At 36.2% G+C, this 288,358-nt stretch overlaps 1 protein-coding gene across 1 annotated transcript; it reads right to left on the reverse strand.

The window, feature by feature from the left end:
* Positions 1-118,103: 118,103 nt before the first annotated feature.
* On the reverse strand, positions 118,104-236,887 carry LOC120634866. The gene is made up of 21 exons (XM_039905708.1): positions 236,707-236,887; positions 177,651-177,783; positions 173,087-173,200; positions 165,524-165,609; positions 162,892-163,005; positions 155,587-155,708; positions 154,711-154,768; positions 144,883-145,034; positions 140,255-140,399; positions 137,482-137,612; positions 133,582-133,735; positions 131,971-132,065; positions 131,799-131,889; positions 130,901-131,014; positions 129,445-129,557; positions 128,526-128,709; positions 126,216-126,344; positions 125,526-125,621; positions 124,707-125,086; positions 123,133-123,376; positions 118,104-118,609 (listed from the first exon to the last, which is right to left on the reverse strand). Exons 1-21 carry the CDS (start codon positions 236,795-236,797, stop codon positions 118,521-118,523), a joined length of 2,835 nt encoding a protein of 944 aa, XP_039761642.1. The 5' UTR covers positions 236,798-236,887; the 3' UTR covers positions 118,104-118,520.
* Between the last annotated feature and the right edge of the window lie 51,471 nt (positions 236,888-288,358).

Genomic DNA, 288,358 nt, shown 5'->3' on the forward strand with positions numbered 1-288,358 from the left:
GATCAACAGGGTTAAAACCGGAAGTGATCACCGTATGGTAAGAGGCACATTGAGTATAAACGTTCAACTTGAAAGAGTCAGACTGGTGAAGTCTACACTCCGGCCTACTCGTGCCCATATTCAAAACCCCGAGAGCTTTCAACTAGAACTACAGAACCGGTTCGGTTGCCTAGCAGATTGCGACACTGTGGACGATTTGAACAACAGGCTGGTGGAAACTGTCCAAACAGTCGGGTCCAAATTCTACAAGGCCCACCGTAGAAACAAGGCCAATAGGTTCTCAACCAATACACTCAAGCTTATGACGGAGAGGCAAGAGATGAGACTACAGTCTATAGCAGACGCGTCCGCTTACCGGCGGATTAATAGGCAGATCTCTAAATCACAGACTCGTGATATGCGGCACTTCAATACAGAGCGTATTAAAAATGCCATCGAGCAAAACAGAGGCTCTAAAGTGTTCGCTAGAGATCTGTCTATCGGTCAGAGCCAGTTGATGCGACTGAAGACCAATAATGGTAGTCTTGTCTCTTCCAAACCTGAGATCTTGGGTGAGGTTGAGAACTTTTATGGACAGTTGTACACCACAGTACAGACGCCTGTTGAAGATTTGGCTAAGGATCCTAGAGCCAAATTAACTCGACACTATACCGAAGATATCCCAGACGTCAGCCTATACGAGATTAGTGTGGCTCTCAAGCAGCTTAAAAATGGCAAGGCGCCGGGTGATGACGGAATAACGGCAGAACTCCTGAAGGCAGGTGGAAAACCGATACTGAAAGTCCTTCAGCGATTGTTTGATTCCGTTATTCACCAAGGCGTTATTAAATACGAAAACGAAAATGTAATCGTATACGTAAAATAAAAACGAAATCGTCATTGTTTACGTAAACGAAAACGAATACGTCATCGTAAACGTAAAATAAAAACGAAAACGTCATCGTATACGTAAACGAAAACGAATACGTCATCGAATACAAAAACGAAAACGTCATTGAATACGTAAAATAAAAACGAAATCGTCATTGTTTACGTAAACGAAAACGAATACGTCATCGTAAACGTAAAATAAAAACGAAAACGTCATCGTATACGTAAACGAAAACGAATACGTCATCGTATACGAAAACGAAAACGTCATTGAATACGTAAAATAAAAACGAAATCGTCATCGTTTACGTAAACGAAACAAAAACGTCATTGAATACGAAAACATCATCGAATACAAAAACGAAAACGTCATCTTATACGTAAACGAAAACGAAAACGTCATCGTATACGAAAACGAAAACGTCATCGTATACGTAAAAGAAAACGAAAACGTCATCGAATACGTAAACGAAAACGAATACGTCATCTTATACGTAAAAGAAAACAAAATCGTCTTCGTTTACGTAAACGAAAACGAATACGTCATCGGATACGAAAACAAAAACGTCATCGTATACGTAAACGAAACAAAAACGTCATTGAATACGAAAACATAATCGAATACGAAAACGAAAACGTAAAATAAAAACGAAAACGTCATCGTTTACGTAAACAAAAACGTCATCGTATACGAAAACGAAAACGTTATCGTTTACGTAAACGAAAACGAAAACGTCTTCGTATACGTAAAAGAAAACGAAAACGGCATCGAATACGAAAACAAAAACGTCATCGTAAACGTAAACGAAAACAAAAACGTCATCGAATACGTAAAATAAAAGCGAAATCGTCATCGTTTACGTAAACGAAAACGAATACGTCATCGTAAACGTAAAAAAAAAACGAAATCGTCATCGTTTACGTAAACGAAAATGAATACGTCATCAGATACGTAAACGAAAACGAATACGACATCGTATACGTAAACGAAAACGAATACGTCATCGTATACGTAAACGAAAACGAATACGTCATCGGATACGAAAACAAAAACGAATACGACATCGTATACGTAAACGAAAACGAATACGTCATCGTATACGTAAAAGAAAACGAAATCGTCTTCGTTTACGTAAACGAAAACGAATACGTCATCGGATACGAAATTAAAAACGTCATCGTATACGTAAACGAATACGAAAACGGCATCGAATACGAAAACAAAAACATCATCGTATACGTAAACGAAAACCAAAACGTCATCTTATACGAAAACGAAAACGAATACGTCATCGTATACGTAAAAGAAAACTAAATCGTCTTCGTTTACGTAAATGAAAACGAATACGTCATCGGATACCCAAACAAAAACGTCATCGTATACGTAAATGAAACAAAAACGTCATTGAATACGAAAACATCATCGAATACGAAAACGAAAACGTAAAATAAAAACGAAAACGTCATCGTTTACGTAAACAAAAACGAATACGTCATCGTAAACGAATACGAAAATGGCATCAAAAATGGAAACGAAAACGTCATCGTATACGAAAACGAAAACGAAAACGTCATCGTATACGTAAAATAAAAACGAAAACGTCATCTTTTACGTAAACGAAAACGAATACGTCATCGAATACAAAAACGAAAACGTCATTGAATACGTAAAATAAAAACGTAATCGTCATTGTTTACGTAAACGAAAACGAATACGTCATCGTAAACGTAAAATAAAAACGAAAACGTCATCGTATACGTAAACGAAAACGAATACGTCATCGTATACGAAAACGAAAACGTCATTGAATACGTAAAATAAAAACGAAATCGTCATCGTTTACGTAAACGAAACAAAAACGTCATTGAATACGAAAACATCATCGAATACAAAAACGAAAACGTCATCTTATACGTAAACGAAAACGAAAACGTCATAGTATACGAAAACGAATACGTCATCGTATACGTAAAAGAAAACGAAAACGTCATCGAATACGTAAAATAAAAACGAAATCGTCATCGTTTACGTAAACGAAAACGAATACGTCATCGGATACGTAAACGAAAACGAATACGTCATCGTATACGTAAAAGAAAACGAAAACGTCATCGTATACGAAAACAAAAACGTCATCGTATGCGTAAACGAAAACGAAAACGTCATCGAATACGAAATCATCATCGTATACGTAAACGAAAACGAAAACGTCATCGTATACGTAAACGAAAACGAATACGTCATCGAATGCGAAAATTAAAACGTCATCGTATACGTAAAATAAAAACGTCATCGTTTACGTAAACGAATACAAAAACAACATCTTATACGTAAACGAAAACGAATACGACATCGTATACGTAAACGAAAACGAATACGTCATCGTATACGTAAACGAAAACGAATACGTCATCGGATACGAAAACAAAAACGAATACGACATCGTATACGTAAACGAAAACGAATACGTCATCGTATACGTAAAAGAAAACGAAATCGTCTTCGTTTACGTAAACGAAAACGAATACGTCATCGGATACGAAATTAAAAACGTCATCGTATACGTAAACGAATACGAAAACGGCATCGAATACGAAAACAAAAACGTCATCGTATACGTAAACGAAAACCAAAACGTCATCTTATACGAAAACGAAAACGAATACGTCATCGTATACGTAAAAGAAAACTAAATCGTCTTCGTTTACGTAAATGAAAACGAATACGTCATCGGATACCCAAACAAAAACGTCATCGTATACGTAAATGAAACAAAAACGTCATTGAATACGAAAACATCATCGAATACGAAAACGAAAACGTAAAATAAAAACGAAAACGTCATCGTTTACGTAAACAAAAACGAATACGTCATCGTAAACGAATACGAAAATGGCATCAAAAATGGAAACGAAAACGTCATCGTATACGAAAACGAAAACGAAAACGTCATCGTATACGTAAAATAAAAACGAAAACGTCATCTTTTACGTAAACGAAAACGAATACGTCATCGAATACAAAAACGAAAACGTCATTGAATACGTAAAATAAAAACGTAATCGTCATTGTTTACGTAAACGAAAACGAATACGTCATCGTAAACGTAAAATAAAAACGAAAACGTCATCGTATACGTAAACGAAAACGAATACGTCATCGTATACGAAAACGAAAACGTCATTGAATACGTAAAATAAAAACGAAATCGTCATCGTTTACGTAAACGAAACAAAAACGTCATTGAATACGAAAACATCATCGAATACAAAAACGAAAACGTCATCTTATACGTAAACGAAAACGAAAACGTCATAGTATACGAAAACGAATACGTCATCGTATACGTAAAAGAAAACGAAAATGTCATCGAATACGTAAAATAAAAACGAAATCGTCATCGTTTACGTAAACGAAAACGAATACGTCATCGGATACGTAAACGAAAACGAATACGTCATCGTATACGTAAAAGAAAACGAAAACGTCATCGTATACGAAAACAAAAACGTCATCGTATGCGTAAACGAAAACGAAAACGTCATCGAATACGAAATCATCATCGTATACGTAAACGAAAACGAAAACGTCATCGTATACGTAAACGAAAACGAATACGTCATCGAATGCGAAAATTAAAACGTCATCGTATACGTAAAATAAAAACGTCATCGTTTACGTAAACGAATACAAAAACAACATCTTATACGTAAACGAAAACGAATACGACATCGTATACGTAAACGAAAACGAATACGTCATCGTATACGTAAACGAAAACGAATACGTCATCGGATACGAAAACAAAAACGAATACGACATCGTATACGTAAACGAAAACGAATACGTCATCGTATACGTAAAAGAAAACGAAATCGTCTTCGTTTACGTAAACGAAAACGAATACGTCATCGGATACGAAATTAAAAACGTCATCGTATACGTAAACGAATACGAAAACGGCATCGAATACGAAAACGAAATCGTCTTCGTTTACGTAAACGAAAACAAAAACGTCACCGTATACGTTAATGAAACAAAAACGTCATTGAATACGAAAACATCATCGAATACGAAAACGAAAACGTAAAATAAAAACGAAAACGTCATCGTTTACGTAAACAAAAACGAATACGTCATCGTAAACGAATACGAAAACGGCATCAAAAATGAAAACGAAAACGGCATCGTATACGAAAACGAAAACGAAAACGTCATCGTATACGTAAAATAAAAACGAAAACGTCATCTTTTACGTAAACGAAAACGAATACGTCATCGAATACAAAAACGAAAACGTCATTGAATACGTAAAATAAAAACGAAATCGTCATTGTTTACGTAAACGAAAACGAATACGTCATCGTAAACGTAAAATAAAAACGAAAACGTCATCGAATACGTAAACGAAAACGAATACGTCATCGTATACGAAAACGAAAACGTCATTGAATACGTAAAATAAAAACGAAATCGTCATCGATTACGTAAACGAAACAAAAACGTCATTGAATACGAAAACATCATCGAATACAAAAACGAAAACGTCATCTTATACGTAAACGAAAACGAAAACGTCATAGTATACGAAAACGAAAACGTCATCGTATACGTAAAAGAAAACGAAAACGTCATCGAATACGTAAACGAAAACGAAAACGGCATCGAATACGAAAACAAAAACGTCATCGTATACGTAAACGAAAACAAAAACGTCATCGAATACGTAAAATAAAAACGAAATCGTCATCGTTTACGTAAACGAAAACGAATACGTCATCGGATACGTAAACGAAAACGAATACGTCATCGTATACGTAAAAGAAAACGAAAACGTCATCGTATACGAAAACAAAAACGTCATCGTATACGTAAACGAAAACGAAAACGTCATCGAATACGAAATCATCATCGTATACGTAAACGAAAACGAAAACGTCATCGTATACGTAAACGAAAACGAATACGTCATCGAATGCGAAAATTAAAACGTCATCGTATACGTAAAATAAAAACGTCATCGTTTAAGTAAACGAAAACAAAAACAACATCGTTTACGTAAACAAAAACGAAAACGTCATCGTATACGTAAACGAAAACGAATACGAAAACGAAAACGTCATCGTATACGTAAACGAAAACAAAAACGTCATCGTTTACATAAATGAAAACGAATACGTCATCGTAAACGTAAAATAAAAACGAAATCGTCATCGTATACGTAAACGAAAACTAATACGTCATCTTATACGTAAAAGAAAACGAAATCGTCTTCGTTTACGTAAACGAAAACGAATACGTCATCGGATACGAAAACAAAAACGTCATCGTATACGTAAACGAAACAAAAACGTCATTGAATACGAAAACATCATCGAATACGAAAACGAAAACGTAAAATAAAAACGAAAACGTCATCGTTTACGTAAACAAAAACGTCATCGTATACGAAAACGAAAACATTATCGTTTACGTAAACGAAAACGAAAACGTCTTCGTATACGTAAAAGAAAACGAATACGTCATCGAATACGTAAACGAATACGAAAACATCATTGAATACGAAAACATCATCGAATACGAAAACGTAAACGTAAAATATAAACGAAAACGTCATCGTTTACGTAAACAAAAACGTCATCGTATACGTAAACGAAAACGAAAACGTCTTCGAATACGTAAACGAATACGAAAACGGCATCGAATACGAAAACAAAAACGTCATCGTAAACGTAAACGAAAACAAAAACGTCATCAAATACGTAAAATAAAAACGAAAACGTCATCGTTTACGAAAACGAAAACGAATACGTCATCGAATCCGTAAACGAATACGAAATCGTCTTCATTTACGTAAACGAAAACGAATACGTCATCGAATACGAAAACGTTAAGGTTTACGTAAACGAAAACGAAAACGTCTTCGTTTACGTAAACGAAAACGAATACGTCATCGGATACGAAAACAAAAACGTCATCGTATACGTAAACGAAACAAAAACGTCATTAAATACGAAAACATCATCGAATACGAAAACGTTAACTTCATTGAATACGTAAAATAAAAACGAAATCGTCATCGTTTACGTAAACGAAAACGAATACGTCATCGTAAACGTAAAAAAAAAACGAAATCGTCATCGTTTACGTAAACGAAAATGAATACGTCATCGGATACGTAAACGAAAACGAATACGTCATCGTAAACGTAAAATAAAAACGAAATCGTCATCGTATACGTAAACGAAAACGAATACGTCATCTTATACGTAAAAGAAAATGAAATCGTCTTCGTTTACGTAAACGAAAACGAATACGTCATCGGATACGAAAACAAAAACGTCATCGTATACGTAAACGAAACAAAAACGTCATTGAATACGAAAACATCATCGAATACGAAAACGAAAACGTAAAATAAAAACGAAAACGTCATCGTTTACGTAAACAAAAACGTCATCGTATACGAAAACGAAAACAGTATCGTTTACGTAAACGAAAACGAAAACGTCTTCGTATACGTAAAAGAAAACGAATACGTCATCGAATACGAAAACAAAAACGTCATCGTAAACGTAAACGAAAACAAAAACGTCATCGAATACGTAAAATAAAAACGAAAACGTCATCGTTTACGTAAACGAAAACGAATACGTCATCGAATACGAAAACGAAAACGTAAAATAAAAACGAAAACGTCATCGTTTACGTAAACAAAAACGTCATCGTATACGAAAACGAAAACAGTATCGTTTACGTAAACGAAAACGAAAACGTCTTCGTATACGTAAAAGAAAACGAATACGTCATCGAATACGAAAACAAAAACGTCATCGTAAACGTAAACGAAAACAAAAACGTCATTGAATACGTAAAATAAAAACGAAATCGTCATCGTTTACGTAAACGAAAACGAATACGTCATCGTAAACGTAAAAAAAAAACGAAATCGTCATCGTTTACGTAAACGAAAATGAATACGTCATCGGATACGTAAACGAAAACAAATACGACATCGTATACGTAAACGAAAACGAAATCGTCTTCGTTTACGTAAACGAAAACGAATACGTCATCGAATACGAAAACGTTATCGTTTACGTAAACGAAAACGAAAACGTCTTCGTATACGTAAAAGAAAACGAATACGTCATCGAATCCGTAAACGAATACGAAAACGGCATCGAATACGAAAACAAAAACGTCATCGTATACGTAAACGAAAACAAAAACGTCATCGAATACGTAAAATAAAATCGAAAACGTCATCGTTTACGTAAACGAAAACGAATACGTCATCGTAAACGTAAAATAAAAACGAAATCGTCATCGTATACGTAAACGAAAACGAATACGTCATCTTATACGTAAAAGAAAACGAAATCGTCTTCGTTTACGTAAACGAAAACGATTACGTCATCGGATACGAAAACAAAAACGTTATCGTATACGTAAACGAAACAAAAACGTCATTGAATACGAAAACATCATCGAATACGAAAACGAAAACGTAAAATAAAAACGAAAACGTCATCGTTTACGTAAACAAAAACGTCATCGTATACGAAAACGAAAACGTTATCGTTTACGTAAACGAAAACGAAAACGTCTTCGTATACGTAAAAGAAAACGAATACGTCATCGAATACGTAAACGAATACGAAAACGTCATTGAATACGAAAACATCATCGAATACGAAAACGTAAACGTAAAATAAAAACAAAAACGTCATCGTTTACGTAAACAAAAACGTTATTGTATACGAAAACGAAAACGTTTTCGTTTACGTTAACGAAAACGAAAACGTCTTCGAATACGTAAACGAATACGAAAACGGCATCGAATACGAAAACAAAAACGTCATCGTAAACGTAAACGAAAACAAAAACGTCATCGAATACGTAAAATAAAAACGAAAACGTCATCGTTTACGTAAACGAAAACGAATACGTCATCGTAAACGTAAAAAAAAAACGAAATCGTCATCGTTTACGTAAACGAAAACGAATACGTCATCGAATACGAAAACGACTACGAAAACTGCATCGAATACGAAAACAAAAACGTCATCGTATATGTAAACGAAAATAAAAACGTCATCGAATACGTAAAATAAAAACGAAAACGTCATCGTTTACGTAAACGAAAACGAATACGTCATCGGATACGTAAACGAAAACGTTATCGTTTACGTAAACGAAAACGAAAACGTCTTCGTATACGTAAAAGAAAACGAATACGTCATCGAATACGTAAACGAATACGAAAACGGCATCGAATACGAAAACAAAAACGTCATCGTATACGTAAACGAATACGAAAACGGCATCGAATACGAAAACAAAAACGTCATCGTATACGTAAACGAAAACAAAAACGTCTTCGTATACGTTAAAGAAAACGAATACGTCATCGAATACGTAAACGAAAACGTCATCGAATACGTAAACGAATACGAAAACTGCATCGAATACGAAAACAAAAACGTCATCGTATATGTAAACGAAAATAAAAACGTCATCGAATACGTAAAATAAAAACGAAATCGTCTTCGTTTACGTAAACGAGAACGAATACGTCATCGGATACGTAAAAGAAAACGAAAACGTCATCGTATACGTAAAATAAAAACGAATACGTCATCGTATACGTAAAAGAAAACGAATAAGTCATTGTTTACGTAAAAAAAAACGAAAACGTCATCGTATACGTAAAATAAAAACGAATACGTCATCGTATACGTAAACGAAAACGAATACGTCATCGTATACGTGAAATAATAACGAAAACGTCATCGTATATGTAAACGAAAACGTCATCGTATATGTAAACGAAAACGAATTCGAAATGGAATACGAAAACGAAAACGTCATCGTATACGTAACACGAAATATTTATTTCACGTAAACTAAAACGAAAACGAAAACGTTATCGTGTATGAAAACGAAAATGTCATCGTATATGTAAACGAAAACGTCATAGTATCCGAAAACGTCATCGAATACGAAAACATCATCGAATACAAAAACGAAAACATCATCATATACGTAAACGAAAACGAAAACGTCAATCTATATGTGAAATAAAAACGAAAACGTCATCGTATATGTTAACGAAAACGTCATCGTATACGTAAACGAATACGAAAACGAAAACGTCATCGTATACGTAAACGAAAACGATAACGAAAACGTCATCGTATACGTGATGACGAGGCTTAAGTAGGTAATAAATATTTGTAATTTTTAAAAAAATGTAAAATATCTTACTTTCTACTTAGGTGGTTACATAACAAACTGAAGACCGACCAGGGAATAGAACCCACGACTTCATTTTTCTGCGTGTAGTTGAATTTGCCAACTTCTCACTCACTAAAACCAATTAGGCAGGCAGTGTAATTAAAAAATAATTAATTAAGCTTAGTGAAACATTTCGTTTAACCGAAAAGAATTAAATTGTTAGAAAACTCGTGGATTATTTTCTTGAGAGTTTTGTTCTCCGTTTTGTTTGAGTGAGGTAGGCTTTTGTTGAGATTTATATAGCACAGTATAACCTAGATTTACCTCGTTAATCTAGTGGTTGGCATGTTTAACTTTGGATCACGAATATCTGGGTTCGAGTCCCGGTCAGACCAATTTGTTAGTTATTGAGATTTTCTGTTAGAGAATTCTCAATCTCTAACAGAAATCCGGGCAGGCCCGGAGTTGAGAAATTGGCAACATTATACCCCGTACCTCGGAGAGCACTTTTAGCCATCGGCCCATCGGCCCATTGGCGATATCTCTAACTTGTGATAATAATAGTTTAAGCCCACCAACACGGATTATAGCAGCGTGGTGGATCTATGCTCTTAGAACTTCTCACCTAAGAGAGAGGAGGTTTGGCCCAGCTACGGAGCGGAATATCATCAGGAAACCTGAATATCTGAGAGTTTACGTTCTCAAAGGCGTGTGAAGTCAGCCATCGATCCGCCATCGTACCGAAAAGCTAAATCCCTTGCATTACATCTTTGTTAGAGGAATGGTAATGAGCCTCGGCTAAAGACTACCCGACCAGATCAGAGATAATTCAAATATACATTCCGAATTTACCCCTATCATGACTCAAACCCAGGCACTTCAACTCATAAGACCACACTTACAACTGTACTTGAGAGGTCGCCAAATAATTATTATCAATCACATGTGAAAATAGTCGTTGGACAGTAGCCCATAACTCAAATCACAGAAGAGTGTTAGAGGGAGATATGGCCATGCCCAGCAGGGTCACAAATGGTCTAAGCATAGCCCAGTAGCTAAACCTATCTTGGAGAAACTTCACATAGAAAACTTGCTCTCTACAGACAGACTAGTATTATGATGTTTTTAGATATGGTTAGCAAACGGAATAAAAAAAGCATCAAAAGCAAACTTAAGCAACGATAAGATTTATGGAACGTGTAAATAATCTTCACAGGCTTTTGAGGTGCATTATGTACTGTCTCTGAGACTTATCTGTGAAACCGAAACCCCAATACTTTTTGTGGAAGCCACTGCCCAAAATTAAGATTGTGACTCCTGTCTCTTTATTTGGTACGCACAGAGTAGCGTAGGTACTATGCACGTGTCGGTCTTTTATGTTTAATAGGGTTGTATAACACTTAAGAATGTTTCGAGTTTGTTTGTATGGAAGCATAAATATACTTCTTTTGATTTAATACTTTTACATAAAGAAGCACTTATATACTTATACAACCTTCGTATTTCCTGTCTCGGTTACACGTTGTATACTAACTTGTCATCGTATCAAATTTTCAGACGTAATAATTAAATATTAATGAATTTAAATAAATATAGTACGACAATACACACATCGCCATCTAGTCCCAAAGTAAGCGTAGCTTGTGTTGTGGGTACTTATCTTAGTACCCATAACACAATGATGAATATTTTTTATGAATAATATACATAAATACTTAATATATATAGATAAACATCCAGACACTGAAAAACATTCATGTTCATCACAAAAATATTGTCCAGTTGTGGGAATCTATCCCACGGCCTAGGATTCAGAAAGCAGGGTCGCTGCCCACTGCGCCAATCGGCCGTCAATGAATGAATGCATAAAACAAAATTAATGAATGCCGAAACGAAATTACGTTTGGTTGATAAATAAAATAATAATTAAGTAAATAATTCTGTTATACTGTTTCGACTGTACAATGTATTGAACTCAATAATTATAAATTGATAATAGTAAATAATTTATATACTTAATTGATTGCTTAATTGGAAACTCGAGTCACTTAAACAATAACACGATTGTTGCTTTGGTCGAATTGAGTGAAATTGGACAATGAACAATTTATTCTTCATAAATTGTTGTTCATTCGATTAGGTTTACCTTGATGTTGATAGAATGATATTGTTGAATGGATTTCAATGAGGCGTTTGAGTAAATGAAGCGAATCTAAGATCTACAATGTTCTCATCTAGCTGTAGCCCGCGAATTCGTTGGTGTTTTGAAGAAGAGAAAGAAGAAAAAAATACAGAATACACAAAATAACAAGAAATAAATTTAATAATTGGCAGAGATCACTTCTAAGCGATAAGACCGCCTTTTGTATTCCAGTCTTTGTGTTTCTCTCTATTCGAATGACAATTCTGAGATTTTTCAGTGATGATCATTGAAAAATATCAGACTTGTCATTCTAAAAGTACCTTTATATAATATTAAGCATATGTTATATATCGATATATAGATTAATTAAAGATGGAGCATTATTAATAGAAATTGAGACAACAAATTGGAAAAAACCTACTTTTCCTAAAAAATAACACTTTTCTCGTCACGTCCCATCTGTTAGTAAAATATCGTTTAGATGCTATGCTCGTTATACAAAATCGCCTTAACATTCTTATAACATATATAATATTATAGAAGCAATAAACATAATAAAAAGGAATAAATGTATGCAAATTTGTCGTGAATTCAATTTAAAATTCTTTGTATCGCAGCATCTTTTGAGTATGACCCTTTTATATGGCCATCAAATAAAAAGGAATAAATACGCAGAGCCTACGCAAAATACGAAATATTAAATAGTTCTTGGTATAAGCAGCAAGTTTTTATTGTTTCGTGCAATGGTCGAAGCCTATTGGATTTAGAATAAGAACACCTGATCTTTTTAGTTCAAGGTTCCAGAACACATCTCCAATCGCACGTTAATCGTAGCCCAGAATGCTGGCCGAGGTCACTCCTACTTCTCACGCCATCAAACTGGGCTGGCTGGCAGAAAACCAGTGCTGCGATATTTTAGTATGCAGCTATCTGAGCCAGCTCCTTTGTCACACATTTTTATTTTATTTCAAACAAATTTATGATCTTCATCGTCATGATAATATCAACCCATTACCGGCTCACTACAGGCCCCACCCTACCCCCCTTACCCGTTCTCATTTTCGAGTCTCTTCCCAAGATCCCCCACGAGCTGAACCCACGCTGGCCCTGTGCGGATTGGTGGACTCCACAGACATTTGAGATCATTATGTAGAACTTTCAGGCATGCAGGTTTTACAAGCTACTAAGCACTGTCAAAGCTAGTGAATTGTGGAATGCACTCGCAATGAAAAATAACGACAGGTCTTGTCGAAGACGCTGGGTATAAAAAAAAAAAATTGAAAATTGAAAATTCATTTATTTGAAGTAGGCCTAATTAATAAGCACTTATGAAACGTCAAGTCTGTTTGTAGGGACTCTACCACCGGTTCAGAAGGCAGAATTCCACTGAGAAGAGCCGGCAAGAAACTCAGCAGATTGCTCTTTTCCAACATCATTTTAAAGTGTAACAATCTTGAGAATTTTTCTGTTTTGTGAGAGATGAGAGCGGAGTGGCCTGCTTCCAAGCAGCCTTGTCTTTTAGGAATTCATTAATCGTGTAGTAACCACGATTTATTAAATGTGTTTTAATATATTGTTTAAACTTAGGTAAAGGTAGATCTAATATTACCTTAGGTATCATGTTATAAAAGCATAGACCCATCCCCACAAAGGATTTCTGTACTTTTCTCAGACGATATGCAGATATCACTATTTTATGTCCGTTTCTAGTTAGTCGACTGTTTATATCGACTTTTTGTATATAATTACTTATGTTTTGTTTAATAAAGATAATATTATTATAAATATATTGCGAGGCTACTGTAAGTATACCTATTTCTTTAAATTTGGTACGAAGGGATTTGCGTGATCTAAGTTTATATATCGATCGCACAGCTCTTTTCTGAAAATGCTGTTAAAGCTGAAATATAAATATATGAAAATACAGGTTTCCTCAACATCTTTTCCTTTCACCATTGAAGCAAGTGATATTTTAATTACTTCTAAAGCACATAACTTAGAAAAGTTCGAGGTGTGTGATTCGAACTCGGTACTCCGAAAGTGAAGCTGAAGTCCATTGGGCTATCAACGCTTCCATTTATTGTTTATAAATTTCTTTAATGTAAATACATAAGAGATTACACACGCCCTGCCGGGGCATTGCAATAAAGCTATCGAAATTATTTTAATTTGGTTACTGAATCTAGATTAAAATAGATACAAAATATTAAAAAATGTCATGTCAATGTAAATTTTGATTAACAATTAGATTAATTCGGAATTAAGATTGGATGTCACTTACAAAGTTATTCATAACAACTAAGATGTTATATCATGAAATTGACTTCTTAGCATTCTATTAAAATACTAGTGGTCCCTCGCGACGTCGTCCGCGTAAAAGTCAACCTTAAAAGACAGACATGCTGTCGCCTGTACCAGGCTTTTTTAGAACTTATAAAGGGAGAAACTTTTTTATGCGTGATTTTATCGAAACTTTAACCGTTTACGCAGCGCACGTGGCGTAAGCTAAGTGGCCGATTTTGAAACATACTTCATTGGTCCTATGCTCCTTTTAGTCTTAGCGTGATGGTATATACTCTATAGCCTTCCTCGATAGATCAGCTATCCAACACTGAAAGAGTTTATCAAATCAGACTCGTACCTGAATAAATCAGCCGTTTAGTTGCAGTATAGGTAAATAACCTAGATACCGACTGCAGCGCCATCTTTCGGGCTGATTTGTGAATCTAAACCATCCAGGATGCCACCCAAACGCATACAAAAAAATTCATTCAAATCGGTCCAGCCGTTTAGGAGGAGTTCAGTGACATACACACGCACAGAAGAATTATATATATAAAGATGTCGTCTACGTCATAAAAACAATTTTGAAGGCCAATGTTTCAGTCTTTGCTTAAATACAGTTTCCTTCCTTTCTTGATGTGATGTAATTTGGGATTTTGTTAGAAATCACGATTTACCGTTATTACTATAGAAAAAATGTGTAAAACCGTTGAAAATCCTCAGAAATTCATACATGAGATGGTTAATAAAGTGATTATCATTCCAGCGTAAAGATTCTCATTATATACGCTCGAGGACCCCGCCAGATAATGAGATGTCGTCGTATTATGTGATCTTTATATTCCAGTACGCTGGATGAATATCAGATAGAAATTTTGACTGTGTATAATATGCTTATAGTAAGATCCTATGACCCTATGAGAGCCTAGTGGCTGGAGCATCGGTCTCGATTTCGTTGAAATCGGGTTCGATTCTCAGCACGCACTTTTTTTTGTTTCTTCCTTTTTTCCTTCGACATTGGGATCGAAGACAGTTCTAGGTCGGTACTCAGATTTGCTACATGGATTGTTTGTGTGAAAGCTTTATTGCACACACACATTTTTCTGAGACCAAGACCGTGGGAACCACGGGAGGGCCACTACTGGAAGATGTTTGTGTGATGAACACGAATGTTTTTCAGTGTCTGGGTGTTCATCTGTATATTATAATAAAATTTTTGTTAAGTATTTTTACTAGTATTAAGCAGCATAATTATTTTTTTAATTGGGCAATTTGACTTTAAATTGATTTAACATATATTACTTTATATCTATACTTGATTTATATATATATATATTGTATGAACTGTCTTTTTAGTAGCTTATTTTGGAAGGAAACCGACATATAATGAGATGTCGTCATAATATGTGATCTTTATATTGGAGTAAGAACGCTGGCTGAATACCAAATGGAAATTTAGGGTATACTTATTTTTTTACGATATATATATGTTTTAAAGCCTCTCTTTTATTTATTTAGCTCATATACAGTGTTTCAACGCTAAGTGACTGCCCGGCGTTTATTGAATATTTGGACAAAATTACTAACAAATAACCTTAATTAAGAGGTTTAATTCATAAAGGTTTTTTTAACTGAGTTTAAGATTTTTTTTGTAGAGATTCCTGACTTGCTAAGCTATTTTTTTTGTTTCTTACTGTTTTTTTTCATTCTGTCCTTTTTCTTTACTAGCTGTTATCAAAATTTATCCATCGAAAATAAAATGAAACAATTCAAAAATAAATAAATTTAAAGAAAACTGTTTTTTTATTTAAAGAAAACACGACTGTTTTTTTTTATTCGTCTCATAATACCGAAAATGTCCAATGCATATTATTGTTTTTTCAACTATTATTAAACATTATAATGTAACCTATATTTACTTAGAACAATGTTTATAGCTATCTTAACAATGTTTAAATAACTGACTATGCATGGAACGAGACGTTTTCTCTTACGTTACAGAAGCAGAAAACATTGTACATATAGTCTAGTTTTTCTTTGCAAGAATAAACAATGAGACTATCTCGTTAAAGCGCTAAAATAATAAAATGATTTGCACGCATAAGTTACTGGAAGGATGCTACGAATGGTAACCGACGCTCCATGGTACGTGACAAACGAACAGCTGCATCACGACCTTCAATTATATACTGTCAAACAAGAAATTCTGCGTCATACGAAAACCTACAAAGAAAGGATCATAAACCACCCAAATCGCTTAGCGAAGGTCTTGATAGATGAAACTCGCGCTTCTCGTCGACTTAAACGGAAAATGCCCCAAGACATACTTAAACAATAAAGTAAAGTAGGATGTGACCCTAGTCGCATTCCGAGCATGTCATGACAAGTCCTGACCTACCAACTACTTAATGTCCCCCAGTATGTGACAGATCGTAGTGAATAAAAAGAAAAAAATAAAATAAAAAATAATACGAGTAAAAAAGAACTAGAATATAAAAATGGCACCGATGTAGGATGGTACGCGGATAAACGAACGAGGGTTATTGCCTTGAATGAATGAATGAATGAATGCGATACACTTTATTGTACTTACACCAAATTAAAAACAAGCATTAAAAAAAAATACACAATTAAAATAAAGGAGAAAAGGTACAATAGGCGGCCTTATCGCTTAAAAGCGATCTCTACCAGTAAGTAGTAGTGACATAAAAGTGAGCGTAAGCAACGCGTCTACTCTTATCAAATACGTCTTTGTCTGTATCTCAATTTCGATAGAAACTTCCATTGATAGACTAAATAAACCTTAAGTCTTGATCGCAATAGTTAAACTTAGGAACTTTATAAAGTTCACAAAAAGCCAGCTCTCAGACGAAGATACTTGAGAAGTTAGCCATCTGTTATTAATAAAATTGTCATTTGAAGCAGGTGTTTCCAATTTTATGTCTTGAATAAAACTTTTTGTTTACTCCAATATTTATGCAAGCATTTGGCGCATTCGGTTTTTGAAGTGAAAACTTTTTGACGCGTTGGGCAACTCTTGGTTAGTAGAATAACTTATGGGTTCGCGTCACCGATGACCTCGACATGCTCTTACGTATCACGACTTGTTTATCGACCTGTGTATGTGTAAACGCAAAAAAGGCTTTGGTGTGAATTATTGCTCTAACCAGGTTGCTGTTTTAATAGTTTTTAATGCCATTGTGAGATGGTGATAACATAAAAAAACACCCGGCCAAGTTTGTTGTGGGCTTCTTCTTAGACCAGGGCGCGTTTGGAACCCTCGTAGCTTTAGTTTTAAGTTTACGAATGTGGTTTTCGCCATCATCTCACTACCGTGTAATTCTTATGTACGCATCAAAAGTGCCACCTATGGGCCGGGCCTACTTGAATAAAGATATTTTTGATTTTGACTTTGACTTTGACGTTGACTTACTCGACTGTATCATATGCGTGTTTGACTTTATGAATGGGTAAAATCTTGTGATTTCGCTTCACATGTCGGTGAATATGTTGTGATAGCAGTAAAGTAATGTTGACCACTGATAATTTTTATTTATTCACTTAATAGCTTTTCTAAGGAAACACTTTTCTACTCTTTAGCAATGCGGTCTGAGTGCTTTGACCACTTTGACACTTCGCAGAGTCGCAGGTTCAAATCCTGTCGGCTCCGAAATTTGTTATATGCATTTTAAATCGGATATTTCCTCCAAGTGTAGGTGAAAACACTATAAAAATTATTTGGAAAATAGTCATTGTATTAAATAAAGTAGATACCATTTATTGTACCTCTGATAATGTTAGACCGCGCACCCGCTGTTGTAACTCCTTGGTGGTAAATGGCCACGACCGTAAGAAACTATAAGTTCCCAAATTTGCCTCGCCGGGCTTCGAACCCGGGAGCTGAAACTTCAACCACAACGCTCACCGCTACGCCAAAAAATCTTATCGCTACCGCCGCTTTTTATTATACAATCATAACTATTCTATACTGTTCTACAATAATAATAGTCGAATAATTAATTATATCTCGCAAATTTTGAACTTAAACTTAAAAGTTTCAGACGTCTTACAAAGTTACCTTATTAAGTTTGTTTATACAATTACTTCTCTCAGACCTCAAATTAATTGGTAACTGTAGGCTGATAATGGAGGGACAAAGTTTTTTCTTAATTTATTTGCCCCTTTAAATACTTTTGCTCTTGAACGAGGGATGAATTGAAATGCCTTCGAATTGAATGAAAGGTTATTTAGTGATATACTTAACCTTCGATTGATCGCAGCGTTCTTAAGTTAAGCTGCCTCGTTTTTTCTCACTTGTTTTGTAATCTTAACGATCTTTTCATTACTTGTTAGTGTAAAATACATTTAAAAAAATGTAAAAAAACAACTGGGATGAATTATTAGAAACCAACAAATTAAAAAGATACTTTTTTTATGTAGGTATGTGTTTTTAAAACAATTTCAAATAGAATTTATGCTATGTTTACATTATAAGTTATAAAACAGGTATGAAAACAGGACAGTTGGGAATTTTAAGTTATAAGACAGGATCGGATCAGAGTTCCCGGTGTCTGGACTCAAAACATAAGGACTAAAATTGTAAGGGGTTTTTGGCAAAGAATTTCTGAGTACCAACCAAAAGATTTTTTTTTTGTTCTGGCTGCTACTTAAGTTAGCACTGGAATGCAATCTCACCTGATGGTAAGATGATGCGGTAATTTTAAGTGTTTCACTACGATAAATTTCTAATCCAAGATGGCCGCCATCTCAAATTTTTTTTACAACTCCCTCATTCTTTCGAATGATATGGCTTTCCTGGTAGAATAATGTACATTATGAGGATTTAAAAAAATTCAAATTTCTATATTATGTATATAATAAATAGAACCAACCACTTGTTATTTCAAACTGACTCATCTTAGACTGCATCAGCTTGCCATCAGTATTCTACAAGTCAAGCCCTTTCATTTGATACCCATATTGAGGGAGTTGTGAAAATTTTTGTAATCCGCCATTTTGTAGCGGTGGCCATATTGGACTGATTTTTATCGAACTTAGAAAAGAACACTCCCGACTAATTCACCTTTGAAACAAAAAAAACCCAAAATCAAAATCGGTGAGTCCGTTAATGAAATACGATGCCACAGACAAACACGTTTGGGGTTAAAACGAAATGTTTAATTATATTTGTAGATAGCTTAATTATTCACCTTGAAAGCAAAGCAAGCTTGTATCTTGCGCTTTTGTTATCTAATTCAGATCAAACGGAACAAAGTAACGGCATATTGATTTATTTTAAACAACAAGCAGCAAATTAGAGAGGGAAGAATCCGATAAAAACTTTACTCTTAATATAACTGTACGTTTACTGCGTAAGTTATCTTTAGTGTACCTATTAAAGCGCTATTGGTATACGATGAAAATTAAGATCCTGATGATCTGAGAGATGAAAAATCCTTATACTCCACACCAAACAGATTTTCGACAATGTACTTCTGGAGATTTTTACTTTACAATACTTTTACAATACCTCAACAATTACAGACTAGACTAGAATTTACAGAATCATTATTCACTGTAAAGTCAAGATATTAACAATTATTATTATTCCACAAAGAAACGCCTGCTTTTATCCTATAAGGCGATTGGTGTACAAAAGTCTAAGTGAATAATGAGTTAATGAGTCTAGAAATATATTCTAAACATGTCAGAGAGTTCTCAATTATAATCTCAAAGGCGAAAGCCCATCAACTTGCACTGCATTGGGACACCATGGTGGTCCTATGCTCTAGAATTTCTCATACATTAATTAGAGGACGCCTGTTTCGAATTACGCGAAAAAATAACTTTTATATGTGTATATAAAAGATATTTTTTCTGATAACAATCATATTCTGATAACAAAATAATCCGTCATTTCAATTGTTATAACGGATAAAAGGGAAGCTCGATTTACCTCTTCTGTAATATAAAGAAAATAAAACAATACACCACAATGTATCCACACATCAATGCAAATTCCTGACATTATACATATTGGCCCAATTGGTCGGGTACTTTGGTGGGGGAGGATGTAGCCTATAGCAGCTCTCGCTAAAGGGGATAGTTGATTTTTTAAATTTAAACAACGAAGCCAGGTGCTATACTATCGAGTCTAGTTAAAGGATATTGGAGTCGAAATTAATCGTTAACATCAATTTTAAGAAGTTTCCTTGTTTTTCCTTATCCGGTTTTTCCTTTGGATGTTTGGATGCACGTTTCTAACTTTTATAAACTAGCTGATGCCCGCGTTCTTTGACCGCTTTTATTACGGTTTTTTACAAATCCCGTGGGTACCGTTTTGATTCCTGGTATAAAAAGTAGTGCTTTCTGAGTCCAAAAACAGGTTTATATATCGACCTATTACTGACCCACTAGAGGGCACGGACTCCTCCCACAGTGAGAAGGGGTTAAGGCTGTAGTCCACCACGCTGGCCCAGTGCGGATTGGTGGACTCCAAATAACTTTGAGAACATTATGTAGAACTCTCGGGCATGCAGGTTACCTCATGATGTTTTCCTTCACCGTCGAAACAAGTGATTTTTTTAATTACTTCAAATGCACATAACTTAGAAAAGTCAGAGGTGCGTGCTGGGATTCGAACTCGGCCCCGACCTAAGCCATTCTTATTGTTGGAGGAGATCCGTGCCTTTTAGTGGGTCAGTAATAGGTTAGTGAGCCGGTAGTGGGTCTACCCATGATGAAAAATAACAAATCTGCCTCCACCGGAATCTAACACGTGCCCTCCCAATTATATAACCACAACTCTCGCCATTGTACCAGAGAGGTCGTCGTCAATTCTGTATCCTTATCCTCACCCTATTAATGACCCATTACTGGGTACAAGCTTCCTCACCCATAGGAGTATTATGGAGCTCAGCCCCACCACGCTGCTCCAATGCGGGTTGGCGGGCTGTAATGAGCATGAAAAACACATAAATTACTTTTTTTTTTTTTTTGCTTGAACATGGTTCAAAAACATAGATTTTAAGCAGATTTTAAGACAGCCAATATTGGCGTGCATAAATCATTAACATTATTTTAAACTTATAATAATTATAATATTACGATGTCATTATCATACAATGCAATCATTTTCAATTACAATTTGGTTCCAAAATATAACTAAACATAATATTAAAGCATGTCCTCAAATGTCGGCCAATACCAAAATGTTAAGTCAAGTTGATGTTCTTAACGTTATATAATTTTTAAAATTAACCTAAATATTCATTTATATCATAACTAGCTGATATCCGCGACCTCGTTCGCGCGGATTACGGTTTTTTTATTACCGCACGAAGTTTCTTATTTCCCGGGATAAAAGGTAGCCTATGTTCTTTTCCATGTCAAAGACTACATGCATGCCAGATTTCATCCAAATCCGTTCAGCCCTTTTTGCGTGATTGAATAACAATAGATATAGTAGGATATAGTAGGATATAGTAGGATTAATACCGATCTCACTTCAAATATAAATAAAAAAGCGTATTTTATAATACACTAGATGCCCTGCGGCTTCGCTCGCATGAACAGATACCTTAATAAAACATACGCATTAATAAATCAGATACCAAACGTAAAGTTTTTTTCAATCGTACCGAAAATGCTAATTATGATTTTAAGTATTACTATGATAGTAGTATTTTATTTCGACATTTTCCAAAAAATTAATCGTAGCTAGATCGATTTATCGGCCCCGAAACCCCTTCTATACTAAATTTCATGAAAATCGTTGGAGCCGATTCCGAGATTCCAATTATATATATATACAAGAATTGCTCTTGTAAAGATATAAGATAATATTGATTAGAAGATTATTGAAATATTATTTTTTTTTAAATATGTCGCAGCCGGAAATGAGTACGGACACTAAATGAAACGCAAACGCGCCAGCTAGCGGCTAGCGTGCATCAACAGTTTTGGCGCGCTTCGACAGAGTCGCCAAAGTCGTGACGGGGTCTACTGACTCGATTGGGAATTATTAATTAGTTGGGACGCAAAGCAGAAAGACGTCGTCACGGAACTGTCCTACGTTTCTTTTAGTGGTTATTATTTCAAAAGTTTGCTATTATATAGAAGTACTATTAGTAAGAAGTTAAATTCAGTGTTTCGAATAAAGCCAGTCAAATCTAAAGGTGTTCTTATTGCACGATACCTGAATATTGCCCACACGATGTCGGACGGATCAAGTCAAAATTCGCCAGATCCTACAAAAATATTATATATTAGTAGCTTCGCAATACATTTATAGTAATATAGTCTTTGTGAGGCAAAATATTACTCTTTATAAATCAAAAGCTGAAATTAACAATAGACTTACCAGAAACGGTCATAAATTGGTGATATCTGCATATCGTCTGCGAAAGGTGCAGAACTCCTTTCTTGGGTTGAGTATACGCTTTTACAACATGATTCCTAAGGAAATTCTTGACCTACCAATGCATACATTTAAAAAATGTGTAAAAACGCATCTAGTACAGCGAGGTTACCATACATTTGATGAATTCCTCAATGACAAGGTAGAATGGAAGCAGCCAGCCTCGCTCTCATCTCCCGCAAGATAGCAAAATGATTGTAAATGTTGATGTTGGAAAAGAGCAACTACTGAGTTTCTTGCCGGCTCTTCTCGGTAGAATCTGCTTTCCGAACCGGTGGTAGAGTCACACAAACATGCATACTTGACGTTTCAAAAGTGCTTATAAAGTAGGCCTACTTGAAATAAATGAATTTGAATTTGAATTTGAATTTATTAAAACTAGCTGACCCGCGCAAATTCGTCTGCATCAAATCGATTATTATCTGTTAATATCTTAAAAAAACTAAGAACCTTATTGCAGCGCCACCTACTGGTTCCAGTTTTATTTCCAAACTATATAATACGCGGCCGGGCGTCCCTCAGCATTTTTCTTGCTTTTAGCATTTTTATACTTGTCGTTACTTCTAAACATAGGTCTAATTTAAATAATTTAATATCCCATATGCTTTGCGACTTGCTGTTATCAGTGAAGAGTTATGCCCTTTATCTCCGAGATTAATTATCAGATCTTTCTTAAAATACATGTTTGATAGTAGATACATTCAAATACAAAAAGAATTATTAAAATCCGGTTCAAATTTAACGGAGCCGTGAAGTAAAATTGGTAAAAACTTTTATCCCATTTCCCGGAGGAAGCTTTTTGTTTATCGGGATAAAAAGTAGCAAATAGTTGACCCGGAATATTAGCTACCACTATACCAAATTGCATATAAATCCGTTCAGTAGTTTTCACGTGATGCCTGGACAGACAGACAGACAGACAGACAAAAATTAAATAAAAATCTGTTTTGGACTCAGTATCGATTACAAAGCATCCCCCGATCAAAATTTTCAAAATATATTAAATGTACAGAAATCTTCCAGTTACAGTTTTATTATAAGTATAGATTATTTGTCTTAATGACATCCAACGGTGGTTTATTGTATAGCTTAAGACTTATCTTATCTCTGCAGTACTCAAGAATTAAAGAAGTTTAACAAACTTTATTGAAACTTCACTGTCTCGCATTAACAGCATGCCGGAAGATTGGATCCGATTACAGAGAAGCTAAGCTATAAGAGACGATTTATGTTACCTATAACGTCACTAGGACAACTAAAACTTGGTAACGATGTATATCCGATACCATATTTCCCCCTTATGGCTATCCTAGTTTATACCAAACGGCCAATTGGCGCAGTGGGCAGCGACCCTGCTTTCTGAGTCCAAGGTCGTGGGTTCGATTCCCGCAACTGGAAAAATTTGTGTGATGAGCATTAATGTTTCTCAGTGTCTGGGTATTTATATGTATTTTATAAGTATTTATGTATTATATTAATAAAAATATTCATCAGTCATCTTAGTACCCATAACACAAGCTACGCTTACTTTGGGGCTAGATGGAGATGTTTGTATTGCCGTAGTATATTTATTATTAATGTTTTTATTATTTTGAAGACCTGGTGCAAAGGTGAGCACTGTGAATTTAATTAGGAGGTCCCGGGTCCGATTCTCGGCAGAGTCAATTTGGGTATTTATTATTTCTGAATTATCTGGGTCTGGGAGGCTTTGGCTGGTTTTCTACAGACAAAGATGTGCCACAGTTCCGTTGCGATGTCGCGTAGAAACCGAATAGAGGTATGGCTACTATACTACCCTAACAGCTTAGCCCACTACCATCTTAGACCGCATCATCGCTTACCATCAGGTGAGATTGCAGTCAAGGGCTAAAAGTAGCATTGTTTATTTCACTACATGAAATAAAAAATGCTACTTTTTATCTTAGGGAAGCAAACGGTTTCGACGAGATTGGTAGAAAAACTAAATAAACGCGTACGAATATCTATAATATTTATATTATTATAATAATTTGTATAGATATATAATTAGATAAATCTTTAAATTATTCAAAATGGGCCTTTCATTCAGAAGTAAGTACGTGTATAAAAATGCTAAAAGAAATAATTTGTAACTACTATAGTAATGTAGTACTAACAAGTAAACCTCAAGCTCTTCGATTCGATTTATTATTAAAGCAGCAGTGGAAAAAATGTGTCCGCCATTTTGTGGTAGCGGCCATCTTAGATATATTTATATCACACATGAAAGAACACTCTCGACTAATTTACCTTTCAAACTAAAAAATACAAAATAATTTTCCACAATATAAGGCAATAATATCGAGTAATAGCGGCCCAGTACAGCTAGTGCGATTATACAAAGAAGGTATAATTTAGTTTGTACGCAATTAGTTTTAAAGTGGGATGATGTGTAGGAGTTGAATGAAATATGAAATAATTATTACATTATTATAATTCTGAGTAAGGAATACGAAAAGTTGAAATACGAGGATCACAGTAACCTAACCTTTCTGTGAAAAAGTATAAATTAATTCTACTTTTACAGTGCCAAAATTTCATACAAAAATTAATTTCGCTCGTTCGGGGGTACTATTTAAAAAAAAGTAGGACGTTTTCCTAATTTTTAACTGAACGACCGTATACCAAGTTTTAATTTTATAAATATAAAAGTAACATGCTTCCAAACAAAACTTCTTCTGCTTAACCCTCTAAAGAAAAATAAAAACTTTTATGATACGTCTCTATGGTGTTCTAAGAATATTCTTTCAAAATTTCAAATCTCTACGTAGGTAATAATGTGCACACAGAATTAGGAACATACAGAAGCATCATTGAGACAGCTGACTAGCGCAGTGGGCAGCGCCCATTCTATCCAAGTCAAAGTCCGTGGGCTCGATTCCCACAACTGAAAAATATTGGTGTGATATACATGAATGATTTTCAGAATCTAGCTGTTTATCCGTATATTATAATAGGTATTTATGTACATTATTTATAAAAATATTCATTAGTCATCTTAGTACCCATAACACAAGCTTCTATCCACTTAATTTGCGCTTTTGACCACGTTCCGTCTCCCACGGACTAAAGACAAAGTCAAAAATATCTTTATTCAAGATGGGCCGCCCATAGGTGGCACTTTTGTTGCGTACATTACATGATAATTACACGGTAGTGAGATGATGGCGTAACCATATTCGGAAACTTATAACTAAAGCTACGAGGGTTCCAAACGCGTCCTGGTCTAAGAAGAAGCACACAACAAATTTAGCTGGGTTTTATTTTAAATTAGATATTTTCATCCAGTTGAACCTGGCAAATTATAGGAGCTCACTCCATAACCTACTGAGTGACACTGATATTTTAACCAATTTGGCAAAGTACCAAAACTTTGACAACTAAGTTTACAGTTTGCACTTACGAGTAGCTATATTAAAAGCACACTATTCCTCGAATCCCACTATAGTCACTGAACGTAAGATATTTAGTACTATAATAAATGTAAGATTATGAGCTGAAAATTGGTGTTTTCATACCACAGAATTAAGAACACACAGAAGCCCAAAAACACTATTTTTGTACACACATGGCTGAATGTGTGCCCAAAAATAGTAAATGTTAAAATATGTCGCGCTTACTGTCTGACTGATTGCCAAATTTTCTCTATTTTTTTTACGCTTTGCACATCTTGTTTACTGTTTCTTCGGTTTGTTAATTATATCACGTAATTCCTCGATACTCACTCAGTTACATAATACAAGATATTTGAATAGTATTGTAAATTTTTGCTTACATTAACGTAACATTATTAGCATATATTTTGTTTTTCCATAAAATTAACTACAAAGCAGTTATCAAGCACACTCAAAGATGCTTTTTACGTAGGCATACCCACGGCATAGCCATGGTATGCCTGCTAACCAAGAAGCGGCCGTATCGCATCATGTTCGTCGGCGCAGCGAATTTTGGAGGCTAGCTTTGAATCGTGATGCGTTACCTTTTTTACCACGCTTCCTATAGGAATTAATTGTAAGACCTAGGCTATGGAGCTAGTGCCACAAATCCGAGCATAGTTAAGAAGTTTAGTTTTAATATTATAATTATTAATAATGTAATTCTTACACTAATAAAGTAATAAACAACTTTTTAATCTGCACCCTTCTGCGACTCTAAATATAAGTTCTCTTGTTATTTTATTGACATCGTGTCCCAAAAATTGGTCGTGAGGTCTGGTGACCCAAGAACTGGCGCTTATTTAAATTCAAATTCAAAAATTCAAAATTCAAAATTCATTTATTTCAAGTAGGCCTAATACAAGCACTTTTGAAACGTCAAGTCTGTCCGTGTGTAGTGACTCTACCACCGGTTCGGAAGGCAGATTCTACGCTAAAAAGTTCAAAGTTTGTATTAAACGTAAGCTTATAGAGAAGTCATATTATAGTATTGAATAGTGTTGGATAGAAGCAGGCGTTACTTTGCGGAAATCCATGATATATTATCGAAATTAAGCTTAATGTGCTATACTCCGCGAAATGCAGGAGAATCTGTGTGGTGTAATTTAAAATTTCAAAGATGTTGACTTAACAATGAATAATTGTAACAATTATTCATTGTAAAGTCAACATCTCCTGAGGATGCTCCGGTTTCGAAGCGAAACGTGCGTAGAGGGTATATTGCCGAAGATCTGTTTGGTGTGGAGTATAAGGATTGAAGAAATTATAAATTACACCACACAGATTCTCCTGCTTTTCGCGGAGTATAGCAAATTAAGCTTAATTTTGATATCATATTATAGTATAAAGGACTACGTAATCGATAAAAAAGCTTGGCTGTAAATTATTGCCCCAAAGTAAGCGTAGCTTGTGTTATGGGTACTGAGATGACTGATGAATATTTTTATGAATAATATACATAAATACTTATAATATACATATAAACACGTTTGTGTTTCCTCAAAAATACAATCTTGGGTTATTCAAGGGGCAGATAAACGAATTCCTTAAAAGACGGCAACATATCGGTGGCTCCTCTGGCAGATGTTTATGGGCGCCAGTGATCACTTATCATCAGGTGCCCGCTTGCTCTTGCTTGTTTGCCCGCTATAAATATAAAAAAAAAAACACCCAGATACTGAAAAACATTCATGCTCATCACACAAACATTTTGCAGTAGTAAGAATCGAACCCACGGCCTTGGACTCAGAAAGCAGCACTTCTAACTTAAAGTCTGATCTGTGACTTTATTTTGACTATTCCAATAAAAATTTCGAATCCCTTCTTTCAGTTGCTCGTTAATAAAGCATTAGGTACTACAGAATAGTCTTTCGCTAATTTGTTTACGCTATACACAGTTTGATTACAGTTTGTTTAGTTTGTTATTGATATTATGGAATACCTCGATTCCCGTTAATATAGTTACAGAGTGCAAGATATTTAGTTCGATCGTAAATTCTCGCTTTTAATCAACGAAACATTCGTAGTTGCTTAAATTGGGTATTTCCATACTATTAATTACAAACAAGTTTGACATCAGCTGTATTGTTTGCATGAAGCTGTATTACGTTGTAAAAATAATTCCGCAATTCTAACTTGTGGTTAAAGACGTTTATTTTCTCAAAATAAATTACAATTTCACTCAATGAGAATATATAAAACTTATGTTATGTAGGTAATATTAAAACTACAAACAACGGCACGTAGAAAACAAACAGAAATTATTTAAAAACTTGAAGGTAAATTTATAAATACTTCATACTGTCATACATAGCCAGGACCGCACTCAGATTTTGTCTGTCTTACAAAGGTTATAAGTTTATTTTTTAAATATTGAAATTTAGTTCCATTACTTATTGTTGGAAACCGCAAGATGAAGCCAAGCGTTCTGATACGATGTCACGTAAAGAGCAGTCAAGGCCTAACATGTAGTAAAATAAAAATAAAATAGAGATCATAGTAGATTATGTAAATAGTACGCTTAATTGTACTTTACTGCAATAATCAATGCATGCAATGTTTTTAGTCACGTAAAAACTCTTTGTTGGTAAGCTGAAAAGAGGTAGCCGTGGGCCGGTAATGGGTTGGTTACGATGAGGATGATGAGGAAAAATAAGAAAATGATGAAGATGATGATGATGAACATGATGATGATGATGATGATGATATTAATAAATAGTTATATAATATATAATTTAATATTAAACAATATAGTATTCGCAAAAGCAAAGCTTTATCCATCGCTCTCGGTCTCTGAGCTTTCCAGCACGATAGTAAATTCAAATTAACCTATACTAATAAAGTATATATGGCTGCGTATTTCCATATTACACGTAATCCATGGACCGAACATCACTCTTGACTCTTTCTTCGTTGTTTCCCTGAGAGGTAAATATAACTAATTGTCATGATAAAGAGTTTTTTTTATCCGTATATTTGACGACCTCCCTGGCGATCCCTCAAATTTAGGAATCCATAATATCACAAAATTCCTATGGTCTGGTATGGTGGAAGGCTTTGGTCGCAGAAAGTTACCAATCTGTCTACAAAGACGTTCCGCTAAGCAATTTTGTGTTCCGGTGCGATGTCGCGTAGAAAAGGGGTATGACTACCATACTCCCTAACTACTTATCCAACTACCATCCTAGGCTGCATCATCACTCACCACCAGGGTAAGTGATGATGATGATGATGATGATGCTGAGATTGCAGTCAGTCAACTCGCAGTGGAATATAAAAAACCAAGCAGATGTTGATAGGTGAAAAACCATCGACAATATGCAGGGTAACGCTAAACAGGGAATGTGAGGAACACGACCTGCAACGTGCCGCTCAATTACTACGTTTAGTGTAGGCGATAACAACTTTTAGATATTTTTATTCTTGAGGATTTCTTGTTCTACTTATTTGTGTTTAGATAAAAATAATACTGGCCAAAATTTCAGTTTGATGCTACACCCTATTCGAAGGTTAGAGAATATTGTCAATTTCTTCTTATTGTAACAGGTTTTTAATCGTCACAATTTCGCTTATTAGTTCTTTGATAAGTCATATTCGATGTTTACGATACCTTTAAATATGACAACGTTGCTTGGAAGCATCCGGCTCCGCTTTCATCTCTCACAAGATAGAAAAATGTATATTAAAATGTAAAATGTAAATTGTTGATGTTGGAAAAGAGCAACTGCTGAGTTTCTTGCCGGCTACTTCTCGGTAGAATCTGCCTTCCGAACCGGTGGTAGAGTCACTACAAACAGACAGACTTGACGTTTCAAAAGTGCTTATGTTAGGCCTACTTGAAATAAATGAATTTTGAATTTTTACTGTCCACCTCTTTTCAAAAGAATACATAAACAAGTCTTTTTTATTAAAAAAGTTGAACGTTGACTTTTATACTTCGGAAATACGCCAAGTCTTTTGGCTGTATACCAAACTGTTCATTATATTTTACGTGCTATACGTTTATTACATGAGACTTTATTCGGGGCGGTTTTAATAACGTGCATTAGAGTATAAGGTTCGAACTATACAATCATAATTAAAGTTAATAAGGGAATTTATAATAAGAATTTATTGAGAACATTATAGAGAATTCCTAGGCATGATGTTATCCTTCTCAATTGAAGCAAGTAAATAAATAAATATAATAATAATAAATAAATATAAATATATATCAATAAATATGTAATTGAGTATTATGTAAGTTTATAATAGCATAAATATATATCATAATTAACTATTATAGTATATATTAATTTATATCGGTATTTTTGTAGTTAATATGTAAATGTAGTATGTAATTTTATTTTATTTTTTTGTAACATTCTTTTCACTTTTATGCACCATCCACTTTTCACTTTTAGTGATAAGGCCGCCTTTGCACCTTAGTAAGTACTATTACTGTTTTCCTTGTATTTTTCTATTGTGTTGTGTTGCAATAAAGTTTTTCTATCGTCTTTTCTATTCTATAACTATAGTTAAAGGTGCGCTGGCATTCAAACTCAGCCCCTCGAATGTGAAGCCTATTTCCTTACCACTGGGCTATGACCGCTTAATCTAGTATTAGACACGTAAAATAAAACTGTTAAATATCTTTGTTATGAAATAAGCGTTTTAAATTTTTTTAATCGACTTTCTCCAAAATGCATGAGGTTATCGATTCGGTTGTTAATATTTATAATGTTTGTTCAGACATTGTTGTATTTTATTGTCGGATTAAAAAAAAAAATATTTTCGTTTCGGACTATTTTTAAATGGTACCATATAAATTTTATGAAGATGATGACAGAAATCTTCATAAAAATACGTAAAACAACCGCGATTGCCGCAAATATGCATTGTGTACGCAATCACACAATAAAAAATCGTATCGCAGACGTATTCAGTTTAACGAGGTATAATGCAAATGTTTTCGTGATTGAAAGCTAGCTTTAGCACTAAGTATTATCGTTCGATTTTATATAAAAATGTAGGTATTTAGTTGGCATACAATTTAATATCGAAGTCGGTTTATTTTTTTGTTAAAAAATGTGTTCTGTTAAATACCTATTTGTTTTCAGCGTTTATGCAGCACAGTTTTTGATTTCCATAAAAATTTAATTCCTTTTGAATTGGATACGTTTTTTTATTTCATTCATAAATCAACTCATTTTAAAATGGTTTATGTTAACTTCTTTTATGGCAAAATGCCTGCCGATCGATCGATTCCTGCTGATGTACTTTCGGACTTCAGTGCAGTCCTCTCTTTTATATGCCAGAGCTTGTCACGGCAGTGGCGTGCAATTCATATATACACAAATTCACTGCCTACCTTTAACATTTCATACAACTTGTATAAATAAATAATAATAAATAAATATCCTACAACAATACACACATCGCCATCTGGCCCAAAAGTAAGCGTAACTTGTGTTTTCGGGTACTCAGGTTACTATATACATATAAACGCCCAGACACTGAAAAACAGTCATGTTCATCGCACAAACATTGTGTTGTGGGAATCGAATCCACGGCTGGGACTCAGAAAAAAGGTTAAGGGGCCCACTGCTCCAATCGGCCGTATAGAAGTAGGAATTTTAATTTTATGCGATCTTCCTGCTTTACGCCTACCCTGTTTAAAACCGTTATGCACGAAACTACACTCGAGGAAGTTCTGCCGCAATGCTTATTTCTGCCGCAACGCAGCACTGTTGCAATGCTGTATCCAGTCTGCATTAAAGGCACATGAGGCCTCAGATTCATGGACACAGATCGGCACTTTGCATGTCCTTGCATGCCCTGCTTAGTGTTGCCCTGTTCATAGGCGATGAGTTTCCACTTACCATCAGGTGGAACATCTGCTTAATCGGTCAACTATTACTATAAAAATAAAAATAAGTACTAGGGTACCAGCACTGGCTGGAGCAATAAGTACAAACCTTCCCGATAGAAACGATGAAGGCGTTCGTGATTCTAAAAAATGTACTAGGGCAAGAGCACTGGTAAAGAGTATACAACAATATCCTAAGCTTACCCAGGCCCGAATTCAGGAACACTTTCGGAAACAAACTTTTTAAATACGTCATAAGTTTTCACAAAGGTAACAAGGCGCTTCATGTCCACCTCAACTTAACAAAGACAAATAATCATTTTCAACTCGGTTAAAGCTGTACTCACATTTAACAGGGTTAGGGATTTCCGGGATCTGGGCTACCGGAACTAAAAAACTTATACATAATTGGAAATGAAATGAAATCATAAATTATCTATTTAAATAGGGGAGAGGCGATTGATGTTGTCTGATAAAAATATCCATAAATCCATAATTTTTTTATTTCACTACAAGTCAGCCCTTAACTGCAATCTTACCTGTTGCAGTCTTAGATGCAAACGGGCTATCGTGATAGGACTATAGCAGTTATAGTAAACCCATACCTCTCGCAGGTTTCTACGCGGCATCGTATCAGAACGCTAAAACGCTTAGCGGCACGTCTTTGTCGGGAGGGTGGTAACTAGCCACGGCCAAAGCCTAGAACCAGAAAAGAGACAAAAAATTATGAATACGAAAGTGTCTTTCTTTGCTTGTTTGTTTGTTCTTATTTTACGCCCTTACTAAGGAAATAATTATTTTTTTGCGTTAAGTTAACTGAAAGGACACAGATTAACATAGGCTTTCCAGAAAAATAAACGGTTCCAACCAGATTTGTAATAAACGTGGAAAAAAAACGTGAGCGCCAGCTTGTAAGAGAATTTTTGGATACTAACATGTAATTTATTTAGGTACTAATTTAATTTACGTGTTATTTTTAATTAACTTTCTATGATTTTAAATTTATTATTCCATACAGTAAAATCAATTACATTTTTATTATAAGTCGTCATATTTTGATGATTTTTTATTTATTAAATAGTGTAAATTAAGATTTGCAAAGCATTAATAAGTAGATACGACTCTCCGATTTACAAGCTCTATATTAAACTCCGCGTAGGGCTGCCTGGACGCAGAAATTCTAATTTGTAACTTTTTGTATATTGTGCAATATTAATATTTCATGTAAGTTTTTTTTTTATTTAGTTAAGTTTTTAATTATTCTGTTATGTAGATGGGTCATAGTTACCAAATAAAAATTCAAAATTATTATTATTACATTCCGCGTAGACAGATCCCTCTGGAGAGTGGCCACTATAGCCGAAATCTGTCAGGGAATTATAGACTTTTATAGTGTTGTCTGCTAAATAAATAAACACAAAATATAATTACGTGCCCTGACCCTGATATGTCTCGATATACCATAAAACGTGGGTGCGAAACTTTAACCCATCTATATAATCACAGTTGAGCAACTGGGAGATTTATAGAGAAGTTTATCGCAGTTGTTGGGGGGTTTTGATAACGTTTTTGAGGTCAAGCGAAGTTTGAAGTCCGAAATTCCTAGTTGGGTTAAATAAACTAAATTATCTTTCTAGGTTTCTTGAAGTAGGGAAAGTTTGGGTAGCACTTTGACAACTTCTGTACTGCAGTAATAGTCTTGAAAATGGGGGAGTTTATTTTAAGTGGGGTCACATATGTTTCCCCCGTAGTGCAGTGGTGAGCGCTGTGGACAAGTTTCAGTTCCCGGCAGGAACAAATTTGGGAATCCTAAATAGATAATAAATAAACATACTACGACAATACACACATTTTCATTCAGCCCAAAGTAAGCGTAGCTTGTGTTATGGGTACTAAGATGGCTGATGAATATTATATACATAATTTAAATTTAAATCATAACTTACTTTTATATACATAAATTAGTTTTTTCCTTTTTTACTTTTAAAGTGAGTCACACTTTAAAAATTATTGGTTCATAAGCGAAATTAGCATGTAGTGTTTACCTTTAAATGGTTTCGCATACTCTGTGTAATGTATGTGTCGGCAGGGTCAGACATAATAAATAAAAGAAGCGGATAAGTCAGGAGAATAGTCTTTGTAACTCTATGAAATGAAGTGAAGTTATAATCACTTAGTTAATAATAATAACTAACCACTACTTCAATCAAGATAGTAATTATACGAGATGGTTATCAACTATAAATTGTGGCTACTAAATCTAATTTTAAGCTACTAGCAGGGTACATCATGTGCACCGTGCTGCATGCATGTGGCGAGAGCGGTGCACGTGTTGTTTACAGATTTCTTGCCGGCGCCGTCATATGTATGATAAGGAATATTATTTTATTACGTAAATGTGCTTTTTAAACAATAAAATATCACTTACATGTGAAGAACTACAGTGAAGGAAAACGATGAGGGAACCAGTGTTATTTATTGGAAAGTCGACATCTCCTGAGGATGCTCTGGTTTCGGAGCAAACGTGCGCAGATGGTACATTGTCGAAGATATGCTTGGTGTAGAGTATAAAGATTGAAGAAATTATAAATAACACCATACAGATTCTCCTACTTTTCGCGGAGTATAGCAAACTAAGCTTAATTTTCATAATATATATTTACGCAAAGTAACGATTCTATTCAAAATTTAGTAGATTACAGTACAACAGAGCGAAGCCGCGGGCGGGCATAGTTTGTTTATAAACGAAACCAGCCGAACTGACGTCATAACACGGCCCTATTGAAAGTTCCAGGGGAAAACATTAGTTATCCTAATGTCAGTTTGGGGAAACAAAGTTCTTTGGCAAATGGAGAATCAATAGTAGGGATGTATCCAAACCCGCCATGTTGAGGGCATTGATGCTATAAAACTTGTTACAAGAAACACGTCTTTTAGTATCGTTTTTCATATTATTTTATTAAATTCAAACTTTTATTACATCGTCTCAGACTTTTTCGACTGTGTTGCATGTCGCGTGACGGTCGGCCGCGGAGTAGGGATAATGTGACAGGCGCTCGTCAGAGCAGCCGAGGCGGCGGCTGTAGTTCGCAACAGCTGACCGTGTAGTGTATAGATTATCACTCATTTGTGCCAGTGCTCCATGAAATACTTGTTACATTTTTAAACTGTGAAACTCATGATGAAAATGGAATTGATAATAGAATGATTGAAAATAATTGAAAAACGGATCAAAATGACTTAACGATTATAAAATATTGTTTTCAGTTTTTTAATATGTGTAGATATACACATATTAAAAAACTGAAAACAATCTGAACAAAGATGATAATCTAAATAATTGTAATTATATATGTCGTACTCTGAAATATTAGTTGGAGAACTATTCTCCTTGATGATACTTGATTGATGAAGCGATTTTTATACCCCTTAATGTAATATTATTCCGGAAATTTTTAGTTAAATGTCTATAATGTGAAAAAAGATTCACTGGTTTCATAAAACCACACAATCCTTTTTTCTTTTTTTTTATATTCATTACCTTAGGTATCGAACAAGAGATCATGTGTGTACTGCAAAGTCTTGATGCGTATACAAATGGTTTGCACTGTCCTAGTTCATAATTTATCTTAGTACTTATTTTTAACCTACCCACATTTAGCTGTATATCTTTGTTAAGTACTTATTATTTATCGCCACTTGTGAGTAGTTAATGATCATTTAGTTTAGTTTAGCATAAATAAAACTTCAGAATATAGCGTGTAGTTATACACGACCAATGAATGTCGACGGCGCAGGGTGAAACGGTAAAGTTTGTGTTGTACCTTTTAAAATGAACAAATTAAGCTTTTTTTGTATGTTTCGATTAAGTAAATAAAAAAATAACATTAACTTTATTGCAAATAAAGTGAATGTTATTTTTTTACAGCGGGCTGGACTTAATGCCAAACCATTTCTGCCAGGCAACCTTTTTAAAAGTAATAAATCGAAAGAAGCATATTTATTTTTCCATATGAACGAATTAAAAGCATTCTAAGGGTTTACTTATGACAACCCTATTGAAGGGGCACCACCACCACCAAGTTTTTGAGTAAACCACTATGGCGGTGGTTTTCTCAAAAACTTTTCGGTTTCACTGATAAGTCTCAGAGACGGTAAATAATGTACCTCTAAAGCCTATGAAGTATTTTTTCGGTTTATATTTACACGTTGTATATATATGTATATATATATATACTATACTACATATATATATATATATATATATATATGAATACATATATATATATGAATTTTGAAATAGAAGAAGAAGAAGAAGAAGAAAAAGTCTTTATTGCACATACAAATATAAAACCAGGTCAACAAAAAATAAAATAAAAACGATAATATACATATGCACAAAGGCGGTCTTATCGCTTGAAGCGATCTCCTCCAAAAAACCTTAGGTTGAAGAAACATGTTAGAGAAAACGGGATAGTGTAATACTTAAATTGTGATAATTATAAATATTACATACTATATACAATTATTTATTTAATCTTTCCTCCCCAAAGAAATAGTCATCATTTCAGATGAAATATATAATTATATAAATAAATATATTTATTTTACCACTACAAGTTAGCCCTTGACTGCAATCTCACCTGGTGGTAAGCGATGATGCAGCCCAAGATGGTAACCTGCTAGGGAGTATGATAGTCACACCCCACATCGGTTTCCACGCGACATCGCACCGGAACACTAAATTGCTCGCACACCGTAGCGCCAGGAAGGTCGTCGAATGTATGTTCTAAAACCCTCTCTCGTATAATAGATATGACTTGTGCCCAGCAGTCGGATTCATAGGATAAAGATAACTCACTGACACAAAACCAATTTAAATGGGCATAAACTTAATCTAATGGAGACGTAAAACCACACTTTAAACAGATTAAAATAAGTATGTAACTATTCCGCCATCTTGCAATCAAAACGTCAGCCTTCCCGCCACGTCGTTAATTTCTTTTAATGGCCGCCGAGCAAAGAGCCACTCCGGAAAGTGAAATTCAAATTATATTGCCGTTCTTTATGGTGATTATTTCCCGGTTATGATTTATGGATCTATTAAATTTCATATTTCAGCTCTTTAAATTAGAGCGTGTCGTAAAATAGTTTGGTTTAATATTAAATTGAAGCTGAATAAAATGTATTTCACCAAACTTGATTTATAAATCGACGTGGAAAGGCATTTTGCGTCTGATTTGAAGGGTTCAGTTTGTTTGGAACGCTAGTTGTCAACATCATCAATTGCCTATAACAGTCCACTGCTGCCAATAATCACTACGCTGTGTCATACGGGTTGGTGATCGCAGTAGACCATCTAGTAGGTAGTAGTAGTACAGAGGACTCCCGCGAGAAGAGGTGGTGGCGACAACCTAGTGACTTAGACGGCCTATTGACGCAGTGAACAGCGACCCTGCTCTGAGTCAAAGGCTGTGGTCAAATCGAACCCACAGCCTTGGCCTCAGAAAGCAGGGTCGCTGCCCACAGCGCCAATCGGCGCCTCACTGATATGGTGGCCGAGAACACTCCTTGCGACAACCCAGCTAGAACTACAAAAATTCCAACGTCAAGCGTGCCTAGCTATCACAGGCTGCATGAGCACAACACCAACAACTGCGCTGGAAGCTATATTATGCATACCACCACTACACCTACACATTAAAGAGGAAGCCACACTTGCAGCCCTTAGACTGAGGGCTTACGGGCTGTGGAAGGATACAAACATAGGACATACAAGGATACTATCAAAAGAAATTAATAAATGCCCACAACTAGACTGTATATGTGACAAGACGCGGAAACACTATGTGCTAGACAGGCACTATAAAGTAGCCGCTGAAGGAGGAAAAACAGACAAAGCTGACACCGTCGTAATAGAGGTCTACACCGACGGATCAAAGACAAACTCAGGCACTGGAGCAGGGATATACTGCCCGGAGCTTAACATAAACATTGCCCAGCCGCTTGGTAAGAACAACTCCGTCTTCCAAGCGGAGTGCGTGGGCATAACAACAGCAGTCATAGCCATGCTACACAGAAAAGTAAAAGGCTTCAGCATCAACATAAACAGTGACAGTCAAGCTGTACTAAAAGCCTTAACCAAACACACAACAACATCAAAACTCATACTCGACTGTCACAAGGCCCTACAAGCCCTATCAAAATCCAACAGAGTAACCCTGAAATGGATACGAGGTCACAACGGAAACAGAGGAAACGACGCAGCCGACGAATTAGCGCGTCAGGCAGCATCACTAAGGGTAGCTGGACCGGAACCCATCATACCCATACTGAATACAAAACATGGCTCCACAACCAGACGCAAACATCACACTCGGTACTATGGTCTAAAACAAAAGAGTGCAAACACACGAAGGAGGCCGTACCAGTTCTCAACCCACGACTAACAACAAAATTACTGCAACTGAATCGACCTAAACTAAGGACAGTTGTAGGTATGATAACAGGGCACTGCCCACTAAACAAACACCTTTCCATTTTAGGTATAACTGACAGCCCTCTCTGCAGAGCATGCATGGAGACGGAGGAAACACCGATACACGTAATGCTCCAATGCAACGGATTAGCAAAACAACGCGCAGCACACCTTGGCTCCTCAGCAACACTCCATGAGGCGACCTGGGCGGCCTGCTAAGCTTTTGGAGCGAGCTCGGCTGGCTGGAGTGATCCAGCGGGGAGCCGCATCAGTGGCCATACGTACAACGGACGGTCCCAGACCAACCAAGTGCGGAAAAGGCCCAGGAACAGAAGAAGAAGAAGAAGCGCCAATCGGCCGTTGCCATTTACGATTAGGTTGGTCATATGCTGTGTACATCAATTTTAACTATAAAAAAATAGCAGTAAGTTTATGGACTGGAGAGTGACATTGTGCAGAAATATCCAATACGTAATTCTGTTATTGTCATACTAATAATCCGCTTCATGATAAAAATGGTAGAATTTTGTAGAAATTTGATATTGATATATTTATAAACCAACGAGAAATATATTTTTCTGGGGAAATAATAATTACAAACTAAAACTAATATTTACAATAAATATAAGCCACTTATAAAAGCCACTTATTATTATAAATATAAGCCTACTGTTCACTTATGGGCATGGTACCCAAAATGCTGGCGCTATTGCCCCTTTGAATTGCTAGACTTAGGCGTTGGGCTAAATGAGCGCCAGCTCTAGGGCCACCACCAGTAAGGACCAATCTTTGGGACACGATGGTAATAACATTTTTCGTGTCCGAAGACCATGGGCCCAGAGTCTCAAAGTTGTCATTACATATAACGGAGTATTTACGGCGCTTAAGCATTTGAGATATTTATTATTTAGTTTAACTTTTATGAGACAACAATGTAGACACTATTTGAGATGATATTTTTAGCAGGTGTGGAGCTTTTGTGACATCCTGCCTTGCTTATTCTGCGATCATCAGTAATATATCAGCAGAAAAAGTGTCTTTGTTTGTTTATTATGTAATTATTATTTATGTAATTTGACACAGCTCGCGTCCTGGTAATGGACATAGGATACTTCTTTTGCCGGGAAACACGTAGGAAACGTTCTCAGGAGATTAAAACAATATAGCCTTTATTTACTCACGGCTTCACAGCTTTTTATGGCAAAATTCGCATTGCGCTTGAATCCTGAAAACGAAAATAGGATACAAAAGTATAAATAAAAAAGGAATAAAAAACGAAAAAGTATAAATAATAAATAAAATACGTATAGACTACGTATAGTACATTATAGCGTGGCGATGCTTCGCCACGCCTAAAATCTGGTTTACCCTCGCCTATAGATGTTGCACATCAAAAAACCAATAAAAGCCGACGAAATCACGGGCAGCAGAGATGTATTGTAGAAAGAGTATTTAAACGTTTAATAGACGTAAAAACATCTGATCTCCTTTGACCTTGAAAGCTAAAGGGTCTTTTACCTCAGAAGCCACTATTTATTTTCCCACTAATATATCTCCTAAATGGTTAGAATTTTCATCGTAGTTGGCCGACCGCCAGCGCCTCAACAGTTTCCGTTTCTAAAAGGAATCTCAGTTGAGATTTTTACCAACTACTTTACGATAACTTTCTCGACAGCCCGACTGAAAGGCCGTGAATCAGCTTATGAAACTTTATGTGACTCTATCTTGTAGACTCATTCCGTGAAACGAGTTTTCTTTTTTCATACTATTAGTAAAGAGTAGTAGTAGAACTCTTTCTCACTTACCGAGAAAGAGTAGTAGTAGAATTTTTTCTCACTTACCGAGTACGTCCCTAAAAAGCGGACACAGGTGCATGATGGCTAATTAAGTTTTAGATAGCGGGTAGCCTGTTAGAGGTGAGGCAGATTTATTAAAGCCACAGAATAAAGAACATACCGTGTACACGATTAATATTAAAGCCTACCTAAACCACTCCACTTTAGTAGTGTTTCTCGAACGGGTGGTAAGTCGATTTATTCCATTAAGCAGACTATATCAGCGACTTAAACTGTTGTACAAAACATTTATTAAAGATTTTAAACTAAGATTGTCGTGGTTAATCAATATTTCTTCAATATAGTTCAACGGGTACATACCACGATAATATTTTTGGATATTATCGTGATAATATTTTGTCGATATTTCCACCCAGTTGCATGGATCGTGTTCACGACGGGACTGCGTAGGTACGGAATGTCAAGTTGGGTACAAGGGCAGAATCTGACTACCCACTTTCGTATTCTTTTTGTCGGTATTTCACGAACTGCACGAGACACTACACTGACAACGTAACTTTTAAATTGAGAAGCTGTACGAAGCTGAAATATTTATTTCTTGCTTTTTAGTTGAACAACAAAGTCTGTTTTTTTTTGCTAGATTTCGAATTCATCATCATCAGCATCACATCAACCGATAGACGTCCACTGCTGGACATAGGTCTTTTGTAGGGAGTTCCAAGTTCCACGGTTCTGATTCGCTTGGATCCAGCGGCTACCTGCGACGCGCTTAATGTCGTCTGTCCACCTCGTTGGGGGCCGACCAACGCTGCGCTTACCAGTTCGGGGCTAGAAGATGCACATTCACTCTTGATTTGAAGGTACTCATATTGTAGGCACTGGGGAAAATGGAAGCTGGAAGGGCATTCCAGAGCCTACCGGTTCGGATCAGAAACGAAGATGCGAAGCGCTTCGTACGCGTCAGCGGTATATCGACCACCTAGGGATGCAGATCTTTACGGAGCACACTCTCCGATATATATCCTATAGAATACCGAAAGGCGAGCAACCTTGCGACGATGTTCCAAACTCTGAAGTTTTTTATTGGCTAAGTCACCGATGAGTCTTCCTCGGCGATCCACCGTATCCAGGGCATCCTGTGATATTTTTATTGTATATTATTGTAATATTGTGTATATTAAATTATTGTGTATTACTATTGTAATAGCTGAGGAGTTCTCCCGGTAATTCACCATCAGCAGCTTTATCGTGACACGCATAATCCGTGCACAACTTTTTATTGTGTAGCTCCGGTGGCAAACCCTTGTCTTCATCATCACTTTCTCCTGACCAAATGGTGCATTTCGATAGCAAATGCTCAAGTTACTTTAAATAGGTGCCCCTATAATATTGAAAGAGTTCCTTCGATTTCTCCAGTATTCCTTCAACAGATCTTGACCAAATGGGACAACAAGGAAAGTACAAAGATTACACATTACAAACGACAATTTTTTTTTTTCAAAAAAAAACACCTGGCTAAATTTGTTGTGGGCTTAGGACGCTCTTGGAACCTTCATAGCTTTAGTTTTAAGTTTGCGAATATGGTTATCGCTATCATCTCACTACCACGTAATTCTCATGTGATTTACGCATCAAAATTGCCTACTTGAATTAAGATATTTTATACTTTGACTTTGACTTAAAAAAATACAAGCGAACCTCCATCTTTTTTGTACGTCGCGTCGGTTGATAAAAACATATTCCGTCTTTGAATTCCATTAATGTTGGGTAAGAATCATCCACTGTGTTTTCAAACACACAAAAGAAATATTGACTCTATTCTTTGCCTTTGCATTTAAATTTCACCCCCTTTGAGCCGCGCGAATTAAAATAAAGCAAAATATCGGTCGGACGGAGTGGAGTGGAGCGGCGCGGAAACTTGTAATCAACTTTCTTTAAGACTCCAAGACTTTGTTAGAATCACATTCAGAGAAGAACAAATTGCATTCTTTAAAATGTATCAATGCTAACAAGATACTGTTCCCCAACTAGCATCAAGAGTTCTTTTGTAAGTTATAATAGGTACTAATTTTATATTAAACGTAAGCTTATAAAAAAAGTCTAAAAGAATAAAGGACAAAGTAATCGTTAAAAAAGCTTGGGTGTGAATTATTGCTCTAACCAGGTTGCTCTTCTACAATGTGAGATGGTGATAACAAAAAAAAACACCCGGCTTCTTCTTAGTCCAGGACGTGTTTGGAACCCTCGTAGCTTTAGTTCAAATGCTAGTAGCAAATGCTCAAGTTACTTTTAATAGGTGTTCCTATAATATTAAAAGAGTTCCCTCGATTTCTCCAGAATCCTTTCAATATGGAAAGTACAATGACTAAAAGCAGCAAGTTGTGGGCTTAGAGCAGGACGCGTTTGGAACCCTCGTAACTTTAGTTTTAAGTTTCCGAATGTGGTTATCGCCATCATATCACTACCGTGTTATCCCCATGTAATGTACGCATCAAAAGTGCTACTACCTACATGAATAAAGATATTTTTTGTCTTTGACTTTTGACTTTATAAATTTAAAATGCATGTAATAAAAAATCTGTCAACAAACCTGTTCTACAGTTTGGCGGAATGTTTGGAAAATATCTTACTGTAGTAATTGTAACTGAAAAAAAAAACAAAAATATAATAAAAAAAGACTGTCGCTACTGTCGCTAGCGCTTGCGACTTTGTGCGTGTTTTCTTGTGTTTTTTTTATGTTATAATTGACGGACCAAACTGAGCGAGATGGCTTGCCTGGTAAGTGAAACACTTTCGCTTATAAACAGGTCCTACAAAACGACTCTCTGTTCCCGTTAACCTCATTCTCTGGCAATCGCGGCCTGAGCGCTTTAATCAATCAATCAATCAAAAATACTTTATTGCACACAAGAAAAAAATAAATAAAAGAGTCAACTAAATTTGTGTAACAAAGGCGGCCTTATCACTTATAGTGATTTCTTCCAGGTAACCGAAATTACGAGAAATTGGCTCACATATGAATCCTTATAGCGGTTCACAAAACTCTAAGAGTATACATACACATTAATAATTACAAAAACAGTACATATATAAAATAAAATAAAATACTATATGGTAAAATAAATAATACTAAAACTATTTATAATAATTTTAACGGTACAGAAAGTAAATGTGGAATAACCAATTAAGCTACGGCTCTCCTACCGTCGATGCAAGCATTGTGCCATCTCATGTTTCAAACGTGTCTCATTGTAATATGGACCTTTTAAAGATTAGATTGAAACTGCAATGTTTCTTACTAGATGGCGCTACAGTCGTTATAGAACTGATATAAAAGGTATATACTAATTTCGACGTCGGCGTGAAGAAAGCCGTAGCTTACTTGGTTAAAGTGCATAGCTAAAGGGTAATTTTAAATTTATAAAATGATAATTCCCCAAATTGTAGGTAAACCACTAATAAAAAATTATAAAAGACTTTGCGGATTTAGCACTTAAGCTATTTCAAGGAAATGATAACAAAAAACCCCCGGCTATATTTGTTGTGAGCTCTTCTTAGACCAGGGCGCGTTTGGAACCCTCCTAGCTTTAGTTGCAAGTTAACGAATGTAGTTATCACTATAACCTAACATTAATGGTAACAGATTATATCTATGAATGTTTTCAAAATTGAATGTTGCACTATCCCGTTTTCCGTACTATGCTTCATCAACCAAAGGTTGTCTGGAAGAGATCGCTTCAAGCGATAAGGCCGCCTTCGCGCAAATATATTTATTTACCTTTTGTTTTGTTTAATTTGTTTTTTTTTGTGTGAAGTGCCTGTAATAGGTCGACATAAATAAAACATATGAAAGAACACGCTAAAACGCTTAGCTAGTTTCACTAATAAAATACACCACAGTAATTTATTTCATTATTGTTTTTATAGTTTCATTTTTATTTATTGATTTATACACTTTATTTGTACACCACAAATAGAAAAAAAAAACGATGGAATCGACATAAAGAAACTTAAAAAGTAGGATACAAATGGCGGCCTTATCGCTTAGTAGCGATAAGGCCGCCCTTCGAGGCAACCTTAGGATTCGGAAAACGGGTGGTGTATTATTATAAACATACTTACGAACAATTACACGCTAATACTTATCCAGATTACACCCATAAAATACAAATAATAATAAATATAAAAAAAAACTAATATATACTATAACATACAATACATAATTAAATATGAGTAAGAGTTAATCACTGTCGTCTTTATTGCTCAAGATAATGGGCTTTAACAGCATATTACTTGTGTTTTTTTTTGCTGGCGGTTTTATAAAGTCTTATAGCAGACTCATTTTCTGCCATCATAAACATCTTTACGCTTTAAAATATCACCGCTTGCCTTCCCATTTCAGACACGCTTTGTGTCTTTTTACCTTAACAGCAAAGTGGCTTTTCAAGAGTGCACAGATGAGAAACGCTAAGGCTTTGGACGAAGTATTTTATTCAGAATATTGAAAATGAGAAAGCTACTGTTTAGTACGTGCAATTTTATTCACAACATTACTTGTTAAGCTTAGGTTCTTTGTATCCCGGGTTGAATCTTCATATTAGATAGAAGCAGGCTTTACAGGAGTCATCTTTTCTCTAGAGACAGTCTGTATACTTTACTATACTTTACTTTACCACTTAATAATTTTATCACTATTATATTACACTGTGTATCTTAATAAGTTTATGATATATGTACGTTTTTATTTTCAAGTTTATATAAATATATGTTAGTTTAGTTTATTATTATTATTGTTGTGGATTTATTTAGTTAGTTTTTCTTTTTTTTTAAACTAAGCTTAAAATGTGGTCAGTAGATGGCTACGTATTTCCGTGGTGTTACCTGGTACAAGGTGCCAACTGAAAATCAGCGCTGTATGCTCCCACTGGCGCATGCAGCACAATGCTGAGCTGGCACCTTTTTTCTAGGTTGTGCCACACATAACATATGTGGTGTTGTGAATATTCTAATGTGTGGCGCAATGTAAAAAATATATGTTTCTTTCTTTCTTTCTTTACTTTGCGGAAATCCATAATATATTATGAAAATCAAGCTTAATTTGCTATACATATAATCTAGAATCTGTATGGTGTAATTTATAATTTCTTCAATCCGTACACTCCACACCAAGCAAATCCTCGAGAGTGAATCCTCCGAAACTAGAGCATCCTCAGGAGATTGTAAAGTCAACATCTGAGGATGCTCCGGTTTTGGAGCAAACCGTGCGTAGACGGTACATTGTCGAGGATCTGCTTGATGGTCGGGCTATGCTTCTGTGTCCAGTGCGCGGTTGCCAATCCAGAATCATTCAGCTCCACCGCCCATCCGACATATGTGGCTCGCATATGTCGAAGGGGGATGGGCAATAGAGACAATCATAACATTGTTCATACTGTCCTTTCTGCAGCAAAAGCTGGTTGGAGAATAAATTTAAAGAGGTTAAAATGTGAGGGCATAGCCAGTTGGTATAGGTTCCAATTTAGGTATAACCGACAGTCCTCTGTGCAGAGCATGCATGGAGACGGAAGAAACACCGATACACGTAATGCTCCAATGCAATGTGTAGCAGAACAACGCGCAGCACACCTTGGCTCCTCAGCAACACTCCATGAAGTACTCGGTGACCTGGGCGGCCTTCTAAGCTTCTGGAGTGAGCTCGGCTGGCTGGAGTGATCCAGCGGGGAGCCGCATCAGCCATACGTACAACGGACGGTTCCAGACTAACCAAGTACGGAAAAGGCCCAGTAACAGAAGAAGAAGAACATCGCTCTTTCCATTGCACGCTGAGCAACTTTGAGCCATTACACCGCCTTCTTTGTGAGGGTCCACGTCTCTGCTCCATATGTCATAATGGGTATGACAAACTGGTCTGGTTTATACATATAATAATAGAAAATAGATAGATAGACATTATAAATTACACCATACAGATTCTCCTGCTTTTCGCGGAGGATAGGAAATTAAGCTTAATTTTCATATTTTGTTTTGTTGTTGTTGCGGTATCATTTATAATATTAGCGTTAATATGGATTTGTAATTTAAACTCATTGCACAAACTTAAAAAAAAAATAAGTAAAATTTAAAAAAAATAATACTTAATAAAAATTTAAATACAGTTGTGTACAAAGGCGGCCTTATTGCAAAAGCAATCTCTTAGAGACAACCCTTGGTGAAAGTAATAATAGAAAAAAAGAGGGACAGTGCAAACAATGAAACATACACAGGCCAGAAAAAAAATAAAAAAATAATAGAAACTAAAGATATTTGATATATATTAAGAGGCACTATAAGGACAGTTGACTTCCTTTGTTTAACGGGTGGAGGTGCAAATACAGTTGCAAAGGCAAACGGGATCCCCTCCACAAACAGTCACTACCATGTTTCAGGATGTTTGCCGTGCATAATGCTGCTTTGTAGCTTTGTGGTTCGAAATCTATCAAACGGAATCCTGGTTTCTTAGTTTAACGACTGGTGCAGTTGTAGGTATGTTTTCACAAGCAATGAAATAAAAAAAACCTAGGTATACTGTAAGAAATGTAAAAAAAATGTAATTCGCAATTTAGTGGTGGCGGCCATCTTGGATTTGAAATGTGTCATATTGTATAGTTATCAAAATTAAGTAATTCGTATTATTATGGTGGCGGCCATCTTCGATTTAAAATTTATCACAGTGATACTCTTGTACATAGTATTCTAATAGTCAAGCCCGTTAATTTGTTATCATATAGAGGGAGTTGTGAAAAAAATATGTAATCCGCTATCCATCTTAGACCATATTTCATGAAACGTAGCTACCCACTCCCGACTGATATATCTTTCAAACTCAGAATCAATTTATGTTTGGGAGATCAATCACTGAAAAACACACACACACAGACACACAACACAACACACACATAGACGTTAAACTTATAGCAACCCGTCGTTTTTGCGTCGGGGTTGAAAGTAGAGAAACCCTTATAAGAGAATAGCCTTCAGAAACTCCACAAAAGATTAAGCTTGAATAAAGGATTGAAATATACAAAATATTTTGGCATCATTATTCCCTTTATCACAAGCGAATGACAATTAAAACGCTAAGAAAGAGTTAACGAGCGCATCACGTTGTATTCACTGACATCACACAGTTGCCATCTGGCGAGCGGCCAACAAAACACACTTTCATCAGACGCACAAAATGTGTATCATATTTAACTATTACATTTTCGATGCTAAAAAATTAAAAGCTTTAGAGTAAATCCTCTCTAATTACATTTTATTTACAACACCCTCGATATGGGTATTAAATGAAAGGTCTTGACTAGTATTATAATGAACAATATATTGAAAGTCGGGTTTTATTAAATTATTAATTTATATCCCAAAAATGGAAACGGTTCCACGGTATTTGCAAAAACCGTAATAGCCTAAAATAAATAAATAAATAAATAAATATATCTTATAGTAAGTATAAATGTAGTTTTGATATCTATGACTGTTTCGGTCGTTCAATTTAGCGAACAAAAATTCAAATTAGATTAGATTTAGATGTTTACTAGTGAGGATCACATTAAAAACACGTAGGAGCAGTTAACAAGGCGTTACAATGTATTTTGCCAAGCAGTTGCAATCTGGCAACTTGCCAGCTTAAACATAAGCACCACAAGCAAAAATTTAACAATTTAAAATAAAGTTAGCGTAATTATAAGTTTTATGTTTTAATCTACTCATTAATAACACAATCAACTTTAAATTAACGTACATTAAATAACACATAATGTTGTGTTTTTTATATTATACAGTTTTCCCGTGGCACCGAGACATTCTCTAAAAAATTACCTCCGACTTTCTTCAGAATTCTCGAATATGTGTTACAAAATTCATGGAATTTAGAATTCCTCTAGCTGAGAAATATAGAAAACATTATTCATTATTATAAGTAAATAATTTTATTAAACCATTTTAGTCATATCTCGCTTTTTCTAATACACAACTGTTTTGTTGCATTAAATTAAGATTAACAAAATTGAGAAACTCGTAGCTATTAACTATGGCCTACGAGAATCTTATTACGTGTAAATCAGTTCAATAAATGCCATTAAATTTGTAGAAAAAATCTGGCGGTTCGGTGTTTTGTGCCGAGGAGAGAACGTAAAGTCATCAGTGCGTTATAATGATTTTGAAAGAAAGAAAGAAAAATCGTCTTTATTGCCACACATTTTTGTAAAATTGGTGTCATAAATTTGTTAAAGTAAAAAAAAATGTGTGACCAAGAAGCTGGCTCAGTATAGCTGCATACTAAAAAGCACTAGTTTTCAGCGACTTAACAATAACAGAATAATCATAAAAGAGGACAATAACATGGAATATAATATATAAACAAACGAAAGATATTTTTTACATAAACACAAGCTTATTAACCCCTGAAGGACATCATGAAATACGAAATCATCAAAATCTAAGTAAGAGATAAATAATTAACAAAATCAATAATTATAAAACTAATTTTAATGCCTAGACTATTTGACGTTGTAATTCCCTTTGTTAGAAACAAGTAAGAAACACAATTAAACACGTAGAAGCTGTTAACGAGCGCATCACAATGCATTTCACCGAGCAGTTGCCATCTGGCGACCGGCCAACTTACACTCACACGTACAAATTTAACTTATCGACCATTGCTAAGTGATAAACTTTATGATTTTATCGACACTCTAATCAAAGAAGAAGAAATTTTAAATAAATAAATAAAAATTAATTTTCTAATTTTTTTTTATACTTTAACAAATTTATGACACAAATTTTACACAAATGTGTGGCAATAAAGACGATTTTTCTTTCTTTCTTTCAAAATGATTATAACGCACTGATGACTTTACGTTCTCTCCTCGGCACAAAACACCGAATCTTCAGCTTTTTTCTACAAATTTAATTCGTCATTTAAGAAGAAGTTAACTGCATAGCTTGTTCGGTGGATTAGGGCGTACAGGAGTCAGCGTACAGGGCGTACAGTCAGCTACCCATCACAACTCAAGCTTCTCTACGGTCTGAGGGGGGTATCAAGCTGACCTGATCCCCAACTCGTTAGCCCGGGAGCCCCAGCAATCGTTTTGGTTGGTTGGTAGACGTCCGGGAGGTAAACAACGGGTATCCGGGCGCACCAAAGCCAACAAGAGGGGCATGCCGAGGTGGTTTTTAGGCTGGTTATATACCCCCTTTAATAAATAAATAAATATACTACGACAATACACACATCGCCATCTAGCCCCCAAGTAAGCGTAGCTTGTGTTATGGGTACTGAGATAGCTGATGAATATTTTTTTATGAATAAAATACACACACCCAGACGCTGAAAAACATTCATGTTCATCACACAAACGTTTTCCAGTTGTGGGAATCGAACCCACAACCTTGGGCTCAGAAAGCAGGGTAAAATTTAGAGAGGGAGGCCTTTAGAGGGGGAGTCCCACATAACCTCCGTCCTGCCCAAGGGTCGGAGGTAGTAATAAAGCTTTTCTACAACTCCAAAAAAAAAGGGCGTAAAGTAAAAACGAGCAAACTGAAAAACATAATTTCACATTTCTGTGTGTTACACAACACACAGAAATCCCAAAAAAATATGCCCACCAGTGGATTTCCATCAAAGACGACTTCAATCAACAATAAGTAGTGGGATAGTTATATCGGCCATATAAATTGACTTTAGATAGTAGATAACAATTTAATCAAATTGTCTACTCTACATTTGCTACCAGAAACTTCGAGGTAACTTATTTAGTCCGCACGAGTACGACTGGATAACTTCTACAGACGCGATTAAGATAAATTACAGCAGTTCAAATTTAACTTTAAGTTATCTATTTGAATATGTTAAGACCTTAAACGGCGATTCGGGGAAATTGCATTGCGACCTTTTTAATCGACCTACCTGTCAGTGGTGTGTCGTTTTAAAGAAGGTCCCATGTTCGATCCCCGAAGGAAGCAATTTGAGTGTCTTCGGGGGAATTGCACTGCGAAATAAAAAGGTTTTTTTTTGTTAATCTACCACATTTGAATAGTGGTGGGTATTGTTGTCTTATTAGGAGGTTCCGGGTTCGATCCCTCGGGCGGGTGTTTGGGAGTCCTCGGGGAAAATTGCGGTGCGACATAAAAGGGTTGAAGGGATGTCTCTCAATAATATCAAAGTATATAAACCGTAAGCTTATAAAAAGATCCTATTATAATATTAAGGATTACATGATAAAAAAGCTTGGGTATGAATTGCTCTAACTTCATAGCTCAGAATTAACTAGACCGTGAGATGGTGATAACAAAAAAAAACCTGGCTAAATTTGTTGTGGGCTCTTCTTAGACCAGGGCGCGTTTGGAACCCTCCTAGCTTTAGTTTTAAGATAACGAATGCATTTATCACGATCACTAACATTAGTGTAACATGTTAAATATATGAACGCTTCATAAGTGCCTGTGATAAGGTCTACATAAATAAAACATTTTTGAATTAGAATTTGAGTTTGATTTGCTATACACGGCATAATACCTTAACAATTTGGTCACGTCGTAGGAATAGAATCCAAGTCCTCATGCTCCGTAGTAATCATTAGACCTGCGACACAGCTATCTCTTAATTATTCACCGACAAACTCCCAACTTTCTTAAGGAAAAAAGGTGTAAGTAAAAAAATGTAAAACAATTTTTTTGTCATCCCACGATAAAAATATTTAAAAGAAACTTATTAAAAAGTTAGCGTCGACGCTTTTAACTGGATTATTAAAGTTATAAAACCTGATAATTCCGCTCCGGTGCGTCCGAAATGGTATTTACGCTCTAACTCCCGAAAGTTTGACCAAAGTAAATTTTTGGGGGTGCTAAGTTTTATATCGGCGAAAAATATTTATAACGAGGGTAAATTAAAAAGGTAAAGTATAAGAAAGCTGGATAAAAGCAGCGACTTCTTTACTGAATTTGCTATTACTGGCATTTATTACAGTAAATTTATACAGTGGGTAAATAATTAAACTTTTGATAACTATAATTTCATATTTGCCAGATATTTATGTTCATGACATCGAGTTGGTGGGTATTTAGATATAAATACGACTGCATTATCGATGCACCGCAGTCCTACATGGACTCGAACGATGCAAAGATACCTCCCAGTGTACTCGTTTACCACATTATTATTATTTACTAATATATGTTGTCTGTGTGTTTGTGTGTATGCGTCTGTTTGTGACATCGTATTTCCCAAACAGATGAACAGATTTCGATTTTTTTTTTGTTTCAAATGTGAATTATTAAGTACTGTCCTTTATATTTGAAGATAATCTGTCCAAGATGGCCGCGGCCACAAAATGACGTATTACATATTTATTGACAACTTTTTTTGACGTGACAACGTCTTATAATTCAATGGAGCCGGCTGCACGCACGAAAAAACATGACGTATGCGGCGTTACCTCGCTCTGAGGCGTTCCATTCAAGGCTTGAAGTGCAAGCGAGAGCGCGGATCGAGCGACAAAGAGGCACAGTCGGCCTCCGCGTTCGACATCTGTCTCTCTCCTACTTGAGTGAGCGATGCGTCCGCGTGGACAGCTTCTATACAATAATACATTTACATGTTTTCGGCAAGGATGAAGTGCAGTGAAATTCAAAATTCATTTATTTCAAGTAGGTAGTACGTACGTAGTCAGATTCCGACTCGCGCATCCGTCCCGTACGGATGTCTGTCTCGCAACCGATTGCTCGAGGTGAAAGTGTCAGTGGAAATCAGTGTCCGTTTCTGCGTTGTGGTAGTGCAGTGTAGTTCTAGGGTCTAGGATTCCTGTAAGTACACGTGTTATTATTAGCGTAGTTTAACACCCTCGTCACCTAAAGGCGAGGCCCCATAGGGCCACACCCTTTTTTAGGCACACACCTCCCTGCATGGCAGGGAGGTCAACCGCTACCCCGGGGGCCGCCATGGCCCTCGCCGACTCCGACCTTAATCTGGAGGCCCTCTTAAAGGACCTCCAGGAGAATAACGCGGGTTACCTAAACCGCTTTAGGACTGTTAGGCCTAGAGTGTTCACGGACAGCCCGCAATCCCCGGCTCCCGCAGAGCCGATTACCGACGACCCGGTCGCTATCCCTGCGATAGCGATCGAAGAATCTACCTCCCCGGCATCATCCGAGACCGACGACGGCTTCACCGTCGTCGGTGCTAAAAAGCGGAAGCTTAAGGCTTCCAAATCCAAGGCGAACCCGCCAAAGAAAGTGGTAACGGACCGCCCAACTAAGACCCAGTCCCAAGCGCCCCGCGCAGCGCCTCGCGCAGCGTCCCAGGCTTCCCCTGCGGACGAAGACGAGCCCGAAGACTCCCCTATGGAGGAGCAACCCCAACCCAGGGATAGAATCCCACCTCTCTTCATCCGCGACAAGCTCGCATGGATGAAAATCATCCCGCTTCTTGAAGCGAACGGCATCGGCTTCACCGGTGCCCGATCCACCGCTATAGGCATTAGAGTACAGTGCCTATCCTCCGACGACCACCGTCGGCTAACTTCAATGCTCAGAGAGCATAATATAGGTTTTCATACCTACGCCCTAAGAGACGAACGCATTCTCCGCGTCGTCATTAAAGGATTACCGAAGGAGATTAGCTCCGAGGTAATAAAAGCCGACCTTTTGTCGCAAAATCTACCTGTCCTGGAGGTACATAGGATGTACAATACCAGGACGAAATATGTCTACGAGATGGTTCTCGTTTTATTAGAACTTTCCCCCGAAGGTAAAGAGATTTACAATCTCGAAAAAGTGTGCCACCTTTCAGGACTCACTATCGAGAAGCCCCATAACAGAGGCAAGGTCGGCCAGTGCCACCGATGCCAACTGTACGGCCATTCCGCAAGGAATTGTTTCGCCCGCCCTAGGTGCGTCAAGTGCCTGGGCGACCACGGCACCGCCGATTGCTCCCGACGGGACCCGACCGTCGACGAACCACCGAGCTGTGTACTCTGCTACACCCAAGGGCACCCCGCGAATTATCGCGGATGCCCAAAGGCGCCGCAGTTTACACGGCGCAGGGGTCCGCCGCCGGCTCGGAGACCCGCAGCACAGCCCGCCCAACGCTTCGTCCCAGCGCCGGTACCCGCTACCAGCGCATGGGCCAAGCCCCTTAACGGAGCGCCTAGCGCCTCCGCCCCCGCCCCCGCACCGGTGCCGGTAGCCCCTCAGGCCACCGCACCGGCAGCGGCCCACCCGGCCTCAGCGCCCTCGCCCATGCACCTATCTCCGGATATGGACCCCCTGGACTTCATCCAGTACCTCGTGTCTGCGGTTGACATGAACGAGGTAAAAGTATTCTTTGCAAAGGCAAAGGTCTCCCTCAACCAGGCTATGCGTGAGCACTCTAGCCTCCTAACAACCATCGGGACTATCCAAAAAGCAATCCGTTAATGGGTAGTACATATAAAGGTAGGGTAAAACCACACTCCCTGGCAGTCAGCTTCTTTAATGCAAACGGCATTATCGATCAAATGCATCAAATCCGTGAATTTATATGTGCACAACAAATCGATATCTTCCTAGTGCAAGAGACCTTCTTAAAACCTAGTAGAAGCGATCCCAAAGTTGGAAATTATAACTTAATTAGAAATGATCGGACCACCAACCGGTTGGGTGGTACCGCGATCTATTACAGAAGGGCTCTTCACTGCACTCCTCTCGATCCTCCACAGCTTACCAACATGGAAGCCTCCGTATGTCAGGTGGGTATGACCGGCCATCCGTCGATCATACTAGCATCCGTTTATCTCTCACCGAACAAAACCTTTTTAGAGAGTGACTTACTCGCTCTCCTCTCCTTAGGTGACTCTGTCATTTTGGCTGGCGACTTCAACGCTAAGCACACCGACTGGTCCCGCTCCACTAACGCGCACGGACGACAACTTAACATACTTGTCAGACGACCCGACCTCAACTTTATCGTAGTTGCCCCAGACTCGCCGACTCGCTTCCCGATGTCGGATAGTTCGATCGACCGACCGGACATACTCGACATAGCGCTCCTCAAGAATATCACCCTTCAGGTGAACTCTGTGGAAGTGCTATCCGAGCTATATTCGGATCACAGACCTGTCAAACTACAGCTAGGCCCCGTAGGCCCCGCGATCCTCCCGACCCGTAAAGTCATCGACTTCAAGAAGCTCTCCGGGCTACTCGAAGCGAAGGACTCTGTGCACCTCTCTAAAATTCCTGACGTCGTAGAGACATTAGAGCAAGCCCAGGCAGCCTCACTGCACCTGACCAACCACGTTTGTGACGCTACGAGCGAATGCTCCCGCGAGATGCCGTGCGGATTTTACCGCATGGTACTCACGGAGGACGCGCGAGAGCTAATCACAAACAAGAATAGGGCCCATAGGGAGCATGACAAATATCCGACACGACAGAATCGGTTAGAACTCTGGAGAGCCCAGAGGAAGGTAGTGTCTATCATTACCGCACTCCGACACGGACAATGGGACAGGTTCTTGGGGGAGCTCTCGCCATCGCGTAGTGCGTTCTACAAACTGGCGAAGGCTCTCAAAATGACCCGCGCTCCCGCCCTCCCCCCGTTAGCACGGCCCGACCTTCCGCCCGCCTTTGAAGATATCGATAAGGCTGAATGCATGGCTGACTGCCTCGAATCCCAATGCTCTCCGAGCACCGTATCCATTGATAGGCCCCACGTCTTGCGAGTCGAAAGCGAACTCGCAACAATCCTCTCGACCCCTCCCGATGGTGAACCTCTCGCCCCGACGACCTGCGATGAAGTTCATACTATTATCAAGGGTTTCCACTCTAAGAAAGCCCCAGGCCCCGACGGCATTACCAATAAAACCCTAAAGTTACTCCCAGGACAAATTATCAACCTACTAGTGGTAATTTTTAATGTATTCTTGGCAAACTGCTACTTCCCCAACCAGTGGAAGGAAGCAACAGTCATAGGTATCCACAAGTCGGGCAAACCCCGCGACCTTCCCTCCAGTTATCGCCCTATAAGCCTCCTCAACACCTTAGCAAAGGTGTATGAGAGGGTAATATTACACAGACTGAAGGCAGTCGTAGAGGAGAAAAACCTCCTTAACGACGAGCAATTCGGCTTTCGAGCCAAGCACTCTTGCGTCCACCAAGCGCACCGCCTCACGGAGCACATACTGGCAGGATTCAATCGATACAGACACATGAGCCCCACTGGGGCCGTGTTCTTAGACATTGCCAAGGCCTTCGACAGGGTCTGGCACGCCGGCTTGTTGTACAAGCTGCACCATCTGGGCGTGCCAGCTAGTCTCGTTCGTTTGCTGCGAGCGTATCTCACCGATCGCACATTTCGCTATCGTCTAGACGGTACGCTCTCTTCCCCTAGACCCATACGAGCGGGAGTCCCTCAGGACTCCGCGCTCTCCCCACTTCTATACGCGCTCTTCACGAGCGACATTCCCCGCGACCTACCGGCGACGGTCAAACTGGCCCAATTCGCCGACGATACCGCTCTCTTTGCGACCGATCCCAAAAAGAGCAACATTGCAAGTCGACTCCAAAAGGCGCTCCACCTGCTGGGCAAGTGGTTCCGCCTCTGGAGGATCGAGGTTAACCCCGAGAAGAGCGCAGCGGTGCTCTTCACGGGCAAACCGAGAGGCCGCTTCACGGTAAACCCCGCAGAGGTCACCCTCTACGGGCGTCCCATACCCTGGCAAGACAAGGCCAAATACCTGGGAGTAACGTTCGATCATAGAATGAGCTTCACCGCACACATTCGCAAGGCCCGCAACAAGGCTGCGTATGTGATGGGTCGTCTCTATCCGATGATTTGCCGCAAAAGCAAATTATCCCTCCGTCACAAGGTAACCTTGTATAAAACGTGCATACGTCCCATTATGACATACGCCAGCGTCGTATTCGCCCATCGCCCTCACAGCTCTTACAGGAGCTTTCAAGTCCTGCAGAACAAATTTATGCGTATGACCACGGACAGTCCGTGGTACATGCGCAACGTAGATCTCCACCGAGACCTCGATCTTCCCACCATAGCCCAGTACATGAAAACATTATCAAAGACCTACTTTGAAAATGCAGTCCGACACCCCAACCCCCTAGTGGTCGAGGCGTCCACTTATACCCCCGTCCCCGACGTCGAACCAAAGCGGCGACGTCCGAAGCATGTCCTTGACGACCCTGACGACAAAATAACTACCGACAACGTGTCCCAACAACACACACACACGCAACATTCACAGCGTCTTCGCCGGCGAAGACGAGGGCCCCGATTTCTGACGTCATCCGGACGTGGATCCTTACCACGGTCACGGGGGCGTTCGGACTAAACAATGATTAGTCCAAAAGTCCACCAACAGTCAGATTAACGTCGAACCGAGCCGAGGTCCGAGTCCTCGCAGGAGGCACCCTCGGGTCGACGTCTCCCATACTCCCCCCGATGTCGTCGAGCCCTGGGGCTCTTCTCATGGCGAGCTTTCGCGCTCGCCCCACTCCCCCGGTGACGCCGTAGCAACCCCTTAGGAGGTTATCGGCAAGTGTCCTTCCGAAAAAGCAAAAACGTACGTAGTAGTAGGTAGTTTAGTAGTATATAAACACTTTGGAAACGTCAAGTCTGTCTGTGTGTAGTGACTCTACCACCGGTTTGGAAGGCAGATTCTACCGAGAAGAAGCCGGCAAGAAACTCAGCAGTTGCTCTTTTCCAACATTAACAATTTTTCCAACATTAACAATTCAAAAGTGAATGTGGTGTTAATTGTTTATAGCAACGATAATATCTATCAAACAAATAAAATTAAAATTTTCTTTTCAAAAATGCAACCATTCCATCAGTATATTCTTACGACGTTGTCACGTTCAACTATCGTCAGTAAGCCGACTTTACAGACAACCAATTTTTTTTTAGTACAAGTCAGCCCATGTCAGCAATCGCACCTGGTGGTAAGTGATGATGCAGTCTAAGATATTAGCGGACTAACCTCAAACAACTACTCTAACTAAAACTTCCTCAATTTTGGAATCAAATGTGAGGACTTGACACTTATAAAAAGTATATATCCAAGATGGCCGCCGCCACAAAATGGCGAATTATACTTCTTTTCACAACTCCCTCAATAAGGGTATCAACATTTATTGACCACTTTTTTTTTATCCACTACAAGTTAGCCCTTCTCACCTGTTGGTAAGTGATGATACAGTCTAAGATAGCAGACTAACCTTCAAATACTAAACTAAAAGTATCTCGATATTGATATCAAATGAAAAGCCTTGAGTCTTAGAGTAATAAACGTTGTAAAAGAATATACATCCAAGATGGCCGACGCAACAAAATGGCGGATTATACTTTTTTTTACAAGTCAATCAAATAAAGTGAAAGTCGTGGTTATTTGTAAGCATCTCAAGCGCTTTTAAGCGTTTTGTAGTGTCCACTGCTGAATATAGGCCTTTCCAAGAGCGCGCCACCACACACGGTCCTCCGCCTCATCCAGCCGCTTCCAGCCACCTTTTTAAGGTCATCTGTCCAGTGGGCTGGAGGTCGTCCCACACTGCGCTTACCGATTCGCGGTCTCCACTCTAGAACACGTCTGCCCCAACGGCCATCGGTCCTACGACAGACATGACCCGCCCAATGCCACTTCAACTTGCTTATCCTTTGAGCTATATCGGTGACCTTGGTTCTTCTACGGATTTCGTCGTTGCGAATTCTATCCCGAAGAGAGACACCCAACATAGCTCGCTCCGTAGCGTGTTGCGCGACTTTAAATTTGTGGATCAGGTCGACTGTCAGTGTCCACGTCTCCGCTCCATATGTCATTACAGGCAGGACACACTCGTTAAAGACTTTCGTCTTGAGGCATTGGGGTATCAGCGAATCGAAGACTTGACGTAGTTTACCAAAAGTTTTATTTTTATACTTACGTGATATAAAAGTAATTTTCCCGCGGTAATTATACCCGCCTTAAGAAAACAAACTGCATGAAAAGTTATCCAAATAGGAGTCAAAATGAATGGAAATGAAAATTTTGACGGCCGATTAGCGCAGTTTGCAGCGAGCCTGCTTTCTTAGTCCACGGCCGTGGGTGCGATTCCTACTACTGGAAAATGTTTGTGTGATGAGCATGAATGTTTTTCAGAGTCTGTGTGTTTATATGTATATTATAAGTGTTAATGTATATTATTTATAAAAATATTCATCAGTCATCTTAGTACACATAACACAAGCTAAACTTACTTGGGGGCTAGATGGCGATGTGTGTATTGTCGTAGTATATTCATTTATTATTTTTTATTAATGACATTAAAAATGAAGTTCTTTCATTCCAACTCCCCTTTCTTAGGTACTCCACTCCTTGAGGGTAGTAGTCTAGAAAACTGTGAAAGGCTTAGGGGAGGACTTTAATCCAGCAGTGGACTGTTATAGGCTATTGATGGTATAACTATCGATATGATTTATTGGCAATAAGGAAAAATAATTCTTTCTTCGTATAACAAACGCTCGATGATGAAATATATCGTTCATACGTTATGAAAGGCTTAAGCATATTTATTTAGGCTCGGAGGTCATTTAGAGGTTACCCCACAGTTACCCCCACAATACCGCAAATTAGACACGTTTTACGGCCAATATTCCACACATATTAGTCGAAGAGCCAGTGGAAAGTTATGATGAAGTCTTAATGCTAACGCGTTTTATGTCAATAACAGTATTTTACTGGGATAATAATAATTTATAATACTACTATTATGCTTAATTGTCTTTATGAGCAACAAAAGATTATATTTGTGTAATTGCAGGTGTGGCTTAACCTAATGAAATATTAAATAGCAAGCAATGAGACCTGTGGTTCATGTAGAGTTCGGATTACTCTCAATATAATTTAGAAGACGACTAAAACTTTATTCTTTCGTGTATCAATAAATTTATAAGAATTTCGAACTTTTTTATTATTTATTCTACTACAAGTTAACCCTTGATAGCAATCTCACGTGGTGGTAAGTGATGATGCAGTCTAAGATGATACCGGACTAACCCGTTAGGGGCAGTTATATTAAACTCATATACCTAATTGGTTTCAACGCTACATCTTAATCGCTTAGAGGGGCGTCTTTGGCGGTAGGGTGGTAACTAGGGTAGTGGTAAAACAGAACAGAGAAAATAAAAAAAATATAAATTTCAAAATATAAATTTCAAGATTTCCCTGCCGGGAATCTAACCCGACACCAGCTCACGCAGCACATACACAGCGGCCACCTCTGCACACGCCAAGGAGATCGGCAGCGTTAAGTTACAAAGTAGTTCATCTCTATAACCCATGAGCTCTTGGACTATACACGGCAGGGCTGTGCCAAACAAAGCCGCCGATAATAACACAGTTATAAATTACATCAATAATTTCAACCTGTACAATTAGCACCTGGACAATAATTCATATGAGATTGCGGTTATCGGCTTAACATATTACCTGCTATGAATTAGACATTAAATCTAATGTCAAACGCATTAACGGCCATCTAGATACGTCATTGACAATTGATCCAAGGTTTGCATCAGGAGACCTTAGTTCATATGATCTTGATGGGGTAAAGATGAACGCCGATATGATCCAACGTTTGAACCAATACGGTCCAATACTTTTTGCTCGTATGTTTCTTAAATCAGCTGCGAATGCAAAAATGATATAATGATAAATATAATAAAGACCTATCTCCCACAGTATATAATTTTTGTAACTGAGCTCGTCAGAGGAAATACTACCGTTTATTTCTGCCACCAATCTGCCTGTCTTAAGGTCATGGTTGCTGGTGTGATTAAAGACTACTTCAAAGACTGCACAGGTACAACCGCAGTGTACATTGGTCTGTCACAATTGGAAGATAGCTTATTAATATTATTTAGATTTTTCATTGTTTTATTATTAAATTTATTCATTTTATTGCACAGCCATTAAAAAAGGTGTACAGAAGGCGGACCTACTGCTTAAGCATTTTCTACCTAGATATTTATGGAAGTGAAGAAAATAATACTTACTAAAATAAAATACATAAATAAATAAATATACTACGACAATACACACATCGCCATCTAGCCCCAAAGTAAACGTAGCTTGTGTTATAGGTACTAAGATAACTGAATAATATATTTTTTAAGAATAACATACATAAATACTTGTAATATACAAATAAACACCCAGACACTGAAAAACATTCATGTTCATCACACAAAGTGTACTTTGTAAAATATTTGAACTGTACGTAGTGACGTCGTCATATTATAGACTGAGATGGAACGATCCGCCGCGCAAACTCATGTTGCCAGACACTTCAGGACGATGTGATAGATACTTCCACATCAATACCTGGCTAGCACTTTGTTTTCACAGCATAGTGTTCAAACAGTTTCCCTGACCAATTTCGGCCACGGTCATTAATCTCCACGGAGAATATCCAATTTCGCGGGAGATGTATGACACAAGTGCTTGCACAAACGCAGGTGCACTTTCTATTCCTTCACTGTCACAGTCTGGCGGGATGGCAGCTCCAACATCTCGGTAAAGAGGCCAGGTGCATGACCGACTGTCTTAACGTGCTCTCCATGGTAAGGGGGTCCTCATCTCTGCCAAAAAAAAAAATTTTTTTTTATTGAAAAACCCAATACTTATTTACTAGCCCGACCCGGGGCATCGAACCCGTGACATCGTGATCTGCAGTTAAACAATCCCACTAGTATAGTGTTCAACGTTGATGCAACGACGATATAGACCTTCATTACATAGTCAAAGTAATCTATATAAATAAAAATGAATTGCTGTTCATTACTCTCACATTTTTTTTCTAACTCTCGAGAACAAACTAGGTCTTGAAATTTTCGTAGAAGTCATAGGAAGCCTTGAACGGTGAGGAAAGTACTGAAAATTACGGGTAACTACAACTCTCAATAATAAGCTGGCCCGATTTTGATGAAATTTTCTGTGTGTGAGCGTTTCTGTATGTACTTTAACGGGCAGGACGTTGACTACTCGGTCCGCTAGTAAGACAAAAAATAAGGAAAGTTGGAAGTACACCTACAACTGGTCATAAATTTAGAATAAGGATTGCCACAGTCTTCTGAAATAATACTATTATTATAACGTGACAGATATATCCGTATCAATGCAATGTCAAGCATTACAACGCTCCTGATAAAACAAAATCGCTATCAACGCTGACGAAACGATGAAATTGAACTTTATTATGATATTAAAGCTATAAGAATACTTACATATATCGGAACAGAGCGGCCATATTATAATCATAACCCCGGAAGGTCGTCCACAACTAGACATAGACACCCCGCCAATCGGTTTCCCTTGGTTTTCCTAATCCTAAGGTTGCCTGGAAGAGATCGCTACTAAGCGATAAGGCCGCCCTTTGTATCCTACTTTTTAGTTTATTTTTGTTGTGTCCATTGTTTTTTTTTACTATTTGTGGTGTACAAATAAAGGGTATAAATAAAAAAATAAATAAAATAGATTTTTGTAGCGATTGCTAGTCTTTCTTAATAACTATCACACGAAGTAAGTAATTAAACTAACACGACTAAAATACACTATTCTAAATGCTACAATGTCCACGTATTTGCGTCGTTATATAAACAGAGACGGGACGGTCATTTGATTCGTGTTGCCAGGACACTTTGTAACGATCTGACTGATATATCCATTGTCCACAACAGTACCTGGTAAACTGCTTCTAAGAGTACAAAAACTCTGAGGCAACGATGAAATAGTAATTAAACACGACGAAAAATTTAGGAAAACAAAAAGATGGTATCACAGGATGTGAATGTTTTTCATAGTTACTAGATAGATAATTTAAAAGGAAGTTTTTCTGTAAAACTTTCCACACTTGGTAATTAATGTAACTAACACTGCTAAAAAAAACCATTCTATATACCGTTAATACTGCTACAATGTCCTCGTATTCTCGTCATTATATATACAGGTACGGGACGGCTCACTGAACAGGTCCATGTCGCCAGGACACTGTGTAACGATGCGACAGATATGTCCACTCCAATACCTGCAAAGCATTGATATGTTCTGAGAGTACACCATCGTTTTCAACGCTGATGCACAAACGAAATAGACCTTTATTAGCGTGTAAAAGAACTTATTACTTTATAAATAATAAAGCGAGCACGATAAACCGAGACCACCCTAATTTTAGACAGTAAAGCTGCTGTATTTTTTTGTATGTTTTAATGCTCTAACCTCAGGAACTACAAGACTGATTTAATAAATTAATTTTGTATTGCTATGGTCTGAGAGTACACCATCGTTTTCAACGCTAATGCACAAGCAAAATAGACCTTTATTAGCGTGTAAAAGAACTTATTACTTTAAAAATAATAAAGCGAGTACGATAAACCGAGACCACCCTAATTTTAGACAGTCAATATTTTTTTGTATGTTTTAATGCTCTAACCTCAGGAACTACAAGACTGATTTAATAAATTAATTTTGTACGTACTCAAGAGGTTACTTACCATAATGAGGAGATGTGTTTGGCCAATTTAATTTATAAAATAGTTAATAAGATATTTTTTACAAACTATGGAATTCTATCTGAAATAAACTTTATTATTGTTATGAATTAAACACTTATAATATAAAGATAAACACTCGGACACTGAAAAATATTCTAGTTCATCGCACAAATATTTTTCGGTTGTGAGAATCGAAAAAAATCGAGAATAATTCAGACTGCATTATTATCTTAGCAAACTTTAAATATTGATGGACGGCCGATTGGCGCAGTAGGCAGCGACGTTGCTTTCTGAGTCAAGGCTGTGGGTTCGAATCCCACAACTGGTAAATGTTTGGTTGATTAACATGAATGTTTTCAGTGTCTGGGTGTTTATTTGTATATTATAAGTATTTCTGTATGTTCCGGCCGGCAATTCTTGTATATATATATATATATATATATATATATATATATATAGCTAGCGGACCCGAATGAGTACGCGTACGCGAATGAGTCAACTTCAAAAAGTAGTCGTATGTTCACACACTCTCAAAAAAGATATTTATTGCAGTTTTTGCAACATTTCTCATTAAAAATTATTATTTATTCATTAGGAAGCCAACGTGTATACAACCTATCTTAATATATGGACACATTTAACAATTGTTTTTGTAAAAAGAAACTCTTTGTTCACCACCAAATTTTGTGATATTTAGCCGCTAAACAAAAGAAATTTAAAATGAAAAAGAGAAAAAAAAAATAAACCCGTAACCTATTTAGGGGTTTATTTAATTACAAAACCAAGAAAAAAAAAACTTAAAAAAAAAAAAATGACTAACAATCTTGCCGTACTTTTAAAAGGTTTTTGACTTAATTTTTGAAACACGGGGCCGAGTGTCGAAAAATATCCAAGCCAGCATGGCTTGGATGGATTGGATTCCAACCAATTTGTTGTAGGTAACAACTATTCAATGGAACGGATCTGCCCAGATTTGATGTAGCGATTCTAGGTCTGAACGTTAGCTTATTCATAATATGCGACTTTGCATTATGCTTTGGTACCGCCAATCGCACCCTGCTCATCAGATTTGGGCAATCGATTCCTCCGTCTATTTTTCTATTTACTTTTCAGGAAAGAGATATCAATAAAGTCCCTGCGATCATACAGTGACAACGCTTTTTACACATTCAGTAGATCAGTGTAGGTACTGACCTTTTTAAAATGTTGTCCTTGTATGCAAGGTGCCGTAAAAACTTCTTCTAGACTCTCTCTATCCTATTCATGTGTATTTGATAAAATTGGCTCCATGCTATAGAACAGTATTGAAGTTTGCTTCGTACAATCGAATTAAATAGTGCTAGCTTGGTAGAAGACTTTTTAAAGTCCTTTGTATTTCTAATGATGAATCCCAAGAATTTCAGAGATCTTTTAATCATTTTATCCATATGTGGTATTAAACTTAATTTACTATCCATAATAACGCCAATATCTTTTATTTGGTTTACTTTTTAATAATGGTAGCCATTGGTCGTAGCGTGATGTTATATAGCCTTAATTGATACTACCAATACAAAAAAAAATCGAAATCGTTACAGCATTTCTGAGATTAGCGCGGTCAACCAAACAAACTCAAAAGCTTGAAAATATTTCAACTATGCCTATTCTAAAAAAAACACGTCAATCTAAAACTCCGATGAGTGGAGTTTGAAAGACAACTGTGGAAAAAATAGCGATGTTATCCTGTAGGAGCTGTTGGCTTTTCCGGGATAAAAATAAGCCTATGAGCTATTCCAGGATACGCATGCATTCGATCGTTTTCCCATATGCCTAGCGACGTGCTGTTATCTGTGAAGAGTTTGTCCTTTATCTCCGACAATATTCATCAGATCCTTATTAAAATTAGACAATACATGCTTAATTTAATAGTACACACTTTCACATAAAAAAAGAATTCAAATTTCATCGTATTTCCCGGAGGAAACTTACTGTTTATCGGGATAAAAAGTATCCTATACCCGGATTCCGGTTGACCCGGAATATCAGGTACTGAACGGATTTAAATAAAATACAAAATTTTATTTAAGTCCGTTCGTGTAGTTTTCACGTGATGCCAGAAAAGACAGATAGGCAGACAGACAGACGGACAAAAATTCAATAAAAATCTGTTTTGGACTCAGTATCGATTAACCTCTGAACCCATTTTCAAAAATCTCAATGTCAGTTTCAAACAGTCCAAATTTGGAACGCGTTCTTTTTTTAAATATTTTACATTTACGACACTATTTGGGGAAATAAGTATATAATGTATTTTAGTTTATAATGTACTTAAGTATATAATATCTTTTAGTATATAATGTACTTAAGTAAATAATGTACATAAGTATTTAATGTATTTAAGTATATAATGTATTTAAGTATATAATGTATTTAAGTACATAATGTACTTAAGTAAATAATGCACTTAAGTATATAATGTATTTTAGTTTATAATGTACTTAAATATATTTTATACTTAAGTATATAATGCACATAAGTATATAATGTATTTAAGTTTATAATGTACTTAAGTATATAATATATTTTAGTTTATAATGTATTTTAGTTTATAATGTACTTAAGTATATAATATATTTTAGTATATTATGTATTTAAGTAAATAATGTATTTAAGTATATAATGTATTTAAGTACATAATGTACTTAAGTATATAATGCACATAAGTATATAATGTATTTAAGTATATAATGTACTTTAGTATATAATGTATTTTTGTATATAATGTATTTAAGTATATAATGTATTTAAGAACATAATGTATTTAAGTAAATAATGCACTTAAGTATATCATGTATTTAAGAACATAATGTACTTAAGTAAATAATGCACTTAAGTATATAATGTATTTAAGTATATAATGCACTCAAGTATATAATGTATTTAAGTATATAAAATATTTAAGTACAGAATGTACTATATATTAAATAAATAATGCACTTAAATATATAATGTATTAAAGTATATAATGAACTTAAGTATATAATGTAATTAAGTACATAATGTACTTAAGTAAATAATGCACTTTAGTTTATAATGTATTTTAGTATATAATGTACTTAAGTTTATAATATACTTAGGTATATAATGCACATAAGTGTATAATGCATTTAAGTATATAATGTACTTAAGTAAATAATGTACATAAGTATTAAATGTATTTAAGTATTTAAGTATTTTAATATATAACGATCTAAAGTATATATTATAATTAAGTAAATAATGTTATTAAGTATATAATGTATTTTAGTATATAATGTACTTAAGTTTATAATATACTTAGGTATATAATGCACATAAGTGTATAATGCATTTAAGTACAATAATGTACTTAAGTAAATAATGTAAATAAGTGTATAATGTATTTAAGTATATAATGTATTTAAGTATATAATATATTTTATTATATAATGTACTTAAGTATATAATGCACATAAGTGTATAATGTATTTAATTATATAATGTAGTTTAGTATATAATGTATTTTAGTTTATAATGTACTTAAGTATATAATATATTTTAGTATATTATGTACTTAAGTATATAATATATTTTAGTATATTATGTATTTATGTAAATAATGTACTTAAGTAAATAATGTATTTAAGTATATAATGTATTTTAGTATATAATGTACTTAAGTTTATAATATACTTAGGTATATAATGCACATAAGTGTATAATGTATTTAAGTATATAATGTACTTTAGTATATAATGTACTTAAATACATTATATACTTAATTACATTATGTACTTAAGTAAATAATGCACTTAAGTATATAATGTACTGAAGTATATAATATATTTAAGTATATAATGTACTTAAGTATATTTTAATTATTTAATGTACTTAAGTATATAATGTACTTAAGTTAATAATGTACATAAGTATTTAATGTATTCAAGTATATAATGTATTTTAGTATATAATGTATTTAAGTATTTTATGTATTTAAGTACATAATGTACTTAAGTAAATAATGCACTTAAGTATATAATTTATTTTAGTATATAATGTACTTAAGTATATAATATACTTAAGTATATAATGCACATAAGTATATTATGTATTTAAGTTTATTATGTACTTTAGTAAGTATATAATGTAGCTAAGTATATAAAGTATGTTATGTACTTAAGTAAACTACGAACATTAGTATATAATGTATCTAAGTATATAATGTACATAATTAAAAAATGTACTTAAATATATATTGTAAGTAAGTATATAATGTATTTAAGTATATAATGTAAATAAGTTAATAATGTACATTAGTATATTATGTAAGTAAGTATTTAATGTATTTAGGTATATAATTTAAATAAGTAAATAATGTACTTAAGTATATAATGCATTTAAGTATATTATGTATTTAGGTATATTATGTATTTAAGTAAATAATGTACTTAAGTATATAATGCACATAAGTAATGTACATTAGATAATAATGAGTAATACTTAAATGCATAATGTATAAATAAATAATGTTCTTAAGTATATAATGTACTTAAGTATATAATGTATATAAGTATATAATGTACATAAGTTAATAATGTTCTTAAGTATATTATGTATTTTGGTATATACTTAAGTAAATAAGTAAATAATGTACTTTAAGTAAATGATGTACTTTAGTTTATTAATGTACTTAAGTAAATAATGTATTCAATTAAAAAATGAAATTAATTAAATAAGTATATAATGTAAGTAAGTTATATAAGTAAATAATGTTAAAAGAATATAATGTATTTAAGTAAACAATATATTAAGGTATACATAAGTAAATAAATAACTATATTACATTATTTACCTTAATACATCATTGAATTAAATAACAAAATAACTTATTTAAGTATATAATGTACGTTAGTAAATAATTAAATAATGGATTTAAGTAAATGTACGTAAAGCTTGAAAATATATCAACTATGCCTATCTAAAAATAACACGTCAATCTAAAACACCGTTGCGCGGATTTTGAAAAACAAATGCGGAAAAATAGCGATGTTATCCTGTAGGAGCTTTTGGCTTTTCCGGGATAAAAATAAGCCTATGAGCTATTCCAGGATACGCATGCATTCGATCGTTGTCCCATATGCCTAGCGACGTGCTGTTATCTGTGAAGAGTTTTGTTCTTTATCTCCGACAATATTAATAAGACAATACATGCTTAATAGTACACACTTTCACATAAAAAAATAATTATTATAATCGATTCAAATTTAAAGGAGCTACGAAGTAAATTTGATAAAAAATGTCATCGTATTTCCCGGAGGAAACTTACTGTTTATCGGGATAAAAATTCATTTACTTATGTACATTATATACCTAAATATAATTATTTTAATTGATTATAATATTAAAAATTCTTTATCAGCAGCATTTACTGATAAGATTTTTTTTTTTATTGTATAACAAGTAAGCCCTGTACTGTAAACACACCTTGTGGCCATAGATGGCGGTTTAAGATGGTGGCGAGCCAACCTGTTAGGGAGTATGGCAGTCAAACTCCTAATAGGTTTTACGCACCGTCGCACCAGAGCACTAAATCGCTTAGCAGCACGTCTTTGTCGGTAGGTAACTAGCCACGGCCAAAGCCAGCCGGACAAAATCTAACTGACATATCTAGTCTTTACCATCTTAGACTGCTTCATTGCTAACCACCAGCTACACGGCTAGAATGGGCAGAAGACAATTATCTCCCCGGGGAAAGGATAAAAGTTTATCTTCTCCCACAGCTTTAGCAACTCTCAGAGCATTGGTGTCCAAGTGGAAATAATATTCAATATGTGTAATAATAGATGGGGGTAAACTTCTCCTGTTCCATGTTCTAGTACCTTAGCAGGTGGACACGTTTATTATATCCCCTGTCACGGGGATGAAATCGGGGGATATAATTTTTGTCCCCAGCCTGTGCAAGGTAAATTACATACCAGTAGTTTGTAATAAAGGGTTAACTCGTAGTGAAAAAATAACTTGATATTATTATTAGCAAAGCAAAGCTGCGCTAAAAAGCAGGTTTTACGTGTTAACATAACAAGCCCTTTGTGTCCACATGCATACAAGAAAAATGAATAAATTTTTTATATTATTTCTCGACACAAAAATATAATATTCAACGAGTTCAAATGTGTGCATGCAACGTTTCGAAAATATAAAAGAGTCGAGTTTCTTTTATGTGTTTTATGAAATTTGCGTAAATGCAGGCACTATTATAGTGTAAGAGTAGGAGAACGATTGCCATCTGTTTTACAACGGTTGAATTTTTTTTACAAATGCTGCACGCTAATGGACTCCTCCTAACGGACACTAGTATTTGTTTTAAAGATATTTTTTTATTATTGTAAAAGTTAATAAAATTTTAATACATATAGATTACCAACCAACCAACCATGACATTAACAGTCACTTATTATGTATGAATATATCTATGTTATTTAAATACTAAAGAGATACAAAATAGAAGAGCCCATAAAAACCAAGTCATCGATTCCTTAATACTATATCTGAATTAAATATAAAAAAGATTAAGTTTTTAGAAAATATAAAAATAATAATTCAATCACACTCCTCTTTGTGTATGGCTTTCCAACTTAGCCCCGCATCCTGTAGACGGTATTTAAATCCAGGAAAAACCAAACAATTATTAAAGTAGTTTTAAATACTAAAATAAACGTTAACCAAGTAAATAGCACGATTGCTAATTAAATTGTCGCAGTAAATCTCAAAGTTACCTAACATAGTAAAACAAGACTTTTAATATGGTATTAGCGTTTACTAATGCCCGCGTTCTTCAATGTTTTTTTTTGCAAAAACCGTTTGTTTTCTACTCTCCGCCCTTTCAACTAACTCTATCCAAAAATTAAAACGATTGGTTGCTAAGATAACTAAAGTAAGGACAAAAAAACAAAAACAATTTCTCATTTATATATAATAATGTTTAATTCCAAAACATCTTAAGTCTAAACAATATAGTAAAGTTTTAGGATGGGGCATCCATGAAATCTTAAATAATTATTTTACTAAAAGCTTCTGAAGCTAAACTAAGAAACTTCAGCTTCAGCTTAATATAAATAAGTGTGGATGCATTGTTTGGCGAATTCGCACGCGCGCTCTTAGCCTATTAAGTTTCTTTTATCTGTTTTATAAAAGTTGCGATGTGTACTCCTTTGGAACCTACTACCACTGTTCACAAAATTTACATTTCATGTGTCATTGACAGTAACAGCAATGGTGGAATGAGGGAGGGGAAAGTCAGGGAGTTGACACCGTCAATTTCCTAACTACGGAGTGGTCATTAAAGCCTGTAACAGTCCACTGCTGGATTAAAGACCTTTGCCAACGGAAGGGTTTGCCAACGCTGGGCTGGGTTGGTAATCGCAGTATATGGCAGTAGATGCACAGAAGACGGCTAAGTTTGTTGTGGGCTCTTCTTAGACCTGCACGGCTAGCATGTGCAGGAGACAATTATATCGCCGGGAGAAGGATAAAAATGTATCTTCTCCCACAGCTTTATCAACTCTCAGAGCACTGGCGCACAAGTCGAAATAATATCCAAATAATATAATTAATAATACCGAATGTATTACATTACATATGCATTTTATATGATTTTGTTGAATTTTTATTAATTAATTTATTTAATAATGAATTCGTTATCGTATGAAAATCTGTCATATTTTGCTACAGTTTATAAATAAAATAAACTAAGCTAATTAAACTAAAACATAACAAATTAATTATTAATTGTATTTATATAGCTTTAATGAAATGAATTGTAATGATTAAGTTAAGATTTGCATGCCTTTAAATTTGTTAAACATTGTTCTGTATAACTTTTAAAACATGTACAATTTGACATGTTTTTTTTGCAAATAAATAAATATGTGTAATAATAGACAGGGTAAACTTCTCCTATTCCATATTCCCTTGCTTTAGCAGGTGAACACGTTAATTATGTACCTTTTCAGGGGATATAATCAGGGGCAGTGGCGTGCACTGGGTTCCTTACCAGGGTATGCATACACCAGGAAAATTGCATAAAAGGGCAAAAATCCTCCTCCTATACGAGTAATATATATAATTTAGGGTAGGCAGTGCTTTTGTGTATGTATGAAGTGCACGCCACTGATCAGGGGATATATTTTTTATCTCTTGCACTGCAGGGCGCGTTTTGAACCCGCCACGCTTCAGTTTTAAGTTAACGAATGCAGTTATCACCATCTGTATCTGTGTCTTTGTAAAAGGATCATAGGATGCTCTTTTATTACACACAACGACTCCCCTTCCCCTTTACAGTATTGCCAATCTTACTAATTACGTGTTACTAATTACCAATTTTTTTTGTTTTAACATTATATTATTATATACTATCTGTTGCCCGCGACTTCGTCTGCGTTTGATTTTGTTTTTTGATGTGGCATTCAATTTAGTTGTAGTTCTAAAAAAAATTAAAGTATTCAGTATCGGTAAGCCTCAAATAAGCCTCTATCTCCAACCACAGTTTTGGCAAAATTAAACACATATTATAACCTCTATAGTACAAAAATAATTATTTTAAATCGGTTATAATTTGTCGGAGTTATGGTGTAAAATAGTGAAACAATTTCATTCCTTCTCCCAAAGGAACCGAGCTTAATGTCGGGATAAAAGTATCCTATATTACTTCTAACACTTCCAAGAATATGTGTACAAAGTTTCATGAGGATCGGTTAAGTAGTTTTTGCGTGAAAGCGTAACAAACAAACTTACATTGACATTTATAATATTAGTAGGGTTGTGTCGGCAACAACCATCACTGACATTACGATTAACGATAAGGTCTAAATCAATAAAACAGTTTTGAATTTGAATTAAAAACAGAAAATACACATTATCTTATCATTTGTAGCACGACCCGGGATTCGAACCTAGGATCGTGATCATTAGTTGAACTGGTCAACCAATAGACATAACCAGCAATTACTAAACATTAGTTTTAACAAATATTTTAAATTAAAAAACCCCCGATTTTATATATCGTGTACATTATTCTACAAGCCCTTATACCCATGACCAGGGTATGCATAAAGCTGGAAAATGGTATAAAATGGAAATATCCTCTTCCTATTCGAGTTATCTGAAATTTTAAGGGTAAGCAGTGCATTTGTGCACATATGAAATGCACGCCACTGTATTCATTAATACGCCATTTTGTAGTGGCAGCCATTTTGAATTTCCAAAGTGTATAGTTTTCTACTAGTCAAGCCCAACTTATATTGAGATGGTAGTGAAATAATATGTCACCCGCCATATTGTGGCCGCGGCCATCTAAGACCGATTTCTAGACGGCATTCCGAATCGAATGTGCCACGCTAATATTATTACATGTTTTATCAAGAATTAACAAGTTTTTTAATTAACAACTTATAGACTAGCTTATATATATCTATGCATAATTTATTATATACATCAACTGAATACAAGATAAGCTAAATAACTCCAAATAACCATTGGGCGCCCTTTATACCTTCAAGCACGAAGATGACGAACAAAATACCCGAAGTCCTTCACTCTTTGAGACATGTCCTAAGTCCTTAAGAACGTAGAACGGTGGACGATACTTGAGGGATAACTGAGAAATAACCGCTACTATGAGATCTCGCATGTCGAGTTTATGACCAGCTCGTTACTGTTTGTAAGATTCTTACTGGGAGGATAGACTGTCCAGAGCGTCATAGCAAGTTGTGCCGCTTTTCTGCTCCTAGTAATTACTGTCAATTACGTCTGTGTCGCCAACGCAAATGTATCGCCGTCCCGTCTTGCTGGACAGTGTCCCGCGTTAGACCTCCCATGTCTCGCACTCTTTCGGCGCTAAATGCACTGCTGACGGAATGCTATTTGCGGATCCTTGGAACAACAAATTCAAATTCAAAAGTTCTTTATTCATGTAGGCCTATCACAGGCACTTATGAAGCGTTCATACTTACATGTTTACATAATTGTAAGGGGATGGTGATAACTTCGTTCGCCAACTTAAACCTAAAGCTACGAGCGTTCCAAACGCGCCCTTGTCTAAGAAGAGCCCACGACAAACTTAGCCGGGTAAAACGTTGTTAACCATCGCCTACAGTACTGTGAGTAATGTAATAGCACCATGTTTTTGGCTTAACATTATTGCGTAAGAAGATAGCATAATTATTTGTACGCAAAACTATGATATAATTACGTTTTTTGTTTTTGTTTTTGTTTTTGTTATTATTTTTCTTTTTTCTTTTTTTGTTCTTGTTTTAATCTGCTATGTATTTCATTAGTGCAATTGGTGCTAACCGTACTAACTGAATTATTTATTTATGATAATGAAGAACTACTTACTAATTTTGTTGAATAATTTTCCCTTTGTACTTAATCTCTAAACAATTGTGGTTAATGTTATCGTATATGTATAACTAAGTTGTGGAAACTTCATTGGTTTATGTGATATTAAAATACGGCATTACTTGTATATGTATAATAATAAATAATAATAATAAATAAATATACTACGACAATTCACACATCGCCATCTAGCCCCAAAGTAAGTAAGCATAGCTTGTGTTATGGGTACTAAGATGACTGATGAATAATTATATGAATAATATACATAAATACTTATAATATATAGATAAACACCCAGACACTGAAAAACATTCATGTTCATCACACAAACATTGTCCAGTTGTGGGAATCGAACCCACAGCCTTGGCTCAGAAAGCAGGGTCGCTGCCCACTGCGCCAATCGGCCGTCGTTAGTAGTAGTACTGTTTGTTTCCCTTGAAAAGCTAATAAATATTGTCAATACATAGGAAAAAAAAATAAAAATGCGCAAAGGCGGTCTTACCGCTGTAAGCGATCTCTTCGCGACATAAATAAAAAATCTGTAGCGGTCTCCACACTACACAACTAGATGGCGCCACAAAAATCCTGTATCGCGCTAGCGAAGTGTTTACAAAGAATGTTTTTATATACAACTTCCAAAAATGAAGGTTCGGACCTCGGTCCCCGAGCACGATCACCCGCTCGGAGGAAGATCTTCCTATTGTTACGGTCGAGCGTATCACCATAGGTCCCGCACAAATCAAATTAAGTCAATTAAAAATAAGATTTCTACGCTACAAAACCCGTAGTAGAGGATCCGAAGACTCCCAAAGTATTTGTTAGGTCCCTAAACTTACATCAAGGGCCTCTCGGACCCTCCCGAGTGTAATACACGAGTTGAGGAGTGACCGCTGGGTCCAGAGGTCTGTATGTAGAAATATTACGCGTATATAAAATGTTGTGTTTACACGCACCCCACTATTGACCCTTCTTACGTTACTGTAGTAGAATAGGGGTGATATTTTCAGGTGTACGTATCCATATCTATTTCAAATTCAAATTCAAAATTTCTTTATTCATGTAGGCCTATCACAGGCACTTATGAAGCGTTCATACATATTTGTTTACATAATTGTAACGGGATGGTGATAACTTCGTTTGCCAACTTAAATGTAAACTTTACTAGCGGACCCGCGCGACTTCGTCCGCAAATGAGTCCACTTAAAAAAATTGTCGTATGTCCCAAACAAATGCCTTAACTAAATGTCATGAAAATCGTTGGAGCCCATTCCGAGATTCCAATTATATATATATATATATATATAAACATATATATTTATGTTTATGTAAATAAACATAAATATATATATAAACATATATATTTATGTTTATTTTCTAATACATATGTATATATAATTGCACTATCCCGCTCTCTTGCAGCTTTTCTGCCAGAGGTTGCCTGTAAGAGATTGCTTACAGCAAAAAGGCCGCCTTTGCACGCCTACAATTATAGATATATATATATATTATTATATAATGAAAGAATTTGAATTTGAATCACCATACACCTAAAACGAACAGTTCTACATACGAAATAACAGCGGTATATTTGACAACCGAATCGGTAACAAGCAGTTTTCATCGAGTAAACTTAACTAACATGGATCGGATCGGCCGAACGGATTGTTTGGAATTCCGACCCAGTGCTGACACGTTGCGAAAATATACTCTCGCTCCGTTTTTAGGGTTCCGTACCCTAAAAACGGCCCCAAAGTAAACGTAGCCTTGTGTTATGTATTAACATGGCTGCTGAATATTTTTATGAATAATATACAGGTAAACATATGTACAATTGATGAATTTCTTAATGACAAGGTTGCTTTAAGCATCCAGCTCCGCATTCCTCTCCCACAAGATAGAAAAATGAATGTTAAAATGTAAAATGTAAATTGTTGATTTTGGAAAAGAGCAACTGCTGAGTTTCTTGCCGGCTTCTTCTCGGTAGAATCTGCCTTCCGAACCGGTGATAGAGTCACTACACACAGTCAGACATGACGTTTCAAAAGTGCGTATATTAGGCCTGAAACTGACACCGAAAAACCTTCACGTTCATCACACAAACTTTTCTCCAGTGGGAATCAAAGCAAATCGACTGTAACTATAGAATGGCAACCCCGCGCCGGCGTGCCTCCAACGAGGTGTACAGACAGCATCAAACTAGTAACTAGAAGCGGCTGGAAACAAGCGGCCCGGGATCGTGGATTTTAGAATTCCGTACCGAGTTTGAATCCCAGCACGCACTAACTTTTCGGAGTTATGTGCGTTTTAAATAAATCAAATATCACTTGCTTCAACGGCGTCTGAAGTCTACCAATCCGCACTTGGCCAGCGTGGTAGACTACACCCTTCGCATTCCGAGAGACGACCCGTGTCCTGTAGGAGGCCGGTAATAGGTTGACGTAATTATGATGCTGATAAATAATGGTACGGAACTATTCGTGCGCGAGTCCGACTCGCACTTGGCTGGTTTTTTACGGTTTCCGATCTCCAGATGCGTCGGTTGGCTTATCGGCCATTTTGCGGTTTTCACAACGGATGCCAAAGTCCTAGTTTCGACTGAGGTTTTAATAACGTTTCCGGGAATTTCTGTTTTCGACTCACTTCTAAAAACAAGGGGCAGGAAAAATTGAACTTTCCGTAGTTACCACAAGTCAAAACACGTTTCCGCTTGGATTTCTATTTGGATTCTTGTGATAAACGACTGAGACATCGGGAGGTATTTTTGCATCGTACGAGTCCATGTTTGACTGACGTGTATCTATAATGCAGTCGTATTTATATCAAAATACCCACCAACTCAATGTCATGAACATTGGTTATTAATCAAATATAATTTTAATTGTTTTTTGAAAACCATCTATTAACTAATTAATAATTATTAGGGTATTTGTAAAATCCTAATCAATTCAATAAAATCGTAAACTAAACTAGTTTTTTGCCGCCTTTTTTCCATAAAAAATACACATGCAACTGTTACGTTTCTCTAGCTGTAAGACGAATGTGATGAATTTTTGACGTGGATCTGTTTTCTAGCTCCTTAAAGAAAATTAAAAATGCATCTTTTAAAAAATACTTTTGATGTACCTTTCTTTATACTTTGTCTTTATATTCCACTATATCATTTTTTTTCTTGCTGTTTATAATTAATTATGTATCTATTCTTTTCTTTCCCACCACTTATTGCGTTGCTCTGCTCAATGCTTTTGAAATTTTCTAATATTGTAAATTAACTGTGCGTTTTCGATATTGTATTTAAGAATAAGAAAGCAAAGCTATCTACACGAGTCTTCATTTCAATAATATTACAGTGGAATATTTCACGGGTGGCCTAGATTTAATAAAGTCGGCAAAGCGCCATCTATTTAAGTCAGATGTTCATTCCATAATTTATCACAAATTAATATTGTATTTTACCATTTCCCCCATTATGATAATAACGGAGAAAACTCGGCGGTGATTTACATAATATTTTGAATGCCGCTATCGAATTGTTGTTTTTCACTGTTTCGACTGATACTGAACTCCTGTTATGAACTCCTGTTTATGGAGTCCTAAAGGTGTTGACCTTGGTATAGGAAGTATTCCAACAATTCTTAATTATAGTTCAACGGGTACATACCACGATAATATTTTTGGATTTGTCGATATTTGGACCCAGATCGTGGTCACGACGGGACTCAATTGATTTCCGATATTTTTTTATTAATATTTAATATTATTTATTCAATAATATTTCCGATGATTTTGTATTATTTTAGCTGATTATTTAATTGATTAGATATTTGTTATTTTGTATCAATATCAGTCTTAAATTTTGTTCTTATTTTAAAAATGTGGATTGACTTGGGATAGTATTATACTAGTAAGTAGGAATTAGTGTACGAACATATATATTTTTGCATGCCATCTAAGCCGGATTGTTTGTCCCTAAATTTTGTGTACCTACCTACAATGTAAAACCAATCTGCAAATAAACGATTTGAATTTGAATTTTAATTTGAATCAAAATCCACTCCACTTTGTATTGGTTTTACGAACAAACGGTTAGTACCAGGTGTCATACCAGTTGACAGTAATTATTTTACCAACCGACAAAGACGTTCCGCTAAGCGATTTACTGTTCCGGTGCGGTATCGCGTGGAAACCGATTAGGGGTGTGACTACCATAACAGGTTAGCCCGCTGCCATCTTAGACTGCATTATTACCACTAGGTGAGATTGCAGTCAAGGTCTTACTTGTAGTGGAATAAAAAAAAAATAACTCCCCGTACCGACAAGCATTTATGTCTAAATAGAATTTAGAATTAAACTTTTGTTCGCAACAGTCTCAAAGGAAACATAAAGCTTTGATAACTAAAACTGAACTCATATTTAAAATGCCAGAATAAAAACCTGAACAATGTATTTATTTTTATCTTCACGGACACTTATTAGAAAGAAAAGGTGGACTATTTGAAATGATGAAATGATTACGATAAAAAACGTGCTCTCTTTTAAGCCAAACGTTTATTTAAACAACTTTATTGCATATAAAGGAAATACACACTGGAACACTTACATTAACATAAATTATATGCAAAAGGCGGCCTTATCACTAACAGTGATCTCTTCCACATATAATATTAACATGTTTATAGTGACAAATAGTGCCTCCGTACACGAATTTTAAAAATCCCAAGGGACTTAGAGCGCCGAATGTCATCAGGGATTCATTCATTCCACAGCATTGCCGCTAATATTGTAAAAGACTCTGAATAACTGCGAGAGTTACACTTCACCATTCTAAGCACATTTTCTCGGGTGAATCGAACGTTGTCGTTTAAACCGCATTGTCTCGCAGCGCACTAAATAACACCCTGAAATGTTTTACATACCACGTCATGACTTTGAGTTTCGACAAGATAGACGATAGGGGTCTGCAGCCATAACAGTGAAATTGTTTTATCATTTTGACTTGCCCTGCCAGCATTAAACTTTTATTCCTGAAGGAATATTTCATCGGTGACCTGAATAAAATAAATGTTCCGAGAGGGCGAACGCAGTTTTGCGGTGGTGCTTGATAAAAGTTGAACGTTTGGAAAGTTAATCTTGTTGCTCGGAATTTCGGCTGGTGCTTGGTAGATTTTGATTTGTGGGCAACTGCCATGTAGGGCACAGAATTCTCATTCATTGTATGCAGTGCATTGTGTCCAAAAACAGTGAAAACGCCCCGCGCTCACGCGTGTGTCTCACTATACACCCGCAGAATATTACTAGCTCACACAACTTTTCTCATTTTCCTATTTTATGATAACGTTTAGAACATTAGAGGTAATTACTTCAATTTGCTATGGTATGAAGTGACTAACCGTTTGTTTGAGAAACGACTCTAAAGTGGAGTGATTTTTGATGCTTCAATATTAATCGTGTACACGGTTTCTGTATGTTCTTAATTCTGTGGCGTAAGGTAGCTTTGTTCAACTGCTGTTGGTGGAATACATTAAGTGTATTATATGCATCATCATAATATCAACCCATTAACGGCACGGGTCTCCTCCCTCAATGAAAAGGGGTTAAGGCCGTAGATCCAGTGCGGATTGGTGGACTTTGAATTATCACCAAAGGTGTCTGGTCGATGTTAACTATACACTGCCAAAAGCCCGTGGACTACCGACAAAGACGTGCTGTCAAGCGATTGAGCGTTCGGTACGATGTAGTAAAAAAAAAACATTGAAATCCGAACGGTAGTTCGGGATACATTTAAACGAAAAAGAATACGTAGAAATAAATAAATTCCACTCTCATCATCTGGATGCCTGGTATTCTTCTACTGTTCGAAATACCAGATCATTTCAATTATCAATTATGAAACAATCTCCCATCTGATGTGTTTCCAAAATACAATCTAGGGTTATTCAAGGGCGGATAAACAAACTCCTTAAAAGCCAGCAACGCATCGGTGGCTCCTCTGGTGCTGCAGATGTTTATCGGCGGCGGTGATCACTTAACATCAAGTGCTCGTTTGCCCGCTATTGAAAAAAAAAAACAATCTCTCCGGCTTAGCATTGTACTCAAACTCGTTGGTTAATAATTGTACTTTACAATATCCCGGTCCGGTTGTGCTTCTGTTAATTGTGTAGTAAATCCCAAGTGAGCAATTTTACGTTACTGTAAAAAATTGTTGATGCCACGTTATATAATCTCTGTGTATTAATGCCCATGAAGGACCTTTTGCCCTCAAATCCCTAATGTATAATATTGTTTTTATGCTTATGTATGTTCTTATACGATAATATAGTACCTTCGTAGCATTAAAATGTCAACCAACTGTTAAAATAACTAATACCATTCGGCAAAGAGCCAGCTCAATTTCAATGGAAATGCAAAATCATATTAGAAAAAATGCTCGTATAAAATAAACCATCACTAAGCTTTTAAAGCACAAAAAAGAAAAATTCTAAAGATTGTTAAACTTTAAAATGATGTTGGAAAAGAGCAATCTGCTGAGTTTCTTGTCGGCTCTTGTCAGTGGAATCTGCCTTACGAACCGGTGGTAGAGTCACTACAAACAGACTGACTTGACGTTTCAAAAGTGCTTATTAATTACGCCTACTTGAAATAAATGAATTTTAATTTTTTTTTTATAAAACAATGGAGTGACGATATAATAAGGACAGCAGGAAAGGAGTGGATCGAAAGAGCCAAGGATAGGGAAATCTGGACCAAACTGGAGGAGGCAGAAGATGAGGTATAATATGATTAGTTTTAGAAGTGAGTCAATTGCGATTTTCATTTTTAATTCTTAACAATGGCTAATGATTACACTATTAAAAATTTGTAAAAAAAAATAACGTCCACCCTCCGCTTGCGGGGCTTTTGAATGCCCAAGCAACCGGCGGTCAGGGCTTCAGAGTGAGGAACGTCCTCACAATACGCGCGGTTTATAGTACTACTGCCTTCTGAATCCGACCCGTGATCCAACAACCAAGCGGAAGCTTCTTAAGATGTTGGTCGAAGCTTTCCGCGAGAAGACCATTGACTGAAACGACGATCGGAACAATAACGGTCAACTCGACACTCCACGCGGCAGTAATCTCGTGAGCAAGGTCCAAGTATTGATATTATAATATACATATTATTTAGCTTTTAAAAAGCACCCTAATTAAACTGTCCACTACCTCCTTGCCAAAATCACGGACAAAGTACCTATCTATTTAAGTCAGCGGTCCATTGCAGAATTTATCACAAATTATTATATTTTACCATTTCCCGGTTTCGGTTATGATAATTGCGTAGTAAATCCCAGAGCAGCCATTTACGTTATTCCGAAAGCCAATGCAAATTGTTGATGGCACGTAATGCTGTGGACATTATAAATAATTATTATCGGTTTCATGAATACCTTGTAGCCGGAATGTTCCAGAAAACAGGGTAATGTTTTTGTGTACATGTATTTAGAGGCGTAGATAATCGTAAGAACAGTTTAGATATTGTGAAGGCTTTAAAGAGGAAAAATATGTACCTAATATACCTACTACGACAATACACTCATCGCCAGCGAGCCCCAAAGTAAGCGTAGCTTGTGTTATGGGTACTAAGATGACTGATGAGTATTTTTATGAATAATATACATAAATATTTATAATATACAAATTAATACATTAATTACTATTACATTAATTATGGGTAATTTCATCTATTTTTATATCTTATTTGTATTTATATGTAATATATTTATATATATATATTATATTTATATATTTGTATAATTTTTAAATCTTATTGATTGCACCACCTACGTCTTTTCTATGTTTTTTCCTTTTACGCTTTCAGTTGCCTTGAAGAAATCGCTATGTAGCGATAAGGTCACCAACACTTTTTCTTCTTTGGTGTACAATAAAAGTGTATTCAGTCATTCATTAATACACAAGCACTGAAAAACATTCATGTTTATCACAAAAATATTTTCCAGGTGTAGGAACAACGGCTTCGGACTCAAAAAGCAGAGTGAAAAACGCGTGAAAGTTTCCCGCGTGGTTTTCCGGGAAAAAAGTATCCCAGATTATTTCTAGGATCCAGGCGTTACTTGACATATGTGTCAAATAACATTAAGGTTAGTGTACTGGATAGCTATAGATGGGCATAGGATCTATTATCCCGGGATAACTTATAATATATATCTTTATATATATATTTGTTGTGTGCGTGTGTATGTCACTGAACTCCTCCTAGACGGCTGAACCGATTTGAATGAATTTTTCGGTATGCGTTTGGGTGGCACCCTGGATGGTTTAGATACACAAAACAGCTCGACTGATGGCGCTGGGGTCAGCTAGTATAATATAAAAATGATTCTTAAAGTTATAATATCTTTATAAAATAATTCTTTGTTTTTACTAATAAGAAGCCAAAGTATACAATGGACATACGTTTAAAAACAAATAGAAAACTAAACTAAGGAATAACAATATACACACTTAAAAGTTAACTTAACAATTAATTGATATCTATTAATGGATATAGGATACTTTATATCCCGGGAAAACTTATAATACTTTTTTTTTTTAATAAAACGAAGCCAACGGTATACAATGAACATACGTTTATAAACAAATAGGAAACTAAACTAAGGACTAACATTGTACACACTTAGAAGTTAACTAAACATGCGTTATCAATGTTTTCAATAAAACTAAAAACTACATCATTCTCTGCTGATACTTTCATATAAAACAGAAATACAAGAGCATAAATATAAAAAAAAAATAGACCAACAATAAAAAAAGGATCGAAAATGCTAGTTATTTATGAACTAACACCCTACTAATTTAAATACCCAGGTATTTATTTACTACAAATTATATAACTTTAGTTACTGGTTTTGCGAAAATCGTCGTGAAATTTTTGCATGCTCAATACATGCAAAAATTTCACGAAGATTTTCACAGAGAGATTCCGGTAGTGTCAGTAAAATACATTAAAATATCAATCTTCACACCGCGGCCCCCATATTTGTCACGTACAGGGTACACGTCACGAGCTGTATGCATAAATTGACCCGATCCGTATAAATTTAGCACATGCGCCGTCATCCGATCACTTAGATATCTTGCGGGATTTGGGAACGTATTCTTGACGTTTTCATCCCCAAGAAATATGATGGATTATTATTTTACCTGCCTCGTTGGTTCAGTGGTTAGCATGTTAAACGAATCACGAGGTTCGGCTTTCGATTCCCGGGCTGTGTCAATATTTGTTAGGTTAGGTTAGTTAAGATCTTAAAACTTTTTTTAACACGTTAAGTATGCTAAGTACTAGTAAGTACCAGCCCGAAGTTAAGGAATTATATTCGTGATAGCCAAATGGTAAAAACTTCGCCTTTTTTTAAGACTTAATGAAATTATACTATATCTACACTTCTATATTTTAATATTATAAAGGTGTAAGGTTTGTGAGGTTGCAGGGATCTTTGGATCTGCTGAACAGATTTTAAAACTTATTTTTGTGTTGGATTGTTCATACTATCAAAACTACTATGCTCTTATTCCACGCCCTCGGAGTTCTCCCATTCTGAATAACAGAATCAAAAAGCCTCTGTAGCTCTTTAAGTAATTGCGTAGCTCCAGCTTTGATTAACTCTGAGGTGATTCCATTTACAGAAGAAGGCTGTCGGCGATAAAACATCATGCTACAACTAATACGAGTGGAGCATCAGTGAAAAATATTGCAAAAACGGGAAAGATGATTCCTTCTGAGATCTTCCGTTACGTGCGATTCAAACGGTTGAAATTACGTCAAAATAAATAAATAAATAAATAAATATACTACGACAATACACACATCACCATCTAGCCCCAAAGTAAGCGTAGCTTGTGTTATGGGTACTAAGATAGCTGTTGAATATCTTTATGAATATAATACATATAAATACTTATAATATACAGATAAATACCCAGACACTGAAAAACAATCATGTTCATCACACAAACATTTTCCAGTTGTGGGAATCGAACCCACGGCCTTGGACTCAGAAAGCAGGGTCGCTGCCCACTGCGCCAATCGCCAAAAAGAATGTATGATGGAGTTGTTCTTCTATAAAAGTTCTAAAAAAAATCTACAACTACATATGTCTGTTTTTCAGATTGACCCATACCAAGACGAAGTCGCGGGGGACCGCTAGTTTCATGTCTTTTGTTTTACATAAATATATTAATACTGTGATAACCAATCGACAGCGTACCCTCTTTTCGTACAGCCATATATATAACATACGTAGTTAAGTGCACAGGTACCTGTGCACTTAACTACGAGTATGAAGGGTATCGTTGATCCATCCCCTGAGGGATGAGCGAAACGGGCGTTTAAAAGCTTGTGCCGAAATAATCCACTAGAGTTACCGTCGCGAGTAAATACCTCCGTAAGTTAGATAACAAAATTACCTAAATATGCGGGGATGAGGGAATTAAGGGTATTTGCAACAGGATCTTAAGCTTTGTCTAGATTAAAACTTATTAACCTGCATCCGGATACAACGTTTAACTTCTTGGATAGAAGCAAACATAACGACAGTAACAAGGATTCGCTAAAATCTTAATATATATAAATCTCCTGTCACGATGTTTGTCAGCGATGGACTCCTAAACTATTTAAGCGATTTTGATTTTAATTGGCACACCGTGAGCAGTCTGGTCTAACTTAAGAGATAGGATAGCTTAGATCTTTAATTATAGTCGCAATTTTATTTTATTGCAAATTATTTGTCTATAATTAATTGACAGTCACATGTTATATATATATATATACTACTATAATCATTTAAGGCTTAGCGATACTGAATACTTTAAAAACAAAATCAAACGCAGACGAAGTCGCGGGCAACAGCTAGTATTGTATGTATCTAATGATATATGATTCACGTATTGTTATTTGTATATGAAGTGATATTGGTATTTATTTTCAATTAGTCTAGTACAAAATAGAGATACTGCTCTTAAAATTATGTGCGATAGCTCATTGGATCCGGAATGACGCCGAGAAAAATGTGCCAAAAGCGTGTATACCCTGAAAATAGGTCTGCGCGCGACAATTTTAGATTGCGTGCGCGCCGTCAAAGGTAGTAGGGCACGTTACTTAATTTAGTCGAATTTATGACGTCACGAAAAAAACGTAATTTTGTACCTAAAGTAAACATCAAAAAATTCTGCGTATATCAAGTGTTTTGTGATTCCAAAATAACATTTGCTTTAATTTTTTTTGTTATCAATACTAAAATCTATAATCTTCAGCTGTGGAACAATGACTTACTTGCCTTATTTACTATGGCGTCACGAGTGCAGCCTTGACACCCAGCAAGCGTTTTGACGGGACATATTTTATTTCTGCAAAATCAAAATGTTTTTCGTATAAAGTAGATCCTTCCGAACATTATAGGACAGTTTTTTAAAATTAGTAATCATGCCTATACCATGTCAAAGTCAAAAATATCTTTATTCAAGTAGGCCCATAGGTGGCGCTTTTGATGCGCACGTTACATGAGAAGTACACGGTAGTGAGATGATGGCGATAACCATATTCGTAAACTAAATAAAAGCTACGAGGGTTCCTAACGCGTACTGGTCTAAGAAGAAGCCCACAATTTTTTTTGTATAGATTACGTAGTCCTTTATACTATAATAGGACTTTTCTTACTACGCTTACGTTTAATACAAACTTTGAACTTTTTAAGAGACATCTCCAAGATGCAATGGGTAGTTTATTCTACAATTGTATGCAATCTACTTTAAAAGAATTGTGAATTTATGTAACCAAGTATATTGCACGGTAAGTTTATTCTTACTTCTAAGTTTCAAATTATTGCAGTCACAATTTTCTTAAATTTACAAATGGTTTTATAAAACTACATTTGATTTTAAAATATGTACTGACTAAACACTGTTATTATTAAAAATTATAAAACCTTTAAAATATTTAATGCTAAACAATTATCATTAAACTTAATTTTCTTTACTCCGCGAAAAGCAGTATAATCTGGAAAGTGCTATTTAAAATTTCTCCAATATTTATACTTCAAACCAAACAGATCTACCACAGTTTACTATCTTCGTACATGTCGCTGCGATACGTCAGCATCCTCAGGAGATGCTGGCTTTATATTCAACAATTTCTAAATCCAAAGTTCCTAACTTCATAATCACATTTTTGCATTTTTTGTTATCATCATCATCATTATTGTAAGGTAAATTTTATGTTATTCCTATATTTTACGTTTAACAATAGACCAGACCAATACCTTTTAACCAAGTTGAAAGTTTCAAATATCTAGGTTACTTAACACGAGAGCAAACACTGAAGATGATATTCAAAACATAATAAGCACAGGTCTTTAAAATTTGCTGAAAAATGTTTCGTAAAGGAGCACCAGTGGCGAGCACAGGGTTTTTGACCAAAGCATTCAACACAAGGTTCCTCACGGACACGGGTCCCAACTGTCTTTTATGCAAGTTTAGTACCTCTTGCATATGGGTCAAAATTGTCTTATTTGAAAGTTTTGAACGTCTCGTATACAGATCGCAAGTGTATTTTATGCAAGTTTAGTACCTCTCTCTGTACAGGTTGCAGGTGTCTTTTATGCTAGTTGAATACCTCCCGTATACAGGTCGTAGGTGTCTTTTATGCAAGTTTAGTACCTCTCTCTATAGAAGTTGCAGGTGTCTTTTATGCTAGTTTAATACCTCCCGTACACAGGTCGCAGGTGTCTTTTATGAAAGTTTAGTACCTCCCGTATGCGGGTCGTAGGTGTCTTTAATGCAAGTTTAGTACCTCTCGTATGCGGGTCGCAGGTGTCTTTTATGCAAGTTTAGTACCTCTCGTATGCGGGTCTCAAGTGTCTCTTATGCACGTTTTGTACCTCTCGTACACGGGTTGGAAGTGTCTTTAATGCAAGTTTATTACCTCTCGTACACGGGTTGGAAGTGTCTTAATGCAAGTTTATTACCTCTTGTACTCGGGTCTCATGTGTCTTTTATGCACGTTTAGTACCTCTCGTACACGGGTTGGAAGTGTCTTTAATGCAAGTTTATTACCTCTCGTACACGGGTTGGAAGTGTCTTTAATGCAAGTTTATTACCTCTTGTACTCGGGTCTCAAGTGTCTTTTATGCAAGTTTAGTACCTCTCGTATGCGAGTCGAAGGTGTCTTTTATGCAAGTTTAGTACCTCTCGTACACGGGTTGGAAGTGTCTTTAATGCATGTTTAGTACCTCTATGATACGAGTGGCAGGTGTCTTTTACGCAAGTTTTGTACGTCTCGTATACGCGTCATAAGTGTTTTTTATGCAAGTTAAAGTTGACCACGTTTGCTTAAGTATAGTTCTTTCCTCTAGAATGTGATAATCTCGTTTGAACAGTGTTCGATATTAATGAAATATTGTTCGTCAACGCCGCAGTCAGTTCCATATGTGCTCGTAAATTGACGCCTGTCTGGAAAAATGAGCGTTGTAATTACACTGCGTTGATTGTTTTATTATTTTCTAGTCTACTTACAATATGGCCGCTCTGTATTCGATTGCTTACTTAGTTTAGTTTGCTTTTATTAATACTGCTTAATTATATATGATTTATTATTGTCAGCTACTCATAAGACAACAGCAATACTCCAAAAGTTGTCCGCTCTCTATCTGTTTGCTTACAGTATAGTTAATTTTCAATAACCTCTAGAATATGATAACCTCGTTGGAACCGTGTTCAATATTAATGAAAAATTGTTCGCCAATACCTTTCAATGCCGCAGTCAGTGTCATTTGCGCATTCACGGGTCACAAGTGTCTTTAATGCAAGTTAAGTACATCTCGTATACGAGACGCAAGTGTCTTTTATGCAAGTTTAGTACCCCTCATATACGGGTTGCAGTGTCTTTTATGCAAGTTTAGTAACTCTCGTACACGGGTCGCAGGTGTCTTTTATGCAAGTTTAATAATTCTCGTACACGAGTTTAGTACCTCTCATATACGGGTTGGGAGTGTCTTTTATCAAAGTTCAGTACCTCTAGTATACGAGTGGCAAGTGTCTTTTATGCAAGTTTAGTACCTCTCGTACACGGATTGGAAGTGTCTTTTATGCACGTTTAGTACCTATCGTACACGGGTTGGAAGTGTTTTTTTATGCAAGTTTAGCACCTATCTTATACGGGTCGCAGGTGTCTTCTATGCAACTTTTCCACGTCTTACGCGTCATAATGTATTTTATTCAAGTTTAGTACAACTTGAATAGTCGCAAAATTGGCGTGCATAGATGAAGCGCATGAAGAGTAGATGGCATAAAATTGTTTAAACCTTCTCCTATATAAGTTATACAAAAAAAATCGTTTTCCGATGTGCCTTCACGACAAGTAACTAGACATGGCTTGGTTGTGTAATAAAGAGTTTTTGTCATCGCAAACTTTTGAATTTATAATGTCCTGGTATTCTACGAGGGATGTTAAAATGTTAGCAGTTTAAATTGTATGTCTTGCCGTTATTTCCACAGTATTATTTTATGTGCAATTGAGTTTGAATATTTAACTAGTGTTTTTGTTTTTGCGGCGGCTACAACTTTCCAAATAACTGCTTTGCTACTTGATAACATATTGTTTTTATGCAAATGCCAGTTTTGGATGTTGTTTCAGTTGTACTTAGGTTTTGTTGTATTGTTTATTTAGCTTAAATACTGAAAAATACTGGAATGTTAGTTTTTATAGCAGACTTTCCTTTAATACAATACAAGTTAATTTCGGCTTCGGTTGTATGAGAACTGTAGCTGATTTAAGTTTGTTTTGTTGTTTGTTTGTTTGTACCCAATAGGCTGCGAAAGTATTGGGCCGATTTTAACGATATCTTCGCAAAAATAAAGTTCAATTATCACGAAGTAACATAGGCTATAATTAATTAATAAAAAAAAAATTGGAGATCCATAAGAAAGTTGCAAAATGTTGCCTGTAAAATTTATTACTTCGCCAGCGCTGAGATAAAACTATTGATAATACATAAAGATTGTGAACTGACTCGATAATTAAAATACTCTTTATTGCCATGAAAAAAGTCCGAATATAGGAATATATCTAACTATCATAGCGAATTAGTTTGGCCATCCAAAGGGGCAATGCTGCCAGCATCTTAGGAACTGTGCCTCGCTGCGGTGGTTTCGAGGACGTTTTAGATTTTATTTAGTTTTATATAGTTAATTTTAGGTTATATTTATAAAACAATTATTTTAACGAATAAATAAAAAAATTAATAACTATTAAAAAAAAACTGTCATAGCTAGGTCGCAATATCAGCTATTCTGTTTTTTAAATTTTATTAAATCGCCGGTAGAAACAAATTGTGTTACATTAGTATTGCATTATTAATTCCTATTCAAATAAATAGTTTTATCATCAAGAATATTTATATAGCGGTAAAATACTTTTTAATTAGTGACAATCGAACATAAAATTCAGAAGTTATCGCGAGTTAAAAAAAAATTAAGGATTGCAACTAAACAAAATAATTATTTTTACATATAAGTTGAATGCCACAGATCTCCTAAACGAAATGTTCCTGCGGGATGCTTTAAAAACAAAAATACGATCGAAGTCGCGTGTAACAGCTAAACTATTTATATAAAAATGTTATGTTGTGTACGCTTCAAAAACTCAAAAAGGTCTGCACCGATCGGGCTGAAATTTTAGCATAATATATAATACGCATCAAGGATAATACGAAGCAAAATGTGCCACAGCGAATCGTGGCAGGGTACAGCTAGTGTAGCATAAAACAACAAAAAAAAAGTCTTTCAAACTCACATTTTAAAAACTGTTCACCGTCGTCATAATACAAACGCAAGTAGAATTTCAACTTGAAGGCATAACTCAACTTAAGTGCATACTCTTCATGAAGTATTAATGTTAATTGCACATGTAGGGCGAATTTTCACAAGTTACTGCGCGGTTTTTAACAATAAACTGTTGTAAGCATACTGCAGCGGGGCATTCCCGTGGCGCTAGTTAAATTTATTGTTACTTCGTGTTTGATGAAGTTGTTATAATAGGTACTTCTACGTTCCCAGTACTTGGACGGAATTAGTGTAACTTATAGTTTTGTTATTTTCAACTATTGGTTCACTCTAATCTTATGTGACTATGACAGGTAGTTTTGTTTTTATTATTATTATTTAACTCTTTATTTGTACACCACTATGAAGTTAGGAAAATCAAAAAAAAAACGGAAATACAAAGACATAAGTAGAATACAAAAGGCGGCCTTATCGCTTAGTAGCGATCTCTGCCAGGCAACCTTTGGATTAGGACAAGATGAGCGAGAGCGGACAGGTGGTGTAAAATTATTATAAATCTACATTCAAATAGCTAAATACAAATACATAAACAAAAGCTAAGCTTTTGTATTATTAACAAAAAATGCCTATACACCTGCCACTTAAACCTTCAATGCCTTGCCTTGAAGGCATAGTCAAAGTCAAAGTCAAAGTCAAAGTCAAAAATATCTTTATTCAAGTAGGCCCACAGGTGGCACTTTTGATGCGTACATAAGAACCACACGGTAGTGAGATGATGGCGATAACCACATTCGTAAACTTAAAACTAAAGCTACGAGGGTTCCAAACGCGTCCTGGTCTAAGAAGAAGCCCACAACAAACTTAGCCGGGTGTTTTTTTTTTTTTTGTTGTTATCACCATCTCACAATGTCATTTAAAATTATTAGAAGAGCAACCTGGTTAGAGCAATAATTTACACCCAAGCTTTTTTATCGTTTACGTAGTCCTTTATACTATAATAGGACTTTTCTATAAGCTTACGTTTAATACAAACTTTCATAATACTTCGACAATACACACATTGCCATCTAGCCCAAAGTAAGCGTAGCTTGTGTTATGGGTACTAAGATAGATGTTGAATATTTTTATGAATATAATACACATACAGATATACAGATAAACACCCAGACACTGTAAAACAATCATGTTCATCACACAAACATTTTCCAGTTGTGGGAATCGAACCCACGGCCCAAGGACTCAGAAAGCAGGGTCGCTGCCCACTGCGCCAGACGGCCGTCAAATTAGTAATTAAGTTAAGTTTTAAATCAAAGTTTAAGGGGTAGACCACACTCTTCGTAAAGTATTAATGCTTTTTGCACATGTAGGACGAATTTTCACAAGTTACAACGTGGTTTCACAATAAACTATTTTGAGCATACCGCACTGGGGCATTCCCGTGGCGTCGGCTAAATTTATTATCGTATCTTAAGTTACTAAGCACGGGTTTATTCATACGGGGATATGTTAAACAATTTTTACTTCCTTGCATTTCCTTGTTCTACAATTTCTACTGAAATCGACTGACTATTTGTGCTAATATTTTTGTTGAAATACCATCAACACGTACGAAGCGTTTTGCTTCTTCCTTTCTGATCCGCACCGCAAAGGAATTCCGGCCTGGAATGCTTCAAATCAAGAGTGAATAGGCATCTTCTAGGCAAGCGCGCTTCATCTTAGGCTGCATCATCACTTACCATCAGGTGTGATTACAGTCAAGCACTTGTCTATATATTTCAAAAATAAAAAAAATATATATTATGGACTTATGATTAAGTGTTTTTTTTTTATATTCACTATAAGTGAGCCCTTGATTGCGATCTCACCAGGTAGTTAGTTACGATGCAGTCTAATATAGAACGGCGGTGTTTGCAAAAAAACTAAAAATTAATTAAATGCCCCTCATCCAAAATTAGCACTCCAGAAGCCAATACCGCACGCAATGTCAGTAAAAATATTCAACAATCTCTCAGATTTTATTGGGAACACTGAAAGTTAACTTTATTCGTCGCTCTAAATCCCTAGTTATTTTAAAAAGCCGTGTTCGCCATCACCTTTTGTCATTAGGTATAATTATAGTTTCGGAATACTGTTGGGCTTACCACGTTATTGTAGTGCATCAGAAATGTTCGCGAGGGCTCATACTGACGACTTTTTTGCCATCAGAAGAAAACAATAAACAATAAAAGAAGAAAACGCATAGTATCCTTGATGAACAGAACGTGGGTAAGCAGTAACGGCATTCTGAAAGTATTAAAAAAGATACGACTCTCCGATTTACAAGCTTTATGTTCAACTCCACGTAGGGCTGCCTGGAAACAGAAATTGTAATTTGTAACTTTTTGTAAATTTAATATTAATATTTCATGAATTTTTTTTTTTATTTAGTTTAGTTTTCAATTATTTTGTTATATAATAGTGTAGATGGGACATAGTTACTAAATCATAAATAAATTTTTAATAATTTTTTCGTATATATGCATTTATATATCTATAGTAAGTATATATAATTGTATATACATTAATAAATCTTATTTTATTTTTCTCTCTTAATAATTATAAATAAATAAATAAATATACTACGACAATACACACATCGCCATCTAGCCCCAAAGTAAGCGTAGCTTGTGTTATGGGTACTAAGATAGCTGTTGAATATTTTTATGAATATAATGCATAAATAATTATAATATACATATTAACACCCAGACACTGAAAAACATTAATGCTCATCACACAAACATTTTCCAGTTGTGGGAATCGAACCCACGGCCTTGGACTCAGAAAGCAGGGTCGCTGCCCACTGCGCCAGTCGGCCGTCAACAAATTATCATATTAGTTATTAGAAGTATGTATTTTTGTGTGTAAATTTATGTATTGTTTTTTGTAATAGCGATTTCCCGTCTCTCATGTATATTTATATCGTTTAGGTAACCTGGAAGAGATCACTTTTAGTGATAAGGTCGCCTTTTGAATCTATTTTTTTATGCATATTCTTAATTTTTCCTATCCGCAATAAAGATGTTTAAATAAACAAAAAAATATTCACGGGTCTCCTCTCACAATGAGAAGGGGTTAAGGTCGTAGGTCCACCACGCTGGCCCAGTGCGGTTTGGTGGACCCCAAACACCTTTGAGAATGTGTGCATGCAATTTCAGGCATGCAGGTTTCTTCACGATGTTTTCCTTCACCGTTGAAGCAAGTTATATTTAATTACTTAAAACGCACATAACTTTGAAAAGTTATAAGTGCGTTCTGGAACTCATATTCGGCCCCCCAAAAGGTGAGTCGAGCTCCTATCCACCGGGCTAAGTGATATTTAATTAAAACAAACATAACTGCGAAAAGTTAGAGGTGCGTGGCGAGGATCGAACACGGTCCCCCCGTCAGGAAACCGAAGCTCTAACCACTACACTATCATGGAGAAGGAATATTTAATCCAGAATCTGCTGTTAATGAAGTATTTAATAACTTCTGATTGATAAGCGTCAAACTCAATTCTATTGCTCTTAGCATCAAACGATATCTAATACTTGAGAGTTTCTCACGCGTCGCATAAGGACGCGTCTGCTAAGCCGATTACAAGGTTGATTGATAAATGGTTAGTAATCGGGTGAGTTATCTAATGCTACATGTTTTGCTGATAGTTATCCTAGGGATTCGATTTCAGAGAACTGTAGTTCTTTTTGAGCGACTTGAAAAACACCTCAGAATCACAGAATTTGTAAGTTTTGACGGCCGATTGGCGCAGTCACTTTCTGAGTCCAAGGCCGTGTATTCTAAATATTGAAGTACATCTATATATATAAAAGAGTAAGTGTGTGGGTATGTTCCGTATAGGCTCCGAAACGGCTGGACCGATTTCAATGAAACTTTCAGGGAATCTCCTGATTGACCTGGCGAGTAATCCTGTAAAGTTTAGCGACGATCGGAGCACTCCTATTTTTGAACTGTCAAACTGTTAAATACAGCTTTTATTTACTATGATGATATTCTATTGTTGGGTGTACATGGGTGTAGATAATGATCTTCACCCGCTCGAGAAGAGAATGAATACGGAGAGAAATGATTTAATATATTATGAGACTTAAATTAAAAAAATTATGATGGAAGTTTATTGTTTAAATTAACTAAAGCAAAATCTAGGCATCGCCGGGCTAGATTTTACTTTAGCGGGCTGGGTACGCTAGTTATTCATAAAAATATTCATCAGTCATCTTAGTACTCATAACACAAGCTACGCTTACTTCTGAGCTAGATGGCGATGTGTGTATTGTCGTATTATATTGCTTTATTTTATTATTTATATCATTTGCATTGCGATATGCTTGCCGTGGCAAAGATACTTATGCCCGGTTTCAATAAAACTAGGCATCGCTTAATTCGAACGCATAATAATTTGGATAAAAAATGTATCACCAACTTTTAGGTGATAACTATTCGCGAACGGTTGATGTATTCCTAGGTAGCTCCTTAGCTGAGGAGTTTTCGTCGCCGTTCGTCGAGCATTAATAGCTAGCGTAGCTTGTGTTATGGGTACTAAGAAACATGCCGTGCTGATAAATAATTTTATGAATGATTTACATAAATACAGATAAACACCCAGACACTGAAAAACATTCATGTTCTTCACACAAACATTTTCCAGTTGTGGGAATCGAATCCACGGCTATGGACTCAGAAAGCAGGGTCGCTGCCCACTGCGCCAGTCGACCGTTTAAATATAATCCTATAGCGGTAATTGTATATTAAAACGTTTATTACAGTATTCATTAACCGACTCAAATGCTACTAGCATGGGTTATGTCAGCATTAGCGTATTAGTGCCCGTTTAACTATTACATAATTTTCATCATATTCTAGTTAAAAGTTTATCTTTATTAAAATGAAATGCGGTGATAGCCAAGTGGTTAAATGGTTACCTCCCTGGCGTAGCGGCACTGTGAATTTAAGTAGGAGGTCCCGGGTTCGAATTCGAGGGGCAATTTGAGAATTTATAATTTCTGAATTTTCTCTCATCTGGTCTGGCTAGTTACTACCCTAGCGACAAAGACGTGCCGCTAAGCGATTTAGTGTTCCGGTGCGATGTTGGGTAAAAAATTGGGGGTATGACTACCATACGCCCTAACAGGTTAGCCCGCTACCATCTTTGACTGCAGCATCACTTACTACGGTGAGATTGCAGTCAAGGGCTAACTCGTAGTCGAATAAAAAAAAACCTTTCATTCGTGGTTACCGAGTTCGTGCCACAGCACCTCTAACTTTTCGGAGTTATGTGCTATCTATCCAAAGAAAATATCACTTGCTTTAACTGTGAAGGAAAACATCGTAAAGTCCACCAATTCTCACTTGGCCAGCTTGGCCTCATCCCACTTATCATCGGATGTGCTTGCAGTCAAGCGCTCGTCTATAAACCTTGAAGAAAAGGATTTTACTTCAGCAGTCGACTTTTATAAGCTATTGAGGTGAGTACTACACTCAGATCCGCAATTACTTTTATATGCAGTCTTGAATTACACATTTGAAACAGAATAAACAAATTCAAATTCATTAATACATAAACAAAAAAATATATTTCTTTTACGACAATACACACATCGCCATCTAGCCACAAAGTAAGCGTAGCTTGTGTTATGGGTACTGAGATAGCTGATGAATATTTTTTAATGAATATAATACACATAAATACTTATAATATACATCAGATAAACACCCAGACACTGAAAAACATTCATGTTCATCACACAAACACTCTCCAGTGTTTGGAATCGAACCCACGGCCTTGGACTCAGAAAGCAGGGTCGATGCCCACTGCGCCACTCGTCCGTCATAATTTCCATCGAATTTGTAATTTAAAAACGAAGCATTAAACCAAAGACCAGACTGGAGAGCCCATTGTATTGGTTTATTTTAAAAGAAATGAGCAGGTGCGTTTCAAACAAGTTGTATCCAAAGATCTTTGTCCCAATCGATAAGGTATTTTATAATAAAAGAAAGCAACATTTGAAGCTATTTATTTAAACAGCTTAATTAACTTGATTTCCGCTTTTTTTATTTATACTAGCTGACCCGTGCAACTTCGACTGCACCAAATCGGTTAATAATAATAATCAGATGGATCAGTGCGCCGTGCAATAATTGTTGACATAACTATTCCACATGACGATAATCTGGTGAAAGCTGAAAAGGAAAAAGTATCTAAATACTTGGACCTTGCTCACGAGATTACCGCCATGTGGAATGTTGAGTCGACCGTTGTTGTTCCGATAGTCGTTTCAGTCAATGGTCTTCTCGCGAAAAGCTTCGACCAACATCTCAAGAAGCTTTCGCTTGGTTGTTGGATCAAGGGTCGGATACAGAAGGCAGTAGTCCTTGAAACGGCGCGTATTGTGAGGAGGTTTCTCACCCTGGAGCCCTGACCACCGGTTGCTTGGGCATTCAAAAGCCCCGCAAGCGGAGGGTGGAAGTTTTTTTTTTATAAATTTTTAATAGTGTTTTTTAATTTATTCTTAAGCATTGTTAATAATTTAAAAAAAAAAAAAGAAAAATAATAAATGATAGAATAATAATAATAATAATAAAGCTTTATTTAAATTCCTTACAATTAAGTACCTTACTGGCTAAATATAATAGAGTTAAATACAATTTTCCTTAATCCTAAATCCTTATTTTCTATTTTAATGTTTTCATAGCTAAGTAATATATTGCCCTTATTGTACTTATACTATCTAATTTACGTGAGGACCGCCAGCGGCGGTAAAAGCCTCCTCCATATTTTTCCATTTGCACCTGTCCCTTGCAAGAGTACTCCATGTCTTACCCGCAACATTCGCGATGTCGTCCTCCCATCTTTTCAATGGCCTACCGGGTCTTCTCTTCCAATCCATGGGATGCCAGTTGGTAACAATTTTTGTCCATCTACTATCTTGACATCTTTGAATGTGACCAAATCGGTTATTACCGGAAAACACAAATAAGATGACATTTTCCAAAAGTGAATCCAAGCCAGATCGATTTATCGCCCCCTGTATACTAAATTTCATGAAAATCGTTGGAGCCGATTCCGAGATTCCAATTATACATATACAAGAATTGCTCGTTTAAAGATATAGGATATAATTGCTTTTTGTTTTATTCCACTACATCGGACTTCAGTATGGTAGCCATACCCGTAATCGGTTTCTACGCTGCATCGCACCGAAACACTAAATCGCTTACAGCGCGTCTTGCGCTGATAACTCCATGGGCTCAGCTGTAATCGCAATGCTGGCCGTTTGTATCGCCACGGCGCTATCAATGATGTAGTCCGTCGCGCTCAGGCCTCTGAGTTATTCCTGCACAATTGGAACCTCCCGGTTTGTTCAGAGATGGTGGCAAGATACCAGACGGTATCACTATAGTACCGTGGTCGATAGGGCGTGCGCTGGTGTGGGATGCGACCTGCGTTGATACGTTGGCAGCTTCTCACTTGCCGAGTATTTCCCAAAAAGCGGTAGCAGCTGCCTGTACGGTTTTAGGTCGGCCCCCAACGAGGTGGATAGATGACATCAGGCGAGTCGCTGGGAGCCGCTGGAAGCAAGCGGCCCAGGACCGTGGATGGTGGAACTCCTGACAAAAGACCTATATCCAGCAGTGGACGTCAATTGGTTGACATGATGAGGATGATGACTACGTTTTTGAGACTTGTCCCATGGTTTTCGGACACGAAAAATTTTATTAACATCGTTTCCCAATAATTGGTCCTTACGTCTGGTGAGCTGGCGCTTATTTAGCCCAACGGCTAAGTCTAGAAATTCAAAGGGGCAATAGCGCCAGCATTTAGGGTACCATGCCCATAAGTGAACAGTTAGACGGCTTATATTTTTTTAAATATTAATTTTAGTTTGTAATTGTTATATCCCTAGAAAAATATATTTTTCGTTAGTTCATTAATCAATAAATAATGATACTTATTGTTTGTATTTATTCAAAATCACAAAAAAACTATTCTTCGTCGGGTATAAATGGTTTGTAATATTTATTCGAACGGCCGAGTGACGCAGTGAGCCGTGACCCTGATTTCTTTGTCCAAGGCTGTTGGTTCGATTCAGACAAGTGTCTGGGTGATTATCTGTATATTATAAGTATGAACGTATATGATTCATAAAAAAAGATTTATCAATTATCCTAGCACCTACAACACAAGCGACGCTTACTTTGGGGATAAATCGCGTGTGGTGTATAAAAAAGGAATAAGTGAACTAAAGGGAATTCAATTTATTCACCCGCGGTACCCTTTTAAACAAAAACTACTAATGCCATTTGAATGGGACACTTTTCCATGAAACATGCAGTTATTCAACAATATTGCGCGTCCATTCATGTGTTTTGGAAATCGCGTCCGCCATCTTGGTTTTTGTTTTTATTCCTGAACGCAAGCAAGCACGGTAATTGACAGATGCGGCCATTTCGATTTGTGTGGCTGTATCTACTCTTTTATTTATATTATAGACTATGAGACTACGATCAAGATTCGAAGACCCTTTATGCTGAAACTACACATATCTGTTATGAAAATTAAGGTTTATTTGCTGTTCTCCGCGAATAGCAGAAGAATCTGTATGGTGTATTTAATTCATAACTTCCTCGATCTAATGAATACTCGTAAAGTCTGAGGATGCCCCGGTCCCATATTATAAGTATTTATGTATATTATTCATAAAAATATTCAACAGTCATCTTATTACCCAAAACACAAGCTACGCTTACTTTGGGGCTAGATGACGGTGTGTTAATTGTCGTAGGATATTTATTTAATATTTTTATAAGTAAAATACTTAAGAAATACAGATACCGAAAAGATACAGAAACACCCAGACACTGAATAAATTTCATGTTCATCACACAAACATTGTCCAGTTGAAGGAATCGAATCGATGGTCTTGGGATCAGAAAGCAGGGTGGATCACTGCCCACTGCGCCTATCCGCCGTAAAGTAAGTTTAAGCATTGGCTCTTAGACTACCTCTCGCAGATATAGAAAAGTTATGATTACGAAGTGGCATCAGAATCGTCGGGTCAGTTATTTACGAGAATAACAAGATATAACCAGATGACATAAATAAATGAAGACATAAACTCTTTCAATAAAAAAAGAGTTACGTTATGTTATGTATGTTTATGTACCATTACGGTCATAGACACCTTTTTTTTTCATTCTTCTTCAAGTAAACCCTTGATTGCAATGCCACCTGATGGTAAGCGATGATGCAGTCTAAGATGGTAACGGGCTAACGGGTATGGCGATTATATTAAAGCCAAACTTCTAACCCGTTTATATGCGATATCGGAACGCTAAATCGCTTCGCGGCACGTCTCTATTAGTACGGTGGTAACAAGCAAAAAAAAAATATTAAAATTCATTTATTTCAAGTAGGCCTAATTAAGAAGCACTTTTGAAACGTCAAGTCAGTCTGTTTGTCTGTGACTCTACCACCGGTTCGGAAGGCAGATTGAACTGAGAAAAGCCGGCAAGAAACTAAGCAGATTGCTCTTTTCCAACATGATTTTAAGGTTTAACAATCTTTAGATTTTTTCTGTTTTGTGAGAGATGAGAGCGGAGTGGCCTGCTTCCAAGCAGCCTTGTCGTTAAGGAATTCATCAATCGTATAGTAACAACGGTTTATTAAATGTGTTTTAATATATTGTTTACACTTAGGTAAAGGTAGATCTAATATTACCTTCGGTATCATGTTATAAAAGCATATACCCATCATCACAAAGGATTTCTGTACTTTTCTCAGACGATATGCAGATATCACTTATTTATGTCCGTTTCTAGTTAGGCGACTGTTTATATCGACTTTTAGACGGCCGAAACCTTCCACAAGACCAAAAAAGATATCAACATATTATTTATTTTTGCCCGATTTACGAATTTATTAAGATGAAATATAAAAATAACGAGAATGTGATAATATCTCTTCTAATATTATAAATGTGAATATAAGTTTATTTGTTACGCTTTCATGCAAAAACTACTAAACCGATCATCACGAAACTTTGTACACATATTCCTGAAGGTATTAGAAGTAATATAGGATGCTTTTTATCCCGAAATTAAGCCCAGTTCTCTTGGGAGAGGGGACGAAAGTGTTTGACGATTTTACACCAGGCTTAGCTATCCTAAATACATAGAGTCCTGCCACATTTATGAGGCACATGTCTTTCGAAAAACAAAAACAAAAACGGACGAAGCCGCGGGCAAGCTGGTAATGTATATATGCAAAAAGCTGCACTTACGAGTTGATCCAGATCAAATATAAAAAGCAGAAAAACTAATATTATACATGTAGTCCGAAGGCTAGACCTCGCAAGAAAACTTGAATACGATTTTAACTTTTAATTGGCAAGTGCATCTTGTTAATTTTTTTTTCTTCTCGTTTGTTTGTTGAACGGGCTTATCGGCTATCCGACGAAGATGAATGATAAAATAATAAAAATACTCTTAATAAGTGTACTTACTTATATTGTTTATTTTATAAGTTAAGACAGTGACACAACCGGATTCGATTTCAGAGTGTTGCAAACTAAAACGCGATCTAATTTTCCACTTTGTTGCAACTTTTAGTTGTCTTGATAAAAAAGTAAAACATTAGAAAAGAATGCCCGGAAGAGATCGCTATACAGCGTTAAGGCCGCCAAATTGTATCTTCTACCTTAACGCTTCATTCGTTCATTCTTTCGTTCAATATATTTTTTTAACCCAAAATTTTAATTAGGTTATTTCAAAAGAAAAAAAAACATAAAAAAATATACATTATAATTAATATAACTAAGAAAACATTCTGATGGTAGCGAAACATTTAATAAATAATAAATAAATAAATATACTACGACAATACACACATCGCCATCTAGTCCCAAAGTAAGCGTAGCTTGTGTTATGGGTACTAAGATAGCTGATGAATATTTTTTTTATGAATATAATTAATACACATAAATACTTATAATAAACAGATAAATACCCAGACACTGAAAAACATTCATGTTCATCACACAAACATTTTCCAGTTGTGGGAATCGAACCCACGACCTTGGACTCAAAAAGCAGGGTCGCTGCCCACTGCGCCACTCGGCCATCAAAATTAAAAGTTTCACAAGCAGATTTTCCAATAATGCGTGAGATCTTATAGTGCAAAAGTGAGTGAGGGAATAGAGTTCACTCAGTCTCATAGCCCTATGGAACGGCAGCTCGGCCACGACTAGAAAGAGATCAGCCGCAGAACCGACAGCTTTACGTGCTCTCTGAGGCACGGGGGTGAATCACCTCCAATTTCCTAACTCCGAGCTGGTACTCGTACTATGAATTTCTTGATAAAAAAACCCAATTCTATTCATTGGTCTGATCCGGGAATCGGACTCAGGAATTCTCTGTAGTCGGATAAAATTGAGCAAAATACAAAAAGCATGTAGGCATTTTTATTGTCGTTGCGTACGCGTTGATTGTATCGATGTGATAAAGTTATCCGACAGGACATCGTTTATTTAGGATGTGATACGTGGATGGTTTTATGCAATAGGAAGTCTTATTTTTATTGCCCTAGCGCAATAGTCTTGTATGTAGTGTCAGGTGTGATAAAAAATAAATAAAAAAAACAATATATTTTAGATTGGGGAGCAATATATAAAATTAATTTAAATTTTGATATTATTTAATGTCAGAGAATAAAAAATAATAATTTACATTACAATTCAAATACTAATACTAATAATTTATGTGAAGCGGTGATAGCCCAGTGTGTAATCGACTTACCTTTCAGGAGGCCAAGTTTGAATCGCAGCACGCCTCTAACTTTTCGTAGTTATTTGCGTTTTTTAAGAAATTAAAATATTACTTGCTTCAACGGCGAAGGAAAACATCGTGAGGAAACCTGCATACCTGAGAGTTCTCCATAATGTTCGAAAAGGTGTGTGGAGTCCACCAATCCACACTGTGCCAGCGTGGTGGACCTAAAGCCTTAACACCCTCTCATTGTGAGATGTTGTGTTGTTTATATGATGACTAATAATTTACTGCAAAAATTTAAATGGGCTGGTCACATCTGCAGAGTGAATAATAATAAGTTGACAAAAATAGGGACAGAATGGGTGCCGTGTAATGGGAAAAGAAAAAGCGGAAGACCAAGGAGACGCTGGGCGGACGTACTTGTGCAGGTCAATGACGACCGATTGGCGCAGTTTGCAGGGACCCTGCTTTCTGAGTCCAAGGCCGTGGGTTCGATTCCCACTACCGGAAAATTTTTGTGTGATGAGCATGAATATTTTTCAGTGCCTGGGTGTTTACATGTCTATTCTTAATTATTTATGTATATTATTTAAAAAAATATTCATCAGTCATCTTAGTAACAATAACACAAGCTACGCTTACTTTGGGGCTAGATGGCGACGTGTGCGTTGTCGTATTATATTTATTTATTTTATATTTAATGGCCTACTATGGTTAAGGAAGGCAAAGTAAAGGAAGACATGGAGAGAGCTGGGGGAGGCCTACGCCAAAGAGGCGCTTCTACCGTAACCGTAACGAACGGTTAAACTAAAATCACAGAGACCTAACTATAGTTATATAATATTATTTCGAAGGCCTGAATGTAAATAAAAACATTAAAAAAGAAATTCCAATATTATTTAATAATTTATTTATTCCTTAGTTTTAATTTTATTAAACACAATTACAATACATAAAAGAATGCATTAAATTAAAGCATCTACACTAATAAATTGTTCTCCATCATCTATATTAATATTAAATAAATAAAATAAATAAATAAATAAATATACTATGACAATACACACACCGCCATCTAGTCCCAAAGTAAGCGTAGCCTGTGTTATGGGTACTAAGAGATAACTGATGAATTTTTTTTTTATGAATAATATACATAAATACTTATAATATACATATAAACACCCAGACACTGAAAAACCTTCATGTTCATCACACAAACATTTTCCAGCAGTGGGAATCGAACCCACGGCCTAGGACTCAGAAAGCAGGGTCGCTGACCACTGCGCCAATCGGCCGTCTATATTACATATACTAATACTACATTACATTATACTAATATTACATTTAGTGCATTCTTTTATGTATTGTAATTGTGTAAGTATAATAAAATTGAAATTAGAGGTGAATTTAAATTAAGGAATAAATAATATTTTAATTTATTTCCTTAATGATTTTTTTAATGTTTTTATTCCATATGATATCATTGTAAGTTGCGAGCCAAATTAATGGTAATACACTGTTTCAATAAAAAAAGCTAAATTTGTAACATCTTATTATCTACGTGTATTTATGCAATAAATCGAATCATTATTATTATTATTAAAATAACAGTATCTAATACAAACAATAATACTAATATTAAGAGAAATATATAATTATGGTAGTAGAATAAATGGCTGGCTTTTTTATTTATTTTAATTTACTCTCGTGTATATATATATATTTTATTTTAACATTTATTTAAACTCTTAGGAAAATAAAGGACGAATAGAGAGAAACACAAAAAAACTGGAGTAGAATACAAAAGGCGGCCTTATCGCTAAAAAGCGATCTCTGCCAGGCAACCTTAAGATTAGGAGACAACAAGAGCGAGAACAAATAGGTGGTGTAAAATTATTATAAACCTACATACCAATAACTACATACGAATACATAAACAAAATATACACAAATAAAAACATAAAATAAAATATTTCTAAATAAGTTTAAAAATAATAAACTAATATATATTCTGAAAAGCTACATTAATTAATAGTGATATAAAAATAAAAACCAGTCGTCTTATTGCGCAAGATAATAAGCTTTAACTGCATTTTTAAACATATCAAGTGATTTTGCCTGTCGTATGTTCGTAGGGAGAGCATTCCACAATTCGATAGCCTGAACTGCGAAGGAAAGCTTATAAAACTTCGTCTTGTGGAATGGCATGCTCAAAGTCAGCATACGACAAGATCTTAAGTCAGATGCCGCTCCTACAAAGTTAAACTTATCCTTCAAGTAAGGAGGTGTTTTGGGATTAAATAACACACAGTACAGAAGCGAAAGTAAGTGAAACATTTGTATAATTTTAAATGTTATTTATTGCACCACCTACCTCTTTTCTATGTTTTATCCTTTTACGCCATTGGTTGCCTGGAAGAAATAACTATGTAGCGATAAGGCCACCAAATTGTACTCTCTTGATATGTATTTATATCTCTGTAACTACTTTTTTTCTTTGGTGTACAATAAAAGTGTATTCATTCATTCATTCATTCTCGTGGTTCAGGACGTCGAGATTGTCAGTGTAATTACTGGTACATGAGACTTAGCATCTGCACCTTAGGGTGATAGACACAATGTGGCACTTTGTAAGACGTGTTTCTGACATTGCGAAGTGTTGCTCTGTGTATTTGACAGAATTCCATTTAATATCAGCTGGGTTATCTACCCAGTGCGTCAATTATTGCTATTAAACAAAAGGCATTTGTTTAGGAATCAGGATGATTTTGATTTTATTGCGGACACAGTGGGCAGCGACCCTGCTTTCTGAGTTCAAGGTCGTGGTTTCGATTCCCACAACTGGAAAATGTTAGTGTGATGAACATGAATGTTTTTCAATGTCTGGGTGTTTACCTGTATATTATAAGTATTTATAAATAAATAAATAAATATACTACGACGTACTGAGATAGCTTATGAATAAAATACACATAAATACTTATAATATACAGATAAACACCCAGACACTGAAAAACATTCATTTTCATCACACAAACATTGTTTTGGGAATCGAACCCACGACCTTGGACTCAGAAAGCAGGGTCACTGCCCACTGCGCAACTCGGCTGTCGATTCATGTGTATTATATTAATAAAAATATTCATCAGCTATCTTAGTACCCATAACACAAGCTACGCTTACTTTGGGGCTTGATGGCGATGTGTGTATTGTCGTAGTATATTTATTTATTATTTTATTATTTATTTATCTGTATAAATGAAGAGGTGATAGCCAATAGTTACAGCTTCAGCTTCACTATCGGGGAACCGAGTTCCTACCCGGCACACACCTCTAACTTATATAATTTATGTGCATCGTAAGCAATTAAATATCATTTTTATAATTTTTATTACTGTTTTTACCTACACTTGGAGGAATTATCAATTTTATAAATTTAAAATGCATATAAAAAGACGACGCTACAGTCGCTATAAGACTGATGTGAAAGGCATATACTAATTTCGGCATCGACGGTAGGAGAGCCGTAGCTTAATTAGTGAAAGCACTCAGGCCGCGATTGCCCAAGAGTCGCAGGTTGAAATCCTGTCGGTTCCGAAAATGTTTATATGCATTTTAAATTTATAAAATTAAATATCAGTAAAGGAAAACATCGTCAGGCCTACATGCCTGGAATCGTTACCAAAAGCGTGTGAAGTCCACCAATCCGCACTTGGCCAGCTTGGTTAACTACGGTCTCAACCCTTCTCATTCTGGGAGGAGAACCGTGCCCTGTAGTGGGCCACTAGTTAACGATGATAAATAACTCACTCTCGCATAAGAGCGTCCATAAATGCTCAATTACCAACGTTGGCACAAAAAAGAAATAATATTAAAATATGACAGCCATTTTACGCTGTTATATTTTATTTGTGCCCTTTCGCGTCCTGTTATTATGCCATAGCTCAATCCGATGATTTGCATTTTGCCTTCTGAGATTATATTCATGCGTATATATTTTTAATAATAAAATTACAGAGCGCTTTAACTTTTATAGCCCAAACGATGAATAATGTATATAAAATTCAAAACCTTTTTTTTACGCCACTAGTTAACCCTTGACTGTAATATCACCTGGTCGTAAGTAACGCAGTATAAAATGGGCCCAAGAGATAAATTTATTGGAGCTAAAATTATGACGGTGCATAATCAATACATATTAGAAAATTTAATTTTTGTACCTACATAAACAACCTACATGCATTTTCCACTTTTTTATCGGCTTCGTACGCTAAGGTTGCCTTTAAAAGATCACTTTTAGTTATAAGGCCGCCTTTGCACCCTAGCACTAAGTACTATTACTGTTTTCCTTGTGTTTTTTTCTATTGTGTTGTGTTGCAATGAAGTTTTTCTATTCTTTTCTATTCTTCATAAAAATATATCAAAACGAAAAAAAAAAATTACTGTAACAATATTAATATTAGAAGTGAAAATAGACTTATAGTGCAGTTTACTAGGCTGCATAAAATTATTAATTCATTTAAGGGTAATTGTATATCAATTTATAAAAAACTACCAGATGAAATCCTGAAGATGTCTCTCAATAAGTTCAAAGTATATAAAACGTAAGCTTTTAGAAAATCCTTTAATAATATTAAGGACTAGCGTACCCAGCCCGCTTCGCTTGGCTAGATTTTGCTTTATTTTATTTAAACAAAAAACTTACATCATTAAATTTTTAATTTAAGTCTCATAATATATTAAATCATTTATTTCTCTCCGTATTCATTCTCTTCTATTCTCTTCTCGAGCGGGTGAAGATCATTATCTACACCCATGTACACCCAACAATAGAATATCATCATAGTAAATAAAAGCTGTATTTGACAGTTTGACAGTTCAAAAATAGGAGTGCTCCGATCGTCACCAAACTATACAGGATTACTCGCCAGATCAATCCGGAGATTCCCTGAAAGTTTCATTGAAATCGGTCCGTCCGTTTCGGAGCCTATACGGAACATACTTACTTACTTTTATATATATAGATTACATGTATGATGAAAAAAATTGGAATTGAATTGATCTAACTTCATAGCTAAATCTGTTAGGTTAGGTTAGGCCGGTGAAAATTCAGAAATCAATTATGCTTCGGCCAGGGGTCGAACCAGAAACCTCCACTGACACAACGCTCTGCGCCAGAGAGGTCGTCAAAATTACATTATATGTAGTTACAGATAAAAACGTATAATATTTATACGAACATAATTTATTGCCCTATTTGTCAGCGAGGCGTGTACCATAAAACTGTAATTAAACCCGTTGAAGGCTCAACCATTGACCCATATTGGACTGTAAAATAACTATAAATTAGAAATTGTGTCAAATGTGCTCGTCTGCTTTTATTTACTGCCGTATCTAATAGATTTTTAATTATAATCGTCTACGTTTTATGAACTATTGGATAAATATTTGATTAAAAGTAGCCACTAAGAAAACATCCGGAGGCAAAATTAATGACAACTTATTTAATACATGTAATAAAATAAAACATTCAATACACCTACGATTCAAATAAATAGTTGGAAAATCCAAAAGTGCACGCCTCATAATCTCATTCATTACAATAAAATTGAGATTATTTGTAAATAATAATTAAACTACACTAATTATACCGTGAAAAGTAATAGGCTTTTATTCCTCAAAATACTGAAGCCTATAAAAACCAACTCGATAAGTGAAGTATTTCGCTTGTTATCGTGACCACAAGATACGGGATCCGAACATACAGACACGGACGTCCAAGATAGAACTTGTTAAAACATTTTTTTAATTAGTTTAAATAATAAAAAAATATTTAAAAATATCATGAGTGTTAAAAATAATGTTTTTTTCTATATTCACTTATAAAAGCAATAAAGAATAAAAAAGTGACATTTTAAGTTGGAGAATCGGGTTGCGTAAACTGACAGTAATACCCACCTCAACGCTTTGCTTATGAGGCGTGCAAAACAAAGTGTCTTACGGTGACCTTAAAACAAAGCTAGGCGTGTGCTGAAAAATGTATACGTGTATGATACAAAGAGCCGTATCCAGTATTTCAAGAAAATAGTAGTTACTTAACACAATAAATGACTCTCCTTCTTCCTATTCTGGATTACGCTGACGCAAGCTATGTTAACTTAACTGAAACACAGTTAAATAAACTTGAGAGACTTCAAAACATAAGCATTCGATTCATATTTGGGTTGCGCAAATATGACCATTTACCTCATTTTCGTTCTTCTCTCAAGTGGTTACCTATCCGACTTCGCCGGAACTTGCACATTCTTCGTATTCTCTACTGTGTGCTGTTTTTTCCGTCTTGTGGGTTGCCCGGGTGAAGTTCTCCGTACTGCAAGGAAACTGATTTTAAGGGTGCCTCCACATATTTCTTCTTTCTTCCACCAGTATTTCACTATTCAGGCTGTTAAGCTTGGAATGCCTTGCCTCTTTAAATCCGAGAGGCACAGTCGATTAGCATCTTCAAAAAACTTGTTAAAGATCATTTTTGTCTGAATCTTCGGAAATTTAGTAATGCCTATTCTTTTCTGTTATTTATTATATTATAGTTTATTTATTGATATTCACTGTATACTCTCAGAAGAACAGAACAGAACAGAACGGAACGGAACGGAACGGCACGGCACTGCACGGCACGGCACAGCACAGCACAGCACAAAATAGAATATGACTTTCACTTAACACTGGAAATTCTAAACACCAGACACCAATTAAGAACTGTCACAAAAATATTCGTTGATATTATAATTTGCCTTGATCATTAACCAAGTATGCCTTACATATTATAAATCATAATAAGGCAAATGCTAGCCTTACCACAAATAAAGTGTGTAAATTTAATTAATCAACTTGGTGATCAGTTTTATCGATAGATAAATTATGACAAATACAATTTCGGTAAATGACAATAAAGGAATTGGTCATTATTTAGACTGACAGTGAATTTGTTCATTAATTAGATGAATGATCAATCCGTTCGAAAAGTGAATGATAAATCCTGTTAAAGCGAATGACAGTCTAAACTCAACAGTAGGTCATAAATTAGACTGATGTTAAATTTGTTCGATGGGTGAATGATGACAAATCCAGTTTTGTTAAATGACTGCCCAGACCCAACAGTGGGATATAAATTAGATTGACGATTGATATGTTAAATAGGTATCTAAATGATGATAAATTTTATTCTGGTAAATGACAGTCCAAGTTAATAAGACTGATAGTAAATTTGTCCATTAGGTAAAGGACGACAAATCTTGTTTTGGTAAATGACTGCCCAAAGCCAACAGTGGGTAAAGTTTAGACTGATGACTAGATGTTATAAGAAATGACGATACATACCATTCTGGTAAACGACAGCCTGAATACAGGAGCGGGTCATTAAAGATCAATATATTCAATAGAATATAAATGATGGTAAATACAATTCTGGTAACAGCCTGAACCCAACATTGTGTCATTAAATATATTAACGATTGAGTTTCTTGACGGCTCTTCTCGGTGGAATCTGCTTTCCGAATCGGTGGTAGAGTCACTACAAACAGACTGACTTGACGTTTCAAAAGTGATTAATGTTTGTTGGACAGTTAAAAATTTTACAAATCCATTTTAGCCCAATGACAGCCCAATCCCAACAGTGGGCCATTAATTAAATAAATAAATATACTACGACAATGCACACATCGCCATCTAGCCCCAAAGTAAGCGTAGCTTGTGTTATGGGTACTAAGATAGCTGATAAATATTTTTATGAATATAATACACATAAATACTTATAATATACCAAGGTTAAGATAAACACCCAGACACTGAAAACATTTATGTTCATCACACAATATTTTTTTTCCAGTTGTGGGAATCGAACCCACGGCCTTGGACGAAGAAAGCAGGGTCGCTGCCCACTGCGGCTGTCCAAAATTAGTTCGACAGTTTAAAAGACGGCAAATACAGTTTAGGTAAATGACAGCCTAAATATAAGAGTAGTTCACCCAATTTTGCTGAATCACACACTAAACAAATCAGTGGTACATTAATAAACTTTATGAACAATTTGTTTAATAGGTAAGTAAAATAATGAAACATATTATAAATCATACGACAGTTTAAAGCCAACAGTGGTTTAATAACAAGATTGGTGATAAACTTTTTTGGTGGATAAATGATGACGAATCCAATTTAGGTCAATCACAGCCTAAAACCAACCGTTTTTTTTCTGTGGTTAATATTTGTTCGATTTCGAATTATGACAAAACCGCGGCCTAGGACAGCCTACAAACTCAACAATTAATGACTACCGCTAATATGCAAATAAAAACAAATCGAGTTCTGGCAAATGACATTTTCATGATATTCGCTAACTTTTTAAGCTCATTTCGTCACCAAGATAGCGTGATATACATACTGTCAAGGAGGCCTTTTCGCTCCTGAATTATTTATGATATTAAAGCAACTTTATTTACCACACAACTCAAAATTACTTACGCAGCCTACGTGACGCCCGTGGCGATATTTACCCGACGAGCTTGTTCTCATGTTTCTAAATTAGCCAGAGTATCTTGGTAGGCTATATTTTAAAGTCAATTGTTTTTTAGAAATAGTCTTATCTTATTCCTGTATTATTATGTGTTGTACAATAAAAGTGTATTCATTCATTATAATTAAATTCTTTATTGCACACACAAAAACAAAGTGAAAAACAATAGATAAAATAAAAAAGTAATAAAAAACTAGTTAAGGTGTGCTGTGGTTTGGCCCTTCAGAGTTCTGTGTTTTCTAATTCAGACAACCTTTCAGGTATTCAGGTATCTTTTAAACGAGAGTGAATAGGCATCTTCTAGGCAAGCGCGTCCCAACTTAGGCCACATCAACACTTTCCATCAGGTAAGATTGTGCTCTAGCGCTAGTCTATTAGAGTTAACAAAAAAAAACGCGCACGAAGATAATTAAATGTAGAGAATGATGTTAATATCAAATAATAAGCTGCCACACTAATATGTTGTCCAAGAAAAAAAAAATTATATCCCTCGGAATATGTTTTATTCATCACCATGATCATATCAACTCATTTCCGGTCCATTGCAGGAAGTGGCGTGTAGAGGGTATGCATATGTAAAATGAAGAAAATCACTCCATCCAATTGCAGTACGTACGAGTAATAAATACTTGAGGGTAGGCTTTTTATAACTCGTCCTGGAGTTTTTTTTTTTCATTTTATATATGCCTCTCACTGGCTGCAGGACACGAGTCTCCCACACATGAACAGGGTTCAGGTTTTTTTATATTTTTAGAAAATTAAAATATCACTTGCTTTAACAGTGAAGGAAAACACCGTGAGGAAGGCTGCATGCCTGTAAGTTCTCGATAATGTTCTCAAAGGTGTGTGGAGCCCACCAATACACACTGGGCCAGCGTGGTGGACTACGGCTCTAGCCCCTTCTCATTGTGGCATCTGCCCTGTTACAGTGGACCGAAAGGTCGGAGTCGGTTCTGTTTTCACAAAAAAAATTAGTTGTGTAAAATTTTGATTTTTTTAAATTAAATATACATATAAAAAATTTCGGAACAGACAGTATTTGAACCTGCGACTTTCTGGCAATCGCAGCCTGAGCGCTTTCTCCAATTAAGCTACGGCTCTCTTACCGTTGATGCCGAAATTACTATATGCCTAGCACATCAGAAAATTTTATATGCATGTTTAATTTATAAAAATTGACAATTCCTCCAAGTGTAGGTAAAAACACTTAAAAAAAAATCATAAATTTTTATTGTTTACAGAATGTAAATTTTCAAGCCATAAACTAACTAAGAGTGAGTTTCTACAGAATTTAATGGAAAATCGAGACCAGTTCAGTTGCACACTTCTAATAGGTATTATAAAAAGTGAAAAGAACACTCTCGATGGATATTTCTAAGAACCAATCTTTATACTTACGTACTTACCTTTTAAATTAGCTTGTGTAGCAGATTCACCCTCTTCAAGAACACACCCTGTAGATTTAAGCCGATGGCGATATAATTATCCATTCCGAGCCCAGACGAGGTTGTTCTCATGTTTCTAAATTAACAAGACATTTCTTGGTAGGCAACTTAGAACATTGTTCGTGATGATTTTAAATTTGAATTAAAAGATCTTGTTATTCAAAAAATAATGTATAAATTTAAAATTCAAGAACGCCCGTCTTTCAAAGTGTACATTATTTCACTAGTCAAGACCTTTCATTTGGTAACCATATTAAGGAATTTAAAAAAAAATACCATATTATGAAAATGACAACAATTATTCATTTTAAAGTCAACATCTCCTGAGGATGCTCCGGTTTCGGAGCGAGACATTGCCGAGGATCTGTTTGGTGTAGAGTATACGGATTGAAGAAATTATAAATTACACCATACAGATTCCCCTGCTGTTCGCGGAGTATAGCAAATTAAGTTTAATTTTCATAATATATTATGGATTTCTGCACGCCTGCTTCTATCCAATATCCAATAGTAATTTACCATTTCTTGGTGCGGCCATTTTGGTTTTGAAATTTGTCATAGTGTATATATTTTACTAGTCAAGCCCTTTCATTTGATACCCATATTGAGGGATTAAATACGTCATCCGCCATCTTGTGGCGGCGTCCATCTTGGACCGATTTTCATCACACATAGCTAAGAACACTCCCGACTAATTCGCCTTTGAAACTATAAAAAACTTAATCAAAATCGGTTCATCAGTTTGGGAAATTTTGAAAAAAAAATCTCGATTCGTTCGTATGTCTGTCCGTGCAGTGTGTTGGCGGTAGATCAGAACACAGTTGTAAACACCCCTACAAGGCGACTAAGGGATACAACAGAGCAACAGCATCCTCGGTGCCACTACCACAATCTACTGCGATCGACAAAATACTGCTTATGCTGGTGATTCTGGAAATATCTCCTGCTGGAAAAGGTCGTTAGTCCAGCAGTTATAGGTTATTGATAATGTATGTCTGATACATGTTAAAGCTATGAATTCACTTAAATTCCTCTGGGAAGTATTTGTTTAAAATGACAATTTCTATAAAATACCTTGACGTCCTAAAGATAACAAGTATAATTCTAAAACAAAACTTCTATAATATCAAAATAACACTGCGTTATGTTATTATAGTAAGCCTCTATTTTCCACAAAATATCGTTTCGGTACTCTAAATTCGAGCCAGTCAACTTTGTTGAGTTCGGTTACTATAGCTAACTTTGATAAATAAATAAGAAATCCTGTTTTTCTTTCAAGAAAAATGTTAAAAGTAACTATTCTAAATGCCTCGTTGGTATAGTGGTTAGCATTTTCCGATACGGATCATTAGGTCCTAGATTCGAATCCCGGGTCGGGCCAAATTATATCAGGTAATCTATGATTTTTTTGACGGCCCATTGGCGCAATTTGCAGCGTCCCTGCTTTCTGAGTCAACGGCCGTGGGATCGAGTCCCACGACTGGAAAATGTTTGTGTGATTAACATGAATGTTTTTCAGTGTCTGGGTTTTTATATACATATATTATAAGTATTTATTTTTGTCGTAGAATATTTATTATTTAATTTTTTTATTTATTGAGGATGAGGATGATATTTGACCGGGTTTTCCAAAATAAAAGTACTTTTACACATATAAATTACATTTATTTCTTTAAAAGAAATGAAAACTATCACGAAAAGTATTTTTTTAACAATGACGTAATATTTTGTTTTACACTATATCTGTTAAATTTTAATACAAACATAAAAAAAATCAATTCTTTTTAAATTAATTTAATTTTCAAACGTACATTTCAATTGGTTATTTTTATAATTTTAGAGTCAGAATTTGTATGACAAAGAATAATCTTTATGACATTTTAATCGTAATTACATTTTATGACGTAAAAAAAAGACACCTCTTCATACAAGAACTCCAGCTTAATGTCACAAAAAATGCAGTGACGCCTGTTGACTTCACGACATAAGTAAAGAATTCTTAATCAATATTTTGTCACTTAAATGAACTTTTTTTGTTCCACTACAAGTGGAACTTGGTAACCCTTAACTGCAATCTCACCACTGCTCCACGGAGGTCGTCAAAAAAGTTCACAATATTGATTCAAAAAAAATAATCAGATGTTACAACAAGAATATAGCAACAAAGTCAAATCCTACAGCATTATGTGAGGAGAAATTGGATATAAAAAAATACACATAAACACGCTTTTACAATTAAAAACATTGCAATAAGTACAGTTTATTAACTAAAAATATTATCTTAATAGTAAAGGCGATTTTCCACTACCATCGTCACCGAGAACTTAAAGACGTACTAACATAACACAAAGTTATTTGCAACGGGGGTTCTAAGAAATCATCCTTAAAAAATACATCACTAATACTCGAATATGAGAAAATATTTATTACAGTTTTCAGTACACACAATTTTCTAAAAAAAAATCTTCTTTATATATTTTTATAGCCAATTCAACATTTTTTGTCTTTGCTTTGTCGTTTAAAAATCAATTTTATATAACCTTTATACTAATTAATGAAAAAAAAAGCAAATACATAGCGCAGATTTAGAAAGGACAAAAAAAAATTAGGTACAACAACGACAGTGTCTTTAATGTAACTTAAGTTACTCTGAATCTAAATTAATACTTTATTTTTCTTCCCACCCATTCGATTTTTTTGTGCGATATGATTGTTTAATACCACCGCCGCAGCGCGCCGCTGACACTAGATATAGGATCCTTCTTATACACCAAACTATTCATTTTGTTATCTTATTTTTTTTTGTTTATTAATATTTACCAATGAATAGTAGCTATGTAATTTTAATTACTTGACATGACATTTACACTGATATATAAGCATGTGAATGTGTGCGTGAAGTATTGCTTTAATATTACCCAGTAATTGATTTCATGACCTTCTAATATACCTACAACAGCTGTTTTGGTTGACATGTTCATCAGCAAACTATAGTTAGAAACAAAGGTTTTCATTATTGTGTATACAGTATTGTACCCCGTATCCAATATGTTAACAAAACGTTTGTAAAAAATCAGTTATTAAGAATGTGCGTGTCCAAAACGAGTAATATTAGTTACATTTTACTTTGTCACTATAGTGTTTCGATAGTCGAAAACGACCTCACAATTGCAAGCTTGCGATTTATATAATAAGGGCAGTAAACTTTTTCTGAAATGATTTCGTTTCTCGATGTCGATGGTGATGGACAAACGCTCTAAGGGTGATAACACACGATCCGATTCGACGACTTGTAACGAATGTTGTTTCGTTTGTAATAAGTGTCTTTACTCTTTAAGTCTAGTCGCAAACGTGACGATTTTTTTTTATAAAGCGCACTACTATAAACCGCATGCGGTTTTTCGCCGCATGGTTTTTTTTTTTCAGAGAATTATAGATACAAGAACACGCTACTATGGGACTGATGTTAATGTTGCAGCCAAATTATATGCGCGTAGATTCGTTGTCGCGTTATCGCGATTAAACTTCGTGTGTGTCCTTCAGCGAAGTGCATTCGCCACACTCATAAAAAAAAAATGTGTAAAAACACATCTAATACATTTGATGAATTCCTTAATGACAAGGTAGATTGGAAGCAGCCAGCCTCGCTCTCAGATGAGACGGGAGATCCCGCAAGATAGAAAAATAATCGTAAATATTGATGTTGGAAAAAAGCAACTACTGAGTTTCTTGCCGGCTCTTCTCGGTAAAATCTGCTTTCCGAACAGGTGGTAGAGTCACTATAAATATACATACTTGACGTTTCAAAAGTGCTTATAAAGTAAGCCTACTTGAAATAAATGAATTTGAAATTGAATTTCATATTACTTGGCATATCATAGCAATTTTCGATACGCAGACAAAACCGCGCGGTTTTTCATCAACCTTATGATTTATTCATTGGATTTATCTAACACTAGCTCTTATACTAACTTCCTTATTGGTGTTAAGCTAGCATGTTGACTCCAGAACTCGATTCTCTGGGTTCGAATTTCGGATACGTCGAAAATTATTAGGTATTGAACGGTTACAAAATTCTCAATATCAGCGTATAGTTAGTTACCCGGTTCACTAACTTTTCCAACAGTTACTAAATCATCCCCATACCAATTATGCGATGAGTTGACAACTGTCGTTATCAAAGTATGCATTTTATATGAAGATGAGTTTGCCATTTGATGGAAAAGTTAGAGAAACGAGCAACAGACCAGACCGGAGTAAATGCAGAAATTATTATTCCCCAAACTGCCTTTGCAAGGGCAGCTGGGACCTCTCACTTATAAGTTCAGGTCTATGGAAGGTCGCCAGTTAAACGAGTTTCATTATTCAGCCATTGGTATAGCCCAGGTAGGAACTCCCTACAAAATTTCATCATATCAAGAGCCTGGCATGCACTACTGGACTTTTATCCGACCTTTTATAAATGTAGCTAACGAAATAAATAAAATATTGACTCCAGTACGCCAATTTTGACGCAGTATCTGTTGCTGCATTGCTTTTCTGTTAGCATATCCATGGATTGAATTTGCATAGAAGATCAATCTTTCGATATTCACACTGAACTGGATTTTAATCTTGGATTCTGGTCGTATATGAATAACCGCCCGCGGTAGGAAACTGTTGCGAGCCACTAAGAGCAGTTTAATTGTAAAATAGGCTGTTATCGGCCTCAAGTATCGTACGCAGCTATCTTAATTAAAAATCGGTCCGTTTGCGCATAGACTTTTTATTGTACTTAAACGAATTGGTAATTTTTAAACTTCCTGAGAAGCTCTTGTTTTCTCTTACAATAATATTTAAGGCAAGGTTGAAATCGCTGCGTCCATTTTGCGTTCTTCACGGCTTCCAATATTGCGTCTAGCATGCGAAACGCGTTCGGGCATGTCTTCTGTAGCCAGCCTTAGTACCGATGTGCTCGCTAGAAGTAGAGGATGCGTTTTCGCATATCAACTCTATACCGTCAAAATAAATTGGCTTTATGTGAGTCGTCTTAAAATGGCAAATCCTGTACATCCGATTTTGATTTTACAAACTTTCTGCCAAAAGCCCTAGGTAAAGAATTGTAGGCAAAGAGCTTAGAGCAATATTAATAAGATCCATTTTACTTTGATGTTTAAGTAGTTCTATTCTCTAAAACGATTCCCCAATTGCGAGCGAGCAAGTCTTGTACTAAGACATTAGACACGCGTGTTTTATTTGAAAATGGCCGTACTTGAGCTTTATATATAACTAGCGGCCCCTCGCGACTTCTTCTGCGAATGAGTCAACCTTGAAAAATAGTCATAATTATTTTGTCGCGGGCTGCTTTTTAGAACTTTAAAAGAAGAACGAGCGTACCATCGGTAGATTAAATCGAATCGCTCACATAACGCAAACTTGGACGCCGCGAAGTTCGAAGGTTGAACGCGCAGTGTAGACCTCGCTTAAGGGATAATTTAGGAGACGCGATTTAACACAAAACGATTTATGTGACTGACATATCCCACTAATACCTGATTGTAGAACTCAAAAGTTGGCTTGTGTAAGACGCTCCTTGCACCATTTGTCTAACTAAAGGCGTTGGTGTTATGATATTTAAGCTTAATTTGTCAAGTCAAAAATTGTCCGTCTTAAATCGCGTCTAATTTCGAACAAAACTCTAATACAAATAAAATTCTTATCTATTATGGCAACATTGTCTATCAATTATTATTTATCTGTACATCAATAACCTTTAACTATTTACAATAAATATATACAATTTTACAACAACAATAATGTTTTTTTTTAATATGCAATTTTCATATTCATGTCCTTTTTGATTAATAAAGATATTTATGCCAAAACACAATACAACATCCCACACGATCACGCAACGCCACGCGTGTTCAGTCAAATCAAATCGTATTGAATTCCACGAGAAATTCCGCAATGATCACTTACCTTAAATTTGCCAGGTAAATCGAAATGGTGCAATTTATAATTTCTTCAATATATTATATACACCAGATCTTTCAAAATGCACGTTTACTTTATAACAGTGCGATATAGATACATAAATAAAAAAATGGGATATTGGTACAGTGTCAAACCAAATACTAATATTATTTGACTCAACACGCGTTACGTCAAGTTAGATGTTGCAAATGTGTCTCCGGCATTATAATAAACAATCGATAAATTACCTATACTATTAAAATCTCAGTCTTAAGCCGTTAGAAAGAAGTTAAGACAACAGTTATTTATATTTTTAAGCGCAATTGACATTAATATTCTCATACATTTTCACGATAAATATGTTATACATTTCAATGGATATATTTGTAAACATTCATTATATCCATTTTCGCAAGTTTACATTTATTGTGCATTCCTTATAGTCCAAGAGCTGATGGCAAGTTTAGAGAAGGTATTAAGGCAATTTGAAATTCGAAAACCTTGTATTACATTAATTTGATTGAATCTGATTGTGGTACAATTTCAAACGCACTTCCAGTGTATCAAACTTAGAAACTATTAAATGTATTTCCAATCTCATAATTCTACATCAGGGCTGCAACACTAACTTTGACAATAGGTATATATGTATATATATGGAAGAGTTGGTTTAAGCAAGAAGAAGAGCATTTGCATAAAAGTGTTGCAAAAATTGTATTTATCTATTGTTTTATTCTGCACTTTTGGTACTCAGTCAGAAGCGTTTTGCTTTCTCGTTTCTAGCACGCACCACATCGATTTGGAACATCTGGTTCCTATTAACAAATAATTTAATATCGACACTATCAAATCCAGAGTGATCAAGGAATAATCAGAATTAATCAGATGGTCAGATTATCAGATGGTCAGATGGTCTAACATTAAAAAAAATACAAACGAATCTTAAATTGATGCACTACTTTTTTTCCCAAACTCACCATCGGCTCTTCAGCTATAACACTGCAAAAGCACAAACATGGCTGTCATGCCAGTCACTGCCAGCCAGCCATGCCAGTGACGCTGTCACTTGCCATAATGTAAGCCTGTATATTTTATTGGTTAAACACTTACAACTTTTACATTTTTAATTATTACAATATTTCACATATCCTTGTAAAAGTTTAACCAAGACAGGACGAATAAAATAAAACTCAGTTCCATTGAAATAACCTATCAAAATAATCATATTATTTAAGAAACTTAATAGGGAAGGACACTTTTGTAACATATTCTTTTTATATCTATTAGGATCAATAAAAACAATTGCTTCCGAAATTAGCTGATTGCGAAAAGAGTATATTGTTATTTTTTTTTTTTAAGTAATTGTCCATTTTTTTTTTGTCACTAGCTCACGTTATGGGGAACTACATTTTGGTTTCTAAATAGTGGTCGGTACGGTCTCACCTGCCCTCGTGCTTTTCATCCGTTGGCCTGGCGTTGGATTCCGTTGGTTTCAGGGCGCTGGGCTTTGTTTCAAGCTGCGTCGTAACTGGGAACAAACACAATACATTATTATACTCTCCTTGAAGCGGTTATAGCCATTGGGTAATGCGACTTCCCTTTCGGGGGACCGAATTCGAGCCCCGGTAACTCTGAACTTTTCGGAGTTAGATTTTTTATTTCAGTAACTAAATATCACTTGCTTTAATGGTGAAGGAAAACTTCGTGAGGGAACCTTCATACCTGAGAGTTCTCCATAACGTTCTCAAGGTCGTGTGAAGTCTACCAATCCGCAGTTGGCCAGCGTGGTGGACTACGTCCTAAACCCATCTCGGGTCGGAGATGGGTTGCCAATCTTAGAACAACAATCTTAGTAATCGTTGGCAACTCCCTTTATATGATTTTGAAAATTGGCTTTCTTAAAAGGAAGCAGCGAGCAGACTGTGAGAAACGTGGTCGTGGCCTCATAAAAAGGGTCAGAGTCACTCAGCGGGTGATGGAGTCATGTTGGGAGTATCTCTACGTGATCAAATCAGAAATGAGGAGATCCGAAGAAGAACCAGAGTTAGCGACATAGCTCAGCGAGTCTTGCTGCCTGTGGGCATACTCTCTGAAAACTTACAACGCTCTCCGATTACAATATAATAATTCATTGAAGGTGTTGATGAAGCTGCCCCGCTTTTGTAGCGCATCAGGGATGTTTGTGGAAGCGACTGGACTGCTTCTATACCACAATGCGCTAAAGATGTGGCTCTCTGGTGCGAAGGTAGTGGGGGAGTACCAACAGCATCCTGTAGATGATTGCTGGCACGTTGGACTGCAGGTATGTGAGCCCCTTCTGTGCTTTCTCAAATGGATTGAAGCGGCAGTGATCGCATATTCAAATATTTTGTATAAATATTTGTTTATTATTTTTTAATTATCTTTTAATTATACAGAAATAATGTCATAATGTTTTATTAATAACAAATAATATGAGCCTTGATTTTTTTTTTTTTAACCTAAAACTAGGCCTGAATATATTTCCAATTAGAAAAGACATAATAACTATTATAAAATAAAGAAATAAATTATTATTGAATAAATAAACTAAATATATTATTAAATATATATATAAAAGGCAGAGGTGAATGACTGACTGACTGACCTATCAACGCACAGCTGTAACCACTTGATGGATCAGGGTGAAATTTAGCACACAGATAGTTATTACAACGTATAGGCATCCGCTAAAAAAGAGTTTTTGAAAATTCCAACCCGAAGAGGGATAGTTGAAAGTTTGTAAAAAATCCTTCATTTATCAATTTATTTTTCAAGTTAATTCCATGAAACTTCGATTTTAGGTTTTCGATTAAAAAAAAATCGTGTTTCACCAATTTTAAAAATTCCAACTCCAAAGGCATCAAATAGGAGATGAAAAATTATATGAAAGTTTCTGATGTTTTAATTAATCTACGTTCATATTTTTATATTAGCAGCAAGATCTTAAACCTTTGTAGTTAAACTTAACGTGAGCGAAGCCGCAGGTAAAAGCTAGTTATTAATATATAAACAGACTATAGAGCTTTCAAAATGGGAACTTTAATTAAATAAATAAATAAATAATATTACGTGCTAATGGACATAAGCGTTTTGAAACTTCGCCTATCAAACGTACATAGCGACAAAGTGGGCACGTAACAAATTCAAACAATACCACTAAATTCGGACATTACCTTCAAACTTTCAGTTCCACATTTACTCAACTCTCCGGGCTATTGTATTGTGGAATCTATTTGTAACTTAGTTCGATGAACTTATATAGCCTTCTATTTTAAACATTTGTACAACCAACTTTTAGTTGTTTTTGTAGGTACATTTCAATTCGCATATAGAAAGAGGTAGTGCAAAACGATTATACAGTGATTTTTTGTCAGTCATCAACAACTTCTGTAATCACTCCGATTTAAAATAACTCTGAGTAATTTTCAAAATAATTGAAGTCTACTGTGATGAAATTTCAGTTTTTAAAAAGGAAGTAGCTGATGAAATGAAGTATATATTTGAATTTCTTTCTATTGCATGAAACCACGGCAATTGGTTTAATTCACACCGCCCCGCACCTCGCCGCTGACGATCGATATAGGACGCTTCTTAAAACAAACTGTTAATTTAATTTACGTAAATTTTTTTGTTCTGTTTGAAGATAAAATAATTCACTGATTCTATACAACTAAACCCTTTATTGCATTTGGTGATAAGTGATGATACAGTCTAAGCTGGTAACGGGCTAACCTGTTTGGACCTTGGGGTATAGCAGTTACATTAGCCCCCCGTGCCCCTAATCCATTTTTATGCGACATCGTACCGGACCTCTAAATCGCTTTGCAGCACGTCTTTGTGGCAACAATCCACAGCTGAAGCCTTTCACCATAATTGGATCATAAAAATTCAGATTAATTTATATCCTTGATTGCCCCTGGCTGGAAACGAAACCGGAACCTCCCACTTAATAGAACACGATGTTAACCACTGCGCCAGAGAAGTCGTCAACCGATTTATAATTTGGTGTCTAAATAACTTAATAAGTTTCTTCGTCTAAACCAGCAACAAAGTCAAATGAACAACCAAGTTCTGACATTACCTTCAAACTTTTTCCAGGTTTACTCAACTAGCTCTATTTGGTATCGTAAAATGTATTTGTTACAGAGTTCAACGAACTTTTATAAAGGAAGCATTACCTTCAATTCTAAACATTTGTACTACATGTGTATTATTTGTGATGGATTGTTTGTATGACGACCGAGCGGCGCAGTGGGCAGCGACCCAGCTTTCTGAGTACAAGGTCGTGGGTTCGATTCCCACAACTGGAAAATGTTTGTGTGATGAACATGAATGTTTTCAGTGTCTGGGTGTTTATCTGTATATTAAAAGTATTTATGTGTATTATATTCATAAAAAAATATTCATTAGCTATCTCAGTACCCATAACACAAGCTACGCTTACTTTGGGGCTTGATGGCGATGTGTTTATTGTTGTAGTATATTTATTTATTTACTTGTATATTTCACTTCGCATAATGTTCTTCATTAACGTGTTGTAAACAGAACATTCGTTACGTAAATGGTCTTAAGAATATTTTATTTTCGTTTATTGCAGATAAATTTATTAATTTTGTGTGAACAACTAAGTGACCACCATATTCACCAGACACTAACATTGTTAAACCAAAATTTATTAAAAACATACCAAATTAGGATATTGCGTTCAAACAAGTTTCAGGTCCACTCATCTAACTCTCTCAGTGGCGTGCATAGAGGGTTATGCACAGGGTATGCAGATGATATAAAATGAAGAAAATCTCCAGAACGATTTATAAATACTTGAAGGTAGGCTTTTTGAAACTCTTACAATGCCTAGCCTTAAGTTTTTTATAACTCGTACTGGAGATTTTCTTCGTTTTATATCATCTGCATACCCTGTGCATACCCTCTATGCACGCCACTGAACTCTCTGTAGTATTGTGGAATGTATTTGTAACTGAGTTCAAAGAACTTTCATAAAATAAACATTTTCCTTCTATTTAAACACTCGTACTACATGTTGTTGATATAATACATTTCAATTCACAGTTAGGGGAAACACGCGCATATATACAATTTATAGATTTAATTTCCGTGGTTTACACAAATGCAGCGTAAGCTTTTTAACACGTTTTTGGCCTTACTGGGGGCTTGTTGCCTTCTTTTTATAGTTATAATTCATGGGCAAGCATGTGATGGCCCACTTGTGGGCCAATACTATGTCTACTAGTGAATGTCTCATAGTAATATGGACCTTTGAAAAAGGCAGATCGAAACTGCAACGTTTCCTACTAGATGACGCTACAGTCGCTATAAGACATGTGAAAGGCATATACTAATTTCGGCATCGACGGTAGGAGAGCCGTAGTTTAATTGGAGAAAGCGCTCAGGCCGCGATTGCCAGAGTCGCAGGTTCAAAAACTGTCGGTTCCGAAAAATTTTATATGCATTTTAAATTTATAAAATACTCTGAGCATTTGAGCAGATTCGGCAGCTGCTGCCGCTGTTTGGGAAATACTCGGCAAGTGAGAAGCTGCCAACGTATCAACGCAGGTCGCATCCCACACCAGCGCACGCCCCATCGGCCACGGTACTATAGTCATACTGTCTGGAGGACATATATGATTAACATTATGCAGTGGCGTGGGTTTCTTACATTGTTAGATGGTGATAAAAAAAAGAAACACTTGGCTAAGTTAGTTGTGGGCTTCTTCTTAGGCCAGGACGCGTTTGGAACCCTCGTAGCTCTAGTTTTAAGTTTACGAATGTGGTTATCGCCATCATCTCACTAATGTGTAATTCTTATGTACGCATCAAAAGTGCCACCTATGGGCCTACTTGAATAAAGATATTTTTGGCTTTGACTTTGACTACCATGGTATGCATACAGCGGAAAAATTGCGTAAAACGGCAAAAATCCTCCACCTATACTAATTATTAACAATTTTAGGGTAAGCAAAGCTTTTGTGCATCTATATAGTGCACTCCGCTGATATTATGGTCACTTACCACTAGTTTTCCTATGCGGCAATGTGCTGGTACCCCGATCCAAAGAACTCTTGTTGTAATAAACACTGGAGTTCTCCGCGTTGACTCTCACTGGGGGGGTGTTGGTCCTAAACTCCTGCATGAGTCCCGGATCCAAGTGGTAGGGGTCTATTTCAGGCATCTGCGCCAGATGCAGCGGGTTCCGTAGGCCACTGTATATGGCTGGCGGGTACAATTCCGGTGGCATGCATTGCTCCACTGGTAACTGGGAAATAATTATAGTTTTAATATAAATCAATAGAATATACTTCTTTATTTATATGGTGAACCCTTTTAATCTGATAACATAATTTTTTTATAAATATAACCTAAAATAAACTATTTAAAACGTCGATATTATAGCTAGGATTGTCAACTTTTTATTACAAGATATTTTCAATACATCATAATATTTCATTTATTTAGTATATATAACACAACCGGGGAGATCTTACAGATGCCCACAAACTTGTATATCCTGAATCTTCACATATGTGCATCTAAATGAGAGAAAAAACAGAGATAATACATATATTTAGAATTTTACATTACCAATACTCTTTATTGCTTTTATAAGCTGTTACCTAAAATAACCTAAAATAAACTGTTTAAAACTAAATAAAATCAAAAACGTCCTCAAAACCACCGCAGCGAGGGACAGTTCCTAAGAAGCTGGCAGCATTGCCCCTTTGGATGGCCAAACTAATTCGTTGGCCAAGATAACGTTGGTAAGGTTAGAGGCCTGCTCTAGGATCAATTTTATATTTTTTAGTCCCGTCGTGACCACGACGTGGGTCGAAACAAGTCCCACCCCTGTGGGACACCTATTTTCACAACTGATCCATTAGACCGTTTTCCATTCACGTTCACTTACTGAATTCTATCGCGTAGATAGTAACTCATTAAGTCGAGAGCTACACCCTGAATTCCATACTTGTGTAGTTTCCTAACTAACGTTTCGTGTTGAACACAATCAAACGCCTTGGACCAATCACAGAACACGCATAGTGCATCACGTAACTCCTCCCAGACTCCCAGACCACGAAAATCTTAGTTTAAAATCTTTATTTATTTAACTATTAAAAATAATAATAATAATAAATCTATTTATTAAGACAACTAAGGCCCAATTTTGACTTGATCTTATCTGCGTTTTATTCGATTTCGATTTAATTCCGCACCGTTAGTTTTCACACGAAATTAAAAATATCCTATGTCTGTTTCCACGATGTATGTGCTATACGCATTAAGTCTTATCAAGATCGGTGCCATATTAGCTTTTAACTCAAAATGTACTCATAATCTTATACTAACATATGAAGCTGATGATTTTGTTTGTTTGTTTACTTGAACGCAATGATCTCAGGAACTACTGGTCCAATTTGAAAAATTCTTTCAATGTTGGATAGCCCATTTATCTAGAACGGCTATAGGCTATAATATATCATCACGCTAAAACCAATGGGGCCTCCTTGAATAAAGATATTTTAGACTTTGACTTTGACTTTGATTTTATGAGGACATCCATAAATAAAAAACTAAATAAAATCACTCACCAATCCACTAGTATTCAACGGCAAGGAATTTTTATACTTCAACCAATTCTCGTACACTTTGTCATAAGACGCTCTGCATTCGTTGGGCCCCATGTTGGGCATGTGACCCATATTGGTCGTATAACCTTGTATACTTGGCCCCATGTTTGTCATCTGCATGCCGTGTTGGAACTGGTGTACTCGGAAGTCGAGTGGTCGAACTTGGACGTATTGGCTACAGGGTTCGTTGTGATCGTAGTGCCTCTCACAGCTTGCGTCGTACTTATCGTGCTCCGACTTGGAGAGAAGCGGCCTTATTGAACTGTAGTCGGTCGCCGACGATTTATTGGAGCAATTATCGCTAATTTTACCCTCTATTGGTATGATGTCTGGATTCTTATCTGGTGACAATGATAAATTAAATAGTTTACGAGCATTTTCATTTATGATTACGATGTCAAAATGTCGCTAACACAGCGGCGTTTACTTTATAGTAGTAAAATAGCAATAACTTTTTATTTGGTACAGTTACAATGACACTTAAATAATGGCAAGGGTGGCACTGCAATAGTAAACACTGAACCACTGCACGCAGAGTTTAACGACAATTTTTTATTATATAACGTATATAACGTATAACGTTGTTTGTGTGTGTGTGTGTGTGTGTGTGTGTGTGTGTGTGTGTGTGTGTGTGTGTGTGTGTGTGTGCGCGTATATTGTTCTGAGATATCCCTTCAAGAAAATAAAGATTGCTAAATCTCGGTGTGAGACTGAAATACTACCTCGACATATTACTCCGTTTAAGACTACATTTGTATGAAGTCCGTGTATAAAACTTACCTAAACTGTCAACACTTTCACATTCTGTAGTCCCAGTTAGGGGTATGTTAGATATCTCGTCTTGTTTACGATGACTTTTCTCATTCTTCATGTTATCTGTAAACGAGAGTTATTATAAATCTTGTAGATAAGTATCTGACTCATCAGACTTCGTAAAGCAGCCCAATGTGTTTGAACATTAGAGATATAAACAAAACATTTGAAACAAATCGGTCATCAAACACATACATCGATCTGTTTCAGCCGCATATCCATGTCATCAGGTCGTTGATACATTATGACACACACATTTACACACACACACACACACACAAACACACATACACACACACACACATACACACACACACACACACAAATAGGGAGCATGTAAATAATGTATAAACAATAGAAAAAAAATATTTCATGCATTAATAACTCCAACGACAATAATTAAAAAACAAGGTATTTTGTACAGAAATTACTTTAATTATTACTGTTGCTTTGTTACAATTTTAAGCAACATATTTAAAATAATCAATTAATATTCTATTTATCATGATTTTAAAAACTACATTTTATTTCGAATCGTAATAATAATGGTTTAACAGTAAACAAATCGGCCCATCTGAGGTCTCCTACCTGTGACCTAAAATATTATTTTAAGTCTTAAACGAATTCAGTACTAATTGTATTTCGTTTTATTCTCACCCTCTCTCTTGTTGCAGTATTTCCAGCAGAAGACGAAAGCTGACACAGCTGTGACAGCAACAATGATGGCCACAGCGCAGAGAACTGTCACCAGGACGGTTGTCAACTCCACACGGACGGGCACGTTAGCTATAACAATTTTTGGATAGAAGCAGACGTTTTATGAAAATTAAGTTCGAGTAGCTATACTCCGCGAAAATCAGGAGAATGTGTATGGTGTAATTTATAATTTCCTCAATCTTTATACTGCACACGAAACACTAATGAACTAATTGACGAATTTAGTTATCGCCATCAACACACTTCTATGTCATATTTTACATGTGATGTTCGCATCAAAAGTGCCATCTATGTGCCTATTTGAATAAAGATATATTTGACTTTGAACAGCTCTTCCGCAATGTACTTTCTACGCACGTTTCGTTCCGACACCGGAGCATCCTCAGGATAGGTTGAGAATTGTTTTAACAACTATTCATTGTAAAGTCATATAATATATTATCATGGAATTCCGCAAAGTACCGCCTCGTATATGCGTGAAAGCACTACCTAACCTTAAGTTTTGTTACAACTGAGAATATTTACTAAATTAAATATCTAATTGATTCATTCTTTAAGAATAAACGCTTGAAATGAAAATATTGTTTTCGTAATAAGACAAGTTAGTAAAAATAGAGTATACGTTTCATGCCTACCATATGTGTGTACTTATCACTTTACTTCAAAGTCATTCGCCATCTTGAATCGTCCGCCATTTTTAATTTATAATGTACATTACCAATTTTTTTTTTGATATCTTATAAATTAAAATCATGGACCGGTTGAAGTTATTTCAATGCTTCATTTTTTGTCGTTCGTTTTTTCAAACGACACGCAATGTTTACGCTCGTTTACATTTAAATTAAAAAGATAAATGTAATAAATCATACCAGTTATGTCGACGTGACACGGTAGCATCGGGAATTTATTGGACGAATGTTGTACCTACTATTAAAAAACAGACTTTAAATAAGCAAAGTCTTTTTGCACAAAGAATCAGCCTGGCTGTTCAGCGCGGATGTCCTACCAGAATTCTTAGCACCATTCCTCGCGGGCATGACTTGTAGTAACTAGTTTGGGTTGTATCGAAACATTATCAAAATATTTTGATTTTACTTTAAGAAAACATTACACTAATTAAAAACAACTATTCCTCATACCGCATTCTCATGCAATATAGTGTACATTATTCTACTAGTTAAACCCCTTTCATTTGATGCCCTTATCGAGGGAGTGCGATAAAAATATGTATTTTTGCGGCGGCGGCAATCTTGGACCGATTATTATCAAATACAGCTAAGAATCACACACAATCGTCAATCTTGGACCGATTATTACCCTGTCCTTTTTTCGTCTTGATTTAAAAAAAAAAAAAATATATTTATGCATTTAGTATTTGGTAATTAACATACACCCACCATATGTATGTGTAAATTAAAAACATATTCAGTAGTTTATTTTGTTTTTATGTCATTTTCGACATACTAGTACGAGTACTTTATACACAATCCACTTTTCACCATTTTTATCACGCACGCTCAGGTTGTGTTTAAAAGGCCACATTTAGTGATAAGGCCGTCTTTGCGTCCTAGCACTAAGTACCTACCATCAAATAATGAATGAATGAATACACTTTCATTCTACACCAAAGAAAAAAGTAGTTACAGAGATAAACACATATAACAAGAGAGTACAATTTGGTGGCCTTATCGGTACATAGCGATTTCTTCCAGGCAACCAAAGAAGCAAAAAAAAACTTAGAAAAGAAGTAGGTGGTGGTAGTGAAATAAATTAGACATAAAATTATATAAATATAATATATAACTAGATAGAATATATATATATACTACAAATATACACACACTGACACAAATATATATATATATATATATATAAGGGAGGGATGGACGTTGGGGTCCCAAGGTGCTGGAATATCAACCCCCGACGAGGTGGACGGCCGACATTAGGCGCGTCGCAGGTGGCCGCTGGATCCAAGCGAAACAAAACCGTGGAATTTGGAACTCCCTATGAAAATACCTATGTCCAGCAGTTGACGTCTATCGGTTGATATGATGATATAACATAGATATATATAACATAGATACTTATATCAATATAACATCCTCAATTTAAATGAGATACAGAAATATATGAAATAACTAATAATAATATAACTGTTTTCATCGTGTTTTTCCTATTGTGTTTTGTTGCAATACACTTTTTCTTTACTATTCTATTCTGTAGAATTAAAATATATATTAGCATACAAACCTGTATGCCTCTGCGGGTATTTCAGCAAACTAGACGACAGCGCATAGGGTTCACTTAACCCTTTCTTGTTGTACGCGCGCACGGAAATGCCGACAGCGTTGGTGCCGGATAGACCCCACACCACGAACTGGGGGTCGTCGCTACTTATGTTCCGAAGTAACAAGCCCGTTGCCATTTCGTATACCTATATAAATAACTGGTATTAATACCAACCGATAAACTGCCTACGTGGTCTAGTTGTTATCAAGTTCAAATACGGATCACAAGGCTTGGTTTGAATCGGGTAAGGTCAAAAATTATAAATGCTGTGTATTTTCTATTTGGTGATAGCCCATTGGGTAGGACTTCGACTTCTATTGGGGGTTATCTATGTTATCCCAGTAAGCACCTCTAACTTTTCTAAGTTATGTGCGTTTTAAACAATTTAAATATCACTTGCTTCAACGGTGAAGGAAAACATCGTGAGGAAACTTCTAATGTTCTCAAAGGTGTGTGGAGTCCGCCTGTCCGAACAGGGCCAGCGTTGTGGACTACGGTCTAAACCCTCCCGATTTTGGGAGGAGACCAGTGCCCTGTAGTGGGCCAGTAATGGTTGGATAATAATGACGATAAACTTAAAATCAAGCTAAATCCGAGTAATTTACGTACGTATTATAATTTATAGAAGCTCTATTAATCGGTGTACATGTACACTTCACACTCATTAAATAGCCTATAACAGTCCACAGGGATACTAAAGGCCTCTTACAACGGGTGGGTTTGCCAATAATCACCAGCTGGGCAGACGGATTCGTAATCGCAATAGATGGTAGAATCGCAGAGGACGCTGCGCCACGTTCTCCGTTATACACCCTTAGTTGCATTGTAAGTCACCCACGGGTTGGCTACAACTGTCCCCTGATTCTTTGTGTACACTTACTTGCAATAAAAACGACTGCCGAAGTCCACCGTCATGTCCGGGTACACAGCCTAGTGTCAACGAGTCGTAAGTCACGTTTGTTATCTCACAGTTCTTCAATGACGAAGGCTTTTCTAGTGTGGAACAACATTTGAATTTAGTGACAGAAAGACAATTAAATTCACTCGCACTTTGAAAGAATGCGACCCTGACAGGTCAAGTCTACCAACTAACTTTAATGCACCGTTATGTTACTAATAAAATATTGTATGTGCAAATATAGAATAATAATAATAATAATAATAATAATAATTGTCTTTATTGTGTCTCATTTACAATGGATTCTTATAATCTAAGGAACGGTAACAACTGTGTTAGTTAGAAACTGTGTTACAGCTATTAACGCCCACCTCCGGGTTTGCTTAAATACAAAAAGACTAAAACAAAGAAAAATTAAAATATTACAACTAAAACAATACAATTTACAATTTTATAATGTACGTGTTCGTGTATGCGTGTGTTAGTGTGTGTGTGTATGCGTGCGTGTGTGTGTGTGTGTGTATGAGTGTTTGTGCGTGTATGTACGTGTGAGGGTTCCGTGGTTTTGAGTATGTTTTGCAAGCAAGATCTGCAAAGTTAGTGCCTTTAATTTGAAGTGACGATAGTTTCCGTATCAGTATAGGACAGCGTCTTAAGCCACTTGGTAGTATAGTATTTACAATTTCTGTGATTCATCGGGTATATTTTTAAGAAGTGATTTATTTTGTTGTACAATATTGGACTAGCATAATAGAAATGCCTTCTCGCAAGTTTGGTTCTACAGGGTTTGATCTGGCAAACTTTGTCCGACCTTCTAGAATGTTTACTATTAAAACTATTCGTTATCTTATAATTACGCAAAATTTAATCTATAATCTTATATATTAATGTACAACTTGAAAATGAAAACCGAAATAATACTTCACAGGATTTAGGTACATTATGTACAGTGTCTCTGTGACTTATCTGTGAAAAAACCTTATAGTTTATGAGTACACCACTGCCATAGTTTATATTGAAATAAATCAGATACTGCCCTAACATCACATACAAAATAAAAATCATGTGACTCGACCTGTCACTTTATTAGGTACTATGCTCGTGTCGATGATTTATTTTCGATAGGGTTGTCATAAGTAAACACTTAGAATGTTTTCAATTTGTTTGCAAGGCAAAATAAATATGCTTATTTTGATTTAATATTTTTACAGGATGATTCCTTATGAAATATACTATCCTTCAATATTATTTCGTAATTCTGTTACACGTTGTATATACCTGAAGTTGGTTTATTGGTTTTTTTGTTTACTTGAACGCGATGATCTCAGGAACTACTAGTCCGATTTGAAAAATTATTTCAGTGTTGGATAGCCCGTTTATCGAGGAAGGTTATAGGCTAAATATTACTAAGACCGATGAAGAATGTTTTGTAACTTACCAGCGGGTAAGATGTGGAACAAGCATGGAGTGTTCTGACGCCCAACTGTATTGCTGGCGGTACATTGGACCCAGCCGTAGTCGGACGAAGTATTAACCATGTACAAGTATCTGTCTAAACAATAAACTGTGTGTTAGAATCATCTCCGAAACCTATATAATACGCTGGATCTCTTTCCGTCCGTGTCGAATCTGTGTTCCTATCGGACTATGAGAGTTAGGGAAAAGAGATAACAGTGTTTGCGTACACACTTGTACTCTACGTATAACTATATCAGTCAACTCATACGTACTTAAAACTGACAACCATCGCTGAAAATAGTCAGAGAAACGTTTTTATCACAGATTTCTCCGTCAACGGTGACCATTTCTTGGAAATTCTTTTATGTCTGAGACGTTATTCTCTGCAGGGCTAGCACAGGCAGGGGATAAAAAACATATCCCCCGCTTATATCCCCTGGCAAGGGTTATAATTCACGTGTCATCCTGCTAAAGAACGGGAAAAGGGAATAGGAGAAGTTTACCCCCGTTTAATATTACATATATATTATTTGGATTTTATTTCCACTTATTTTATTACACTTTTAGTGCTCTAAGAGTTGATAAAGCTGTGGGAGGAGATAAATTGTTATCCTTTCCCCAGGAATAAAATTGTCTCCTGCCCATGCTATCCGTGCTGGAGGTAGTTTTTTTTCTATAAAGTTACTTTTAATTTTGTATTTAAAGAATTAATATTTAATACTTCACTAAGTCTGTTTTGCGCTTTTTTTTTAAAGTTACTTTTAATTTTGTATTTAAAGAATTAGTATTTAATACTTTACCAAGGCTGTTTTGCGCTTTTTTTTTCTAAAAAGTTACTTTTAATTTTGTACTTAAAGAATTAGTATTTAATACTTTACCAAGGCTGTTTTGCGCGTTCATCGCGAACGTGTTCAGTTCAAGCTTCGAATGGGTTGAGCTGTTAAACCACCAGTGGTATGTCATCGGTTCCTGTTGCGGACAAAAAATAATTCACATTAAGCACTTTATAACAAGGTTTTCATATATTTTTGGTACTGCAGGTTTATTTACCTTAGGGTTGGCATCAACTTCGCAGTCAATCTCGACGATCTCACCCCTCGCAGCCCTCAACACCCCCGCTTGCTGGGTTTTACACGTAGGGCTATCTGAACACAAAGATACAGACCACTGAATCAAAGGACAACAATCGTTATAACACGGATAAAAAGGCATAGGTATAATAATTGTTGGAACCTACTGTATACTAAATTTCATAAAAATCGTTGGAGCCGGTTCCGAGATTCCATTCATATATATACAAGAATTGCTCGTTTAAAGATATAAGATAAGATAATTTGTAATAGGAAACCATCCTCTATAATTAAAGCAACACTTCGGAGCTCATGCCATGAACACATCCTGCAACGTGTAACCCTGTGTTATCAACCTGAGGTATTACTTGCAAATTATGGAACAATCTCCCATCTGATGTGTTTCCTCAAAAATACAATCTAGGGTTATTCAAGGGGCGGATAAACAAATTCCTTAAAAGCCGGCAACGCATCGGTGGCTCCTCTGGTGCTGCAGATTTTTACGGGCGGCGGGGATCATTAAACATTAGGTGACCCACTTGCTCGTTTGCCCTCTAATATTGCCCTTTAATACAAACAAAAAAGAAAAAAAAAAACCTGAGGTATAGCTGTAAGCAATGGCGTGCGCAGGGTTTTTGACTAGGGAATGCATAAAGAAGGAAAATGGTATAAAATCCGGCCTCTTTATGAGTTATACAAAAATTTAAGGGTATGCAGTGCTTTTGTGCTTCTCCGGACGAGCTCTGTCACAAAAAGCTCTACAAAAAACTGCTTTTCCACCACGTTAAAAAAAAAAAAGGTATTTGGCTTAAATATACCTATACCTAAAAACGATTCGTTTACATTAACCAAAAGGTATTATGTATGTAAACATTTTGCGGTATGCCGCATAGCCAAATATTTACATTGATCCGACGTATGTGTGCGTGCGTTTGACATGTAATTTGTATGGATTTACTCCATATTTACTCCATACATACGATGGAAGTGGTTTTGTTTTTTTAGGATTCGGTAGCCAAATAGCTTGGAAATGAATTTCAGCTTTATTTTTACAATCTGGTATTAACTGGCACCGTGATATAATTATCATATGAACCTAAATATTGGATAGAAGCAGGCGTTACTTTGCGGAAATCCATAATATGTTATGAAAATTAAGAAGAAGAAGAAAAAGTCTTTATTGCACATACAAATATAAAACCGGTTAACAAAAAAAAAAAAACGATAATATACATATGCACAAAGGCGGCCTTATCGCTTGAAGCGATCTCCTCCAGACAACCTTTGGTTGAAGAAACATTTACAGTAAACGGGATAGTGCAATACTTAAATTGTGCTAATTATAAACATTACATATACAATACATACTAATACTACATATATATAGTAGAACTTATATATTTATATATAATATATATGTATATAAATATCTTATTATTACTAAGCTTATGATTTGCTCCGCGAACGGCAGCAGAATCTGTATGGTGTATTTCTGTAATTCTGGAGGTACTCGTCCTGCAACATGACGCCGTGTCCATCAATTTCAGGCGTAGGTGTTTAACAAATATGCATGTATTTAAGTATAACTTACACTTAACGTCCAAAATCAGGGGCTCGCTAGCACCGTCCCCCAGGCTGTTCCTGGCAATGCAGACGTAGGCTCCAGCCACCCGACGGGACACCCTTTGCAGCACCAGACTCTGGTTGGCTACCACGACGCCTGGTCCTGGTTTCACTGTCACGCCCTAGGGTCAAGAGGTCATTGATTGAGTTGCTGGGGGTTTAGAATTCATTTATTAATGATAATAAATAAAGATAATAATAATATCTCACTCTGGAGCCCTGACCGCCGGTTGCTTGGGCATTCAAAAGCCCCGCTAGCGAAGGGTGGATGTTTTTTTTTTATAAATTTTTAATAGATTTTTATTTTTTTTAAGCATTGTTAAGAATTAAAAAAAAATGAAAAAGAATAAATGATAGATGAATAATAAATAATAATAATACTTTATTGCTAAAACAAGATCTTAAACTAAATTATTACCAAATTATTATTAACAATATGGCAAATGACCGCAAACTCAGCCCTATACTGTGCATTGGTAACAATGCTAAGTGCTTTTTTTCAGTCTGCTCCAGTATCAAACTGAGCAAACAACCGCGCCGCAGGTTGCGTTATTATAACTGAGACAGGCGTCTCAGTTATAATACTGCGTCGTTTTACTTTAAAAAAATTTAAATAAAATGTAAAAAAAGACCAACAGAAACCAACACAATCAGTAAATATTTAACAGTAAAAAGTAAAAAAAAAAGTGTATAAAGTAAAAATAAAAATTTAAATAACTGTAGAAAAAAATCTAAATAAAAAAGTCGCTACAGTCGCTATAAGACTGATGTGAAAGGCATATACTAATTTCGACATCGACGGTAGGAGAGCCGTAGCTTAATTTGAGAAAGCGCTCAGGCCGCGATTGCCAGAGAGTCCCAGGTTCAAAAACTGTCGGTTCCGAAATTTTTTATATGCATTTTAAATTTTAAGCCCCAGAGTATTACCAGTTAAAAAGCGAAATATGTTCAAATCAAAAAACCTACTAATACTATAAATGTAAAGGATGTTTGTATGTTTGTTACTCAATCACATAAAAACGGCTGTAGCGGTCTCCACATAACATAACTAGATGGCGCTACAAAAATCCTGCATCGCGCTAGCGAAGTGTGCACGAAGAAAGCCTATGTATATACAACTTCTAAATATGAATGTTCAGACCTCGGTTCCCGAGCACGATCACCCGCTCGAAGGAAGATCTTCCTATTGTTACGGTCGAGCGTATCACCATAGCTCCCGTACAGTGGTGGATTTGGATGATATTTGGCATGCATGTAGCCTTTGATACAGAAAAGAACATAGGCTACCTTTTATCCCGATTCCTTAAGTAGTTACCGAGGAAAAATTAAAAATTGTTTACGAGCTGTCTATGCCAATCTCATAAATAGTTGCCGTGGTAAAATTAAAAATTATTAACGAGCGAAGCTCATATATAGACTCAATTCTGAAGTCCACGCAGACGAAGTCGCGGGCAGAAGCTAGTTTTAAAAATTCAATCAAAAAACCAAAAGCTACCGGAAATAACATAAAACGGTTAGTTTCATTTCATTTACATTTTATGCCAGTTCATCAATTATTGATATTTGAATTTCATTTATCGTTCGCAAAATAAATACTGCGAAACGAATAATTAAATAGCACTTCCACTGAAAAATACATTGGCATTGACGTAATACGCTGGTGACGCCAAAAAGAGTAAAGTGATATGCTTTAATACATTTTTGACCTTCTATGTGATGTTATTCTACAACGTGTGACCGAACTACGAAATACTGCTGAAGGTGCAAAAGTAAATTTCATAAGGAATCACCCTGTAAAAATATTACATCAAAACGAAGCATATTTCTTTTTCCATACACACGAATGCATTAAAATGAAAACAGTGGCGACTTATGACAACCCTATTGAAGACAAAATACCGACACACGCATAGTACCTACGTCGCTACGCGACGCGTACCTAAGAAAGTCACTGGATTCACATGATTTTCAACTCGGAGATGTCTCTTAAAAAGTTCAAAGTTTGTATTAAACGCAAGCTTACAGAAAAGTCCTATTATAGTATAAAGGACTACGTGATTGATAAAAAAGCTTGGGTGTGAATTATTGCTCTAACCAGGTTGCTCTGCTAATAATTTCAAATGACAATGTCAGATGGTGATAACAAAAAAAAAAACACCCGGCTAAGTTTGTTGTGGGCTGCTTCTTAGACCAGAACACGTTTGGAACCCTTGTAGCTTTAGTTTTAAGTTTACGAATACGGTTTTCGTCTCATCATCTCACTACCGTGTAATTCTCATGTAATGTACGCATCAAAAGTGCCACCTACGAGCCTACGAGCCTACTTGAATAAAAAAATATTTATTTATTAGCTTTTCAAGCGAAACAAACAGTACTATTACACATAAAAGTAATGCCGTATTTTTATATCACATACACCAATGATATATTTAAGATATTTTTGACTTTGATTTTCACTTAAATTTTTAATGTGATGTTAGGGTTGTTTGTGATTTAAATTCAAATTCATTTATTTCAAGTAGGCCTACTGTATAAGCACTTTTGAAACGTCAATTATGTATGTTTGTGTGACTCTACCACCGGTTCGGAAAGCAGATTCTACCGAGAAGAGCCGGCAAGAAACTCAGTAGTTGCTCTTTTTTTATTTAAATCATTAGAGTTTCGGTTTCACAGATAAGTCTCAGAGACAGTAAATAATGTACTTCTAAAGCCTCGTGAACTATTATTTCGGTTTTCATTTACACGTTGTATAATAATACTTATACCCATAATCACTATCCCTAACCCATTACCGGCCAGAGCACGGGTCTCCAACGTGAACGTCTCAGAATGTCCACCACGCTGGCCAAGTGTGGATTGGTAGGCTTCGCACGCCTCATCATCATCATCATAACTTCAACCGACTGAAGTCCACTGCTGGACATAGAGATCTTTTGTAGAGAGTTCCAAAACCACGGTCCTGGGCCGCTTGCTTCCAGCGACTCGTTTGATGTCGTCTGTCCACCTTGTTGGGGGACGACCAACACTACGTTTACCTGTGCGGGGTCGCCATTCCAACACCTTGGAACCACAACGTCCATCGGTTCTCTGAACCATGTGCCCCGCCCATTTCCACTTCGGCTTTGCAACTCGCTGAGCTATGTCGGTAACTCTGGTTCTTCTACGGATCTCCTCATTTGTGATTTGATCACGTAGAGATACTCCCAACATTGCTCTTTCCATCGCCCGCTGAGTGATTCTGAGCCTTCTTATGAGGCCCTTAGTAAGCGACCTCGTTTCGGATCCGCAAGTCATCGCACACCTATGAGAACATTATGGAGAACTCTCAGACATGCAAGTTTCCCCACCATGTTTTTCTTTAACCACAGAGTTAAGAAAATGCAGAACCCTCATTCTGCTATTATTGCATGCAGTGCGTTGTACCCAAAAACAGTGAAAACGCCCCGCGCACGACAGACTTCACACCCGCATAATGTTGTTAGCTAACAAACCTTTCCAATTTTCCGAAATTGTTTAGATTGTTAAGAGCATTAGAGGTAAAATAATTACTGTCAACTGCTAAATGGAGTGAACTAACCGCCTGTTCGAGAAACACTACTAAAGTTGAGTGGTTCTTGATGCTCCAATATTGGTCGTGTACACGGTTTCTGTATGTTCTAAATTATGTGCCTTTACCGTTAAAGCAAGTGATATTTAATTTCTTAAAACGCACATAACTTAGAAATGTTAGAGGTGTGGATGCCAGTGTTCGAACTCGGCCCCGCGAAAGTAAAGCCGTAATCCTAACCACTGGGCTATAACGGCTTTGTTAATGATTTAGAGAGAATATTAATCGGGGATTCCCCGTATAGCTCATGAAAATACTTACATTATGTGTGAAATACACATGTGTGTGCCACGGGTTCGCCCGCACCATGCAATCTAAATACACGTCGGATCCCTCAACAACTTTGTCTGCGTCCAAGTTTGCACCCAACTCCAACTTCACTACTGGTAGATCTGTGGACAAACAAACAGATTAAAGCTTCGCAATAGATAAACACACGTACTTAAAACAGTACTATGAAGTCTCACAGTGCATTCGGAAATGCTGTATATTATTCTTTATATATATATATATATTTCTTGTTTGCGTGTGTATGTCACTGAACTCCTCTTAAACGACTGGACCGATTTGAATGAATTTTTTGCTATGCGTTTGGGTGGCACCCTGGATGGTATAGATTCACAAATCAGCCCGACAGATGGCGCTTGGGTCGGCTTGTTTCTTTATATAAATATAGAAAGAACTTCTTGGTTCAGTTGGCTTGCTTACAAAAGTATTGGTCTTTGGTCGATCTATAAATAGTCCCCAGAGACATTTACCTATATCTATACTCATATCAATACTATAAAGAGGAAGAAGAAACACTTTATTGCACGTATAACATACAGTAAAAGAAACAGTAAGGAGTATACAGTACACAATGTAGACATGCAAAGGCGGCCTTATTGCTGCAAGCAAACTCTTACAGACAACCTTTGTAGACTTACAGCAAGAGAACGGGATAATGCCAAGAGTGTTGATACATAAATACCAAAATGTAAAGATATAAATACATATATAATTTAAATAAATATAAGTAATATATAAATATAAAATATACATAATGCATAAATATAAAATATACATAATATATATTAATCCCTACTAATATTATAAATGTCAATGAAAGTTTGTTTGTTGCGCTTTCACGCAAAAACTACTTAACCGATCTTCATGAAACTTATTATACATATTCTTGAAGGTATTAGAAATAATATAGTATAGTTCTCATTGAAAAAATTAAATTAAAAAATTACGTAAGATAAAAAATTTTTTGTGAAAAAATCTCATATATGACTATAGGTATAGACTATGTAGCAGTATGCTGCCTCCCAAAATTACGCGGGCGAAGCCGCAGGGCACATCTAGTATATATGTATATATATATATATATATATATATATATATACTGTGCCCGGAGTTGCGACTGCGTAGGTATATACTCTCTTACTCATACTCTAGCTTTTTGTGACGGAGCTACCTTATTTTAGTACCTTCAAGGCACAAACTCCAACCTAGACCTAATCATTGATTTCTAACGGGCATGATGTTGTGAAAGCGTAACATTTATAATATTAGTAGGGATAGGGATATAGATATATATAGATAGTACCTATATTATAAGAAAGGCATAAACTCGTAGCAACCGATGCTACCTTTCTTAATGAATTCCCAAAAACATATCAGTTTTATACCTACAATTTTCTTTTACTCAGGTATTCAAACGCGTTGCTCCTTAAACGGTCAACCTAAAACTTCAAGACTTATTTACCATCGTAAAAGAAACCGAAGCAGACTTTATGAATAATAAAATATGAAGATTTAGGTTATACCTCGACGTTGCGAGTCTGAATATAATTATTAAGTTGTAAATTCCAAAAAAATATACATATTTTCGTTGAACTTTTCGTGTAAATTCATTTTAGAGCTATGAAAATTAAGCTTAATTTGCTATACTCCGCGAAAAGCAGGGGAATCTGTATGGTGGAATTTATAATTTCTTCAGTCTTCAACTCTAGAGCAAAAAGATCTTCAGGAATTCCGCAAATGAACGTTCGCTTCTATCCAATATTTTAGAGAATACCAAAAATACAAAATGTTAACATTTTGCATTTTTATGCTTAGGATATGGACATTTCGGGACTACCGCCAAACGAGCTGCCAAGGAATTCAGTATTTCGTAAGACGGCACGTAGACACCGATGGTATTAGTTTAAAATAACCTACCTACTACTTAACCACTTAACCTTTTTTGTATGTTTACCACGCTTGTTTTTTTGTATGTTTATAGACGAGCGCTAGACTGCAATCACACCTGATGATAGGCGATGTTGCAGCCTAAGGTGGAGCCTAGAAGATGCCTATTCACTGTTAATTTGATATTACCATTTTAGACTGCGCCATCACTTACTACCAGGTGAGATTGCACGCAACTTGAACTGGATTAAAAAAAACTTATGCCCGTTTTCACTAACTACGTTCAAGGCAATGAGTAAGTACGCAACGCCTCATGAAAGAAGATTCCTAGGCCCAGATTTTCACCTTTCACCAATCGATTTGCAAGTCATATAACTTTACTTGTCTATGGTTCTTTGCAGAAAAATGTGGTATTTTGTGTTTATCATATTTTGAATTTTTCGTATGGATAAGAATATTTTTTAACTGTCAAGTGTCAGTTTACGAGTCCGGCTAAGTTTGTTGTGGGCTTCTTCTTAGACCAGGACGCGTTTGGAACCCTCGTAGCTTTAGTTTTAAGTTTACGAATATGGTTATCGCCATCATCTCACCACCGTGTAATTCTCATGTAATGTACGCATCAAAAGTCTCACCTAAGGGCCTACTTGAATAAAGATATTTTTGACTTTGACTTTCACTTTGTTCACGTGAGCTTGTTACAAACACAAACACAAGTTTTATTCACTGAACTGATCAACAACATAAAGAGATTGTGAAACTTTTTTTTTTTCTAGGAATCACCTAAATCAATAGGCATCCCATTAAGGTGACTCCTTCGTTTAGTGAAAATGGGCACTAAAATAGGATGATAATGACTTACGTTGTATTTCAAGTTTCCATCCGTCTTCGTGAGTAGAGTGAGATAGCATAGGCTGTACTGCTCTGCACGATATGACCCTTCCAGCATCTTCTATAGAGGGCACTAATGTTAGGATACTGCTGGTAACATTGCCATCAGATGAAGTCTGTTAAAGAAAAAAAAACATGGTAGTAGTTCTTAGGCCGTGGCTAGTTACAACGCTATCGACAAAAACGAGCTGCCATGACTTAGTGATACGGTACGATAGCGCATAGAAATCGATTATTTAACAGGGTTAAGTAAGTTAAGGCTTTTAACTGCCATTGGGTTAGCCCTCTACCAGACAGCATCATCTGTTACCGTCAGGTGAGATTGCACTAAAGGGCTAACTTAGTAGTGGAACAAAAAGTTAAATAAAATACAAGCATATAAAATAAATAAAATAAATAAATAAATAAATAAATAATTAAATATACTACGACAATACACACACCGCCATCTAGCCCCAAAGTAAGCGTAGCTTGTGTTATGGGTACTAAGATGACTGATGAATATTTATTCAATGAATAATATACATAAATACTGATAAAATACATATAAACACCCAGACACTGAAAAACATTCCTGTTCATCACACAAACATCTTCCAGTTGTGGGAATCGAACCCACGGCCTTTGACTCAGCAAGCAGGGTCGCTGCCCACTGCGCCAATCGGCCGTCAACAACGTGTAATCGAATTACGAAATAATGTTGAATGATGCATAAGTATATTTCATAAGGAATCACCTTGTAAAAATATTAAATTAAAATAAGCATATTTATTTTTCCATACAAACGAATTCAACATATTCTAGATGTTTACTTATGGCAACCCTAATGAAGATAAAAGACGGACACGCGCAAAGTACCAACGCTTCACGACGCGTACTTAATAAAGTGACGGGACACGTGATTTTAATATTGAATGTGATGTTAGGGCCGTGTCTGATTCCCTTCAGTAAAAACTATGGCAGTGGTTTACTCTAAACTATTAGGTTTTCGGTTCCTCAGAGACAGAACAAAATGTTCCTCTAAACCCTGTGTAATATTAAGTTTTCATTTACACGTTGTATAAAAAAACAGTTCCCGTCGGTGATATCGTAACAAATGCTTATTCGAAATATTGCATAACCCATAACACACACTTGAAAAATAATTCAAAATATACGACGGCGTTTAAACAGTCAAATCTGGCTGTATATGTCAAAGAAACAAACAAAAGGGTTCCACTTTACCATCTTGTTAGTAGAACTTCAAAAAGACCAAAATTTTTAAATGTTTTGAAATAATATTCTATTCGTTAAAATTATCCAATTAAGGTAATAAAACAGTTTTGAGAGGAGTAAAGGCACGTATTTTAAAGGATAAAAATCATTGGGCTGCCTTTGAGATATGGATTATTATCGCTCCTGAATGAATATCTGTTTCTAAACACGCCATAAACTCGTTAGCTTCTCTACTTTTAGCATTATGCTGTGCATATTCATTCAGTCAGGTATTCAATACATTAAAACTGTTTGTTTGGTTTCGCTATAACAACATTTTACTAAATAAACTAAAACACCAGATGATAGCGCGAAGTATTCACCTACTAACGACATCTGTTGTGAAATATGTCAAAACCTACGAAACTAGGTATTAAACGCCAAGTCAATTGTATAATACATAGACTCTATATAAAATTGCTTATGACTCAATAATCCATTCGCAGGATACAAATTACTCACCATAAAGTCCATAAACGATTGAGACCAGAAATTTGTTCTCATATCAATTGCCAATTAAATACAGCATGTAAGGTATCCTGACCTTTTAACTATTGACAATAGTTTATCTTATAAAGACATCGGCGATTGTAATCTTGAAATGAATCACGATACAGATCGGGCTTTCCTAATGATTGTAAACTGGACACACAATACAATCGATCTGATCACAATGGATTAGTCATTAAAGATATGTAACTTTTGGTATCTTGGAAGAGATATAATAAATTGGCTATATCGTGATAAAATAAATAAAAATAAAATTAGTTTATTTGGGTAAATAAAATTACTGTAAACGTTAATTGGCTCGAGCCTTTTTTTAAGTGTAGTATTACTAAACCTGTGTCAGGAGACATCGCTCTTCGATATCAAGAGATTAACAAAGATTATCAAATTAACCCAGATAAGCCTACTGTCCTATATTTAGGACAGTAGAAATAAAAAAAAATATCAGAATACCCTCTTTATCTAAGATTATTTAGTCTTATGATTTGCAGTAAGAAACGTGTCAGCTTTATTAGAAAAAATAAAAAGACAGTTATTTTAACAGTTTTTACCTTATATTTTGCCTTATAAGTGTGTAATAAAAGTGCGTTGCAGACATGGCAAATGACAGGTATGTATAAAAAGTTATATTTTACTCGTGAGTTGTTTTTTTCTGTGTTAATATCTAGTTGATAACCTTAACTTTTGTACTAAATAAATATTCTAGCAAAATAATATAAATAAATTACGTATAACTTGTTACAAATACTAGCGTACTATATATAGGACAGTAGGATAATATACATGATTTTAGTACAATAATACAACTTTTTCTTTACAGACCGTTAGCTGCGCATGAAATTTTTAGATGCTTTAGAAAATGTTTCTGATAATGAAGAAGATTATAGAGAACGACTGATATGTATTCTACCTCCTCCTGTTGATCCTGACTGTCTCACTGACGAAGATTCGGGTGAAGAAGATAATGTAACTTTGAATAATTTGCCACGAAACATTCTGCTTCAACCGGCTGAAGTAATGATTCAAGGGCAGATTATGGTGAGTGATACAGAAGAAGAACCTTCTGATTCTACAGGTCGAACTAAACGTAGGCGTACCTACGAATGGAGAAAACGGGACTTGGCAAAAAATCCCGTGAATTGGCCAGATGTTCAAGGCGCTTGCCAAGATAAGCGCCCAATTGAGTGGTTTGAATTTTGATTACAGAACGACACATGACAACACGTTCATTATTGCTAAATGGCATGACAATAATATATTCAGTATTGCTTCTAATGCTGTAGGAATAAATCCTAAACAATCTGCCAAACGCTTGTCACAAAGTCAAAAGAGAAACATTGTCATAGAAGAACCACATATGGTGTCCATCTATAACAAATATATGGGAGGAGTGGATCGGTCTGATGAAAATATTTCACACTACCGAATTGGTATACGAGGTAAGAAATGGTACATGCCGTTGCTCACACACATGATTGATCTGGCCGAACATAATGCATGGCAGTTATATAAAATAAATCATGGAAAATTGGATCATCTTGGCTTTCGCAGAAGGGTAGCAATTGCTTTGATTGAATCAAACAGAAAAAATGCCAAAAGAGGGCCTAGCCGACCCTCCCATCATGAACATGCTGATAGTCGTAAAGACCAAATGAATCATCTGGTTATTCCTCAATCGAAGCAAACACACTGTCGTCAATGTCACAAAAAATGCTTGACACGTTGCAAGAAATGTGATGTTGGAGTGTGTGTCAAGTGTTTTGAAACATATCATTCATAAATAGTGTTAATCTAGTAAATTACATATAACAATGGGTAATATAATCAATAGTTATCTAATAAACTACACTTTTTGATTACATTCTGTTTTGTCATAAATGGTCTTTTATTTCCTCTTATTATCCTACTGTCCTACATATAGGACGGCTGTTTCCCTGAAAGCCTTACACTTAATTTTTTTTTCATAATTTTTTTTATGTTGCATAAGATCTAATAAACTAAATAATGTAACTTTTTTCAAAATTTTCAGAAAATTTTAGTTTCAGGCTTATCTGGGTTAAAAGATAATTTAAATTTTCAAATAAAAAAAAATGTTTTATTCATTTAGAACTATTAATAAATAGATATACTACAACAATACACACATCGCCATCCAGCCCCAAAGTAAGCGTAGCTTGTGTTCAGGGTACTTAGATGACTCCTGAATATTATAATGAAGTATATAAATAAAAACTTATAATATATATAAAACACCAAGACACTGAAAATCATTCATGTTCATCAAACAAACATTTTGCAGTTGTGGGAATCGAACGGCCTTGGACACGGAAAGCAGGGTTGCCGCCCACTGCGCCAATCGGCCGTCAAATCCTATTACAGGCACTCAATCGCTTAGCGGCACATTTTTGTCCGTAGAGTGGTAACTAGCCACGAACGAAGCCTCCCACGAGAGCAGACCAGAGAAAATTCAATTTTATAAATTTAAAATGCATATAAAAATTTTCGGAACCGACAGGATTTGAACCGGCGACTCTCGGGCAATCGCGGCCTGAACGCTTTCACCAATTAATCTACGGCTCTCCTACCGTCGATGCCGAAATTAGTATATGCCTTTCACATCAGTCTTATAGCGACTGTTTTTATGTGCATTTTAAATTTATAAAATTGATAATTCCTCCAAGTGTAGGTAAAAACACTAATAAAAATTATAAAAACAAGGAAAATTCATTAAAAAATTATAAAATCCTAAATTGCTCCTGCCGGAAATCGAACCTGGTACCTTCCACTTGATGATGATGACTTACTCTTTAGATTAGTATATAGGTATTGGGTACTTACAGTTTCCCTGATAGTCTTCAATCTGGTACCACCTTTCCACCACGAAATGCTGGGTTTGGGACGAGCACCAACAGCCTGGCACACCAGCTCTGTACTCTGTCCAGCGACCAGTGGACGCTTGCCCCCCAGCAATCGTACCCACAGTGGACGTACTGTGGACAGATGAACAGGTGAAATACCACTTTTCTTAAACGCCCTCTGGCTGTCATCGACGACTCATTACCGGCCAACTATAGAGAACGGCTCTCGTCGCAGAATGAGAAGGGTTTAGGTCGTAGTCCACCATTTATTTATATATTCAATTACAATACCATTACAATGTCATATAGATAACATTATAATAAATAAATATACTACGACAATACACACATCGCTATCTAGCCCCAAAGTAAGCGTAGTTTGTTTTATGAAAGGTTCGATGCTAAATACAGATGCACACACAACCCGTCGTTTTTAAAACGGAAGTGTGGCTAAAAATGCTTTAATCTAAAAAAATAGTAAAGGCTACATAAAACAAATAGGTGGGCACATACTGTGAGTTAAACTTTTATAAACCGCCATTTTGTTTCAACGGCCATCTTGGACCGATTTTTATCAAACAGCAAAGAACACTACCTACTACGCGGTACGATGCTAAATACAGACGCGCACAAAACCCGTCGTTTTTAAAACGGAAGTGTAGCTAAAAATGCTTTAATCTAAAAAAATTAAAGGCCACATAAACCAAATAGGTAGGCACATACTGTGAATTAAACTTTTATACTGTAGAATGTTTTTATCCTACGTTCTTTAAATAGGTCAACTAAGATGTGTGCACACATTCATTAAAACAAAAGAAAATTCCAATATATCATTAATTAAAGACTACGCTGGCGTCGCGATACATTCGTGTGCCCTACATTTTAAATAGAATAACAAACAAAATAAAAAATAAGGGAAATAAATCTGAGGATTGCATCTATAGATTCTTGGCAGTTCAGTTTCGTATAGTATGTCACTAAATTAAACTAAATAATTGTGCACGAACAAAGTGAAAGGTAAGTGTTAGCGTTTGACACGTGCAAGCTACGCCGTATTACATGTCGTGACGTCACTACAAGATTCATCATCATCGTCATGGCATATTCATTAATCTTAATTCAATTAGTACGGTTAACACAAATTACACTAATTAAATACATAGCAGATTAAAACGAGAACAAAAAAAAAAATACAATAATAAAAACAAACAAAAAAATAATTATAACAATTCAATGAACTTTACAATATTATGTTATGACGTCACTACAAGATTTATTAATATAGAATTGCTTTAATAGTACTATTTCACTTAATATAATTCGTAATAATACTTATCTAAATATTTAATGTTTTTCAATTAGAATAATAACAATATATTTTGTGAAATAACTTAACCGGAAACTAATATCGTAAAATATGATAGGTTCGTTTTGTTATCAACATTGTGAACGGTACCTGAGCCGTATAAAAGTAGAAGCATTACGTTCTCAAGCGTTAATTCTGTATCAAGTGATTGTAGGAGGAAACTCTGCTCGATTATGTCAAATTTAAGATGTGAAAACTAGTATTATTCCAAGTCCTATCCCGACGTTCTCCAAAATACCACGGTATTGTGCTGCTTGGGTCCAACGCCCTTCAACTCGCTTAATTTCATCCGTCCACATCGTCAGGGGTTTACCATAGCTGCGTTTACCGGTGCGAGGTCGCCATTCCAGCACCTTGGACCCAAAGTCCATGGGTCCTCCGACCGAAGTACCTCGCCCATTGCCAATTTAGCTTCGCGACTCAATTAGCTATGTTTGTAACTCTGGTTGTTCCAAGGAACCAGAGTTAGTTAGCAATCGCTGGCTCAAGTGGAAAACTGTTTCAATACACGACGCGCTCGACAGGTTGACCTTGGGCAGATAATACTTGACTGTTTATTACTAGTAGTCTCGGACTTCAGAGCTCAGGTCGCAGAGCAATCACTAAACGATAAACATGTATCAAATTTCAAATTCAAAATTTCTTTATTCATGTAGGCCTATTACAGGCACTTATGAAGCGTTCATACATATATGTTTACATAATTGTATGCGGATGGTGATAACTTCGCTCGCCAACTTAAACCTTATAAGTACGAGGGATCCAAACGCGCCCTGGTCTAAGAAGAGCCCACAACAAACTTAGCTGTGTATCACCATCTCACAGTAAATTAATATTAAGCTATGAAGTTTGAGCAATTTACACCCAAGCTGTTATCGTTTAACTAATCCTTAACATTATACTAGGATTTTTCTGTAAGCTTACGTTTTATATAAACTTTGAACTTACTGAAAGACATCTCAAAGATTTCATTCGGTAATTTGTTTACCGAATGAAATCTTTTTTAATTCAAATTTTAATTGCCTTAGCAATTTTATGTAGCCTAGTAAACTGCACGAGTTTATTTCAATCCAATTTAATCACTGAAAAAAGGTGACATTACAAAAAAAAAAAATGGTGATCTACCTCGCCAGCGTGGATAGAGCTTTCTGTCACAGAGCTCGACCGGGGAAGTACTAGCACCATGAATATTTCTGATGCTTAGTAGCATTGCTCCGGTTTGAAGTGCGTAGTTTAGCGATTGCACCGGAGAATTAGTGTTGTCATTCAAAGAAGCCATCCTGTCAAGATCTTAGGTACTAAACCTTGCTTTACTTTTTTTATTTCAATGTTATCTAGGTTATCTCGCAAAAAAAAAACGATGAATTTATTATTCTTTTTTATACCTGTAAACTTTTTAGTAGACGAAAAATATAACTGAAAGCCAATTTTTACATTTTCGAGTCGTTAAAAAAATGCACGAAAATCCGAAATCGATAAAACAATAAACACGATACGAAATACAAGATTACTGAAATTGGAAATATAAAATATTGAAAATGTGAACGAGTCGAGGCAAAAAATCACGAATTCTGCGCAACTGAATATCAGAAATCAGTATTTACCGCGCAGAGTCGCATTTAAATTTTAAAGTATTCAGAATTCCTGAGCGGAGCTTTCGGAATTGTAAAAAGCGAAATATAAATGTTACATAGGCGAGTACATGTGTCCGTCGAGCTCATTGTATGTTAATTACACTCCATTTTTTTATCTTCTCTTATAATGTAAACAATCTTTTCATTACTTTTTAGTGTAAATTATGTATTGAAAATATAAAAACTTATTTTATAATTATTTTTTTTATGCTTAGAGCGCTTGACTGCAATTAAACCTGATGATGCAGCCGAAGGTGGTGGTGGTGGTGGTGATTTGAAGGTAAATAATAAATAAATAAATATACTATGACAATACACACATCGCCATCTAGCCCCAAAGTAAACGTAGCTTGTGTTATAGGTACTAAGATGACTGACGAATATTTTTATGAATTATGTACATAAATACTTAAAAAATACATATAAACCCAGACACCGAAAAACATTCATGCTCATAGAAATAGAAAATATTTATTAGAAAAACTCAGTACAATAAGTCTTTGGAATCCTGACCCCTAAACTAGGAAATCCCGTATCTTAGGGGACAGTGCCTTCCCAAACATTGATTCAATCATTGAGATAATATATAGTGCACTTTAACAAAGGAAACTTTCAAAGGTGTATTGAGTTCTCTAACGGTTAAGTGAGAATAGCATCACACCACTTTCCAGTAGTGGGAATCGAACCCACGGCCTTGGGCTCAGAAAGCAGGGTCGCTGCAAACTGCGCCAAGCGGCCTTCAAGGTAGGTACTCATATTGTGGGTACTGGGGAAAATGGAAGCTGGAAGGGCAGTTCAGATACTTGCGGATGATAAAATAGATGAAAAATAAAACACTTTTTTTTTTTAGAAAAATAACTGACTCCGTTTGACAAGTAAAAAGCAAGCAATACAATATTTCCTAAAACATTCATAAGTGGGAGCCAAGTATAAAATTATTAGGTTATAGGTACTTTATACCGAGACGGTTTTGAGCATTTTGGTGCGTAAGTTTGCAATTATCTAAGTTATTTAATCAATTATAAATTATATCATATTCAATATATATATATATATATATATATATATAATATATGTTATTTCAATTATCAATTATATAGCCAAATGTTCTCAGCTCATAAACTTTTACAAAATATTGCTTTTTTCGGAAGTCGAGGCGTTACTTGTTAAGTAATTCTCGCGGCACTTCATCACCAGCTTTATTTATTGTGAGGAGTATCAATTCCTTAGCAACCATATACCATATATTTATAATATATATTATTTTATGGCATATCCATAGTTTTTAAGCGTCGCTCTGTCAGTGCCTACCGTCCAAACGTCACGTCTGGCTTCACGGAAGATCAGCGCTGTGTCTTTAACAGGCACTGCAAACATGCTGAGTGAAGATCATTTTGGGATCACACCGTTCCTATAATTGTTGTGTAGACTATTAAGTTGTATTTTAAATCTAGTGTGTGTATATCCATATAAAGTTTTCTTGCTTTCTTTCTTTCTTTCTATACCATAATCGAAGCAACCTGTGCTATACCAATTATTGTATAGTTTAAGTATTAACATTTCTATGGTTTATTTATACTGTTTTGATGTGATGGCTCCTAGTATAGTACTAAACTAAATCTTAATAAGTAATAAGATATCTCATCATCATCACATTAACTCAATACCGGCCCACTACAGAGCACGGGTCTCCTCCCGCAATGAGAAGGGTGTAAGGTAGTCCACCACGCTGGCCCAGTTCGGATTGGTGGAATCCACCTTTGAGAACATTATGTAGATCTCTAAGTCATGCAGGTTTCCTCACGATGTTTTCCTACAGCGTTAAAGCAAGTGATAGTTTAATTACTTAAAACGCACATAACTTAGATAAGTTACAGGTGGGTGCTGGGATTCGAATTCGGCCCCCCGAAAGTAAAGTCGAGCTCCTACCTAATGCGCTATATAACTTCAAGATATATATGGCACTATAACGGCCACGCATGAACCTGGCATGAATTTATTTAAGTATTAAAAAAAAGTCTTAAGTGTCAGTACTCCCAAATACCAGCTAATATTAATATTACATAACCGGTAATTGTGAGCTTTGCCCAGAGGCTAAACGATTGAGGGTGTTGTGAAAAAATATGTAAACGGCCATTTTGTTTCGGCGGCCATCTTGAATACTACGCGCTACGATGCTAACTACAGACGCAAACATACCCCGTCGCTTTTGAAACAGAAGTGTAGCTAAAAATGTTAACCTTGTCCATAACACTGCGACCGTTTGCATGATTACCGTACAAACTGCAAAATAGCTAGAGATACACCACACATGGTCGCTTTCAATTACTATAATGCCACGTAAATACGTGAAAGCTTAATTAACTGGCTTGCTTTTCGCAGTAAATATGCTACTGATTTTCCGATAATCAGTTGAAAGATAATTCATATAGTATCTGAGGCTGCCATACCTGTATTATTATACGAAATAGCTGTTACCCGCGACTTCGTCCGTTTTTTTTGTTGTTTTGAGGACCCCGTAGTTTATGTGGTAGATATGCGACATTCAATTAAGTTACTTTTCAAACTTAATTGGATTATCGAAAAGGGTTATCGAGTCTACCGGTGATCCTAGAGCGGGCAGTTACCTTGGCCAACGAATTAGTTATGCCATCCAAAGGGGCAATGCTGCCAGCATCTTAGGAACTGTGCCTCGCTGCTGTGGTTTCGAAGAGGTTTTACATTTTATTTAGTTTTACATAGTTTATTTAAGGTTATATTTATAAAACAAATGTGAAAGAAATAAACTTAATTTAATTTAAAAAATCAGGTGTCGTTTTTACACATTTGTTTTTTATTTTTTATACAACTAAATTACGGGTTAAGTGAATGTCTTAAAAAATAACAGGTTTGTTTAGGTATAGACCTAATTTTTTCACTTGCGTTAAATTTTAAATTACATAAATAAATAATTTATATACTTCAACAATACAACCATCGCTATCTAGCCCCAAAGTAAGCGAAGCTTGTGTTATCAGTACTAAGATGACTGATGAATGTTCTAATGAATAACATAGATAAATCCTTATAATATACAGATAAACACCCAGACACTGAAAAACATTCATGTTAAAACACTTTCCAGTAGTGGGAATCGAACCTTGCCTTGGACTCAGAAAGCAGGGTCGCTGCCCACTGCGCCAAATGGCCGTCATAACCATTTGGAATGAAATAAAAAGTATTTACTGCTATATTAATACCTGATAAAACGTTTAATTTCAAAAAGAATTATTACTGCGATACTAATGTAGCCAACTTTTGTTTTAACCGGCCATTTAATAATTCTTTAGTAAACAAAAACTGCTATTGCGACTTAACTATGATAGTTAGTCATAATCCCTTGTGGACTTTTTTGTAGCTAATAATGAGTACTTGAATCATGTAGTACAAACTTTTTATGTATCATCAATAGTTTTCTCAGGGCACGCCAAATATTGAATTCTATAGGAAAAAAATTTCTTTTGGGTTACATTATTGCAAATTTCTTAAAGATCTCCATTTTTTTTAAATAAATTATAGCCTATGTTATTTCGTGATATCAAAGCATTCCTTGAGCGAAGAAATGGTTAATATCGGCCTAATACTTTCTGAGCCTATTGGGTACAAAAAACGTGTAACGTTTAGAAAAAACGTTAGAAGTTATGCTTCTTTAGCGTAACAAGATAACAATCTTTTCAAAAATTTTATCTTACGCCTTATTCTTCGTTTGTAGAGAAAACGACACTTACAATAGTAGCCATTTAATACATTGAAAGTTTTATTATAACGTATTATCTAGTTAATTCACCAAGTTTCACTGAACATTAAAATTTGAGATTTTTGTACAATTGAATCAATTAAATCACCGGATTGAGTCCGCAGACTTTGACAATTGAAAGTGTACACTGTCAAACCTTATAGCTTCGGGGTGCCGGTTTTTTAGTGACGGCGCCCTGAAGGTAGACGATGTATTCCCCTCTCACTCGTATTCGGAACTACCTTCATCCTCTTAAAATCGTGTTACCATGTGCGCGCGCATTTCGTTACGTCGTATAATTTCACTCCCATATTTTTATCCTAACGCCGCTAAATAAGTACAAGTATAACTTCAAAAACAAAAAACACTTACCTCTTTATAATATAAGTATAGATATAGTAATGCTAATTTATTGCTTTAACCAGGTTGCTTCTTTGTTAGTTTTTAAATGACAATGTGAGATGGTGATAACAAAAAAAAAATAACAACCAGCTAAGTTTGTTGTGGGCTTCTTCTTAGACCAGGGAGCGTTTGGAACCCTCGTAGCTTTAGTTTTTAATTGACGAATTTATTTTTCGCCATCAACCCACTCCTATGTCATATTTTACATGTAATGTGCGCATCAAAAGTGCCATCTATGTGCCTATTTGAATAAAGAAATATTTGACTTTGACTTTGAATGTTATACTACTACTTTGGCGGCCGATTGGCGCAGTTTGCAGCGACCTTGCTTTCTGAGTCCAAGGCCGTGGGTTCGATTCCCACAACAGGAAAATGTTTGTGTGAGCATGAATGTTTTTCAGTGTCTGGGTGTTTATATGTATATTATAAGTATTAATGTGTATTATTCATTAAAAAAATATTCATCAGTCATCTCAGTACCCATAACACAAGCTACGCTTACTTTGGGGCTAGATGGCGATGTGTGCGTTGTCATAGTATATTTATAGGTATTATACTTTGTTACTAATGTTATGACGCGTGCAAAATATGTTGAACATTGTCATGTAAAATGAAGTTTGACCCTTGATTATAACTTACCTAATCAGTTTTTCGCTTTCCTAATAACCTCGCGAGACTTTTGGTTTCCCGGAATATAAAAGTATTTAATTCTTTATTTTTTTCAAACATTCTGTAATTTCCACTCTAGGATTCCCAGTGTCGTGGAAATCACTTCCTTCCAGGTTGGATACAATAAAGATAAAAGATAAAAATCTTTGTGCCATATTTATCAAAATCGGTGCACAGGTTGAACCTAACATAGGTAACAAACAAACAAACACTTTCGCATTTAATATATCAGTGTAGATGAGTGTCATAAATTTTTTTGGGAAACCTAATTTTTCAGTACCGTAATCAACAGGCTGCTTTTTAAAATGGAATTCCGGTTGCTCTTCACGTAACATAGATGGCGCTGTACCAGTTATAGTTAGTTTTATATCGCGCTATGTAAGTTTTTTGCTGGCACCATATATACTGGGCTCTGGTTAACGTTAGAGTTAAGTTTTGCATGGTGGCGAACTTCGAATTGTTCACTATATTTATGTTTAATTTTATAATTGCGAAAGAGCTTGGCTTTTGGTTTGTTTTTGATGCTCAACTACTGCACTGATATTGATGAAATTTACCAAATTTATAGGCTATAGCTTATGCGTACATCGGGGAAGTAGGTATATAGGTCGTTATTTTATCCCTCCCACCAGACAAGACCAGAGAAAATTCAGAAATTATAAATTGCCAAATTTGTGGGAATCGAACCTCCTACTAAAATTCACAGAGCTCACCGTTGCGCCAGCGAGGTCGTCAAAAGGTTTTATAGTTTGTCGGTTTCTTCTTTAACGCCATTAACTCTCCATCTTTAAGTAGGGATAAAGTTAACGCGAGCATTTAATAAAATATACATCAAAAACTTCATAGACACGCGTTAATATTTCACTCGGCTGTAAAGGCACGTTCACACACATCAACGGGCTGTCAATTACAAAGTTCCCCGGTTTAACATCCCGCGGGATATAAATGGGCGCATTATAACCGACTGACGTAGGTTGAGATTTACGAGTTAATTTCTTTAAACTGCTCCGAAAAGATATGAGATTTCTATAATTTTTTTTCAGTCGTATCGTATATTTTACACCAGACTTGGTTCGCCTATAAGTGAACCTTAAAAGGTAGTGATATGCTGTCGCGGACTTTTTTATGAATAATGTCTGAATGAGGATTCTGTATGTTCTTAATTCTGTGGCGGCATCGCCACCTGGCCTAGAGGTGAGGTTGGGATTTCATGTTGGAGGTCCCGGATCGATTCCCGGCAGGGCCTGGTGGGAGGCTTAAGCCGTGGCTAGTTACAACCATATACCGACAAAGACGTGCCGCTAAGCGATTTAGCGTTCCGGTACGATGTCGCGTAGAAACATATGAGGGGTATGACTACCATACTCATTAACAGGTTAGCCCGCTACCTTCTTAGAGTGCATTCATCACTTACCACTAGGTGAGATTGCAGTCAAGGGCTAACTGGTAGTAGATTAAAAAAAACCTCCATTACCAGGTCAGGTAACTTAACTTGTAGTGGAATAAAAACATTAGAATATGGGTAGTTTTCGAATAATTAACAAAACTACCTTCCTATTAGAACTTCATATCGCAACTACCAAAACTGATTAGCGCATCGCACCGCAAACCAATCGAATGTTCTCGAACCACATTCAGCCGATACGGACTGAATCCAGCTAGCGACCAACTATAATATCCCATTGACCTCTATTATTAGCATACTGGACTGTCCGTCCATAAACAAATGACGGCTGAAATTCTGTCCCTATGTGTATCTGTAATAGAGTATCTCTAAAAATTATAGCGTATATTACTCCGTGGTAGTTTAGATTAAAACCGGTCCCGTACTTTCAGAACATATTGGGTACATACGAACAGAGAATCTTTCCTTTTATAATATTAAGTATAAAAAGTGCAACCGAATTACGAAATAATGTTGAACGATACATAAGTAGTTTTCATAAGGAAAAAAATACTTACGGTTCACGTCTATGGTAAGATTTTCTGAGAGCGGCGTTATGGAGGGATCCGTTACAGCCTGTTAAAGAAAAAGGTCATGTAAATAATACATAAATAAAATACATAATCTATTAACGTTAATCGAGTGTTACTTATGCAACAAACGACGCATTTAATATAATAAATATATACGACGCAACAATGTTACAACTTCAATAGGCACCTAGGATACAGGCTTGTGAGGGTACCAACAGAATTTATTTTATTGTAAAACTTTTGATGTGAAACATCTATAGGCGAGGGTTAACCGGGCTATTGTCGTGGCGATACTGACCGGTTTATATATTACATATATATAGTATAGTATAGACCGGTACATATATTCTATACTATACTATAGAATATATGTACTATGAGTAGTTTAGTTATCACGGCTTCAAAATTATTTTTAATTTTACTTTGCTTTTAATAGAAATGTTATAAACAGTCATTATTTTATGGGACATTTGTAATGCTTTATCTTTTCAGTACGCCATATCTGCCCGGCGTCCCGTGACGGCTCACACATTTTTGATGGTAAACCTCTAGGTATAGGGTAAACCTATTTGTTGGCGTGGCGACACAGGCCGTGGCGACGCTTCGCCATTCTATATAATTAATGTTTTAGTAAGTAATAAGCGTTTTTTTACAATGAATAATTGTTATGTAAACCATTATTCATTGTAAAGTATTGTGTGGAGTGTAAAGATTGAAGAAACTATAATTTACACTACACAGATTCTCCTCTTTTACATGCAGTAACTATGCTTTTCATGGAATTCCACAAAGTAACACCTGCTTCTAACCAAGACACATTAATTAGTGCCTTGCCCAAGAGTTTAGTTATAAAAATGTTACCTGACAAGTGATTTCAGTGCCGTAATCGCTTCGCTGGAGTGTAAAAGTCAGCGCAGCGCGGGCCTCTGAATTAGCCAGTAACGCGTGCGACTTCCACCAAGACACGCGGGCGACTGGCCGACCTGCGTTAAAAAAAAAACATTTTTTTTTTTTAAACTTTAAAGCTGAGATATATTTTATCTTACAAAACTATAGTTAGTTAGTATGGTTTTCACGAGTGTCCTTGAGCACGATTATTCTCCCAGAATGAGAAAGGTCGAAGGCCATAGTCCATCACGCTTGCTTTGAGGACGTTATGTAGAACTCTCAGGCATGCAGGTTTCCTCACGATGTTGCCCTCACCGTTAAAGCACGTTAATTTTTTTATTACAACGCACATAATTTAAAAAAGTTAAAGAAGGCTTCCTCTTTCGAGGGACCCAGTTCAATCCCCGGCACGATAACTGGTTTTTCGGAGTTTTTAATTTAAGCACTTAAATGTCATATGCTTTAATGGTGAAGGAAAATAATAAATAAATATACCTATTACGACAATACATACATCGCCATCTAGCCCCAAAGTAAGCGTAGCTTGTGTTATGGGTACTAAGATTACTGATGAATATTTTTATGGATAATATACTTAAAAACTTATAATTTACTGATAAACTCCCAGAGACCGAAAAAATGTATGTTCATCACACAAACATTTTCGAACCCACGGCCGGAAAGCAGAGACACTCTTCACTGCGCCATTGAGTCGTCAACTTTGGTATATTATGTATATACGAGTACGTCCATAATGTTCTCAGCGGCGTCTGTAGAAGTATTTTTGACCTTCCTTATGTTTAAATAAAAACATCCATAAGTTTTGTTATTCAGAAATAAAAATGGATTTTTATATCTCTAACTTTAAAAACAAGTCTTTTATGCAACCTCCCAACCCTAATATAACCCCCTTAGGGGCGGGTGTAGTAACATTCCATCCTAGCTGATACAAAAATCTTGATTAGGCCTTCTTAATGTAAAACCTGAAGGCTTAGTTAATAGTTCCTAATCAATAAAATGTTCGTACTCATAGTTTCATACCTATTTCACCACCCTTATAACATATTAAAAAAAATGCTTATAATAAATTGCCTCATTCATTATAATTTTAAACCGAAAAATCGATTTTCATTTCAGCCCAACTTTAAAAAACATAAGATTAGCTTACAAAGTTTCAACCCCCATTTCACCCCTTTACGCGTGAATGTTCGCGAAAGCTTTTATTAACTGACATCTTTAATTCTCTAAGGGACCTACATTCAAAGTTTCAAGTTTCTAGACTTTATAGTTACTGAGATTTAGGTCAGCGAGTGAGTGGTTTAAATAACTTTTGTGTAATCCATACAAAAGTTATTTGCAGAAGCAAAACATAGATGTCACTGTAAACCTACTGAATCGCGCTAACGTTGTTGCATTCTAATAACATAAGTAGCCCAGCCTTTATTATCAGTCGTTGATAGTTACATCAGTATAGTTATGGTTATACTAATAATTTAAGTTTTATCTTGAAAGGGCTACAATTGGTCGACATTGTAGCCTAAATTCCTTACCCACATATATTTTATACCATTTAATGTAAGTCTGTAAGTTTTTTTTTTCTTATTTTACTTCAAGCAAGCCCGTGGCTGCAATCGTACCTGGTGGAAAGTGTTTATGTTAAAACGCACATTACTTAAAAAAGATAAGAGGTGCTGGGATTCGAAATCAGCTTCCGAAATTGAAATCGAGCTCCTACCTACTGCGGTATCAAAGTTTCATCAAAAATACCTACTGGTCATAAATTGTTTTTGAATTCCTACTGGGATAAACTTAATATGCAGCAATTTGGTACTCTAAAGAGGTTACCCATCCAGTCTACCATCTTAGACTATGCAGAAGACTGCGTAGTCTAAGATGGTAGCGGGCTTACCTGTCAGGGAGTATCGGCAGTTACGTTAAACTCATGATATCCCTAATCGGTTTCTACGCAACATCGTACCGGAGCGCTTTATCGCTTAGCGGCACGTTTTTGTCAGTAGTGCGGTAACCAGCCACGGCCGAAGCCTCCAACCAGACAAGAGTCAGCGTTTTGTCGCAGTTAACTTACATGACATCGAATAAGTAAACGTAAGTAGAAAATCTCAAACTCGACAATGGTCTAAGAAGAGACAAATATAATAACAAACGCTAGGTAAATTATCAAAATTAAGCTTAATTAGCTATACTCCGCGAAAAGCAGGAGAATCTGTGTGGTGTGATTTATATATATAATAGAGGGTATATTGCCGAAGATCTTTTTGGTGTGGAGTATAAGGATTGAAGAAATTATAAATTACACCACACAGATTCTCCTGCTTTTCGCGGAGTATAGCTAATTAAGCTTAATTTTGATAATATATCATGGATTTCCGCAAAGTAACGCCTGCTTCTATCCAAACGCTAGGTTTTCTTCTGGCTATCACCATCTCACAGTCCCATCCACTACACTTATAAAACTCCAATTAATTCATTTTTTTCATTTAACATGGGTTACATGTACTTGTAAATAGATAAAAAATAAAATTAGTCTAAACATGTTTTGCCACAAATGGCTTCAATTGCTCAATTTATTTATTTTCAATATATTAGACGGCAAAACAAAGGAAAAAACTGTTAAATGTTTATAAAAAAACTACTTTGAATAATGTGAACACTAAAGCCAAAAATTCTTAATAAAACTAAGCTTTAAGATAAGAGGTAAAGAAAACTACAATACCTACAATAAAAAAACGCATAGATTGAACAGTACGAAAACAAAAGGGTAACCGTTAAACCGACGATACGGCCAAATTAAGTAGACGAATAAATTTAAAACAATGGATGTACATTCAATAAAACACGAACGAGGGTGGCAATGTGGGAAAGCAAAAATAATCTATTGTTTGTTAATGAACTTTGACCGAAGTCAGTAACTGGACGGGTGACCTCTTTAGAGTAGGTACCAAATTATCGCATATTAAGTTTACCCGAGTAGGATTCAAAAACATTTAATGAACAGTAGGTATTTTTGGTGAAACTGTGATACCGCAGTGGGTTATCTCAGCACCTCTGACTTTTTTAAGTTATGTGCGTGTTAAGTAATTTAAAATAACAGTTGCTTCGACGGTGAAGGAAAACATCGCGAGGAAACCTGCATGCCCGAGAGTTCTGCATAATGTTCTCAAGGGATGTGGAGTCCACCAATCTGGACTGGGCCAGCGTGATGGAGTACGGCCTTAACCCCTTCTCATTGTGGGAGGAAACCCGTGCCTTGTAGTGGGCCGTTAAAAAGTTAAGAAGATGTTTGTGGAAGAGATCGAAATCTCTGTGGTCCCTCCCCCCCTCGAAAGTTAGGTCGCTACTAGGCTATGATTGTATTTATATAACATTTTTTTTTACTGCGACAATACACACATCGCCATCTAGCCCCAAAGTAAGCGTAGCTTGTGTTACGGGTACTAAGATAGCTGATGAATATTTTTATGAATAACATACATAAATACTTATAATATACAGATAAACCCTCAGACAATGAAAAACATTCTTGTTCATCACACAAACATTTTCCACTTGTGGGAATCGAACCCACGGCCTTGGACTCAGAAAGCAGTCACTGCCACTGCGCCAGTCGGCCGACTAAACAAATTGCCGTGATCAGTCTCTTATAAACTCATAAAACGTGTCAACCGTTTTGTTTTTTTTTTGTTGTAGGTAGGCACTTAAGAAAATATAGATTGTACTTACGCGGTATTCATAAATTGTTTTTACTTTTTAAATATAGAACGATCAAAGACAATGTATAGGATATTCTACATTAGGCACAAACCGTATTCCCTGTTAATTGGGAAACAATTCATACAGAAGTGTGCTTGACAAGGCTCCCCAACGGCTTTCCCCGCCCCTAAACGAACAATTACCCCCAATGAATTAAACTCCAGCTATTGTCTACTCGTTCTGAACCCCTATCAAGCTTAGTTGTTGAACACAAGGGTTGTTTTAGAAAAGGCCAATTCACAGCCTCTTTTTGGAATTTCTCGCAGCCTGTAGCAGACTTACGATTCCAAAATGTTTTCTTCTATATACATCTTAATTTAACTTTTAGTGTATTTTTTCTTATGTAATGATTTCTTTAAATCCATAGTTATTTTGTACAAAATAAAGATTTTAAAATAAGATTTTCGCGGTTAATCAACATTTCTTAGGTATAGTTAAACGGGTACATACCACGATAATTTTCTTGGATTTGCCGATATTTCGACCCAGGTACGAATAACCATGAAAATCTTAGTTTAAAATCTTTAATATGTAAATAATAGTATGGTATTATTGATTTAAAAAGGAAATAATATTAGTATTTATGTATAATTTTAGTCAAGTTAGTTGACCGCCAATTCCTAGCTCCCTTCCGATTGGTCAACGTTAGTTGGCGGTTGGATTGCTGATAAAAGTCGTGAACGGGGGGTAAGATAAGATATAAGTAAAATTAGTGATACTCAATAATTATAGAGTAACTACTGTGTACGTGAGCTGGTTTGATTTCATCTTACAATCTTTTCTGATTATGTAAGCATCTTTTCGTGACTTTTCAGTGTAAAGTATTTTCTAAAAATACAAGTATTGCAAGTATTAAAATAAATAAAAACCAATTAAATCAAAATAGATATTATTGAATGTATGCTTTTATTATTTACTAGCTGATCCGCGCAAGTTCGTCTGCACCAATAAGTTTTAATAACTTAAAAAATCCTAGAAACCTACCAGGTCCAGCTTTATTTCCAAACTATGTTAATTGCGGCCCGTCGTCGCCGTATGTATTATTCTATACCCGTCGCAACTTCTAAGCGATAGGTTCTATTTGAATAATTAAAACTGAATTTGCAGGTATATAATCAAACTTAATATTTATATTATTTTATTTCTTTAGCATTTATAATATTAGTAGGATGGTACGCATGCATTGGATCGCTGTCCCTTGCGACTTGCTGTTCTCTGTAAAGAGTTGTGACAATACATGCTTAATAGTATACGCTTTCAAAAAAAAAAAGAATTATTTAAATCGGTTCAAATTTAACGGAGGTTTGAAGTAAAATTGATAAAAATTTTCATCCCGTTTCCCGGAGGAAACTTATTGTTTATCGGGAAAATAAGTATCCTACATGTTGTCCCGGAATATGAGCTACCATTATGCCAAATTTTATTTAAATCAGTTCAATAGTTTTCACGTGATGCCCGGACAGACAGACAGACAGACAGACAGACGGACAGACAAAAATTAAATAAAAATCTGTTTTGGACTCAGCATCTATACTTATAATAAATCTGTAACTGGAAGATTTCTGTACATTTAATATATTTTGAAAACTTTGACCGGGGGATGCTTTATAATCGATACAGAGTCCTGGAAGCTTCGGAATCGGGGCGAAACGAGCATAGAGGGTAAATGTACCCTAGACAATACCAATTGAAGAAATTATAAATTACACTGTACAGATTCTCCTACTTTTCGGTATAGCATATAAATACTAATTTTCGTAATACATTTAAACCGACAAGATAAGGTGAGTGATAACGTAGTTTTTTTTTAATCTCGGATCATTTTCCAAGTATAAAAGTATTGAGAATTAAAGACAGAAGTTATGCCTATTTTGGTAAAATTCAGTGCAGTGCGAACATAATCACTCAACAAACAATACACCCAATAGACAATTAATAGGATATTATAGGGGAAAAAAACAACGGTAAGGTACATGCGGGCAAAACTGCGGGTATAACTAGTAAATAAATACTTATACTCGCAAGCCTAACTAAAGAAATAAGTAATAATTGCCAAGAACGTTAATTTTGTTTGGATGAGTAGTTAAAAGTTAATTCATACAAAGTTATTTATAACTTCATAGCGTCGTAAGATTAAAGGCAAGTTGCTCACAGCGATGCAAGTTAGATTGACTTTAATGCCCTCGTCGCGACTTCGAACTTTTCCTTTGATCCCCCCCCCCACTACTACCATAGACAGGGGACATATTCCAGTAAGTTCAAAAGACATTGGTGGTTTTACTTGGTCACAATCATTGGCTGTACGTATTCGAAGGTCAGTGTATCAAATCACTATGGTGGCCACCGACTACGCCCATTTGAAAATTTATTTATTTATTGATCTTGTAAAGTAAACACGTAAATAATTTGTTACAATAGTGCCACAAAAACCACAGTCGGTTTTACTGCACTATGTATTATGTAGGTAAAATAGGTATTTAATGAGTATAGCAAATTAAACTTAATTTTGATAATATATCATGGATTTCCGCAAAGTAACGCCTGCTTCTATCCAGTATTTAATATTAAAAACTAAATTATTAAATATTATTAATTATTTATGATTAACTTTTTTATGAAATCACTGTTTTCTAACCTATTAACTGGTTTTCAATTTATATTTAGGACAGTTTTAGATTTATATACAAATTAAATTTCTCCGTAGTCGGATTATTCCATTCTGTCCCCCTGTTTTATCCCCTCAGAAGGAGAGATGGGAATTAAAATTACGATCCGTCCCCTTGGTCCAGACGAGGGGACAAATCCAACTAATTATTTCCGGTTTGTCCCCCTACTGTTTTCTAAGGTAGACGGATTGGCATAAAAAGTTCGATTGGTCGCCTTGCTACTAACGAGGGGACAATTGGGGGGGAAGGTATATAGGGGGTAGATAGGGGGGAATTGTAATATTATATTATTGAACTAATATCTAAACTTTGCTTAGGGTAGGTTAGACTATAAAAGAGCGTTTAAGTTTTATTAGGTCAATAATAGTGGTCGATTCCAAGATTTGTAGTCGCCACAATACATTCGGTCGCCTAGTATTCAAGTAAGCCATATTTATTAATTACGAAACCTCAAAAATAGATTAACATTCGCTTATTCTAAACAATTGTAATAAGAAACTTGGGGCCGAAAATGGAGGTTTGTATGTTTGTTTGTTTACTTCCTTCTCACCCTAACGAAGCAACCAATTAACATAAGCTACTTTTCATCCCAGGAAAACATACAGTTCCCGCGGGATTTGAACAAACCCGTAATTATCGTGGACGAAGGCTTCCATTTCCCCCGGTACCTACAATATGACTACCAAAAGTGACTAGGCATCTTTTAGGAAATCGCGCTCCACCGTAGGCTGCATAATCACTTACCATCAGGTGTGCAAGCGCTCGTCTATAAACATAACAAAAAAGAAAAGGGGGCAACAGCTAGTAATACAATATATTATTAACATAGAATAGGCCTTACCTCCAACCGCCACGCAAGTAAGGTTGACTTCAGTTCCCTCGTCGTAGGGTCCGAGGACGCCCCCTTTTATCTCATCCCCCTCCTGGTTGAGGATTATCAGCCGCTCTGGAGGTACTGTGAAAAAGAGGCTCTTTTTAGAATTTAGTTACCGGAGCAGAATCCTAATTATATATAGTGACATTCTCAATAAATTTATATGTTATGAGTGTTGATATAATTTTAGATATTTACTGTCGGTGTAGGGACCTGGTAAACCGCATCCAAAGAGGACGAAGATGCTGAGTGTCCACAATTATCATCATCATATCAACCCATTACTGACCCCTACATTGCACGGGTCTCCTCCCAAAATAATAGGGGGTTAAGGCCGTAGTCCACGCGGGCTTAGTGCGGAGTGTCCACAATTATGATGATTTAATTGGTATACTTCAAAGGTGTGGGAACTCCACCGATCCGCACTGGGCCAGTGTGGTGGACAACGGCCTTACTCCTTCTCATTGGGGAAGAGACCCGCAGGGTGATTACGTAACTCGCGACAGCAATGCGACAGGCGTAAATCTTGCAATCACTTCTGTCAAACGTCACTTTTGTTTATTTATTGTATGGAAAAGTGACGTTTGACAGCAGTGATTGCAAGATTTACGCCTGTCGCATTGCTGTCGCGAGATACGTAATCACCCTGCCGTGATCTGTAGTGGGCCAGTAATAGGTTGCCATAATGAGCCATAGCTTTGTCTGCCCTACGCACTGCGTAAAGCTTCTCCCCCCCAAGGGAAGGGGGGATTGGTTTTTGATGAGATCTGTTTTACTAAAAGCAATTTGTTGGACGTAACAATATCTCTGAAATCAATTAGGACACTCAATTGCCTCTCTGAAATAATGGATTCGTTGTTTAGCGATGAAATTAAATATGTCCCTCTCGATGGACGATTTAATTTCCTTGTTGAAATGCCCTTTGGGAATGGACGGCTTACAACTGATTGTTATTTTCTTTGGTAATTTCTCCAAAATATTTTATTACTATAGTTTTTTTTTTTTTATTAATAGCGGGTTTTCTGTGTTAATTTATCTTAAATATTTCATTACTGGGTACTGAAGTTTTTTGTTTTTGAAGTAAAACTTCTTTAGGCGCGACTCGAGAGTAACTCAGATTTTTTTCTGACGGAAGTTACGCTTACGTCGGACGTGCGTGTACTTTCCGCTATTTAAAAATAATAATTTGGATTGGTCGTAAGTATATTTCATATACTCCAAGCTTCTTGACTTAAACGCCAGCTAGTGGCAAATTTCATAATCAATTAGGATTATTTATTTCCAATATTTTCAAACGGACCAATTGTGAATTAAAATTCAAAAGTTTTAAAAAAAAATATTACACATTGCAAATTGTATATTTGTAAATATTTGTAACTTTTTTTTATATTTTTACAATTTTTATTAGTGTTTTTACCTACACTTGGAGGAATTATCAATTTTATAAATTTAAAATGCATATAAAAATTTTCGGAACCGACAGGATTTGAACCTGCGACTCTCTGGCAATCGCGGCCTGAGCGCTTTCACCGATTAAGCTACGGCTCTCCTACCATCGATGCCGAAATAAGTATATGCCTTTCACATCAGTCTTATAGCGTCATCTAGTAGGAAACGTTGCAGTTTCGATTGACTTTTTCAAAGGTCCATATTACAATGAGACACGTTTGAAACAAGAGATGACACATTGCTTTTATTTATATTTTTATAATTTTTATTAGTGTTTTATTTGTAACTTTCAAGTTTCAGTAGTATCAGAGCTTTTTGTAACAGCTCGTTTCTGCCGCTAAGCATTGTTGCAATGCTGAGTTCCGGTCTAAATGGCGTGAATGCCGGTGTAATTACAGACACATGCGGTTTAACACCTACGGCTCAAATTGATGGATACATGACGTCATATTGCTCCTTGCATGCCCTGCGAAATGTTGCTCTGTGGCTAGGCGATGGTTTTCCACTTACTCTTTACAAATTCAAATTTTCTTTATTCATGTAGGCCTATCACAGGCACTTACGAAGCGTTCATACATATATGTTTACATAATTGTAAGAGGATGGCGATAACTTCGTTCGCCAACTTAAACCTAAAGCTGCGAGGGTTCCAAGCGCACCCTGGTCTAAGAAGAGCTAACAGCAAAATTGACCGGTATATTATCAAAATTAAGCTTAATTTGCTATACTCCGCAAAAAGCAGGAGAATCTGTGTTATTCATTGTAAGTCAACATCTCCTGATGATGCTCCGGTTTCGGAGCGAAACGTGCGTAGAGGGTGTATTGCCGAGGATATGTTTGGTGTGGAGTATAAGGATTGAAGAAATTATAAATTACACCACACAGATTCTCCTGCTTTTCGCGGAGTATAGCAAATTAAGCTTATTTTTGATAATATATCATGGATTTCCGCAAAGTAACGCCTGCTTCTATACAATATACAAAATTGACCGGGTAATTTTTTTTTTGTTATCACCATCTCACAGTAAATTTATAGCTATATGAAGCTAGAGCAATTCACACCCAAGCTATTTTATCGTTTAAGTAATCCTTAATATTATAATAGGATTTTTCTGTAAGCTTACGTTTTATATAAACTAAACACACTTACTCAGAACTGTGAGGTTGAGCCTCGTATTCTTCGTAGGTGACCTTATGAAGTCCACTCGACACCTGTACTGTCCGCTGTCTTCAGGCCTAGAACAGAAGATCACAATGTTAGTTACTGGTTCTGCTCGCGGTTTAACTCCACAAATCTTCTTTATAAGTTAAAAGGACAAACCAAGAATATCGTAGTGTTTTAAATCAACAATTGTTGTTTTCGTGATTAAAAGTAGTGTTACATGTTTGAATGGTGTTTATCGCAATGTGGAACCGCGTGGTTATTTTGCAACCGCGTTGCGTCGCCCGCTTTTTACCCCACTCATGATAGTTATGTTAAATGGCCTATTGTACGCTCAATCGACTGGCGACAGGGCTCTGTCGGTAGGGCATTTAACTAGGCACGGCCGAAGCCGCCGGACCTAAGAAAATCTAGAAAATGATATATTCCCATTTTACCCCCAACGGGAATCGAACCCGTGCCCTGAACTTAAAACACGGCAGCGCTCGCATCTGTTCCCAGAGCATAAAAGACCAAAGCGATCAAATGTAAAAAAAAAATATTTTAAAAATTGTTCGGTCAAATTAAAAAAAAAAAGGGATTAAATCCCACTGGTAGTTCCAGAGATTAGCGCATTCTAACGAAAAAAATTTCAGCCATCAAAAAACAGCCTTTGTGATACACTTTCGCAATTAAAATACCAGAATGGATTCCCATTCTTTGTGACGTTCAAAAAAAAAAAAAAGAAATTCCAATACAACCCGTCATCCAAACGAGATACAACGGTAATGAATATCTATTTCATACAGAAACAAACATCGAAGTCCGTCCGTTGTTTTCGAGAATAATACAAAGAAATATGAAAAAAAGCCTATATGAAATGTCAACGGTTTTTATTCTCAAAGAGTATCGCATTTCGTAGCCCAGTTCCCATACAAATACGAACAAAAAACGCGCATATAAGTAAGATTTTGAATGAAGCTTATTACTTGGGTAAGGCCGTGTGCACATGCGACGCGCTCACGTAATATTTATGAATGGGTCCAACCTACATTAAATTTAAATTCTACATTCTTAAATCCAAAAAATAAAAACGTGTGTGTACTTATGTGGGTACAAAGGTGGGTAGAAGGGACATTGCCGAAAATCTGTTTGTAGAAATTATAAATATGCAGTACAGAATCTCCTGCTTTTTGCGGAGATAGCAAACTAAGCTTCATTTTCATAATATATCATGGATTTCTCTCCCATATGCCTTGTCTTTTGTTTGTGAAAACGGGTATAACTGTTCCAGTACGATGGTTGCATCGATCGTAAATCAATGTATCACATGTTTAATAAAACTGGTATATCTTTAATAGGTTATTCCCCTAACATCAAAATCAAAGCCAAATTAAAAAATACCTTTATTCAAGTAGGCCCATAGTTGGCACTTTTGATGCGTACATAAGAATTACACGGTAGTGAGATGATGGCGATAACCACATTCGTAAACTTAAAACTAAAGCTACGAGGGTTCCAAACGCGTCCCGGTCTAGGAAGAAGCCCACAACAAACTAAGCCGGGTGTTTTTTTTTGTTATCACAATGTCATTTTAAATTATTAGAAGAGCAACCTGGTTAGAGCAATAATTTACACCTAAGCTTTTTTTAATGATGGCGATAACCACATTCGTAAACTTAAAACTAAAGCTACGAGGGTTCCAAACGCGTCCCGGTCTAAGAAGAAGCCCACAACAAACTAAACCGGGTGTTTTTTTTTGTTATCACAATGTCATTTTAAATTATTAGAAGAGCAACCTGGTTAGAGCAATAATTTACACCTAAGCTTTTTTTAATGATGGCGATAACCACATTCGTAAACTTAAAACTAAAGCTACGAGGGATCCAAACGCGTCCCGGTCTAAGAAGAAGCCCACAACAAACTAAGCCGGGTGTTTTTTTTGTTATCACCATCTCACAATGTCATTTTAAATTATTAGAAGAGCAACCTGGTTAGAGCAATAATTTACACCTAAGCTTTTTTATCGATTACGTAGTCCTTTATACTATAATAGGACTTTTCTATAAGCTTACGTTTAAAGCATCAAGCATCTTATACTGCATCATCACAATAGCCGAATAGACAAGGCACTGTTCTCCTGCTTCACATCATGATCATCATCCTTGACGTCCCACGGGTGGACCCAGACCTCCTCTCTTATAAGAGCCTACGCTGCCACTTAGAGGGCCTTAACCACTATTATCTCTAGGTAATGTTAACAAGATTACTCCACTGCTATGTCTAGCCGGTAGTTTTATACGGTAGTGAAGCTTGGACTCTAAAAGCCGATACTCAGAAATGTCTCGAAGCCTTTGAGAAGTGGCGCTAACGTAGAATGCTCCGCATTAGCTGGACACAGAAAGTTACAGTGAGAGTACTCCAACGCGTCGCCAAAAGTCGGGAGTTACTGCTTATCATTAAAAAGCGTAAAGTCAAATATCTGGGCCACGTTCTGAGACATGAGCGATACCAACTGCTCCAGATCATAATGATGGGCAAAGTAGAGGGAAAACGACGTGTTGGAAGGAGGAAGAAGTCATGGTTGCGCAACATCCGTGAATGGACTAATATTGTTAGCGTGGAAACATTGTTTCGCTTGGCGCAAGACCGCGAGAAGTTCGCTGAGCTGACAGCCAACCTCCAGTAGTGGAGAGGCACAAAAAGAGAGAGAGAGACTGTTAACAACCGGGACTGCTCAAAGAGCTCAAAGTTGATAACACCAATTCCTAACTCCGAGAAATTATTTAAAAGAAAGAACACAATAACCAACAATTTTTGGCCCGGGACTGGAACACGGGACCTCGTGATCCGTAATTGAACTGGTAACAATAAACCAAAGCAAAATAAAAAGGATTAAGCGAAATTTTTGTCTTAACCTGACAATCAACAGTTAACACACACAAGGTGGCTGAAGAAACAATGTATAGACACATCGCGCTGCTCCAATGCGGATTGGTGGGCTTGAACGACTATAGTCACATGTTAACGATAGTAACTGGGAGCAAGAGCTTAACGAACTCTCCGAGGCTCTGGTGTAGACACATCCAAATTTCTAACTCCAAGCTGGTTTGTATAGTTTTTAGGTAGTTACGCAACCTGGGATTCGAACCCAGCACCTCACAATCCTTAATTTAACATGCTAATCGCTAAACCATTGGGCCAAAAAAGTAAGATTATGCAAACTTTTTGTGTTAACCTGACAAACAAAAGTTAAGTTAACAAAACAAGGGTGGCTGAACAAACAAATGAACGGTTTGCGATATTTGATAACATTTACATTCTGTCGATCTTTTGTGCACACACCTTAATGGCGGCTTAAGTGAAGTCACGTTTGATGGACTTTTGTTTATATCTTTAACTGAACGTGGGTTATATTTGAAAGTTGTTTTAAATATGATTCAACTTTTATGCAAAAAAAATAGCTACTGCCTGAGTTCATGATCCCGTGGGAACCGTTGTTGGGATAAAAAGCCCATGTTACTCTGCGACCTTCCAACTGACTCTATGGCAAAAATGAAATAAATTGGTTGCTTAGTTAGGAAGTCTGCTTCTGTTCCTAAGCCAGTTACACCGTATTTAGTCGCCGATTTTTACTCGATTTTCTGATGGACACTTGCCGATAACCACCTGAGGGGTTGCTACGGCGTCACCGGGGGAGTGGGGCGAGCGCGTAAGCTAACCATGAGAAGAGCCCCAGGGCTCGATGAAATCGGGGGGAAAGTGGGAGACGTCGACTCGAGGGGGGGCAAGGTCTCGGACCTCGGCTCGGTTCGACGTTAATCTAATGTTGGTGGACTTTTGGACTAATTATTGTTTAGTCCGAACGTGGTCCGACTGTGGTAAGGATCCACGTCCGGATGACGACAGAAATCGGGGATTTAGTGGCCCACAAACAAATAAACAAACACACTTTCGTATTTATGATATGAGTAAGGATTCAACCTACGCTGGTGATACGAGTCACGCAACAGGCGATGGACAGATTATCGAAGTATGTTGACGTGATCAGATCAGGATTCGAAGAAGAACCAGAGTTACTGATATAGCTCAACGAAACGGAAAGCTGAAGGAGCAATGGGAGGAGCACATAGCTCAGAAAACTGATGGACGATGAGGTCCCAAGGTGCTAGAATGGCGGTGCTCGAGTCGTTGGTATCCGCTGGGAGCCGCTGGACGCAAGCGGGACAAACCCATGGAATTTGGAACTAGCTACAATAAACCTATGTTGTAGGAAGGTGAAGATGGAACCAAATGTGGAAAAAGTACCTTGATCATTTTATAAAAAGATCTTACCATTCGAGGGTCTTAACATTTTTATATCCAATATGCATGCACCTTAATAGCGACTTATAAAGCACGTTTGTTTATTTACTTAAGCACAACGCGGGAGTGATACCGTTTTGATGTTGAACCGCGGTTAGATTTCAAAGCAGTTTAAGTTTAAACTATGGTTTAGTTTACTAAAAGCTTTTGCGGAAGTTTGATGGCACAGTTAAATCCTTCTTAATCAACTGTTTTATGATTATATAACGGTTGAAGGCGTCTCACCTGAGCCCCAAGTCTGCTATTGTATAGATCGTTCGATCGTTCGTTGTATAGAATTCGTCAAAATGCCGTTTATTATTATTGAAATATTAAATGCAATATAAGAAATAAACTTACGTTCAAAAACTGATAACTGGCCACGGAGTAATTTATTTTTATTGAAATAATTAGTTCTGAAGCTTGATTTAATAACAAAGATACTTAAGAAGGAGCCGTTGTCGGTTTGGATTACGGTAGCTTTCTAACACTGCACAATATTTTTCCCAAGTTGGCCGCCCCCAAAAAACGGCGGAGGCCATCTTAGACCGATTTTCTTAAACACAGCTAAGAAAACTCTCGACTAATTCACCAGAAAACAAAAACAAAATCAAATTCGTTTCATCCATTCGGGAAATTTGATAAAATAAGGTGACGCGAAATCGTAACCATCAATACAGTCGAGTATATAATATAATATAATATTGGCGTGTTTATGTATACAGGTCGCTTATTACAGTAATTGTATAAAGTGGGTAAATAATTAAACTTTTGATAACTATAACTTCATACTTATTTGCCAGATATTCATGTTCATGACATTGAGTTGGTGGGTATTTTGATATCAATACGATTGCATTATCGATGCACCGCAGTCCTACATGGACTCGAACGATGCAAAGATACCTCCCGGTGTCTTAGTCGTTTATTACTATATTACGCTTAGCTAATCTAGCGCAATAAGTGACCAGCATGTCGGGGTCATCGGTGACGCGATAAGTTTTCCTGCGGAATAGCTCAACGCGGTTACAAACTTTTAACTAAGAAAATTAAAAACATTTGAAGATTTGCTTGCTATAATCAAAGAGTCGTTTTCGAGTCTCGAGATACTTGAACATCGTAGTAAAATGAATCTTATTTTAATAGCACAAAAGCTTAAATTAGCCTACAATTCTCGGACAATTATAGAACTTGACAGAACGTTCGTGAAACAAATATCAGGAGTACAGGATTTGCGACCCCAACACGATTTTTTTTAGGTCTAATTTACTTTAACGACACATAGTATGATATGTGAAAACGACTCTTCGATTGCGAGCGAGCAACTCTTGTACTAAGGCAACTGTTACCGAGCGAACAGTATATAAAGCATCTCACGTGCTGGCCACGAGACATTGCGTCATCAAAGCGTCTAGTGACTACAACAAATGTATGGAAAAGCGCGGGTAGCGGCGACCGGAAGCGCTATGCGCGACTCGCAATCCCATACATTTATTCAAATCTATATTATCAACCCACTCAGGACAGCTCTGCTCTTAGAATGAGAAGGGTTTTGCTATTGTCCACCACTGACCAAGCGCGGCTAGGCAGACGTCACGCGCCCTTAAAATATCATTCAGAACTCACAGGCATGCAGGTGACCCCACGATATTTGCCTTCACTTTTAAAGAATGCGATATTTAATTGCTTAATTTAAAAACGTACATTACTCCGGAAAGTCAGCCGAAGCCTTATCCACTAGGCTATCACCGCTTAAAGATGTTTAATACAATTTAATTATCTTGGAATATCATAGAAACTCATACGCAAGCAATTTTTTTTTTTTTTTTTTTTTTTTTTTATTCTTTATTTATTCGGGACTTTTCTTAACAATAAGAATGTCAGCCCCATCGTTCCCTTTACAAAAATTTATACTTCCTTTCTCTTATCTTAACTTAAAATCTAATAGAATTCTGGCTACCTCTGAATGCATGCAATTTACCTTATGATGTTCGCCTTAGACTGCTCCGCCTATTGATGTGAAACATCTATAGACGGAGGGTATACCTGATTTTTGGCGTGGCGCCACAGGCCGTGGCGAAGCTTCGCCACGCTATATGATTGAATTTTTGTATTTCGTATGTATTAAAAATGAATATTAATTTTGTAATAAAATAGTTATTATCTTTACCTTTTCATTATGCAATATCTGCAATAACTTACAGAAAACAATTTCGATGTTTCACATCTGCCAGGCGTCCCGTGACGGCCCCACACGTTTTTTTTTTAACGTGAAATCAAGGGATATTTAATAGCGGGTGCCTGCGATCGAACTGGGTGCCCCTGAAAGGGTTACTGAAGTGCTGATCACGTGGCTACCACCGCTTTATCACATCGCGCGACGCGTCTTATCCCGTGGCCAACACGTTAATAATAGTAATCTTTTATTTCAGGCTTAGCCCAAAAACATTAAAGTCAATAATATCTTTATTCAAGTAGCCCCATAGGTGGCACTTTTGATGCGTACATGAGAATTATACGGTAGTGAGATGATGGCGATAACCATATTCGTAAACTTAAAACGAAAGCTACGAGGGTTCCAAACGCGTCCTGGTCTAAGAAGAAGCCCTCAACAACCTTAGCCGGTTTTTTTTGTTATCACCATTTCACATTGTCATTTACAATTATTAGAAGAGCAACCTGATTAGAGCAATAACTCACGCCAAGTTTTTTATCGATTACGTAGTCCTTAATACTATAGGACTTTTCTTTGAACTTTTTAAGATACATCTCCAGGTACAATGTTTAATGGAGCATTAAACATTGTACCTATATCGTATAAACAATTTACAAATTAAATGAAATGAAATTATAATAAATAAAATTACGCTTAAAAAAAAATAGAAATTATATGTCAAGAAGTAAATGAATTAAAAATGAAATCTACCCAATCAAAATTAAATAACAGAACTAAAAGTTAAAAAAAAAAAAACATAAAAATAGGAAGAATCGCTCAATACTGTCTCTGCGGCATTGGAATTGCAACGTGTCTATCACAGGTAGGCGTATTACAGGTAATGCCGGAGGTAGTGACAGTCCAGTTTACCCGCGATCATCTTCAGAACCATTTTTGAGCCACCCCGCACCGCATACATTCCTGAGGCGCTGTAGAACCGAGTCGCTAATATAAATAATTAGCCCACAGCACGGTATAAGGATGTGCAGTATGCTTTAAAAAAACTTATTTACCTTAACTTAGTGAGTAGTAGGACCGCAGGTGCTGTGGTGCTTCGGAAGGTAGCTCGGGAACCCAGCGTCGAAGGATCCGACCAGTGTGACGTCACACCCTCCCTCGTATCCAACCTGTGTACAATACACATACAAATACAAACAATATTGTTTTGAGTATTTTACTGGAAGCGATGTTTAATTTTCATTTGTTTTAACGGTAAAGCTGAACGCGTTCAGTACAACAATGCGATCAGGATGCGGATGGGACTGCCTCGGTCTTGCAGTGAGTGAGGGATGTTTCTCTCTCTCTCTCTATGGTCGTTCCTTCATCACTGAAGATCGTGGTCCTGGTGAGATCCTGGTGGGATCCTGGTGAGGGATGTTTACCGAAGCGCATATGAAAATGAAAATGAAAAAAAATGATAGAATGAAAATGAAAAAATATAGATTGTTTCTACACGATCATGCGAAACGGAGTACAGATGCACGAAGGGTTTGGGCGAGTTCCAGCGCCCGCTGTAACTTGTTGTAAGTAACTTGCTGGCAAATTTTGAATGCCAGTACCTGTGCCAACTACTAGCTTCTGCCCGCGACTTCGTCCGTGTGGACTTCAGAAGTAGTTATAAAGCTTCACTCGTTAACAATTGAGTGATCGGTATAGAAAGTAGATGTCCTTTTCCATAGCATAGGTGACATGCATACCAGATATCAAAGACGTCCACCCGCGGCTTCATTCGAACAAAAAAAAAAAATTTCCTCGGAAACTACTTAAGGAATCGGGATAAAAGGTGACCTATGTTATTTTCCATGTCAAAAGCTACATGTATGCCAAATTACATCCAAATCCGTTTAGCCTAGAAATCCTACTATATATATATAGTAGGATTTCTTTAGTAATATTCGTTTTTTAACTTTGTATTTTACTAACAATTTATGATCCATCATCCAAGTCGGTCGAAATAAATTAAGTTTCATCCATTTTTCCATCCAATCCATTTTCTCGGTACTATAAAAAAATAGCATTGAAATACGACCAGCAAAACTATTGTTGACAATTTGTTCACAGCATTACTCAACAAGTTTGAGATACCTATATATCATTTCTCGAACTTGTTGACAAATTGTAAATATATGTAAATGGATGCAATCACGAACAAGAATGCGTAAAGTTGTTTAGAATGGATATATTAATTGTTTTTATATATATGTTCACTAGTTAACGGAGGAACGGTATACCATCGTGAGGAAATCTGCATGACTGAGAGTTCTCCATAATGTTTTTAAAGAACGTGTGTAATCCACAGAATTAAGAACATACAGAAAAAAATAGTGAGTTTTTTGACGTCGTGACAAAACCTAGTATAGTATTCCACACTGCTTTATTATATTTACTGTGGCTGGAAAATGTTTGTGTGATGGATATGATTTTTTTTCACCGTCATATTTATGTATATTATTCATTAAAATATTCATCAGTCATCTTAGTATCCATAACACAAGCTACGCGTACTTTGGGGCTGGATGGCGATTTGTGTATTGTCCTAGTATATTTAATATATTTATTTACATGAGGGTATCCCCTAAGATTTAGGTTGATGGAAACAGGGCGGCAGGACGTGTTTCTTGCATGCCTATTGTTGTGTTTATATGGGCGATGGTTTGATGATGGCCACATCAGGTAGCTCATCTGCTATGCCCGTCAATTATTCAAAAAAAGGTTTTGTAGCATCATCATCACGGCACTAAGGGCACGGGTCACTCCCACAATGAGTTTAAATCGTAGTCCACCACGCTGGCCCAGCGCGGATTGGTGGACTTCACACGCCTTCGAGAACGATAGGGAGAACTCTCAGGCGTGCAGTTTTCCTTACGGTGTTTTCTTTCTTTTATATTCAAATTGCTTAAAAGACGCACATAACTTACAAAAGCACCTCTAGTGCTTTCTGGGACACGAACTCGGCCCCTAAAAGTGAAACCGAAGTGATCTATAACCGCTACATTTTGAATAGGTTATAATATATTGTGTTTTCTTCGTTTTTATATATGTATGTTACTTTAAGAATTCTTTTGGTCAAAAAAACTTATTATTATATTTACTTATTTATAATCACCAGTTTATTTTGCTTGATTTTTATAAGCCCATATCGAGTGCATTATTGATTTAGGATTTTTTCCTAATATTATAATGACGTACGCATATATATGTTACTTAACTATACGAAACATTCGATAGGCGAGATAAAAAGCGGCTGTCAGCGGGCGGCGTTTTACAAAAGAACCAATAGTCATATTTCACTTTGAGAGTAGGACACACTGGTGTATTGTGATTATATGTAAATTAACGCGGGTTTTCGGACACAATATGTTATTATGTGATCAATAATGGACTATCTATGGAAATACCTTTCTGTTGTGGCGATTAAGTGGTCAGTTCTCAAACTTTATAAAGCTTGAATGCGTCTGAATATCGTTTTATCACAATTCAACTGAGCACCTTTCAAATCTCAGATCGTGATATGTTATGACATGATTCATCGGCACGCACCATTAAGTTTTCGGAGTTATGTGCGTTTTAAGCAATTACAAAGAAATAAGAAAGAAAACTGCATTAGGTGGGAGCTCTTCCTCACCTTCGGGAGCCGAGTTTGAATCCCACGAGTTCTACTACTACTAAGTGTGCAGGAGTCTGTGGTTTGAACTTAGAGTAATGCAATGTCTTAAATTAAGGGCGCCGAGGTAAATCCTCAGTGGCGTGCATAGAGGGTATGCATAGGGTATGCAGATGGTATAAAATGACGAAAATCTCCAGTAAGAGTTATTAATGCTTAAGGATAGGCTTTTTATAACTCTTACAATGTCTATCCTTAAGTTTCTTATAAGTCGTACTGGAGATTTTCTTCATATTTTTATATCATCTGCATACCCTGTGCATACCCTCAATGCACGCCACTGTAAATCCTAAGTGTAATGAGAGATGAAACAGTAACTTATACGTTTAATTCTCTACTTTTCACACCTAGTGTTTCATTTTAATAAAACAAAAAATATATTCTTTTCAGATTTATTTTGCATGGATTAATTAATGGTAGCAATATTTTAATTGCGCGAGAGTGTCGCAAACAATCATCGAAGCGAAGTCATACATTACAGCCCCGCTAAACCTTATGGCGGCAGATGTATTAGTCGGGACTGTGCAATGTTTGATGGATAATTATGGCTGATATTCTATTTTTTCACTATTCCCTAAATATAATTATTATTATGTGTTTATAATATTATGTAGAACTTTAGTATATTTATATATATAGTATTTATGTATATATTTTTAAATATATTTATATGCACCATCTACCTATCTTGAGCAGTGTTTTAAGCCATTGGTTGCCTGGAAGAGATCGCTATGTAGCGATAAGGCCGCCTAATTAATCGTGTGAACTAGTTTTTTATAATTTTTCCTGTATTTTTATGTGGTGTACAATAAAAGTGTATTCAGTCATTAGTTTCAAATAAAGTGACTTGTCTCGAAGTATATCATTCACTAGGATAAATTCCAAATCCAAGATGGCCGCCACAAAATGGCGAATTACATTTATTTATTTAGTATCACGGGTTTTAATTTTTTAAAGTTATGTTAAAGCAAAATATATTTTGGAACATCAGTGTGCATTAACCTTTACTACACCAACAGCGCTCCCTTTACGTTTCTAATCGGGGTTCAATGATTATAATCCCCACATACCGGGTGTCAGTCAGAGCGGTTAATATCTAAATCAAGCCTTAAAAGGCGTCCGTGATCGTGAGATTTGGATATGATGTCCTAGTAAAATTATTCCACTGTATAAATATTTTTTATACTGCGCCCGCGCATCGTTTGGGACTTTATCTATTTATAATTTATGTATATCTGTGACTTTGCCTGCGTTTTTGCGCGCCCTTGTTCGGAATTTTGTACATTCTATAGTTTATTTAATACTTGCGACTTGGTCTGCTTTTTTCTGGGAAATTTGTGTTATTTCTTATAAATCCTGCGGACACTTGATTCCGGAAATAGAAAGTATTTTATGTCCGTCTCCAGCCTTAGACTTCATGCCTCTACTCTCGTAGGAGACAGGGTTTTAGAGCATTGACCCATCACGCTGCTCTAAATGGTTGGTGGGCTGTAATAGTTGTATGTAACATTCATCATACTCAGTCCAATATCAGGCACACGGGTTTCGTCCCACAATGAGGTTTATGCCGCAGTCCATCACGCTGGCCCAGTGCAGATTGGTGGACTTCATACGTCTCTGAGAATATTATGGTGAACTCTCCGGCTTGTAAGTTATCTCACGATGTTTACCTTCACCATTGAAGTAAGTGCTGTTTCAATTACTAAAAACACTAATAACTAAAAAAAGTTGTGAAAGTTAAGGAGGTGCGTGCTAGGAAACGAACTCGGCCTCCCGAAAGTGAAGCCGAAGTGCTAACCACTGGGCTATCACCGCTTCCTCGAATGTAACATAAGCTAACTTGAAAAAAAACACCAGGAGCACAGTAGTTACGAGGAGTTTATTAAAGGACAGTTTGTATTGTTGGTACTTACGAGTATATCGGCGAGTCGTGGCCCTGCTTGTACCAGATGACAAGGCCCATTCTGTCGTCTGGAAGGGCGGGTGTGACGTCACAAGGCAGCTCCACCGCGCCCCCTGTCGGCGCGTGAAACGACTCTATCGCCGCTGGAAAAAAGAAAAAGACTATTGAAGAAGTTATAGGTATAATATTAGACAACGTTTGGATTGTTTAATTGTCAGTTGTCACCCGCTTGGTACATTTGTCTGATCGAAATAAGAACATTTCAGTCCTAGGCTGATCGGTGCAAAGAAGTTAAACCTCATCTCTGACTTTTCGGATTCGTGTGCGTGTAGAGGTAAGTCACCAAATATGGAATACCATTTTGTTTTTGGGATATAAAAAAAAAAACTACATATAAATTAAATCAGTTTAATGTTTTTACTAATCAGTCATACATTTATATGTAGTATTTAACAGCCTTTAATCAAATATATTAGTTATCAAATTAAAATCTAACACAAGAAACAAAATCACAAATGAGTAACCAAATATGGAATATAAGCACAAATCAACATAACAATAACAAAAATGGACATTAATATCTTTGAGATCAATTAAATAAATATATCTACTCAATTGAATATTACTGTATTTGACAAGGAAAACAACATGGAGAAACCTGCACACCCAAGAGTTCTCCATAATGTTCTCAAAGTCGGAGAGCCTCTCTTTAGGTGGCAACGGGTTTCGAAAGAACGCATGAACACGCAGGTCTGGTACAATCCGAAAAGTCAGAGCGTTTTATGCAATAATTAAATATCACTCTCTTCGACTGAAGGAAAAAATCACAAGGAAACCTGCACGCCACAGAGTTCACCATAATGTTCTCAAAGTCGTTTGAAGTCAACAAATACGCACTTGGCCAGCATGGTGGACTACGGCGTACATCCTTGTCCACTTTCCGAGTTTAACAGTGCCGTATACTCGGCGCGTAAAGACGAAACCTCGGCCCTCTCAAATTTAGTATAATTCAAAAAAAACAAAATTCATTTATTTCAAGTAGGCCTAATATAAGCACTTTTGAAACGTCAAGTCTGTCTGTGTGTAGTGACTCTACTACCGCTTCGGAAGACAGATTCTACCGAGAAGAAGCCGGCAAGAAACTCAGCAGTTGCTCTTTTCCAACATTAACAATTTACATTTTACATTTTCAAATTCATTTTTCTATCTTGTGAGAGATGAAAGCGGAGCCGGATGCTTCCAAGCAACCTTGTCATTAAGAAATTCATCAATTGTATAATAACCTCGCTGTAATAAATGTGTTTTAACACATTCTTTAAACTTATGCATTGGTAGGTCCAAAATTACCTTAGGAATCATATTATAAAAGCGTATACTCAGTCCCACAAATGACTTCTGCACCTTTCGCAGACGATATGCAGATGTCACTAATTTATGACCATATCTTGTAAGTCGACTGTTTATATCAACTTTCTGTTTATAAAGACTAAACTAAAAAAAACTAAAAAATAATTTAAAAAAAATGTCAAGTTACTACAATCTCTAGTCTTTTATAGATTGATTGTCTTTAGAATGTCATTTTTTTGCGACTTCATAATTTTTTTTTTTAAAGAGGAATTATTAAAAAAAGAACACTGGGGTTTAATATGCGTCATCTGTTTTGTCCCTTATGGGCGGTCTCGGTTAAATCATTTGTATTCTGATTCCCCAATAAAACGACCGCACCTAGGTTTTATTGCTTGAATGACTTCATTGGTTTAAATGCTTAAAAAACAAACCTCGTGTCCCGGAGTGTACTTCATAGTTTTTATTATCCTATTTACATGTATTTATACAGATTTAAGAGGTCGTGTTTCTTTTTAAATGCGTAATTTACTGGGTCGATGTTTATATTACTATCTACTTACTTCACGTGTCCAGTTAAGGTTGCACTAGCCAATTTTCCCGTAAACACATAAGGTAATCTTTCTAATATGAACTTTTCTCGATCCTATTAGTTTTGCTTTATTAGTTGTTTTGTACAGTTGCGATTATCGCGTATTTCTCTATACAGACGTATTAACATGTATTTATAACGATTTCTCCTCACTCGCGGGTGTCGTATAAGTCCACTAAAGATAATAAAATTGAGAACGGGTAGCAGTGTCCTCCGTGCTTCTATGTAAGTCGGATCCCTAGAAGGTATAAATTTAAAAACAAAGTTTATTCGAAATACTTCTAGACTAAGCATTTTTTTTTTAAATTCTGTTATATCTTGCATAGGTTAGGTACTTTTTTAATTTATTTATTTAAAATCTTTATTTGTACACCACTACACAGTTAGGAAAATAAAGAACGAATAGAGAGAAACACAAAGACTGGAGTAGAATGCAAAAGGCGGCCTTATCGCTGAGAAGCGATCTCTGCCAGGCAATCTTAGGATTAGGACAACAAGAGCGAGAACAGGTAGGTGATGTAAAATTACACGTACACGATTGAGGTTCCAAATAATGATAGGATAAATTGATATGCAGCTAAGGTTTTAGACCTTAGCTGCATATCAATTTATCCCATTGAATTACTTAGAGATGGAATTAAATCATCCGCTTGCGTACAAACGTGCGGCTAGAGCAACCTTAAGCGATCAGGTAAAAGTTACGAACTTTAGTGTACAATTCAAGACAAAAAAATACATAAAGTAAGTACATAATGCTATGTAAACTTCGGTAAGGTTATATTTTTTTTGAAGATCGAGCTGTAAATTGCACATTAAAAAAAATAACAATCGGTTTCACCATCAATGGTCTATAACAGTCCACTGCTGGATTAAAGGCCTCCCACAAGGGAAGAGTTCGACCATAATCACCAAATTGGCCAGACGGGTTGGTGATCGCACGAACCTGGTCGACGTATCTTAGTCACGTCGTACGACGTGACTAAGGGGAGTAGTGACTAAGGAGGAGGAGGGGTTTGCTTTGTTTTGTTTTATAAATGTCTATATTAATGAAATACTTGTATATCCTAGGTTAAACAAATAAATATTTTTTTACTTACAGTTTAGCAGGTTACAACACCTTTTTTAAACTTTACAGCCTATAAACTAAACATTATTATAAACTGAAAACTAAACATAATCACACGCATGCTTATTTTGTATATTATGTGTTTAAATAGGTTGGAATTTTTATTATCATCTAAATTTCTGTATAACATGTCTGTCCTTTTGTATATCATTGTATCTCTTGTTATGTAATGTAATGTAATTTGTTAAGTTTATTTTAATTGTAATGAAATAGCAGGGTCTTCTAACACAGGCGTAGTAATACTACTCTTAAAAGAAGGCTTCAGCTATATATTGATAATACTTTGTTTCTTACCGAAATAAACTATTTTTTTTAATTATTAACAACTTATTGAGCCACATAACTTGTTTACGTAGAACTTAGTAGTAGTAGACACGTTTATGTTAAAATTGAATGCGTGAATTGGAATCCTATATTTATGATTTAAACGAGGGTAAGAGGAGGGGTGGGGACAGCATTATTCTGATCTGCCATCAGCACAACACAATTTTTTTTTATTCACTTCACTTTAAATATCGCAGTGTGAACACTTGAACGCCACGTTTTCGAGAAAGCAGAAACACTTAAGTGTAAGTTAATATTGTTCTAGCTCACAAATTCTTCGACCCCTTTTTCGCTTACACCACAGGAACTAGGGCTGTCACCTGTTTTAAAATATTCTATTTTATTATTTTAAACTTTTGAGTTATTTCAAATGAATCTCTTTGGTTTAACTTAAATATAAATAAATAAAAATTCTTAAGTTGCTTCCCTTAAATTCAATTGTTGTTTATAGCTTTTATCTGTGCCATCTGGGCACAAAGTACGTCGCCTATGTGTGTTCTTAAAACAATAAAAATCGTTCGTAAAACAATAATTTAAAAAAATCTAATTTTTTTTAATCCACTTCAAGAAAGTTCTTTCTATTCTGTTGATAGGCTTGATTTCGGCTTTAACCTGAGACTATTTTACATGACTAATCTTAGGATAGGTTCCTCTTTGCATGTGGCCACACAACAACAAAGTATCCTGCATATAATGTGCATCTCAGCTATTACAAAATTTAAATTTTTGGTGCTAAATTTTCATTGTAATACTAATTAGTGACAACCCTATAACCAACCCTTTAGACACGCTGTTAAAACGAAATTGATTATAAAAACCCGATAAAATCTTGAACTCCAGTTTTCCAACACGCTATGCCTAAATCATTATAGGTAGGTACTTCGGTATAAGTACGGGGTGAGATTTTGAAATGGGTTACTAAGACGGAAACTGTAATTTATTTTCAGCCTTACTGTCATGTCTCATGTGAGACAAGGATAAGGTAGATAGATAAATAAATTCTTAATTGCACAAACTTTTAAAGAATACAATAAATAATAATTAAAACTGGGCACATAGTCAATACAAAGCACAAAGACGACCATTATGTTTAAAGACATTTTCTTCAACAATAAATAGTTACTATAATTAAATTATAAACGAGGTTGAAGTTAAAGATTGCTGTCAGCGGTTTATTATACGGTTTCAAAAAGATATAGTCAACTGATGGCGGTTCAAGTCAAATCATAAACACGTAAAAAATTAATGGATGTCATCGAAACAATTAACGCTTACATAATGTCACATGTCACAAGCTTCTGATCTTTCATTCATAGTTACCGATTTTTATCATATGTGATGATGGTTAATATCACTAACATCTGATAAAAATTTGCAGGGCAAGTATTGTGCCACACGAACGAAAATTATGTCTACCTATTATTTCGTCTCTGTAAAAAAATATGAGTAACGGGTAAAGATAATACCCTAGCGGAAAAAATGGCGTCAAGTAGCTTTGAAATCAACGACACTGTTCCTCAGTAAACGAAAAATCTTAACTAAAAGTTGCATTTTAAATTTTTACCTCACTGACCCATCTCGAAACTTCACTCCGTTATAACAATGTGTTTAGTTTGAAAAGACCTCCGGGTTTTTTGAAGTAATTTCTGAACACAATCGGTCCTTACCCCAAGGCGATTTTTAACGCCTGCGCGTGAAGGCTCCACAAAAATTCACGCTTTTATGAATAGAACTTTGGTGAAGAATTATAATTTTGTGAATAGTTTTAAAAATTGTGAACTAAGGTCTCTCGCAGACTACCGAAATTAAAATCGGTTATAATCTATACTTATAATAAAACTGTAACTGGAAGATTTCTGTACATTTAATATATTTAGAAAATTTTGACCGGGGGATGCTTTATAATCGATACTGAGTCCAAAAAAGATTTTTATTTAATTTTTTTCTGTCTGTCTGTCTGTCTGTCCGAGCATCACGTGAAAACCACTGAACGGATTTAAATAAAATTTGGTATAGTGGTAGCTGATATTCCGGGTAAACATATAGGCTACTTTTTATCCCACACATATAGGCAATATAAAAAAATATATATACTACAATGCACATCGCCATCTAGTCCCAAAATAAGCTAAGCTTGTGTTACGGGTACTAAGATGAATGTTTTAATGAATAATATACATAAATGCTTATAATTTACATTGTTGTGTTTGTGAATATATAATATACATTATATATTATAATATCTATTTGTGTTATAATATTACATACACATCGATACACAAACATACATTGTACACGCAATACACTGTCTCGCGCACCGCGTTAGTTACCCGAAAGCTTAGGCAAAAGTGGACTGATAAAAGTGCGAGTGTCGAGCCTAACCAATACAACACAGCAGACAATGCATACATATAAAACATCCAGATATTAAAAAACATGTTCATCACACAAACATTTTCCAGTTGTGAGAATCGAACCCACGGCTTTGGACTCAGGAAGCAGGATCGCTGCCCACAACGCTAATCGGGCGTCTATAACCTAAGTTTCAGTGATACATTATAGACCTTGGCATACAAAAATCGACAATTATTTGGCATTCAATACAGCCATCAATACACTACTGGGTTAATAAAATTGGAAGATGTAGGGGATTTCATCCTACCTAAGCGATTTCATCCGACTGCCGCGGTACAGAAGGCGCCTTTATTTACAATACGTAAGTCGTGTTCGGCCTTTAACATTATTCGCGTGAAATTAGTCCTTTGAGCAAAATATGGTGTGGCAATTTTTAACGCCTCCGTAGCTATTGATGGCCCCTAGGGCTTTATGTTATATTTTATACCTCGAAAACATTAAGGTTATTATTTAGGCTGGTAAAGGACTCAGCACACTATACTTTAGTATGTTTTTTTTTTCTATTTTCTTGTTTTTATGGTAATCTTTGATGGAACTCTTCCTGGCAGAGCTCGCGAGGCACGCCAACAAGCTCGCGTTACGCTGTTAAAATCATTAGGGTTAATCAGATAATACGAAAAAAAATTGGTTGTCTGTAAAGTCGGCTTACTGACGATAGTTGAACGTGACAACGTCGTAAGAAAATAATATTGGAATGGTTGCATTTTTTAAAAGAAAATTTAAATTTTATTTGTTTGATAGATATTATCGTAGCTATAAACAATTGACACCACATTCACTTTTCACTGCACTTCATCCTTGCCGAAAACATGTAAAAGTATCATTGTATTGAAGCTGTCCACGCGGACGCATCGCTCACAAGTAGGAGAGAGACAGATGTCGAACGCGGAGGCTGACTGTGCCTCTTTGTCGCTCGTTCCACGCTCTCGCTTGCACTTCAAGCCTTGAATGGAACGCCTCAGAGCGAGGTAACGCCGCATAGGTCATGTTTTTTCGTGCGTGCAGCCGGCTCCATCGAATTATAAGTCGTTGTCACGTCAAAAAAACTAAGCAGAGGGAAACCATCGCCTCTAAAAAGAGCAAAACTTTGCAATGTTCCGCCCTATGTCCATAAACTTGAGGCGTTAGTGTTAAGCTTCATGTGCCTGTTTTCAAAAGTCTGGGCTAAATAATTGTGGGCAAATTTGAGCTGTAATACAATGGCGATAAGATCCTTTTTTTTTACTGCTTTTTTCAAGTATTACGCCATTCGAAAACGACTCCTCGATTGCGAGCTAAACTAGGTACTTAGGCTACAGAGCTTAAACAAATGGTTAACTATTTCAACGTTATGCCATGTTTATTATAATGAGGTCCCAAGCGTTCGACCTCGCATTTTTGGAGCGGCATTAAAATCGCTCGCAAGTGTTGGCGATTTAATGATATTATCCAATTAGCTGAACCTTTTGAATCCCTGCGACTGACTTCTGAATGAATGTGGAGTGAAGTTACGAAACGTAATGTACTAAATGAGAGTGAAGAATTTCGACGACAGAAACATGCCCACCGACTGATTAAGTAATACATGAATAACCTAAGGTTAAATAAAAACCTTCATGCAAAAAGTTTACTATTTTTTTTGGTTTTACCTCTAACATCCGTTTATTAACGTTCCACTTCTGTGGACAGGCTTCGTCTCTCAAACTCGAGACGGTTCTAGAACATAGACCCAAGATGCTGCTCCAATGCGGGTCGGTGGACTTTAATGACTAATATCACAAGACTAGGGGGGTTATACCGCTAATATACTGACCCCTCATAATGATAAGGAATGATAAGGAATATAGACCGTAATCTACTACGCGGCCAAAGGCGTATAGGTAGAGCATTATGGAGACCTCTCAGGCATGCAGGTTACCTCACGATGTTTTACCTTCACCGTTAAAGTAAGCGATATTTAGTCAAAACGCACATAACTCCGAACATATTACCGGCATTCGAACTCGTCCCCCCGAATGGGAGGCGGTACTTTTACCCACTGGGCTATCACCGCTATCGTTTCATCAATATACCAAATATAGATAACAGTCCACTGTTGGACAAAGGCCGCTTGGAAGTGGACGGTGCTGCGTTCTCTGTTATATTCCCTTGGTCACCTCGTATGACACCCGCGAGAAAGAGACTCCTGTATTCTGAACTGCCTTCATTACACGGCCGACACCCGATATCGTTTAATAGGCGTTAAAAAGTTTTGCATAATAACGCGATCATACGCCGTATAAATCGGCCCTTAAAATATCCGGTATGCGTTGGCCTTTATTTACACAGCTATATACATATAACGTTTGCTTGGAAGTTCTTTTCAAAGACTCATTGAAGTGACCCTATAACATATCACAATACATACTTAAGCCAAGTGTTGTGTGGTCGGGAGGTATAATTTTGATTTTTGATTTTCCACGCCTACTTATTATACGAAATTCATTAAAAACACCTCTTTGTGCTGGAAATATTCTTTGAGATTTTAATGAAATTTCTATACACAATGGACTTTTAACCGTAAAGAGAGTTTCAACGCCTGGTTTAAAGTAACCTTTGAAAAGCATTTTTTGAACCGTAGCGTGCGATATTGGTTATATCCCGCGTCTTCGTCTGCGTGAATTGAGGTCGTTTAAAACGTGTACTAATTAAAAAAAACTATTGTGCAATATATTTGAAAATACCTACTAGCATCCGTGGTTTGACCCGAGCTAGTCTATATGTACATAGGCGTAATAAAGTTTGTTTATCGATCTATAATTTAAAAATTTATATGTACATTTTTTTTAATTTTCAGTGTAAATTATAAAAAAAACACTATTAAAAATTTATAATTATGAAAATTCAGCTTAATTTGCTATACTCAGCGATAAGCGTCAGAATCTGTATGGTGTAGTTTATAATTTCTTCCATATTTATACACCATACAGATTATTCTGCTTTTCGCGGAGTTATAGCAAATTAAGCTTAGTTTCATAATTATACATTATTAATATATTTTTTTTTTAATAATGTTCACTGTAGAAAATAAAAATTACTATCTTTTTCTTAAAATTACTATCGAATTCCGCAAAGTAACTCCTGCTTCTATCCCATATTAAAGAAAAAACTAAGTTAATGTTACAATAAAACTATAACTAAACTAATAACTGTGAAGGTCGTGCCCGCGTGGAATGGTGCCAAGAATGCTGGCTGCATCTCCAGGCTGAACAGCCAAGTTGATTCTTTGCACAAAAACTGACCCAGCAATTCTGGCTCATTTTCTGTCACCTGATGAGGCAATCACTAAAGACGTAGTAGACCTAGACCTTTGAGTATATTAAGGTGTGTTCGTTGCATGCTCTGCAGGGCTAGCACAGTCATGAGACAAGGATTATATCCCCCGATTATATCCCCTGATAAGAGATATAAATAACGTGTCTACCCGCTGAAACGCGGGAACATTGAATAGGAGAAGTTTATCCCCGTTTTAATTGCACGCCTCATAAGCGAAGCGTTGAGATGGGTATTACTGTGAGTTTACGCACAATGTGTGATTCCCCAACTTAAAATGTCACTTTTTTATTCTTTTTTTTTTTTTAAGAGTTTAATGAATTTATTTATTTATTTAAGTAATAATACATTTAGATGGAAATAATAATTACAAACTAAAATTAATATTTATAATAAATATAAGCCGTCTAACTGTTCCCTTATGGGCATGGTACCCAAAATGCTGGCGCTATTGCCCCTTTGTATAGCTAGACTTAGCCGTCGGGCTAAAGAAGCGCCAGCTCTTGGGTCACCAGACGTAAGGACCATTTTTTGTGACACTATGTTAATAAAATTTTTCGTGTCCGAAGACCGGGCCATGGTCTTGGCAGAGTCTCAAACGCAAGCGCCGCAAAAACGTAGTCATTACAAATAACGGAGTAATTATTTATTTATTATTCTTTATTGCTTTTATAAGTGAATATAAGTAGACAAATGTTGACAAAAAACAGTATTTTTAACACTCATGATATTTTTAAATCTCTTTTTATTATTTAAACTGGTTAAAAAATTGTTTAAAAACGGAACTTTTTTTAACAATTTTTGGACGTCTGTGTGACTGTATGTGCGGATCCCGTATCTCGTATCTTCGTTACCGTCACGATAACGAGCGAAATACTTCACTTATCGAGTTGATTTTTTTTATAGGCCTCAGTATTTTGTGGAATAGAAGCCTATTACTTTTCACGGTATAATTAGATGTAGTTTAATTATTATTATTTAAAAATAATCTCAATTTTATTGTAATGAATAATCTCAATTTTATTGTATGAGGCGTGCACTTTTGGATTTTCCATCTATATGGTCTATATTCTAAATATAGTTATTCTAAATATAGGTAAATGTGACCGCGATTAAATAATAGTACCTTACCTACCGAGATTTCACAGCTCAAATAAATGTTTTATGACAAAGAAATTCGAAATCAATACAACATTTTCATTCGAAAAGGCGGGATTATATTAAAATTTTTGCAGTTTAACAAAAAGGACCGAGCATTGGTTAGGAATTCCATTGTACAAGTTTACGATCGAGCGGACGTTTCTAATCGATTACTTAATTTGGTGATGGGCGGTGGTAAACAAATTGTATCGATATCGATATTTCTTTTTGAAACATTGATGGTTTATTTGTTCCCTAGCTGCCCGCGTTTATTGCGGTTTTTAAAAATCCCGGGGGATTTTTTAAACACTTCGTCTTTTTAAGTAACTCGATGCCAAAAATCTAGTTTATTGGCTGCTTAGTTTGGGCGGGAAGAAAGACAAACAAACAGACCTTCGCATTTATAATGTTAGTAAGGAATGTGTGTATCTATGTTGTGAACGGTGATAGCTTATGGTGAAAGCTTCAGCCTTCCTTTCGGGTGGACCGAGTTCGATCCTCGGAACGCACACCTTACTTTTCAGAGTATATAAAATGTCGGTGAAGGAAGACATCGTGAGGAAACCTGCAAGGCTAAGAATTGTTTATAACGTTTTAAAATATGACTAAATTAATACTTAGCAGTTTAAAAAAAATACTAAGCATTGGTTAGGAATGCAATTGTATAAGTTTACGGTCGAGCGAAAGGTTCTAATCGATTACTTAGTTTAGTGATGGGCAATGACAATCGATACAATCGATATCGATTTTGCATTGAAATGATAGTGGCTGCTTTATTTGTATTGTACTTTCTATATTGTTAGTATCCCACAACTTCATACGCCTACCTACCAAGTACCTTGTTTGTAAAATTTTGACCAGATTGAATTAAATGTTAAGTTGTGAATTGATAAAATGGTTTAGGGCATACACAATTAATGCGTTTTATACCTAGTTAAGAAGCAATAGTGCCGATTTTGCACATATATTTTTTAGCTACATATACTTTTTTTAAATTAGTGTTGTTCTTATCACATTATTTTCCCGGGAAAGAAACAGCACTACTATTAGACGTGAAAATTAAGTTAATCCAAGCGACGCACAACAGAATTGGAACCATTATCCTTCTATATTTAAATAAACTGCTCCCTTCTTATGAGTGGTGTAGAGGTTGCTACAAATATTTAAATTAACAAATTAATTAATGCTATATTGAAATATTTGGACTCATAAAGGTTTATTACTAGTGCGAAATATGAAGTATATTAAAATTTAAGTGGCTTCAAAAGTTATGAATAATACCAATATATGCTTAATTCCATTAAAATATTCATTAGTCACGCAATATACATTTGAATAGTTAATGACGTAAGATTAATTGAGAGTAGGCATTCCACACATAACCAATATACTGTATAAATGATTTAGAGACTCCGTACACCCCCATTTAATTACTGTAACATTGATTCACATATTCGCACGCCGCTAAGTGTATTGGGTATTTACTGATTGAACTTACATGTATACAAGTAATTAAATTCTGTTGAAAATGAAAACGAGAGTTACGGGGATCGATAAAATGTAGAAATTAAAACGAACTAAACTAGGAACTAGCTATCATTCATTTTAGCAGACAATAATATTTAATTCATATAGCCCTATCAATGGCGGTTATAAAGCGTTCATACAAATTTATTTTCTCGGAGGAATCCAAACGCGCCATGGTCTTATAGTCCACAACCAACTTAGCCGGGTGTTTTTTTGTGTTATCACCAGATAGATCACAGACAATTTAAATTTAGCTATGAAGTTAGAGTTATTTGTATCGTTCATGTAATCCTCAATTATTATATTAGGATTATATTAGAATTTTTCTATACTTAGTAGCAGTACATTAGCTAACATTTAACTAATTTTAAAGTTTATATAAAATTAAAACTTAGTTAAAAACTGTTTTAACTGTGCCTCGCTGCGGTGGTTTTAGATTTTATTTGTGGACGTTTTAGATTTTATTTAGTTTTAAATAGTTTATTTTAGGTTATATTTATAAAACAATTATTTTAAAGAATAAATAAAAAAATTGAATTTATAAACTTTAAACTTATTGAGAGACATCTCAAAGATTTGATTCTGTAAATATATTAGTAGTCATCGTGTTCCCAAAGATCCGAAAATAAAAAGCGAACCCAAATAAATAAATAAATAAAACGTTTTTATCGATAAAAAGATATAAGTCACAACTTCACTAGCCGGAAAAAAAAAAGTAAATGAAAAAAAAAACTTCCAACGCCAGGTGTTCCCAATCTGATCCAGAATCAACATTTAACAAAGAGGCCGTTCATAATCCCAAAAGTTCCTTGAATCTTAGATAATCGAGGCGGGAATCGAACGGGTCATTATTGTGGAATAATAACGAGCTGCCTTTGACGCCAGTGGGACAAAAAAAAAGTATTGTGAGGTTTTCGATTTATAGGTTCGTGTTTTTCTAGTTAGTTGAAAGTTTGGTTGACTTTTGTGCCATATTAAAGGACATGACCGATTTATGTATGCGTTCGACTCAGTGTACACCAATGATTTTTAGTGTTATAAACTAATTATTTTTTTTTAAATATACTACGACGATATACGCACTGCCATCTAGCCCCAAAGTAAGCATAGCTTGTATAATAATGACACTCTATAGCCAATACATATTTGAAAATTTAATGTATGTTCACAAAAATATATCAAAATTTAAAAGAAAATGTGACTGCAATAATTTGAACGTTAGAAGCAAAAATAAACTTGCAGTGCAGTACACTAGACTTCACAAAATAAGCAATTCATTTAAAGGAAATTGTATACAATTTTACAATAAATTACCGGTTGATATCTTGGGGATGTCACTAAAGAAGTTCAAAGTTTGTATTAAGCGAAAGCTTATAGAAAAGTCCTATTATAGTATAAAGGATTACGTAAACGATAAAAAAGCTTGGGTGTAAACAATTGCTCTAACCAGGTTGCTTCTTAAATATTTTCTAATGACAATGTGAGATGGTGATAACAAAAAGAACACCCGGCTAAGTTTGTTGTGGGCTTCTTCTTAGACCAGGGCGCGATTGGAACCCTCGTAGCTTTAGTTTTAAGTTTACGATTGTAGTTATCGCCATCACTACTCACTGCTATGTACACATTTTGTATATAATAACGCATCAAAAGTGCCATCTATGTGCCTATTTGAATAAAGATATATTTGACTTTGACTTTATTGGTACTAACATGACTGACGAATATTATGAAAAATACATATAAATACTTATAATAAACTTATAAACACCCAGACACTGAAAAACGTCATCATCATCAAACAATTTCCAGTGGTGGGAATCGAACCCACTTCCTTGGACACAAAAAACAGGATCGCTGCCCACTGCCTAAAGCACACACAACTTGTCTGCACAACTGACTAGATGTCAACGTGTAATAAAGGATTATGATTCAAAAACCTTCAGCGCTTTATAATAACAAACAGTTGCGAATTATTACAGTAAGCTGAGATGGTTTCGGGATACTTCAAGACATCTGTTCGTTAAAAAATCCCACAGTGCCTGAAGACCATAGTTATCGAACAGTGCATGTTGCCAGAAATGATGAAAAATACGCTCTACTGCATTTGTTTAATTACTAAGATAGTAAATTTGTTATTCTTGTAGGTAATTTTGATAACTACATTCGTTAACTTAAACTCGGAGGGATCCAAACGCGCCCTGGCCCCTGGTCTATGAAGAATCCACAACAAACTTAGGTGGGTTATATTAAGCTATGAAGTTTTGGGAGTTAATGTTACATAGTTACTTTGTGTTCCGAAACATGGTCGCTTACTATGGGCTTCATAAGAGGGCTCAGAGTCACTCAATGGGCGAAGTAGAGAGCTATGCTCGGAGTATCTCTACGTGATCAAATCAGAAATAAGGATCCGTAGAAGAATGATTTACTGACATAGCTCAACGAGTCGCAAAGCTGAAGTGGCAATGGGCGGGGCACATAGCTCGGAGAAAGGATGGACGTTGGGGTAACAAGGTGCTGGAATTGCAGCCCCGCACTGGTAAGCGCCCCAACGAGGACGACATTAAGCGCGTCGCAGTTACTGGACCCAAGCGGCATAAAACCTTGGAATTTGGAACCCTCTACAAAAGACCTATGTCCAGCAGTGGACGTCTATCGGTTTAAGTAATAATAGGCATTCAAACAAGGTCAAGACCACCTACTCCCATTAGCGGCCCATTACAGGATACGAAGACACTTTCAGATATGAAGTTTTATATAATAAGTACTATGAATAACGATAATTCTTAAGATAGCTGCATAACCTGACCCTAGGACCATGGATTCTAAGTGCAAAAGAATTCTTGGGAGACATTTCATCGCGGTTGATAGCCTCATCTGGCGACAGAAGAGCTGGAACATTTTTGCACAAAGAATCAGCCTGGCTGTTCAGCGCAAATGCAGTCAGCATTTCAGTAATTAGTTTAGGTATAAGGTTTATTGTAACATTTTTAATAAAGTTTTTTATGAGTTTATTTAAACTTAACTAGCTAGATAAATACAAGCCCATAAATTAAAAACTTCACAAAAAATCTACCGCGCTTTCTTTTTTTTTCGTAGGACCGGCGTCAAAGGCCCCTTATTATTCGAGGATAATGGCTGCTCGATTCCTTTTTAGTCAACTTTTGTTATGAGGTTTCCTGGGAAGAATGATTTACCTAAGGTAGGTTTCGCCTTGCCTCTATTGACAAGCATGGACTTCGCTAGTTATAAATTCATCATTTAGTGTTTTTTTTTATTCCACTACATATTAGCCCTTGATTGCAATCTCTCCCTAACAGGAAAGCCAGCCAATATCTTAGACTGCAGTCAAGGGCTAACTGGTAGCGAAATAAAAAAAAAAGCAAGTAATAGTTTTTTTAAATAAATGGAATCCTAAAAATTTATTATGGCACGAAAGAAAAAGAAGCAAACTTTTAAGTAACTAGAAAATCATTAACCGAGGAATGAAGGCAACAGTTAGTATTTTATTAATTTTAAAATTTTGAGCTTTGAATGAGACTGCTTACATAACGTGTAACAGAAATACGAAATAATATTGAAGGATACAGTAAAAGTATATTTCACAAGGAGTCACCCTGTAAAAATATTAAATCAAAATAAGCATATTTATTTTTACATGCAAACGAATTTAAAACATTCTAAGTGTTCACTTATGGCAGCCCTATTGAACATAAAAGACCGACACGCGCATAGTACCTAAGCTACGTTACGCGTACCTAAGAAAGTGATAGGAGAGTCACATGGTTTTTATTTTGCATGTGAGTTTAGAGATGTATCTGATTTCATTCAGCAAAAACTTTGGCAGTGGTTGACTCAAAATCTTTAAGGTTTTCGGTTTCACAGAAAGCCTCAGAGACAGTACATCATGTACCTCTGAAGCCTGTGAAGTATTATTTCGGTTTTCATTTACACGTTGTATTGATTTACGCAACAATCTCTTTATAACGCAGTCTAGTTTAGTTAAACAGTCAGGGGTTCTGGTATTAGCAGAATTGCTGCCCTGCAGGTCTGGCTCAACAATATGCGAACCTCCAAGCACAAATTGCCGAAAGACATTTTGCAGCTCCCCTCGCGTACTGTCACTTACAACCGTTCGGTTGAAGGCGGTATAAGTGAAGTGAAGTGAATTGGAGAATAGTTTTAAAATAATAAATGAAAACTTTTTGTTTTTTTTTTTGTCGTGGTGGAAAAGCTTTATGGCTACCTCTGTCCTTTTGGGCAGGACAGAGGTTATGTGGGACTCGTTTACCCGAACTAAAAACCACCACGGCATGTCCCTCTCGTTGGATTTATTGGACGTCCGGAGAACCCGTTGTACACTTCCCAGACCTCAAGTACATGTTGTGATTTTTTCCATCTCAAAGAATTGCCTGAGTCTAAGTAACAGACAAAAGCTTTTAGCTTTTTTTTTAACATAAGACATCATTCTAATATCAAATACGATGGGACTCGTAATGTCGCATATCCTCATGATGAGACTGCGAAACGCGTTTTAATGAAATTCCCAAGAGGACATGACGTGGAATTAATCGTGTTAAATATTTAATTCAGGCCATTTGCCGATATAAGGCTTTTTATATTATTCGACTGTTATTTCCCGCGGATCGGTCGATGTTTACTTTTTCGATACTCCCCTCGGTGAATGATGGACAAACTATTTACATTCGCATTAGTAATATTACTAAGTATTAACAATATTGAAGCGGTGATAGCGCATTGGCTAGGAGCTCGACTTCACTATCGGGGTGCCGAGTTCAAGTCCCAGCACGCAGTTCTAACTTTTCTAAGCTATGCGCGTTTTAATAAACGAAAATATCACTTGCTTCAATGGTGTAGGAAGACATCGATCTGTTTGGTGTCCTGGCCATGCTAGCCGTGCAGAACGGCTAAACAGATTTAGATTATATATTTTTTTTATATCCCGCAAAAAATTACAGTTCCCGCGGGACAGTCTTGGTTTGTTTCCCTCAGAACAAGAGATTGACTTTTTATGCACAGAGGTGGTATACACATCGAAAATTCCACGCGATCAAAGTCGCGGGTAAAAACTAGTCCAACTAAAATTCTTTAAGTGAGGTTTATATAGTATAGCGGCGTAATAAAAACTGCATTAAATTGCAAGGCGTGGGACAAATGGACCGACAAAATGACATTTCACCCAAGTGAAGTAAAAACCAAGACTCAAAGGAGAATCACTCGACAATAGCTGTACTTAACTTGAATTCGATTTAGCTTAGGTATGTTTGTGTTCGTAGATTTAGTGTCGGTAGGTTATATTGTATATGAGCTTGACACTTCCAGGGGGCCGAGTTCGATTCCCAGCACGCACTTCCAACTTTTCTAAGTTATGTACGTATTGGATAGAAGCAGGCGTTTCTTTGCGGAAATCCATGATATATTATCAAAATTAAGCTTAATTTGCTATACTCCGCGAAAAGCAGGAGAATCTGTGTGGTGTAATTTATAATTTCTAAAATCCTTATACTCCACACCAAACAGATCCCCGCAATATACCCTCTACGCACGTTTCGCTCCGAAACCGGAGCATCCTCAGGAGATGTTGACTTTACAATGAATAATTGTTAAGAACAATTATACACAGATTCTCCTGCTTTTCGCAGAGTATAGCAAATTAAGCTTAATTTTGATAAGTTATGTGCGTTTTAATAAATGAAATCTCTTGATTCAACGGTGAAGGAAAAACCTGCATGCCTGAGAGTTCTACATAATGTGCTCATAGGTGTGGAGGCCACCAATCCGCATTGCGGCAGCGTGGTGGACTACGGCCTTAACCCCTTCTCATTGTGCCGGTAATGGGTTTATATGATGATGATGATGGTAACGGGCTAAACTGTTACATAACAGTTATTTGAAAGCCATCCTTATCGGTTTCCACGAGACATACCTGAACGCTAAATCGCTTGCCTGTTGGTAGGGTGGTAACAAGCCACAGTCAAGGCCTCCACCCAGACCATAAATAAAAAATCACAAATTGCTTAAGCTTGGGATCGAACCCGGGACCTCAACTGATGAGACCACAGCGCCCCCCACTGCGCCAGGGAGGACTTTACATAGCTATAATAGCTGTTGTCCGCGTTTAGGAGTATTACGCATTCTTACAAATCCCGTGGGAACCGTACGCTTTCCTGAGATACAAATATAAATTCAAATTCAAATTTATTTCTTTATTCATGTAGGCCTATCACAGGCACTTATGAAGCGTTCATACATATTTGTTTTCATAATTGTAAGGGGATGGTGATAACTTCGTTCGCCAACTTAAATCTAAAGCTACGGGGGTTCCAAACGTGCCTTGGTCTAAGAAGAGCCCACAACAAACTTAGCCGGGTAATTTTTTTTTTGTTATCACCATCTCAAAGTATATTTATATTAAGCTATGAAGCTAGAGCAATTCACACCCAAGCTTTATAAATAAATAAATATATATAAATAAAAATACTATGACTAAACACACATCGCCATCTAGCCACAAAGTAAGCGTAGTTTGTGATAAAAACTTATAAAATATATATAAACACCCAGACACTGAAAAACATTAATGTTCATCACACAAAAAAATTCCAGTTGTGGAAATCGAACCCACGGCCTTGGTCTCAGAAAACAGGGCTCTGCCCACTGCGCTAATCGGCCGTCAAAGACAAAGTAGCCTATATAACTCTCCGTATTATCACCTATCTCTATGCTTGAAATCGTTCATTGGTTGCTTAATTACGACGTGAAGACTGGACATACAAACAAACACACTTCCGCATTTATAATATAAGGATCTAGCGAGAGCAACCAAGACACGAGTGTAAGTGGCTATACAATTGGCAATTAATTGCAATAACAAATGCAATAGTAAATCGCAAGCAATTGCGTCGACACTTGGGTCGTGCAGAAGTGGTCGCGACATGTGTAAATTGATATGATGACAATTTATGACAGCCTGGTTATTGGCCTGTTAATCATTGCAATACGAGACAGATACTGTTGTTTGTATTTTATTATGATAAGCGCCGACATTGAAGGTGGAAGCATAATATTAACACGCGACGCAACCCCAGCTCGATTTCGAGCAATATTTCTTAAGATGGGGCTAGAATTTACTATCATCAGCGACATACCAAATGATTCCTACATCATTATATTATCATAACGAGAGTTTATGTCAGCCTAGTACCTTGCAATGTGAAACAGATACTGTTGTTGCAGATACTGCGTGCCTGAGAGTTCTGCACGTGTGTGGAGTCCACCAATCCGCACTGGGCTAGCGTGGTGGACCACAGAGCCGTGCTCTGTAGTGGGCCGGTAATGGGTTGATGTGATGATGATGAAGTGCCGACATTGAAGGTGGAAGCATAATATTAACACGCGACGCAACCCCAGCTCGATTTAGAGCAATATTTCTTAAGATGGGGCTAGAATTTACTATCATCAGCGACATACCAAATGATTCCTACATCATTATATTATCATAACGAGAGTTTATGTCAGCCTAGTACCTTGCAATGTGAAACAGATACTGTTGTTGCAGATACTGCGTGCCTGAGAGTTCTACACGTGTGTGGAGTGATCTAGTGATTGTATTTCGGCCTGAGGGCATGGAGATACTCATCAGCGACATTCCATCCGTTTTAGGTGTTACACTACAAGGTTCCTCCATTAATATATTATCACTAGCTGACCCGCGCAACTTCGTCTGCATTAAATCGATGATTATCTGTTTAACTATCTTAAAAAAAACTAAGAACCTTATTGCAGCGCCACCTACTGGGTCCAGTTTTATTTCAGAACTATATAAGACGCGGCCGGGCGCCCCTCTGCATTTTTCTTGCTTTTGGCATTTTTATACCCGTCGTAACTTCTAAACATAGGTCTGATTTAAATAATTTAATATCCCGTATGCCTTGCGACTTGCTGTTATCAGTGAAGAGTTATGCGCTTTATCACCCAGAATATTTATTAGATCTTTCTTAAAATTAGACAAAACATTCTTGACAGTATATACTTTCAAATAAAAAAAGAATTATTAAAATCGGATCAAATTTAACGGAGCTATGAAGTAAAATTGGTAAAAACTTTCATCCCATTTCCCGTGGAAACTTTTTGTTTAACGGGATAAAAAGTAGCCTATATGTTGACCCGGAATATTAGCTACCACGATACCAAATTACATTTAAATCAGTTCAGTAGTTTTCATGTGATGCCCGGACAGACAGACAGACAGACAAAAATTAAATAAAAATCTGATGACTCAGTATCGATTATAAAGCATCCCCCGGTCAAAATTTCCAAAATATATTAAATGTACACAAATCTTCCAGTTACAGTTTTATTATAAGTATAGATAATGATAATTTATGACAACCTAGTACCTTGCAATGCGAGATATTGTTGTTTGTATTTTATTATGATAAGCAACGACACTGAAGCTGGAAACATAATTAAAACACGCTATGGAACCCTATTCAGAGCAATATTTTCACCCCCGTGGCATAGCTAAAATGTAGTAGTTAGTTTGATTAATTCTGAATCTTGGGGTTGTAGTTTCGGTTTTCGATACCTACTCATCAGCGACACTACATCTCTTTGTATTACCACGATATTTTTACAAAATAATATAATATTATTCATTTATTTAATATGTTAGATATTTGCAAAGTGAGACAGTTATTGTTGTTTTTTTTTTATATGGTGACAGTAAAGGCGGAAACATCATATTAACACGCAACGCAAACTTTAAGACAGTCCTTTAGACCGAAAAAAAGTGTAATGGGCTACAAAGCGGCTTGAAAAAGGCTCAATTTGTTATTTGTTTCAATATGGAATAGAATTGAGGTTGACCATTACGATAAAGATGGACAACCTCACCTGCATCCTCCTGCAATCCTGCAACAATATGAGTACCATTAAAATATGACAAGTAAAATAAAGTATATCAGCCGCAGTCCACATCGCGTAAGAAATCCTCAATTGCTAATAATGTCACCGCGAATATCCAACAAAGATTTTTTTTACCCGATAATCAAAACTAGAAACCCGATTATTTATACGTTATTAATCAAACTAACTACTAGAACGATTTTTACAATCATTTTACTAGTTATATAAATGCTCACGCGACAGTGATGATCGCGGATATAAATACCGAGAGATGAGTGCATTTGTCACTGTCTGACAGGCCCGCCCGCAACACAATCTTGTTCACTAAACCGTGTCGTCAGTATGCTACAACATGCACTATAGAATAAATATAGGTACGTATTGAGTGTATTGGCGGTTACTATGAGTAAAGCTTCAATATATAATCAACGAAGAATCACTCCGGTCGGTGCGGTGCTGGGAATTCTGCATTGACTAAAACGCAATATCTATCAACTTACGGTCCGATTCGAAAATGGAAACAGCTACCCCAAGATCCAGAATTAATCAAACTAACTACTAGATCAAGAAGATGTTCACTACCTACATATAACTGTACTAGTTAAAAGAACGCTCACGCAACAGTGATAATCGCGGATACAGATACCGAGAGATGAGTGCATCTGTCACTTTGTCTCACAGCCCGCCCGCAACACGATCTTGTTCACCGAACCGTGTAGTCAGTATGCTACAAAATGCACTATAGGATACATATAGGTACGCATTGAGTCTATTAGCTGTTACTATAAGTGATGCTTCAATATATTATCAACGACGAATCACTCCGATCGGTGTGGTGCTGGGAATTTCGCATTGACTAAAACGCAATATCTATCAACTCACGGTCCGATTCGAAAATCGAAACTTCAACCCCAAGGTTCAGAATTAATCAAACTAACTACTAGTTCAAGAAGATGTTCACTACCTACATATAACTATCTTACTTGTACTAGTTAAATGAACGCTAACGGAACAGTGATAATCGCGGATACAGATACCGAGAGATGAGTGCATCCGTCACTTCGTCTCACAGCCCGCCCGCAACACGATCTTGTTCACTGAACCGTGTAGTCAGCATAATACAACAAACACTATGTGTTAGGTATATACATTTATCTTCTAATAACTGTTCCCTCCGTTACCTAAAGGTCGTAACGCAATGGTACATTGGCGAAGCGGATATCTCACTCATGGACAACTATGCGACCAAAAAACCATGCTAAAAATAAAATGCCTATCGACATTACATTGTTTTGATAACAATGTGACTTTTATTTTTTTAACGATCGATTAAAAGGCCAATTGAAAGTCACATTCTAATGTTGTTTTATTTTTAATTCAGTATAAATTTGGTTTCTGCGGTTCATTTTTATAATTCTCTTCTAAACTATGCGACCAAATAAGAGGTCAACTTATATGAGATTGTTTTGATAATAAACTGAGTTATTTTTTGGAAGGATCAATATCCTATGCATAAAAAGGACGATTGAAAGTCATACTATGTTCCACTAAATTGGAAAATAAAAAATACTATCCTATTAAATTATATTTTTTTCAAAATATTAAATTATATTATTACTTAATAACAAAAAACGTAAATGAATATTACAAATTAAAATGGAACAATAAAATAGAACAACAAGTACGTATTTCAGCCATACCATCCATGGTAGCGTTAAACGTTAGACGCAACCTTGTTGGAAGTTGCATTAGAAGTTTAACTTCAGTTTCGACGTAACGTTATTGCTCATGTATATCATTCTCTTCTAAACGTTGCGACCGAATAACATGCTGTAAAGAAAAGGATATTTAAAAAGATTGCCATACAGGTTATTAACCTGTAAGTATTTATCTATTTTATTTATAAAAATATTCATCAGTCATCTTAGTACCCACAGCACAAGCTACGTTAACCTACTCTGGGGCTGGATGACGATGTGTGTATTGCGTAATATATTTATTTATTTATTTTAAATAACAGCCGATTGGCACAGTGGGCAGCGACCGTTCTTTCTGAGTCCAAGGCCGTGGGTTCGATTCCCACAACTGGAAAATGTTTGTGTGATGAACATGAATGTTTTTTATAGTCTGGGTGGTAATCTGTATATTATAAGTATTTATATATATTATTAATTAAAATGTTCGTCAGTCATCTTAGTACCCATAACACAAGCTACGCTTACTTTGGGGCTAGACGGCGATGTTTGTTTATTGTCGTAGTATACTTATTATTTATTTATATAATACTTAGCATTGGTATCAGATATAGATTTAAAAGTAATTGATGTTATACGCACGCTTTTTCGGAGTAAAAAATGTCGGCCATTAAAGCCAAGCTCCACACTAAAATATTCAAAACCCAACCCAAATAACCTGATCTAACTAACGCGTTCCAGTGGAACAAAAACTGGCAAAGCGTAATAAAATGTTACTCAATATAAACAAACCCGGATTCAACGCAATATCCTTTAACGCGATCCAATGTTTTCATAGCCAGGACAAATTGCAGTGGCACGTACATTTTATATGACCACGTTTAACGTATGTGTCATACATTTTATATACGCACTTAAAAATGTTACATCTGGGATTGATGTTTGAAATCGTGGTTATATCAACCCATTATCGGCCCACAACAGATCTCCCTCCACATTGAAGGGTTGAGGCCGTAGTCCACCACGCTGGCCCAGTGTGGATTGGTGGACTCCACACACCTTTGAGAACATTAAATAGAAATTTCAGTCATGCAGGTTTCCGCACGACGTTTTCCTTCACCGTTGAAGCAAATGTTACAGTAAATTTATAAAGTGGGTAAACAATTAAACTTTGATTAACAACCAATGTTCATGACATTGAATTTGTGGGTATTTTGATATAAATACGACTGCATTATCGATGCACCGCAGTCCTACATGGACTCGAACGATGCAAAGATACCTCCCGGTTTCTTAGTCGTTTACCACAAGTGATATTTTATTTACCTAAAAAAACGCACGTTACTTAAAAAAGTTAGGAGGTGCGTGCTGGGATTGGAACTCAGCCCCAGAAAATGAAGTCGAGCTACTACCCATGGATCGTGGTCACGACGGGACCACGATCCATGCAACTGGGTCAAAATATCGACAAATCCAAAAATATTATCGTGCTATGTACCTACCCGTTGAACTTTATTTAAGAAATGTTGATTAACCACGAAAACCTTAGTTTAAAATCTTTAACCTCTTAAGTTGTAGTTTTTTTTAAAAGTAGAACTTCTTGTGCCAGAAGTCATCCGGGGAGTTACTACCAGACCGTAACACAGCTTTGTCGCAATGCCATGTTCCAGTCTGAGTGGCGCGGTTACTGATTTATAGGCGCATGAGGCTTAACACGTACATCTCACGGCCGAGTGGCGCAGTGGGCAGCGACCCTGCTTTCTTAGTCCAAGGTCGTGGGTTCGATTTCCCACAACTGGATGTTCGTGTGATGAACATGAATGTTTTTCAGTGTCTGGGTGTTTATCTGTAAATTTTAAGTATTTATGTGTGTTATACTCAATAAAACCCCATAACACAAGCTACGCTTACTTTGGGGCTAGATGGCGATGTGTGTATTGTCGTTGTATGTATTGTCGTTGTATCTCAGGTTGCTGAACACAGTTGCACTTTGTAGGATGTATTCCTTGCATCAACAGTGGCGTGCATAGAAAGTATGCACAGGGTATGCAGATGATATAAAATGAAGAAAATCTTCAGTACGAGTTATAAAACACTTAAGTATAGCGTAGCGTAACGTAGCTTGTGTTATGGGTTTTTTATGAATTTAATACACATAAATATTTAAAATATACAGATAAACACCCAGACACTGAAAAACATTCATGTTCATAAAAACATTTTTCAGTTGTGGGAATCGAACCCACGGCCTTGGACTCAGAAAGCTGGGTCGCTGCCCGCTGCGCCACTCGGCTGTCAAATTGTGGCAATTGCCATAGCTCTGTGACATGACTACCGCATTAATAGCTTTCGTCCCATTAAGTGTGCTTTTAAAGTTATGACACATTCGTTTAAACGTCATGATATATGACGCGATTCCCCACGCCGCGTTCGCTGCAATAAAAACAACGAATTACTCAAACAGCTATTTGATTTCTACCCGGCTTTATGTGGAAGGAAGGACAGATTATTTATGTTGCGAATATGTCTCGCTTTATATTAAAAGATTTATTTGTTTATGCTCCGCAAGAGATTTTTTTGAGTGGCAACTGGACAACAAAATATTTGAGTTTTCATTGCGTTAGTCGAAAGTGCGGAGTTACCGCAAAGCACTTTTTTGACTTAGCTTAGCACTGTCACCAATACTGGCTTAAATAAACGTCACGCTGATCTGCAACGCGTATTTCGTTTATTTATTGTATGGCAAAGTGACGTTTGACAGCAGTGATTGCAAGATTTACGCCTGTCGCAAGCCGGCCGCGAGATACGTTATCAGTACATGAAATTATTATCAAAGACCTACTTTGAAAACACAGTCCGACACCCCAACCCCCTAGTGGTCGAGGCGTCCACTTATACCTACCCCCGTCCCCGACGCGACGTCGAGCTACAGCGGCGACGTCCGAAGCATGTCCTTGACGACCCTGACGATAAAATAACTACCGACAATGTGTCCGAACAACACACACACACGCAAAAAACACAGCGTCTTCGCCGTCGAAGAAAAGGGCCCAGACTTCTGACGTCATCTGGACTCGGGCCCCTAACCACGGTCACGGGGGCGTTCGGACTAAACAATAATTAGTCTAAAACTCCACCTTAACAGTCCAACAGTCATATTAACGTCGAACCGAGCCGAGATCCGAGTCCTCGCAGGAGGCACCCTCGGGTCGATGTCTCCCACTTTCCCACTTTCCCCCCCCGATGTCGTCGAGCCCTGGGGCGAGCTCTCGCGCTGGCCCCACTCCTCCGGTGACGCCGTAGCAACCCGGTGGTTATCGGCAAGTGTCCATCCGAAGAGATACGTAATCACCCTGCGGGTCTAAGGTCCAGTATTCATAATATAGGGCGTGTTGTGTTTAAGCTCAGAATTACTAAAGAAAGATAATTTATATTAAAGATATTATTCTAATATTAGAGATTTATTATATGTTAGATGTATTTGTGTATATTAGTTAATGTATTAGTATTTAGTTTATTTTATATTTTGTAGGTAGGTACTACCTGCAGTTTGTTCTACTCGTGTTTTCCTAATTCAAAGGTTGCCTGGCAGTGATCGCTACTGAGCGATAAGGCCTTATCGCTCAGTAGCCTTTTGTATTCTGCATCTATTTTTATGTTCCTATTTCTTGTAAAATTCTTTAAGGTCTTGTGGTGTACAAATAAAGAGAAATCATAATAATAGTAAAAAGAGTCGCCCGCCGGTTGCGTGGCATTAAAAAGCCCCGTAAGCGGAGGGTGTATGGTTTTTTTTTTAAATCAATAAATGATATAAAATAAATAGACCTGTGACCAACGGTGGGTCATTAAATGGATGGGGGGTGATAAATGCCCTAAGATGGTACTTAATGACATAACCATTTGCGGGCATAAGATCGTCCAGATGGTGCATAGTTAACCCGATAGGGGCACCCGCGACTATGCGTCGTAAATAAACGTCGGCGTTTTACGACCACTCGTTACCACTGATCGTCGCGCGACTGACTACCACTGGTTCTCGATTACGAAGAAATAAATTATATTGTTTCAAAGTATATTGCTGGCAGGCTAGGCGTTAAGTTTGGTTATGTGTTGGCGAGGTGTCGCAGATATATGCAAACCTTACCGTGACCCAGGTACCAGGTGAATGGTTGGAATGCTATGTGGTTCTACTCGGTACGAGTCCGCGCCGCCTCGCGGTAAACACGAGGAGTTACCAGGGAAATAACAAAAAAACGGGTTGACGGGTTAGGCACTTTGCAATTGTCAACATCTCCTGAGGATTTTCTAACTTCATAGCTCAACAATAACTCGACTGTGAGATGGTGATAACAAAAAAAACCTGGCTAAGTTTGTTGTGGGCTTCTTAGACCGGGGCGCGTTTGGAACCCTCCTAGCTTTAGTTTTAAGTTAACGAATGCAGTTATCCACCATCACTAACATTAGTGTTACACGTTAAATGTGTCAACGCTTCATTAGTGTATGTGATAAGGTCTACATGAATAAAACATTTTTGAATTTGAATTTGATACTTGGATATCGGAGAAGTTTAGCTTTTTGTGACGGAGCTTGTCAGGGAAATAACTGACGTCATGGTTTTTTTAGCCGCTAAGCAGTAGGAGTGCGTAGGGTATTAGCCGGTGTTATTGCAGAGACATGAGGCTTAACACTTCTAATGAATCCCTAGTCATCAATATCGCAATTTATTATTAAATTGGTGCTGTGTTTTTATAACATAAAAACCGAAAAGATAAAAAAATTATGAAATTCGTCTTTCGATCGACTAAACAGTGAGTTAACGAGTCATGGCACAGTAGTAGCGTCGCGATCTAAGCAATATTATAATTTAGCCATAAACCGGCCTCATCAAGACAGATTGAGGGATCCATGGGGTTACATCGTCACAGCTTATGGGGTTTTATCGCTCCTGGTCTGGAGATTGGACGATAACGGCTATATTTTAAATGGAAGGGTTATATTTTTGACAGTTAGTGTATTCCGAGTAATTTGTGTGATTTATATTGTCTGCAGTAAATCAATAGATATCTTAGCCCAATACTTTTACCAGATGGGTATGCGACTTTGATGTTTATAGCACGTTAAGCTTTATCTGTCACTGTGGTCTAGTGGGACGCTTCGATCGTGGCTAGTTACCATACTAACGACAAAGACGTGCCGCCGTGATATAGCGTGCAGGTACAATGCCCCGTTACCGATTGGGAGTGTCACACCCCAAACTGGTTATTCCGCTACCATGTTAGACTGCATCATCACATACCATTAGATGAGATTGCGGTCAAGGGCTTACTTGTAGAGGAATAAAAAGAACTTCGATAATAATTATTAATGAACTAATTCGAGCTTCGAACAAAAAGCAGCAGAGATAATCTATTATACTTATATTACAGTAGAGGAGAATTCTTAGTGATGAAAATCTAGCCATAAAACCTGCATCATCAAGTGTTTCAGAGGTTCTATGCCTTAACCTAAAGATTAAATAACAATAATAATAAATGCTTTTAATTCAGGCCACAAACCCATATGACAAAAATTTATACAAAAAATACTGTTAAGATAAGCATATAATGACTACGATAATGTTACTTAAATCAAATTAAAATTGAAATTTTAGAAACAAATATATATTAAAAATAAAAAAACTTTAAAAGGAATTATCAATTTTATAAATTTAAAATGCATATCAAAATTTTCGGAACCGGCAGGATTTTAACCTGCGACTCTCTGGAAATTGCGGCCCGAGCGCTTTTTTTTAAATGCATTATAAATTTATAAAATTGATAATTCCTCCAAGTTTTTGTTATTTTTAATATATATTTGTTTCTAAAATTGCAATTTTAATTTGATTTAAGAAACAGTATCGTAGTCATTATATGCATATCTTAACAGTATTTTTTGTATTAATTTTTGTTATTAATACACAAAAACACTAATAAAGATAACAAAAATTTCATTTACAAAATTTAAAAAAAAAAATCTAATAAAGTTTATTTAAGATTCACATTGCGATGTTGTTTTAACCAATGCTGGAAGGCGACATCCAAGTACTCGTACACACTTGCGTGCATAGAGGGTATACACAGGGTATGCAGATAATAAAAAATGAAGAAAATCTCCAGTACGAGTTATAAATACTTAAGGATAGGCATTGTAAGTAATAAAAAGCCTACCCTTAAGTATTTATAACTCGTAATCGAGATTTATTTAATTTCATATCATCTGCATACCCTGTGCATACCCTCTTTGCACGCCACTGCTCGTACATTGCCCGGAGAATCTCATTATTAGAGCGACGTTATCGTTCCCAAAAGGAAGCGATTCTGCCACGTGTTAAAGCAAAGAAGTCTGCCAGTCTTGCTTACGCGAACATATTTTAAGCACTACAAGAAAAAGTCTATATTTTAACTCCCGTAAAACATGACAGGGTGTTATAAGTTTGACGTGCAGCACACCTTGGCTCCCCAGCATCACTCCCTGAAGCACTCGGCGACCTGGGCGGCCTGCTAAGCTTCTGGAGTGAGCTCGGCTGGCTGGAGTGACCCAGCGGGGAGCCGTACCAGTGGCACTACGTACAACGGAATGTTCCGGCCGACCAAGTACGGAGACAGGCCCAGGGAAAGAAAATGAAGAAGAAGAAGTTTGACGTGTCTGTGGCTTTGAAGCTCCCGAACGGTTGGACATGAAAATTGGTCCAAGATGGCCGCTGCCACAAAATGGCGTATGACATATTCTTGCACAACTCCCTCGATATGTGTATCAAAGAAAAGTAGAATTATATATAGTATATTTAAAGTCGCGGCGTTTGAAAATGATTAATTTATATACATTTACACATACGGGTTACATTCTTTAGATGGTGTGTAATTCGGCTGATTTGTGAGTTAATTTCAAGATGCTAATAAGTAAGGGAGGTAAATTATTGTGTTTCCAGCAAGTAATTACAGCATGGTAATTTCGTTTGATTGTATTGTTTAGAAGCGATTGTTCGGTCTAATTGCGACAGCGTTAATCAGAAGTCGCTACGCAAAATCGGCAAATCATCATTCCCATTAAAATTTGTTTACGGCTGATTTAACAACAAACCAATATTTATTAAGTAGGCAGTGCTTTTACAAGTCTATGGAGTGCACAACAACTGGGATCCTTTTTTGTATTTGATGAACTAGCCCCCGTAAAACACTACGGGGAGTTATAAGTTTGACGTGTCTGTGTATGTGCGTGTGTGGCAGCGGCGTAGCTCCCGAACGGTTGGACCTATATGGCCAAGATGGCCACAGCCACAAAATGGTGGACTTAATTGCATGTGGGCAGCATGGTAATTTCGTTTGATTGTATTGTTTAGAAGCGATTGTTCGGTCTAATTGCGACAGCGTTAATCAGAAGTCGGTACGCAAATTGAGAAATAAGCATTCCATTAAAATTTGTATACGGCTGAATTAACAACAAACCAATATTTATTAAGTAGGCAGTGCTTTTTGACGTCTATGGAGTGCACGACATCTGGTATCCTTTTGTATTTGATAAACTAGCTACTTAAGATATTATGAAGATCTTATTGCAGTTCAGATAATTTGCTACATGATTTCCTACTATAATTTTTTATAGAAAGATATTATAATATATCTCTTGGTGTGAATAATTTTAAATATAGAATAAAAAAAAGAGACAAACGATAAGCTTATGTATATCGACAGAATTACAGCATTTCTAATATTTATGTTGCCAAATTCTTCCTCGAATTTGGTTTTAGAATTGGTGGTCGTATCATTTTATTTATTTATAATAGAAGTAAAGTAAAATAAAAATCATTAAATGCTTTCTATTCAAGCGTTTAAAGAGATATAAAGAAGTATGGTTTTATGGAATTCCCATCATTTTATTATTTCCTATGTAGAAAAATCACTCTTTTTTTATTGTCTTATTTTCCTGACATGACATGTGAGTCTAGCTCTTTATGTCTCTCCCTGGTCTAAGAAGAGCCCACAACAAACTAAGGGTAATTGTTTTTTTCTATATAAATAGACTGTGATAACACAGTCTATTTATATTTAGCTATGAAGTAAGGGGTGTTAATTACACCCGAGATTTTTATCGTTTAAATAAACCTTAATATTATAAAAGGTTTTTTTAAGCTTACGTTTTATATAAACTTTGCACTTGTTGAGAGACATGCCAAATATTTCATTCGGTAATTTGTTATAAAATAATATACATTTTCCTCAGAATGCAATGTTAATTTTATGAAGCCTAGTAAACTGCAGTTTATTTTTACTTCTAATATTCATATTGTTGCAGCCGACTGGCGCAGTGGGCAGCGACCCTGCTTTCTGAGTCCTAGGCCGTGGGTTCGATTCCCACAACTGTAAAATATTTGTGTGATAAATATGATTGTTTTTCAGTGTCTGGGTGTTTATCTGTATTTTATAAGTATTTATGTGTATAATATTCATAAAAATATTCAACAGCTACGAGTATCTTAGTACCTTACTTTGGGGCTAGATGGCGTTGTGTGTATTGTCGTAGTATATTTATACATTTTCTATTTAAATTTTAAAATATGTGTTGTAATTATTCAAACTGCTTTAAAACTGTTTATAAAATATTCTTTAAATTATGTAACAGACGACATTAAGCGAGTCGCTGGGCGAAGCTGGAAGCGTGCGGCCCAGGACCGTGGATTTTGAAACCCCCTACAAAATACCTATGTCCAGCAGTAGACGTCTATCATTTGAAGAGATGCTGATGATGACGATATAAAAATTTCCACGCGAACAAAGTCGCGGACAGCAACTAGTATCCCTACTAATATTATAAATGTGAATGTAAGTTTGTTTGTTACGCTTTCACGCAAAAACTAATGAACCGACCATCATGAAACTTTGGAAACATATTCTTGGAGGTAATCGAAGTAATATAGGATACTTTTTATCCCGAAATTAAGCTCAGTTCCTTTGTAATGAAAAAGTTTGACGATTTTACGCAAGGACTATATAAAAAATGTAAGAAATGTTCTTCGTTAACCTTTAGCTTATAAATCAACTAACAATTCGATTTCGATTCGTCCTATAACGATTACTATTTGTTGTAAGTGATAGGAGGAGGTGAGACTGGTCAGACAGTTCTTTTCAAATATTGTTTATGCGAATAGATTTTTTTATTTTTTTTAAGAATACACAACTGAAAAATTTCAGTACAACTACACCAAAATTTTATGTCCATGTGGCTCAAAAAACAAAAACAAACGCAGACGAAGTCGCGGGCAACAGCTAGTAATTTCATAAAACAGGATGTAATTTTGTTTTATTCAAACTAGTTGAGCTCGGGAAATGAAACCCCAGCAGGACGGACGCTACCTATAAAGTTGTAAACTTTGAAACTTATTGTTCCACCCTGCAGTGCAATGCCAGATAAGGTAAATAAAAAGAGTTTGTATTAAACGATTCAGTTGGCCTGTTTTTGTTCCATTTACTTACCAACTGTTTCTTTATTTTAAGGACTGAAATTGTCACGTTACAGTAAAATAGTACGTCTTTTGATTGTACAAGAAATATCATCACATACCATTAGGTGGGATTGCAGTCAAGGGCTGACTTGTAATACACTTCATGTAATAAAAAAAAGGTTATGTACTAATTTGAGTTTCGAACGAAAATAAATAAATAAATATACTACGACAATACACACATCGCCACCTAGCCCCAAAATAAGCGTAGCTTATGTTATGGGTACTAAGATGACTGATGAATATTTTTATGAATAATATACATAAATAATAGCAATATACATATACACATCCAGACACTGAAAAACACTCATGCTCATCACACAAACATTTTCCAGTAGTGGGAATCGAACCCACGGCCTTGGACTCAGAAAGCAAGGTCGCTGCAAACTGCGCCAATCGGGCGTCGAAATCAGCTGAAAATTGAGATAATCTATTATACCTACCTACTTATATATATTGCAGTAGAAGAGAAGAATTCTTAGTAATATAATAATTTAACATTATCACCTGCATCATCCAGTGTTGCAGGGGTTAACCTAATTAAGATTTAAAAAAATTTTTTTTTTTATTTAGGCCAACTATAGTAAAATAGTGCTTATTTTAATTGTACAAACAATATCATCAATATCATATCAACCCATTACCGACACACCAAAGGGTACGGCAGGGTGATTACGTATCTCGCGACAGCAATGCGACAGGCGTAAATCTTGCAATCACTGCTGTCAAACGTCACTTTGATGGTTGTTTATTTATTGTATGGAAAAGTGACGTTTGACAGCAGTGATTGAAAGATTTACGCCTGTCGCATTGCTGTCGCGAGATACGTAATCACCCTGCCTGTCTTTTCCCACAATGAGAAGGGGTAAGGCCGTAGTCCACCACACTGGCCCAGTGCGGATTGGTGGAATCCACACGCCATTGAGAACGTTATAGAACTCTTAGGTATGCAGGTTTCCTCACGATGTTTCTCTCCAACGTCGAAGCAAGTGATATTTTAATTACTTAAAACGCACATAACTTTGTAAATTTACTGGTTCCTGCTGGAATTTGAACTCGACACCCCGAAAGTGAAGTCGAAGTGCTAATCACTGGGCTAGCACCCCTTCCAAAAATCTGGGTAGTGTTTTATTTTCTCCTCCTTGTATCTTCTTCCTCTGTAACTTAATAGTACCTCTGTAACTCTATTCATGGTCCTACCTTTCGTTTTATTTTTCACACAAAATCCAGATTCAGTCGTCTTGTTCCCTTCCGTTCCCCAATTATATTCCTGATAAATTCATCATGTCTTAGCAGGTAGCCAATATTTTTGCCTTTGGAGGGAAATTGCTTTTTATATCGTTGATTTATTATTACAAAATGTATTTATAATGAAGATAAAAAAATTTTTTTACTTGTCCACTTATAGGACGCACTAAAATTTTGAACATCCGTTCGAATTTCAAAAACATTTTTTTATTTTGCATTCGTTTAACTCAGTTCTTGAGAAAGAACGCGCTAAAATTTAGAGCATTCGAATTTTAAAAATATTTTGTAGTTTTTAACTCAATTCTCGAGAAAGATTAGGTACATGCTATTAACAATTTTTTGTTGGAGTATATTATGTAGCAAATGAAAGTTTCTCTTGTCTTAACAGAAGTTGTTCGCGAACAAAGAGGCTGGTAATTTACCGCTAGTTATATAAACAACGATTTTATGTACAATAGGATAAAATACTTACACCAAGCATAAGAACAACAACTGTAGGCCAAAGAGTATACAAACACCTTCAGATTAGGCAGTACCTACAGTAGAATTTAACCACTATTAGTATTAACAGGAGATTATAATCATTAAAACCCATCCAGACTGTAGTAGGAAGACGGCGGATGCATAATTTGGCTATAATTAAGCCTAACTAGGTACACACATTAACATACGAATACATTAAAACATTTATTTTTAATATTCTAGATTTTTATTCAACTGCAAGTTAGCTCTTGACTGCACTGCAATCTCACCTGGTGGTAACTGATGTCTTTGACGGTAGCGTGGCAAATAGCGACGGCCGAAGCCTTCCACTAGACCATACTAGAGAAAACTTGGAATTTAAAATACCCAAATAGATCCGGGACTTCAAATTATAAGATCACGGCGTTTACAACTGCACCAGTGTGATCGCCAAAGTTCAAAATAAATTACCACATTTCCGATATAAAAATAAATGCATTACCATTTGCTAGTAGGTACTATTAAAATATTTCCAGAATAACAAGAATACAAGGTAACTTCCATTAGAAACTCGAATACATTTCCGAATAAAAATAAATACATTTCCACATGCATTCATACAAATGATTTCAAACGCTGTAATTACAGGGCTGTCACTACACGACGTTCGTGCCCCTGTTTACTTTGCGAATCGTGTTTACGAGAAATACCTCGTTAGCATAGTTAACAAGTTTGCTCTGCATGTCTGTGCATCCAACCTTTTATATAACTACAGTTCACGGACAAAGTTTTTTATTGCACATAACTCTATCTTTCGCTTACTACGCTCATATGGGAAGTAACATGAAGTGACGTCATTAAACTAGCAGTAAAGTTGCGTTGGGTTGTATGTAATAATTTAGTTAGGTTTAGTTACCATAGAGTTCCAGCGTCTAAAGCTTTTGCACTCAGCTTCACCAGAGTGAAATTTAAATCAATATATTGAAGAACTCACAGTACAGTGGTTGTATAAATGGGAGGTTCCGCATTCAGCCCCCCGTAAAGAAACGTCTGGTCTAGTGAAGCTTCGGCCATGGTTATTTGGCCAACCGACGGACAAAGATTAGATTTAACAAAATATATAACTATAAGATGTTATGTGTTATAGTATTACAATTATTATGACAAGTTCAGGAATTAATTTTAATCTTTTGTCTAGGGTGCTGTAACGTGCTTGTTAGCTTCTTCTAAGTTCTCTTTGTTGACTTAAAAAAGGTTACTGCAAACGGACATACCAACTGAACCAACTTCTTCTAAATATTCTTTCATATAAACTGTATGTTTTTATTTCATACGTTTCAATACATCGATAAATAAAAGGCGTTCAATAATAAAGCAATTAAAAAATAATCTGGTTTTTGACACCCCTGCTTTATCAAACGTAGATACGGTCTACATCTCACATTGATGTCTTTTTTTTGTAACAAAATAATTTATTGTGTTACAATAACAAAATAATTTATTACATTACAACCGGGATTGTAATGTAATAAATTTATTTTGGAGCTATAAAGCTTGCTATGTTTACAATCGAACAAATTATATTATGATTGGTCGGATCAATCATTTTGATTGATTGTAAAATGTTTATGGTTAAACTAAGCTAAGTGTCTTGTTGGGCGTAAACCTTTGAACCTTGTGAACAGCTGTACTCTTAAACGTTGATATTAAGTCTCATAATATGTATAATAATATGATTGCGAAGGTAATTTTGGAACTGTCAATGTATTTTCAGTGTTATAAATTTAAAATTCATGTAAAACTTTCGGAACCGACAGGATTTGAACCTGCGACTCTCTGGCAATCGCGGCCTGAGCGCGTTAACCAATTAAGCTACGGCTCTCCTACCGTCGATGCCGAAATAAGTATATATGTATTTTACGTCTTATAGCGACTGTAGCGCCATCTAGTAGTAAACATTGCAGTTTCGATCTACTTTTTCGAAGGTCCATATTACAATGTGACACGTTTGAAACAAGACATGACCCATGGCTTTTTTTTATAATTTTATAATATTTATTAGTGTTTTTACCGAACTTTTTTACATGCATTTTAAATTAAAAAGCCACAGACAGACGCTCAAACCCAGACGCCTTTGCGTCGGTGTTTAGAAATAAAAAAAACAAAGTGAAACGCAAAATGCCTACAAAAGGGCAAGGTATTAGAGTATTTCCATTTAGTTTTTTTTCCAGTTGTGAGAAATTGCAATTCCAAATCGAAATGGAAAATTGACCGGCGGCAAGGCTGCGCAATTAAAAACGGATTTGAAAACACCACTGACCGTTGATTGCTTTGTCTGTAAAGATTGCTACATGTTACCCGCTACTTTGTCCGAGTGGAGCGTCGTCCGATCTTTTCATGCTATTCCGTTGTTTACTCGAATAGGCACCATTTTTATATTGGATAGCCACCATAAGAATATAATAGCATCTTTATTTGCTTGAATGTGTTTTTTTTTGCTATTCAACTATTTGTGTCCCTTTACATTAAACAGGTACTATAAATATAAATATACTATACTACGACAATACACACATCGCCATCTAGCCCCAAAGTAAGCGTAGCTTGTTTTATGGGTACTGAGATAGGTGATGAATATATTTTTATGATTATAATACACATAAATACAGATAAACACTTATAATATACAGATAACACCCAGACACTGAAAAACATTCGTGTTCATCACACAAACATTTTCCAGTTGTGGGAATCGAGCCCACGACCTTGGACTCAGAAAGCACTCGGCCGTCATTAAACAAGTATGAAATATTTTTTAAATGAAATAAATTTTAACAAAATTTATTGCAGTTTCATACAATTAAAAAAGGGATGTAATAGCGTCACCGAGTCGTGGGGCAAAAAGCTTTTTGAAGGGTGACTTTTATAGAACCATTTGAATCCAAAGGCCGATTGCCTTGGGATTTAGTAGACGTCCTGGAAACCCGTTGTATACTTCCCCGACGTCTACTAACCGCCCCAACCGAGTGCCAGGGCTCTAAGCGATTTAGTGTTCCGGTACGATGTCACGTAGAAACCGATTAGGGGTATAGGTTTAATTTAACTTCTTTACTCCTAACAGCTTATCCCGCTACTATCATAGATTGCATCATCATTACCTTACCACCATACCATCACCAGGTGAAATTACAATAAAAAGTAAATAAATAGACAACGACAGTACACACATCGCCATCCAGCCCCAAAGTAAGCGTAGCTTGTTTTATAGGTACTAAGATGACTGATGAATAATTTTATAAATAATATACACAAATACATATAACATATAGATAAACACTCGGACACTGGAAAACTATTCCTGTTGATAATACAAACATTTTTTTCCCAGTTGTGGGAATCGAACCCACGGCCTTGGACTCAGAAAGGACCAATCAGCCGTCTAAGATTGCAGTCAAGGCTAAGTTTTAAATAAAAAAGTACAGTTATAAATATATAAGACGCCATCATATGTTAGAGGAATTCGTAAACTATTATTATAAATTACGACCCACGCTGTGAAGCGTTCTACACCAAAAAAGGGTTGGCTCCCACAAAATTCATTGTTCTTTGGCGTTTCGAGATAAACTCAGTTGTGGGTACACTATACACGAATGTCCGTACATGCCCAGCGACCTCCCATTGCGTCCAAATTATTATAACACCGCGCAATATTTATTATCAAGGCCCTCATAAAGGCTTTCCTTACCTGCGATATTGCTTCAATATAATCTTGCTGATGTTTATAGTAGAGTTATTTTTAAAATCCTTTTTAGGCTTCCTTAGGGGTTGGGCTCCGTTCCAAGGGCTAAAACGGAACCAACCACCAATTCGTCTAATGAAACGTGATGATTAGACAGTTGAAATTTTTACAGATTATGTATTATTATTGAAAGTGTGGATGTATGTTTAAATAAATAAATAAATAAGTAGACAATACACACATCACCACCTAGCCCCAAAGTAAGCGTAGCTTGTGTTATGGGTACTGAGATGGCTGATGAATATTTTTATGAATTATATACATAAATACTTATAAAATACATATAAACACCCAGACACTGAAAAACATTCATGCTCATCACACAAACATTTTCCAGCAATGGGAATCGAACCCACGGCCTTGGGCTCAGAAAGCAGGGTCGCTGCAAACTGCGCCAATCGGCCGTCATATTTGTTTATTAATCACGCAAAAACGGCTGAACGGATTTACGGCATGCATGTAGCCTTGGACATGGAAAACAACATAGGCTACTTTTTCATCCCGATTCCTTAAAGAGTTCCCGATGGAAAATTTAAAATTGTTTACGAACTAAGCCGCGGGCTAAGCTTTGAAATTTGGTATGCATGTCACCTAAGCTATAGAAAAGGGCATGTACTTTCTATACCGATCTCTTAAATTGATTTCGAAGTAAAATTAAAAACTAACGAAGTGAGAGTGTTAACGAGTGAAGCTTTACACCCAATTATGAAGTCCACGCAGACGAAGTCGCGGGCAGGAGCTAGTCGATTGGCAGAACTTTGTTACAGAGATAGATTGTAGTCTGAAATAGCACGTAAGACAAATAAGAGAGTTAAGAAGAGTGAGTGAGAAAGAGTGAGAGAGTTAGAAAACCCTTAATCAACGCGAACGACGTCGCGGTTATCACCTAGTTATAGATGTAAAATGAAATGAAATGGAAATTGTATTTCTGTTGCCGCTATAGCAAAAAATACTAAAAAAAACAGAAAAGAATAAATATTTAGGGGGTTCCCATACAGCAGACATGATTTTTATACATAGTTGAACGGAACTTTTCGTGAGCGACTTTTCTTTATCTTTGTCATCAACGCAATACCGCCAATATAAAAAAAACGACTCGTAGAAATCGCTGGACGAAAGCGGAAAAAAATTAAAGTGAATGAAATAACAAAACAAGAAACAGATTTTTAACAGCAGCTGCAATTTCCACGTCCATTGTCACAGAAATCTTCCGTACAAATGAAAACGCGAGTGTGTACAAGTACGCTCTCGCCGAGACTATCACCGGCCGAAACTCTCGACGAGTGTGTACAGCCGCCATTACGTTTCTAATATTAAGAAGCGTAGTCAATTAAAATAAACCAGTTTTCAGGGGTATTCAATCTTAGGGAGTAGATAACAAAAACTACTCTCATTTCATCTCGTCCCGTGAGATTGCATTAAAGTCAGTTCTTTGTTCAAACGCTCTTGAAGAGTGGATTGTAAAGTCCATATCTCTTGGTGATGGTGTTACGGAGCCTTTCTGCTAGAGCAGTATCAAAGATTGTTGCTTAGTGTTTAATTTCATAGATTAACAAAGTGCTAAACTTTGTTACTGTATACTGTTTAACAATTTCCCTAACGATGTCAAAAATTCTGAAGTTACTGCACGAATAGATTACAAGAAAACTAACCATTAACTGCAAGTTAATAATGAGAATTGCGTATTAGTACTATCCAAAAGTTTCGGCTTTCCTTTCGTGGAGACCGATTTCGAGCCCTGTTACGCACCCCTGACTTTTTGGAGTTATGCGTTTTTAATTTAAGGTATTTAGATATCACTTACTGTAAACGTTAAAGGAAAACATCGCTAGGAAACCTGCATGCCTGAGAGTTCTTTATAACATTCTCAAGGAAGTGAAGAATTCTCATTCTCGTGTGAAGTCTACCAATCCGCACGTGGCCAGCGTGGTAGACTACGACCTAATTCTGATAGGAGACCCGTGCTCTCTAGTGGGTTGGTCGGTAATGGGTTGACGATTTAAAGGCATATAAATAAAAGTAAGTTACTCTCAGAACCTTAAACTTTGTATATACAAAAAAAAACTCGTGAACTCGTTGCATTGGTTCTGCGTTGCGAAAGAAGGACAACCAACAAACATCACATTCTTAATATGTTAGTTTTTTTATTTTTTTTACTGTAGTAATAATTGATGGACCAAGCAAATGGCTCACCTGACGGTAATTGGAAAACATTTGCCTATAAACAGAGCAAAACTTTACAGGGCAAGGGCAACGTCATGCAAGGAGCACGTCCCAGAACAAGCCCTGTTTCCATCAATTTGAGAAGTATGTGCCTCATGTTCCTGTTTTACACCTGTACCGGCCCTTCAGACCGGAACACAGCATCGCAAAAATGCTGCTTAGCGGCAGAAACAAGCGATAGTACTTCCCCGGACGATCTCGGTCCCAAAAAGCTGTACTACTATTAGTAGTATTAGATCTTTTTGTGACCGAGCTAAATAATTACTACTTACTTACTTACTAAACTTAGCTGAATAATTTCCATCAGCTCTGCGTTCAACTTTGCTTATCCATGAAAATGAAACGGCTTGGAATTGGATCGATTTCAAACATATTCCTAGCATCGTAGTGTCTAGTAGAGCGAGATAGGGAGCGATTAGTTCTTAAACAAAGAATGCTCAATCTAATGCATCTAATGAATCAACCTCACGGGATGAGATGAAATGAGGGTAGTTTTCGTAATACATACCTTAAGATTGAACACCCCTGCAAACTGTTTATGTTTCCTGACTATCTATTCTAGTATTAATACTAGAAATACATACGTCTCAAGATTGAACACCCCTGCAAAGTAGTATTAATACTAGACTAGATAGTCAGGAAACATAAACAGTTTGCATTCTAGTATTAATACTAGAATAGATAGTCAGGAAACATAAACAGTTTGCAGGGGTGTTCAATCTTGAGACGTATGTAGCGAAAACTACCCTCATTTCATCTCATCCCGTAAGATTGCATTAAACTCAATTCTTTGTTTAAGTGCTCCCGAAGAGTGGATTGTAAAGTTCAAATCTCTTGTCGATAGTGTTAGAGCAGTGTGAGACAGTGTTGCTTGGTGTTTAATCTCATAGATTAACAAAGTTTAGAGTTACCGCGTAACTGTTTACCGATTTCCCTGTCTATGCTAGAAATACGTTGGTTCATTCAGAGAAAATTAAAAATATGAAAAAAAAATCGCATTATAGTGATAACCTAGTAATTACTGAAGTGCCTATAAGATCTATTCCATAGAGACCGTGCATTTTTGCGCGTGATAAAAATCGAATTACGTCAATCCATCCCATAACCTTTGTCTGTGCAAAAAATCCAATGCTTACTACACATTCTGACATTTTTGATCAGAAGAATAGATGGTTACTAAGTCCAATTTTATTGCTCTAACCAGGTTGCTTCTTTAATAGTTTTTAAATGACAATGTGAGATGGTGATATAAAAAAAAATAACAACCGGCTACGTTTGTTGTGGGCTTCTTCCTAGACCAGGGTGCGTTTGGAACCCTCGTAGCTTTAGTATTAAGTTGACGAATTTATTCATCGCCATCAACTCACTCGTATGTCATATTTTACATGTAATGTACGTATCAAAAGTACCATCTATGTGCCTATTTGAATAAAGAAATATTTGACTTGACTTGGACTTTGACAATAAATTAAACAGTTTGCAGGGGTATCAAATTTTAAGTTACGTATTACTAAAACTGTTCGTATTTCATTCCATCCCGTGAGATTGATTAATTAGATTCAGTATTCTTTGTTTAAGAACTAATCGCTCCCTATCTCGCTCTACTAGCGACTACGATGCTAGGAATATGTTTGAAATCGATCCAATTCCAAGCCGATTCATTTTCATGTATAAGCAAAGTTTAACGCTGATGGAAATTATTCAGCTAAGTTTAATACACTCGCGGAAACTTGGGATTCGCGCTTGGGATCATCATCAAAATATTATATAAACTGCAAGCAGCTGAAGGACTTTTTTTTTTGGGAAATCGTCGTGAAATAACATGGTGCCATATACACAGTAACTATGCTGGTAGCGGAACAACTTGTATGGGTTCGTTAAAACCGTTATCGGTTTGTACCATTGGTACGTAAGCTGGTAACTCACCACGGCCGAAGCCATCCACCAGAACAGACGAGAAAAAACCTACGCCACGGTAGTCGAATGGAGGAAACATTATAACGTACAAACCAACATACATACAAATACCGTTAGAATTGGTAATAAATCATGGCAAAATAAATCTCAAAAACTAAGACTCGACATTCAAAGCTAGCTATGTGTTATTCATAATTTAATTATTACGTTTTCGGATAAAATAAACAGTTTGCAGGGGTAATAAACCTTAGGGGTAGAAAATCAAAACTACTCTCATTTCATCTCATCCCAAGAGATTTCAGATTTAGTATTCTTCGTCTAAGCGCTTTGGAAGAGTGGATTGTAGAGTTCAATTCTCTTGGCAATAGTTTTAAGTCACCTTTCTCCTACGGTAAGTAGTGCGAGACTGGGTAGCTGGGAATTAGTTCCAAATTAATCCAATTCGAAACCAATGCATTTTTATGGATATATTAAATATTATTTGATTGTCACGCAGTCGCATAAAATAAACAGTTTGCAGGGGTATTAAACCTTTGAGATCGAAAATCAAAACTAAGTTCTCTCATTTTTTCTCTTCCCGTGAGATTGCATTTAAGTCAGTAGTTTTAAGGATTGTATTCATCATAATCTTATCAACCGATTGTCCACTGCTGGACATAGGTCTTTTGTAGGGAGTTCTAAACAAATAAATTAAGTTTTGCTTGAGTCCAGCGGCTTCCGGCGACTCGCATGATGTCGTCTGTCCAGCTTGTCGGAGGTGTACCAACGCTGCGTTTACCGGTGCGAGGTCGCCATTCTAGTACCTATTAGTAGTCCATCAGACATATGCCCCACCTATTCCCACTTCAGCGTCGCGACTCGTTGAACTAACTCTGGTTCGTACCTGTCGTATCTGGATACTCCGAGCATAGCTGTCTCCGTAGCATACGAGTGGATTGAAGTGGTACTTACAGTTCAAATCTCTTGGCAATAGTGTTAACCTTTCTATTAAAACAGTATGAATCAAGCCTCAGTGGATTAAGTTGTTATCTTTATAATTTTTACTATTGTTTTTACCTACACTTGGAGGAATTATCAATTTTATAAATTTAAAATGCATATAAAAATTTTCGGAATCGACAGGATTTGAACCTGCGACTCTCTGGCAATCGCGGCCTGAGCGCTTTCTCCAATAAAGCTACGGCTCTCCTACGCTCGATGCCTTTCACAATTTAAAAAAGCAATGTGTCATCTCTTGTTTCAAACGGATCTCATTGTAATATAAACCTTTGAAAAAGTAGATCGAAACTGCAACGTTTTCTACTAGATGACGCTACAGTCGCTATAAGCCAGATGTGAAAGGCATATACTTATTTCGGCATCGACGGTAGGAGAGCCATAGTTTAATTGGAGAAAGCGCTCAGGCCGCAATTGCCAGAGAGTCGCAGGTTCAAATCCTGACCGTTCCGAAATTTTTTATATGCATTTTAAATTTATGTGGTTATCGTTGTTATTACGGGCACATGCGACTTAAAACCTACGTCTCAGATTGATGGACACTTCTTAGTCGATTCAGACATGTCAGACTGGTTGGGGCGTGGTCGTCACCTACATTGATGGACACAAAATGGTACTTCGTAGGACTGTATATTCCTTACCTTTCTGGTGACCCAAGAGCTGGCGCTATTGCCCCTTTGTATAGCTAGACTTAGATAAGCGCCAGCTCTTGGGTCACCAGACGTAAGTACCAATTTTTGTGACACTATGTTAATAAAATTTTTCGTGTCCGAAGACCATGGTCTCAAACGCAAGCGCCGCAAAAACGTAGTCATTACAACTAAGTGCTAGGCCGCATTACGGCTGAACCGCCGCGGTTTTTAAACGTGTGATTTTGTGAGTCAAGCAAACGAATACAAACGGGCTCACTTGCGGTTTTTTTCCCGCGACTGATTTTAAAACCGTGGAATGTTACAAAATGCTCGCGGGTAAAAACCGTGCTATAATTTGTAATCCATAGAACTTACTTAGCGCGCACGCACTATCGCGTTAACCGCGGGCGGTTTTTGCCAGTATTCGGCAGACCGCCGTGAAGAGTAGTTGTATGGTCACGCTATTGTAACTATGTCGTCGACCGAGTCAGAGTCTGTTTCACACGATCCACAATATGAAAGTTTATCCCAAAAAATCATAGTGGAAGTACAAAAAAGACCAGCTTTGTATGATACTACTTTGCGTCAGTATAGTGATAGAAACGAGAAAAATAAACTTTGGGAGGAAGTTTATCCACACGTAGTAAACAATTGGATGGACCCAATATTTGCGAAATTTACGCTGACGTCTTCTTTTTCTATTTCTTAGTATTAGAGCAACAATACATACTGCTCTCTTGAAATCCATCTTCAATACTGCGAAAATTGGAAGCAATTTCGCGGTTTTTAATCGTAGTGTGTGATTCTCGTGCGGTTTTGCGGTTATAGCGGCTAACCGCTCGCTGGAAAAAACCGTAGTGCGGCCTCTACCTAACGGAGTATTTACGGCGCTTAAGCATTTGAGCAGATTCGGCAGCTTCTGCGGTCCGCCAATTATATATATTATGAAAAAAATTGGTTGTTTGTAAAGTCGGCTTACTGACGATAGTTGACAACGTCGTAAGAAAATACTGATGGAATGGTTGCATTTTTCAAAAAAAAAATTTAATTTTATTTGTTTGATAGATATTAATGTTGCTATAAACAATTGACACCACATTCACTTTTCACTGCACTTCATCCTTGCCGAAAACATGTAAATGTATTATTGTATAGAAGCTGTCCACGCGGACGCATCGCTCGCTCAAGTAGGAGAGAGACAGATGTCGAACGCGGAGGCCGACTGTGCCTCTTTTTCGCTCGTTCCGCGCTCTCGCTTGCACTTCAAGCCTTGAATGGAACGCCTCAGAGCGAGGTAACGCCGCATACGTCATGTTTTTTCGTGCGTGCAGCCGGCTCCATCGAATTATAAGACGTTGTCACGTCAAAAAGCAATGGTACGATGACGTGCTGATAATTGTGATGATGATAATATTTATGTCCTTGGGATAAAATCGCCGTCGCCTATTTGCTATTTCGGAGGTTAAGCATGAACACATTAGATTTTCACTAGCAAATTACGAAAATAAACTTCCGACATTTGTGCAAAAATTTATTTTTGATGTTATCCATCAATAATAAGTTTTCACTCACGTACTTTTTGACATCTGATTCACATGTACAATATTAATGGTCAAAGAGTAGACAGGTATAATAAACAGTTTGCAGGGGTGGGGTGTTCAATTTTAATGAGTTTATAACAAAAACTAGGTAGGTGGCTACTCTAATTCCATCTCATCCCGTGAGATAGCATTAAAGTGCAGAGTACTTTGTTTAAGTTTTTTTGAATAGTGTATTTTGGAGTACAAATATCTGGCGATACCGTTATGGCGCTTTTAAACCGATTGGACTGGAAGACTGTTACTGGGAATGTGTTTGAAAATATACGAATTTGGAAAGCGATTTATTTTCATAGATTTGCAAAGTTTTGCTCTGATGGATGGATGCGGATAAGCTATTGGCTACCTGGCATATTGGTGAGGCCTGTGGTCTTACAAGTAAGACTTGGCTTTACTTGAGACTTACAAGTAAGCAGTCCCGGGTGAATTTTCATCCGTCTGGACTGGTGGGAACCTAGGCCGTGGCGCCACCCAACCGAAAAAGAGGCACATCTTGCCAAACGATTTAGCGTTCCGGTGTGAAGTCGCGTTTAGGGTCGATTTGGGGTATCCCCAAAGAGGTTAGCCCGCTATGATCAGCACACAACACACACGCAAGCACACGCACACACACACACACAGATACAAACACACTGTCGCACACGTACGCATACACGAACACGTACATTATAAAATTGAAAATTGTATTGTTTTAGTTGTAATATTTTAATTTTCTTTGAATTAGTCTCTTTGTATTTAAGAAAACCCGGAGGTGGGCGTTAATAGCTGTAACCCAGTTTTTAACAGTTTAGTTACCGGTCCTTAGATTATAAGAATCCGTTGTTGTTGTAGTTGTTTGACAGCCGAGTGGCGCAGTGGGCAGTGACCCTGCTTTCCGCGTCCAAGGCCGGGGGTTCGATTCCCACATCTGGAAAATGTTTGTGTGATGAACATGAACGTTTTTCAGTGTCTGGGTGTTTATATGTATATTATAAGTATTTATGTGTATTATATTCATAAAAATATTCATCAGCAATCCTAGTACCCATAACACAAGCTACGTTTACTTTGGAGCTAGATAGCGATGTGTGTCTTGTCGTAGTATATTTATTTATTTATTAAAAAAAAAAAAAAGTGAAAAAGTAAAGTTGTAAATGAGACACAATAAAGACAATTATTATTATTATCTTATTAAACTGTATCATCACTTACCATCTTGTAAGATTTTTTTTTTATAGTTATAATTGAATGACCATGTAGATCGCCTACCTGATGTTAAATGGAAAACAAACGCCTATAAAAAGATCAAAACGTCGCAGATCATGCCAAGAAAACGTCCTACCAAACCTAGGTCTATCAACCTAAGGCGTAGGTTTTAAGTAAATGTGAGATTGTCAAGAGTGAGTCAAGAGTCAATGTGAAGTGAAATAAAAATAAAATAAAATAAATATTAAATCTAAATAAATCCCTACTAATATTATAAATATGAATGTGAGTTTGGTTGTTACGCTTTCACGCAAAAACTACTAAACCGATCATCATGACACTTTGTATGTATATTCCTGAAGGTATTAGAAGTAATATAGGATGCTTTTTATCCCGAACTTAAGCTCAGTTCTTTTGGGAGAGAGGACGAAAGTGTTTGATGATTTTACACCATAACACCGTCAAATGATAACCGATTTAAATAATTACTTACTTATTTTTTTTATATAAGAATATACAACTTAAAAATTTTAGTAGAATTACACTTAAATTGAATGCCACATGTCTTACGAAAAACAAAAACAAACGCAGACGAAGTCGCGGGCAACAGCTAGTATATATATTATATATCGACAGTACACACATCGTCAAAGTAAGCGTAGTTTGTGTTATGCGTACTAAGATGGATTACGAATATTATTTTGAATAATATAAAATAAATAGTTATATATACAGATAAACATTGGACTCAGAAAGCATGTCCACTGCGACATCAAAATTATTAGTCGTGTATAAAGTAAGCATCTATGTGAGCGCGTCGACCCTTTGCTGCGTGAAATTAGGACGGATTAAACAAACTTTCGTATTTATATAATCAAGGGTAAGAGTGATTTGATGTGACGTATAAGCAGTTTGCAGGGGTATTAAAACTTTGGTGGCCGTGTAAAACGAAATACACTCTCATTTCATCCCGTCCCGTGAGATTGTATTAAAGTCAGTGTTCTTTGTTCAACCGCTAGCATAAAAGTGGATTATGGAGTTCAAATCTCTTGGCAATAGTGTTACTATGCAGAACAATTATTGTTTGTCGTCCGTTTTATAACAGTTTAAATAAAACGAAAAGATTGCAGGTTTGTTAAACATTTGGTGCACTTTTAAAGACGATTGTATGATAAATAAATAAATAAATATACTACGACAATACACACATCGCCACCTAGCCCCAAAGTAAGCGTAGCTTGTGTTATGGGTACTAAGATGACTGATGAATATTTTTATGAATTATATATACATAAATACTTAGAAAATACATATAAACACCCAGCCACTGAAAAACACTTAATGCTCATCACACAAACATTTTCCAGTTGCGGGAATCGAACCCACGGCCTTGGACTCAGAAAGCAGGGTCGCTGCCCACTGCGCCAGTCGGCCGTCAATGTAATGATGAATGTAATGTATCAAAAATAATGTACCTTTAACGTTCATCCCTTATGAAACCTCTAAGGGGTGAAAATTTAATAATTTCATTTAAGCTTATAGTTATTTTTCAGATACGCATGCCGGTTTGCCAGAAATTGGGTTTACATTATGACACGTTGTACTTCCTACGCTAGTTTTCTAGTTTTGATAGTATAATCTGTTTGCGAACGTAATAAAAAAAACTAATAACCCCATTTCTTAGATGGGCTCAAAGTCAAAGTCAGAAATATCTTTATTTAAGTTGGCCCATAGGTGGCACTTTTGATGCGTACATAAGAATTACACAGTAGAGAGATGATGGCGATAACCACATTCGTAAACTTAAAACTAAAGCTACGAGGGTTCCAAACGAGTCCTGGTCTAAGAAGAAGCTTAGCCAGGTGTTTTTTTTTGTTATCACCATCTCTCAATGTCATTTAAAATTATTAGAAGAGCAACCTGGTTATAGCAATAATTCGTACTATTATATTAAATGTAAAAGTATTTTAAAAATCCAAGTGGTAGTTCCAGAGATTAGTTCGCAAAAACAAACAAACTCTTCCCCTTTATTATTATTAATAGACGCCTAATAAATAGATAATATTGTATTATTAACATTTATACCAACACAATCATATTTATAAGTGCTTAAAAAATAATACTGTTTTGGTCAGTCTCCGTTAATCGTATCGTTGGAAATTTCTAAACAGTCAGAGTATAGGGTGCATCGAGTAGCAAGTAGGTAGAGACCACACCGCCCTGATTTCAATTTGATATATTTAATCAAGCACTCATAAGCTTTCTTAATTACATCCCTAAAATCGAACACACTTGTTAGTTTTCTATCCTTCCTACGTCCATCCCTTTCTGTTTAACGATGAGAAATGTAGGTGTGAAAGGGAGGAGAGAAAAAAAATCTCAAACTTTTGAAGTGGGCGAAGCGCCTTGTAACACGATACGCGTGTGTGGCCTGAAAGTGATGAGAATTAATGATGTGAATTTCGTGTTATATCGATAGTTTATTGTCTTATTGTCTGCGATTTATCAATGTTTGGTAAGTTTTTTTTTTGTACATGATGCTTTTCTATTGTGTATGACCGTCAGTCTTACTGCCTCTTTCATCATTTACCTACTACGAGATAAGGGCTTAAGTGTAATAATAAAAATCGTTTTATATTTCTACGTAAAAATGGCAAGATTGCTTTTTAATCTTCTAAAAGTTATCGATACTATAACAACTTAACACATGAGACATCACTATGAAAGATTACAAAATTTTGCGCTCACAAAAGCATGCCACAAAGGTGCTTACATAAACCTTGAGTAATGAGTATCGAAGCGCTCTTAAGCGGCTGGACGCGACTTGTCACTTATGAATTTGCTTAATTAGCTAGCCGACCATCATTGCATACCAGTTAAATTCGCCTTTTATTAAGAAAGTATGGCAACTTTGCATTTTAATCTTCTCTAAGCTATCGATAAAGTTTATAATCAACTTAATAGATGCGACATCACTATGAAAGATTACAACATTTTGCGCTCATAAAAGCATGTTACAAAGGCGGTTAAAGCGTGAGTAATATGTATCGAAGCGCTGCTAAGCGTTTGGACGCAACGTGTTGCTTATGAATTTGCTTAATTAGCTGGCCGACCGTCATTGTATACCACGGTTAATTTTTAAAGCCATACTTCTTTTTTCGTGTTATGGAAAAGAGATGACAGTGATTATTTTAGATTGTAATACACGATATGCGGCAAAACTTATTTTATTAACTAAAAAAATATCCGCGTTCTTTGACATTATTGTAATTTTTAAGTTGTTATAATTCCCACAACGTAGGACCCTATATATAGATCAAAGAAAAATTGCAAATACCGGTTGATTTTTTTTTTTTTTAGAAATAAATAAATAATAATTAAATATACTGCGACAATACACACATCGCCATCTAGCCCCAAAGTAAGCGTAGCTTGTGTTATGGGTACTAAGATGACTGATGAATATTTTTATGAATAATATACATAAATAATAGCAATATACAAATAAACACCCAGACACTGAAAAACATTCATGCTCATCACACAAACATTTTCCAGTAGTGGGAATCGAACCCACGGCCTTGGACTCAGAAAGCAGGGTCGCTGCAAACTGCGCCAATCGGCCGTCTACTAATATTACAAACGAAAGTTTGTGAGTATGTATAGATGATTTATTTCTATACTTTTAATCTACACCTAAATATAATAAAAAGTTTGACAAGAATGAAGATTAACAAAGATTGGGCCGGTAAAAAAGGCGGCCTTATCGCCCACAAGCGATTTTAACCAGGCAAACCAGCACAAGACAAGTTAAAAGTTGCAATCAAGAACCCGGTAGTTACAAACAGTAAAACTCAACTTAAAAATTTAGTTTTTTAGGTTTACTGATAATATTATTATTAATAATTTTATTTTGTTTTTTTTTTATGTTTGTCACTCTTTCACGCAAAAACAACTTTATGGATTTGACTGATTTGTAATAAACTTAATTATACGTCGATGATATAACTATAGGTATCGTTTGCAATACAAAGTTTACCTTAGATTTCCTAGACCTTCTTTAGACCACATGAATCGTACAGGAAACCGCCTCGCTAGAAGGACCGCCGAAACCTCTAAGCGAGGGTAGTCTCTTAAATTTTATTTTTTTATTATGACAAAAAAATTGGCCACACCACGCAATCTTACTAGGAACACATAAGAACATAAGACCACCGTAACACCTAAGCACGGCACTGTAGTATCAAGTCAAAGTCCTCCATGTCATCTTACCAGGAACACATAAGGCCGCACAGGAAACTCAACGACCGCAAAACATCTAAGCGCGGGACTGTACTTTCTCAATTATTATTACCGAATCATTTCCTACACAACTCTATCTTCCTAGCAACTCAAGTAAAAGTTCATAAAGCCGCAAAGTCAATAGCTCCGAAAGAAAGACCACCGAAAGAAGCGCGGGACTGTAGTCTCCCAAGTAATAATTCCCAAAAATGTATCCCTAGCACATCTTACCAGGACTTCATAAGTCCGCAGAGCAAACCGCTTCGCCATGAAAATCCTCGAAACATCGCAGCGCTTTAAAGCGGCTGGATGGGACATGACAACTTTTTAATTAGGCTTAATTAGCGAGCGCTTCACACGTCCTCAGTAACTGCGTGCTGAGGTTTAACTTTGTAGGGTTCCGTAACTTATATGAAAAACGGTGCAATCAATATCTGTCAGTCTGGTTTAGGTAGACGGGATGAGTTACAAGATCTGATTGGATGTTTGGTGTAGAATGTTATCCCAAAACCAAATTTGGTACTAGATAAATAAATAAATAATTAAATAAATATACTATGACAATACACACATCGCCATCTAGCCCCAAAGTAAGCATAGCTTGTGTTATGGGTACTAAGTTAACTGATGAATAATTATATGAATAATATACGTAAATACTTATAATATATAGATAAACACCCAGACACTGAAAAACATTCATGTTCATCACACAAACATTGTCCAGTTGTGGGAATCGAACCCACAGCCTTGGCTCAGAAAGCAGGGTCGCTGCCCACTGCGCCAATCGGCCGTCTATCAGAAGGTATTCAATATGTTATTTTTCATGATTAATAAAGGAGCCGAGACAAATTGTTTTCTTGCTTTGAAGTAAGGTCTTATTATCAACAATGAATTTACTATTGGTCTCTACTTAGAAAGAAAAAAACTAAAACAAATTTCATGCTTTTATTTTTCTTCCACCATTTATACAATGGGTATTGGTTAATAATTAAAACTAAAACATATAAACTTTTATGCAAAAAAGTTTATTTAAAAAGCAGTTTAAATCTACTTACCTTTGAGAGATTTATAGATATTTGTTCTAATAATTAACCTGACTTACATTTTAGTTTATTAAGTTTAAGTTTAATTTTATTTATTACTTTTAAGACATCAATATTAATTATTTTAATCCGATTTATTTCATTTTTGTTTTGTTTTGTCTCCTAATAATTGATTAAGTTAATTTTTTTTATTGTAATTTAGCTTTAAATATTTATACTTTTAAAGGTTTATATTAACTGACTAATAATTAATTGTTAATAATTTATAAGAATGACTTTTTTACATTTTAATGCATGCTGTGATAACCTGTAAATAGTTGAACATTTACTATGTGACTCATTCCAAAAAAGCAAGTTTTAATGTATCTACTGTTGGTTGTCCTTTATAAATAAATAAATAAATAAATAAATGAGAGTGTGGAAACTTTATGAGGGGGAGAATGAATATATTTTTTACTCTTTTTTTACAGTCCAATACAGATATAGGATCATCATTTTGTCAAGGAGTCCATCTTAAACGTAAATATTTAGGAATTTGGAATTGGAATTATATCCTATAGGTAAAAATAAACTGAAACTTTTGGTTGTTCACTCGTGCTTTTCCGGGCTAACAGAGTCCTGTCTGAAGGATGCCAGCCATCTAAGTGCTAAACGTCAAAATTCGTGCAGTTTTGGAGCCGAAAATGGGCTGCAAAAACGGCCTCCGTCAAATAGTTGTAGGCATATTCAACTATGAATCACGTGGTTTTGGGTACGAAGCATGGGTAGGGCATTGTGCAATTTCTGTACAAGAATTTTCAGTACCAGCTCGGAATTTTGGAAATTGGCGGTGAACCCTGTGCTTCGGAGAGCACGTGAAGCCATCGGTCCGGGTAACTCGTTAAAATAGTCGTTGAAGCCCACCAACGCATTAAAGTAGTGTGGTGGGTCCATACTCTAAAACCGTCCATGCTCTATTAAAAGAGAGAAGGCCTGTTCGCAGAAGTGGGACGTTAATAAGCAGCGGATGATACAGAACCCATGAAAGCGCGATACTGACTCGCAGTTAGCCAGTTTTTTTTAATCCGCCTTTATTAATGCAGGACCCGTATTAAAAGTACGCCGGGAAATAAGATTATTTACTAATCACATTAATTACTCCAAATGCTTTCGGGATTCCGGTCATGTTTTAAAATGTTGCGTGTATGTACAACGTGTAACCGAATTGCGGAATAATGTTGAACGATGCAGAAGTATATTTCATAAGGAATCACCCCGTAAAGATATTAAATCGAAAGAACCATATTTATTATGCTTATTCTTTCCGCCCTTGACTACAATCTCACCTCGTGATGATGCAGGCTAAGATGGAAATGGATTAACCTGTTAGGGATATGGCAGTTATACTGAACTAATCGGTTTCTACGAAAATCGCTTAGCGACACGTCTTTGTCGGTAGGGTGGTAACTAGCGACGTCCGAATCCTCATATCAGACTAGATCGGAGAAACTACAGCAATTAGTCATTTCCAAATTGCCCCTACCATAAATCAAACCCGGGGCCTTTAGCTCAAACTCAACCCTTGGCCATAAAAGAAACCGTTTCGGTAATGTTTTAAAAAAAGCAAACGAAGTTGCGGTATAATAATAATAATAATAATAAATAAACCCAATAATAGTTTCTGAAAGAACTATATTCTCAGAGTTCACAACCCTACCTCGCTCTACATTGATTACCGCACACTTGTCTACACCAAATTCCATCCCTATGTCATTGCTAAAGGTCTGAGTTATCTTTAACAATGCCATAAGGTCTGATCGTTTTGATGCATACAGCTTGAGGTCATCCATATACAGTAAGTGAGATATGAGCTCACCACCCCTGCGAAGGCGAAATCCTAGTCCTGAGTCCATCAGCAAGTTACTGAGAGGATTAAGGGCTAGGCAAAACCATAGAGGACTCAAACTATCGCCCTGGAAAATACCCCGCCTAATTCCTATCGGTTCAGTCGATTCAGAGTTCTCAACAGCTCCTGGGTGACGAAGGACTGTCATCCACTGCCTCATGCATGACTCAAGAAAAGAGCATAGAGTTGCATCGACTTTATACAACCGAATGACTTCCATGAGCCACGAATGAGGCACCGAATCATAGGCCTTCTTGTAATCAATCCAAGCAGCCGTGAGGTTTTTTCTGTTTCGCCGAACCTGCTGGCAAATAGCAGTATCAATGATGAGGAGTTCCTTTGTACCACGAGACCGGGACTTACATCCATTCTGAGTATTGGCCAAAATATTATTTGCGTTGATATGCGTCGTTATTTTTGATGTCAAAATGGATGTAAAAAGTTTTTTTTTTTTTTATAAATTTTTAATAGTGTTTTTTAATTTATTCTTAAGCATTGTTAATAATTAAAAAAAAAAAAAAATAATAATAAATGATAGATATATATAATAATAATAATAAAAATCCTTTATTGCCATACACTATTGTTAATACAAGATTAATAACTAAAAGAATCATCAATAAATATTAACAATATGGCAAATGGCCGCAAACTCAGCCTTATGCTGTGCATTAGCAACAATGCTCAGCGCTGATTTTCAGTCTGCACCAGTATCAGATATAAACCCAAATAAACTGTAAAAGAGAGCCAATAAAACTAAAACTAACACAAACTTAAATTAAACAAGTAGGTAAAGAAAAGTAATTAAAGAAAATTAAATTAAATTGTAGAAAAAACAAAAAATAAATACATAATTATTCCAAACAGTACGCATTTTGCATAGATCTCAAATTCTCTCGCTGCTTCAATTTGTAAGCTAAGGTATACATTTTTTAGCTTGTGTTTAAATACTATTTCGCCAAGAATATTATATATATGTATAAAGCTAGTATAACAATAAATAATGTTACATTCTGAGGTAGCTTTTTCTAAAAATCATTCCACTTACGTTGTACCAAGCATAATTATATTTGCTCAACATAAAAAGAAAATATTAAACAAAAGGAATAATTTAAGCTACAGAGTTGTTAATGTGTTAAAAAAACATGAATAATAAATCCTTATTACTTTCAACGTTTCTAGATCCAAGAATTTTATTTTATTAATCGAGCACAAGTAATATTTAGTTATTACAAACATTCTTAAAAAAAAAATATATGAATGCTTAACGAACTGGTTAAGGGAGTGCATTTAATTCATGAATTTTAAAAACAAACCAAGCTCTAATTCACTGGTTTGAATAGGATAAATAACAGCACAGCTGGGAGCGTCTCATTTCCATAAATTAGTGTGACATACAGATTACTAGCCTTTATCCCAGGCTTCGTTCGCGTTCATGTAGATTTTACCAATTCATTCGGGTGGTTCAACTATATATATAAAAGGTAAAGGTGACTGACTGACTGACTGATCTATCAACGCACAGCTCTAATCACTTGACAGATCGGGCTGAAATTTTGCACACAGATAGTTATTACAACGAAGGCATCCGCTAAGAAAGGATTTTCGAAATTTCCAACCCTAAGAGGGTTAAATGGGGGATGAAAGTTGGTATAAAATCCTTCATTAAAACATTTTTTTTTCAATTTAATTCCATGAAACTTTGATTTTGGGATTTCGATTACAAATAAAGAAATACGTGTTTCAATTAATTTAAAAATTCTAACCTCCAAAGGCATCAAATAGGGGATGAAAATGTATATGAAAGTTTCTGATTTTTTAAGTACTTTACGTTCATATTTTTCTATTAGCAGCAAGACATTTTTTTACAACTTTGAAGTTAAAATTTACCAAATCAAAAATTGTACTTATCGTGAGCGAAGCCGCGGGCCAAAGCTAGTTAAAGAATAAATTTAAAGAGGCTGAAATAATGACAGTGCATAGCCAGTAGGTATAGGTTCCATTTTAGGGATAACCGACAGTCCTCTGTGCAGAGCATGCTTGGAGCCGGATGAAACACCGAAACACGTAATGCTCCAATGCAATGGAGTGGTGGAACAACTCGCAGCACACCTTGGCTCCTCAGCAACACTCAGCAAGCACTCTGCGACCTGGGCGGCCTGCTGAGCTTCTGGAGTGAGCTCGGCTGGCTGGAGTGATCCAGCTGGGAGCGGCCCCAGGTACAACGGACTGTTCAGGCCAACCAAGTACTGAGACAGGCCCAGGAAAAGAAAAAGCCAGTAGGTCACCTATCATTTGGAAAGCTATACTTATAATAAAACTGTAACTGGAAGATTTCTGTACATTTAATATATTTTGAAAATTTTGACCGGGGGATGCTTTATAATCGATACTGAGTCCAAAACAAATTTTTATTTAATCTTTGTCCATCTGTCTGTCTGTCCGGGCATCACGTGAAAACTACTGAACGGATTGAAATACAATTTGGTATAGTAGAAGCTGATATTCCGGGTCAACATATATGATACTTTTTATCCCGATAAACAAAAAGTTTCCTCCGGGAAATGGAATGAAAATATTTCTCAATTTTGCTTCACATCTCCGTTTAATTTAAACCGATTTTAATTATTCTTTTCTTATTTAAAAGCGTATACTATCAAGTATGTATTGTCTAATTTTAATGAAGATCTGATAAATATTGTAGGAGATATAGGACATAACTCTTCACAGATAAAAGAAAGTCGGAAGGCATATGAAACAACTGTTATAACTCATTTGGTGCAGATGAAGTTGCGCGGGTCAGCTAGATTAATATATATTTACAAAATTTAAAAAGAAAATGGACTGTAACATAAAAAATAATAATATTAGAAACAAAAAAAACTCGTTGTGCAGTTTACTAGGCTACATAAAATTGATAAGTCATTCAAGGGAAATTCTATATTATTTTATAAAAAACTAGCGGACCCCAGCGCCATCTGTCGGGCTGATTTGTGAATCTAAACCATCCAGGGTGCCACCCAAACGCATACCAAAAAAATTCATTCAAATCGGTCCAGCCGTTTAGGAGGAGTTCGGTGACATACACACGCACACAAGAAATATATATATAAAGATTACCGGCTGAATTATTGAGATGTCTCTCAAAGTTTATATAAAACGTGAGCTTACAGAAAAATCCTTTTATAATGTTAAGGATTACCTTAACGATAAAAAGCTTTTATTTGAACGTCAAAGAATTTTATTTATCTAATATAGTGTATGTGTGTTCTATTATATAAATATTATAATTTTATACATTTAATTTAATTTTGGTGGTAACTACTGGTGACAGTTGCACTATCCCGTATTCCCTAGCCTAATTCTCTACCATAAAGGTTTGTCTGGAGGAGATCGCTTAAAGCGATAACACCGCCTTTGCGCAGCGTACACATATATTTTTATTCTGTTTGTTATTTCTTGTTTCACCTTTAATTTGTGCAATAAAGACTTTATCTATCTATCTAAAAAAATAAGAAAAGTTGCAAGTATATTACCTACTCGCAGTTAAGGGAGTACCTAATCACCGAATTTTGAATTCAAGTTAAACATCGCTTAAAGAATTATTACTTATTTATGTAATTGAGTAGTATGTAAGTTTATAATAGCATAAATATATATAACATATATATAACATATATCTATCATAGTATATATAAAGTTATGTTGGTATTTGTGTAGTTAATATGTAAATGTAGTATGTATGTTCATGTAAGTTTATATTACATTTCTTTTTTATTTTTTTTTGTTTTTTTTTGTAACTTTATGCACCATCCATTTTCCACTCTTATCGGATTCGTACGCTCAGGTTGCCTTTAAAAGATCACTTTTAGTGATAAGGCCGCCTTTGCACCCTAGCACTAAGTCCTATTACTGTTTTCCTTGTATTTTCCTTTTTTTTGTTGTGTTGCAATAAAGTTTTTCTATTCTATTCTATTCTATTCAAGTGTTCTAAAACAAAACAATCCCCATTGACTGGTACATTAATAAACAACTGCGCAGCTGGAAGCGTCTCATTTACATAAAGTAGGGTAAAATATAGATTATAATTCCGTGCAACAATGCCCGCATCCGTGGCCTAATTGAATACCGCGGGGTATCCCGGAGTGCTGTTTTAATCATACAAATTAAGGACTTCCATTTGTAATTGGGGAATTTGATAGTCACGGTTAGCTAGTGTTAAGGTGATTAATTATATTAATACAGTGTTCATGGGGCGGCGCCTTAAGGCTGAGTGCGAAAAGTTTTTTTTTAGTTTTTTTTAGTTAGTAAATATAAAAAAAAGTAAATAATTGTTTCTGTAACCCCTCCATCTAATTGTGGGAGGACCCTTTAGTGGGCCGGTAATATGATGAAATACTTAAATAAATATACTACGACAATACACACATCGCCACCTAGCCCCAAAGTAAGCGTAGCTTGTGTTATGGGTACTAAGATGACTGATGAATATTTTTTATGAATTATATATACATAAATACTTAGAAAATACATATAAACACCCAGACACTGAAAAACACTTAATGCTCATCACACAAACATTTTCCAGTTGTGGGAATCGAACCCACGGCCTTGGACTCAGAAAGCAGGGTCGCTGCCCACTGCGCCAGTCGGCCGCCGCCAGTAGTTTTTGTAGTGAGGAAACCCGAAAAAATTTTGCGGACATATTGCAAAAGACCTTATTCAGATTAAACCATCCGTTTGAGCGGAATAATGACACATACAAACACAAACCACAAAGCAATACCTAATTAAGCACTTTATTTTATAATTGGCAACATTGAGTCATGTTAAATAAATACGCCGCAGTCTTGCGGGATGCTCTGAGCAGTGGTACTTTGTTTCAGATTTTTGACGACCTGCCTGGCGCAATTCAGAGCGCTGTGGAAACGGAGGTCACGGTTTAATAATAATAATCCCAAACAACTTCACCAGTCACTCAGCTTACTCAATTTACCGGAATTCACCTACATATCTCTCCAAAAAGCTGTAATCCTGAACACTTGCACACACATCGAACTGGTGAACCCACACACAATCACAATAATGTCCAACCACAACCTTCTACACAGACATGACATTTCCCTCAAACACAATCCTACACACATACAAACCGACAACCTTAATAATTAACTTAATTAATTATTAAGTTTTTTTTTTTATGACTCTGGGTGTGCACTTGACTTAGGTCCGTGCACACCTGAAATACCAGCTGTTAGCTGAGACACTAAAGTGTACACAGATAATAATAATAATAAATAAATCTACTAACCAAAATTCACAAGTAGCCTTAAAACTATTATGGTGTAATCATAAATTCTTACGAATTTTACTGTACACAACCGTGCCGTCGACAAAAGTTAACATCTTAGGAAATTAGTTAACACCCACCTACTCACTACATCAATCAAGGTTTGATCCCCGGATTGCAGTTTATGGATTCATAAGTTCAGTATTTTCTCTGGTCCGGTCTGGTGGAACTAAGACGTATACATCCTTAATATTTACACTGAAGCGGTGGGCAGTGGGTAGCACTTTGACTTCACTTTCGCGGTGCCGAGTTCGAATCCCAGCAAGCACTTCTAAGTTACGATTTAAATACTAAAATAAGCAGCCACGGTGAAGGAAAACATCGTGAAGAAACCTGCATGCCTGAGAGTTCTATAATGTTCTTAGAGGAGTGTGGAGTCCACCAATCCGCACTGAGCTGGCGTGGTGGACTGTAACCTTAACCCCTTCTCATTGTGGGAGGAGACCCGTGCCCTGTAGCGGGCCGGTAATGCGTTCATATGATGACGATGATGACACTTAAAAGTAACAAATAGTAAATACTTACATGATTCCTCGATAAGAACTTCTTGACGACTGTAAACACAACACATCAGGGACACGATCACTCTTAATCCAAAGCACGTAACACACACCATTGTTCACATTTATAAACCGATAAACATATTTAACCACAACACTACCGTAACATTTCGTTTAACTTTACATAATTATCTATCCATGTAACATAGGTCCCCCTCGGTTTTATGAATTAACGATAGATTTTTTACCGGTCACTGGACTATATTACCCATCACTAGTTATAAGTGTTTTAAAAGCACACTAGAAAATTTGGAGTTCTTTCATCGCAATCGTAGTCTATTTTCAAGGCACTTTGGATCTGAAAAAAAACAAAAAATATGGTCAGTAAAAGTCTTAAGGCCTTTGATTGGAATTTGGACTTTACCCAATTAAAATAAATATAAATAAATAAATATCCTGCGACAATACACACATCGCCATCTAGCCCCAAATTAAGGGTCGCTTGTGTTATGGGTACTAAGATAACTAATGAATATTTTTACACATAAATACTTATAATATACAGATAAACACCCAGACACTGAAAAACATTCCTGTTCATCACACAAATATTTTCCAGTTGTGGGAATTGAACCCACGACTCAGAAAGGCGGGTCGCTGCCCACTGCGCCACTCGGCCGTTAAACTTAAGATGGTTCCAATTCTAAATACCTATTACTTTAAACATAAGCAAGTCCAGTATATTTTTAATAGATCAACCCTATTAAGCCAACCTCACATAACACAACTTTGAGTATTAAATGGAAGAGGGCCAACACAAGTGATACATGAAATCAGTTCTGTTATGTATATCACACAGAAGAACACAAAATATCTCTATTTTTAATACGTTCAAAATCGCAACAGCATAACATAGCGATCTCGTTCAGATATACAATGAAATGAAAACACAAAAAACAGTTAAAAAGAGTTGAGGTGTAATTACATTATATACTATTAAATACATGTAAATAATATAAAAAGTTAAAATATAATTAAAAAATCAAAATGCAAATGTTTGGTGCAAACACAAGTTTCGAAGCACAATAATCGTAAATAGTAACTGCGAAAGCTGCAAATGCATCTAAACAGTGTTGATTGAACAGAAATAGGCTCATTAATGATTTGAGTGACGCAATTGATCGAGCTTGACATGTTCTAAACGATCGCTTGCCATTACAAAATTACAGAAACACATTTAGATCTCATAACATTATAACAGTATACGGATCGAAGTCTGCTCCAGATAATAATTTTCAAATGCACTACCATTTATTATCGTTCCTTTTTGTAGCAGTGTTTTAGGATATATTAATAAATGTATGCATTACGACTTTTTGTATTTGGTCCTAAATATAATTATTATATGTAAATGGATACATTGGAAATTATATTTAAATTTACTTCCACTGATTGTAGTAATTTTTGATGTGGAGTATCCCAGGGTGCTCTGGTGGTCTTATTACTATTCTTAATTGACATAGATCTCGACTTAAATGTTTTGAACTGAATAATCAGTTCAGGTTGCTTCTTAAATAGTACTTAAACGATAAAAAAGCTTGGGTGTGAATTGCTCTAGCTTCAAAGCTGAATATAAATTTACTGTGAGATGATGATAACAAAAAAATTTTTTTTACCCGGCTAAGTTTGTGGTGGGCTCTTCTTAGACCAGGGCGCGTTTGGAACCCTCGTAGCTTTAGGTTTAAGTTGGCGAACGAAGTTGTCACCATCCCCTTACAATTATGTAAACATTTATGTATGAACGCTTCATAAGTGCCTGTGATAGGCCTACATTAATAAAGAAATTTTGAATTTGAATTTTGAATTTAGTTTTAAATGACAATGTGAGATGGTGATAAAAAATAAAATCAACCGTATATGTTTGGTGTGGGCTTCTTCTTAGCCCAGGGCGCGTTTGGAACACTCGAAGCAGTAAAACATTTTTGAATTTTGTTTATTATATTTTGAAATAAAGTCCTTATACCAGTTATTTCATAAAAAGCTCATAAGACTTCTGCTTCTCCCATGAAATTCGAAAAAGCTGATTAATTTAAAAAGTTTACTTATGAATACTGCTTAAGGTACAGACATTGTGAGTTACACCGTATATCAACGCATATAACGAAGTTTTTTGATTTTAAATAATTTATTGAATATCAATATGATATGCTATATTTTCATAGAAGTGGTTCATGGGAAATAAATATACTCTTATTACGAGAGAGTAATTTTATTTTAACTCCTATCAAATAGCGAAAAGTGTACTAACGCGGTATAAACAAAGATGGCAAAGATTTTCATTAAAAAAAAATACTCGTAATATGACAGAAGGCTGACGTGTCTTTATTATCATACGAGAGATTAATTTCGGTTTTTTGAGAGACGTCGTCTAAGTCGGGGCAATTTCGCAAAGTCACGCCTGAATTAAGTAAGAAAATATTTTCGGCTGAGCGAGAAAAATTGTGACAAGAACTGGCTCGTTAAAGATGGCCGAATAATCCGCTTATCCGTGCACTGAAAAGCTGGACTTAAAAAGTTATTATAATCTTCGGAGTTAACGAAAAAAAAAGTCCCTGTTACTGGAATGAAACAAGTTTGAAATTGGCGGAGTGCCCTATTTTGGGAACCTTGAAACTTATCTGGGCCACTAATGTCATTTTTATAAGCAAAGTACGTGACACCGGCTCTAATGTCATTATTATCAACAACCTCAGCCAATCTACATATAATCAATCTAATCCAAAATTTTCAGATTGCAGATTCAATATATAGTACCTAGTGCTAACCTTTATCTCATAACAAAGTTCAGAGACACTCAGTGTGGTATATCTAAGTGATCAAATCAGAAAAGAGGAGATCCGCAGAAAGCACCAGAGTTACGACGAGAGGCACATAGCTCGGAGAACTGATAGACGCTGGGTCCGAATGTGCTGGAGAGGCGACCCCGCAATTGAAAGGCGCCTCCGACCCTCCAGGAGGTGCACAGACGACATAGAATCGCAGAAAGTTGACTGATACAAGCGGCATAAAACCATGGTATTTATTTTTGTCTGTGTGTTTATCATTAGTATTTATGTGTATTATATTATATTGATAAATATATTCATCAGCTATCTTATTTCCCATAACACAAGCTACACCTAACTTGGGGCTAGCTCGGAGAACCAATAGACGTGCTGGAGAGGCGACCCCGCAATTGAAAGCTTTGCTTTGGTAGACCCTCCAGGAGGTGCACAGACGACATAGCATCGAAAGTCGTCTGATACAAGAGACACAAAACCATGGTATTTGTTTTTCAATGTCTTGGTGTTTATCTGTATATCATTAGTATTTATGAATGAATAAATACCTTTTTATTGTAAATGAAAATTTTACGAAAAGTATACAATTTGGCGGCCTTATAGCGACCTGAGTGACTCTCCACATAGCGATCTCTTCCAGTCAACCAAAGGTGTAAAACACAGCTCAAGATGAGAGGAAGGTGGTGTAAAATACTCAGAAATGTGTTACATACAGTTTTCTGAGTATTTTGGTTACATAACATTTAGTTTTTTTTTTTCAACAAAAAAGTATCTAGGTACTTAAAATGTTCCCATTTTTTTCTATCGAGAATCCTCTAAAGCGAGTAGCCAGATTAACATATTAAATCAATGCGAGTATTTGTAGAGTCCACCAATCCGCATTGGGCCAGCGTGGTGGACTACGGCCTTAACCCCTTCTCATTGCGGAAGAATACCGGTGCCCTGTGGTGTGCCGGTAATGGGTTGATATGATAACGAAGAACCACTTAACTACTTAGTCCGAAATATGGTTAACTATAACCTATATTTTTTCACTGCAAAAAACAAGTAAGTAGGTACTTTTAACATCATTTTGCAGCACTCAACACATGTTCGATAGAGTTCTGACAGAAAAAAAAAACAATAAAACCAGACAAGAAGGGAACACTTAATCGCTCAGCGGCACTTCTTTGTCGGTAGGGTGGTAACTAGCCACGACCAAAGCCTCCCAAACTAGAAAATTCAGAAATTTCCCCTGTCGGGAATCGAACCCGGGACCTCATTCTTAAATACATAACGCACACCGTTGCGCCAAGACGGTCATCAAATATACATTGACATATAAAATATAAGTACCTATGCACAGAAACAGCGAGAAAATTTCTTTAATTCAAATTCAAAATTCATTTATTTTATGTAGGCCTAGTTTATAAGCACTTTTGAAACGTCAAGTCAGTCCGTTTGTAGTGACTCTACCACCGGTTTGGAAGGCAGATTCGGAAGCCAGGGATACAGAAATATTACGCGGACGGTTTTACTGGTATCCGCTACTTCCCTACCCCTACTAATATTATAAATGTCAATGTAAGTTTGTTTGTTACGCTTTCACGCCAAAACTACTTAACCGATCTTCATGAAACTTTGTACACATATTCTCGGAAGTGTTAGAAGTAATATAGGATACTTTTTATCCCGCCATTAAGCTCGGTTCCTTTGGGAGAGGGACAGTGTTTGACGATTTTACACTATAACTCCGACAAATTATAACCGATTTAAATAATTATTTTTGTACTATAGAGGTGTAATATGTGTTTAATTTTGTCCAAACTTTGTGTAGATCTGATAAATGTGGTTGGATATAGAGGACAGAACTCCTCAGCGGACATTAGCAAACCTCTCATTTAAGGCTTAGCGATATTGAATACCTGAATCCCAATTGAATGCCACATCAAAAAACAAAATCAAACGCAGACGAAGTCGCGAGCAACAGCTAGTATATTATAAATATTAAAGTCGAAAGCTTAATCATGTCTTATTTCTAAGTAAACATCGTAAACTCGTACGGATTGAGAAATACTTGCTCACTAAATCGTATCAGAAAGGGGATCACAATGGATGCACATAATAAACCTCCTTTGAGGTCTGTAACCTACATTAGTTTATGGGCAAATGCACAAGCGACCACCCACTCGCAGCTTAATTTATTATATCGGAGCACGAATAAATGTCACAAGTCCACTCAAATTAAGTTGTATCTCGTGCGTATGAGAAAATAAAATATTCAAACCTAGCAGCAACGCGCTTCTTTGTCTGCGTACTATTTTTATGTGTTTTTCTTACACAACTAAATGTCAGCGCTTTCAGTTGCGTAACACCCGACTGCGAAGAAATGTGGTTTGGTGGAGACAGTGGCGTGCATATAGCAGGAAAATGGCATAAAATAGAAAAATCTAAAAAAAAATAGGGTAGACAATGCTTTTGCGCATGCATGAAGTGCACGCCACAGGGTGGAGGACGCATTCCATATTTTTGTGGAATGCGTTCGGAATGAGTCTATGAGACGTTCCATTTTCAATATTAGTTGTATATACCGATCTACTGGCGGTATAGATATAGTGTTAGGAAACATATCCTCCAAATTATCAAAAAAATTAATTGATTAAATTAATTTAACTTTGGCTTTTACAGAGCGGCATAATCGCATTGGCTGGCGACAAAGCTCTTTAAATAAAGATTAAAAAAAAAAAAAAACTCAGCGCGTGACTCACTTTGTGGGAAGTGACAACGCAGTCCAAAATGGTAGCGAGCTTACCTGTTATAGCAGTTTATGCCGATACCCCTAATTCGTTTCTACTCGAAATCGCACTTAAGATCGTTATATTATATTATACATTTGAGTTACAATGGCCGTAGCTAACACCCACCAGACAAAACACTATGAAACACAAAGTTTAAAAAAAAAAAACTCAATATTTTTTCTATAAAAGGCTATAAAATTCAGGACTTCACTTGATTTCAAATAGAGTGATAACGCAGTCTAAAGTGGTGGCGGTTGGATGTCGCATAGGAACCGTTTGTCACCACTCGTTACAATAAAAATAACAAAAGTTATATATACCAAAAAATCCTTATTTGAATGTAACAAATCTTTGACAGCCTGGCTAAAGACACTAACCTATGAAGAAACTGACGCGCTTCTTCAATTTATTTCTTTTTAAAATATAATGAATATATATTTTTTTTCATGGATATGGCGCACTTAATAACACACACACATAAATACACCAAGACACACTACTCAATCGTTTTACTAAATAAATAAATATACTATGGCAATACACACATCGCCATCTAGCGCCAAAGTAAGCTTAGCTTGTGTTATGGGTGCTAAGATAGCTGATGAATATCTTTAAGAATATAATACAAATAAATACTTTTTCATTCATTCATTCATTGATTCACTGCCGCGTGCGGCAATAGCGACTGGTTCTGTTTTATTTTTTTATTGTTAAATTACATGTAAGTGCTTCGCTCATGCGTCCTAATGTGACTTATATACCCTATTTTAGCACTAAATATGCGTGCACAGTGAGGACACGTAAGGATACCATCAACGTAGTTGTAGGTAATATTTGAGGTTGGCTTTGCTTTAAGATGATCAAAATAAGCATCATGTTATAATATACAGATAAACACTCAGACATTCAAAAACATTCATCACACAAACCAGTTCCAGATGTAGGAATCGAACCAACGGTCTTATATTCAGAAAGCAGGGTCGCTGCCCACCGCGTCAACCAGCTATCATTTATATATCTTCCCTTTGCTATGGAAGAGTGAGGCCTCCTGACACAGGCATTTTAATGCTTACTAGGAGGTCCCCACAACATGTATCATTCACAATGTAAGAAACAAAATTAAAGATTTTTATTTTTTATTTATTTTTCCTTGTACGGTACGTACTAAGTTTCCCAGTAGAGTGGCAGACCAAGTTTTCCAATTTTTTCCAGGTTTTCTAGACTGACGAAATTACCCAATTTTTCCTATTAGGAATCCCCATAAGACCACAGCGCTGTCAACTACGCCAGGAAGATCGACAAAACTATACGTGGGTAAACGTCCAAGGACTCCGGATAAATTTAACAAGTCAGCATCTAAACGGTATTGGACGTGGAGGGGTGCCCCTTGAACCGTTCTGACGTTTATTGCATCTTGAGAGCAGTAAAAGTCGTCGGTTCTTCGATGGGACTTCTTACGTTGTGCTTTACTTGAACGCAGTTACACGGAGCATAAAAAGTTATGAGTGACTCTTCGGTTTTATGCTCTCCCCAGACTGCGTGTCTTGTGTTCTTTTGATTTTCACACTATTTCCGTCACACGATTTCATACAAAGAAGTGAGAATAGATTGAGTATAAAGATACTCATAACCCACCCACAGCCACACCCAGTCCGACTTCCAATTCCACTCCCACTCCCATTCCCAGTCCTAAACGTTAAAAAATGACATTATGTGTTATTATGCATCACTACATTCAACTCCCAACTCCACACTCAAATCTGATAGATTGATCTCAAGCTGGAAGCGTTAAGTCCTCAATGCATCGATTGGACACTTGACACGCTTCGCAAATGGTCCGAGATTCACAGACAAGCGCGCACCTTAACGACGCCCAGCCGAGTCGACGTTTTAAAGCCTGCTTGACATTATTCTTTAATAACACAACACTTTTTATAACTAGCTTTTACTCGTATTTAAATCTCAATGGAAAAACTGTGGCATAATTCAAAGATACTTTATTTTACTATCTAACGCGTTATCTGAAGCATGTTTTCAGACATGACTGAATTATGTTCTCAGACATGACCGTTGCCTTCAGACCATCATGATGGGCAAAATTATGGAAAAGAGAAGGGGTGTTAGAAAAAGAAAGTTTTGGCTTAGAAACATCCGAGAATGGACCGGACCGCAGCAGAACTTCCTAGTATGGCAATAGACGTGTTGGAGAACTTTGGAATGGGATTTGAATGATACTCTTCTTCACGTATTACATTTGATCTATAATCGAGCTGTTTCCTCCTACAAATGCTTAACGACGCCCAGCCGAGTCGTAATTTTAAAGTCTGCTTAATACTAGAACACTAAATCTCAAAGGAAATTCTATTCAACTTGAATTGAACTTTATTTTGACCATCAAGATGGGCAGAATTGTGGGAAAAAGAAGCGTCGGTAGAATAAAAGAAGTCGTAGGTTAGAAACATCCATCATCACACATCAGACAACATACAAACAATTAAAAAAAAGGAATGAAAAAAAAACAACACATGCATTTAAATATTAAAATTTTCGTTGCGTCATTGTGGTCAATGGGTCACCTTCTCAACTCTGTGTTGCAGCACCATTGCGGGAGGTACCGGCCAACTGATGATGGTGATGATATTTAAGACCGAACTTGAGAACCTGTTCTTAGCTCGATGTTAGTTAAATAATACAGGCCTTTTTTTCACGTAAACTTTTTGATTACGTAGAACTGATACCAAGTTTGGCAAACTGAATTTATTCGCTTTTAAAACAGAGCGACAGCAAGGCGACCTAATAACGAAAATATAAAGAAAAAATAGTAGCATGATAGTTATATCCATAATATTCACTTGAGCCCATTTGGCTTAGATCCATGCTCTACTTTGGGTTTTACTAATGAAAGTCGTATATTCCCAACATTACTGTGTGCCCGAGGGTAAATCGCTTAGAGACATTCCTGCTAATATTATAAAGTTTTTATTGTTTGTTCGTGCATCATTCACGCAGCAACAGACAATCGGATACTTGACATTTTGTAAAAATTATTGTTTATGGGCCGGACGATGAAGTAAAGTAATCCACGGTTTATGGATATTTTTATTTTATTCATTCCTTTTTTCCTTCAGCATTCAAAACTTTTTTAATTCGGTACTCAGATATGCTACATAGGTTGCTTTCTGTTTGCTCATTTTATTTTAACTTGCAGCGTCTATTACGGTATTATACTTGAATGATAAACTAGTACTACTGGATTATTGTTTAAATATTATTGACGGAATAAGCAAACGACCCATATGATGGTAAGTGAAAAACCGTAGCCTATACACAGAGTAATACATCGTAAGACATGCGACATGCCGTCTCGTTACGCCTCATGTGCGTATAATTACATCGGCAACTATGCCCTTCTAATCCGAATACAGAAAAGCTGCGTGGCGGCAGTACTCCGATGGAGGAGCTCTGTCACATTAAGCGCTACTACTTTTATGGTGCGGTCTACACGTCACCAACTAGATGGCGCCACAAGATTATACATCGCACTATCGAAACTTTTAACAAATAAGAGGCATATTTAGTGTTAAACAAAATATACTAGAAAGCTCTTCGATCTGCAGATCCTATCATTAAAACTAACAAATTTTGTTCTACGCTTTTTCAAAATTCAGTAATACTTTATTTCACACAAAAAAAAAACATGTTACGTCTGTAAAGTTTTTTAAACATTACTCTGTGAAACCAAATACATGTGATTGGACAACGTCGCGTAGTCTGGTCAGTGACCGCGCGATCTTACATTACAGAGTAGTAATAAGTAGAGTATCTTTGTAAAATATTCAATATTTAACATTTCACCAACTATAGAGTTAAAAAGAATTGTAGAACGTAGGTTGTTAGTTTTAATGTAAACAACAACAGGCCGAGATTTTTCTGATATTTTTTATTTAACCCTGTTTATTAATAACTTCTAGAGATTAACGTTTGGACATCGGTTTCCGAGCACTAAGCACCAGCTCGGAGGACGATCTTCCGCAAGAGCACATCACCAGACCTCTCGTACTACTTAAGCATTTGAGTGAAGCGTGTTCACATTAAGCCAGGATAGCATATAATGCTAAGACATGATTTATTTCATGAATATAGAATAGAATAGAAATTTTTTATTGCAACACAACACAATGGGGAAAACACAAGGAAAACGGTAATAGTACGTAGTGCTAGGGTGCAAAGGCGGCGGTATATTTTCCTTCTCTCTCTCTACTCGTGAATATCATGCATTATTTGAAAATTTAGCATTAAAAAAAATTACCACGAAATGTAGCCATAATTCATTTTACCCCTAAATCCCCTTCAAGCTTTACCTTTTTTTCCGTCGTATGTGATGCCCCATTACTTAAAGGCGCAGTAACAGTAGCATGTAAGTTATAGGCCAAGAGACAGTTCCATTATCATTATCATCATCATATCAATCCATTACCGGCCCAATACGGTTCACGGGTCTCCACAATGAGAACGGTTTAGGTCGTAATCCACCACGATGTCCAAGTGCAATTAATGAAGATAAAAGACCGACACGCGCATAGTACTTACACTACTCGATGCGTACCTTATAAAGTGACGGGAGTCATACGATTTTAATTATGCATACTGTGATGTTAGGGTTGTATCTCATTTCTTTCAGTCAAAACTGTGGCAGTTGTTTACTGAAAAACTGTTAGGTTTTCGGTTTCACAGATAAGTCTCAAAGAATAAAAGAAGATGTCTCATAAGAAATAAAAATTCGGCAACGGTTCACTTAGCGCGTCGGTACGTAAACTTTTGACATGTAACTTTCCAGACTAAGCGACTACGATGGAATATACTTTTAGTTGCGAACATTTAAGTTCAGAAAAATAAAGTTATTTATGTAACGCGTCGCATTTTAAAAATCTTTAATTTTTCCGTACGTGTGTTTATTACCTGACTTCTCCTAAACGGTTAGACTGAGTTTCTTTGGATTTTGTGTGTATACTTCAATGGGTTACTAAATGGTTTGAAAACTCAATTGTACCCGGTAGGTGGCGCTGCTTGGTATGTCACATCGTCGTCGCTAAGTATTTATAGCTCGTACTGGAGATTTTCTTCATTTAATATCATCTGCATACCCTGTGCATACCCTCTATGCACGCCACTGGTCGCATCAAGCAACAGCATCAAATTTGATAAAAGTAGTATAATTGATAAATATATTTGATGTGGCACTACAAAGTCTGCTGGGTCCGCTAGATAAATTATGGTATAACTGCTTCTTAGTGTTTTTTTTTAATTTAAGTGTTGCATCAATAGAAAATTGAATAAATAAAACATCAGTAAGAACTAGAAATAAAAATAATAGTTTTAATTCGATACATTACCATGAAAAGACTGTGAAAGATGTGGGATATTTACCAATTAAATGTTCATTCACTCCAAAAAAAGAGTACTTTATTAAATCTAAATTTTTTATGACGTGTTTTACAAACTGAACCTTTTTCTCTTAATGAGAAAAAATATCGTATAGATACTCATAAATTATGGTCAGTGTGTTACACATATGGGGCCACTAATGCCGACTTGTGTAACCGACACAACACAAATTATACACGAGTTTATTTTCTATGTGCTATTTAAATAATTTAACTAGGTATCATTATATTTTCATCGGGGCGATATAAAATATAAAATAAAATATTTTTTTTGTCGTATAAGCTAAGTCTTGATAAGGTTTGTTATCGGTTCGTTCTATTGAGTTCATGATATTAATATAATTATTCGACGATTCAGCGTTCGGTTTAGTGAAAAAACAACCAATAAAATATTATATTGATGTGATAAACATATTGGAAATCTTGCGGTCAGCTCTTAGACTATTACTTTGCTTGATAGGCGCCGAAACATTTGTATGTAAATGCGGGCGTAACAACATATCAAGGGTAAAATACGGTAAGGGCGGTTCCAAAAGGCTGAATGGTTATGTGATTGATACCAAAACCGTTCCGTTTCAACTTTATTAGGAGAAAAATGCTCGGAACTCTTTTGGAAGCGATAAATTTATATCTACCCTCTTTTTAGTGAGTGAACGTTGTTTGCACTTACTCAAATGTTTTGTTACATTAAGCTATCGAGGGCAGATCTAAACCATCTCTGTTTGAAAAAGCGTCACATTGCGGTGGTGCCACGGTAGGGAGTGAGTTAATTTCAAAGATACCGCCACAAGTTGTCGCCACGCACGGGTCTCCTCCCACAACGAGAACAGGTTAAGGCCGTAGTCCACCACGCTGGCCCAGTGCGGATTGGTGGACTTCACACACCTTTGAGAACATTATAGAGAACTCTCAGGCATGCAGTTTTCCTCGTGATGTTTTCCATCACCGTTGAAGCCAGTGATTATATTATATATCGAAGGCTTTTTAAATATTTACAAAGCACATAACTCAGAAAAGTTATATAAATTAAAATTAATTTATTTCAGTTCATAGTTTATTAAAATTTTAACTAGTGGTATTGTATTAATAAAACGCATCCATAATCCCCATAGATGAGATGAGAGATGATAAGAAATAAACCCGCGGGAAATGAATGTTACCCCGAGATGAAGTGGATGCCTTCATATAAAATGGCGTATGAATTATTTATGAGTCCAATATTTTCTTTCTGGGTCAAGAATACTAAATCTTGTGTTGATCTTGTTTTGGCGATATGACGGAATCACAAGTTTTTAAATGTTAGATAAAATAAAATAAGACTGCATTCAATATATTGAATCGGAGTGTCTCTACGCGCTCACGGTTAACATAATCAGAAGCAGGAGATAGTCGGTGAATATTCGGTTTATAAGTATTTATGTACGAGTATATTATTCATAAAAATATTCATCAGTCATCTTAGTACCCATAACACAAGCTATGTTTTCTTTGGGGCTAGATGGCGATGTCTGTATTGTCGTAGTATATTTATTTATTTATTTATATAAAACATCTTTAATTCCACAGTAGTCACATTATCTATTCTCCAATAACCCTTCTCCTATAGCGTAAGTTTCTGGTTTGACCATTGAAAAAAGATTAAGAAAATGTACGTACGCACACGTTTGTTTTATATACAACAAGTCTTGGATCAACGTAGCGTAACTAGAGCGATCGGATATCGGGACTATATCGCAGTAAACAAAGGCTAAATCAGTATGCACATCCTAAGTAAGATACTAGGAAGACTCTTGTTTTACAAGAAAATTTCCGTTTCGAAGTACAATAGCTAAACTTCTACACAATCAACGATGTACACACAGTTACAAAAAAATGGTGACTTTTGTTTTCACAATATTTTAATTCTTTGATAATCATTCTAAATATTGGATAGAAGTAGGCGTTAGTACTTCTATCGATATACATATTATGAAAATTAAGCTCAATTTGCTATATATCTGAGGAACTGTGCCTCGCTGCGGTGGTTTGGAGGACGTTTTAGATTTTATTTAGTTTTAAATAGTTTATTTTAGCTTATATTTATAAAACAATTGCTTAAAAAAAAAAAAAAAAATGTGCTATACTATAATTGTTAAATATTTATTAATTAATTGTTCTCCAATAACCCTTCTCTTACTCTTACAGCGTAAGTTACTGGATAGTGGACACTACTTTGACTATAAAAAAAAAGGTTAAGAAAATGTCCCTGAAAAATGTTCCAATTTCTTCGTTGTACTACTACGCTGTCAACTTCTCATGAGGATGCTCCGGTTTCGGAGCGAAACGTGCGTAGAGTGTACATTGCCGAAGATCTGTTTGCTGTGGAATATGAGGATTGAAGAAATTACATCATACATATTCTCCTGCTTTTCGCGGTGTATGGCAAATTACACTTAATTTTCTTAATGAGAATTATTTTAACCCATATTACGTGTATTATTACGGAAGTTTTGGGTTCAACTTAACCACCCCCCATCCTCCAGCTAGTAACCTAGAGTCGATTAGCGTGGATGGAAGCGTTATACACAGATAATCGAAGCTTGTCCCTTGCAACACAACATTGCTAAAGATGATAGTCACTCTATTGACAGGAAGATGACTTTAGCAAGTAGATCTATGGCCTCCATACAACAGCAGTAATGGTATTTTGGCTTAAAGTTACGAGTAACTCTACAAAATGGGTGGTATCGTTTCTGCCTTACTGAAGTAACTGTACGCCTCCGGCTACTTGTATCGCAAGCAGGATATCCCGGTTTCAACATTAAAACTAATTACCACCTTAAGCTGCAAAGCGGACCACCTAAAGACTTGGATGAAACATGAAAATACTAACGCAGGTAAATTAACAGAAATGTAACTCCGCTTCATAGAATAAGAATAAGAAAATCAAGTTTAATAAAATTACGTTTTGCTTAATTGAGTTCGAGTTCTTAATTTGAATTTGGTTTTCGCGAAACAAACTTCACCAGCTCCACTTTTACTTCGTATTCGCTATTTTGTCTATGATAGATAAAATCGCGTAGCGTTTCTAATTTCAAACTATTGATTACAGAAGACACGTCTAAAATATCTTCTCTCCTTTCATACAAAGGCTCTTTGACTAATAATGAGTCTAAGACTAATGTTTAAACATCGTCTTAGCTGAACACTTTGTTTATTTGTTCGGTCCGATTTGAAAAAGTATTTCAGTTCTGGATAGCCCATTAATCGAGAAAAGCTAAAGGCTATATATAATCACGCTAAGACCAAAACTATCATAGCACCAATGAATAATGTTTCAAAATCGGGTTTTTTCCCTTTTGAGAGCTTCCACCGCATGCGCTACGTAAACGGTTAAAGTTTCGATAAAATCATGTATTACAAATTTGTTAAAACGGCCGACTAGCGCAGTGAGCAGTAACCTGCTTTCTGAGTCCATGGCCGTGGGTTCGATTCCCAGAACAGGAACATGTTTGTGTGATGAGCACGAATGTTTTTCAGTGTCTGGGAGTTTATTTGTATATTATTCATAAAAATATTCTTAAAACCATACCACAAGCTACGCTTACTTGGAGGCTAGATGGTGATTTGTGTATTGGCGTAGTATATTTATTTATTTAAAAGTACTAAAAAACAGTCGCCGATATTAAATTTTTATATTTAATGTTTACTTAAACGCGGACGAAGTAGCGAGGGACCGCTAGTATGAATGAATGAATGAATACACTTTTATTGTACACCACAGAGAAAATTTACAGAGATACAAATACAACAGCACAATAAGGTAGAACGTACGATTTGGCGGCCTTATCGCTAAATAGCGATCTCTTCCAGGCAACCAAAGGCATACAAGAAAATGTTATAAGAAAAAAGTAGGTGGTACAACAAACAAAATTAAATATTAGGACTTAAAACTAAATTAACATAAAAAAATAAATAATAAAAAAAAAAAAACATAAAACATAGTATATACTAAACATAACATATTAAAGATATGTACAAAAATATAAAATATATTCCATACATATATTCTAGTAGTATGATATTGAATATATTTTGACCTTAAATGTCTCTCTTCTGCAAGAAAGACTTGTGCGCAGAAGTGGGATGCTAAAAAGCTAATAGTGGATACACCTGGAGCTGACAAATGACGCATTTTGTTTGAAAGAAAGCAGTATAGCAAAAATGATTGGTGTACAATTTCATTGCATTTTAGTGTACGGTACTTAAAAAGTAGGCGACTCGTATAAGTATTCTTTCGGAACACTGCTCGATGTCAGGGCATTTTCCCTGAGAGTTGAAAATAGTTACGAAAAACACGAGTTCGGACGAAGTTCCACTGAAGTATTTGTTAAGGTAGCCCTTGGGTACTTACAAATTTTTGAAAATTTAAATTCTTGGAGCTGAAGAATTTTAGTAGATATTATTTTTACTTATGCAAATGTAGGTACAAAAATGCTAAAATAAATTGCGAGCGTTCGGTGGAAACCTTTATCGATTCGTAATCGCCATCAAAAACACAACTCTAGCGATAAGACCGCCTTTGAACGCCCCATTTTCTATTCGTTTCTTCTGTATTATATGTATATAATGTGTGTGTGTGCAATAAAGTATTCAAACAAACAAGTCAGGACCAAAATCGTCGTGTACTACCTATAAAGGTGCAAATTGTTTTGAGGTTTTTTAATTGCGATTCAAAAACTACGTTCAACTTGCTATCGTTTATATTAACAACATCTTGGGTTCGGATCTCGGATTTAACTGCCCAGAAATTAAGGTTTAGATATAAACCAGTATAGCACTTTTAGAAATTACCCGATGAAAATAGCCACAATGGTGGGTGGCTATTTTCGACGGGAAATTTGGAAGGGTCAAACAATTTTAAAGAATTACTTTAATAGTTAAATGATAATGTGGGTACTATGAGCTAAATAAAAAATTAATTCGTTAGGTTCAAGGTACCACACGTAACTTTAACATTTTTTTCCACTAGAAGTTAGCCTTTACTGCAATCTCACCTGGTGGTAAGTTATGATGTTGTCTAAGATCACCGAAAGACATCGTACCGAAACGCTAAATCGCTTTAGCGGCACTTCTTTGTCGGTGGGGTGGTGATAGAGCCCGTCCGAGAGTATACAAGAGGGACATGCCTCATGGTGGTTTTTAGTTTGGGTATACCCCCTTTAGAGGGGGGAGTCCCCACCTCCGTCCTGCCCAAGAGTCGGTGATAGCAATAAAGCTTTTCCACCAAGCCAGAAAAAAAAAGAGTGGTAACTAGCCATGTCAGTAGCCTCCCACCAGACCAGACCAGAGAAAATTCAGAAATTATAAATTCCCAAATTTCCTCTGCCGGAGATTGAACCCTAGACCTCCCACTCAAACACAGAGTGCTTGCCACTGCGCCTGAGAGGTCCCGTTCTAGAGCTACTAAGCCACAGACAGAAATACATAAACACACACACAGACACGTCAAACTTATAATATGCCATCGTTTTGGCATCGTGGATTAAAAGGGAGTTATTTCAAAAATTCCGACGAACATTTCTATTTGTATCTGCTACGCTGGCGAATTTAGACTGTTGAATCCTAAGAATTTATTTAATATCTTAGTACGTAGAATATTTTGTAACTACAAAAATGATATTCTATTCAAAAATATTTTTTTTTAAGACAACGACTATTACATCTATCCTTGATTACCATCATCGTATCAACTCACCATGAGAAGGGTTCAGGTCGTAGACCACGTCGCTGGTGGTTTTTGGAGGGCACTGTATAATCCATACTAAAACAAAATCTGTATTCCTTTTTCATCCCTCTCTAACTTTTTTTTAAGTTATGTGCGTTTAAAGTAATTAATGAGCCATGAGCGATACCAACTGCTCCAGCTCATAATGATGGGCAAAGTAGAGGGCAAACGACGTGTTTGAAGGAGGAAGAAGTTATGGTTGCGCAACATCCGTGAATGGACTAATATTGTAAGCGTGTAAACATTGTTTCGCTTGGCGCCAGACCGCGAGAAGTTCGCTGAGCTGACGGCCAACCTCCAGTAGTGGAGAGGCACAAAAAGAGAGAGAGAAAGTAATTAAAATATCACTTGCTTCAACCGTGCAGGAAAACATCGTGAGGAAACCTGCATGCCTGAGAGTTCTACGAGTGTGCTGAGTCCACCAATCCGCACTGGGCCAGTGTGGTGGACTACGGCCTTAATCCCTTCTCATTGTGGGAGAAGACCCGTGCTGGTAGTGGGCTGGTAATGGGTTAATGAGATGAGGATGAAGATGATGATGAATAATGTGTAAAGTTTTGATTGCTGGAGATCAACGCTTGTAGAGGCTTAACGTTTAACGCTAGTCGTGACTCGTCAAGAGTGTGGCACTGGCATTAAGGTAATCCGTTCATTTAAATTCCTGCCCGGCTAGAAATGAACACGACTTGGAAATATTACCGTTATACATTACCGGGTTAAGGCGCCTTCGGGTGATAACGCGGAAAATGAGAAAAATTGTATAAATTTAATCTTTTGGAAGAGAATAATGAACGAAGAGCTGTCTGGCTCAACGGTGCGAATGTCCGCGTGATTGATCGAAGGTATCAGGTTTTTACCTCAGTAGGCGAATTGGCGCAGTGGGTAGCGAGCCTGCTTTCTGAGTCCAAGGCTGTAGGTTTGATTCCCACAACTGGAAAATGTTTGTGTGATGAACATGAATATTTTTCAGTGTCTGGGTGTTTATCTGTATATTATAAGTATTTATGTATATTATTCGTAAAAATATTCACCAGTCATCTTAGTACCCATAACACAAGCTACGCTTACTTTGGGGCTAGGTGGCGATGTGTGTATTGTCGTAGTATATTTATATTTATTTTTAGAAATAATGAACATAACTACTTATAACATACAGATAAACACCCAGACACTGGAAAACATTCATATTCATCACACCTATTGTATGTGTTTTTAAAAATGTTGTGTTAGTGAAAATTTATTTGCGTTTTAGGTCAAATCTATTTCCACACGCAGTGAAATCAATTATGAAATATGATTTCTATATTTCTGATATGGTAACATCTTCACAGCATTCTAGCGTCCATCACTTATGTCATGACATAAAACCCATTATCTGCAAGGTATCGAGACGCCTACATCCAGTAGTGTGGATTCGCTCGTAAAAACGTCAATATGTGGCTGTAGGTAGCTGGACACAGGGTTGTCACCTGTGGTTATTTTTACTATTAATGACAAGGTTGCTTGAAAGCATTGCCGCTTTCATCTCTCACAAAGAAAAAAAACAGAATGTTAAAATGTAAAATGTAAATTTCATCTCTCACAAGATAAAAAAATTAATAGTAAAATGTAAAATGTAAATTGTTGATGCTGGAAAAGAGCAACTTCTGAGTTTCTTGCCGGTCTCTTCTCGGTTATATCTGCCTTCCGAACCGGTGGTAGAATCACTACACGCAGACAGACTTGACGTTTCAAAAGTGCTTATATTAGGCCAACTTGAAATAAATGATTATTAATTTTTTTTTTGTTTTACTACAAGTTTTGACTGCCACCTCACTTACATGGTAACCGATGATCTATGATAACTAGCCACGGTCATAGCATCGACCAGGCACCAGGCCTGAGAAAATTCCGAAATTACCTAGGTTGGGAACATCAGAAGTAAAAGAGCTACGGCGCCACGGAGGTCGTCAGGTTTCACAATTCTCAGATTTCCCGGCTAAGTTTGCTGTGGGCTTCCAAGAACCAAGGCGTTGGCGTTTGGAATAAAGTATGGCTATATCTACTAGTTGTGATAACTACTTTTCGTAGCAGAACAGTATCCATGAGATCCCTTGAACATTTTATTTCAAATATTTTTTTAAATTAATCAAATCCGGAAAATTATCAAAATCAACTCACTGCAATGGAAATCATTGTATCTACTTCATATCAAAAAGTGTCTTTATAGGTTTATTTATGTGAAGGAACTTTTGACTTTTATATTCCTGGATCGAAGAATTATCAATTTATTATTTGAACTATTGCCTCGCTTCCCATCTGAAATAATTTATGTAAAAAAAAGACTAGTTGTTTGCGAAACAGTTTTTATATTCATCGGAAGCAAAACATCCGGAAACGGGAAAACCTGTTTGTGTTTCTTAAATCTTAAAGTTAGAGTGCCCAATAAATGTGTCAACCCTAGCGACTTAAACTAAGCTACATCTGTAACCCTTATTACGTGTCGAATAAGGTCCATTGTAGCATACATCATGCCCAAAATAGGTCAGACCATAATCGGTCTCCTTCTTTACAGTGTCGCCGTTATGGAAATGTGTTTCGGTATCCTCTCGATACCCATTCGGCACCCCATTGATTTTCGACAGCTGGGTGAAACTTCGGTGCAATGCTTGTTCATAAATGTTTGGGTGTTACATTTTACGGTCACGGTAGACCTAACGATAAACTGCGGTAGCATGCTTGAGAACTTTAACCATGTTCAGATAATTATAGTCCTTATACAGTTGGAATAGAGTTGTAAAACTTCTGCACCTTTAAAACAAAGTTTAGTATCAGCAAAGGCCAAACTGCTGCAGCATGCTCCTCCTCTCAGAATTAGTAAGGGTTTGCAAGTTTTTGGGAGCATTATGAAGAACTGTTCAGGTTTTTTCACTATGTTATCAACAGAGTTGAAACAAGGGCTATTCAATTGCTTGAAACGCACATAGCTTCAAAACTATTAGGCGCACCCATATATAACTAATAGAGGGATAGAGCGAGAGTGACCGGATCCAACGTTACAATATACCCTTTGTGACAAGGGATTGGCCGACGTCTATTTCCTCAATTTGGATTAGCACTGAATACATCTAAACAGTAATAGTCAATACCTGAATAATCTAATAGAACCCAAGTACCTAGAAGTCTATGCAAATTAATTAAAAGGCATTAATGGGATGAAATGATGACGTTGGAATAGTGGTATCCATTATTATCTATTCAAATAAAATATAACAAATCACAAGTTCACAATAGTTGTAGTCTGATCTTATTATGATCTGCGTTCCACACGGTACGGCAATAGAAATAAGTAGGCTGAAATTAACTATTCAAATAAAAGTCTATTTAAACAAATCACAATACTTGAAGTCTGATTGTATTCTGATGGTGATAATAATTGTATTCTGATCTTATTCTGATATCCCCGCACCACACGGCAGGGCAATAGAAATAAGTAAGCTGAAATTAGCTATTTAAATAAAAGGCTATTTACAAATCACAATACTTGAAGTCTGATTTTATTCTGATGGTGACAATAATTGTAATATAAGTAAGCTGAAATTAGCTATTCAATTCTATTTTAACAAATCACAATAATTGAAGTCTGATCTTATTCTGATGGTGACAATAATAGTATTCTGATCTTATTCTGATATCCCGGCACCACACGGCAGGGCAATAGAAATAAGTAAGCTGAAATTAGCTATTCAAATAAAAGGCTATTTACAAATCACAATACTTGAAGTCTGATTTTATTCTGATGGTGACAATAATTGTAATATAAGTAAGCTGAAATTAGCTATTCAATTCTATTTTAACAAATCACAATAATTGAAGTCTGATCTTATTCTGATGGTGACAATAATAGTATTCTGATCTTATTCTGATATCCCGGCACCACACGGCAGGGCAATAGAAATAAGTAAGCTGAAATTAGCTATTCAAATAAAAGGCTATTTACAAATCACAATACTTGAAGTCTGATTTTATTCTGATGGTGACAATAATTGTATTCTGATATCCTCGCACCACACGGCACGGCAATAGAAATAAGTAAGCTGAAATTAGCTATTCAATTATATTATAACAAATCACAATTATTGAAGTCTGATCTTATTCTGATGGTGACAATAATTGTATTCTGATCTTATTCTGATATGCCGGCACCACACGGCACGGCAATAGGAATGAGTAGACCGAAATTAGCTATTCAAGTAAAAGACTCATTTGTTGGGGGTTTGGCAAAGAATCCTGGCGGGACCTTCAGAGTAAGCAAGAATGCTATTAGATTTTAAGCTAAGATAAGAGAAGAACGAATTATCAATTTTCGTAAAGGGAACGATGGGGCTGACGTTCTTATTGTTAAGAAAAGTCCCGAATAAATAAAGCATTTAAAAAAAAAGTAAAAGACTATTTTAACAAATCGCAATAATTAAAGTCTGATCGTATTCTGATGGTGAAGTTATTTTAATCCGCCGTCACCACACGGCAGAAATAAGTAGGCTAAAATTAGCTATTCAAATAAAAGGCTATTTTAACAAATCACAAGTTCTGACAATCCAATTTCCAACTCGAAATTATATTTCGAGAAACTCAACGGAACAGAATTTCGCCTTTAATTTAGAATCGTTATCAGGAATCGTAATTTAAGTTTCAAGTTTTCGCGTAACGGTAACATTTTCATTTCCGAACAACCACAATATATTATCAACGTTAAAATCTATAGACTAGGAGGCCAACCATGAATCGATGGAGGATTTGTGGTCATAATTGACGGGCAAGCACAACATAAAGTTTCAAATAGGTAAGTCGGAAAAAAAACTGCCATCTGAGAGTTATATTAGCGTGCGCTACATAAATCTTTAGAGATACTTGATAATACTGTATGTGGGATTGCTACTCTTACACAAAAAAGTTGATTCTCTATAACTGCACTTATGGCTATATGCATATAATCAAATTTGTTTTAAAATAATGCATTATTTGCAAAAGTTTTTACATAAACAATATATTTGTTATCAAAATGAATACGTTATAATTAATAAATATAAGTATTTCATTCAAAACTAAAGTTCTCTTGACATCATTCATTTGACGGCCGACTGGCGCAGTGGGCAGCGACCCTGCTTTCTGAGTCCAAGGCCGTGGGTTCGATTCCCACAACTGGAAAATGTTTGTGTGATGAGCATTAAGTGTTTTTCAGTGTCTGGGTGTTTATATGTATTTTCTAAGTATTTATGTATATATAATTCATAAAAATATTCATCAGTCATCATAGTACCCATAACACAAGCTACGCTTACTTTGGGGCTAGATGGCGATGTGTGTATTGTCGTAATATATTTATTTATTTATTTATCATTTGATTTTTAATTAGTAGCTTGGGATAGTTTTAAAATACCTCCGTAACGAAATTATTATTTTATTTACATTGTGGTAGTTTAGGGTTCGGAGAATAAAACAAAATTTCTAAGTGGGCAGCAGTTACTTGTTTCATATAAATTAATAAATATTCTCTGATACAATATACACATCGCCGTCTAGCCCCAAAGTAAGTGTAGCTTGTGTTATGGATACTAAGATGACTGATGAAAATTTTTATGAATAATATACATAAATATTTATAATATACAGAAAAAAAACCCAGACACAGAAATACATTCATATTCATCATACGAACACCGAACAAACGGCCTTGGACTCAGGAAGCAGGATAGTTGTCCACTGTGCCAATTGGCCGTCAAACATAAAGAAAGCATTCTCTCCACGGTCGGACTGTAATACATTATCTAACATGGGCTCCTGTTACCTATCTAATAGGGGCTCGCTTTTAAACAGCAATACCCGAGTCATACATATTCAAAATGTACATTATTAAGTCGGACATGTTTTCCGAACATGTGCCTTGTACAACACAACTCGTGCTACGATAACATGAACGATATTCTAATATTAACTGCTGCGTAGCATGAACAAACTCTACGAGTTACGTTCTGCGCATATCTGAGGCAATAATGTTTATACTTCATGCTACACTAGCTATTCCCGTGGGTTCGCCCGCGTGAACTAAGGCTGCCCACACACAGTACAAATTATTGACAATATTTTTTACCAATACTTCAATTCTACCATACACGATGATGATTGTCTGTGTGCGGGACACAGACAATCATCATCACATCAACCCATTACCGACCCACTACAGAGCAAGGGTCTCCTCCAACAAATAGAATAAGTATTTAAAAGAAATTGCTTCTAATATTCATTTTATTTATTGAATCGATTTAAAGAAATAATTAAAATTATGTGATTCACAGTCAATGCTTATGACTCGGTGGTTATTTTGATATCGGTGCATTTTCGATACAATTCAGTCTTGTATTGAGACTCAGACGATGCAAAGATACCTCTTTGGTGACTTAGTCTTTATTAAACAGGAACGATGTCACGTGGAAACCGATTAAACAGGCTAGCCCGCTAGACACTACCATCTTAGGCATACCACCAGTTGAGATTGCTGTCAAAAGCTGTCTAACTTGTAGTGAAAAAAAAAAAGTGTGCGTGGCATAGTACCTACGTACGAACTTACGTGCAAATATAACCGTGGCATAGCACCTACGTAACGCGACGCGTAGGTACCTAATCAAGTGACATGAGTCACATGATTTTAATTGCACGGTAATATTACGTATTCAATATTACCGTGACTATGCGCGTGTCTATCTTTAATCTTCAATAGGGTTGTCATAAGTAAACACTTACAATTATTTAATTCGTTTCACAGTACCTACGTAACGCGACGCGTAGGGACCTAATCAAGTGACATGAGTCACATGATTTTAATTGCACGGTAATATTATGTACATCAAACCCGTGACCTTTGGTCCCTAATGAAAATCATCGTTGTAGTATTCCTTGGCATTTACTGCCATGGTGCTGCGGCACAGAGCTGAGTAGGTGACCCGTTGACCATAACGAAGTAACATACGCCTAAATTATTATATATTTTTTTTCTTTTTCTCTGTCCTCTTGTAGTATGTTGTAATTTATTTATTGTGGTTAGTAAATATTTGTTATTATTATTTATTATTTCATGATATTACCGTGACTAAGCGCGTGTCGATCTTTTATCTCCAATAGGGTTGTCATAAGTAAACACTTACAATTTTTTTTATTTCGTTTCACGGTGTTAGGTTATACAACAATAGTTATATAACTTAACTTATTATACTTGTCATTATCAGCAATAGTTTGTAAAGCCCTGAAGCCAGGGCAACAAAAGATACCCGGCGAGGTCGTTGACCGCAATCTGGAGGCGACGTGGGGGAAGCTTTAGACTATTGAAGTATCCTTTACTGACAAAGACCCGTGTAATTAACTCCGGGCAAATATTGCGTCATCCTAATGGACAGATTATATGATGTGACCTATTTTTATCCGGTTTCCTTTCTAGGAAACTGTTTGCTGAAAATACAAATCACGGATCGTCCTTGCCTTGAACTAGGTTTACTGGGCATTTAGGTAAAGTCAAAGTCAAATGTTTCTTTATTCAAATAGGCACATAGATGGCACTTGTGATGCGTACATTATATAGATATATATATATATATATTATAGGTATATATATAAATCAGCTGAGTTTTGAATTAAACATAACTTTATCATAAACACCTCGTGTATCATGGAGTTCCGCACAGTAATGAATAAAGTTTGAATTTCGAATGTTTTGAATAATGTACTATAGTATCCATACTTTTTATACTACTCTACTTTATCTGTGTCAAAACTTAACGAATATGAAGTTTTCTTGTAAGGTTTCCGATACCAAAATGATAATAACGAATCCTTAAGGGACAACTCTGTCTGTTACAACTTCGTATTGTGAAAAACACGACATTGAAAATAAGTAATTTCATTGAAAAGGGGCCAAAATATATTTAAAGATGAAAACGATGAGAACTTTATGAAAAGAATATTTTTAAAGATTTATTTTTATCTCAAATCGTCGGACAGTTAAAAAAATACTTAGTATATTTTTGGTCACATTTAATAAAATACAACAAGTGACGAAATGATGCAAGGTACTTTCTCATTTTACCAATAAACGACCGGATTTAGCGACCGTCTAATAAATTTTCTCTTTTAAGTTTTATATCTCGATTATTATCAAGAAGCCCGCACAATACAAACTAAACTTTTCCGATATCCCGCCGAGACTAGGCGAAATACAATACACCTAGGTAAAATTTCGGCAAAATAAAACGTAGAACTTAGAATACTAAGTGCCTCCGACATTTAAGTCGGCAAAACTTAATTAGTTAAGGCCCCCAGGCGTGTTTAAGTTTGCAATTTGTAATTCGTTACGTTCAGTTGACTCACAGACATGACGTAAAACTTTAAGTAAATTAAGAGATCGATCTCGTTAGTGTTTCGTACTATTATCATTAGCATGCGAAATTTAATTTAGCATTTGAACAAAACGTGTAGTTGTGGTATTAACGAACAGCGTTTAGAATCATTTGACGTCCACTGTTGGAATTAGCGGTTTTTTACATTCCACGTTGTTACGAAATCGATTGATGTTCTTCCAATTCGGGGGAGGATTACTAAAGCTGCGTTTTTAATGTAGATTAAGCATTTCGGACAATGTGCACAATTACTCTGCCTACCTATCGCTCGAGAGGGATAATATTACAGCTGAAATAATTAGCAGATAAATTTGTGAGCCAACTGTTAACAGCAAGGCACTATTCGAAGAAACTATCTATCGACTATGAGACAGACAGATAAATTAGATCTGTATATCACCTGCGAAAGATACGGAAATCACTTGTGTTTAGAAAAAATCATAGCTGATAAGACACAATAACGATTGTTAATTTTAAAGTGTTTGAAAAAAGCAAATATGCTATGAGTTTCCAGCCGGCTTCTTTACGTCAGAATCAGCCTCTCAAACCGGTGGACTCACCAAAAAACTCATCAAAAAAACAGACAGAATTAAAATTTAAAAAGTGCTTGTTTTAAGTTAAATTGAAGTAGGCAAGTGTTTTTTTTTGAATTTCAATACATAATTACATTGCTAAATATATTTTGTAAATAAACATAAACACAATAACTTCTAGTGTTTAGCATAAAGCTAAATGAAATGAAAAATAATTTCTTTTGTTTGACATTTTCATTAAAAGACAATAGGCAAAAACTTCCATTTGAGTTAAAAAAAACAAACCTGTATTCAGTGGTCTTGGACACAGAAATTAGCATGCTAACACATGAAATTTCGCAGCCTATTAAAGCTTAAAGACAATTAACATTAATAACCTGACTTACTCTTACCTGACTTACGCACTTGAAATATTTCGGGGCTTAATTACGTAAGAGTAATCTCCACGTGCGTGATAAAGACTTATGTTTGAGTAAGAAGCTTGTTCAAGCATTATAACATTAACAAAGACCTCGTTGGTCTTATAATTAGATTATTCCCAAGTTCGGAATTAAATTTTTTCAATTCTTCGGTCGGACCTTTAACTGTTACTAGAATCTCTATCATCGTCATCTTATTAATCTCCCACTGCTGGACACAGGATTCCTTTCTCGTCATCATCATCATATGACCCCATTCCCGGGCCCTAGTGGGCCCGGTACAGTTACAGTTACAGTCCGTCCGTTACAGTTTTCAACACCCCCCTCTTCCCGCGGACCATCTACTGCGATCACCATGCGATGCCCAGACTGGACTGTTATAGGCTATGTACGACCGTCTGATCCGTCTCTTTAGCTATCTCTATTATTCTGTTTATTTACGTCACTCACGTTTCCATCCACAAATTGATTCCTCCTCATACAATAGGGCAATTTCGGGGCTGAATCTCGGAGAAAATTTAAGAGGCTTGTCATACTTTTGTGTACAAATACACAGTATTCAGAGGGTCGTACTTTTTGTCCGAGTATTTATTTTCCACAATGAGTATAATATCAGATATCTCGATTTATATCGGGTGTTTGGTGACTTGACCAAGCTAAAGCTATAATCGGCAACAACCAGTCAATTTAACACGGTGCTATTTATAACATCTTTATATTATACCTAGTTGGTTATCGCATATAGATTAGATCATAACCAGGTGATGTTGACAACACTGTCGGGGAACAGAATCCATTAACCAGATAGTGAGCGCTATCGTTGTTTGAGCGTTGACTGGGTTGACTGACCGAGATTATTCAATCACATGATTAGCAGCGCAGCGGTAAGCGGGCGGAGTTTACAGTGAGCGTTCTCCCAACACTTGTGCTATTAAAAGAAGTCGTTATAGAGTGGTTTGGTATATTTTTTCAAAGTTTTTGTTTTGGGTATCACACCTGATGGTTACTGATGATACAGCTTAGTGATAATATTGTATTTAGTGGGGAAAACAGATGCCAGAAGGGCATTGCAGATGTTTGCGGTGCGTATTAGGACCTTAGGATGTTGCAAGTTACAAAGCTACATATTCTGAACTATGAGGAGACCCGTGCCCTATACTGTACTGTACTGTACTACTCATATTTATTTATTTATTTATTATTATCGTGTCATCGAGTTTGAGCTTTAAAACCGATAGAGGAAGTTCTCTTTTACTGTATCATAACAATGCTTCAATGCTCGAAGACAAAAACATAATTTTCTTTTTTTTTGAGGACGGCAATAACAGGCTTTTAATAAATAATAAGTTAATCAAACTGAAAAGCTCTTTGAACTATTGAATGAACGTGATCTATTGGAAAAATTCCAATTAATTCGACCCAAGAAAGAAAATATTGAAACCGTAACGTTTAAATCAAATTAATTTATTCCCTTTGAGGGCGATAAAAAGAATCTAATTTCATATTCCATTTTAACGCAGAGAAAGCCAATATGTGCCAGTTGTTTGAGTTTGAAGAAACGAAAGAATTAATTAATAATCTATGCCTCACGTTTAAATATGACTTAAGTCTTAATAGAGAAGTATATATTTTTTTAAGAAAAATCGCCTTTATTATAACTGTTTGTGTCATAAATTTGTTTAAAATAAAAATGTGTGACAAAGGAGCTGGCTCAGTATAGCTGCATACTAAAAAGCGCAGCACTGGTTTCCAGCCAGACCCCTTATCTTCGTCCTCGCCGTATCCTCGCGACAAAACAATCATAAAAAGGGACAATAACACAGAACATAATATATAAACAAACGAAAGATATTTACATTAACATATAACTTAATTACCTATGAAGGACATCATCAAAAAGTTGACGGCCGACGATGTGTGTATTGTCGTAGTATATTTATTTATACAGATAAACACCCAGAAACTGAAAAACATTCATGTTCATCACACAAACATTTTCCACTTGTGGGAATCGAACCCACGGCCTTGAACACAGCAAGCAGGGTCGCTGCCCACTGCGCCAATCGGCTAACAAAGTTTTATTTTTCTCAATGATGTGTTAAAATTTATTAATTATTATGGTTTCATTAATTTCATTATGAGGATGTTTTATTTACTCACAAGTAGGTACCTATCTATTTTAACTAGCTAGGTTAGGGAGCGGGCGCCGTAGCGGGTTGCAGGCGACGTGCTCACGAACGCCACCTGCCACCCTAACGAGGAGCCTCGGGCGACAGATTTGAGGTATCTGTCGCCCGACGAGAAACGTCCTCGAGTCGGAAGGCGCACCGAATGATCATGGTACGTCTCTGACGGAGTTTGGAGACCTTGAAAAGGTCCCCCTGTGGAGGGTCTACCTCGGCAGACGCCGCTGGTTGGGATCCGGACGATTGCGCAAGTGTTACCGTGTCCCAGTCACCAGACGACGAGTAGGAACATCGCTGGGTTTTAGTGGGTATTCGGGCCGCTTTATGCCGGTGAGTCCCGCATACCCCTCCGGAAACAGTGCAGCTTCGGATGCGCTGTTTCCGGAGGGGGTGCATAAACGCATTTCCCAGCATTAAAAAAAAAAAAGGGAGTGGACGCCGTGACAAATATATTACTTAAGTGCGCTGCAGGCACAATAAGGTTCGGAACCCCTGGACTATACCTATTAGGTATATTGTCATAGTATATTTATTTATTAAAAATATATATATGTATATATATACGATATGTGGCAACTTGCAGCGTGATCGAAGAAAAAAAAGACAGAGTACATTATGTTTTTATAATTAACCTAAGTATGGGGTTCTGGATACAAGACACATTAGAATAATGAAGAATTTCAAGTAGGTAAATAAAATCCGAAAATCTCTTTGTACGTAAAATCTTATAATTTTTATTTTAACGTAGAGGCTTCTGCGTGCGTGCTCTCGAGCGTAAGTCAATTGACAAAAGAACGAATCTCATTTTGATCATTAAAATGGAAGAATTTTAGATGTTACTGACCTTTAATATAATCTATACTTATAATAAAACTGTAACTGGAAGATTTCTGTACATTTAATATATTTAGAAAACTTTGACCGGGGGATGCTTTATAATCGATACTGAGTCCAAAACAGATTTTTATTTAATCTTTGTCTGTCTGTCTGTCTGTCCGGGCATCACGTGAAAACTACTGAACGGATTTTAATAAAATTTGGTATAGTGGTAGCTGATATCCCGGGTCAACATATAGGATACTTTTTATCGAGATATACAATAAGTTTCCTCCGGGAAATGGGATGAAAACTTTTATCAATTTTACTTCATATCTCCGTTAAATTTGCACCGATTTTAATAATTATTTTTTTATTTGACAGTGCCAATATGTATTGTCTAATTTTAATGAAGATCTGATGAATATTGTCGGAGATCAAGGACATCATTCTTCACAGATAACAGCATGTCGCAAGGCACATGGGACAACGATCGAATGCATGCGTACCATCCTACTAATATTATAAAGGCGAAAGTCTGTTAGAATAGATGTATGGATGGATGGATAGGTCGATGTATGTTTGTTACGCTTTAACGCCACAACGAATGGACCGATTTGGCTAAAATTTGGCTGGGATACCTACAATATAGTCTGGAATAGCTCAAAGGCTTATTTTTAACCCGGATAAGCAAACAGCTTCTACAGGGAGACAACATATTAGTCTTTATAAACAAAAAGTGGACATAAACAGTCGACTTACAAGAAATGGTCATAAATTAGTGTCATCTGCATATCGTCTGCGTAAGGTACAGGGATCATTTGTGGGATTGAGTATACGCTTTTATAATATGATTCCTAAGGTGATTTTGGACCTGCCAATGCACAAGTTTAAAGAATTTGTTAAAACACATTTATTACAGCGAGGTTACTATACAATTGATGAATTTTTTAATGACAAGGTTGCTTGGAAGCATCCGGCTCCGCTTTCAGCTCTCACAAGATAGAAAAATGAATGTTAAAATGCAAAATGTAAATTGTTGATGTTGGAAAAGAGCAACTGCTGAGTTTCTTGCCGGCTTCTTCTTGGTAGAATCTGCCTTCCGAACCGGTGGTAGAATCACTACAAATAGACAGACTTGACGTTTCAAAAGTGCTTATATTAGGCCTACTTAAAATAAATGAATTTTGAATTTTTTTGAATTTTTGAGGGTCTTTCCAAATCTGCGCAACGGAGTTCTAGATTGACGTGGTTTTTTGGATAGGCATAATTGAAATATTTAATTAATTATATTATTATAAGGCTTTTAAATTTTGTTTGGTTGAACACAATAATCTCAGAAAATGCTGTTTTTTTTTTTGCTCAACAATTATGGCTATTAACATCCTCTTAGAGAGATTCTGATGTGTGTGATGTGTTTCTTTAAAGTTCTATAAAACAGTCCGCGACAACAAACGTTAAATTTCTGAGAGTTAATATTTTCCAATAGAAATTTTCGGCCGATTGGCGCAGTGGGCAGCGACCCTGCTTTCTCAGCCCAAGACCGTGGGTTCGATTACCACAACTGGAAAATGTTTGTGTATATTATTCATAAAAAAATATTCATCAGTCATTTTAGTACCTATAGCACAGCTACGCTTACTATGGGACTAGAGGGCGATGTCTTGTGTATGGTATGATGTATAAATAAATAAATAAGCCATTTAATCCTAAGTAACATATTAAACATCGAATTAACAAAAAAAAATAAAGAAAATCTAAATAATAAACATGCATTAAAGTTAGTTGGGTACCCATCTGCGGGTAAAGGCCTCCTCCATCTTGCGATGTGTGTATTGTCGTAGTATATACACCCCTAAAGGTTCTTTAAAAAATCTACTGCAAATCACATGCTTTAAAAACAGTCTTTTAATCTCCATTCCACCCATTTAGGGAACCTATTTTAGTAAGACCATTTTATGATGCTGACCTAAAAACTCGACAATTTTAGAATGTCTCTTGCCACTTGTAGTGCGAAGATTATTGGGGAAGAGATCTCATTGGTGCGACGATCGTCCAATTTGATACAACGATGCGAGAAGAAAAGAAAAATAGAAGCGACTGTGAGCGCCATCTAGTAGGAAACATTCGTATCCATCTATTTTCAAACCTACGCATTTCAATGTGGCAAAAATATTATATTAACATTTCCAAATGTTGTCAATTTAGTAGCTACAATTTGTGCCTACAAATCGCCAAAAACGACTTGCCGATATTTTATGAGCGCCTTAATGATATCTGGTAGCCAATAAAAAACGAATATAAAACGAAATCGATACTATTACTTACTGGTAAATGTTTAAAATAGTTATAATTAAATTAAAAACCGTTCAAAATGTCAACATTGAAATTATCTTTATCACCCACGGCCGCTTCCTCCTTTGCTGAATAGTAAGTATAACCACAGTATAACAATAATACAGTTCGGTAACTGATAAACAGTGCTCATCTGAATTTTTAATGCTTTAATTTAAACATTTCACAAAACTCTCAGCATCATATTATAGATTTGCAGTGGCGGTACTACCATAGAAGCCGAAAAGCCAGACTTATATTATCTATCGAAATTTTTTATGATAATTCGCTTATGGACCATAATCATAAAGTCTTTTAAAGATGAGTTGATTTTCGTCATGAGCACAAAAAGCACTGCCTTATATTGGTCATATGATGAGTCAAATTTTTCCTATATGTAATTGGGCTTGCTCTAATTCAAGACCCTAGGAACGCCACTGTAGATTTGCACTGAATCTCTCTCTGAGAATTCTTACGCAACTGACTAACTTTAGCGTTATTTTAAAAGCACTACAATTATAAGTAAGTAGGTAGGTACTAGAGGCTGCTGTAGTACGTAGTTTAAATAACTAGGTAGTTAGTTAATAATCAATGTGGATAATGAATATTTCTATTTCTGAGCTCATTACCTAAAAGGTCTTCTTTTTTCCGCAATTTTTGTCGTAGTAAGAATTATGTAAGTATTTTAATTCATGCAATCAAAATATCACTTGCTTTAACGGTGAAGGAAAACATCGTGATGAAACTCGATTGCCTGAGAGTTCTCCGTGGAGTTTTCAAAGGCCTGTGAAGTAAGAGTCAGTCCGCACTAGGCCCCCGAAATGGGCAACTTATATACCTACAACTAAAATTTACAGTAAACGAACCACGACTATTTGTATAGCTGCATTAACATTGTCACAGCTTCCCAACTGTACAATATCTAGTTCGTGGTGGTAACTAAGTCATTTTGAAATTTAAATAATCGACCCACGATAAATTAATATGAAAATTGGTAAGATCGACTTACAACTCATTCCGAATGCAAATTGGTACACGATGTTGACAAGCGAACTTGTTGTGACATAACAGATAATATGCGAACGGCATATTGGTGAAAGCAATACGCCGCTCGAATATTATGTTATCTCTATACTAGTTGGTGTATATTTATAATAAGAACTAGTTGATGTGTAGAAGGAGTACCTATAAGATATAGAATGATTACTTCTCAGTGAACTTTGTATGACTTCCGGTGAAAGCAGCGTTGATAGAATCCCCGACGCGGTGAACAGATGACATCAAACGAGTCACAAGGAGACACTGGAACCGTGGTATTTTGAACTACCTACAAGAGATCTATCTCTGGCTAATGTTGTCATGATGATATTGATATGGTACATCAAAATAACGCCATCTATTGAAGTAATCCGAACACAAACCAGACAATTTTTTTTTTAAAAGCAATGTAGCTTTGAGGCACTTTTTAATTGGTCTAGGCCAAACGGAGAAGACCCGAATATTTGTTTGTTTTTTTATGATTTTTCGGCTGTTCCGTTGAGTTTTCTTATTTTTATTTTTTATTTAAATCAGCCCTGCACTAAGAATAGCAGAATCAAGCTAGCAATACTATTCTCTTTTAGTCAAAATATGCTTTTATCAAAATCAAAGTAAATTGCAAATCAAACTTATGAAATATTTAGCTTCTAATTGAACGTATGAACAATTTTAGCGTCGTAGCATCTTGGAAATAGAGTGAGTAACTCAAATGAAGAAATATCTTTATTGCATTCACAAGAAACACCCGTGTGAAATAATCTGAAGTACTATCATATTTATATCTTAGGTACCATTGCATCAAAACTTAAAAAAATATTTTCTTAGCGGCATTTTAGAAATTTATAAAAATTTCTGAAATGCTAATAAGGAAGTTACAAACACTAGCTTCTAATCCCACGTGTAAACGATTTTAGTGACGTTTTGAGGATTTTCGTATATAAAGTAACTCAATGCATACCAAATATCCTGATTTCACAATTTTAGTGTCGTTCTAACGAGCTTCGAAAATATAGAAAATTCAATCATTAATTTCTGAATTATTGATGGCAATTCAGAAATTTAAGAGATATGTCTGAAATGCTAATCAGAAATTTACAAAACTGGCTTCTAGTTCTACGAATGAAAAATTTTTGCATCGTTAACGCGATGTACAGGTTACGTTGGATGTTTTTACCTGCATCAAAGCGGCATTTCACAAGTAGGTCGAGGCGAGAGATATATATGGGGCATATGTATGAAGAGCTACTTACTTTTAATGTACCTTTTTCAACATAGATAGATACATTGTGTGTTACATCTAATGTAGACGGAATGAAAAACTGCGAGGTAACACAAATATATGGCTTTTTTCCTAGTTTGACGCTTTAACAATGCCCACAACTTCCGCGTTGATCTGGTGGTAGATTCTGCAGATGACGAGGTTATGAGTTCGAGAGCTGGTTCAACAAATATTATTAGTTTTATAAAATTAAAATGCATATAAAAAATTTCGGAACCCACAGGATTTGAACCTGCGATTCTCTGGCAATTCGGCCTGAGCGCTTTTTCCAATTAAGCTACGGCTCTCCTACCGTCGATGCCGAAATTAGTATAAGTATGCCTTTTACATCAATCTTATAGCGACTGTAGCGTCATCTAGTAGGAAACGTTGCAGTTTCGATCTGCTTTTTCAAAGTTCCATATTACAATGAGACACGTTTGAAACAAGAGAAGACACTTTGCTTTATTTATAATTTTATTATTTTTATTAGTGTTTTTACCTACACTTGGAGGAAATATCAATTTTATAAATTTGAAATGCATATAAAAAATTTCATTTAAACCCGAAAACTAATGTTATAAATGCACAATTGTGAATTACATATATATACATTTTTTTAATTATAATTTATGGACCAAATTACACCGGCAACCACGCTCTTCAGCAATTCTGCTTTCCGGCTAAAATAAGCATGGCAATAGTACTTCCCCAGTCAAGTTTTTTTTTAATTACACTACAAGTTAGCCCTTGACTGCAATCTCTTCCGGTAGTGAGCGATGATGCAGTCTAAGATGGTAGCGGGCTTACCCGTTTAAAAGTATGGTAGTCATACTCCCAATCGGTTTCGACGCGACATCGCACCGGAACAAAAAATCGCTTGGCCGCACATCTTTGTCGGTAGGGTGGTAACTACGGCTAAAGCCCAGAAATTATAAAATCCCAAATTGACTGCCGGGTATCAAACTCGGGACCTTCGACTTAAAATCACAGCGGTCACCGTTGCGCCACAACCAAAAGTTGTTAAATAAGTAGGATAAAGAAGATTACTTTTTTAAATCCAATTAGATGCCAGTTTCAATTCAGCTCAGTTTAATAAAGCAGGTAAATGGCAACACGCAAGCCGCATATAGGTCAGCAAATGCCGCAGACCAAAGAAAACCACTGCACGGGCAGGGAATTAAAAATAAAATGATGGACACTAGCTTCCAAAATTATAGCCTAATCGGGCTGTTATATTTCATGAAATGCGTTTGAAAGAGTGGCTACATAAAAACAATATGGCCACCAAAATATAACTTTTCCTTATGGTCAGTGTATATCTATTTAAATAAGATATTAAATAAAGCTAGAACCTTCTTATACTAAGTTGCATTTCAACTACCAATGTTTTATATTCTTTCTGGAAAACAGCGCCATCTGTTATACGTAATAGACAAAAGCATAAAACTTTTTACTTAATTTAATTTCTTTTGTACACGAACACATGGTCTTCAGACACGAACAATTTTATTAACATCGTGCCCCAAAAATTGGTCCTTACGTCTGGTGACCCAAGAGCTGGCGCTTGTTTAGCCCAACGGCTAAGTCTAGCAATTCAAAGGGGCAATAGCGCCAGCATTTTGGGTACCATGCCCATAAGTGAACAGTTAGACGGCTTATATTTATTGTAAATATTTATTTTAGTTTGTAATTATTATTTCCCTAGAAAAATATATTTTTCGTTGGTTTATTAATAAAGAAAGATATTATATATTCTTTTGTACCACTACCGCTAGAAGTTAATATCAATCTCATCCAAAATCTCCGGAAGAAAGATTAAATTTAGGCAGATCCGAATACAATTGTCACCACCTTGCCCTTGACTGCGGGTATCATACGAGGTGAGTACGTAGCTCCCTAACGGATGAACCCATTTTGATTTAGTTTATTTTGTTTGAAAGGAGAATTAGTCGGTTGAGAAGACTTTCTTAGCAATGTCGGTCACAGATGGCCCCCACCACAAAGTTGCAGACTAAAATTTTTTCAACCTTCAATATGAGTATCAAATAAAACAGCTTGACTAGTAGAATACTGGATCCTTTTTTTTGTATCGGGCTTTTTTAAATTTAATTCCAGTTTAAATTTAGCAAAAAGTTCAATTTTGTAAAACAGGTACCTGACCACGACACGAAAGCCGCATGTAGGTCAACGAATGCCGCGAGATCAAAGACAACCACTGCACGCCTGAGGAATTAAAAACGAAACAGACAGCAATTTTAATTTAGATTAATGCACAATTTGGAAACGTAATGACGCTATGTAAACAAACAGTTATAATCTAACTGGCTTTGATGAACATGTTTAGTTACTTTTAACTGAAAATATCATGAGTTTACACACGGTTTTGAAATATAATTAAAAAGTAATAAAATGACTTACAAAGTAACTACAAATGAAATAAAAATCGCGTGCGATGTGAAAAAAAAATTCAAGAAGCCTAAATAAATTCTCATTAAGCATACATTTCTGCATTCAATGTTGACCGCAACAACACAATAATCGTGACAATCGCGATAGCGCACAACGCGACATGCGCAATTCGTATTTATTTCCATTGAAAATAACTGTTTTTCTCCTATCCTCTTCTCTCTCTCTCTATGTTTTTTCCACCCACAACAATGCTTACAAAAGGGGGACTTACTAAAGCATTAACTACAAGCCAACCTAAATCTGTGTAAGAAAAACTAGTGAGAGTGTGGCCTAACGTAGTTACATCGTGTCTTCATTCTCTTCCATATAACGAAATTAGCCTTAAAGTGAGAACGAAAGAAGAAAGTCAAATCAAAACTGCTTAAGAAGTTTCACTTTAAAATACAACTAAGTCAGGTGTAACAAACTGAACTAATTCGGTAGGTCCTGTGTGCCATGAAACCCCTTTCCACGTCAATCTAGGCCTATATTTAGACAAAAAAATACGATCGGGAAGAAAAAATTTACATCAACGGTTAAAAAAACAAACGCTCCAACTGTTTGTAAGGCTAAGCCTTTTAAGCTATGCAACGGATTTTAATGCAGTTTTCAGCAATAGATAGAGGGTGTCGTAAAAAGGCATATTATAGCAGAGAAAAGCAAAGAAATTCAAAGATATTTACTCTATCTATAAATATCCTTGAATTTCATTGCAAACGCTGGCTAGACCTTTCGAGATAGTAAGAAGTAATTGGTGTACTACGGAATTCTATTAATAATAACTCCAAAATGCCCCACATTGTAGAGCGTGATATTTTACCAGGATCAAATATTCAGGTTAATTATTTTTTATTTCCAAAAATAATTATACCTATTCACTTACAGACAAATCATATTGAGTTCATAAATTTATCAATATTAGCAATAATACCTATTAGTATGCTTATATATATTTTTTAAATCTACCCTCAGAATCTTCAATGGCCGTAGGTTGAAATATGAATTCGTTACCACTATGTAACAATAAAATACGTTATTACAATTAAGATATCTTATTGGGTGATTTTAAGTTTGCGTCTAAACATTTTAAACGACTACGGCTTTTTCCCTTCCGTGAGTAATTTGTTGTAGAATCACTCTTTTAAATTTAACATTTTTTCGCCTGAAGCAAGCTCGAAGACGAGGAAATAAAATATTGGGTCTAAAAATCAACCTAGTTCTAATAAACCATACAAAGTATCGTAGCCTTCCCAAGTCCGTAAATGTTAACGATGTGAACATGATCCCAGACCTTGGCCCGCTTGATTGGGATAATTATTCTTGCGGTAACGCAAAACGAAATACATCTTGTAACATTAAACTGATAAATGAAAATGATGTCGGTAAATACGAAAATGGAGATCGCTTGAGCATGGGAAATACTGCTTTGTTGTTAAAGAGTTTTTATTTAAGATCGTCATCGTCATCACATCTTACAACCTACGTATGTCCACAGCCGGACAGAATAGTTCATTTGTAGTGAGATCTACTCCTTTCTTTCTCTGTCAACGAATCGTTGATGTCATCTGTCAACCTCTTGGGCGACCAACGCTTCGTCTAGCAGTGCGGGGTCCTTATTCCAGTACAACGATCGAATTTACCCAATTCATAGTTATGGCTACAAAATGTGGCAGGGCGATTGACATTGACAGAGCTACGCTAGGAGTATCTCTACGAACCAGGCCACTATTAGTTCGGCAAACGATATCAAACGAATTGCATATAGCCGTGTGACATAAAGTCCGTACATCCGTTTCGTGGACTTTGTAAATTCGTACAAAATCGATATATCCAGCAGAGGATTTTCTTTCACGATGAACTGTGCTAGCTCAACAATTGCTTGGTAGACCAAAATATAAATATTCGGCATTATCTTCATTATGCTCGTTTTCATTACTAACACATTTATCTCACCTTACTCAAATATATAAAAGTGTTCTAGTATAAATTTCATTAAAAACCCAAAGATCATGGCATTAAGAAAAACAGCAATATTCAACGTACAATGTCATTTAAGACTTGCGAAACTAAAATAATCTCACCAAATATATGTTATACGAGTACATCACGACTTCGTTCAAGAACCAATAATATAAAGTTTAAACCAGTACAAATCATGGCATACAAGAAATATGAAAATATCTATGAAAATAATACCTGCAAAGATCAAACTCTAACCTACCGATATAGAAATTGTAGGCGAAGGTAATACTAGTACACCTTTAACAAAGCACACAAAATATCCCAGTTTAATCTATGCAAGTTCGTAAATGTTAATGATGCCAATATGACTCCCAGACCTCGCTCCGCTGATTGTGGAAACGGCTCTTGTGGTAAAGTTCAGTATAGAGATACGAGCAATATAATACTTCCCAACATTGCACTGATAAAAGGAAATTAGCTTCAGGAAATACGGTAATGGGGATCGTCGGTGGTATTTATCTAGCGTATTGGAGTCAGCGCACATGGATGGGGTAGAACAGGGTAGATCCCATAGACAGACAGATTTCTACCGAAAATTAGTTAAATTAGCCAAATTGTTTTCCTAAATAAATTATACATCATGGCTGGCGCAGTGGGCACCGACCCTGCTTTCTGAGTCCAAGGCAACGTAATTGATCACTTTTAAATAGTTAATAGATATTTTTTTTAGTGATCATTATTGATGCTACCAAGCTAATGACCTACCTTATGTGGAAAACTATCGTCTATAAACAGAGCAACACTTCATGCAAGCAAGTCGAAAAGCAAACTCGGAAAGCACTTGCTTGCATGCAATGCAGTTCTGTGTCCATTAACCTGTAGCATAGGTGCTAAACCTCGTGTTCCTTTAAATACACCGTCAACCACGACCGTCAGACTTGAACACAGCATTGCTGCAGAATTAGAGAGACGAGCTCTGACAAAAAAAGGTGTAGTACAACTAAATTAAGTTCAATTAAATAGTCACTGTAGACAAAGACTCTTTTCAAGAGGCAATTCTGAAAATAAATTAATATACTACGACAATACACAAATCGCCATCTAGCCCCAAATTAAGCGTAATTGTGTTATGGGAACTAAGGTGACGGATTAATATTTTTTTAAATAAATATAGGTAAAACAATACTTAAAATATTCAAATAAACACCCAGCCATTATAGAACATTCATATTCAACACAAAAATATTTTCCAGTTGTAGGAATCGAACTGGCTTTGGGTTCGATTCCACTTGGACTCAGAAAGCAGGGTCTCTGCCCACTGCGCCAATGACTGCGATCACCGGCGTGGTGATTAAGGGCAAACCTTCCCGTTGGGAGATGCTTTTAGTCCAACAGTGGGCTATTATCCTGTAATTTGATGAGAAGCCTACAAATTTGCTTGACCAATCAAACCTTTGCAGGGTTTTTTTAAAGAGTAATTAATAGAGTAACTATATCAAACAATATCCAAGAAGAATAACTTCCTATTATAATTCATCAGTTTAATTTCAACCAGTTCATAAAGGCTAACGATTTTGATATGAATCCTCCGACCTTACTCCGAAAACGATTTTTGCATGGATGTTCGAGATAAGAAACGAAAACGGCGCAAATGGATTCGGTAACATCTAACTGATAAAAGGAAATGGTTCAAGGAAATACGGTGAACGTAGGTCGTTTGTGCTAAGTATATTTGGATATTTAAGCAAAAATAAATAAATAATTGAATTTAAACTACACGATAAAACACATTTGAAAGAACGCTGTTGATATTGTGGCATACCAAAACACTAACATGCGAAAATCTTCAGAAAGCAGTTTATAATTGGTAGTGATGTCCTTTTCCAATTCTTGCCTGTGGATAAGGATAGCACTACACAGTTAAATATAACAATATGAAGGTTTTGAATTAGATTGTTTATTAATTTTCAACGTAAGTATCATCTGTGAATTAGCTTCTAATTTAATACTTTCTTTGCTAAAAGATCAATTCATCTTCAGTAGTTAGCTAGCAAACCGCTGAAGAGTAAGAATATACAAAAAAATCATTCGCTCTTTTCAATATAGAATTTGTATCTATTATATCTGTAGTAAGCATTAATATTTAATAACCTTGTAGCTACAAAACACTCTTATTCTAGCTCGTAATTTTTTACGATGTTTTTATTACTCTCTGACTTTGAATCTCAACGTGGAAACGATGTAAGGTTCACGAAAACAGAATATGCATTTCATAAGATTATAAGTATCATTTATGTGCGAAATATATTTTTTACTGCCTATTCGGAGTTCCCTTCCATTTTTTATGTATCTCGACGTCGTATGTTTTTGCTCTTACCTGTCGCGATCTGCGATCTAATGAGTACATATGATCCATCAGATTTCCTTCTTTACGTTCTCCTTTCTTTTTTTTGTTGCTCTTTTTAATCCGCTTCCACGTGAATAATATTTTCATTTCCATGACCTTACGTTTTGTATTTGCATAGTTGGTCTATCAAAAATTGCAATCCTAGTGGTACGATCGCTAGTCGTCAAGATCAACCTATTAACGGCCCACTACAGAGCAGGGAAGATACCCTTGCTCCGTAGTGAGCTCTCTCAAAAAAAAGATAGAAGGGTTTATGCCATATAACATCACGCTGGCCAAGAGTGAATTATGGAAAACTCTCAGGCGTACAGGTTTCCTTCACCGTTAAAGCGAGAGATATTTTGATTGCTTAAATTGGATACTAATAAATAGTTTTAGTAACCACAGTAAATTACAACATGCAAATAAAGATAAAAAAGAGAAAAGAAAAAAAATACAATTATTAAAAATTATGTAGCATCGTTACGGTCAATGGGTCACCTACTCAGCTCTGTACCGTAGCACAATGGCAGTGAGTACCTGCCAAGGAATACTGCAACGCTGATTTTCAGTAGGGACCCAAGGTCACGGATTTTCACGGACAGGTAGCGCCATCGTCTGACGTAGTTTTTGTGATACTCTATGGGTAAGTTATTGATAAATAACAATTATAATACAAACACTACTACGAGTATATAAATGTCTTTTAAACATGTGTTGTAACGTCATAATAATGGGCCAGAATCGGGAGATCCCTGAGGACTTACCCGTTTGCGAAACTATTGTATCCACAAACTCGAAAGTACGATTGTCATTAAGGGGAACATTCCATAAACGAGGTTGCAGTCCAAGATAACAGCGGGTATTCTGTAAGGGGTAGGGCAGATATATTAAACCTCCAGTACGGAGCTTTGGTGATACCCTCAATCGTAGCAATAGATCTTCCAACAATTAATCTTTGGGAGATATCTGGCGATAACTTCGATAGCGAGAAGTGGGAACATGTAGCGCTAACAAGCCAGGTCATATGGAGAGCGCCACAAACCCATATCCAATAGTCAATTTCTACATCGCTATGCTCTTATTCCCGCTATCTCTAACAGCAGTGTTAACCCAGTGGGTAAGACTTCGAATCCCAGTACGCACCTCTGACATTTCTAAGTTACGTGCGTTTTTTGAAATATCACTTGCTTCATCGGTGAAGGAAAACATCGTGAGGAAACCTGCAACCTGAGAGAACATTTGAGAACACCTCAACACCTTTGAGAACATTACATACTGTTCTGAAAGGCGTGTGGAGTCCACCAAAGTGCATTGGGCCAGCGTGACGGACTACGGCCTTAACCCCTTCCCATTATGGGAAGGAGATCCGTGCTTTGTAGTGGGCCGGTAATGGTTTTATGTGATGATGATGATGATGATTGTGTTTTTGGCTGCAGATTTATACGAGTATGTATCATATTTGCAAGAGTTTACGAAATGGGGCTAGGACAAGAATTTAAAAAGGCTGTAAAACTACGTGTAATTTGTAAATCTAAACAGCACTCGGGTCGAAGGTCGCTCAGCCCTCCGCTTTGTCAAGGATCCAAGGCGTGACGACATTAATAACCGGCGACGGTTTTATTAAGACACAGTTTCACCCTTTTGTGTAAAATGTAATATTACTGACGTGCATGTAGATGAATAAAAATACCGCGTAATTTCACCCATACGGGTAGCCGTATGGGTGAAATTACGCGGTATTTTTATTCTCACCAAATAAAACTGTGAGTTTTGCGTTCGAGGTTCTGTTGGAGCTTGGTTTGGTTTTTGTTTGGTGTACTTTTACCTATAAAAAAGGGTTGATTTTAAAACATTTGTCTGAATTTACTAAGGGGGCGGGGGGGCTCATATCTGGGCGTGTTTTTAGACATTTTTGCTACTCAAGTCTGAAGGTCTCATTATGACTCCATCGTCGGAAAACTGAAGCTGAGTGTATGTACTAGCCGTTGATGTTGATGCCAAGTCCGTTCGAATCCAGGAGCTTAAAGACGTCCTTCAACGCAGCGGTAAGCAGCTTCGGGGAGATAACACCCCTGTCGAACTCCTCGCTGGATTGGTTTCCTAGTCTGACCCTGTATACGACACATAGTGGCGTTTTTGTACAAACACTGCAACACTTGTTATAACGGTATATACTATACTACCTTATACTACATTACCTATACAAAGTGAAACAGAATTACGAAATAACATTGTATTGTGTGTGTGTGTGTTGTAAATGTATTGCATAGGGAAACATATTAAATCAAAAGAAGAATATTTATTTTTTCATACAAACGAATTCAACATTTCTGTTTTCCGAGACACAGTCTCAACTAGTTCGAACTAGTTGAGACTGTGTCTCGGAACAGGTACACTTTTTATCTGTGCAAAATAAAACATAATTTGTATATATTTTATCTGTTATGTTTAAGTACTTTTGATTCTGTTTTGTTTTTCTTTATGACAATAAAGCATTATTAATTTTTTTTTTTTTCATTCTAAGTATTAACCTATGACAACTACTGAAGATAAAAGACCGACACGCATATAGTATCTACGCGTACCTAATAAAGTGACAGAAGTCACATTATTTTAATATTGCATGTGTCTGTTTTCTTTCAGTAAAAACTATGGCAGTTGTTTTCGGTTTCGCAGATAAGTCTCAGAGGCAGTAAATATTGTACCTCAGAATCACCTAAAGTATTATTTCAGTTTTTATTTACACGTTGTACGAATATATATAAATAGGGTGGATACAACAATTAAATGACATAATATTTCGAATATTTGTTTACGACAGTTCTGCCGGAGGGAGTTAAAAGAATAACAGATTTATTCTTTTAACTCTCAAGAGGTCCGAATATACTTATGTGTATACAAAAGATGGATAGGTAGGCTTTCTAACATTTATATGATCAAACATTTATCACCCCTTAATAATGAATTCAAAAAGGTACCTATAAATTTTCGCTAGGATTTAAATATGGCTCTTAAGAATCTAAAGAGCCCTTAGAATGAGTCGTTGAGAATGAAATGGCCCTTGCGCCTTGTCAAGGGTCTGGCGACGGTTTTATTATGGTGCTATTCGCCATTTTTTGTTCATCCATGTTTCTTAATACCACCGATAAATTTTCCATTCTTCCAAGAATTCCGTTTGCCTTTGTCCCGATCATCGTCTTCAACTGTCTATAGAAGTCCACTGCTGAACTAAAGACTTTTATTCTACTACAAGTTAGCCCATTACTCCAATCTCACCAGGTGGTATGGTCGTCAACAGTGGCGTGTATAGAGGGTGTGCACAGGGTATGCAGAAGATACAAAATGAAGGAAATCTCCAGTACGAGTTATAAATACTTTAAGGTAGGCTTTTTATAACTCTTACAATGCCTGTCCTTAAGTTTTGTATAACTCGTACTGGGGATTTTCTTCATTTTATATCATCTGCATACCCTGTGCATACCCTCTATGCACGCCACTAATCGTCATATCCCTAATTTTAGGCGTCATTGTACCGGAACACTAAATCGCTTAGCAGCACGTGTTTGCCAGTAGTGTGCTAACTAGCCACGGCCAAAGCCTTCAAAGCCCCATATTCCCGAATCCGGGACCTCTTACTTATGTTCACAGCGCTCACCGTTGCGCTAGGGAGGTCGTCAAAAGGCTACGGGACCAACGACGATGAAGGACAATATGTCGACGGCAGATCAGAATACAGTTGTCACCATCCCGCCCTACTTCCGCGGGTGTCGTACGAGGCGAATAAGGGAATATAACGGAAAACGGGTAGCAGCGTCCTCTGTGCTACTATTACCGTGCAGTGGCGTGCATAGAGGGTATGCACAGGGTATGCAGATGATATAAAATGAAGAAAATATCCAGTATGAGTTCTAAATTCTTGGGGCTTATTATAACTCTTACAATGTCTTTCCTTAAGTTTTTTTTAACTCGTACTGGATATTTTCTTTATTTTATATCATCTGCATACACTCTATGCATGCAACTGCTACCGTGGTGATAATAAATAAATAAATATACTTCAATAATACATACATTTTGACCGTGGATTTTGGAACTCCCTACATCCAATAGTGGACTTCAATCAGTTGAAGTGACGATGATGACGATGATGAACACATACATTGCCATCTAGCTCCAAGCGTAGCGAAGCTAGTGTTATGTGTGATAGCTGATGAATATTTTTATGAATATAATATACATACTCGTGTAAACATCCAGACACTGAAAAACATTTTTAGAATTTTTATTAGTGTTTTTACCTACACTTGGAGGAATTATCAATTTTATAAATTTAAAAAGCATATAAAAATTTTCGGAACCGACAGGATTTGAACCTGCGACTCTCGGGCAATCGCGGCCTGAGCGCTTTCACCAATTAAGCTAAGGCTCTCCTACCATCGATGCCGAAATTATTATATGCCTTTCACATCAGTCTTATAGCGACTGTAGCGTCATCTAGTAGGAAACGTTGCAGTTTCGATCGACTTTTTCAAAGGTCCATATTACAATGAGACACGTTTGAAACAAGAGATGACACATTCTGACCCACAGCTATCGACTCAGAATACAGGGTCGCTGCCCACAGCGCCAATCGGCTGTAACAATGGGCCAACACACATAGTATAAAAACATATTGTGACAAAATGATCTAGTTATAAATAAACATACTAAGAAAATATACACATCGCCATCTAGTTCCAAAGTAAGCGTAGCTTGTGTGGGTACTAAGATAACTGATAGATACTTTTATGAATAATATACATTAATACTTAGAATATACATATAAACACCCAGACACTAAAAACATTCATGCTCATCACACAAGACGTTTCCAGTAGTGTTAATCAAACCCACGGCCTTGGACTCAGAAAGCAGGGTCGCTGCAAACTGCGCCTATCGGCCGTCAAGTTATTTGTTAAAGCATAGCTACAATGTGTGACATTTGAACTAACGACCTTTAGTATTTCAGTTCACCGCTGACGAGGCTTTAATGGTGAACCAATAATGAATCGTCGAACTTCTCCCTTCCGAAAGGCCCAACTGGCATATCCCACGATACTCAAGTATTGATAAAACTTAAACGGTCGGAACTATTCCGTAACCCGTAATTTGTGTCACTCCGACCCTAATGTTTGAATACTAAATGTCGTATTTACTTATACATCAGAGAATGGTAAAAGTTATAACGGTCTTTACTTTAAAGGTTAGAGTGTTTAGGGGTAGGAGTTTAATATGATGTCCTTGTCTGGCTCTTTGTTAGGGTTCCGTACCCAAGGGGTAAAATGGGTCCCTATTCCTGACTCTTCGCTTTATGTCTGTCTGTCTGCCTGTCTGACGTCCGTCTGTCTGCCGGTTTGTCGGTCTGTCTCATGAACCACGATTGTTTGATGAACCGCGATTGAATCTTTTACAGATGATGTATTTCTTTTGGCGCTATAAAATTACAAAAAAAAGAAATATTTAGTAAAAAAATATGTAGGGTTGGGGGGTAGGGACTAGAAAGGTATAAAACGCGACACATTTGGCTGATTTTTCACGTAACAATTATTCATTTTAAAGTCAACATATCCTGAGGATGCTCCGGTTACGGAGCGAAACGTGCGTAGAGGGTACATTGTTATGTTTAGTATATACTGTGTTTTATGTTTTTTTTTTTTTTATTATTTATTTTTTTATGTTAATTTAGTTTTAAGTCCTAATATTTAATTTTGTTTGTTGTACCACCTACTTATTTCTTATAACATTTTCTTGTATGCCTTTGGTTGCCTGGAAGAGATCGCTATTTAGCGATAAGGCCGCCAAATTGTACGTTCTACCTTATTGTGCTGTTGTATTTGTATCTCTGTAAATTTTCTCTGTGGTGTACAATAAAAGTGTATTCATTCATTCATTCATTCATTGCCGACGATCTTTTTGGTGTGGAGTATAAGGATTGAAGAAATTTTAAATTACATACAGATTCTCCTGCTTTTCGCGGAGTATAGCAAATAAGCTTCATTTTCATGATATGGGTTTTTTGTTTTGGAAATATGTTAGAAATTCGGAACCGGGTGGTCCACGAAAAAAAGTTCGGAAACCTCAGATCTAAAGCCTAACTTGTAGTGGAATAAAAAAAATAAACGAATCTAAACATAAAGACGAATAATTCACGCACCGCTACAAATATTCCTTTATATCAAACCGAGAAATTCAATAGGCGGTCTTGTTACAGAAATCTCTTATACATTTTAAAGGCGATTGTTTTCGCTAGGGACCCCAGTCTGCCTTCTTCTCCCCATCGCGGAAACGTAATGAGTTTCCGCATAACTTTCGCAAACAACTTGAAGCGATCTTCCGATGTAGGTATAATTTTTTGTTTAATTTATTCAAATGCTCTCAGTGCTCTTCATCTAGTACAGCTACTTGTGACAGAGCTCGTCCGGAGACATGAGGGTTAACATTTTGATGACAAGGTAGCCTGGAAGCAGTGGCGTGCATAGAGGGTATGCAGATGATATAAAATGAACAAATCTCCTATCCGAGTTATAAATGGATGGATGGATGGATCTTACAGCTTATAAGTACTCTCATGTCTCTCTTAATCGTTTTTTCTCCTTCTAACTGCTAATATATTTTTTATTTGCAAGTTGTGGCAGTCTTTAAGTGGGTCTACAATATTACATTTATATGTTTTTTCATTTTTTGTTTAGTTTTTAAGAGTTGTTGTTGTAACCTGTTGATTGTCCCTTAAATAAATAAATAAAAATAAATAAATAACTTAAATATAGACATTGTAAGAGTTATTCAAAGTCAAAGTCAAAAATATATTTATTCAAGTAGGCCCGGCCCATAGGTGGCACTTTTGATGCGTACATAATAATTACACGGTAGTGCGATAATGGCGATAACCACATTTGTAAACTTAAAACTAAAACTACGAGGGTTCCAAACGCGTCCTGGTCTAAGAAGAAGCCCACAACAAACTTAGCCGAGTGTTTTTTTTTTGTTATCGCCAACTCACAATGTCATATAATCTATGGCGTTCCACAAGGAAGTGTATTGGGACCGACCTTGTTTCTTCTTTACATAAATGGATTGTGTGATAAAAAATTGAAAAATGGTAAAGTTTTCTCTTACGCTGATGATACCGCTATCGTGTTCTATGGAACCTCCTGGAAAGAGGTCCAAAGCTCAAGTGAAGAAGGTCTCGCTAAGGTTTCTGCATGGCTAAATTCAAATCTGCTTACTTTAAACACGAGTAAATCTAATTTTATATGTTTCACTATTAAGAATAACGCTCAACCACGATTCAATTTTACGCTTAAAATTCACAAATGCGGTGATCAACAAAGTCAAAATTGCTCTTGTCCAACCCTTGATAAAGTTTCGTCTACTAAATATCTAGGTGTTGTTCTTGACCAAAACCTATCCTGGTATCCCCAAGTAGAATTAGTTGCTAGCAGAGTAAGGAAGTTAACTTATATTTTTAGGATGTTGCGATATGTTGCTACATCTGAGTTGCTCAAAAAAATATATCTGGCCTTGGCCCAATCAATCATGACCTACTGTATTCCTTTATGGGGAGGTGCCGCTAAAACTAGATTCATTGAAGTGGAAAGGGCTCAGCGGTATTTATTGAAAGTTATGAACTTCAAATCATGTCGATTCCCAACAGAGTGGTTATATCAAATCAGTAACTGTCTTACAGTAAGACAATTATACGTTTTAAATGCAACTCTTAAAGTACATAAAACTCTGCGTATTGATCGAAGTATTCTTAATAAAAGAACTAATAATACTGTTGGGGACAACAGTATTATTAGTTCTTTTTCAAAAGTATTATTTTTTCATTTCTTTTAGCAAAGGCCGTTTTAGTGATTACTGAAGGGATTCAGTAATCACTAAAACGGCCTTTGCTAATAAACAATTTAAAAAACAATTCAGTCTTATATATAACAGAATTAATAAAGCACTTAATATATACCAATTAAATTCTTACGATTGTAAAACAAAAATTACTCAATGGTTACAATCACTAACATATGAAGAAACTGAACTCCTTTTGCAACTGATAAAGTAAGTCATTAAATTTATTAAACAATAAGGTTTATTACTTAAGTAATAATCAGCCTCACGCATATACACGCACGCGCGCACGCAAGCACGTTCTCACACATACACACACACGCGCGACAACTCGCGCACACACACACACACACACACTCACACACACACACACACACACACACACACACACACACACGCACGTACACTGCATGTTTTACCCGCATGTCAGAAAAAGTAAAAAATAAAAAAGTATTATATAAATAAATTGAGATAAAAATGTGTTTTGTAATGGAAGAGCGAGATCTTCTGGCACAGGTTTTAAACTTAACAGAAGTTCTCCGCCTTATCTGCTATTGTTTTATGTGAACAAATAAATTTTCATTTTCATTTTCATTTTCATTTTCATTTATTTTAAAAAGCCTACCCTTACTCGTACTGGAGGTTTTCTTCAATTTATATCATCTGCATACCCTGTGCATACCCTCTATGCACGCCTCTGTCTGGAAGCAAGCCGCTCCGCTTTTATCCCATACAAGATAGAACAATTATTGCTGAATTGTAAAATGATGTTGGAAAAGAGAATCTGCTGAGTTTGTTGCCGGCTTCTTCTCGGTAGAATCTGCCTTCCGAACCGGTTGTAGATTCACTACAAACAAAAATACTTGACGTTCCAAAAGTGCTTATGTTAGGCCTACTTGAAATAAATGTATTTTGAATTTTGATTTTTATTATTACGATTGATATACACATGGCGGCATTGCAGGACGCGCTCCTTGCATGAAGTGTTGCCAACTCAACTGAATTTAACCAACTCTTAGATGATGACTACCTACGTTAGGCGCCATCTAATGTTACGACACCGATTTGGTGCGCAATGTTTAAGCAACTCGTAATTATAGGGAACAAAATAAATTTCGGTTTTCTCGTTAATAACCTGAAAATAAATAAATATGATAATACAAAAATTAAATACCGCACCTCGTGGCAAGAATCATAGACAAGTTCGGTTAGGATTAAAAGCCGTCGCAAGCAATGCCGATAAAAATAATAAGAACATCTTAGCATTCGTACAATATCGATATAAAGGTACTTTAAATGTAAAGAAGATAGCCTTTACCTACTGTTATTGCTTACCCAATTCTATTGACGCTAACAATGATCGCTAAACATAAAATAAATGAAAGTAATACCGTAAAAATTAACTGCGGAATACAAATATAACTTAGTGGATAGAAGCATGCGTTACTTCGCGGAATTCTATGATATACCTACTCAAACAACGAACATTTAGCTAATTATATGCTATACGATATGTTAGTTCTGATACGATACGTCGTCATTATTATTATTATCAGCCTAAGGACGTCCACCAAACATAGGCCTTTCCCAAGAAGCGCCAACACACCAGCCTTCCTCATCCAACCACTCCATGTGGTCGGTCCATCGTGCTGGACGGCGACCCACAATGTTTATGTGACGAGCATGAGTGTTTTTCAGTGTCTAGGTGTTTATCTGTAAGTATTAATGTATATCCCTACTAATATTATGAATGTGAATGTAAGTTTGTTTGTTATGCTTTCACGCAATAACTACTAAACCGATCATCATGAAACTTTGTACACATATTTCTGAAGGTATTAGAATTATTATAGGATGCTTTTTATCCCGAAATTAAGCTCAGTTCTTTTGGGAGAAGGTGTTTGGCGATTTTACACCATAACGCCGTCAAATGATAACCGATTTAAATTATTACTTTTGTACTTCAGAGGTTATAATGTCTCTTATATGTCTGATGAATGTGATTGGAGATAGAGGACACAACTCCTCAGCGGACGGCAGCCAACCCGTAATTTAAGGCTTAGCTATCCTAAATGCATAAAGTTTGTAGAATTACACCTAAATCGAATGCCACATGTCTTTCGAAAATCAAAAACAAACGCAGACGAAGTCGCGGGCAACAGCTAGTTATTCATAAACATATTCATTAGTCATCTTAGTATCCATAACACAAGCTACGCTTACTTTGGGGCTAGATGGCGATGTCTGTATGGTCGTACCAACATATTTATTCAGTTAACTTGCTGATAGTTTGGGCGTTGTCAGTGACATTGGTTTTCCAGCGGATCCATTAGTTTCTCACTTTTAGATACGATATGTAAGACTCAGTAATTAGTCATTGTAAGATCAACATCTGCAGGGTTAGCAAGGACAGGGGACAAAAATTATATCCCCCGATTATATCCAAGGGATATAATGAACGTATCCACCTGCTGAAGCGCGTGAACATGGAATAGGAGAAGTTTACCCCATTTATTATAACATATATGTTATTTCGATATTATTTCCACTTGTGCCCCAGTGCTCTGAGAGTTGATAAAGCTGTGAAAGAAGATACATTTTTATCCTTTCCCTGGAGATATAATTTTCTCCTGCCCATCATAGCCGAGCTGAGGATGCTCTGGTGTCGGAACGTGGGTAGAGCGTACATTGCCGAGGATCTGTTTGTTGTGGACCGTAAAGATTGAAGAAATAATGAACTACACCTGCTGTTCGCGGATCATAGCAAATTAAGCTTCTAAGTTGAAAAGTGTACTAAATTATAATACTTGATCGTTTCTAAAATGAAACACGTGATATCCAAGTGACTTTATTAAAGTCTTGCCGGTTCATAAAACTGTTATTAAGCATCTCCGTATAAAAATCAGTCGATAAATTGTACAAAACGGGGGCAAAATTATAGTTCTCTCCCAACGAGTGGCAGAAAAACTGAGCAATTCAACAAAATATCCGTCGTTTCACCAAAAAATTGGAAGCGATAATGCGCCGAATCCGAAGTGAGGAAAGTACCCTCCGGCGGCCGACTGAGTTCTAATGACCGTAATCAAAACACGCTGGTGTGGGAGTGGCCACTACAGGCAAAGGTTATAGGTATACGCACAGCTTTAAGGCATA

This window comes from Pararge aegeria, chromosome 25, assembly GCF_905163445.1.
Source record: "Pararge aegeria chromosome 25, ilParAegt1.1, whole genome shotgun sequence".
NCBI classification, from domain to species: domain Eukaryota; kingdom Metazoa; phylum Arthropoda; class Insecta; order Lepidoptera; family Nymphalidae; genus Pararge; species Pararge aegeria.

Excerpts from the sequence above, each read along its gene's own strand:
- LOC120634866 (XM_039905708.1), bottom strand. The coding sequence starts at position 236,797 with ATGGTGTGTGTTACGTGCTTTGGATTAAGAGTGATCGTGTCCCTGATG. Across the intron at positions 177,784-236,706 it reads AGTTCTTATCGAGGAATCAT|CGGCGATAGAGTCGTTTCAC; the intron begins GTAAGTATTTAC and ends TCTTTTTTCCAG. Across the intron at positions 163,006-165,523 it reads GCTCAACCTCACAGTTCTGA|TACCTCCAGAGCGGCTGATA; the intron begins GTAAGTGTGTTT and ends TCTTTTTCACAG.